This window comes from Salmo salar, chromosome ssa13 (genome assembly GCF_905237065.1).
Source record: "Salmo salar chromosome ssa13, Ssal_v3.1, whole genome shotgun sequence".
Classification (NCBI taxonomy): Eukaryota; Metazoa; Chordata; class Actinopteri; order Salmoniformes; family Salmonidae; genus Salmo; species Salmo salar.
Window position 1 is genome coordinate 51737943 of NC_059454.1, and position 262583 is coordinate 52000525.

Genomic DNA, 262583 nt, shown 5'->3' on the forward strand with positions numbered 1-262583 from the left:
CCAGAAATTATAAAAAACTGTCGGCCTATATCGAATCTTCCATTCCTCTCAAAAATGTTTGAAAAAGCTGTTGCGCAGCAACTCACTGCCTTCCTGAAGACAATGTACACGAAACGCTTCAGTCTGGTTTTAGACCCCATCATAGCACTGAGACTGCACTTGTGAAGGTGGTAAATTACCTTTTAATGACGTCAGACCGAGGTACTGCGTCTGTCCTCGTGCTCCTAGATCTTAGTGCTGCTTTTGATACCATCGATCACCACATTCTTTTGGAGAGATTGGAAACCCAAATTGGTCTACATGGACAAGTTCTGGCCTGGTTTAGGTCTTATCTGTCGGAAAGATATCAGTTTGTCTCTGTGAATGGTTTGTCCTCTGACAAATCAACTGTAAATTTTGGTGTTCCTCAAGGTTCCGTTTTAGGACCACTATTGTTTTCACTATATATTTTACCTCTTGGGGATGTCATTCGAAAACATAATGTTAAATTTCACTGCTATGCGGATGACACACAGCTGTACATTTCAATTAAACATGGTGAAGCCCCAAAATTGCCCTCGCTAGAAGCCTGTGTCTCAGACATAACGAAGTGCATGGTTGCAAACTTTCTACTCTTAAACTTGGACAAAACAGAGATGCTTGTTCTAGGTCCCAAGAAACAAAGAGATCTTCTGTTGAATCTGACAATTAATCTGGATGGTTGTACAGTCGTCTCAAATAAAACTGTGAAGGACCTCGGCGTTACTCTGGACCCTGATCTCTCTTTTGAAGAACATATCAAGACTGTTTCAAGGACAGCTTTTTTCCATCTACGTAACATTGCAAAAATCAGAAACTTTCTGTCCAAAAATGACGCAGAAAAATTAATCCATGCCTTTGTTACTTCTAGGTTGAACTACTGCAATGCTCTACTTTCCGGCTACCCGGATAAAGCACTAAATAAACTTCAGTTAGTGCTAAATACGGCTGCTAGAATCCTGACTAGAACCAAAAAATGTGATCATATTACTCCAGTGCTAGCCTCCCTACACTGGCTTCCTGTTAAGGCAAGGGCTGATTTCAAGGTTTTACTGCTAACCTACAAAGCATTACATGGGCTTGCTCCTACCTATCTTTCCGATTTGGTCCTGCCGTACATACCTACACGTACGCTACGGTCACAAGACGCGGGCCTCCTAATTGTTCCTAGAATTTCTAAGCAAACAGCTGGAGGCAGGGCTTTCTCCTATAGAGCTAAATTTTTATGGAATAGTCTGCCTACCCATGTGAGAGACGCAGACTCAGTCTCAACCTTTAAGTCTTTACTGAAGACATATCTCTTCAGTAGGTCCTATGATTAAGTGTAGTCTGGCCCAGGGGTGTGAAGGTGAACGGAAAGGCTGGAGCAACGAACCGCCCTTGCTGTCTCTGCCTTGCCGGTTCCCCTCTTTCCACTGGGATTCTCTGCCTCTAACCCTATTACGGGGGCTGAGTCACTGGCTTACTGGTGTTCTTCCATGCCGTCCCTGGGAGGGGTGCATCACTTGAGTGGGTTGAGTCACCGACGTGGTCTTCCTGTCTGGGTTGGCGCCCCCCCTTGGGCTGTGCCGTGGCGGAGATCTTTGTGGGCTATACTCGGCCTTGTCCCGGGATGGTATGTTGGTGGTTGGAGATATCCCTCCAGTGGTGTGGAGGCTGTGCTTTGGCAAAGTCGGTGGGGTTATATCCTATCTGTTTGGCCCTGTCCGGGGGTTTCATCGGATAGGGCCACAGTGTCTCCTGACCCCTCCTGTCTCAGCATTCAGTATTTATGCTGCAGTAGTTTATGTGTCGGGGGGCTAGGGTCAGTCTGTCACATCTGGAGTATTTCTCTTGTCTTTTCCGGTGTCCTGTGTGAATTTAAATATGCTCTCTCTAATTCTCTCTTTCTCTTTCTTTCTTTCCCTCTCTCGGAGGACCTGAGCCCTAGGACCATGCCTCAGGACTTCCTGGCTTGATGACTCCTTGCTGTCCCCAGTTCACCTGGCCGTGCTGCTGCTCCAGTTCCAACTGTTCTGCCTGCAGCTATGGAACCCTGACCTGTTCACCGGACGTGCTACCTGTCCCAGACATGCTGTTTTCAACTCTCTAGAGACAGCAGGAGTGGTAGAGATACTCTCAAAGATCGGCTATGAAAAAGCCAACTGACACTTACTCTTGTGTTACTGACTTGTTGCACCCTCGACAACTACTATGATTATTATTATTTGACAATGCTGGTCATTTATGAACATTTGAACATCTAGGCCAGGGGTGTCAAACTCATTTTAGCTCAGGGGCCACATGGAGGAAAATCTATTCCCAAGTGGGCCGGACCGGTAAAATCATGGTGTATATATATAACTTAAAAACAACAACTTCAGATTGTTTTCTTTGTTTTAATACGATCAACATAAAACATAAAGCTGGAGCCTGAGGACAGTGTGTCCACAATAGTACAAGCACAACATCACTATTAATCATAAAACACCCAAGTTTATTTGAAAATTCTAAAGAAAAAGAACACACAAACACACAATGCCTCAGTGATTCACAGAAGTATATCACAGAACTATATCAGGGTGTCTCATGCAGCACTTTAAGTGGGGTTGCATAGTTTATTAGACTCCTGATACCTGGCATCTTTTAGCTTTCACCAGCGCATCAATATCAGGCGTCACATCCTGAGTGGCAGCCAACTTCAGGATGTGATTCAAGTGCTTGTGCGTGAGCCTTGAGCGCAGCTTTGTTTTATTTATGCTCATTACAGAGAAAACTTGCTCACAAAGATATGTGGTTCCAAACATGCACAACAGTTTTGCAGCGAGGGCTGTCAAGTTGGGGTAACCTGGCAAGAGATTCTCATAAAATGTGTCCAAGCCAGCTGCGGCAAATTTGCCCTTCATATCCGAGTCACACTGCAAGTCTATTATTTCAAGTTGGATGCTGACGGGCAGATCAGAGGGATTCACGGTGAATGGCGAGCAAAAAACGTTGAAGTCTTTCTCCAGTTCACCAAAAATCTGAAAGCGTTGCTCAAACTCCCGTAACAGTCCCGTTATTTTATCTTTGAACCGCTTCATGTCTGCCACATGTTGGGTCGCGCACACATTTTTCAGACAGGGGAAGTGAGCTGCATCACCACCGGCGAGTTGCGTCTCCCACAATGACAGCTTCAACTTGAAAGAACGTATGCTGTCATAATACTGCGTGACGACTTTGTTGCGCCCTTGCAGCTGTTTGTTCAAGTTATTCAGGTGCTCTGTAACATCCACCATAAATGCAAGGTCCTGCATCCATTCTGCGGAATGAAATTCTAACACTGGTTTGCCCTTTTCTTCCATGAACTGTTCAATTTCTTCTCGTAAATCAAAGAAACGCCTAAGCACAGCACCTCGGCTTAACCATCTTACCACAGTGTGGTATGGCAGGCCATAGATGTGGTCTTTCTCTCTGAGAAGGCTGTCAAACTGACGGTGATTCAGGCTTCTGGATCGGATGAAATTAACAGTTTGGATGACCACCTTCATGACGTTATCCATCTTTAATGACTTGCAACACAAAGCCTCCTGGTGCAAAATACAGTGAAAAGTCCAAAAATCACATCCTCCATTTGCAGATTGCACTTTCTCTCTGAACTTTGTCACAACGTCTGCTTTTTTCCCGATCATTGAGGGCGCACCATCATGTAGCCAGGCTGACAGCGCGGGACCCGTCCACTCCGACCCTGTCCAGCGCGCCGACGAGTGCGGTGAAAATATCAGCTGCTGTCGTTGTATCTGTCATCGGCACCAACTCCACGAACTCCTCGGTGACGGTCAATGTGTCATCAACTCCGTGGATGAAAATGGCCAGTTGTGCAACATCTGTAATGTCCGTGCTTTCATCAATTGCAACTGAAAACCCAATAAATGACTTTACTTTTTGCTTCAACTGGCTGTCCAAATCCACTGAAAGATCGGAAATACTGTCTGCAACTGTGTTTCTTGTCCGGCTGATATTTGCAAAAGCCTGCCGCTTTTCAGGGCACACAATCTCCGCTGCCTTCATCATGCATGTTTTTACAAATTCACCCTCACTAAATGGTTTTGAAGCCACTGCGATTTCATTAGCAATGAGGTAGCTAGCTTTCACTGCAGCGTCACTGATGTCTCGGCTGTGAGTAAACACAGACTGCTGTTTCTTCAGACCCGCCAACAGTTCATTCACCTTCTCTCTTCTCCGCTGTCCTTGAAAGTTGTCATATTTGTGGGCATGAAGACTCACATAGTGGCGACGACGGTTATACTCTTTCAGCACTGCAACATGCTGTGAACACACCAAACATACAGCTTTCCCATTCAATTCCGTGAATAAATAGGAGGATGACCATTTTTCTTGGAACACTGCACTCTGCGTCCACTTTTCTCTTTTTGACAGAGACATATTGGGGCAATGAGGGTGCCAAAGCACATAATGTTAAAAGTAGAAGCCATAATAAATATCGCGGGCAAAACAAAGTAGCTCATCCGGACTGGCTGCACTTGCTTGACCTACTTGCTCTGCTCCGGTATAAACAGTTTGCTTGCTTAACACAATTGCTATTGCGCCATCCAGTGGACGCAATTGGAACAGTTTCTTTTATTGAAAAATTGCAGCTCATTTTTATACTTTACAAAATCATCTCGCGGGCCGGATTAAACCCCTTTGCGGGCCTGATCCGGCCCGCGGGCCGGACGTTTGACACCCCTGATCTAGGCCATGTGCTGTTATAATCTCCACCTGGCACAGCCAGAAGAGGACTGGCCACCCCTCATAGCCTGGTTCCTCTCTAGGTTTCTTCCTAGGTTTTGGCCTTTCTAGGGAGTTTTTCCTAGCCACCGTGCTTCTACACCTGCATTGCTTGCTGTTTGGGGTTTTAGGCTGGGTTTCTGTACAGCACTTTGTGATATCAGCTGATGTAAGAAGGGCTATATAAATAAATTTGATTTGAATTTGATTTGATTTAGTGTCATTATTTCATTATCAAGATCTAAAGAAATATGGCTTTGATGCCATTCTAGAGCCCTTGGTTAATGATGTTAAAAAACTGGAAAGTGATGGTGTAAATTTGCCTTTTTTAACTGATAGTTTATGGCACTATCTGCCAAATAACTGGAGACAATTTGGGGATGCATGCAGTCCTTGGTTTCACAGAGCCCTTCAGTGGTCATTACTTTTGCCGGTTCTATTTGATAGAAAAGTCTAATGCTCAGACGGTTTACAGTGAGAATGACCCTAAGATTGTCTTGCGTGGTAAAGATCAATTTGAAATGCATTTGAATCAGTTGCAATCAGACCCACAGCTCCCAAACCCACAGCAATTAGACCCACTGTTGTTCCACAAGGAAATGAGAACTGGAATTTGCTGCTCATTATACTGCAAATAGCCAGGGCATGACTGTATCTGAAGCATTTGATAATTGAACATCACACACTTTTCTCAAACCGTTGTACCCATGTAAAAACTTGATACCCAAACATCACTTTATGATACATTACCCAGCATGCATAACACAAATAGGTCCTTTATTTCATGAAGCAAAGTACAAACTCTTTAACCTGTCTGGGCTAGGGGGCAGTATTTTCACGGCCGGATGAAAAACATACCCAATTTAAACAGGTTACTACTCTGGCCCAGAAAATATAATATGCATATTATTAGTAGATTTGGATAGAAAACACTCTGAAGTTTCAAAAACTGTTTGAATGGTGTCTGTGAGTATAACAGAACTCATATGGCAGGCAAAAACCTGAGAGAAGTGGGAGAAATTAGAAATGTCGTTTTTCTTTTGAATCCCTTGAAAAACTACAGTGACAAAAGGATTTACGTTGCACCTGCTAACTCTTCCATTGGCTGTCAACAATCTTTAGGAACTGGTTTCATCCGTCACCTGTTACCGGGCAGAAAATTATGGCTCAGTCAATCACTGGCCAGTCTGAGGACAGGTGTCTCGTGACGCGCATGCACGTGACTTCGCTGTTCGTTATTTTTCTTCTGGGATGAATACCTATTGCCCGGTTGTAAAATTATCGCAATTTTACGTAAAAAAATACCCTAAAGGATTGATTGTAAACATCGTTTGACATGTTTCAACAAGCGGTAATGGAACTTTTGAACATTTCGTCTATGGATTTGCGTCCACGCCACATGGCATTGTAAAGTGTTTTGGATGGGTCAACAAAACGGACGTATTTGGACATAAATGATGAACTTTGCAGAACAAATGAAAATGTCTTGTGGAAGTGGGTGCCCTTCCGAGTGCATTCCGCCGAAGATCAGCAAAGGTAAGAAAATATTTCAAACATATTTTTTGAGATTTGTCGACGCCGTGGTTGTAGGCTAACTGTATAGCTTAGCATTGAAGGCTAAGTTCTGTACTCAGAATATTGAACAATGTGCTTTTTCCGTAAAGTTATTTTGAAATCTGACAAAGTGGTTGCATAAAGGAGTAGATTATCTCTAATTCTTTAAATAATTGTTATAAATGTTGTCAACGTTTATGAGTTCTTCTGTAAATGAATGTGCCTATTCACCGGGAGTTATGGGGAGAAAACATTTTCTGAACATCACGCGCCAATGTAAAAATTGGGTTTTTGGATATAAATATGAACTTAATCGAACAAAAAATGCATGTATTGTCTAACATGATGTCCTAGGAGTGTCATCTGATGAAGATTGTCAAAGGTTAGTGCTTATTTTTAGCTGTATATCTGGTTTTGTGACGGCTATCCGTGCTTGGAAAATGGCAAAAAAAATTTTTTGCTAATGTGCTATCCTAAAATAATCTAATGTTTTGCTTTCACCGTAAAGCCTTTTTGAAATCGGACAATGTGATTGGATTAACGAGTAGAGTATCTTTAAAATGCCGTATAATACTTGAATTTTAATTTTGAGATTTTATTTTTTTTGAATTTCGCGCCATGCTATCTCACTGGTTGTTGGCCAACCAATCCCGTTAACAGGATTTTATCTCGAAGGGGTCCTCGAGGTTTTAAGAACACACATGAAAAAACTTCAAGAACATTACTACTAAGTCCTTTGCCAAAAACATTAATTTGCAATAGGCCATTACTAGGAGACATCACCATTGTGACATACTGAGTATGGACCGATGAAAGCATTTTCCTGAGTGATTGTACTGGTGGTGAGGTGTTGGCAGCATCACTTCAGGTCACTATGCAGAAAGCCATTTACTTTACTTTACCAGCTGGGTTAAGATGGATGGCACGGAGTACAGAGAGGGACTGTTAGTTTGCAGTAAGATGGAACATGAAATGCCAGTCTTTTGTAAAGGAACTACACTGTAAAAAATATTGTGCCCCTTTTACTTAAACAATTTGTTTAACTATGTGCATCAGCTTTTTAAGTAAATCCAACAAGGAGGATATTTTGAGTATAATATTCTTCGCTTAAAGTGTATTACAAACTCAAATATATGAAGTGCAAACAACTAACTGGATCTCAAAAATTCCTTTCATTCAACTTAATTTTATCAGGTTCAGAACAGTTTATTTTTTGTTTGACCTGCTTAAATCCTTCAAGTCCCAGAACTAATGTTATACGTTTGATATACTTAATGTAATCAGTTACAGAACTAATATTGTACTTTTTATTTGCTGAATTTACTCAGTATCGTAATTGATATTCAATGTTTTATCTACAAATGTTTTTTGCTCAGATACTTATGGTACTCAGGTCACTAAATTGTATTTCAATTGGGTTCCTACTACTCAAACATATACAGTAGGGGGAAAAAAGTATTTGATCCCCTGCTGATTTTGTATGTTTGCCCACTGATAAAGGATCAGTCTATAATTTTAATGGTAGGTTAATTTGAACAGTGAGAGACAGAATAACAACAAAAATATAGAGAAAAACGCATGTCAAAAATGTTATAAATTGATTTGCATTTTAATGAGGGAAATAAGTATTTCCCCTCACTGTACAAAGTATTGACTTTGGGGGGGAATAGTTATGCACGCTCAAGTTTTCTGTTTTTTTGTCTTATTTCTTGTTTTTTCCACACAAAAAATATTTTGCATATTATTAGTAGATTTGGATAGAAAACACTCAAACATTTCTAAAACTGTTTGAATGGTGTCTGTGAGTATAACAGAACTCATATGGCAGGCAAAAACCTGAGAAAATTACAAGCAGGAAGTGGCCTGTCTGACAATTTGTAGTCCTTCTGTTGCATCTCTATTGAAATTACAGTATCTGTGCTGTTACGTGACACTTTCTAAGGCTTCCATTGGCTCTCTAAAGCCTTCAGAAACTGGATTGACGCGTCTCCTGTCTCTGGGCAGATAACAGCAGCAGAGTTTGTCAGTGGACTGCCTGGTGACAGAGAGACTGGAGATCTCGCCATTTTTTTCTTTCCCTCTTTGAATGAATACAACGTTGTCCGGTTGGAATATTATCGATATTTTACGAGAAAAATGGCATAAAAATGTATTTTAAACAGCGTTTGTCATGCTTCTAAGTACGGTAAAGGAACATTTTGAAATGTTTTGTCACGAAATGCGCTTGCGCGTTACCCTTTGGATAGTGACCTGAACGCATGAACAAAATGGAGGTATTTGGATATAACTATGGATTATTTGGAACCAAAACAACATTTGTTGTTGAAGTAGAAGTCCTGGGAGTGCATTCTGATGAAGAACAGCAAAGGTAATCCAATTTTTCTAATAGTAATTCTGAGTTTAGGTTGCCCCAAACTTGGTGGGTGTCAAATTAGCTAGCCTGTGATGGCCGAGCTATGTACTTAGAATATTGCAAAATGTGCTTTCGCCGAAAAGCTATTTTAAAATCTGACATAGCGATTGCATAAAGGAGTTCTGTATCTATAATTCTTAAAATAATTGTTATGTATTTTGTCAACGTTTATGAGTCATTTAGTAAATTCACCGGAAGTTTTCGGTGGGTATGCTAGTTCTGAACATCACATGCTAATGTAAAAAGCTGTTTCTTGATATAAATATGAACTTGATTGAACAAAACATGCATGTATTGTATAACATAATGTCCTAGGAGTGTCATCTGATGAAGATCATCAAAGGTTAGTGCTGCATTTAGCTGTGGTTTTGGTTTTTGTGACATATATGCTTGCTTTGAAAATGGCTGTGTGATTATTTTTGGCAGGGTACTCTCCTGACATAATCTAATGTTTTGCTTTCGCTGTAAAGCCTTTTTGAAATCGGACAATGTGGTTGGATTAACGAGAGTCTTCAAATGGTGTAAAATAGTCATATGTTTGAGAAATTGAAGTTATAGCATTTTTGAGGTATTTGTATTTCGCGCCACGCGATTCCACTGGCTGTTGAATAGAGTGGGACGCTAACGTCCCACCTAGCCCAGAGAGCTTAATGCGTTTGAGCCAATCCGATGTGTTGTGACAAGGTAGGGGTGGTATACAGAAAACAGCCCTATTTAGTAAAAGACCATATTCATATTCATATTATGGTAAGATCAGCTCTAATAAGCAAAGAGAAACAACAGACCATCATTACTTTAAGACATGGTCAGTCAATCAGGAAATTTCAAGAACTTTGAAAGTTTCTTCACGTGCAGTCACAAAAACCAACAAGCACTATGAGGATATTGGCTCTCATGAGGACCACCACAGGAAAGGAAGTCCATGAGTTAACTGTGCTGTAGTTATCAGCCTCAGAAATTGCAGCCCAAGTAAATGCTTCACAGAGTTCAAGTAACAGACACATCAACTGTTCGGATGAGACTGCATGAATCAGGCCATCGTGGTCGAATTGCTGCAAAGGAACCACTACTAAAGGACACCAATAAGAAGACTTGCTTGGGCCAAGAAACACCAGCAATGGACAATTTGACCGGTGAAAATCTGTCCTTTGGTCTGATGAGTCCAAATTTGAGATTTTTGGATCCAACCGCCATGTCTTTGTGAGACACAGAGTACATGAACGGATGATATCAGCATGTGTGGTTCCCACCGTGAAGCATGGAGGAGGAGGTGTGATAGTGTGGGGGTGCTTTGCTGGTGACTTACTGTGATTTATTTGGGCTGTGATTTTTTTAGAATTTAAAGGCACACTTAACCAGGATTCTGCAGCGTTCTGCAGCGATACGCCATCCCATCTGATTTGCGCTTAGTGGGACTATAATTTGTTTTTCAACAGGACAATGACCCAAAACACCTCCAGGCTGTATAAGGGCTATTTGAATTTGACCAAGAAGAGGAGTGATGGAGTGCTGCATCAGATGACCGGCCTCCACAATCATCTGACCTCATCCCAATTGAGATGGTTTGGGATGAGTTGGACCGCAGAGTGAAGGAAAGCAAATAACATGTGCTCAGCATATTTGGAACCTCTTCAAGACTTTTGGAAAAGCTTTCCAGGTGAAGCAGGTTGAGAGAATGCCAAGAATGTCACTCCCTGATCTGTTTCACCTATCTTTGTGATTGTCTCCACCCCTCTCCAGGTGTTGCCCATCTTCCCCATTATCCCCTGTGTATTTATACTTGTGTTCTCTGTTTGTCTGTTGCCAGTTTGTCTTCTTTGTCAAGCTTACCAGCGTTTATCCTGTCAGCTCCTGGTTTTTCCCAGCATCACTTTTTCTCACCCTCCTGGTTTTTGACCCTTGCCTGTCCTGATCCTGAACCCGCCCGCCTGACCACTCTGCCTGATGCTGAGCCTGCCTGCCGTTTTGATTTGTTTAACACTTTTTTTGGTTACTACATGATTCCATATCTGTTATTTCATAGTTTTGATGTCTTCACTATTATTCTTCAATGTAGAAAAGAGTAAAAATAAAGAATAGCATTGAATGAGTAGTGTGTACAAAATGGCTGGGACTGTATGTTACCCCTTGGCAGCATTATCAGAAAGCACAGAATTGATGTTCACTGCTATGCAGACGATACACAGTTTACATTTCCGTGTCACCAGAGGATTTTGGCTCCATGGATAAATTATTAGACTGTATTAGTGATTTAAATACTTGGAAGGCTCACAACTTCCTCCAGCTAAATCAAGACAAGACCAAGGTACATATTGTTGGAGCCAAAGAGCAGTGGGAGAATCTAGCCGGACATTTTAATTCAAGGGCAATAAATATATAACAGCAGGTAAAAAACCTAGGTGTTATTTTAGATTCTGAACTCAATTTTAATCACACAAGGAATGTGACTAAAATAGCTTTTTACCAGCTGAGGAACATTGCCAAGGTGCGGCCGCTTCTCTCTCAGGCTGAAACAGAAAGACTCATCCATGCTTTTGTTACAAGCAGTCTTGACTACTGTAATGCTCTCCTGTCTGGTCTACCCAAGAAAGCCATTGGTCAACTGCAAACATACAGAATGCTGCAGCACGTGTTCTGACCAATACCAGACGGAGAGCACACATTACATCGGTTTTAAGGTCTCTGCACTGGCTGCCTGTGAGTTTTAGAATACATTTGAAGGTTCTTCTATTGGTTTTTAAATCAATCAACGATTGTGCACCCCAATACATGTCAGATGTGCTTTTAAGTTGTGTACCCAGTAGGTCCCTCAGGTCCTCTGGCACTGGCCTTTTAACTATCCCAAAGCCTAGAACCAAGAGGCATGGAGAGGCATCCTTTAGTTATTATGCCCCCAGCCTCTGGAATAGCCTGCCAGAGAACCTGAGTGGGGCCGAAACTGTGGACATGTTTAAAAGATATCTTAAAACATCTTTTTAGCTTTGCTTTTCCTTAGGGTGCTTTTTAGTTGTACAGTTAGTTTGTTATCTTATGTTTGTGTAGTAAATATTTCAGCTTTTAGTTTCATTGTTTTTTATTTGTTTGTTTCTTCCTGTAAAGTACATTGCGATGCATTCCATTTCTGATATTTGCTGTATAAATAAAGCTTAATTTGATTTGATCTTCACTTGCTATGACAAACAGCTGTTTAGGGGGCAGGCAAATGTCCGAGCTCACTGCAAATTCAACATTGGTCTGGTCCTGATTTTCACTCTGATCAATAGCATCTAAGTACGTGTTACCATCAGGACCTACATGTATATCATCTCTCTATTGACTGCCTGCTAACAAGTTTCTTATATCATCCAAGTCAGTAGGTCAGACCATGCGCTTATCCTCTTGGGCAGTTAAAACCTTTCTCATTAATTGAACTGAGATGCTGTGATGGTTGGTCTTCTGTTTACCTATAAAAACTATTTGCACTAGAAACCATATACTGGACCATAGTCCAAAATGCGTTTCTTCAAGTGTCTATGGAGGTGCATATTTGGTGTGCAATACTGTTTTCCATACAGCCTTGCAAAGCTCTCACAGAACTGTTGCAAGTGGAGATTAACCTCTCCAACTCGCTCCATTGTGATACATAAGAAGGTACAGGCTTTGACAAAATGGGTCCAGCAATCATAATGGGCATTCTCCACAAGTCCCTTATGAGCTAATAAGGAGCAAACACATGTCAACCTTTTCCATTCTTCTTCATTGAAATGAAAAAACCCTGATGAGATTTTCACTGTTAGTTGGCCTATGTCTGCAGGTGCTTTCAGTGCATCAACTTTAAGCTGAATATTTCTTAGTATTCCATCATCCACCACACCAATATTCTTCCAGATGGTAAAAATGTGTTTTGGTGTCCCCAGTAAAAGATTGTGCATAGGGTCCACTATAGCCATGTCTATTAGGATGAAATATGCCAATTTAAATTGCTCAGAGAATCTGGCCCCAGTTTCAGTCTCTGTGTCCACATAATCTCTTGCATTTTGTGAACTTCATTCTGTTGCTGTACATGGTTGTCCGTCCTGTGCATGAAGGAGTAATCGACTTTTTCACCCCATTTATATGGAAATGTCTATGTATTTGTTGCAAGCTGTGTGATCTTGACCTGGATCTGTGTTGTTGAACAGATAAAAAGATGGTGGTAAAATCCCAAGTAGCCTACATGAAAGTTAGAAACATCACACTAACAAAATACTTTTCTAATAGAAGTTTCTAATATAGTAGCCAACTTTATGCTTTGTTAGTTACAGGATACTGGGAGACAAGATTATGAATGCTTTTTACAAAGGAGACACAAACAACTCCATAATAATAAACACATGTACCATATTCATCCTGCCAAAATAACTTCTGGGTCTGTTCTTGCTGCAATGGCAATTCCTTGGGAAAGGTGCCTGTGTCTTGCCATTCAACTGTCCATTGATGAGTGAATATATCATAGAACGTAGCTTTATGAAATTATATTCATAGTATGCTGTATTTCTCAAAAGTCTGTGGCAGTGGCCAAACTCTTTCATGGGCCAAGTCCTGGGCTTATCAATTATTTTTTGATATACTAAAAGCTCCATTGTTAGATTTGTTTTAACTACTCCTATAGAAATGGTAGTCTGTCAGGTACTTAGCAGGAAGGTCTGATTTCTCTATTATTAAAACAAGACCCAGATGGCAAATATACAGACCCAGTCTATCTAAAAAACTGGAGGCCCCTTACACTTCAATGTTGTGATGCAAAAATACTAGCGAAATGCATAGCACTCAGAATTAAAATGGTTTTTACCAGGTATTGTTCATCCTGATCAGACAGGTTTTTTTTTACATGGACGATACATTGGAGATAATATACGACAACTACTAGAAATAATAGAACATCATGAAACATATAAGAAGCCAGGAATGGTATTTATAGCGGATTTTGAAAAGGTAGACTGGATTTTATTTATAAATGCCTGGATTTTTTCAATTTTGGTAATTCTCTTTATAAAATGGGTAAAAATAATGTATAGCAACCCCAGGTGTAAAATAGTAAATAACGGCTACTTCTCAGAGAGTTTTGAATTGTCAAGAGGAGTTAAACAAGGGTGTCCGCTGTCACCATATCTATTCGTTATGGCCATCAAAATGCTAGCTATTAAAATCAGATCCAATAACAACATTTAGAGGATTAGAAACACAAGGCTTAAAAATAAAGGTGTCCATGTATGCCGATGACTCAAGTTTTATATTAAGTCTGCAAGCTAGATCCCTGCAATGTCTCATTGAAGATCGAGATAACTTTTCTGTACTCTCTGGACTAAAACCTTATTATCTTAAGTGTACAATATTACGTATTGGATCTGTAAAAAATACAACTTTTATATTACCCTGCAGTTTACCTATAAAATGGGCTGATGGTGAAGTAGACATACTCGGTATTCATATCACAAAATTTATAAATAAGCTGTCTACAATGAATTTCAATAGAAAACTTGTAAAAATAGACAAGATCCTGCAACTATGGAGAGGTAAATACCTGTCTATTTATGGAAAAATTGCCCTGATTAACTCCTTAGTCATATCTCAGTTTACTCACTTACTTATGGCGCTGCCTACTCCTGATGATTCGTTTTAAAATCACATGAGCAAAAAATATTTAGCTTTATCTCGGACGCTAATCCAGACAAAATTAAACGTGCCTATCTATATAATGAATATGAATTGGGTGGGTTGAGATTATTAAATATAAAAAGCACTAAACCTCTCTCTAAAAGCTTCACTCATTCAAATTTTTTATTTGAACCCTAAATGGTTCTCAAGTAGATTACTAAGAAAAGCTCATCCATTGTTTAAAAATTGCCTTTTTGCCTTTGTGCAGATTGCCATGTCTAATTTCGATTAATTGAAAATTATACTTTTTTCAAAGTATCTGTCTTTTTCAAACAAGCATTGCAGAGCTGGCTACAATTTCAATTTTATCCTCCTGAAAAGATAGAACAAATATTATGGCTGAACTCAAATGTGCTGGTTGATAAAATACCTGTATTTATGGGAAAGATGTTTTGAAAGGGTATTTTGTTCTTAAATTATATTATAAATTGGAATGGTAGAGTTATGTCCTTCATGGAGTTGTATGGAAAGGTCTGCTCAATTGATTACAGCATTGCCCCAAAAATGAAGGAGGCGGGTGGCAGCGGGAGGAGGTAGGGAACTGGTCTGTCTGCCCAATATAAAGGATCAAAACTGGCAGAGGAATAAAAATAGCATAAATAGGAAAGAATACCAGTTTCATTTGAGGACCAGGATGTTGACAACCGTGCCATACAGATTGCAAAATAGTTGGGAAGAGATTTTTGATGTACCGATTCCATGGTATGAGTTGATATAGAAAACAACGCAAGATTCAAGACTTTGTGCTTTTCAGCTAAAATGATTATATAGAATTCTTGCCACCAACAAAATGTTGAATATTTGGGGCATACAATCATCGAAGCTCTGCAGATTTTGTTGTGAGGATATAGAATCAATAGACCATTTATTTTGGTATTGTCGTCAGGTAGCCTGTTTCTGGTCTCAGGTTCAGGAATAGCTGAAAATGCATAACATTGATCTAAAATTTACCATAGAAATAGTACTGTTAGATCTGTAGAGACCGGGTGAGTCAATTACTAATACTCTTAGTAAAAGTATTTATCTTCAACTCGCAATCTGTGGATTCGATTAGATAGATTGAAATTGTACGTTAAACATCACAGCATAGTTGAAATATATGTGTTGCGTAGAAACCCGAAGTGGGTGGCCAGCAGAGATAGATGGGATGTGCTGAGAGAAGCTGAGGGTTGGTATGTGGAATTCGAGACAAGTGGGAGTGGAGTTGCTGTGTGAGAGAGAGAGAATGATGGTCAAAGATAAAAGTCAAAATCAAAACATAATAAAAAGTACATTTGCATGACACTAAGTGGCAGAGTTTTTACAACTAATGCCGGTTTGCCTGAGGCTGATGCCGTGCAGGTGTTTGTACACATGCATATACACACACTCCCATTCAAATAAACACATACAAGAACACACACATACATGTAATAGTGCCAGACATGCACACAAACATATACAGTTGGTATTGCTGTTATGATTTTAGTTGTCCTTGATGTCCTTTTGTTTTAAATTTATTATAAAAAAAGTGCATTGTTTGCAGTTTGCAGTCTTTTTCTTTTTTCTCTTTAGTTCATTCTCTAGGTTGTTGGTGCATGGGGGGGGGGGGGGTTCTTTGGGGTGGGGAATGGAATTCATTTTATTTTTTATTTTCTTCCTGGGGGGCTGCGGGAGGGGTCTCGAATGGTTGAGGGACAGCTATTGGGGAACTGTGGGGGGATCTTGGAGGATTTGGGTTCACGTTTTTTGGCCTGGTGTTAGATCGGTCAACATGCCCTTGAGCAGGGCATTGACCCTGGATGCTTCTGTGTGTCGCTCTGAATGGGAATCTGTTGGATGACTGGTATGATGTAGTTGTTGAGCGGCTTCACTGAAAGTATATTGTATGTTTCGAATATTCAATAAAAAAAAAAAAATTTAAGTCCTGGATTTGAGATCATCTGCCTTGCACTTTGACATGATAGGGACATTAAATACATTTTTACAGCGAATCGTCAATAAATAATAGCTAACAATGAACAACTCCCGTAATTTCTAGTCATCGCACCAAGCCATGGAAATGGTTATGGATAACGCTTATAATGGTACTTCGAGTCTGCAATACTCTACACCCCATGGCCACAACCTTCCAAATACGACTCAGCAACAAGTTAAGAAGCAGTCGTATTTTTTGTCAACAATCAATCTAGCTAGCGAGCATAACTATCTCTGTTAGTTAGCACTGTAGCAGCTGCAACATTTTCAGAGGTAGCTAGCTAGCTAGATAGCTAAGTTAAATTACTGCAGCCAATATAGTATATAACTATTGTTACTACCTAGCTAGTTAACGAACGTTGTAGCTAACATGATCATGTACATGGATTTTAATTGTTGGAGTAAGAATTTGCACGTTGCGGTTTTGACTAAAACAACCTAATGTTAGCTACCCACCAAAGCATAGTTGGCTAACATTAGCTACCCAACATTGGTGGAAGAATGGATAGCTTGGTAGCTAACCAAGCCTAGAAAAATACAGCAAAGGAGACAAGTGGCTATTGACAGTTTATTTTTTTATTGATGCAGTAAGTTTGTGGGACCCGCGGACCCGCCAGGAGTCTCTTCGTGCAAGGGAATGATGCATCACCGAACGAGGGCATGGATTTCCAACAACTCATGGCCAAGCTGAATCAGATGCCGGACTACAACAAGGTGGCTGATATGAACGAAAGGCTGACACAAGTAGCTCAACTACAGTGGCTTGCGAAAGCATTCACCCCCTTGGCATTTTTCCTATTTTGAGCCTTACAACCTGGAATTAAAATGTATTTTTTGTGGGTTTGTATCATTAGATTTACACAACATGCCTACCACTTTGAAGATGCAAAATATATTTTTGGGTGAAACAAACAAGAAATAAGATAACTTGAGCGTGCATAACTATTCAACCCCCCAAAGTCAATACTTTGTAGAGCCACCTTTTGCAGCAATTACAGCTGCAAGTCTCTTGGGGTATGTCTCTATAAGCTTGGCACATCTAGCCACTGGGATTTTTGCCCATTCTTCAAGGCAAAACTGCTCCAGCTCCTTCAAGTTGGATGGGTTCCACTGGTGTACAGCAATCTTTAAGTCATACCACAGATTCTCAATTGGATTGAGGTCTGGGCTTTGACTAGGCCATTCCAAGACATTTACTTTTCCCCTTAAACCCCTCGAGTGTTGCTTTAGTAGTATGCTTAGGGTTATTGTCCTGCTGGAAGGTGAACCTCCGTCCCAATCTCAAATCTCTGGAAGACTGAAACAGGTTTCCCTCAAGAATTTACCTGTATTTATCATCCATCATTCCTTCAATTCTGACCAGTTTCCCAGTCTCTTCTGATGAAAAACTGGTGGTGTTCTTGGGGTGATGAGAGGTGTTGGGTTTGCTCCAGACACAGCGTTTTCCTTGATGGCCAAAAAGCTACATTTTAGTCTCATCTGACCAGAGTACCTTCTTCCATATGTTTGGGGAGTCTCCCACATGCCTTTTGGCGAACACCAAACGTGTTTGCTTATTTCTTTAAGCAATGGCTTTTTTTCTGGCCACTCTTCCGTAAAGCCCAGCTCTGTGGCGTGTACAGCTTAAAGTGGTCCTGTTGACAGATACTCCAATCTCCGCTATGGAGCTTTGCAGCTCCTTCAGGGTTATCTTTGGTCTCTTTGTTGCCTCTGATTAATGCCCTCCTTGCCTGGTCTGTGAGTTTTGGTGGGCAGCCCTCACTTGGCAGGTTTGTTGTGGTGCCATATTCTTTCCATTTTTTGGTAATGGATTTAATGCTGCTCTGTGGGATGATCAAAGATTCTGATATTTTTTTATAACCCAAACCTGATCTGTACTTTTCCACAACTTTGTCCCTGACCTGTTTGGAGAGCTCCTTGGTCTTCATGGTTCCGCTTGCTTGGTGGTGACCCTTCCTTAGTGGTGTTGCAGACTCTGGGGCATTTCAGATCAAGTGTATATATACTGAGATCGTGTGACAGATCCTGTGACACTTAGATTGCACACAGGTGGACTTTATTTAACTCATTACGTGACTTCTGAAGTTAATAAGTTGCACCAGATCTTATTTAGGGGCTTCATAGCAAAGGGGTTGAATACATATGCACGCACCACTTTTCCGTTGCCTTTTTTTTTTTTTAAACAAGTCATTTTTTTCATTTCCCTTCACCAATTTGGACTATTTTGTGTATGTCCATTACATGAAATCCAAATAAAAATCCATTTAAATTACAGGTTGTAATTTAACAAAATAGGAAAAATGCCAAGGGGGATGAATACTGTCTTCCAACAAGGCACTGTATTCCAACAACAGCAGCAGCTACTGCAGTGCACTCCTCCAGCAATTGAAACGGAATGGGTGTTCCTCGAGCAAGATGTAATGAGCTATCCATAAACTTGCACATTAGGGGTAGCTAACGTTCAATATTTTAATCCTGTTAATTTGATTATGGTATTTCATATTTTAATAGCGGGCAGTAGTGGACAAATATAAGCCACAAGAAAAGTGAGGACATATTTGTTTGACTTTTGAATTGTACAAGAAAAAAAAAACATTTTTATGGGAAAAGTCCAACCAAGCAATCACGGTAATTTATTGTATAATGGTTATCTTAATATTCTCAAATATGTTACATGAAGACATCAAAACTATGAAATAACACACATGGAATCATGTTGTTACCAAAAAAGTGTTAAACAAATCATAATATATTTTATATTCTCTCAACCAGCTTCACATGGAATCCTTTTCCAACAGTCTTGAAGGATTTCTTGCTTTTCCTTCTCTCTGCGGTCCAACTCATCCCAATCCATCTCAAGCTTAGCACACCTGTATTTGGGAAATGATCCTTGATGAAAACCTGCTCCAGAGTGCTCAGGACCTCAGACTGGGGCTAAGGGTCACCTTCCAACAGGACATCGACTCTAAGCACACAGCCAAGACAACGCAGGAGTGGCTTTGGGACAAGTCTCTGAATGTCCTTGAGTGGCCCAGCCAGAGCCCGGATTTGAACCCAATCAAACATCTCTGGAGAGACCTGAAAATAGCTGTGCAGAGACGCTCACCATCCAACCTGACAGAGCTTAAGTGAATCTGCAGAGAAGAATGGGAGAAACTCCCCAAAATACAGGTGTGCTAAGCTTGTAGCATCATACCCAAGAAAACTTGAGGCTGTAACTGCTGAGTAAAGGTTCTGAATACTAATAATTCTATAGCTGCACCATCAAGAGCATCCTGACAGGCAGGTTGCATCATCGCCCGGTATGGCAACTGCTTGGCCAAGCTTCCTGCCATCCAGGAACTCTATACCAGGCGGTGTAATTAGGAAGGCCCTAAAAGTTGTCAGACTCCTTCCACCATAGACTGTTTTCTCTGCTACCGGACGGCAAGTGGTAACGGAGCGCCAAGTCTAGGTCCAAGAGGCTTCCAAACAGCTTCTACCACCAAGCCATAAGAACATCTAATGAAATGGCTACCCAGACTATTTGCATTGTCCCCCCCCCCCTTTTACGCTGCTGCTACTCTCTTTTATTATCTATGCATAGTCACTTTAATAACTCTACTGTACCTACATGTACATACCACCTCAATTACCTTGACTAACCGGTGCCCCCGCACATTGACTCTGTACCGGTACCCCCTGTACAGTGGGGGGGGAAAGTATTTGATCCCCTGCTGATTTTGTACGTTTGCGCACTTGCAAAGAAATGATCAGTCTATAATTTTAATAGTAGGTTTATTTGAACAGTGAGAGACAGAATAACAACAAAAAAATCCAGAAAAATGCATGTCAAAAATGTTATAAAATGATTTGCATTATAAGGGAAATAAGTATTTGACCCCTCGGCAAAACATGACTTAGTACTTGGTGGCAAAACCCGTGTTGGCAATCAGAGATCAGACGTTTCTAGTAGTTGGCCACCAGGTTTGCACACATCTCAGGAGGGATTTTGTCCCACTCCTCTTTGCAGATATTCTCCAAGTCATTAACATTAAGGTTTCGAGGCTGACGTTTGGCAACTCGAACCTTCAGCTCCCTCCACAGATTTTCTATGGGATTAAGGTCTGGAGACTGGCTAGGCCACTCCAGGACCTTAATGTGCTTCTTCTTGAGCCACTCCTTTGTTGCCTTGGCCGTGTGTTTTGGGTCATTGTCATGCTGGAATACCCATCCACGACCCATTTTCAATGCCCTGGCTGAGGGAAGGAGGTTCTCACTCAAGATTTGACGGTACATGGACCCGTCCATCGTCCCTTTGATGCGGTGAAGTTGTCCTGTCCCCTTAGCAGAAAAACACCCCCAAAGCATAATGTTTCCACCTCCATGTTTGACGGTGGAGATGGTGTTCTTGGGGTCATAGGCAGCATTCCTCCTCCTCCAAACACGGTGAGTTGAGTTGATGTCAAAGAGCTCCATTTTTGGTCTCATCTGACCACAACACTCTCACTAGTTGTCCTCTGAGTCATTCAGATGTTCATTGGCAAACTTCAGACGGCATGTATATCTATTCTTGAGCAGGGGGACCTTGCGGGCGCTGCAGGATTTCAGTCCTTCACGGCGTAGTGTGTTCCCCTGTTGGGTCTAGGGTGCAGTATTTTCACGGCCGGATAAAAAACGTACCCGATTTAAACTGGTTACTACTCTTGCCCAGAAACGAGAATATGCATATAATTAGTTGATTTGGATAGAAAACACCCTAAAGTTTCTAAAGCTGTTTGAATGGTGTCTGTGAGTATAACAGAACTCATATGGCAGGCCAAAACCTGAGAACATTCCATGCAGGAAGTGCCCTGTCTGACAATTTGTTGTCCTTCTGTTGCATCTCTATCGACATTACAGCATCTGTGCTGTTACGTGACACTTTCTAAGCCTTCCATTGGCTCTCTAAAGCGTTCAGAAAGCGGAATGACGTCTCTGTTTCTGGGCAAAGTACAGCAGCAGAGTTTGTAAGTGGCCTGCCTGGGGACAGTGAGACTGAGATGCGTGTTCACGAGACTTCTCCATTTTTTTTCTTTCAGTCTTTGAATGAATATAACGTTGTCCGGTTGGAATATTATCGCTATTTTACGAGAAAAATAGCATAAAAATAGATTTTAAACAGCGTTTGACATGCTTCTAAGTACGGTAATGGAATATTTTGACATTTTTTTGTCACAAAATGCGCTTGCGCATTACCCTTCGGCTAGTGACCTGAACGCACGAACAAAACGGAGGTATTTGGATATAACTATGGATTATTTGGAACCAAAACAACATTTGTTGTTGAAGTAGAAGTCCTGGGAGTGCATTCTGACGAAGAACAGCAAAGGTAATCCAATTTTTCTAATAGTAATTCTGAGTTTAGGTTGCCCCAAACTTGGTGGGTGTCAAATTAGCTAGCCTGTGATGGCCGAGCTATGTACTCAGAATATTGCAAAATGTACTTTCGCCGAAGCTATTTTAAAATCGGACATAGCGTTTGCATAAAGGAGTTCTGTATCTATAATTATTTAAATAATTTATGTATTTTGTCAACGTTTATCATGAGTAATTTAGTAAATTCACCGGAAGTTTGCGGTGGGTATGCTAGTTCTGAACATCACATGCTAATGTAAAAAGCTGGTTTTTGATATAAATATGAACCTGATTGAACAAAACATGCATGTATTGTATAACATAATGTCCTAGGAGTGTCATCTGATGAAGATCATCAAAGGTTAGTGCTGCATTTAGCTGTGGTTTTGGTTTATGTGACATATATGCTTGCTTTGAAAATGGCTGTGTGATTATTTTTGAAAGGGTACTCTCCTGACATAATCTAATGTTTTGCTTTCGCTGTAAAGCCTTTTTGAAATCGGACAATGCGGTTAGATTAACGAGAGTCTTATCTTTAAAATGGTGTAAAATAGTCATATGTTTGAGAAATTGAAGTTATGAAGTTATGCGAATAATCACACCAAATGTTGTCACTTCTCACTAAGCTGCTTGGCGATGGTCTTGTAGCCCATTCTTGCCTTGTGTAGGTCTACAATCTTGTCCTTGACATCCTTGGAGAGCTCTTTGGTCTTGGCCATGGTAGAGAGTTTGGAATCTGATTCATTGATTGCTTCTGTGGACAGGTGTCTTTTATAGAGGTACGTTTTTCTGGATTTTTGTTGTTGTTATTCTGTCTCTCACCGTTCAAATAAACCTACCATTAAAATTATAGACAGATCCTTTCTTTGTCAGTGGTCAAACGTACAAAATCAGCAGGGGATCAAATACTTTCCCTCCTCCCCACTGTATATAGCCTCGCTATTGTTATTTTACTGCTGCTGAATTATTTGTTACTTTCATTTTTTTATATATATATTTTTCTTAACCTCATTATTGGTTATGTGCTTGTAAGGAAGCATTTCACTGTAATACCTGTTGTATTTGGCTCATGTGACAAATAAAATTTGATTTGATGTGATATTTAATTTTTTTAAATAAATTTGACAACATTTCTATAAACCTGTATTTGCTTTGTCATTATGGGGTATTGATTGATGAGGGGGGAAAACAATTTTATCCATTTTAGAATAAGGCTGTAAATGTAACAAAATGTGGAAAAAGTCAAGGGGTCTAAATACTTTCAGAATGAAAGGAACATTATCCTCTTCTTTTTACTACTCTTTATTACTTAATGTTTTTTTTGTAAATGTCTTGATATTGTGTATTTTTTAAATAAATGTGTATTGCACTGGTGAGAAGTTGCAATTGTTTGTGTTTTGGGATATATATATATATATACACATACAATATAAATTACATATAAATACAAATATAATATATCTTTAATATATATATATATATATATACTGCTAAAAAAAATAAAGGGAACACTTAAACAACACATCCTAGATCTGAATGAAAGAAATAATCTTATTAAATACTTTTTTCTTTACATAGTTGAATCTGCTGACAACAAAATCACACAAAAATAATCAATGGAAATCCAATTTATCAACCCATGGAGGTCTGGATTTGGAGTCACACTCAAAATTAAATTGGAAAACCACACTACAGGCTGATCCAACTTTGATGTAATGTCCTTAAAACAAGTCAAAATGAGGCTCAGTAGTGTGTGTGGCCTCCACGTGCCTGTATGACCTCCCTACAACGCCTGGGCATGCTCCTGATGAGGTGGTGGATGGTCTCCTGAGGGATCTCCTCCCAGACCTGGACTAAAGCATCCGCCAACTCCTGGACAGTCTGTGGTGCAACGTGGCGTTGGTGGATGGAGCGAGACATGATGTCCCAGATGTGCTCAATTGGATTCAGGTCTGGGGAACGGGCGGGCCAGTCCATAGCATCAATGCCTTCCTCTTGCAGGAACTGCTGACACACTCCAGCCACATGAGGTCTAGCATTGTCTTGCATTAGGAGGAACCCAGGGCCAACCGCACCAGCATATGGTCTCACAAGGGGTCTGAGGATCTCATCTCGGTACCTAATGGCAGTCAGGCTACCTCTGGCGAGCACATGGAGGGCTGTGCGGCCCCCCAAAGAAATGCCACCCCACACCATGCTGGAGGATGTTGCAGGCAGCAGAACGTTCTCCACGGCGTCTCCAGACTCTGTCACGTGCTCAGTGTGAACCTGCTTTCATCTGTGAAGAGCACAGGGCGCCAGTGGCGAATTTGCCAATCTTGGTGTTCTCTGGCAAATGCCAAACGTCCTGCACGGTGTTGGGCTGTAAGCACAACCCCCACCTGTGGACGTCGGGCCCTCATACCACCCTCATGGAGTCTGTTTCTGACCGTTTGAGCAGACACGTGCACATTTGTGGCCTGCTGGAGGTCATTTTGCAGGGCTCTGGCAGTGCTTCTCCTGCTCCTCCTTGCACAACGGCGGAGGTAGCGGTCCTGCTGCTGGGTTGTTGCCCTCCTACGGCCTCCTCCACGTCTCCTGATGTACTGGCCTGTCTCCTGGTAGCTCCTCCATGCTCTGGACACTACGCTGACAGACACAGCAAACCTTCTTGCCACAGCTCGCATTGATGTGCCATCCTGGATGAGCTGCACTACCTGAGCCACTTGTGTGGGTTGTAGACTCCGTCTCATGCTACCACTAGAGTGAAAGCACCGCCAGCATTCAAAAGTGACCAAAACATCAGCCAGGAAGCATAGGAACTGAGAAGTGGTCTGTGGTCCCCACCTGCAGAACCACTCCTTTATTGGGGGTGTCTTGCTAATTGCCTGTAATTTCCACCTGTTGTCTATTCCATTTGCACAACAGCAAGTGAAATTTATTGTCAATCAGTGTTGCTTCCTAAGTGGACAGTTTGATTTCACAGAAGTGTGATTGACTTGGAGTTACATTGTGTTGTTTAAGTGTTCCCTTTATTTTTTTGAGCAGTATATATATATATATATATATATATATATATAAAGGCGGTGACCCGATCCTGTAGGTTCATGCTCTACAACATTCGCAGAGTACGACCCTGCCTCACACAGGAAGCGGCGCAGGTCCTAATCCAGGCACTTGTCATCTCCCGTCTGGATTACTGCAACTCGCTGTTGGCTGGGCTCCCTGCCTGTGCCATTAAACCCCTACAACTCATCCAGAACGCCGCAGCCCGTCTGGTGTTCAACCTTCCCAAGTTCTCTCACGTCACCCCGCTCCTCCGCTCTCTCCACTGGCTTCCAGTTGAAGCTCGCATCCGCTACAAGACCATGGTGATTGCCTACGGAGCTGTGAAGGGAACGGCACCTCCATACCTTCAGGCTCTGATCAGGCCCTACACCCAAACAAGGGCACTGCGTTCATCCACCTCTGGCCTGCTGGCCCCCCTACCTCTGAGGAAGCACAGTTCCAGCTCAGCCCAGTCAAAACTGTTCGCTGCTCTGGCACCCCAATGGTGGAACATGCTCCCTCACGACGCCAGGACAGCGGAGTCAATCACCACCTTCCGGAGACACCTGAAACCCCACCTCTTTAAGGAATACCTAGGATAGGACAAAGTAATCCTTCAACCCCCCCCCCTTAAAAGATTTAGATGCACTATTGTAAAGTGGTTGTTCCACTGGATATCATAAGGTGAATGCACCAATTTGTAAGTCGCTCTGGTTAAGAGCGTCTGCTAAATGACTTAAATGTAAAATGTAAATGTAAATATATTCTTTTATATTCTTTTATATTGTACACTTTTTATTAGAGATGTATTTTATAATTTTGTTACACTTCTTGTCACGTCCTGACCCTAGTAAGATGTCATTTTCTATAGTAGATTTGGGCAGGGTGTGACAGGGGGTGTTTTTGGGTTGTTCTAGGTCCAAGAGGCTTCCAAACAGCTTCTGTCCCCCGTGTGGCTCAGTTGGTAGAGCATGGTGTTTACAACGCCAGGGTTGTGGGTTCGATTCCCACGGGGGACCAGTACAGAGAAAAAATGTATGAAATGTATGCATTCACTACTGTAAGTCGCTCTGGATAAGAGCGTCTGCTAAATTACTAAAATGTAAATGTTCCATGTTTTCTATTTCTATGTTTAAGTTCTAGTTTTTCTATTTCTATGTTGGGATTGTTTGGGTTGATCTCTAATTGGAGGCAGGTGATCTTCATTGCCTCTGATTAGAGATCATATTTAAGTAGGGGTTTTTCTCTTCCTGTTTTGTGGGTTATTATTTTTTGAGTAGTGTGTTTTCCTCTCTGCGTCACGGTTTGTTGTTTTTTGTGTTTTCAAGTATTTAAGTATATTGCATTTAGTTTCACGTTTAATAAATACGTGGAACTACGAACACGCTGCATTTTGGTCCGCTCCTTCAAACAGCCGTGATAGAATAACCCACCACCAAAGGACCAAGCAGCGTGGAATGGAGCAGCAGGAGAAATGGACTTGGGAGGAAATCTTGGACGGGGAAGGACTCTGGAGTCATGCTAGGGAGTATCGCCGACCGAAGGAGGAACTTGGGGCAGCGAAGGCAGAGCGGCGTTACTATGAGGCGCTGTACAAGCCACAAGGCAAGTGCGAGAGGCAGCCCCAAAATATTTTTTTGGGGGGGGCACACGGGGAGATTGGCGGAGTCAGGTTGGAGACATGGGCCAACTCCCAGTGCTTACCGTGGGGAGCGGGTGACGAGGCAAGCACCGAGCTATGCGGTGATGCGCACTGTATCGCCAGTGAGCATTCACAGGCCGGTGCGATCTGTGCCCGCGCCCTGCATTGGTCGAGCTAGGTTGAGCATCCAGCCAGAATGGGTGGTGCCAGCTCTACGCTCGAGATCTCCAGTGCGCCTCCATTGCCCAGTATGTCCTGTGGCTGCTCCTCGCACTTGCCCTGAGGTGCGAATTACCAGTCTGGCACCTCCTATGCCAACCCCACGCATCAGGCCTCCAGTGCGCCTGCCCAGTCAGGGGTGTCCTGTTCCTGCTCCCTGCACTTGCTCTAAGGTGCGTGTTACTTGTCTGGCGCCTCCTATGCCAGTCCCACGCATCAGGCCTCCAGCGACGCTCCCCAGCCCGGAGTCTCCAGCGACGCTCCCCAGCGACGCTCCCCAGCCCGGAGCCTCCAGCAACGCTCCCCAGCCCGGAGCCTCCAGCGGCGCACCCCAGCCCGGAGCCTCCAGCGGCGGTCGGCAGCCCAGAGTCTTCAGCGGTGGTTGGCGGTCCGAAGCCTTCGGCGATGATCCATGGTCTGGTTCCTCCGGACATACAGAAGCGGAGAGATCAGCGGGCGGTGGGGATACTACGCCCGGAACCAGAGCCGCCGCCATAGACATTAGTCACCCACCCTACCCTCCCTTTGTGTTTTGTGGTTGTTTTGTTGGGTATTTGTTTGCATTCGGAGTCTGCACTTTTGGAGGGGGGGGGGGTACTGTCACGTCCTGACCCTAGTAAGATGTAATTTTCTATAGTAGGGGAGGGGGTGTTTTGGGTTGTTCTATGTTTTCTAATTCTATGTTTAAGTTCTAGTTTTTCTATTTCTATGTTGGGATTGTTTGGGTTGATCTCTAATTGGAGGCAGCTGATCCTCATTGCCTCTGATTAGAGATCATATTTAAGTAGGGGTTTTTCTCTTCCTGTTTTGTGGGTTATTATTTTTTGAGTACTGTGTTTTCCTCTCTGCGTCACGGTTTGTTGTTTTTTGTGTTTTCAAGTATTTAAGTGTATTGCATTTAGTTTCACGTAGCCTTCCCTGTAGCTCAGTTGGTAGATCATGGTGTTTGCAACATCAGGGTTGTGGGTTTGTTTCCCACGGGGGGCCAGCACAGAAAAAAAAAATGTATGAAATCTATGCATTCACTACTGTAAGTCGCTCTGGATAAGAGCGTCTGCTAAATGACTAAAATGTAAATGTAAAAAATGTTTAATAAATACGTGGAACTACGAACACACTGCATTTTGGTCCGCTCCTTCAAACAGCCGTGACACTTTTGAACACTTGTTTTTGGGTGGGGTGCAATTTTTTCATTTTAAATGTAACTTATTTCATTGCCTCTTTTTGGAAGGGGGTTCGGGAATATTTGTTTTATTTATGTCTTGGCTTCTCTTTTACACTTTTTATTTATTTTAGAGATGTTGTATTTTATAATTTGACTTTTGAACACTTGTTCTTTTTTGACAAATAAAAGCATGTTTGTTTAGTAAAAACATGGCCTTTCCTTGATTTTGTTACAGAATTGGTATCCATTAGTCTGGGGGTGGGTTGTGACAATACAGGAGCTGGGTGCAGGGGGCTGTAACAATGGTGAGTTGTGAATGTCAGGATAACTACATGGTATGTGTCAGGCTGGACACATTGGCAGTCAGGCTCTCTAGTCTCCACTGAGTGTTTACACCCCATGGTGTAAATATTTTATGTGGACAGGCAAGGAGTCCAAATAAAATACAGCCCCTTCAGGCCAGTCCATAACGTCAGCCCTAGGGACATTCTTTAGTTTGTCCCTTGATACTTACTGAATAATTAAACAAAATGTAACACAGTAACTTGAATTGGCCCTTCATAATGGAGCATGGTCTTACACATGAAAACCTCTTGAATCAGATTATGTTCAGTGGAAGTGCTAAAAAAATAAGCCCAAAACAGTGGATATGCTCAAAAACAGTGGTGGACAGCATATAGCCTAAAAATGAGCCATCAAGTACCAAGATATCAAAGTTACCAACAACTTAACATTTGCCATATAGCTGAGTGAGTCCTCATTATTGAGAGTGAAAAACAGAACAATAGTAAACAAACAGCATAGTCTGATTAACAGTAATACAGGTTGTCTCAAAATAGGCCTGTATGTAATTAATCATTCTCTGCCCCATATGGTTAGAGAGAATGATGTTACCAGGTTGCATCCCAAATGGCACCATATTCCCTATATAGTGCATGACTTTTGACCTGGGTCCTTTAACTGTGCATGAAACCCATTGGTCAGAACATTTGATTGACAATAACTATGAATAATGAGTTTCAGAACATATTGAGTGAATATATTCCATAGAATAATGAACAAAAACATTCACAATAAATACAACACAGATTGGAAATGACTTAAGAACAGACGAATGTGAGCAGATCGGAATAAAGGTAGAAGCAAAAATACTTAAAATAAATAAACATTGAAGTCAAGTTGATTTTTATGTAGGCCTATATCCTGTCTTGAAATTAACCCAATATATCTGTCTTCACAGTTGTACAACATTTCACTGGGCTGTTTTTACCTGGGTTGTACAGTAGGTGGGTTGATGTGTTAATGGCCAGGTCTCCTTTGAAAAAGGCATTTTGAACTCAATGGGACAACCTGGTAAAATAAAGATGAAATAGAAAATGAAATAACCCTAGCCTAGCTAACATTAGGCACCTTGCTAATGATAGCCACAATAAAGTGGAATTCGTAACATATTGTATGGATTGCAATTCGTAACATATCACACACATTGTAATTCGTAACATATCATATGAAATGGATGATGGACATCGACAAATTAATACATAGCATAGCAAATGTAACATACACTTTGGATCACCACTTTATTTTAAGAATGTGAAATGTCAGAATAATAGAAGAGAGAATGATTTATTTCAGCTTTTATTTCTTTCATCACATTCCCAGTGGGTCAGAAGTTTACATACACTCAATTAGTATTTGGTAGCATTGCCTTTAAATTGTTTAACTTGGGTCAAACGTGTCGGTTAGCCTTCCACAAGCTTTCCACAATAAGTTGGGTGAATTTTGGCCCATTCCTCCTGACAGAGCTGGTTTAACTGAGTCAGTTTTGTAGGCCTCCTTGCTCGGACACGCTTTTTCAGTTCTGCCCACAAATGTTCTATTGGATTGAGGTCAGGGCTTTGTGATGGCCACTCCAATACCTTGACTTTGTTGTCCTTAAGCCATTTTGCCACAACTTTGGAAATATGTTTGGGGTAATTGTCCATTTGGAAGACCCACCAAGCTTTAACTTCCTGACTGGTGTCTTGAGATGTTGCTTCAATATATCCACATAATTTTCCTGCCTCATGATGCCATCTATTTTGTGAAGTGCACCAGTCCCTCCTGCAGCAAAGCACCCCCACAACATGATGCTGTGACCCCCGTGCTTCACGGTTGGGATGGTGATCTTCAGCTTGCCAGCCTCCCCCTTTTCCTCCAAACATAACGATGGTCATTATGGCCAAACAGTTCTATTTTTGTTTGATCAGACCAGAGGACATTTCTCCAAAAAGTACAATCTTTGTCCCCATGTGCAGTTGCAAACCGTAGTCTGGCTTTTTTATGGCGGTTTTGGAGCAGTGGCTTCTTCCTTGCTGAGCAGCCTTTCAGGTTATGTCGATATAGGACTCGTTTTACTGTGGATATAGATACTTTTGTACCTGTTTCCTCCAGCATCTTCACAATGTCCTTTGCTGTTGTTCTGGGATTGATTTGCACTTTTCGCACCAAAGTACATTCATTTCTAGGAGACAGAACGCGTCTCCTTCCTGAGCGGTATGACGGCTGCGTGGTCCCATGGTGTTTATACTTGCATACTATTGTTTATACAGATGAACGTGATACCTTCAGGTGTTTGGAAATTGCTCCCAAGGCTGAACCAGACTTGTGGAGGTCTACAATTCTTTTTCTGAGGTCTTGGCTGATTTCTTTTGATTTTCCCATGATGTCAAGCAAAGAGGCACTGTTTGAAGGTAGGCCTTGAAATACAGCCACAGGTACACCTCCAATGGACTCAAATGATGTCAATTAGCCTATCAGAAGCTTCTAAAGCCATGACATAATTTTCTGGATTTTATCAAGCTATTTAAAGCCACAGTCAACTTAGTGTATGTAAACTTCTGACCCACTGGAATTGTGATAAAGTGAATTATAAGTTAAATAATCTGTCTGTAAACAATTGTTGGAAAAATTATTTGTGTCATGCACAAAGTAGATGTCATAACCGACTTGCCAAAACTATAGTTTGTTAACAATACATTTGTGGAGTTGTTGAAAAACGAGTTTTAATGACTGTAAACTTCTGACTTCAACTGTGCCATACAAAATGGAGGGACACAGATTCACGTTTACTATGTTATGAGTCCAGGTTGGACATACATGTATGATACACATGAACAATGCTATGATACTGTGCACGTGAATTAGGGCCAGGATTTTTTTCCTGACAATGTAACCTGACCAAGCCCTAGTTAGATGATAGGCTATAACCCAGGCCCAGAGTTTTTCCTGATCAGGTCATGTGGTCAGGAAAAAACACCTGATCCAAACATTGTGAACCCATGCCATAGTGATCAACTTCATGTTTATTTAACACTTGGTAGATTGATCAGCATTTTATTTTCAATGGCTTTTATTATTATTGCTTATTTATCAATTAATTACATTCAGGCCTTAGTACATTGAGTCCTATCTGAGATGGATTGTCAATGACACAGTGGAGACTGAGATTCAGAGTGGTGACATGGCTAGACAGGCTTGGAGGCCTATTCAATCACATCAAGCATTAACCCGTGCCAGTCGACACCCGCACAGCTGGTAACTGTGTTGGAGCTGATAAATTGGTGAGACTCCCTAGAAAGGCAGGAACGTATGAAGAAACCTAGAGAGGAACCAGGCTCTGAGGGGTGGCCAGTCCTCTTTTGTCTGTGCCGGGTGGATATTATAAAAGTACATGGCCAAGATGTTAAAACGTTCATAGATGAACAGCAGGGTCAAATAATAATAATCACAGTGGTTGTAGCGGGTGCAACAGGTCGGCACCTCAGGAGTAAATGTCAGTTGGCTTTTCATAGCTGATCATTCAGAGTTAGAGACAGCAGGTGCGGTAGAGAGAGTCGAAAATAGCAGGTCCGGGACAAGGTTGTACGTCCGGTGAACAGGTCAGGGTTTCATAGCCGCAGGCAGAACAGTTGAAACTGGAGCAGCAGCATGACCAGGTGGACTGGCGACAGCAAGGAGTCATCCGTTAGTAAGATGTTCAATGGGGCGGCAGGTAGCCTAGTGGTTAGATTGTTGGACTAGCAACCGCAAGGTTGCAAGATCAAATCCCCAAGCTGACAAGGTAAAATATCTCTCATTGTGCCCCTGAACAAGGCAGTTAACCCACTGTTCCTAGGCTGTCATTGAAAATAAGAATTTGTTCTTAACTGACTTGCCTTTTTAAAGAAAGGTTACAAAAAATCAGGCCAGGTTGTCCTGAGGCATGGTCCTAGGGCTCAAGTCTTCCGATAGAAGAGAAAGAAAATTAGAGGGAGCATACTTAAATTCACACTGGACACTGGATGAAACAGGAGAAATACTCAGACACATAAACTATTGCAGCATAATTACTGGAGGTTGATACAGGAGGGATCCGGAGACACTGTGGCCCCATCTGACTATACCCCCAGACAGGGCCAACCAGGCAGGATACAAAGCACAGCCACCACACCACTAGAGGGATATCTTCAACCACCAACTTACTACCCTGAGACAAGGCCGAGTATAGCCCACAAAGATCTCCCCCACGGCACGAACTTGAGGGGGGCACCAACCCGGACAGGAAGATCACGACGCATCCCTCCTAGGGACGGCATGGAAGAGCACCAGTAAGCCAGTGACTCAGCCCCCGTAATAGGGTTAGAGGCAGAGAATTCCACTGGAGAGAGGGGAACCGGCAGGCAGAGACAGCAAGGGTGGTTCGTCGCTCCAGTGCCTTTACATTCACCTTCACAACCCTGGGCCAGACTACACTCAGTCATAGGACCTACTGAAGAAATGAGTCTTCAATAAAGACTTAAAGGTCGAGACCAAGAATGCGTCTCTCACATGGAGGCAGACCATTCTATAGAAATTGAGCTCTATAGGAGAAAGCCCTGCCTCCAGCTGTTTGCTTAGAAATTCTAGGGACAATAAGGAGACCTGCGTCTTGTGACCATAGTGTACCAGACTGAAGCATTTTGTATACATTGTTAGTCTTCAGGAAGGAAGTGAGGCGCAGTGCAGTGCAACAGTTTTTTTTTTTTAAATTGAGAGGAATGGAAGATTTGATATAAGCCGATTAGTTTTTAAAATATTTTCTGGTTCAAGGTTTGGCTTTTTCAAGAGAGACTTTATTACTGCCACTTTTGGTGAGTTTGGTACACATCCAGTGGACAGGGAGCCGTTTATTATGTTCAACATAGGAGGGCCAAGCGTAGGAAGCAGCTCTCTCAGTAGTTTAGTTGGAATAGGGTCCAGTATGCAGCTTGAAGGTTTAGAGGCCAAGTCTATTTTCATCAATGTGTCAAGAGATATAATATTAAAAAACTTGAGTGTCTCCCTTGATCCCAGGTCCTGGCAGTGTTGTGCAAACTCAGGACAACTGAGCTTTGGAGAAATACGCAGATTTAAAGAGGAGTCCGTAATTTGCTTTCTAATGATCATGATCTTTTCGTCAGAGAAGTTCACGAATTTATCACTGCTGAAGTCAAAGCCATCCTCTTTTGGGGAATGCTGCTTTTTAGTTAGCTTTGTGATAGTATCAAAAATACATTTTGGATTGTTCTTATTCTCCTAAATTAAGTTGGAAAAATATGATGATCGAGCAGCAGTGAGGGCTCTTTGTGACAGGAAATTATGTCAGCACTCAAGATGATATATATATATGTTGATGTTGTTTTCCCTTTGTAGGCCTCTATGAAGATTTAGATTATTTTGGATTTAGTTAATGTGTTGTTATTCTTTCTTATTTGGTGTGGAACGTATTGTTGTAGCTGAAGGTACCTGAAGGTGTCTTTGTTCTTTAGATAGTATGTTTGTTGTAGTACAGTGAATTCTTCAGTTTTTCCTTGATCCAGAATTATGCAGAAGGCGGTTATCCCTTTGTCTGTCCATCTTTTAAAGCCAGGATCTAGTTTGGCGGGACTGAAATTGTGTCTAATGCTGGCCATGGTAGGGTAGCTGTTTGACTGTCTAGGTTGTTCTGCTTTTTGATCTTGTTCCATATGTTGATTGTATTTGTTATCCTGGGGTTTCCTACTTATATGAGTAATTTGGAGTACTCTTTGTGAGTTATTGCTGTTTGGATCGGAGTATTTTGATTTGTAGATTCAATTTCCTTCCAGTTTGAGTTATACTCCGCGTTACACAAACAGGTCAGTGTATGAAGGTTTGCTGAGGGGTAGTAGTGTCTGACGTGCCTCTGTCTTCTTTATGTAGTTGTAATGTTTTTAGTGTAATCCTTTATTTTCGTATTGTTCGAGATTAATTGTGTTCATCATTTATCACAGTTTTTGAATTATTTATCGGGGATATCTATGTGGAAAGATTGGAATATGAGCCTTGGTAGCATATTCACTTTTGTGTTTATTCTGGATGTCACATTTCTACTAATGCGACAAGGTAAATCCAATGGCAATGTCCTCGATAGGTATAGCGGCGGGTGATACTTTGATATTTGACAGCTGGGCGGGGGGGGGTAAAGATAAAAGGACACCAGGCAGGGGCCATTTCAGACTACATGGGTAAATTATCGGTAGCCAACCATAGTCACAAAACAGGATATCTGAGCCACGGCCAAAGCAGCAACACTAATGGCAACTACAAGATGCCCAAGTTTTGACAAGACAGAAGTGCGTCAGGCTGTGGTGCTTTCAGGTGATAGATGTGTCAGAAATCACTCTCATAAATAAGACCTAGATGACCTCTAAATTCGTTTTAGAAGAGTATGACTTCGTTGTAGTCCTCAAGGAATAACTAAAAGTGTGTTTAGCTGACCCAAATAATGGAGATATTGCTGTGGATGGCATGTTGGCAACAGTTTGAAAATATATCTCCCCCTCCCTTCCCCTCCCCTCTCCCTTACTCTCCCCCTCCTCTCGCTCTCCCTCCCTCCCAGCTCCACCTCTCTCCAACCACCACAGACAGGATATTGATGCATAGAATAATAGTGAAAACATCAAAACTATGAAATAACAATAAAGGAATCATGCAGCCACTAAATATACACTGCTCAAAAAAATAAAGGGAACACTTAAACAACACAAAGTAACTCCAAGTCAATCACACTTCTGTGAAATCAAACTGTCCATTTAGGGAGTAACACTGATTGACAATACATTTCACATGCTGTTGTGCAAATGGAATAGACAACAGGTGGAAATTACAGGCAATTAGCAAGACACCCCCAATAAAGGAGTGGTTCTGCAGGTGGGGACCACAGACCACTTCTCAGTTCCTATGCTTCCTGGCTGATGTTTTGGTCACTTTTGAATGCTGGCGGTGCTTTCACTCTAGTTGTAGCCTGAGACGGAGTCTACAACCCACACAAGTGGCTCAGGTAGTGCAGCTCATCCAGGATGGCACATCAATGCGAGCTGTGGCAAGAAGGTTTGCTGTGTCTGTCAGCGTAGTGTCCAGAGCATGGAGGCGCTACCAGGAGACAGGCCAGTACATCAGGAGATGTGGAGGAGGCCGTAGGAGGGCAACAACCCAGCAGCAGGACCGCTACCTCCGCCTTTGTGCAAGGAGGAGCAGGAGAAGCACTGCCAGAGCCTTGCAAAATGACCTCCAGCAGGCCACAAATGTGCATGTGTCTGCTCAAACGGTCAGAAACAGACTCCATGAGGGTGGTATGAGGGCCCGACGTCCACAGGTGGGGGTTGTGCTTACAGCCCAACACCGTGCAGGACGTTTGGCATTTGCCAGAGAACACCAAGATTGGCAAATTCGCCACTGGCGCCCTGTGCTCTTCACAGATGAAAGCAGGTTCACACTGAGCACGTGACAGACGTGACAGAGTCTGGAGACGCCGTGGAGAACGTTCTGCTGCCTGCAACATCCTCCAGCATGACCGGTTTGGCGGTGGGTCAGTCATGGTGTATGGTGGCATTTCTTTGGGGGGCCGCACAGCCCTCCATGTGCTCGCCAGAGGTAGCCTGACTGCCATTAGGTACCGAGATGAGATCCTCAGACCCCTTGTGAGACCATATGCTGGTGCGGTTGGCCCTGGGTTCCTCCTAATGCAAGACAATGCTAGACCTCATGTGGCTGGAGTGTGTCAGCAGTTCCTGCAAGAGGAAGGCATTGATGCTATGGACTGGCCCGCCCGTTCCCCAGACCTGAATCCAATTGAGCACATCTGGGACATCATGTCTCGCTCCATCCACCAACGCCACGTTGCACCACAGACTGTCCAGGAGTTGGCGGATGCTTTAGTCCAGGTCTGGGAGGAGATCCCTCAGGAGACCATCCGCCACCTCATCAGGAGCATGCCCAGGCGTTGTAAGGAGGTCATACAGGCACGTGGAGGCCACACACACTACTGAGCCTCATTTTGACTTGTTTTAAGGACATTACATCAAAGTTGGATCAGCCTGTAGTGTGATTTTCCACTTTCATTTTGAGTGTGACTCCAAATCCAGACCTCCATGGGTTGATAAATTGGATTTCCATTGATTATTTTTGTTTGATTTTGTTGTCAGCACATTCAACTATGTAAAGAAAAAAGTATTAATAAGATTATTTCTTTCATTCAGATCTAGGATGTGTTGTTTAAGTGTTCCCTTTATTTTTTTGAGCAGTATATTTTATATTCTTCAAAGTAGCCACCCTTTGTCTTGATGACAGCTTCACACACTCTTGGCATTCTCTCAACCAGCTTCACCTGGAATGCTTTTCCAACAGTCTTGAAGGAGTTCCCACATATGCTGAGCACTTGTTGGCTGCCTTTCCTTCACTCTGCTGTCCAACTCATCCCAAACCATCTCAATTGGGTTGAGGTCGGGTGAATGTGGAGGTCAGGTCATCTGATACAGCACTCCATCAATCTCCTACTTGGTCAAATAGGCCTTACTCAGCCTGGAGGTATGTTTGGTCACTGTCCTGTTGAAAAACAAATGATAGTCCCAATAAGCGCAAACCAGATGGGATGGCGTATCGCTGCAGAATGCTGTGGTAGCCATGCTGGTTAACCTCTTATGGCTAGGGGGCAGTATTTTCACGGCTGGATAAAAAACGTACCCGATTTAATCTGGTTACTAATCCTACCCAGTAACTAGAATATGCATATACATATTATATATGGATAGAAAACACCCTAAAGTTTCTAAAACTGTTTGAATGGTGTCTGAGTATAACAGAACTCAAATGGCAGGTCAAAACCTGAGAGATTCCTTTACAGGAAGTGGCCTGTCTGACCATTTCTGGAACTTCTTTGCCATCTCTATCTTTTACTAAGGATCTCTGCTCTAACGTGACACTTCCTACGTCGTCCATAGGCGCTCAGAGCCCGGGGAAAACCTGAATGTCGTCATCCCAGCCCCAGGCTGAAACACATTATCGCCTTTCTCAAGTGGCCGATCAAGGTACTCTGGGCTTAGGCGCGTGACCTGACCGCCCCCGTCTTTGTGATTTTTTCCTCTGTTTGCCGAAAAGGAGATTCCCGGTCGGAATATTATCGCTTTTCTACGAGAAAAATGGCATAAAAATTGATTTTAAACAGCGGTTGACATGCTTCGAAGTACGGTAATGGAATATTTAGAATTTTTTTGTCACGAATTGTGCCATGCGCACGACCCTTCTTTACCATTTCGGATAGTGTCTGGAACGCACGAACAAAACGCCGCTATTCGGATATAACGATGGATTATTTTGGACCAAACCAACATTTGTTATTGAAGTAGCAGTCCTGGGAGTGCATTCTGACGAAGACAACAAAGGTAATGAAACTTTTGTAATAGTAAATCGGAGTTTGATCAGGGCTAAACTTGGTCGGTGTCTAAATGGCTAGCCGTGATGGCTGGGCTATCTACTGAGAATATTGCAAAATGTGCTTTCACCGAAAAGCTATTTTAAAATCGGACATATCGAGTGCATAGAGGAGTTCTGTATCTATAATTCTTAAAACAATTGTTATGTTTTTTGTGAACGTTTATCGTGAGTAATTTAGTAAATTCACCGGATGTTTGCGGGGGGTATGCTAGTTCTGAACGTCACATGCTAATGTAAAAAGCTGGTTTTTGATATAAATATGAACTTGATTGAACAAAACATGCATGCATTGTATAACATAATGTCCTAGGGTTGTCATCTGATGAAGATCATCAAAGGTTAGTGCTGCATTTAGCTGTGGTTTTGTTTTTTGTGACATTATATGCTAGCTTGAAAAATGGGTGTCTGATTATTTCTGGCTGGGTACTCTGCTGACATAATCTAATGTTTTGCTTTTGCTGTAAAGCCTTTTTGAAATCGGACAGTGTGGTTAGATAAAGGAGAGTCTTGTCTTTAAAATGCTGTGAAATAGTCATATGTTTGAAAAATTGAAGTTTTTGTATTTTTGAGAAATTTGTAATTCGCGCCACGCCTATCATTGGATATTGGAGCAGGTCTTCCGCTAGCGGAACGTCTAGATGTAAGAGGTTTTAAGTGTGCCATGAATTCAAATCAAATCACAGACACTGTCACCAGCAAAGCACCCCCAAACCATCACACCTCCTCCTCCATGATTCACGGTGGGAACTACACACGCAGAGATCATCCATTAACCTACTCTGCGTCTCACAAAGACACGACGGTTGGAACCAAAAATATCAAATTTGGACTCATCAGACCAAAGGACATATTTCCACCGGTCTAACCTTTCTGGCGAAGGCGTTCCACTAGCGACCCACCTCGACAACATCTGGTGAAATTGCAGAGCGCGAAATTCAAATTACAGAAATAGAAATATTTAACATTCATGAAAATACAAGTGTCATACATCACAATAAAGCTTAACTTCTTGTTAATCCAGCCGCTGTGTCAGATTTCAAAAAGGCTTTACGGCGAAAGCACACCATGCGATTATCTGAGGACAGCGCCCTGCATACAAAAGCATGAAAAACATTTTCTACCAGGCAGGTGCGCCACGAAAGTCAGAAATAGCGATATAATAAATGCCTTACCTTTGAATATCTTCTTCTGTTGGCACTCCAAAAGGTCCCAGCTACATCACAAATAGTCCTTTTGTTCGATAAACTCCTTCTTTATATCCCCAAAAACTCAGTTTAGCTGGCGCGCTTCATTCAATAATCCACCGGTTTCCCTCCTTCAAAATGCATACAATTGTTATTGTCTTTACCGGAGATATACAACAAAGAACACGCTCTCATCCACGCGAATGAAAACACTACAGCCAAAATGGGAGCCACTTAGAAAAACTACAAATTCTAGCTAATTTTTCCAAAAACAAGCCTGAAACTCTTTCTAAAGACTGTTGACATCTAGTGGAATCCCTAGGAACTAAAATCTGGGAGGATTTCGCCTCATAATAAACATGACAACCATTGAAAACAGTGGTAGGCTGAAAATGTTTTTTTTTGGGATGGTTTGTCCTCGAGGTTTCGCCTGCCATATCAGTTCTGTATACTCACAGACATTATTTTAACAGTTTTAGAAACTTTAGAGTGTTTTCTATCCAATACTACCAAGTATATGCATATCCTAGCTTCTGGGCTAGGAAGCTAACAGGCAGTTTACTTTAGGTACGCTTTTCATCCAGACGTCAAAATACATTAAAAAAACACAAGCAAAATTGCTTGTGTTTCTTGGCCCAAGCAAGTCTCTTCTTCTTATTGGTGTCCTTTAGTAGGGTATTCTTTGCAGCAAATCGACCATGGCCTGATTCACGGAGTCTCCTCTGAACAGTTGATGTTGAGATGTGTCTGTTACTTGAACTCTGTGAAGCAGTTATTTCGGCTGCATTTTCTGTAACTCTAATGAACTTATCCTCTGCAACAGAGCTAACTCTGGGTCTTCCTTTCCTGTGGTGATCCTCATGAAAGCCAGTTTCATCATAGCCCTTGACGGTTTTTGAGACTGCACTTGAAGAAACTTTCAAAGTTCTTGAAATTTTCCGGATTGACTGAAATTCATTTCTGAAAGTAATGATGGACTGTTGTTTCTCTTTGCTTATTTGAGCTGTTCTTGCCCTAATATGGACTTGGTATTTTACCAAATAGGGCAATTTTCTGTATACCACCCATACCTTGTCACAACACAACTGATTGGCTCAAATGCATTAAGAAATTCCACAAATTAACTTTTAACAAGGCAAACCTGTTAATTGAAATGAATTCCAGGTAACTACCTCATGAAGCTGCTTGAGAGAATCAAGGCAAAGGTGGCTACTTTGAAGAATCTCAAATACAAAATATATTTTGATTTGTTTTACACTTTTTTGGTTACTATATTATTCCATATGTTTTATTTAACAGTTTTGATGTCTTCACTATTATTCTACAATGTAGAAAATAGTCAAAATAAAGAAAAGACGTGGAATGAGTAGGTGTGTCCAAACTCTTGACTGTTACTACTATATATATAAACTATGCAAAGAAAAAGAAACATCCTTTTTTCAGGGCCCTGTCTTTCAAAGATAATTCGTAAAAATAAAAATAACTTTATAGATCTTCATTGTAAAGGGTTTAAACACTGCTTCCCCATGCTTGTTCAATGAACCATAAACAATTAATGAACATGCACCTGTGGAACGGTGGTTAAGACACTAACAGCTTACAGACGGTAGGCAATTAAGGTCACAACTATGAAAACTTAGGACACTAAAGAGGCCTTTCTACTGACTCTGAAAAACACCAAAAGAAAGATTCCCAGGGTCCCTGCTCATCTGTGTGAATGTGCCTTAGGCATGCTGCAAGGAGGCATGAGGACTGCAGATGTGGCCAGGGCAATAAATTGCAATGTCTGTACTGTGAAACGCCTAAGGCGGTGCTACAGGGAGACAGGACGAACAGCTGATCGTCCTCGCAGTGGCAGACCACGTGTAACAACACCTGCACAGGATCGGTACATCCGAACATTATACCTGCGGGACAGGTACAGGATGGCAACAACAACTGCCCGAGTTACACCAGGCATGCACAATCCCTCCATCAGTGCTCAGACTGTCCGCAATAGGCTGAGAGAGGCTGGACTGAGGGCTTGTAGGCCTGTTGTAAGGCAGGTCCTCACCAGACATCACCGGCAACAACGTCGCCTATGGGCACAAACCCACCAGTCGCTGGACCAGACAGGACTGGCAAAAAGTGCTCTTCACTGACGAGTCGCGGTTTTGTCTCACCAGGGGTGATGGTCGGATTCGCATTTATCGTTGAAGGAATAAGCGTTACACCAAGGCCTGTACTCTGGAGCAGGATCGATTTAGAGATGGAGGGTCCGCCATGGTCTGGGGCGATGTGTCACAGCATCATCGGACTGAGCCTGTTTTCATTGCAGGCAAATTCAACGCTGTGCGTTACAGGGAAGACATCCTCCTCCCTCGTGTAGTACCCTTCCTGCAGGCTCATCCTGACATGACCCTCAAGCATGACAATGCCACCAGCCAAACTGCTCATTCTGTGCATGGTTTCCTGCAAGACAGGAATGTCAGTGTTCTGCCATGGCCAGCGAAGAGTCTGGATCTCAATCCCATTGAGCACGTCTGGGACCTGTTAGATTGGAGGGTGGGGGCTAGGGCCATTCCCCCCAGAAATGTCCAGGGACTTGCAGGTGCCTTGGTGGAAGAGTGGGGTAACATCTCACAGCAAGAATTGGCAAATCTGGTGCAGTCCATGAGGAGGAGATGCACTGCAGTACTTAAGGCAGCTGGTGGCCACACCAGATACTGACTGTTACTTTTTATATTGACCCTCCCCCTTTGTTCAGGGACACAATATTCCATTTCTGTTAGTCACATGTCTGTGGAACTTGTTCAGTTTATGTCTCAGTTGTTGAATCTTGTTATGTTCATTCAAATATTTACACATGTTAAGTTTGCTGAAAATAAACACAGTTGACAGTGAGAGGACGTTTCTTTTTTTGCTGAATTTATATATAAGCCCCCCAACGGCTTAGAGGTTAAAAGGAGGTTCTGTGTTGAGGTTCAGCTTCCTGGCAATAGGAAGTGGCTAAATTCATCCTCAACATGGTCCTTCATTCTCTCCCTGCAGTTACACAAAAACACTGTCTTCCACCCTCTTTCAAATGGTCAATTCCTCTGTAGAAAGAAGCTTGGGGCATTGTTGAAGAGAGAGGCCGTACAATGAATTTCAGCTTTCTGTAATTCCAGGAAGTAACTTAATTGGGGGTCATAGGGGTGGTTTCAAAAGCATTAAAAATGTTGAATCTTCCCAAATGTTTCATATTTATGACCGGGGGACCTTCATGACCCGACCCCCAAAGCATTTTTGACCTCCATTGGACTCCATTCTAGAAACCAAAAGCCTTGTTAGAATGCATTCTGAAGAGGATATTGGTAAAATTTCTTTAGATTGACTTAAAACTTAAAACTGTCTGTGTCTGCCTGTCTATCTGTCTGTCTGTCTGTCTGCCTGCCTGCCTTTCTGCCAGCCTGTCTGTCAGCCTGTGTCTGTCTGTATGTCTGCCGGTCTGTCTGAGTCTTTCAGCAATTTCCCATTGCAGCTTTACCAACATCTTTTCTCATTGAATGCAATTTATTGACATAAGCTTCAACCCTGTGAGACATCTTTTCCCATTAAATGCAATATATTGACAAAACCTTTAAATGGTTGATGCTCATCTTTTCCCATTGAATGCAATGTATTGGCATAAGCATCAATTGGTTGACTGCTATGTTTCGACAAAAGAAAGAGAAAGCAGGATACCTAGCATACATTAAATATCCCTTTGAGCATGGTGAAGTTATTAATTACACTTTGGATCATGTATCAATACACCCAGTCACTACAAAGATACCAGCGTCCTTCCTAACTCAGCTGCCGAAGAGGAAGGGAACCGCTCAGGGATTTCACCATGAGACCAATGGTGACTTTAAAACAGTTACAGAGTTTAATGACTGTGATAGGAGAATAGTGAGGATGGATCAACAACATTCTAATTACTCCCTAACTTAAATGACAGAGTGAAAAGAAGGAACCCTGTACAGAACAAGGGTTGGAACCGGTTCTGGGAACTGAAAAATTGAAAATAATATAATTATTTGAGGAACAGAACCCGAACCGAAAACGAAAGTGATCTATTCTGTTCCGTAACATAACTTTTATTTTAAAAGCATGGGAACTGGTTAATAATGTTATTTTACGCTCCGGGCATATTTTTCCAGTCCCACAAAAATTGCAACACAGTGCCTATGTAAAGCCCCCACTCTGTCACTCAGAAACGTATTCCAGTGCCTGCCTGCCAGCTGGAAATCTTTGCCAGTTGTAACGATGATGCTGGGAGTCAGGAAGCAAGTGCAGGTGGTGAGTTTAGTAATAATAATGATCATAAAGCGAAAAGCGTCTGGACATGAAAGCTTCAAGTTCCTCGGCGTACACATCACTGACAAACTTAAATGGTCCACCCACACAGACAGTGTGGTGAAGAAGGCGCAACAGCGTCTCTTCAACCTCAGGAGGCTGAAGAAATTTGGCTTGGCACCTAAAACCCTCACAAACTTTTACATATGCACAATTGAGAGCATCCTGTTGGGCTGTATCACCGCCTGGTATGGCATCTGCACCACCCACAACTGCAGGGCTCTCCAGAGGGTGGTGAGGTCTGCCCAATGCATCCCCGGGGGCAAATTACCTGACACCTACAGCACCCGAAGTCACAGGAAGGCCAAAACAATCATCAAGGACAAAAACCACACGAGCCACTGCCTGTTCACCTGCTATCATCCAGAAGGCAAGGTCAGTACAGGTGCATCAAAGCTGGGACCGAGAAAGGGAAAAACAGCTTCTATCTCAAGGCCATCAGACTTTTAACCTCACTAGGGTAGGGGGCACTATTTTCACCTCCGGATGAGAAGCGTGCCCAAAGTAAACTGCCTGTTCCTTAAGCCTAGAATCTAGAATATGCATATAATTGATGGATTTGGATAGAAAACACTCTAAAGTTTCCAAAACTGATATTTCTGACTTTTGTAACTCCAATACTTGGCTGGTAACTGTTTGTAATGTTTTGTGTGCTGGGCGCTGTCCTCAGATAATTGCATATAATGCTTTCGCCGTAAATACTTTTTAAAATCTGACACCGTGGTTGGGTTAACAAGAAGTTAATCTTTAAGCCGATTTATAACACTTGTATGTTTTATGAATTTTTATTATGAGTATTTCTGTTTTTGAATTTGGCGCTCTGCAATTTCACCGGATGTTGGCCAGGTGGGACGGTAGCGTCCCACATACCCATAAGAAGTTAAATAGCCACTAGCACATTAGAGGCTGCTGCCCTATATACATAGACTTGAAATCACTGGCCACTTTAATAATGGAACGCTAGTCACTTTAATAATGTTAAAAAATGTTGCATTACTCATCTCATATGTATATACTGTATTCTATCCTATTCTATTGTAGTCTATGCCGCTCTGACACTGCTCGCCCAAATATTTATATATTCTTAATTCCATTCCTTTACTTTAGATTTGTGTGTATTGTGTGTATTGTTGTGAAAATGTTAGATATTACTTGTTAGATATTACTGCGCTGTTGAAGCTAGAAACACAAGCATTTTTCTACACCCGCAATAACATCTGCTAAACACGTGTATGTTACAAATACAATTTGATTTGACTTGATTTGAATACCGCCTGAAGAGAGATGCTAGGGAGTGCAAGATAAAGGGGGAGTAATCAGGGTAGTGATGGATTGCCAGGACCGGTGGTTAGTAAACCAGCGACGTCGAGTGCCGGAGCAGGGGAGCGAGAGCAGACGTGACATCAGTGAATGTGCGTGTTCCTGCCCCTCCCATCTGAAGCATAGGTTACTGTAGCTTGATGACATTACAAACATAATTCAGAAATTAGGGAGAGATGTTTAATAAGAGAAGAATGGATTGACTTTTTCAATGCTAGCTAAGGATACTATCGTTTCACATTGAATTTATTAACTACAAAAAGGTAAAGATGTGTTTTTAATTCTAGTGCTGCTCTGTACACACAAGCTTGTTAGCTAGCTAGCTAACATTTGCTCTGGTCCAATGCTAAACCAACTCGGAAGTTAAGAGACATTCAAAGTTCCTCCATAGAAGCCACTCCTCCGTAGGTACAATTCTGTGGGCCTAATTCAGATCATGCATGTCATAACAAGATGCCCAGCACTTCAAGGAAAGCTTCTTCTATCCTCACCCTCAAAATTTCAGTTACATCCCGCACCCTACATTGTGACTGGCAGCACAGTGTGTGTGTTTGTCTTTCATTATGATCAAATCATGCTGTTACGATAGAACACAATTTGTTCTAAATGATTTTCCACACTGACTGGTAAAGTAATTAAATGTTGAGCTATTGAATGAAAAAATTGATGGTTCTGTTCAGAACCAAACAATTGGAAAATAATGTATGGTCCAACCACTGGTACAGAACTGCAATGTATTGACATACAGTGCCTTCAGAAAGTTTTCACATCCCTTAACTTTTTCCATATTTTGTTGTGTTACAGCCTGAATTTAAAATGGATTAAATTGAGAATCTTTGTCACAATCCATATTGGAAAATAATTTATGTTCCAACCACTGGTACAGAACTAAAAAAATAAAAAAAATAAAATGCTACCTATTTGCAACCAGGCACTGAAGTAATACTGCAAAAAAATGTGGCAAAGTAATTCACTTTTTGTCCTGAATGCAAAGTGTTATGTTTGGGGCAAATCCAATACAACACATTACTGAGTACCACTTTCCATATTTTCAAGCATAGTGGTGGCTGCATCATGTTATGGATATGCTTGTAATCATTAAGGACTGGGGAGTTTTTTCATAAAAATAAATTGATAGAGCTAAGCACAGGCAAAATCCTAGAGGAAAACCTTGTTCAGTCTGCTTTCCACCAGACACTGGGAGTTTAATTCACTTTTCAGCAGGACAATAACCTAGAACACAAGGCCAAATCTACATGGGAGTTGCTTACCAAGAAGACAGTGAATGTTACACTGGAGTTGCTTACCAAGAAGACAGTGAATGTTCATGAGTTACAGTTTTAACTTAAATCTGCTTGAAAATATATGACAAGACTAGAAAATGGTTGTGTAGCAATGATCAACAACTAATTTGACAGAGCTTGAAGATTTTTGAAAATAATAATGTTGCACAATCCAGGTTAGGAAAGCTCTTAGAGACTTATCCAGAAAGACTTCTAACATGTATTGACTCAGGGGGTTGAATACTTATCTCTTCAAGATATATTAGTGTTTTATTTTTTCACAAATTGTATAATTTTTCTTAAACTTTGACATTACAGAGTATTTTGTGTAGATTGTTGACAAATAATTACAAGGAAATACGTTTTCATTCCACTTTGTAACACAACAAAATGTGGATAGAGTTAAAACCTGTTTGGGTGCATGAACCGCTAGTGGGACACCTACGACAACATCGGGTGAAATTGCAGAGTGCGAAATTCAAGATACAAAAATAGTAATATTAAACATTCATGACAATTTAAAAGCTTAACTTCTTGTTAATCTAACCGCGTTGTCAGATTTCAAGAAGGCTTTACGGCAAAAGCATACCATGCGATTATCTGAGGACTGCGCCCCACATCAAAATACTTTTTCAACCAGCACAGGCATCACAAAATCACAAATAGTGATTAAATAAATCACTTACCTTTGAAGATCTTCCTCTGTTTGCAATCCCAAGGGTCCCAGATACACAATGAATGGTTGTTTTGTTCAATAAAGTCCTTCTTTATATCCAGAAAAGTCAGTTTAGTTGGCACCAATGATGTCAGTAATCCACTCATTCAACAAGCATACAAACGAATCCAAAACGTTACCGGTAAAGTTAGTCCAAACAAGTCAAACGATGTTTCTAATTAATCCTCAGGTACTCTAATATCTAAATAAATGATCATATTTAAGACGGAGAATAGTATGTTCAGTAGGGAAGATGAATAACGAAGAGCACGTACCTCATTCACGCGCCAACAAGACTATTTTTCTAATGAGAGACACCTTGTACTTTTTTCAAATACTTGCTCATTTTTCAAAAAATAAGCCTGAAACTCTTTCTAAAGACTGTTGACATCTAGTGGAAGCCATAGGAACTGCAATCTGGGTCCTATCTATTTGTAGTTCCCATAGGCTAGCACTGAAATGGCCTGTGACCTCAAAAACAAATAATTCCGGATGGATTTTCCTCGGGTTTTCGCCTGCCATAACAGTTCTGTTATACTCACAGCCTTTATATTAACAGTTTTAGAAACTTCAGAGTCTTTTCTATCCAATGTATATGCATATCCTAGCTTCTGGGCCTGAGTAACAGGCAGGTTACTTTGGGCACGTCAGTCATCTGAAATTCCGAACAATAACCAGTCTCCAAAACAGGTTAAGGGGTGTGAATACTTTCTGAAGGCACTGTAAGTATCAAATGGTTGAAACTCATCTTTTCCCATTGACTGCTTTGTATTAACATAAGCGTCAACTCTGTCACACTCATCTTTTCCCATTGACTGCAATGTATTGACATAAGCTTCATGTGCTGTGAAGATATTTTTGCAAAAACGTCACAGAATGAGTTTGAGGCTTATAATTGGCTGCTTTCTTTTTGGTTAGAGAGGACCACCTTTCACCCTTGCTGTCATGGCTGTCGTTATGTAGAGATGACCAAGGCGCAGCAGGTTGCGTGCTCATCATTATAATTTATTAAATAAATGTGAACACGGAAAATAAGAAAACAAAAAACGACAAACCGACAGTTTTACAGGCTGAATACTAGCAGTGTAAAATCAACTATCCACAAATCCCCAGGTGAAAACACGCAACTAATATATGACTCCCAATCAGGAACAACGACGTACAGCTGTTCCTGATCGGGAGCCACACAGACCACACAGAAATAAACAAACTAGAAAACCAACATAGAATACAAAACCCAGAACATACACCAAAACCCCGTAATACATAAATAAAACACCTCTCTACAATACACATAACCCCCGAACCACATAAAACAAATATCCTCTGCCACGTCCTGACCAACCTACAAATACAAATAACCCTTATACTGGTCAGGACGTGACACTTGCCTTGGCATGCTTCCTGTTGATCTAGCGACCTTGTCTGTCTTCTCCCTCAGTGTTTATTCAGGTCGCCATGACACCTCAGACCTTTTTATTGCCCAAGTGCCATTATGCTTGTTGTGTTGTGTCTCTGCCCAGAGTTAACTTTGTCTCTTTTTTTATTTTATTTATACTCTTCTCTGTGGAAGACCTTCCCTCTATGCGCAAAATAAGCTAGGCTCGTTTGAATGTCATCATAGTGGAGAATCTACAACCTACAAACATCTTGTGATGTTACAGATATAGAAGATCTTGTAGGCCTACATCACACACCACTTTTTCTTGAGGATACCCTAGGATAGGGGGCGCCACAGCGCATTTTGAAAAAAAATCGTTCCCATTTTCAACGGCCTACTAATCAAACTCAGAAGCTAGGACATGCATATACTTATTATATATGGATAGACAACACCCTAAAGTTTCTAAAACTGTTTGAATGGTGTCTGTGAGTATAACAGAACTCATATGGCAGTCAAAACCCCGAGACCGATTGAAACAGGAAGTGGAATTCTGAATTGTGGACTCGACTTCATCACTTTGCCTATTAATCACACCGTGAGCAATGGTTCACTGAGCACTTCCTATTGCTTCCACCAGATGTCCCCAGTCTTTTCACAGTGGTTTGAGCCTTATACAGTTGAAACTCAGTGAATGAGACGCATTGGAAATTGGTCACAGGGGATGGGCCATCACCATTATGACGTCGGCGGCCCAGTCTACCCCCACCTTTGGAAACGTTTTAAAACACTCTGCAACCGTCCCCGTCGAATCTTATTGGCTCTCTTGGTGTTACAGGCCCTGAAGATTAATGTTTTACAACGTTTGACATGTTTGAACGAACCTAGAGGAGGGAAAAAGTACATTTTCCGAAACTACTGTCCCGCGCACGTCGGAGCATTTGGAGACAGCCCTAGGACACGCTACCAACAGCAGGCTAATGGAACATGAAGGATGGACTTTTTCGACCGAAAATACATCTGTTGTGGACCTGGGATTCCTGGAAGTGCTTTCTGATGAAGACAACTAAAGGTAGGCGATTATTGACAATATTATACAAGATCAGATGTGACTTGCGATTGTTCCAAGATTGCGCGGCGCTAGTTTTCCAGGCTCATTTTCTGACTATCGCATCTCCTTTTATCGCAAAGTGTGATTACCCAGTAAAGTTAATTTAAAATCTGGTATGACAGGTGTTCTCAAGAGATATTCATCTATAAATGTTAGATTGACAATATAAATTTAAAAAATTGTTTTCGAATAGTAATAAAGGGAATTATGCACTGTTTCCCGGGACGCATTTGAGGGGAAAATAGTTAGTCAACGTCAGACGCCGATGTAAAATGCTGTTTTTATATATAAATATGACCTTTATTGAACAAAAGAATGTATGCTGTGTGTAACATGATGTCCTAGGTGTGTCATCTGATGATGTTTGTAAAAGGTTAGTGCTGCATTTAGCTGTCTTCTGGGTTTATGTGACATTATATGCTAGCTTGAAAAATGGGTGTCTGATTATTTCTGGCTTGGTACTCTGCTGACATTATCTAATGTTTTGCTTTCGCTGTAAAGCCTTTTTGAAATCGGACAACGTGGTTAGATTAAGGAGATGTTTATCTTTCAAAGAGTGTATGTTTGAAAAATTTGAATTTTGACATTTATTTGGTTTCAAATTTGCCGCTCTTGAAATGCACCTGCTGTTGATAGGGTGCACCACGGGTGGCACGCTAGCGTCCCACATAGCCCCAAGAGGTTAATAGAATAATTGAGTTCTGATCTCCTTACCTATTTTATTGTTAATTGACAGGACCAATACTATTATACTTATGTAAAGTGTGAGAGGTCAATGTAGAGAGGATTTAAGGGCACAGTCACCTGAGCTGGGGCTCAAACCTCCTGCCGCCAAAGGGGAACATGAGGACTAGAGTCAGGAGCTTAGACCACTACACCAGAATCTGGCACAACAGGCCACTTAATAATTAGATTTTCAGATCTTGATCTCCTTACCTATTTTATTGTTAATTGACAGGACCAATACATAGCAAGTAAAGTGTGAGATGTCAATATAGAGAGGATTTAAGGGCACAGTCAGCTGAGCTAGGGCTTGAACCGCCTGCCACCAAAGGGGCATGTGAGGTCTAGAGTCAGGAGCTTAGACCACTACACCAGAATCTTGCACAACAGGCCACTTATTAATTTGATTTTCAGGTCTTGCTAAGCTGCAACCTATACTCCTCTGTAAACTGGACAGCTCTGTATACCCGTCGCAAGACTGTTGATGCTGGTTTATATTTTTTTAACAATATGTTTATTGATCTTTAACAAGACATATATAAGCAAAAATATTACATGAAAAAAATTACAGTGAAAACCACATCAAAAGTTAACAGCAACAAAAAATATCAATAAATAAATGACAAAACAAAAGTGTTACAGAAGCATAAAACCACCAAATACATTTTACAGTGGTCTAATTCAATAGAATATTACATATTTGGGACAAATTTCAGATGAAACACAACGCCACAAGCCAATCGGATATCTCTCACCACTACCCCACATGCACACAAAGCATAGTACACTACCCAGAGTTCCCTTCATTTAGCCAATATTTCACCCACATCACAATGCTCAATAAAATCCAAAAATGGTCCCCAAACATTTTCAAAAGTGTCTTGTTTACCCTTTACCGTATATGTTATTTTTTCCATTGTTAGGCAGGACGACATTTCCCTAAGCCATTGAGCAATACTAGGCTTGTTCACACTTTTCCAGGCAAGGATCTATCAAGCATTTTGCTATAAGTGTTTGTACTTGGTCCTTTCGATGAGGGTTGATTGGGTACAACCCAGGATAAACACTTTGGGATGGAGAGGCAATTTTACTGATACTATATGGGATATCATATGTGATACCTCCTTCCAAAAATCTTGAATTTTCTCACAATCCCACAGACAATGAAACAGAGTCCCTTCAGAGTGATTGCACTTGTAGCATATATCTGGAACTGTACTATTATACTTATTTAACTTAACAAGGGTTACATATGTTCGCATCAACCAAGTGTATTGCATTAGTTTTAGCCGAGTATTCACAGTCTGTGTCTGAGCCTTAGTACATATACTACTCCATTTGTCCAATACTATGTCCTCCCAAATATCTTCCTTCCAAGAGTTCAGTTTGTGTGCAGAGGATTCGGTTGAGACAGACTCTAGCATATTGCATAGAGCTGAAATTCTACCCTCATCATTACAATGAGTTGAGATTGTATTTTCTAAAGTGGACAGAAGGGGTTTTAAGTTAGGTTTTGGTTCTGGGCAGCCATGAGGAAGCTCCTAAACTGTAAATATATATAAAAAAAAAAAAAGTTTTCTAGGAATGTCATATTTTACTATGAGTTCTTCAAATTACATAAAAATACCTTCTTTATACAGGTCTCAAACTTTCCTTAAACCCTTGCTGGCCCATAGTTGGAAACCCGGATCAGCTCTCCCAGGAGTGAAACTGATTTCCCCAGATAGGACTAAAACATGACAAAGAATGCGCTTCATCAAGGAACTTCCGCACCTCATACCAAACATTGATTGTATTAAAAACAAAGGGATTATTATTATTATTTAGTGTCTTGATATCAGCTGAGTAAATGTAGAGGTCAAGGGGTAATTTGGGTACAACTGAAGACATTTCAATCTCCATCCACGAAGGGAGAGACTCGGAGGTAATATAGTACATAGCAGTGCGAAGCTGAGCTGCTGTCACGATTCCCACCGACGGTGGCGCCCCCTCCTGCTCGGGTGGCGCTCGGCGGTCGTCGTCACCAGCCTATTAGCTGCCACTGATTCCCTTTTTGTTTTTCCCCTGTTTGTAATTGTGTGCACCTGTTTTGAGTGGGGGTGATTAGCGTGGCTATTTATATTAGCTGGTCTGCCTTTTCTTTGTGCAGGATTGCGTTTATTTCATTGTATGCTGTGCGTGGTGACACGCTTTTTGTTGTACATTTTCAGTGGTGCGTGTGTTTTGCGCAAGCTGTGTTTTGTCCCTTGTGTTTGGGGGGACTTTGTTTGGTAGTCGCTTGTCGTTTAGCCACTGTGCCTATTAAAGCCAATACCCTGAATCGCTGCTTCCTGCACTTAATTCCTCGTCAGCAAACACCCACGCCTTACAGCTGCCCAGTAATACCACTGGATATTAGGCAAATGGAGCCTCCCTCTGTCATACGCTAGGTACAATAAGGACAAGCAAACTCTGGGACTTCTGTTATTCCAGATAAATATAGTGAACATCTTTTTAAGCCTTGTAAAAAGAGATGGTGGCAGAAATAGAACATTCATTTTCAGAATGTTAATCCGGCCAATTAAAGATATAGGTAAAGATGACCAATCTATCGATTGAGTTATTGAATCTACGACAGGGGCATAGTTAGTTGAGACTATACAGTCAATCTCTGGCACAATTCAATGCCGAGATATGTAAAGCATTCCGAAGTCAGAAGTGTAGGTCTACGTCTTTCCTCCTCCTTTAGCATAATAATTGAGGATTTTGCATTATTTATTTTGTATCCCGAAAACACCCCAAACTCTTTGATTAGGTCCAGAAATGTGGGTATGGAATTACACAAGTCAAAATTACGTTGTCTGCATAAAGGGCAATTCGATGTTCCATCTGATCTATTCTGATACCTGAAATATTGGGGTGGGACCTAACAGCTATGGCTAGAGGCTCAATGGCTAGGATAAACAGGAGAGGAGAAAGAGAGGCAGCCCTGCCTAGAACCCCTGCAGATGTCAAAAGGTTTAGATAGCGTATTAGTAGTAAGGCCCTCTGCAGTGGGATTTGTATATAGTATCTTTATCCATTTACAAAAGCTCTCACCACAACCAAAATGAGTTAACATTTAAAGAGGTAGGGCCACTCAACCCTGTTGAAGGCCTTCTCTGTGTCTGACGACCCAATTCTAACATGTAGAACATTTAGCACTCTTCTAACATTATGAAATCCTTGACGACCTTGAATAAAGCCATTTTGGTCTCTACCCACCACATCCGGGAGATAACCCTCCAACCTCCTCGCAAGTGCTTTACAAAGAACCTTAGTGTCAGAATTCAAAAGTGAAATAGCGCGATAGGAATCACATTTGGTATGCAGCTTTGCAGGTTTTAGGAGCAGAGTGATCAGAGCTCCTCTCAAAGGGGGCAGGAGACCATTTTCGTAAGATTCCAAAAACATCTCCAGGAGGGGAGTGCACAGTTTGTTCTTAAATCTCTTGTAGATGTCAATGGGCAGCCCATCTGGGCCAGATGCCCTCCCCGCCCTCATTCTATCAATTGCCTTGGAAATTTCCTCCACAGTCAGCTCAGCATTAAGAATATCCTTAGATTCATCTGAAATATTGGGAAACTTCAATCTATCTAAAAAGCTAGCCTAGGTATCAGTTTCAGGAGGATACTCTGATGCATATATTTTTCATAAAAGGACTTAAAGGTATTGTTAATCTCACGTGGGTCTACCATCACAGCTCCCCCCTGCATCCTGAAATGAATTGATTGCTCTCTCTGCTTGCTGCTGTTTGATTTGCCAGGCCAAAAGATTCCCAGCTTTTTCACCCGGGTCATAATATGATTGGTTTAGTCTCAATAAGCTTGCAGCAGCTCTACCCGCAGAAATTCTGTTATATTGTGCCCTGAGCAAGAGCAACTCCTTGTGTGCACCTGTGGAATTAGTGAGGAATATTTCTCTCTCCAGAGTTTTAATTTTGGTTTGAAGTCATTTTAATTTTTGACAAGTATTTTTTGACTTGGAGCTGGTGAAATTTATAATTTGACCGCTTATGAAGATTTAAAGGCTTCCCATCTAGTACAAGCTGAAGTCTGTGTTGTATTAATTGAAAGTATAGGTCAATTTGCTGTCCAATGTATTCTGTAAAACTTGTATCTTGCAGCCATTTAAGTTGGAAGCGCCATTTAGGTGGGTCACCTACTAAATTAGAATCGGAATATATAAGAGATGCTGGAGCATGGTCAGAGATGACAATGTTATCATAAAAGCGATCTTCAATTTTAGAGCGTAATGCTGCTGAGATCAAAAAATTGTTGATTCGGGAATAGGTCTGGTAAGTGCTAGAGTAACAGGAGTATTCCACATAATCTGGTTTCATTTCTCTCCAGATAAGTTTAAATCCTTCATAAAAAGCTCTGTGGTTTTCCTAGACTGGGTGTGGGAGTAGTTTGAACCCGAAGTGCGATCTTTAACAGGATCTAAAGTGCAGTTAAAGTCTCCTGCAACAATAACATTTCCTGGAATTGTGGAAAGGTTTAAAAACAAATCGTAAAAGAATTTAGAGTCATCTTCGTTGGGACCATACACAGTAATTAAATTCAACTGCTCGGACAGCAAGGTAATAATATATAATAATATATCTGCCGACAGGATCACAAATAGTTAGCAATATCTGATATGGAATGGATTTATGGATAAGAATAATAACTCCCCTTGCATGGGAACTAAACGAGGCTGCAATGACCTGCCCAGGCCACCTCTTGCGTATCTTAGGAATGTCGCCAGATAATAGATCTGTTTCTTGCAAAAATATGATCTTCGCCTGAAGTTGTTTTAATCTACTTATTACCTGTTTTATTTTGCCGATTTTATTTAATCCCCTACAGTTCCAGGATGTAAATTTAACCTTAACACTATGAGTCATCACATTTACCAGGGACACTTGAACTAAAACATTGCCCTATAAGAGCACATTGGATCTGCCTAATATACCAATAGACCTCTGTTACCACCATAAACAAAAAGGACGCTTTAAAGCACGTCATTGTACAAAAACACATGCCTAACAATCGACCACAAATGTGTGATTAACCCTCTTACCCCAAATTCTCTAACAGACCTCCCTCTTCCCCTCTGTGACACTCCGTATAAGGTGCTCAACAGATCCACACACACATGAGGAGCCGCCTCTGACTATGCGTTTTTTCCCCCTCTGTTCGCCTTCTGCCCTCCACTTGTCATTACACTGTATTGTGTTCATCATTTAACAAAGCGCCAAATAAAATACCAGGAGTGAGCCAGAATATAAGACCACCGTGATCTAGCCTCATATAGGCCTAAATTAAACAAACCTGCACCAGGATGTTCCGATGCATAAAAGCAAAGTTTCATGGTACATAAAATTATAATAAGGCCTACTTGTAAACAGGCCATGTTATAATAGTTCAATAGACAGTGCTACTATGTTACTAGATAAATTATAACACGGTGAACTGGCTCAAACTTTAAATACCTGTTTATACAAAACCGAAAGCAACATTTAAAAAAAAAAGTTGCTATTGCCTCCTCTTCAGCGTTGCTCCACTTCCACACCTCTGCCTAGCTTCTCAAGAAACTGCTCCACCTCGGCTGGTGTTTAAAAAATGTAGGAACGATCGCCGTGGGAGACCCTCAGGCCTGCTGTAAAGATGATTCCATACCGGATAGCCTTATAGCCGCTGCTTTACACTGTCGAGCGTTTCTGCTGTTTGTGGACTTCCATGGAGAGATCTGGGAAGAACATAAATCGCCAATTCTTGTAGAGTACGCTCCCTTTCACCCTGGCTGCATTCACCACGCGCATTTTATCTTTATAGTTTAAGAACTTCATTATCAGAGCCCTCGGGGTGCGTTGGGGTCGGATCGTGGGCCAGAAATCCAATGAGCTCTCTCAATGATCAAAGGAGAGTGGAGTGGCTCCATCTCCAGAGCCTCGGGAAGCCACCACTCTAGGAATGCGCAAGCATCGGGGAGATGTACTAGTCTCAAGTTCAATCTCCTGCTGCGGCCCTCCAAATCAATTCGTTTAGAGGTAAGCGATTCAACCTTTTCCTCAAGAGTGGTGGTCATTGCCTGCAGGGCTATAATGTTGTATTCGGTTCCAGAGATGCGTTCCTGAGCCTGAGAGATTTGCCCAGCACATTCTTTGACTTCCTTTTTAACGTTGTCCACTGTAGAGTACATTTTCGAATTCTCTATCAAGAGAAGGCAATACAGTTGTAGAAGCATGGTGGCTAGGAAAAAAACCCTAGAAAGGCGGGAACCTAGGAAGAAACCTAGAGAGGAACCAGGTTTTGAGGGGTGGCCAGTCCTCTTCTGGCTGTGCCAGGGGAAGATTATAAGAGTACATGGCCATTAAGGCCAGCAGGGTGAAATAGTAATCACAGTGGTTGTAGAGGGTACAACAGGTCAGCGCCTCAGCAGTAAATGTCAATTGGCTTTTCATAGCCGAGAATTCAGAGGTCGAAACAGCAGGTGCAGTAGAGAGAGGGGGAGAGGGAGAGAGAGGGTCTAAAACAGCAGGTCCAGGACAATGGTATCATGTTCGTTGGACAGGTCAGGGTTCCATAGGCAGAACAGAAGAAACTGGATCAGCAGCACGACTAGGTAGACTGGGGATGGGGACAGCCAAGAGTATTCAGGCCAGGTAGGCCTGAGGCATGGTCCCTAGGGCTTATGTCCTCCACGAGGGAGGGAGGGAGATGAGCTCACGCATTTTTCAGCATTTTACAAAAAGATAGATTTAGAATTAAATAAACTTGAATTTTCCCACAAGGACATATATAGGATACTACCCTACACAACATAACCTTCACTCCAAATCAAAACTCAAAACCTACAACCTGATTTTGGACAAAATTACTTGGAAGGATTCCTACTACCAAAGGACTATAAAGCAAATGCTCAGGCAAACCAATAACCAGCAAAAGAAACACAACAGAAACCTGAACAATTAATAAGGACTGAATGCTAAGTTAATGCTACGAAGCTTGCTAAGACAGAACAGATCCAGCTGCAACTTCAATTAGCACTGAGGTGTGAAGTGAGAGGTGTCAAAGCCCTTGAGCCCAACAATAGCAGGAGAGTTTCACAGCCTTCCACACCCAAATGCAGAGGCCTTTCAAGTCCCCTCCCTCTGTGCAGAGGTCATTACAATCCAGTACCCTCTGGATGTAAAACATGAGAAGGCACGGAAAGAATACAAAAATAAACTCCTTATGGAAAATCAAGAGACACTTTTTGCTGACTGCTATAAAAATGGGAACGTAAGAAACTTAATCTTTCACACAGACCATCCCCTGGCATGATGCAGTGATATATTAACACACTGCCCCTCTCTTAAGGGGGGTGTTAGTGATGGGTGGAAACTCAGGATACTAGACAACGAGGACTCTGAGTTAGCCAATGTCAACCTGTACAAGTCTGGAACAGTATTGGTACAGGGCAACCCCAAAGAGTTTCAGCTGGACTTTCACACAGTCAAATAGGGAGCGCAGCAGGAGAAGCTCTCTCTTGAGAAAGATACCTCCACCCCAAGCATGTCAGACCAGACCTCTTCATTAAACAACCCCACAGACGAGCAACCCCAAGCGGAAAGTCAACCTCTCAACACAGAGCACTACTCCCTCATTGAAATGAAGGATGAATTCACCCAGCTGGAGGAAAGGCAGGTGGAGCTGGAACAGCAGGTGAACACACTCCAGTCAGCACAAAATATAGTCCAGCACAACAACACCTCCTCAACTAGACCCGGTAAGCTGGAGGTGGAGAGAGACATGTCTGCACTCTGACTGTGGTGAGACAACATCAACAGGAGAAAGAGCAGGAGCAGGAGAATGACAGAGCACTAGAGGAGAAGGTGAAAGTGCTGCAGGAGAAGGTGAGAATGATGACGTGTGACAGAGAACAACCCATTAGAGAGCTGGCCATCCCTGCAGAGAAGCCAGCAGAACAGCCCACCTGAGATCCTGACCATAGCCTCGACACCACAGCAGAACAGTCCACCACAAACCCTGACCATAGCCTCGACACCACAGCAGGACAAACAAATGAAGAACCCCAAGCCCAGAGGATCCCACTCCCTCTGAGCACCCCCTCCTGTCAGCCACCCTAATTGCCCTCCTGACAACCCCCCCCACACACACACAACCACTGAGGACATACACAAGCCACATATTGTACTTCTATACAAGAAAATACACTTTTTCCCAAACACAGTGTCTAAACTCTGGTGTCCAAACACCCAGCGCGCCCTAGACCTTCTGTCTGAGGATCAACTACAGTCGTGGCCAAAAGTTTTGAGAATGACACAAATATTAATTTTCAGTTTGTTGCTTCAGTGTCTTTAGATATTTTTGTCAGATGTTACTATGGAATACTGAAGTATAATTACAAGCATTTCATAAGTGTCAAAGGCTTTTATTGACAATTACATGAACTTGATGTGAAGAGTCAATATTTGCAGTGTTGACCCTTCTTTTTCAAGACCTCTGCAATCCACCCTGGCATGCTGTCAATTAACTTCTGGGCCACATCCTGACTGATGGCAGCCCATTCTTGCATAATCAATGCTTGGAGTTTGTCAGAATTTGTGGGTTTTTGTTTGTCCACCCGCCTCTTGAGGATTGACCACAAGTTCTCAATGGGATTAAGGTCTGGGGAGTTTCCTGGCCATGGACCCAAAATATCGATGTTTTGTTCCCCGAGCCACTTAGTTATCACTTTTTCCTTATGGCAAGGTGCTCCATCATGCTGGAAAAGGTATTGTGCGTCACCAAACTGTTCCTGGATGGTTGGGAAAAGTTGCTCTCGGAGGATGTGTTGGTACCATTCTTTATTGATGGCTGTGTTCTTAGGCAAAATTGTGAGTGAGCCCACTCCCTGGCTGAGAAGCAACCCCACACATGAATGGTCTCAGGATGCTTTACTGTTGGCATGACACAAGACTGATGGTAGCGCTCACCTTGTCTTCTCCGGACAAGCTTATTTCCAGATGCCCCAAACAATCGGAAAGGGGATTCATCAGAGAAAATGACTTTACCCCAGTCCTCAGCAGTCCAATCCCTGTACCTTTTGCAAAATATCAGTCTGTCCCTGATGTTTTTCCTGGAGAGAAGGGGCTTCTTTGCTGCCCTTCTTGACACCAGGCCATCCTCCAAAAGTCTTCGCCTCACTGTGCGTGCAGATGCACTCACACCTGCCTGCTGCCATTCCTGAGCAAGCTCTGTACTGGTGGTGCCCCGATCCCGCAGCTGAATCAACTTTAGGAGACGGTCCTGGCACTTGCTGGACTTTCTTGGGCGCCCTGAAGCCTTCTTCACAACAATTGAACCGCTCTCCTTGAAGTTCTTGTTGATCCGATAAATGGTTGATTTAGGTGCAATCTTACTGGCAGCAATATCCTTGCCTGTGAAGCACTTTTTGTGCAAAGCAATGATGACGACACAAGTTTCCTTGCAGGTAACCATGTTTGACAGAGGAAGAACAATGATTCCAAACACCACCCTCCATTTGAAGCTTCCAGTCTGTTATTCAAACTCAATCAGCATGACAGAGTGATCTCCAGCCTTGTCCTCGTCAACCCTCACACCTGTGTTAACAAGAGAATCACTGACATGATGTCAGCTTGTCCTTTTGTGGCAGGGCTGAAATGCAGTGGAAATGTTTTTTGGGGATTCAGTTCATTTGCATGGCAAAGAGGGACTTTGTAATTAATTGCAATTCATCTGATCACTCTTCATAACATTCTGGAGTATATGCAAATTGTCATCATACAAACTGAGGCAGCAGACTTTGTGAAAATTAATATTTGTGTCATTCTCAAAACTTTTGGCCACGACTGTAGGGTCATCCAGCCATGTAATAATACACGTACAAATGACCTGAGAGCACAGCAGGAAAAGAAGTGATTGAAAAAGCATTTTCTACTTTCCCCAATGCACAAGTGGTTATCTCCACCCTGCTACCACAAAAATACTTCCACCCTGCTACTATACAGCGGGTAAACGCAAGTATTTCCCGTGACTGTTCCTCAAAACTAAATGTTTAGCTGGCCCACCACTCCACCCTGGACTTGAACAGCATTTACCACCAGGTCCACCTATACAAGGCAGCAGTGCTCACATCGCCCTCAACCGCAACTGCAACCCCAGCACCTGACACGGGAATAACAGACAACCCCCCCCCCTCCCGGACTTCCCCGGACCTATGCATAGAGGACCCACACAAAGCCTTCACTATCTCATCCTGGAATATCCAAGGCCTGAGGTCATCTGTCTTTGGCCTAAAGAGCAGGAACCTCGACTTCACCAAAGAAATCAGAAATACAGACATTGTCATCCTACAAGAAACATGGTATAGATGAGATGGAGCCACTGGTTGCACTCTAGATTACAGAGAGCTGGTAGTCCCATCCACCAAACTACCAGGTGTGAAACAGGGAAGGTACTCAGGGGTTATGCTAATTTGGTATAGAGCAGACCTACAGTACCAGTCAAAGGTTTGGACACACCTACTCATTCAAGTTTTTTAGTTTTTTTTAAACTATTTTCTACATTGTAGAATAATAGTGAAGACATCAGAACTATGAAATAACACATATGGAATCATGTAGTAACCCAAAAAGTGTTTGCCAAGAGTGTGCAAAGCTGTCATCAAGGCAAAGGGTGGCTACTTTGAAGAATCTGAAATATAAAATATACTTTTTTGGTTACTACATGATTCCATATGTGTTATTTTGATGTCTTCGCTATTATTCTACAATGTACAAAATAGTAAAAATAAGAAAAATCCTGGAATAAGTAGGTGTGTCCAAACTTTTGGCTGGTACTGTAACTCACTCTATTAAATTAATCTAAACAGGAAAATGTAACATTTGGCCAGAAATTCAAAAGGAAATTATCTTAACAGAGACAAATCTCCTCCTGTGTGCTACCTATAACCCCCAACTAGAATCCCCATACTTTAATGAAGACAGCTTCATTAAAGGGGGGGTGGGAATCAATCATTTCCAGGCCCAGGGAAATATACTAGTCTGTGGCGACCTAAATTCCAGAACTGGACAAGAGCCTCAAACCCTCAGCACACAGGGGGACAAACACCTACCTGGAGGTGATAGCATTTCTTCCCCCATATGCCCCCCTAGTAACAACTACGACAACATAACCAACAAAAACGGGTCACTTCTCCTGCAGCTCTGTCGCACCCTGGGTATGTACATAGTCAATGGTAGGCTTCGAAGGGAATCATACGGTAGGTACACCTATAGCTCATCTCTTGGCACTAGTACTGTAGACTACTTTATTAATGACCTCATCCCAGTCTCTCAGAGTGTTCACAGTCAGCCCACTGATCAGATCACAGCAAAATCACAGTCTACTTGAACAGAGCAATACTCCGTCATGAGCAGTGCTGGAAAAAGTACCCTATTATCATACTTGAGTAAAAGTAAAGATACCTTAATAGGAAATGACCCAAGTAAAAGTGAAAATCACTCAGTAAAATACTACTTGAGTAAAAGTCCACAAGGTATTTGGTTTCAAATATACTTAAGTACCAAAAGTATGTCTGTCACGGGTGTCGTAGGGTAGAGACCAAGACGCAGCGGGAAAATGTACACTCATCTTCTTTTTATTAGGTGAAGAAGGAAAACACATAAAACGTATACAAAACAAAACGAACTTGACAGTCTTGTCAGGCAAACAGCTAAACAAGAACAATCTCCCACAAAATCCCATGAAAAACAAACTCCTAATTATAGGACCCTCAATCAGAGGCAACAATAACCAGCTGCCTCCAATTGAAGGTCCAACCCCAATTAACTAAACATAGAACTACAAAAGACTAGATAGAACATAGAAATATACTAACATAGAACAATGACTAACAAACCCCGGACTAATAAATCAAATAACCCCTCTACCTAAACACATACACAAAACACACCCTGAACCACATAAAACACCCCCTGCCACTTTCTGACCAAACTACCAAACTACAATAACAAATAACCCCTATACTGGTTAGGACATGACAGTACCCCCCCCCCCCAAAGGTGCAGACCCCGGATGCACCTCACACAAAAAAATAAATAATAATGACCCCCAAAACAAAAATAAATCCCAAAACTAAAGGGAGGGAAGGGAGGGTGGCTGCCGTCACCGACGGCTCCTGTGCTACACCCCCCCTCCCCAAACCTCCTACAGTGGAGGTGGCTTAGGCTCAGGCCTTTGCCAGAGGCTAGTCACTGAAGACCCTGGAATGTCCTCTGGGAGCTCTGGACTGGAGGCCGACTCTGGGAGCTCCAGACTGTCGGCAGACTCACTCAGTTCCGGACTGTAGGCAGACTCACTCGGATCCGGACTGTAGGCAGACTCACTCGGTTCCAGACTGTAGGCCGTCTCACTCGGTTCCAGACTGTAGGCCGTCTCACTCGGTTCCGGACAGTAGGCCGTCTCACTCGGTTCCGGACTGTAGGCCGTCTCACTCGGTTCCGGACTGTAGGCCGTCTCACTCGATTCCGGACTGTAGGCCGTCTCACTCGATTCCGGACTGTAGGCCGTCTCACTCGGTTCCGGACTGTAAGCCGTCTCACTCGGTTCCGGACTGTAGCCGTCTCACTCGGTTCCGGACTGTAGGCCGTCTCACTCGGTTCCGGACTGAGCCGTCTCACTCGATTGACTGTAGGCCGCTATCGATTCCGGACTGTAGGCCGTCTCACTCGGTTCCGGACTGTAGGCCGTCTCACTCGATTCCGGACTGTAGGCCGTCTCACTCGATTCCGGACTGTAGGCCGTCTCACTCGGTTCCGGACTGTAGGCCGTCTCACTCGGTTCCGGACTGTACACTGTTGCCGGATACTCTGGACGGGGTACTGTCGCCGGATACTCTGGACGGGGCACTGTCGTCGGACACTCTGGACGGGGTACTGTCGTCGGACACTCTGGACGGGGCACTGTCGTCGGACACTTTGGACGGGGCACTGTCGTCGGACACTCTGGACGGGGCACTGTCGTCGGACACTCTGGACGGGGCACTGTCGTCGGACACTCTGGACGGGGCACTGTCGTCGGACACTCTGGACGGGGCACTGTCGTCGGACACTCTGGACGGGGCACTGTCGTCGGACACTCTGGACGGGGCACTGTCGTCGGAAGCTCGGGACTGGGCTGACGCACTGGAAGCCTGGTGCGTGGTGCTGGTAGCGGATGTGCCAGACTGAAGACACGCACCTCAGGGCTAGTGCGAGGAGCAGGAAAAGGACGAGTTGGACTGGGCTGAACCACTGGAAGCCTGGTGCGTGGTGCTGGTTTAGGAGACGCCAGACTATGGATACGCACCTCAGGGTCAGCACGAGAAGCAGGAACTGGATATACCGAGCCATGGGTAAGTACTGGAGGTCTGGAGCGCACCTCTTGCACAACCCGTCCTGGCTGGATGGAAATAGCAGCCCTGCACAAGCGGACTGCTGGTACAGGGCGAACTAGGCTGTGCAGAGGCCTGATGGTTGCCGTGCGTAGAGCAGGCGTAGGGTAGCCTGGGCCTAGGAGGCGCACTGGTGGCAAGATGCGCTGTGCAGGCATCCTCCTTCCAGGCTGGATGCCTACTCTACCACGGCACTTGCGAGGGGCTGGGATCGCTCGCACCGGACTGTGCGTGCGCACGGGCGGGATCGTGTGCACTTCCGCATACTCCGGCGCTCTCCCCTCCAGTTGCTTCCCATAATAAGCACGGGGAGTTGGCTTGCGGCTCAATCCTGGCCCCGCCTAACTACCAGTGTGCCCCCCCAAATTTTTTTTATTGGGGGTGCCTCTCGTGCTTCCCCATCGGCGCGTATAAAGCCTCATACCAGCGCCGCTCCGCCTTGGCTGCCTCTATCTCCTCCGGTGGGCGACGATATTCCCCAGCCTGGTGCCATGGTCCAGCCCCGTCCAGAATTTCCTCCCCTGTCCATGATTCCTGACAGTCCTTCTGTTGCTGCTTCCTCCGCTGCTTGGTCCGTGGTTGGTGGGAGATTCTGTCACGGGTGTTGTAGGGTAGAGACAAAGACGCAGCGGGAAAATGTACACTCATCTTCTTCTTATTAGGTGAAGAAGGAATACACATAAAACGTATACAAAACAAAATGAACTTGACAGTCTTGTCAGGCAAACAGCTAAACAAGAACAATCTCCCACAAAATCCCATGAAAAACAAACTCCTAATTATAGGACCCTCAATCAGAGGCATCAATAACCAGCTGCCTCCAATTGAAGGTCCAACCCCAATTAACTAAACATAGAACTACAAAAGACTAGATAGAACATAGAAATATACTAACATAGAACAATGACTAACAAACCCCGGACTAATAAATCAAATACCCCCTCTACCTAAACACATACACAAAACACACCCTGAACCACATAAAACAAACACCCCTGCCACGTCCTGACCAAACTACAATAACAAATAACCCCTATACTGGTCAGGATGTGACAATGTCATTGCAAAAATGTGCTTTAGTATCAAAACTAAAATTATAAACTGGGTGGTTCGAGCCCTGAATGCTGATTGGCTGACAGCCGTGGTATATCAGACCGTATACCATGGGTATAACAAAATATTTATTTTTACTGCTCTAATTATGTTGGTAACAAGTTTAGAATAGCAATAAGGCACCTCAGGGGTTTGTGGTATATGGCTAGTATCCAGGCACTCTGCGTTGCGTCATGCATAAGAACTGGCCTTAGCCACGGTATATTGGCCATATACCACACCCCCCGTGCTGTATTGCTTAAGTATAAATAATTTCACATTTCTTATATTAAGCAAACCAGTTGGCACAATTGTTTGTGTATATTAATTTGCAGATAGCCAGGGGCACACTCCAACCCTCAGACATCATTCAAAAAACAAAGCATTTGTGTTTAGTGAGTCCACCAGATCAGAGGGAGTAGAGATGTCCAGGGATATTCCCTTGATAAGTGGGTGTATTGGACCATTTTTGTCCTGCTAAGCATTCAAAATGTAACGAGTACTTTTGGGTGTCAGGGGAAAATATATGGAGTAAAAAGTACATCATTTTCTTTAGGACTGTACTGACGTAAAAGTAGAAGTTATCAAAAATATAAATAGTGAAGTAAAGTACAGATACCTGATCATGAGGCATCAAAGCCAAAGGAACTGAACAAAAATTAAGAAATCATATAGATGGACAGAAAGTAGTGTGGAAACCTACCAAAAAAGACAATTAGGCAACAACCAATTCAATCCCTATTAGACAACTTCACGGACAAAACATTTCACTGTAATAGTGAACGTGTAAACTTGGTAGTAGAAAACCTGAACAGTATATTTGACCTCTCAGGTTCCCTATCAAATCTAAAAATTTCAAGCAGAAAAACGAATAAAATGAACAACAATGACAAATGGTTTGATGAAGAATGCAACAACCTAAGAAGGAAATTCAGAATCCTATCCAACCAAAAACATAGAGACCCAGAATATCTGAGCCTACGCCTTCACTATAGTAAATCACTAAAACAATACAGAAATACACTACAGAAAAATAAGGAACAGCACATCAGAAATCAGCTCAATGTAAATGAAGAATCCATAGACACTAACCACTTCTGGGAAAATTGGAAAAAGCTAAACAAACAACAACACGTAGAGTTATCTATCCAAAACGGAGATGTATGGATAAACCAAATTTTAGAATCAACTATTTAAAGACTACCAGAACCCACTGGAATCTCCAATTACATTGAATGAATACAAACCCTCCAACCCAAAAAGGGCTGTAGTGTTGATGGTATCCTGAATGAAATGATCAAATATACAAACCACAAATTCCAATTGGCTATACTTAAACTCTTTAACATCATCCTTAGCATCTTCCCCAATATTTGGAACCAAGGACTGATCACCCCAATCCACAAAAGTGGAGACAAATTTGACCCCAATAATTACCATGGGAGAATCCTCTGCATTACAATTAACATCAGACTCATACATTTCCTCAGTGAAAACAATGTACTGAGCAAATGTCAAATTGGCTTTTTACCAAATTACCGTACGACAGGCCACATATTCACTCTGCACACCCTCATTGACAAAGTAACAAACCGAAACAAAGGCAAAGTCTTCTCGTGCTTTGTTGATTTCAAAAAAGCTTTTGACTCAATTTGGCATGAGGGTCTGCTATACAAATTGATGGAAAGTGGTGTTTGGAGAAAAACATACAACATTATAAAATCCATTTACACAAACAACAACAAGTGTGCGGTTAAAATTGGCAAAAACACACACATTTCTTCCCACAGAGCCGTGGGGTGAGACAGGGATACAGCTTAAGCCCCACCCACTTCAACATGTATATCAACGAATTGGTGAGGGCACTAGAACAGTCTGCAGCACCCGGGCCTCACCCTACTAGAGTCTGAAGTCAAATGTCTACTGTTTCCTGATGATCTTGTGCTTCTGTCCCAACCAAGAAGGGCCCACAGCAGCTCCTAGATCTTCTGCACAGATTCTGTCAGACCTGGGCCTTGACAGTAAACCTCAGTAAGAAAAAAATAATGGTGTTCCAAAAAAGGTTGGGTCGCAAGGACCACAAATACAAATTCCATCTTGACACCATTTCCCTAGACCACACAAAAACTATACATACCTTGGCCTAAACATTAGCGCCACAGGTAACTCCCACAAAGCTGTGAATGATCTGAGAGACAGGGCAAGAGAGGCCTTCTAAGACATCAAAAGGCAAATAAAATTCAACATACCAATTAAGATCTGGTTATAAATACTTGAATCAGTTATAGAACCCATGGTTGTGAGGTCTGGGGTCCACTCACCAACCAAGATTTCACAAAATAGGACAAACACCAAATTGAGACTCTGCATGCAGAATTCTGCAAATATATCCTCTGTATACAACGTAAAACACAAAATAATGCATGCAGAGCAGAATTAGGCCAATACCCACTAATTATCAAAATCCAGAAAAGAGACGTTAAATTCTACAACCACCAAAAGGAAGCGATTCCCAAATCTTCCATAGCAAAGCCATCAACCACAGAGAGATTAACCTGGAGAAGAGTCCCCTAAGCAAGCTGGTCCTGGGGCTCTGTTCACAAACACAAACAGACCCCACAGAGCCCCAGGACAGCAACACAATTAGACCCAACCAAATCATGAGAAAACAAAAAGACAATTACTTGACACATTGGAAAGAATTAACAAAAAAACGATTTGGTCCTAAACAGAGAGTACACAGTGGCAGAATATCTGACCACTGTGACTGACCGAAACTTAAGGAAAGCTTTGACTATGTACAGACACAGTGAGCATAGCCTTGCTATTGAGAACAACCTCCGTAGGCTGACCTGGCTCTGAAGAGAAGACAGGCTATGTGCACACTGCACACATAATGAGGTGGAAACTGAGCTGCTCTTCCTAACCTCCTTCACTAAAAACCCTGCCACTTGCAGGCCAACAAATTTTCTCGTGGAGTTTTCATTAAATCATTTTCAGTACATTTATCTAAAGCAGGGTTTCCCAAAACTCTGTCCTCAGGACACCAAGGGGTGGCCATTTTGGATTTTGCTCTACCAATACACAGCTGATTCAAATAATCAACTAATCATCAGGCTTTGATAATTTGAATTAGCTGTGTAGTGTTAAGGCAAAACCTCAAAATGTGCACCACTTGGGGTCCCGAGGACTGAGTTTTGGAAACGCTGTTCTAAAGCCATCCCTTTAAATTTGTGAACCTTTCATTTTGATTTTCTCGACAAACACACAAGCATATAAGGAGAGAGCCGTTCAGATTATTAGGGATCAATGAAAGAAAGTCATGTAAATACATGCATATTTGTCTCCTTTTCAGCACCAATTGGTAGATATTTTGATCTTGTATATTATTTAGGTTTAGGAAAGTATTTATGAATAATAAAAAACAGGTTTGGAGAGTCTAGCAATATATATTGGTGAATCAAAAACACAGTGGTTTGATTCATCTTGAAAGTTGCCATATTCAATTGTTCAAACCATAACATTTTGGAAGGTGAGAAAAGTGTACAATAGGAGCTGAACAGTAGTCATATAATCCTCACTAATCATGGAAATGTGACGACAATGGTCCAGTCGTCGTGAACAGTGCGCCAGGCTCCAGATTTAAACTGCTACATATGGTCTGCATTGCATAATGATTCAAAGAGGCTACATGTCCCAAATGATTGCACAACTTGTGATACGTTAGCCTAATATGATCCACTATCGCTAGCAATCTTTAGGAACAACCACACAAATGTGACAGAGGAAAGAAAGGTAAACTAACAATGTAATGGAATGATGCAAAATGTAAGGAAACTAACACTGAAGTGACAGTTATAAATGTATGTGGGTGCAACTGATGGTGACTACCAATAGTGGCCAATATTTAACCTGTCTGGGCTAGGGGGCAGTATTTTCACGGCCGGATAAAAAAACATACCCGATTTAAACTGGTTACTACTCTTTCCCAGAAACGAGAATATGCATATTATTAGTAGATTTGGATAGAAAACACTCTGAAGTTTCTAAAACTGTTTGAATGGTGTCTGTGAGTATAACAGAACTCATATGGCAGGCAAAAACCTGAGAAAATTCCAAGCAGGAAGTGGCCTGTCTGCGAATTTGTAGTTCTCCATTTGCTTCTCTATCAAAACTGCAGTGCCCGTGGGGTTATGTAGCACTTTCTAAGGCTTCCATTGGCTCTCTAAAGCGTTCAGAAAGCGGATTGATGCGTCTCCTGTCTCTGGGCAGATAATAGGAGCACAGTTTGTCAGTGGACTGCCTGGTGACTAAGAGATTGGAAATGTGCATTCACGAGACCTCGCCATTTTTTCTCCTCCTTTTTGAATGAATACAGCATTGTCCGGTTGGAATATTATCGCTATTTTACGAGAAAAATACCATAAAAATAGATTTTAAACAGCGTTTGACATGCTTCTAAGTACAGTAATGGAACATTTTTAACTGTTTTGTCTCGAAATGCGCTCGCGCGTTACCCTTTGGATAGTGACCTGAACGCACGAACAAAAAAGAGGTATTTGCACATAACTATGGATTATTTGGAACCAAAACAACATTTGTTGTGGAAGTAGCAGTCCTGGGAGTGCATTCTGACGAAGAACAGCAAAGGTAATCAAATTTTTCTAATACTAATTCTGAGTTTAGTGAGCCCCGAAGTTGGCGGGTGTCAAATTAGCTAGCCGTGATGGCTGAGCTATGTACTCAGAATATTGAAAAATGTGCTTTCGCCGAAAAGCTATTTAAAATCTGACATAGCGATTGCATAAAGGAGTTCTGTATCTAGAATTCTTAAAATAATTGTTATGTATTTGTCAACGTTTATCATGAGTAATTTAATAAATTCACCGGAAGGTTTTGGTGGGAATACAATTTCTGAACATCACACGCCAATGTAAAAAGCGTTTTTTTGATATAAATATGAACTTGATTGAACAAAACATGCATGTATTGTATAACATAATGTCCTAGGAGTGTCATCTGATGAAGATCATCAAAGGTTAGTGCTGCATTTAGCTGTGTTTTGGGTTTTTGTGAGATATATGCTTGCTTGAAAAATGGCTGTGTGGTTATTTGTGTCTATGTACTCTTCTAACATAATCTAATGTTTTGCTTTCGCTGTAAAGCCTTTTTTAAATCGGACAACGTGATTAGATTAACGAGAGTCTTATCTTTCAAATGGTGTAAAATAGTCGTATGTTTGAAATATTGAAATTATAGCATTTTTGAGGTTTTTGGATTTCGCGCCACGCTCTTCTACTGGCTGTTGAATAGAGTGGGATGCTAACGTCCCACCTAGCCCAGACAGGTTAACACGATACAAATTGTAAAAAGTACATAGGTTATAACACAGTAACAAGGGGAGGTTATAACACAGTAACAAGGGGAGGTTATAACAGTAACAAGGGGAGGTTATAACACAGTAACAAGGTGAGGTTATAGCACAGTAACAAGGGGAGGTTATAACACAGTAACAAGGTGAGGTTATAGAACAGTAACAAGGTGAGGTTATAACACAGTAACAAGGTGAAGTTATAGAACAGTAACAAGGTGAGGTTATAGAACAGTAACAAGGTGAGGTTATAACACAGTAACAAGGTGAGGTTATAACACAGTAACAAGGGGAGGTTATAGAACAGTAACAAGGTGAGGTTATAGAACAGTAACAAGGTGAGGTTATAACACAGTAACAAGGTGAGGTTATAGAACAGTAACAAGGTGAGGTTATAACACAGTAACAAGGGGAGGTTATAACACAGTAACAAGGTGAGGTTATAGAACAGTAACAAGGTGAGGTTATAACACAGTAACAAGGTGAGGTTATAGAACAGTAACAAGGTGAGGTTATAGAACAGTAACAAGGTGAGGTTATAGAACAGTAACAAGGTGAGGTTATAACACAGTAACAAGGTGAGGTTATAACACAGTAACAAGGGGAGGTTATAGCACAGTAACAAGGTGAGGTTATAGCACAGTAACAAGGGGAGGTTATAGAACAGTAACAAGGTGAGGTTATAGAACAGTAACAAGGTGAGGTTATAGAACAGTAACAAGGTGAGGTTAATTCTTAAAATAATTGTTATGCTTTTTGTGAACGTTTATCGTGAGTAATTTAGTAAATTCACCGGCAGTGTTCGGTGGGAATGCTAGTCACATGCTAGTCACATGCTAATGTAAAAAGCTGGTTTTTGATAGGTTCTAGGTTAGGTTTTCTATGTGTAGGTTGGGTGCTGGACTCTCAATTGAAGGCAGGTGTGTTGAGTTGCCTTTGATTGGGAGTCCTATATTAGTAGGGTGTGTTTGTCTGTGTGTTTGTGGGTAATTGTATTTTGCACTGTGTTTCGTTTCACCTGTGAAACTGTCACCTTTCTCCTTTGCGTGTTTATTTTGTTTTGTCGTTTCCATCTATAATAAATATGATGTGGAACAGTCAACCCGCTGCGTATTGGTCATTGAGTGATTTCGACATATCTTCCGATGAGGGAGAATACGTGGAACGTGACATAGCTGAGCTGACTACACTGACTGTGCTAGTGGCAGACTCCACTAAGCTGGCAGGCTGGCTAACAGCCTGCTGCCTGGCCTGCACCCTATTTCATTGTGGAGCTAAAGGAGTTAGTCAGGCCTTTTAATGGTAGAGTGGCCAGACGGAAGCCACTCATCAGTAAAAGTCACATGACAGCCCGCTTGGAGTTTGCCAAAAGCCATCTAAAGAATCCCAGACCATGAGAAACAAGATTCTCTGGTCTGATGAAACCAAGATTGAACTCTTTGGCCTGAATGCCAAGCGTCACGTCTGGAGGAAACCTGGCACCATCCCTACGGTGAAGCATGGTGGTGGCAGCTGTGGGGGTGCTGTGGGGGTGTTTTTCAGCGGCAGGGACTGGGAGACAGTCAGGATCAAGGCAAAGATAAATGGAGCAAGGTACAGAGAGATCCTTGATGAAAGCCTGCTCAAGAGCGCTCAGGACCTCAGACCTGGGTGAAGGTTCACCTTCCAACAGGACAACTACCCCAAGCACACAGCCAAGACAACGCAGGAGTGGCTTCGGGACAAGTCTCTGAATATCCTTGAGTGGCCCAGCCAGAGCCCGGACTTGAACCCAATCACACATCTCTGAAGAGACCTGAAAATAGCTGTGCAGCAACGCTCCACATCCAACCTGACAGAGTTTGAGAGGATCTGCAGAGAAGAATGGAAGAAACTCCCCAAATACAGGTGTGCCATGCTTGTAGCGTCATACCCAGGAACACTCAAGGCTGTAATCACTGCCAAAGGTGCTTCAACAAAGTACGAGTAAAGGGTCTGAATACCTAAGTGAATATGATATTTCAGTTTGTTTTTGTATATAAATTAGCAAAAATGTCTAAAAACCTGTTTTTTCTTTGACATTGTGGAATATTGTGTGTTGATTGTTGAGGGAAATGAGGGAAAAATACAGTTTAATCATTTTTAGAATAAGGTTGTAATGTAACAAAATGTTGAAAAAGTCAAGGGGTCTGAATACTTTCCGAAGGCACTGTATACATTTACAAAGCTTATTTCTCTTAAATTTTGTGCTCAAATTTGTTTACATTTCTCCTTTGCCATGATAATCCAGCCACCTGACAGGTGTGGCATATCAGGACAAGTATTGAACAGCATTATTATCACACAGGTGCACCTTGTGATGGGGATAATAAAAGGCCTAAAATGTGCAGTTTTGTCATACAACACAATGCCACAGATGTTTCCATTTTTGAGGGAGAGTGCAATTGGCATGCTGACTGCAGGAATGTCCACCAGAGCTGTTGCCAGAAAGTTGAATGTTATTTTCTCTACGATAAGCGTCCTCCAACGTTGTTTTAGAGAATTTGGCAGTATTCCCAGGACCTCCACATCCAGGTTCTTAATCTGCGGGATCGTCTGAGACCAGCCACCCGGCCAGCTGAAGAAATTAACGAGTATTTCTGGGTGTAATAAAGCCCTTTTGTGAAGAAAAAAATCATTTTGACTGGCTGACTGGCTCCCCAGTATGTGGGCCTATGCCCTCCCAGACCCCCCCCCCCCCATGGCTGTGCCCCGGCCCATTCATGTGAAATCCATAGATTAGGGTCTAATACATTAATTTCAATTGACTGATTACCTTATATGAGCTGTAACTCAGTAAAATCTTTTACATTTTTGCATGTTGCGTTCATATTTTTGTTCTATATATACCCATATTTAGAACAATTTTTTATTGTACTGGATTCCAAGTGCATTGGCCAATCAACCAATCAACCAATCACTCTAATCTTAATTCCAACCAGTTGCTCTTTGTCAATCAATTAGCCTACAAACAGAGCCTGCTGCTGTTAATTGGCAATTCCTGTCTAACTAATAGGCAATCTGCTGATAGGCAGACCCTGACGCTGCTTTAATCTGTATTAGACCAGTGCAGGACAAAATAACATGAACAATAGGGTCTCAATGGTTTTGAGCTGAGCTCACTCCCAGGAGAGCAAGGTTTTCAGCTGCCAAGAAATTGGAAACTCTCAGATAAATAAAAGCAATGAAATAAAAACAAAAGGCAATGAAATTAAAATAAATGTATATCTGTCTGCACCTCGACCAGTATGAAAACTTAATCAGGATATGAACCTTTCTGGCGCAGGCGTTCCGCTAGCGACCCACCTCGACAACATCCGGTGAAATTGCAGAGCGTGAAATTCAAATTACGAAATTCAAACATTCATGAAAATACAAGTGTCATACATCAAAATAAACCCTAACTTCTTGTTAATCCAGCCACTGTGCCAGATTTCAAAAAGGCTTTACGGCGAAAGCCACACCATGTGATTATCTGAGGACAGCGCCACGCATACAAAAGCATGAAAAAAATTTTTAAACCAGGCAGGTGCGCCACGAAAGTCAGAAATAGCGATATAATAAAAGCCTTACCTTTGAAGATCTTCTTCTGTTGGCACTCCAAAAGGTCCCAGCTACATCACAAATGGTCCTTTTGTTCGATAAAGTCCTTCTTTATAACCCCAAAAACTCAGTTTAGCTGGCGCGCTTCATTCAATAATCCACCGGTTTCCCTCCTTCAAAATGCATACAAAATGAATCCCAAACGTTACCAATAAACTTCTCCAAACAAGTCAAACAACATTTATAATCAAATCTCAGGTACCCTAATACGTAAATAAATGATAAAATTTAAGACTGAGAATTGTTATTGTCTTTACCGGAGATAAACAACAAAGAACGCGCTCTCATCCACGCGCATGAAAACACTACAGCCAGAATGGGAGCCACTTAGAAAAAATACAAATTCTAGCTAATTTTTCCTAAAACAAGCCTGAAACTCTTTCTAAAGACTGTTGACATCTAGTGGAAGCCCTAGGAACTGCAATCTGGGAGGATTTCGCCTCATAATAAACATGACACCCATTGGAAACAGTGGTAGGCAAAACAAATAGTGTGTCCTCAGGGTTTTGCCTGCCATATCAGTTTTGCTATACTCACAGACATTATTTTAACAGTTTTAGAAACTTTAGAGTGTTTTCTATCCAAATCTACCAATTACCAATTACTTTGGGCACGCTTTTCATCCGGACATCAAAATACTGCCCCCTAGCCCAAAGAGGTTTTAAGGTATGTTAAAAAAAAGACAGTGAAAGAGATCTCAGGAGACGTATGTCATTGTGTTCTCTATGAGTAGGCTTACACAACAACACTCTACATTTTACATGTATGTAGGTCTACCTGGTTAAATAAAGGTGAAATAAAATAAAAAAAAAAATACATTGGTTATAGGTATCTTGCTCTAAACTAGAGCATAGTGCTAATTCAAAGGGGCTATTAAAGAACCATAATAATCAACAATGCAAATGAAAATGTCATGGCCAAGTGATTGTGCACTGAGGTCATGTGTGTCTTTTGGAATGCAAAGGGAATGACCAACTGGAAGAGCAGGGAATTCAGTGCTCAGGTATTTAAACCTCTACAGGATCGGTGTCCCTACCTCGGGATGGTTGAGCTAACATAGGCTAATGCAATTAGCATGAGGTTGTAAGTGACAAGAACATTTCCCAGGATATAGACATATCTGATATAAGCTTAAATTCTGGTTAATCTATAACTGCACAGTCCAATTTACAGTAGCTATTACAGTGAAAGAATACCATGCTATTGTTTGAGGAGAGTGCACAGTTATGAACTTGAAAATGAATTAATAAACCATTTAGGCACATTTGGGCAGCCTTGCAACACATTTTTTAACAGAAATGCAATGGTTCATTGGATCAGTCTGAAACTTTGCACATACACTGCTTCCATCTAGTGGACAACATCTAAACTGCGCCTGGGTTGGAATAATACATTATGGCCTTTCTCTTGCATTTCAAAGATGATGGTACAAAAAAATATATAAAGAAATGCATGGTTTTTCTTTGTATTATATTTTACCAGCTCTAATGTGTTAAAGCTCTAAGTGTCTTGTTATCAGATGCAAAACAAATGTAGCATGATCAGTTACGTTTGTGTCTTTATCTTTATCCAAATGGTATGGTATCCAGTTTGAGCATGCAGTGTAGCCTGTGCATTACCCATTTCAACATTGGGGGAAACAGACAGATCGTGGATTGTGTCGTAATTTTATCAATGGAACTAGGCCTGTAGGATATCTGCGTTGCCGGGTTAAAGATTTTACGTTTTTACGCAGCGCTTATTCCTGGAGCTCATGACGCATCTCGTTGAGTGCTGCGGCAAACACGCACGTCCCTCTCATTGGCTCGCGTTGAACTCCGCATATGATGCAGGTGCACGTGGAAGAATGAATGGGATTGCTTGATATAACGTAGCGTTTTCAAAATACAATTCTAAAAACGATATGATGGGCTTCTCCGTTCGTTTTCTTTTAATAGTAGCCCAGAATAATCTACCGGGCATCATTTTGATACCTCAAGTGCCGGCACCTTTGGCATATTGATTTGCTGACAGGCAGAGACTCTCACTTTATGTCCTTGAACTCACTGTGCTTTCCTCGTCAGGGGGAATGAGAGCCTGCCAGCAATGCAGACGCTCGTGAGAAATGCGTGGGAAATCTCTTATCGACAAGGCAGTTAGTTATTGGAGAGAATTTTATGCGCGCGTTTGGGGTGATGATAGTGCGGTGCGTGGAATATGAGCATGTCTTTGACGTTCAAAGCTAGTAGTGGTCATAGGGTACGCTAGTAGCCTACATATAGACTACAAACTTATTTTATATTTATATTAAATTACCCAGCGAAGTATGATCAATTTCATAAATGCTCAAATAGGACACCGGATGATATCTGAAAGGCCGCTCGTGGATCATTGACTTATCATTTTTTAAATGCCAAAACAGGACCTTCCCAAATGAAAGGTCATTTTTGAAGAGTATAACAAAAATATAACAGCTAAAACTGACTTCAACCAATTGCTTTTACTGTTTTATTTGTCGACATGTACATATTCTAATAACCAATGTTTGATAGCTTTTGATATATCATAGGAAATAAGAAGTAGATGTGTTGCCGTTTAATTAAACGAATCTAAACCCTTAATACAACATCAACAATGTAAATGCAAATGTAAATGTACAACACATGTAAATGTGCAACAATGTAAATGCTTTCAGAGGGTAACAATGAGCAGGTGGATCATGCATAAACTTTATCCGCTAGAATGATCAAAGGATGTAAAGTGATCCCCTCACCAAGTTAATGTTATCTGTAATATGCAGGACACTGCTAGTTTCAACTCAATGGTAGGAAATGAGAACATTGTCGCATGTTTTTACATTTGTTTTGAATTTACGATGAGCTCATTTTACTTATCAAGCTTTTTTCGTTTCTCCCAAATGTATTAAACACCTACATCTTTGTGTCATTTGACAATTGAAAAATATGCACGAATCTGATTTATTTAATATATAGCCTATACAGAGATTATACCTTTCCTTCTAAATTCCGAACACAATTCATTGAAATCGACTCACCTGCCCCGGTGCAGATCTTCAAAAAGGATGCCATAAAAATCGGTACGATTAGATGCCACTGCATTTTGGAGCGCGTCTCTATCAAGCTCGAGCGGCGCAGGGGAACACAATGAGTTCATTATTAAATGTGATCCATTCTTCTTCTAAGAGAGTCTTATACTTTATTAACAGCCCTGCCCCCGACATCTCCTCTAATAGCCTATCAATTGCTCACATATTTACAGAGGTCTTCATTATGAGATTATTTTCAATAATGAATATGCTGGCATTTATTGACAGTTCAACTGTCAGGGGGTATGAGAAGACTGCCAATGAACTAACACCATGCAGGTAGAGATATCCCATTATACAAAGTGACAACTGACCACCTCTGATTACTTAAACATATATCTTGTGTGTGTGTGTGTGTGTGTGTGTGTGTGTGTGTGTGTGTGTGTGTGTGTGTGTGTGTGTGTGTGTGTGTGTGTGTGTGTGTGTGTGTGTGTGTGTGTGTGTGTGTGTGTGTGTGTGTGTGTGTGTCCCATTGTTCAGAATCTGAGCTATTCCCCCTCTGGAATGAGGAGGGTGTGGGTAATATGTTTCTCCGTGACCCCTTTATTTAACTGACCTGGATCTGGGTGATAAAACGTAATCTCAGCCATGGAGCATCGACCTGTTTTATGTTAAAGTCCAATTAGAAATTCCTCCATCTATATAGAGGATAAGGAGGTTGTCACCTCATCTGATAGTTAATAACTAACTCACATGCACACACACACAGATAAAATTATACTGTAAAAGCCTGATTGTCCAGTCTCTGAGACCTGGAAACAAATTAACAGGCTGTTTCACTGCTACAGTACCTGTATTCTGAACACAGTTGCCCCTCAGAGGCCATTAACAGACACACATGCCTGATTCACAATATAGGGCCAACCCGAACTGTACTGTGCCGACTGATGTTTTCTTTTCACATTGTCCTTCTCAATATGGTAGCAACTATGGTGAATGCGAAACAAAGCCAGCGCATTACAGCTCGGCTAGGTTCGGCTTAGTAGTGTAACATTATTGTAACATTTGAACCACTTACTCCTCAGCCAGGTTATTAGCCTATTGTTTATATTTTCCATGTGTAACCCTCTTGAAATAACCTAAAATATGTTACTGCTTGCCATTACAATTAGTGTGAGTATGTTGAATAGTAGTGGAAGGCTTATAAGTGGACATGGGATTTTCGAGATGAGAGAAGTCATATTAGAGTTGTGAGTTGAATGCCATTTGTGAATGTAAACATCCCCTACCTCCGACACACCGTCAGAAAATGACATTAAGACATTTCTTACAAAGCATTCTCTGACGAAACACAGCCTGTGTGGGGGCCTTATTACTGTACAGTGTCAATGCCATACTGTAGTAGACATACAGAAGGAAAGGTATTACAGTGAGGGAAAAAAGTATTTGATCCCCTGCTGATTTTGTACGTTTGCCCACTGACAAAGAAATGATCAGTCTATAATTTTAATGGTAGGTTTATTTGAACAGTGAGAGACAGAATAACAACAACAAAAATCCAGAAAAACGCATGTCAAAAATGTTATAAAATGATTTGCTTTTTAATGAGGGTAATAAGTATTTGGACCTCTGCAAAACATGACTTAGAACTTGGTGGCAAAACCCTTGTTGGCAATCACAGAGGTCAGACGTTTCTTGTAGTTGGCCACCAGGTTTGCACACATCTCAGTAGGGATTTTGTCCCACTCCTCTTTGCAGATCTTCTCCAAGTCATTAAGGTTTCGAGGCTGACGTTTGGCAACTCAAACCTTCAGCTCCCTCCACAGATTTTCTATGGGATTAAGGTCTGGAGACTGGCTAGGTCACTCCAGGACCTTAATGTGCTTCTTCTTGAGCCACTCCTTTGTTGCCTTGGTCGTGTGTTTTGGGTCATTGTCATGCTGGAATACCCATCCACAACCTATTTTCAATGCCCTGGCTGAGGGATGGAGGTTCTCACCCAAGATTTGACGGTACATGGCCCCGTCCATCGTCCCTTTGATGCGGTGAAGTTGTCCTGTCACCTTAGCAGAAAAACACCCCCAAAGCATAATGTTTCCACCTCCATGTTTGACGGTGGGGATGGTGTTATTGGGGTCATAGGCAGTATACCTCCTCCTCCAAACACGGCGAGTTGAGTTGATGCCAAAGAGCTCCATTTTTGTCTCATCTGACCACAACACTTTCACCCAGTTGTCCTCTGAATCATTCAGATGTTCATAGGCAAACTTCAGACAGGCATGTATATGTGCTTTCTTGAGCAGGGGGACCTTGCGGGCGCTGCAGGATTTCAGTCCTTCACGGCGTAGTGTGTTACCAATTGTTTTCTTGGTGACTATGGTCCCAGCTGCCTTGAGATCATTGACAAGATCCTCCCGTGTAGTTCTGGGCTGATTCCTCACCGTTCTCATGATCATTGCAACTCCACGAGGTGAGATCTTGCATGGAGCCCCAGGCCGAGGGAGATTGACAGTTCCTTTGTGTTTCTTCCATTTGCGAATAATCGCACAAACTGTTGTCACCTTCTCACCAAGCTGCTTGGCAACAGTCTTGTAGCCCATTCCAGCCTTGTGTAGGTCTACAATCTTGTCCCTGACATCCTTGGAGAGCTCTTTGGTCTTGGCCATGGTGGAGAGTTTGGATTCTGATTGATTGATTGCTTCTGTGGACAGATGTCTTTTATACAGGTAAGAAGCTGAGATTAGGAGCACTCCCTTTAAGAGTGTGCTCCTAATCTCAGCTCGTTACCTGTATAGAAGACACCTGGGAGCCAGAAATCTTTCTGATTGAGAGGGGGTCAAATACTTATTTCCCTCATTAAAATGCAAATCAATTCATAACATTTTTGGCATGCATTTTTCTGTATTTTTGTTGTTGTTATTCTGTCTCTCACTGTTCAAATAAACCTACCATTAAAATGATAGACTGATCATTTCTTTGTCAGTGGGCAAACGTACAAAATCAGCAGGGGATCAAATACTTTTTTCCCTCACCGTCTTGTGGTCAATTTGGAAAATACAGGAAATTATTTCTCACTATGATGTGCCATGGCCGGGGGACCTCTGTCAGTAGCACAGTATCCTTGTGAAATTAAAAAAAAGCTGGATCCAAGGGACATTTATAATCAACTGCAGACTGCCAATATCTCTCAACTGATATCAACCAAAAATGACATATCCCATCCAATTCATTCTCAGGCCATCTTGCCTGCTCAGTCAGACTACTGGCATTTCAGCACCTTGTCCAGCGTCTGAGGCTACAACAAGTACAAGGCCTCGCCACCTAGAATGTGCAATATGAAGTTAACTAATTAACTGTCCTTAAACCAATATAAATGTCAATTGAATGACAATGTTCTTGTCCTTGATATAGTTACCTTTTGAGGGATGGCAAGAGATCTCCACTTCACATGCCAGCCTCCTGTCTGGGACCTGGATGGGTAGAGAGGGCCAGGTGGTGGTAGTCTGAACTCAAATCCTGTTTTGTTCAAAACCCCAAATCACAGCCTGCCCAAAGATGAACTAATATACAATCCTCAATCATACTTCTGAAGCAGGTGGGCACCGAAAAGCTTTGTCTGAAGATATTACGCCATAAACACATCAAACAGAGAATGGAGATGGGAAGCACATCCATGATATAGATCATCTTTTTTATTTTAACCCTTGACCTTTTACAGTGCGTTTCATTTGTTTACACAATTATTTGCTAAGTGACAGGTTTTAGCCACTAGTACAGAATCAGATAACAATGTATTATATTACATATCTGGGTTCCCAACCTCCTCGTTAAGGTTTTGCCTTAATCAACATCGTGTTAAAAGACCCCAAAAGTTATTATGCAATGGATAACCATGACAACCATACAAACTCAATATTTAATTTAAATCTTTAAATCTTCAGTTCATTCATTTACAAACAAATCAATCTCATTATCTTTATCTAATGGACATGTCCCTGTTCTGATATTTAAATAATTTCCATGTTGTTAAAGCAGCTATCTGTACCATTAAAACAAACCAAGCAGTGGCCAGTTAGTTAACCTGCTGTCGTCTCCATCATTAATGCTTTAAAAAATAAAAATACCAAAATAAAGAAAATATGGCACTATTTTGTCAAGGAACGCTCATTAGACGAAACAAACAGAGGTTTTTGCAATAGAACAATTTGTTGGAACCACAGCCAAACTCCGGCTACGTTCCAAAACAGTTTCAGTTCATTTTGGAAAGATGACAAACCCAGTTTAGATACAAGGCTAGCCAAACTCGCCTACTGTAAGTACAGGAAATAAAGAAATAGCACTTTAGTACTTACTCTGGAGTCTTTTTAATGCCAGGTACAAAATTCTGAGACAAGAACCTGACAAGGAGGATGATCGAACGATCAATCAAAAGACGAGGGTTGAGCAGTCAATCAAAACCGGACAATGTTACTGTACATCAACATCAAGCCCCTCTCAAACATCACTGTAGAAATACAGTATCAGTCAAACGTTTGGACACACCTACTAATTTCAGGGTTTTTCTTTATTTGTACTATTTTCTATATTGTAGAATAATAGTGAAGATCAAAACTATGAAAAAACACATATGGAATCATGTAGTAACCCAAAAAGTGTTAAACAAATCATAATATGGTGTTTGCAACGCCAGCATGGTGTGTGCAACACCAGGGTTGTGGGTTCGATTCCCACGGGGGGCCAGTACAAAAAAAAATGCATGAAATTAAATGTATGCATTCACTACTGTAAGTCGCTCTGGATAAGAGCGTCTGCTAAATGACTAAAATGTAAATAATATATTTTATATTTGAGATTCTTCAAAGTAGCCACCCTTTGCCTCGATGACAGCTTTACACACTCTTGGCATTCTCTCAACCAGCTTCATGAGGTAGTCAGGAATGCATTTCAATTAACAAGTGTGCCTTGTTAAAAGTTAATTTGTGTAATTTCTTCCTTCTTAATTCGTTTGAGCCAATCAGTTGTGTTGTGACAAGGTAGGGGTGGTACACAGAACACCTCAAATAAACAGAGATATGACAGTGGAACATTTCTTCAAGTGTAGTTGCAAAAACCATCAAGCACTATGATGAAACTGGCTCTCATGAGGACCACCATAGGAAAGGAAGACCCAGAGTTACCTCTGCTGCAGAGGAGAAGTTCATTAGAGTTACCAGCCTCAGAAATTGCAGCCCAAATAAATGCTTCACATAGTTCAAGTAACAAACACATCTCAACATCAACTGTTGAATCAGGCCTTCATGGTCAAATTGCTGCAAAGAAACCACTACTAAATGACACCAATAAGAAGAAGAGACTTGCTTGGGCCAAGAATTACGAGCAATGGACATTAGACCGGTGGAAATCTGTCCTTTGGTCTGATGAGTCCAAATTTGAGATATTTGGTTCCAACCGCCGTGTCTTTGTGAGACGCAGAGAAGGTGAACAGATGATCTCCGCATGTGTGGTTCCCACCGTGAAGCATGGAGGAGGAGGTGTGATGGTGTCGGGGTGCTTTGTTGGTGACACTGTCTTTGATTTATTTAGAATTCAAGGCACGCTTAACCAGCATGGCTACCACAGCATTCTGCAGCGATACGCCATCCCATCTGGTTTGCGCTTACTGGGAATATCATTTGTTTTTCAACAGGACAATGACCCAACACACCTCCAGGCTGTGTAAGGGCTATTTGACCAAGAAGGGGAGTGATGGAGTGCTGTGTCAGATGACCTGGCCTCCACAATCACCCAACCTCAAACCAATTGAGTTGGTTTTACTATGAGTTGGACCGCAGAGTGAAGGAAAAGCAGCCAACAAGTGCTCAGCATATGTGGGAACTCCTTCAAGATTGTTGGAAAAGCATTACAGGTGAAGCTGGTTGAGAGAATGCCAAGAGTGTGCAAAGCTGTCATCAAGGCAAAAGGTGGCTACTTTGAAGAATCAAATATAAATATATTTGGATTTGTTTAACACTTTTTTGGATACTACATGATTCCATGTGTTATTTCATAGTTTCAATGTCTTTACTATTATTCTACAATATAGAAAATAGTAAAAATAAAGAAAAACCATTGAATGAGTAGGTGTGTCCAAACTTTTGACCGGTACTGTATACTCCATTATTCAAAACCCCTCCATCCATCCCTCCCTCCCTCTCCCATCAGCTAACAGCCATCAAGTACTTTCTAGTGATCTTTCAAGTCATACTCTATGACAACATTGCAGAAAGCTCTCTATTTGGAAACGCGGCAACAACTTTCCTTGTCTGGATGGTTAGGCATTCTATTATCATTTTTTAAGACTCCTCTGATCAGGTGCATATATATCCGAATGACAATTATTTATCTGTTATAAACCTTTCTCGATACAAATAGTGGGGTACCTCTAATGTTAAAACCGTTGCGACAGGACTTGAGAATAGCATTGATAAAGGCAGAACCACATTAACTGTGTATTTTTTTTTTTTTTAAATAACACATTGCAGGAATGAAAAAGTACACAACCCACCAAATGTGCATTAAGATAAACGGTAACACTTGTCATAACATGGTCATAACACTGTCATGACCCATATATTTACACCTGTTGTGACATCTATTTCGTTATTTTATGACTGGTTATGACACCTACATAAGTGTCACAACTAAAAAAAAATAATGTAATACCTTTTTCCCAGTCGTTTGAATGTTTGTTTCTTGAAACCTTTGTTGTTGTAATGAATTCTTTACAGTCATGTTATTTTTCATCATATTTTAAATAACTTGTAAAAAATAACCTTTCACACTGTCATGAAGCATTATGACCACCCTGTGTCACTTTGCTTGGACTGAGAAAATACACTTTATGACACTGTCAAGAAGCATTATGACCCTCCTAATCATATAAGCCTTTATAGCAGTCAAAAAGAGTGTGTCTTGTCCTGCTCCTGAAATCTTCTCCTGCATTCATCCAGTCATCAGCATTGGGGTAGGTGCATGTCTGACATCAATATGTGTGAAATTACAATGTTAATTTAATATGGTCGACTTAAAAAATATATACATAACATCACAATCAGCCATAAAATAACTACTGTGGTAGGTTTTGTGGGTTTTTACTCTTATGTAGGTGTCATAACCAACCATAAAATAACACAATATATGTCACAACAAGTCTAAATATGTGTCATGACTGTTATGACCATATTATAACAGGTTATGACAAGTTATGTCAGCTGTTATGACATATGAAATGGTTATGACCATGTCATAACGTGTTATGATGCTGGGTGTCAAGTGTTACCACATAATCAAATATTATCGTCAAATATTATTATTCCAGTTACTCCGACACACTTGTCCATTTCATTTCTAACATTTACATTCAAGCTCCACAAAAAGGTACGGCAGCAAGTAAACAGCAGATTTCTCCCTTTTGCTCGAGTTTGGCCTCAAATTCCCTTAAATACACAAACAGCTTGTAGTGCACAAAATAATAAGAATACAAAATTAGACTTAAATACTGTAGCAGCATTTGTTCTTTTTCTTGTTAAAGTTGTCATCAGCCTCCATTTAACAGGTAAAGGCTTTGGAGTCCCAAACACTAGGGAGGGCGAGAGATTGTCCTTGGAGGCGAGTAGGTGGGTGTGTGTGTTTCAGGCGGGGAGGCACATTATGGGGTGGTTGGTTGGTGGGTGTGAGAGCGATGCGCTAGAATGGGAGTGGACATTCAGGTAGGTTTGAGATGGAGCTACAGGAGCAGGGTGGTGGCATGGGGCATCAGGGGGTATCTGAGGCACCAGTGGAGAACAATAGCCCCAGGGCAGGGCAGCAGGACGCTGCAGCCTTCCTTCCAGGCTGGAAATGTGTTAGACCAAAAGGGGTTCAACTCAGTGGGATAGCCTCCATAACAGCTCTTCCTCATCCATCTCCCTCACTCCGTTAATTCACTGTCATCCCCTATCCTCTTCCACTCCTCAGTCAGTCTCTCAACCCCAGTGGTCAGTGGCCTCTCTCCATTCTCAAGCTTTGCCTCCCTGCCACAGAGCAACCACAAGTCCTCCTCATCTTCCCACACAACCAAGACCAGACCATGTTAGGGTAGTAGGAGCAGGGCACATGGCTCAAGATGATCCAAGAAGGTGCTGATCCAGGTCCTAACCGGGCCAAACTGAACTAGGCCAGGCCAGACTGAGCCAGGACTGGGACACTTAGTATGGGGCTCTCTCCTGTCTCTCAGCTGGAGGCTGTGGCGATGGGCTTCTTGAGCTGCTGGCTGCAGATCTCTCTGTTCCTAGCCTCCAGCAGCAGGTCATTGCAGATGTTACACACTAAGACAGGGTCGTACAGCTGCTGGTCTGGGATGGGCAGCTTCAGGTGGCAGCAGTCTTTACAGAACACATTGCCACAGTTCCTAAAGGAGGGAAAAGGGCAAACAGAGTCAACAACTAGATTCACATTTTAGTCATTTAGCAGATGCTCTTATCCTGAGTGCATTCAACTAAGGTAGGAAAAACAACCAACTTTCTTCAAAACAGCTGATATCTGCAACTAGATTTACTAAAAACTCAAGGGATGTCGTACGTGCTGCTAAGTCTTTTTTTAATCTCAAATCACGGTTGGTGTGGTATAAAATCTGCTGTGCGTTGAAGGTTTATGCTATATTTATTATCCTACACTTTACATTTTGACTTCTTGATTAATGCATACATTAGCGATCAATGGTAAAGCTAAACAAACCTGCAGTGATGACGTCGCTTGGCCATCCAGAACTCACAGTCGCAGTTGAAACAATGGGAGGCCATGTGATCGGGCACCCACCTGGTGACCTGCATATACACGCATTTCTATTAGAACAGTGTGTGACACATACAGATCCTTCAGAAAGTATTCACACCCCTTGACTTTCTCCACATTTTGTTGTGTTACTGCCTGAATTTAAAATGGATTAAACAGAGTTTGTTTTGTCACTGGCCTACACACAATACTCCATAATGTCAAAGTGGAATTCTGTTTTTCAAAATGTTTATAAATTAATAAAAAATGAAAAGCTGAAATGTGACCCGTTTCAGGAAACTAGGCGTATGTCGCAAGTCACGACTTCACAGAGAGCCATTTGAATTAACCTGTTGGGGCTAGGGGGCAGTATTTTCACGGCTGGATAAAAAAACGTACCCGATTTAATCTGGTTACTAATCCTACCCAGTAACTAGAATATGCATATACTTATTATATATGGATAGAAAACACCCTAAAGTTTCTAAAACTGTTTGAATGGTGTCTGTGAGTATAACAGAACTCATTTGGCAGGCAAAACCCTGAGACATTTTCTGACAGGAAGTGGATACCTGATGTGTTGAATTACCTTTAAGCCTATGCCATTGAAACACACAGGGGTTGATTAATGTTTTGGCACTTCCTATTGCTTCCACTAGATGTCACCAGCCTTTACAAAGTGTTTTGAGTCTTTTACTGTGAGATCTGACCGAACAAGAGCCATGGAACGGTGATGGCCGATTAGACTCTGGCGCGCGAGTTCATGTTGGGTACCCTCGTTCCAATACGTTATAAAAGAGAATGCATTCGTCCACCTTGAATATTATTCATGTTCTGGTTAAAAAAGGCACTAATGATTTATGCTATACAACGTTTGACATGTTTGAACGAACGTAAATATATTTTTTCCCCTCGTTCATGACAAGAAGTCCGGCTGGCTTAGATCATGTGCTAACAACACGGAGCTTTTTGGATATAAATGATGAGCTTTTTTGAACAAAACTACATTCGTTATGGACCTGGGATTCCTGGAAGTGACATCTGATGAAGAGAATCAAAGGTAATGGATTATTTACATAGTATTTTCGATTTTAGATCTCTCCAACATGGCCGTTTGTCTGTATAGCAAAGCATATTTTTCTGGGCGCAGTGCTCAGATTATTGCAAAGTGTGATTTCCCAGTAAGGTTATTTTTAAATCTGGCAAGTTGATTGCGTTCAAGAGATGTAAATCTATAATTCTTTAAATGACAATATAATATTTTACCAATGTTTTCTAATTTTAATTATTTAATTTGTGGCGCTGACTTGACTGCCGGTTATTGGAGGGAAACGATTTCCTCAACATCAATGCCATAGTAAAACGCTGTTTTTGGATATAAATATGAACTTGATAGAACTAAAAATGCATGCATTGTCTAACATAATGTCCTAGGAGTGTCATCTGATGGAGATTGTAAAAGGTTAGTACATCATTTTAGCTGGTTTTATGGTTTTGGTGACACCTGTCTTTGAATTGACAAAACATTACACACAGCTATTGTCAATGTACTCTCCTAACATAATCTAACTTTATGCTTTCGCCGTAAAACCTTTTTGAAATCGGACAACGTGGTTAGATTAAGGAGATGTTTATCTTTCAAAGGGTGTAAGATAGTTGTATGTTTGAAAAATTTGAATTTTGACATTTATTTGCTTTCAAATTTGCCGCTCTTGAAATGCACCTGCTGTTCATAGGGTGCACCACGAGTGGCACGCTAGCGTCCCACATAGCCCCAAGAAGTTAAACATGTTTTATCAAAATGCGTCTTTTTGGGCAGAAACGCCTTCTGGAACATGTGAACTTTCATTTGCCTTAAAAACTTCTTACATCTAGACGTTCCGCTAGCGGAACACCGCTCCAATATCCAATGATAGGGCGTGGCGCGAAATACAAACTCCTCAAAAATCCGAAAACTTCCATTTTTCAAACATATGACTATTTTACACCATTTTAAAGACAAGACTCTCCTTTAGCTAACCACACTGTCCGATTTCAAAAAGGCTTTACAACGAAAGCAAAACATTAGATTATGTCAGGAGAGTACCCAGCCAGAAATAATCAGACACCCATTTTTCAAGCTAGCATATAATGTCACAAAAACCAAAACCACAGCTAAATGCAGCACTAACCTTTGGTGATCTTCATCAGATGACACTCCTAGGACATTATGTTATACAATACATGCATGTTTTGTTCAATCAAGTTCATATTTATATCAAAAACCAGCTTTTTACATTAGCATGTGACGTTCAGAACTAGCATTCCCACCGAACACTTCCGGTGAATTTACTAAATAACTCACGATAAACGTATTTTAAGAATTATAGATACAGAACTCCTTTATGCAATCGCGGTGTCCGATTTTGAAATAGCTTTTCGGTGAAAGCACATTTTGCAATATTCTGAGTAGATAGCCCAGCCATCACAGGCTAGCTAGTTTGACACCCACCAAGTTTGGTACTCACCAAACTCAGATTTACTATAAGAAAAATTGGATTACCTTTGCTGTTCTTCATCAGAATGCACTCCCAGGACTTCTACTTCAATAACAAATGTTGGTTTGGTTCAAAATAATCCATAGTTATATCCAAATAGCGGCGTTTTGTTCGTGCGTTCAAGACACTATCCGAAGGGTAACGCGCCCGCGCGTATCGTGACAAAAAAATTCAAAATATTCCATTACCGTAATTCGAAGCATGTCAAACGCTGTTTAAAATCAATTTTTATGCGATTTTTCTCGTAAAATAGCGATAATATTCCGACCGGGAGTCGTTGTTTTCGTTCAAAGACTGAAAATGTCAAATGGACTCTTCACGTGCATGCGCGAACCCGTCTTATTGTTCTCAGATCGACCACTCAAACTACAGTGTCTGCGGGGTCATGTTGCACTTCCTAAGGCTTCCACTAGATGTCAACAGTCTTTAGAACCCATTTTGAGGCTTCTACTGTAAAGTGATGAGGAATAAGAGCTACTGGAGTCAGAACACTGCCAGCAGGGCATGAGCCTCAGGCATGCACACTCACGTGAGAGGTACCTCAGTTCCATAGCATTTTTTTAAGACAAAGGATTTCTCCGGTTGAAACTTTATTGCGGATTTACGATAAAAACATCCTAAAGATTGATTCTATACATCGTTTGACATGTTTCTACGAACTGTAATGGACATTTTTGAGTTTTCTTCTGACCTGCGCGTCCTGAATTTGGATTTGTGAACTGAAGGCACGAACAAAAAGGAGGTATTTGGACATAAAGGAGGGACTTTATCGAACAAAACAAACATTTATTGTGGACCTGGGATTCCTGGGAGTGCATTCTGATGAAGATCATCAAAGGTAAGTGAATATTTATAATGCTATTTCTGACTATTGTTGACTCCAACATGGCGGATATATTGCTTGGCATGTTTTAGTGTCTGAGCGCCGTACTCAGATTATTGCTTTTTCGGTAAAGCTTTTTTGAAATCTGACACAGCGGTTGCATTAAGGAGAAGTTTATCTAAAGTTCCATGTATAACACTTGTATTTTCATGAACATTTATGATGAGTATTTCTGTAAATTGGTGTGGCTCTCTGCAAAATCATCGGATATTTTGGAGGCAAAAGATTACTGAACATAACGTGCCAATGTAAACTGAGATTTTTGGATATAAATATGAACTTTATCGAACAAAACATACATGTATTGTGTAACATGAAGTCATATGAGTGTCATCTGATGAAGATCATCAAAGGTTAGTGATACATTTTCTCTCTATTTCTGCTTTTTGTGACTCCTCTCTTTGGTTGGAAAATGGCTGTGTTATTGTGTGTGTAGGCGCTGACCTAACATAATCATATGTTTTGCTTTCGCCATAAAGCCTTTTTGAAATCAGACACTGTGGCTGGATTAACAAGATGTAAAGCTTTAAAATGGTGTATAATACTTGTATGTTTGAGGAATTTTAATTATGAGATTTTTGTTGTTTTGAATTTGCCGCCCTGCACTTTCACTGGCTGTCTTCATATCGATCCCGCTAACGGGATTCAAGCCGTAAGAAGTTTTTAACAACTTTCAAAGCAGAATTACTTTCCCATTGTTCTTCAAAAATGCAGTGTATGTTAATTAATAAACCATTTTGTAGTCTCCACTTTTATCCAATATAAAAAACACAATTTTACATTTTGCTACATAAGACCAAATCCAGGTGGTGAGTCACAAATATCTTGAGTCAATAAGTATTCAACCCCTTTGTTATGGCAAGCGTAAATAAGTTCAGAAGTAAAAATGTGCTTAACAAGTCACATAATAAAGTTGTATGGACTCTCTGTGCAATAATAGTGTTTAAACTGATGGATTTTTACAGGGATTTTTTTATTATGCTAATTCAATTTTCACGGCTGCACGGACATCAACATTACAGGGTTAACATGATTTTTGAACGACTATCTCATCTCTGTACCCCACACATACAATTATCTGTAAGGTCACTCAGTCGAGCAGTGAATTTTCAAACACAGTTTCAACCACAAAGACCAGGCAGGTTTTCCAAAGCCTTGCAACGAAGGTCACCTATTGGTAGATGGCTAAAAATAAAAAATGCAGATACTGAATATCCCTTTGAGCATGGTGAAGTTATTAATTACATTTTGGATGGCATATCAATACACCCAGTCACTACAAAGATACAGGTGTCCTTCCTAACTCAGTTACCGTAGAGGAAGGAAAGGGCTCATGGATTTCACCAGTTACAGAGTTTAATGGCTGTGATAGGAGAAAACTGAGGCTGGATCAACAACATTGTAGTTACTCCACAATACTAGCCTAACTGAGAGTGAAAAAAGGAAGCCTGTACAGAATAAATATATTCCAAAACATGCATCCTGTTTGCAACAAGGCACTAAAATAATACTGCAAATAAATTGGCCAAGCAATTCACTTTTTGTCCTTAATACAAAGTGTTATGTTTTGGGCAAATCCAATTAAACACTACTGAGTACCACTGTCGATATTTTCAATTATAGTGGCGGCTGCATCATGTCATGGGTATGCTTGTAATCGTTAAGGACTGGGGAGTTTTTTAGCATAAAAAAAATGGTAGGGAGCTAAGTACAGGCCAAATCTACACTGAAGTTACTTACCAAGAAGTGTCACAGAGTTACAGTTTTGACTTCAATCTACTTGAAAATCTATGGCAAGATCTAAAAGATCTGAAAATGGTTGTCCAGCAATGATCAACAACTAATTTGACAGAGCTTGAACATTTTTGAAAAGAATAATGGGCAAATGTTGCATAATCCAGGTGTGGAAAGCGCTTAGACTCACAGTAGTAATTGCTGTCAAAAGTGCTTCTACAAAGTATTGACTCAGGCGTGTGAAAACTGTTGTACCTTAAATGAGATATTTCTGTATTTAATTTATAATAAATTAGCAAAAAAGTCTAAAAATATGTTTTCACTTTGACATTATAAGGTATTGTGTGTAGATAGGTGAATTATTTGTATTTATTTTTATCCATTTTGAATTCAGGCTGTAATAACAAAATTTGGAATAAGTCAAGGGATATGAACACTTTCTGAAGGCACTGTACGTATCAGGGGCAGAAAGGTAGAACGATGAGTGGGGGAGGAGAGGCTGTAGTATACAGTGTACTATAGGGTTAGGGTTATATATAAGAAGCAGTAGAGAGAGAGAGAAACCTGAAGCAGACTATGAGGGACGCTGACCTCTGTGTCCTTCTGCTCCACTCTGTCCCAGCTGCCCTCGGAGAAACAGTCCTCGCTGTGATCCGACAGACTTTCCTCCTCGTCACTGTCGTCTGATTCACGCAGGCACGTCTGGGAACAGACAGGTCAATATGAGAGGGAGGGAGACAGGTTGAGATCGAGAGACATATGTTGCGAGAGAGACACTGTTCCATACTTTTTTTCACTTTCATAATTTCACAGTACAGTAATAATACATTGGGGGTTTATCAACACTGGGTTACTGTTTAAAGTCTACATGAAGAGTTACTCACAATGTCGTCCTCGTAGTCGACGTCAGGCTCAGAGGGCGGCATGCCGTACTGTCTCTCCAGCCTCATCTGCAGCTGGCGCACCTGTCTCCTCAGCACTTCCACTTCCTGTTTATATCCCGCCTCGATCTGCCTGAGACGCTGCTGCACCGCGTCCATGGGCACCGGCAGCCCGTCATCATCCAGGTAGGTCGGGGGGGGCTGGGAGGGCAGGGAGAAGGGAGAGGCTGGTAAAAACTGGTGGGTAGAAGAGGTGGGTGGAGTGCTGGTGCTGGTTTGGCTGCAGATGGCAGCATAGCCTGAGCTGCTTCTGACTGCAGAGAGCCAGCCTGACCCTGACTGGACTGGGCTGGAGCTGGCTGGGGCTGGAGCCGGGCCACGGACCCTTTCCTCCTTCTCCCTTCGGAAGCACTGCGAACCTCCGTTAGGCAACCCGTTGGACACGGCCATGCCCTGGGCACGGAGCAGCTTGCCAGCCAGGCGTCGACTCTGGTAGGCGGTGGGCTGGAGGGCCCGACAGAGACCTGAGGAGAGATTGGCTGGGAGGCCAGACTGGCTGGCTGCGGTGTTGCAGGTAGACTGGACCAGGCCCTGGACACTCTCCCAGTGGGAGCCCAGGAGAGACAGCTCCTCACTGACACTCAGGTGGCTCTGGGAGACCGGGTATCGCACCGCCACTACCTGGCTGTTGTCAACAGGGGGCACTGTAGATGCGGAGGCCATTGCTACTGTTGGTACTGCTACTACACATTCTCTCAGAGGCACCAGCTCTCTACCACTCACAACCTCTGTCCTCTTCCCTTCTCTCTCCGCTCCCTGGGCCTGGGCCTGGGGTAAGTCCCGGGTCTGGCCCAGACTTTCTCTCCTGCTGTGGGGCAGTGTTGGTGGGGCCTCTGCTTTGTCCGTGAGGGTCTCTGTGGAGTCTTCCATGGCCATAGGGGATAGAGGAACTAGCTGCTCGAGGGCTGGCAGCTCTGCAGACGCTGAGTGGCTGTTCTGGAGGCCATTCAGAACAGCTGCCGGTAGTGGGCCCTTCCAGGCAGGTGGGGAAGGTAGGCATGCTTCTGCTGCCCGGGCAGGGTGGGTAGTGACCTCAGCAATCCTGTAGCGGCTGTCAGCCGCCTGTTGTGGCAAGGGAGGGGGAGGGCAATGGGGGCTGGTGGTCTGGGGGAGGGAATGGAGGAGAATGGGTGTGGGCAGGGGGAGAGGGGGGGGATGGGGGAAGCCCTTCTCCAGAGTGACAGGGGGGAGGGGCAGGGAGGGCAGAGGTTGTGTCATCAGACAAATCTCCTCTCTCAACTCCTCAAAGCCCTCTTCCCTTGGCTCCATCTCCAGGGGTGTGGTAGGAGGAGTCTGAGTGACTGGCTCCACCTCCGAGTCATTGTTGTCCAATCCCGTGTCAGGGCTGACATCCTCGGGGCTATCGGGTGCGGCCCCTCCTCCTATAGCAGCCATAGGCTCCAAGCCATGGGCAGTACGGCCCTCCTGGCAGTGCTTGTTGAGGTTGGGGTCGCTGGAGGTGCGGGTGAAGGCCATCCCGTTCTCACACGCCGACACCAGGTTGTCCATGGAGCGAGACTTTGGAAACCTGCACAAAGGGGAAAAAATACCAATCTCAAGTTGACGGAGCTTCCCTCATCTGTGAGCTTCCTTCTGTACGACTAGAGAGCAGGCTGGATCTGAGCAACACTAGAGATGTAAGATAGTGAACCAAGCCCACCTTCAGTTTTCACCACAAGCCTGTTCCCTCCTTATTTAATAAGCCTTGAAAAGAGAGAGCTCAGAGCAATACAAGGAATACAAGTAGCACGTCGATGGCTTGAGATAAAATTAAGTAAATGGTCTTACGAAAACACTAATGGGCTGTATTGATGACTAGAGACTGAGATGGAAGAATGGAGTGAGTGGGTAAGGGATAGCCCCACCTGTCGAGAGATCGTGAGGTGAGCTCATCTCCCTGTGCGCAGGGGCACAGGTAGAGCTCCATGGCGTCCTCGGCAGCGGTGCAGGGGGAGGAGGTGGGCAGGTAGACGGCCGTCCACAGCTGCAGGGCCCGGGTGTGGCACACCGGCTGCAGCACCTGGACACAAGGGACAGGGAGGAGAGGACCAGGGGGCAGAGGTCAATAAAAGACAAACACATAAATTACGTTTTGTCTCAGTAAATCCATATAAAAGTTGCCGATATCATTTTTTATGCATTTAATCGTGTATATTTGGATGAGAGCATCTTTAATTTCTTTTAAAGGTCAACAAAAGTATCAAAAAGCTCCACTCATTACCGACACACTATGATCCTGGGCGTCATCAGAAGTGTATTGGACATTGGAAAGATTGACACCTTGTGTCTCAGTATGAAAATGGAGGAAAGGGGAGGAGATAATGAGGATAGGATAGAACAGAAGAGAATAGAAAAGAAAAACGTGACCATAGAGGTAGGTTACCATATCATGACAGGGAATATAAAGGAAGTTCTGGAAGTTCTTGTTGCCGGTGCGGAGCAGAGACCAGATGGAGCAGGTGCGTTTGTAGATGTTGCGGGCCTCTCTCTCCCACCTGTTGTTACACAGAAACGTCCCGTACAGACACGAGTATGTGTGTTGAACCAGCTTGACCTGGGGGAAAGGAACAGAACATAACACAGTTAGCCCTACACACATTCCTTACAATACATACAACAGTACACTATTAACAAAGAGTACAAAGGTATGTATAGTTAGACCTTTACAATGGCTTTTTCTCAGTCCTTACACAGCATACAATACTGTATGTACACTTTAAGACACAATACACATAATACTGTGTTCAAAGGTAACTGTCTGATACCTCTTATGTACAAACGTTAAATACATCTTTAAGACATGTCCTATGCAAACAGAAGAGTAGTAAAAAGTGGCAGGTAGAAAGAGCTTCTAAAGGTAGAAAGAGAGAGAAGGTGAAGGCAAAGAGAAAGAGAAAGAGGAGAGAAAAAGAGAGATGAGGGCAAAGAGAGAGAAGAGAATGATTGGGTAAAGGAAAGTGAGAAAGAAAGAAATTGAAAAGGAGAGGTGGTAAGTGTAGCCTACTGTACATACCAAGAATGCCTCGTTGAACTCGAAGAAGCAGGGGAACTGTTTGAGTAGCTGGTGAACACAGTCTAGCCACTGTAGGAAGACAGGACACTGCTCACTCACATCATCAGCACTCTCCTGGTGACCGCAGCGATCGCCAAACTTATGACCGTAGTCCAACCACTCTGTCTCCACCAGTACCTGGAAACCCTGTGGATTGGGGGGTGTTCAGTTGTGTTTCTCACACCATGGCATAAAAAGGTGTGTGTGTGTGTTTTTGGTAAATTCAATAGGGTGTGCAAAACAATTGGTAATACCATGAACTTACTATCAAAATATAACAAAACCTGATATTTGCTGCATCAGTGTTAGTCTTAGTGACCATAGTATCCTAAGGGCTAGGGGTCAGAACGTGTCAGAGAGTGAGTGTGAGTGTGTATGTGTGTACCTCTAGTGTCCTATAGAAGGGGTCCAGCAAGATCTTGGCAAGAGCCACAATCTGTGGGGTACGGTCCCACCCGTCTGAACAATGCACCAGGGCAGGACGTCCCTCCCTTTCCACCGCAGAGCACACTAGAGTGGCAGCCTTCATCATGATGGATAGGTGCTGCAGCCAACGGGTGCTCTCCAGAGCAGAAAGCCAGCTGGGAATACACAAGCCAAGGAGGGACCAATCAGAACAGGTCTAGAGGTTTTAGAATGTATTCTGAGGGAGGTAAATAAATAATGATGGGTTGAGTAAGCAGAGGTAACCCTGAGGACACAGGGGAGGGGGGTGTGGCAGGGGGAAGTGAAGCCCCTGACCTAGATCTGTAATGGACATTTTAAAAGGGGTCACTACAGCACCTCTTTTAGAATACCAGGAAATCTACCATTAGAATAGCCACTGATTCCAGTTTGGGAGTTGGGGCATGCACTCTCTACATGCAAGGAGACAGTCACACACAAAAGACTTCGGACAAATATTATTTGAAATCTTTCAAGTACTTAGAGCATTTTCTTTAGCCTAACCTAGAATGTCAGGTGGGTAGTGTTAGCCCTTTTGGGACTCTTCTACTGTGTCCATTGTGACAGACAAGCTTGCAAATAATTAAGCATACAAATCATTAAAATCCAGATGGAAAATATTTACACAAGAAGCAACCTAATATTACACAGTCAAACTCTCAGTCATTTAGTAAGTTCACAGTTCAAGTATTTTAACCTGTTGGGGCGAGAGGGCAGTATTTTCACGGCCGGATAAAAAACGTACCCGATTTAAACTGGTTACTACTTTTACCCAGAAACGAGAACATGCATATAATTAGTAGATTTGGATAGAAAACACTCTAAAGTTTCTAAAACTGTTTGAATGGTGTCTGTGAGTATAACAGAACTCATATGGCAGGCCAAAACCTGAGAAGATTCCATGCAGGAAGTGCCCTGTCTGACAATTTGTTGTCCTTCTAGGGCATCTCTATCAAAAATAAAGCATTTCTGCTGTAATGTGGCATTTTCTAAGGCTTCCATTGGCTCTAAGAAGGCGCCAGAAAGTGGAATGAGAGCTCTGCAGTCTCTGGGCGAAAAACAGCAGGAGTGTTTGTGAGTGGTCAGGCAGGGAACACTGACACTGGAGCGCGCATGCACGAGAGGACTCCATTTTTTTCTTTCTCTCTTTGATCGGATACAACGTCGCCCGGTTGGAATATTATCGCTATTTTACAAGAAAAATAGCATTAACAATTTATTTTAAACAGCGTTTGACATGCTTTGAAGTACGGTAATGGAATATTTTGAATTTTTTTGTCACGAAATGCGCCCGCGCGTCACCCTTCGGATACTGACCTCAACACATGAACAAAACGGAGCTATTTCAATATAACTATGGCTTATTTCGAACCAAAACAACATTTTTTGTTGAAGTAGAAGTCCTGGGAGTGCATTCTGACGAAGAACAGCAAAGGTAATCAAATTTTTCTAATAGTAAATCTGAGTTTGGTGAGGGCCAAACTTGGTGGATGTCAAATTAGCTAGCCTGTGATGGCCGGGCTATCTACTCAGAATATTACAAAATGTGCTTTCGCCGAAAAGCTATTTTAAAATCTGACACCGCGATTGCATAAAGGAGTTCTGTATCTATAATTCTTAAAATAATTGTTATATATTTTGTGAACGTTAATCGTGAGTAATTTAGTAAATTCACTGGAAGTTTGCGGTGGGTATGCTAGTTCTGAACATCACATGCTAATGTAAAAAGCTGGTTTTTGATATAAATATGAACTTGATTGAACAAAACATGCATGTATTGTATAACATAATGTCCTAGGAGTGTCATCTGATGAAGATCATCAAAGGTTAGTGCTACATTTAGCTGTGGTTTTGGTTTTTGTGACATATATGCATGCTTTGAAAATGGCTGTGTGATTATTTTTGGCAGGGAACTCTCCTGACATAATCTAATGTTTTGCTTTCGTTGTAAAGCCTTTTTGAAATCAGACAGTGTGGTTAGATTAATGAGAGTCTTGTCTTTAAAATGGTGTAAAATTATCATATGTTTGAGAAATTGAAGTTATAGCATTTATGAGGTATTTGTATTTTGCGCCACACGATTCCACTGGCTGTTGACACACACACACACACACACACACACACACACACACACACACACACACACACACACACACACACACACACACACACACACACACACACACACACACACACACACACACACACACACACACACACACACACACACACACACACACTTCAGACAGACTTCAGACAGACTTCAGACAGACAGCTGGCCTGCCCAGCGGGAATGGGGCTGGATTGTGGCTGGCTGCATTCCCCTTCTCCCTGTGGTGTAACCTTACTTAGGCCTGGAGAAGGGGATGGAGGGATGAAAGGAGAGAGCGATGGATGGCGGGAGGGAGAGAAAGGTCAGAGGGATCCACTTACTTCCCAGGGTCGGGGATCTGGCTACAGACTGTTCGGAGGGACTGGAAGCTGTTCCTAATGGAGTGGATGTTGGCCATGCCCATGAACATCACCTCACAGTTAGGGTAGTACTCTGAAAACAAAAACATTCAGAAAAACAAAAACATAATCACTCAGACTACAGTTAGGGTAATACTAGGAAACACACAGGAACACACACATACAATAAATTCAGTCACCTGGGGTATTAGTACCCTGCAGATACACAAAGACAAAAATATCCTCGGTCAGAATAAAACACCAAGTACAATCTTTACTGCTTAGGGAGGTGAGCTGTAAAGATGATTGATTACAGTTGTGTTCAAGCTCAGAACACATCCACTTGAAAGAAAACATGCTAGGCTACTGTCAGGTGATTTGACAGATTGGTCTTGTTGACATTCAGACCTGTCAATGTGAGCGGCTCATGACAATGCGAAAACAAGTTTTTTGAAATGTTTGCAAATGTATTAAATAAAAAAAATGTAAATACCTTATTTACTTAAATATTCAGAACCTTTGCTATAAGACTCGAAATTGAACTCCGGCGCATCCTGTTTCAATTGATCATCTTTGAGATGTTTCTCCAACTTCATTGGAGTCCACCTGTGGTAAATTCAATTGATTGGACATGATTTGGAAAGGCACACACCTGTCAATATAAGGTCCCACAGTTGACAGTGCATGTCAGAGCAAAAACCAAACCATGAGGTCGAAGGGATTGTCTGTAGAGCTCTGAGACAGGATTGTGTCGAGGCACAGATCTGGGTAACGGTACCAAAACATTTCTACAGCATTGAAGGTCTCCAAGAACACAGTGGCCTCCATTCTTAAATGGAAGAAGTTTGGAAGTACCAAGACTCTTCCTAGAGCTGGCCGCCCAGCCAAACTGAACAATCGAGGGAGAAAGGCCTTGGTCTTTGCTCACTCTGACTCTAGACTTCCTCTGTGGAGATGGGAGAACCTTCCAGAAGGACAACCATCTCTGCAGCACTCCACCAAACACGCCTTTATGGTAGTGGCCAGGCGGAAGCCACTCCTCAGTAAAAGGCACATGACAGCCCGCTTGGAGCTTGCCAAAAGGCACCTAAAGACTCTCAGAACATGAGAAACAAGATTATCTGGTCTGATGAAACCAGGATTGAACTCTTTGGCCTGAATGCCAAGCGTAACATCTGGAAGAAACCTGTCACCATCCCTACGGTGAAGCATGGTGGTGGCAGCATCATGCTGTCGGGATGTTTTTCAGTGGCAGGGACTGGGAGACAAGTCAGGATGAGGGAAAGATGAACGGCGCAAAGTACAGAGATCCTTGATGAAAACCTGCTCCAGAGCGCTCAGGACCTCAGACAGGGGTGAAGGTTCACCTTCCAACAGGACAACGACCCTAAGCACACAGCCAAGACAACGCAGGAGTGGCTTTGGGACAAGTCTCTGAATGTCCTTGAGTGGCCCAGCCAGAGCCCGGACTTGAGCCCGACTGAACATCTCTGGAGAGACCTGAAAATAGCTGTGCGGCGACGCTCCCCATCCAACCTGACAGAGCTTGAGCGGCTCTGCAGAGAAGAAAGGGAGAAACTCCCCAAATACAGGCGTGCCAAGCTTGTAGCGTCATACCCAAGACGACCCAAGGTTGTAATCGATGCCAAAGGTGCTTCAACAAAGTACGAGTAAAGGGTCTGAATACCTAAGTGAATGTGATATTTCAGTTTATTTTTGTATATAAATTTGCTTTGTCATTATGGGGTAATGTGTGTAGATTGATGAGTATTTTTTCTTTCTTTAATCTATCAATTTTAGAATAAGGTTGTAACTAGAGGTCGACCGAATAATCGGCATGGCCGATTAATTAGGGCCGATTTCAAGTTTTCATAACAATCAGTAATCGGCATTTTTGGACGCTGATTATGGGTAATTACATTGCATTCCACGAGGAAACTGCGTGACAGGCTGACCATCTGTTACGCGAGTGCAGCAAGGAGCCAAGGTAAGTTGCTAGCTAGCATTAAACTTATCTTATAAAAAAACAATCAATCTTCAAATAATCACTAGTTAACTACACATGGTTGATGATATTACTAGTTTAACTAGCTTGTCCTGCGTTGCATATAGTCAGTGCGGTGCCTATTAATTTATCATCGAATCACAGCCTACTTCGCCAAAAGGGGGATGATTTAATAAAAACGCATTCGTGAAAAAAGCCCAATCGTTGCACGAATGTACCTAACCATAAACATCAATGCCTTTCTTAAAATCAATACACAGAAGAATATTTTTTTAAACCTGCATATTTAGTTAAAAGAAATTCATGTCAGCAGGTAATATTAACTAGGGAATTAGTGTCACCTCTCTTACGTTCATTGCACGCAGAGCCAGAGTATATGCAACAGTTTGGGCCGCCTGGCTTGTTGCAAATTAATTTGCCTGAATTTTTCATAATTATGGCATAACACTGAAGGTTGTGCAATGTAACACCAATATTTAGACTTAGGGTTGCCACCCGTTTGATAAAATACGGGAACTGTTCCGTATTTCAATGAAAGAATAAACGTTTTGTTTTTAAATGATAGTTTCCGGATTTGTCCATATTAATGACCAAAGGCTCGTATTTCTGTGTTTATTATATTACAATTAAGTCTATGATTTGAAATTTGATAGAGCAGTCTGACTGAGCGGTGGTAGGCAGCAGCACGCTCGTAAGCATTCATTCAAACTTTACTGCGTTTGCCAGCAGCTCTTAGCAATGCTTGATTCACAGCGCTGTTTATGACTTCAAGCCTATCAACACCTGAGATTAGGCTGGCAATACTAGTGCCTATTAGAACATCCAATAGTCAAAGGTATATGAAATACAAATGGTATAGAGAGAAATCGTCGAGGCGTCATAATTCCTTAAATAACTACAACCTAAAACTTCTTAACTGGGAATATTGAAGAACTGGCAATATTGAACCACCAGCTTTCATATGTTCTGAGCAAGGAACTTAAACGTTAGCTTTTTTTACATGGCACATATTGCACTTTTACTTTCTTCTCCAACACAGTTTTTTTTGCATTATTTAAACCAAATTGAGCATGTTTCATTATTTATTTGAGACTAAATAGATGTTATTTATGTATTATATTAAGTTAAAATAAAAGTGTTCATTGCTCATTCAGTATTGTTGTAATTGTCATTATTACAATATTTATATATATCTATATATATATATATATATATATATATACACACCAACGATTAATCGGTATCGGCTTTTTTGGTCCTCCAATAATCGGTATCGGCTCGGTCGATGTAGTTGTAACCATCTCTAGTTGTAACCTTACATAATGTGTAAAAACTCAAGGGGTCTGAATACTTTCCGAAGGCACTGTAAGTAATTAAGTCTCAAAGTTTGGCTACATTTTCTGGTGCCTATCTCATGTCAGTATCTTTGTGGACATAAGAGGCTGTAGCCAATACGCATAGTCTATCACCTATACTTTGATATGTAGGCTAATTATTTATGTACATTTACTTAAACTTATTTTTTTGGTTTTCCAATTCATTTAATTGGCTCTTTTGGTTAATGGTCTTGGTGCCCTAGCAGAATAGGGCACCTCTTAAAATCATGAAATTCCAGGCCTGGTGTACTGACCTTCACACTCGCAGCCACCTCCCTTGGCGCGGTTGGCCACTGCAGCGGTATAGGAGCGGGCGTCGAGAATGAGAAGCTTCTGTGGCGCAGCGCTGGCATCAGGGCCTGAACATCCTGTCAGAGAGGAGTCTGAGGCAGAGAGAGAGAGAGAGAGAGAGAGAGAGGAGTTAGATTTCAGTTTTAGTGGTGTGGGGGAAAGGTAGAGGCAGAATGAGGGATGGAGAGAAAAATATAGATGGAATGGTCCAGATAGGGTACAGGTAGAGAAAATGAGAGATGTGAGGTGGAGGGAGGTAAAGAGAATGACAGATGGAGAGTTCGGAGGGAGAGAGAGAGAGATGGCGTGGTGTGTTTAGGGGACAGGCAGATAACAAGAGATGAAGCATAGGAGAGAGGGAACGAGAGATGTTGACAGGGAACAAATTAATTAAAAAAAAATGAATTCCATGCTGTCACAGTTACCAGCCCTTTCAAGCTTAACATCCTTATCATTTATCGCCCTCCAGGTTCCCTTGGAGAGTTCATCAATGAGCTTGACGCCTTGATAAGTTCCTTTCCTGAGGATGGCTCACCTCTCACAGTTCTGGGTGACTTTAACCTCCCCACGTCTACCTTTGACTCATTCCTCTCTGCCTCCTTCTTTCCACTCCTCTCCTCTTTTGACCTCACCCTTCACCCCTACTCACAAGGCAGGCAATACGCTTGACCTCATCTTTACTAGATGCTGTTCTTCCACTAATCTCATTGCAACTCCCCTCCAAATCTCCGACCACTACCTTGTATCCTTTTCCCTCTTGCTCTCATCCAACACTTCTCACTCTGCCCCTACTCGGATGGTATTGCGCCGTCCCAACCTTCGCTCTCTCTCTCCCGCTACTCTCTCCTCTTCCATCCTATCATCTCTTCCCTCTGCTCAAACCTTCTCCAACCTATCTCCTGATTCTGCCTCCTCAACCCTCCTCTCCTCCCTTTCTGCATCCTTTGATTTTCTCTGTCCCCTATCCTCCAGGCCGGCTCGGTCCTCCCCTCCTGCTCCGTGGCTCGACGACTCACTACGAGCTCACAGAACAAGGCTCCGGGCAGCCGAGCGGAAATGGAGGAAAACTCGCCTCCCTGCGGACCTGGCATCCTTTCACTCACTCCTCTCTACATTCTCCTCTTCTGTCTCTGCTGCTAAAGCCACTTTCTACCACTCTAAATTCCAAGCATCTGCCTCTAACCCTAGGAAGCTCTTTGCTACCTTCTCCTCCCTCCTGAATCCTCCTCCCCCTCCCCCCCCTCCTCCCTCTCTGCGGATGACTTCGTCAACCATTTTGAAAAGAAGGTTGACGATATCCGATCCTCGTTTGCTAAGTCAAACGACACCGCTGGTCCTGCTCACACTGCCCTACCCTGTGCTTTGACCTCTTTCTCCCCTCTCTCTCCAGATGAAATCTCGCGTCTTGTGACGGCCGGCCGCCCAACAACCTGCCCACTTGACCCTATCCCCTCCTCTCTTCTCCAGACCATTTCCGGAGACCTTCTCCCATTCCTCACCTCGCTCATCAACTCATCCTTGACCGCTGGCTATGTCCCTTCCGTCTTCAAGAGAGCGAGAGTTGCACCCCTTCTGAAAAAACCTACACTCGATCCCTCCGATGTCAACAACTACAGACCAGTATCCCTTCTTTCTTTTCTCTCCAAAACTCTTGAACGTGCCGTCCTTGGCCAGCTCTCCTGCTATCTCTCTCAGAATGACCTTCTTGATCCTAATCAGTCAGGTTTCAAGACTGGGCATTCAACTGAGACTGCTCTTCTCTGTGTCACGGAGGCTCTCCGCACTGCTAAAGCTAACTCTCTCTCCTCTGCTCTCATCCTTCTAGACCTATCTGCTGCCTTTGATACTGTGAACCATCAGATCCTCCTCTCCACCCTCTCCGAGTTGGGCATCTCCGGCGCGACCCACGCTTGGATTGCGTCCTACCTGACAGGTCGCTCCTACCAGGTGGCGTGGCGAGAATCTGTCTTCGCACCATGCGCTCTCACCACTGGTGTCCCCCAGGGCTCTGTTCTAGGCCCTCTCCTATTCTCGCTATACACCAAGTCACTTGGCTCTGTCATATCCTCACATGGTCTCTCCTATCATTGCTATGCAGACGACACACAATTCATCTTCTCCTTTCCCCCTTCTGATAACCAGGCGGCGAATCGCATCTCTGCATGTCTGTCAGACATATCAGTGTGGATGACGGATCACCAGCTCAAGCTGAACCTCGGCAAGACGGAGCTGCTCTTCCTCCCGGGGAAGGACTGCCCGTTCCATGATCTCGCCATCACGGTTGACAACTCCCTTGTGTCCTCCTCCCAGAGTGCTAAGAACCTTGGCGTGATCCTGGACAACACCCTGTCGTTCTCCACTAACATCAAGGCGGTGACCCGATCCTGTAGGTTCATGCTCTACAACATTCGCAGAGTACGACCCTGCCTCACACAGGAAGCGGCGCAGGTCCTAATCCAGGCACTTGTCATCTCCCGTCTGGATTACTGCAACTCGCTGTTGGCTGGGCTCCCTGCATGTGCCATTAAACCCCTACAACTCATCCAGAACGCCGCAGCCCGTCTGGTGTTCAACCTTCCCAAGTTCTCTCACGTCACCCCGCTCCTCCGCTCTCTCCACTGGCTTCCAGTTGAAGCTCGCATCCGCTACAAGACCATGGTGATTGCCTACGAAGCTGTGAAGGGAACGGCACCTCCACACCCAAACAAGGGCACTGCGTTCATCCACCACTGGCCTGCTGGCCCCCCTACCTCTGAGGAAGCACAGTTCCCGCTCAGCCCAGTCAAAACTGTTCGCTGCTCTGGCACCCCAATGGTGGAACAAGCTCCCTCACGACGCCAGGACAGCGGAGTCAATCACCACCTTCCGGAGACACCTGAAACCCCACCTCTTTAAGGAATACCTAGGATAGGATAAAGTAATCCTTCTAACCCCCCCCTTAAAAGATTTAGATGCACTATTGTAAAGTGGTTGTTCCACTGGATATCATAAGGTGAATGCACCATTTTGTAAGTCGCTCTGGATAAGAGCGTCTGCTAAATGACTTAAATGTAAATGTGATGTAATGGAACAGATAGAGATTAAGAGATGGAGGGAGAGAGAAAGGGAAGAGGTGGACAGGTAGAGAGCATGAAAGATTTTGGGATGGAATAGGGTGAGAGAGCGTGACAGAGTGAGCGAGCAAGAGCGACAGGGGATGGACTGGGGATAAACAGAGAGAGGAGTGTTAGGAACAGGGCCATGATGAACAATAGTGCTGGCTCAGCTCTCAGCTCGTCCCCCTGAGACGATCAATATCTCCTCCTGATGATGACCACTGCAGCATCGCTCAGTAACTGCTACCACGACGAAGGGGGACAACAGCATTGCTAGGGAACTGTGATTGCTAGGCAGGGCCTCATCATGCCAGCAGACACCTCAGATGGAGTCATTACTCACAGTGGACCAGAGCCACTAGCCTCAATCTCTCCCCCACCCAAGTCAATACATGGCCTGCCATTTAGAGTCAGTCAACATTCTCTGTACTGCATGTCTGTCTAGCCTGGTCACAGGTCTGTTGGTGCAGTATAGCCAACTCCTATGGTCAACTCACTCCTATAGTTGGCAATTGAGGACAAACTGATCTGGGACCAGGCTATCCCTCTCCCGCTCAACTGAATCAATGTCCTGGCATTCAGGAAGTCAATTCTATCACTCCATGTTACCCCCTTCAACACAGAAAAGTCATGGGAATAGATTCGGGGTGCGTTTAGCCTTTAGTTCCCGCTCTGAAAAGGGGTAGTCCTTTCACAGGCTCCAACTCCTGTCCTGCTGTCCATTTTTTTGTGAAGAGAAGCCAACATTGTGTGTTCAGTTAGAACAGTGGTGTTGTATAGAAACTCAACAAGCTCAAAGCTGAGGGGCTGTCTAACTGGAAGAGTCGAGACAGAAACTTGGAGAGTAGTAGACAGTGTGAAGCCCACCGTTGTTCTCCCATCTGCATTCATGTCACAGTCATTTACACACAAAGTGAATGGAAGAGAGTGAGGGAACAGTCACTCCCAAAATGGGCCCCACATTCTTGGCCTCCAACATGAAAACAAGGTAACAAACAAGAGAGCCACAGCGATTTTGCCCATTCACATCCGGTCTTGACTGGCGACAATTTATCATCTGTCCAGCCACTGTGTGTGTGTGTGTGTGTGTGTGTGTGTGTGTGTGTGTGTGTGTGTGTGTGTGTGTGTGTGTGTGTGTGTGTGTGTGTGACCCAGACATAATTGCATGCCAATGTGAATGTATTAATTGAGAATGGCATATTCCCAGGCACTTATGTCTTCATAGCTAGTTCTCATCAATCTAATTGGGGTTGTTTTTGGGACAGTGCAAACTTAATGAGCTGAAACGGCTACAGTTATCCATAAACAAGTTTCAAAAGACTGGAAAGAACTGCTAAAGCAAGCGCTGTGTGATTTTTTCATATGAGAATGTAGGATAATGTGTTCTCTCTCTCAGGCAATTTATCAGGTATAGTAAAGGTCAAATAATAAAGCTCTGTCGGCCTTACCAAAGTCGCTGTCGGAGCTGTCTGGGCCCTCCCCTTGGGGACGGCTGCAGGCTGCGGCCCCACAGGTGACCCTGGCCCCTGGGTCCATCAGACAGGCCTTAGCGATGGAGGTGACCAAGTATTCATCCTCTGTGTTTCTCCAGCCCCACCAGCTGATCTCTGGCTGGCTGCAACGGGCGATCACTGCCCCGTTCCTCTGGTGCCTGGTGGGACAGCAGGAGAGAGAGTGGGACCAACAATAAGTAGACATACAATAAAAAACCAGAGTTGATCAACAGTGAAATTATCATTGTTTGGAATGTGTTGCTACTTAGGTGTGGTATGGTGAGGATATTTGAAATGTGTCAGTGTGTGTGTGTTTTCTTCAGTTTTTTCTTCCTCCTTCCTGCCTTCCCCCCTTCTGACATCCAGGTGGCAACACGTATCTCTGCGTGCCTGGCAGACATCTCAGCTTGGATGTTGGCCCCTCACCTCAAACTCTACAAGACGGACAAGACTGAGCAGCCCTTCCGCCCAAGGAAGGACTTCCCGCTCCAAAAGCTTTCTATCACGGTTGACAACTCTATGGTCTCCCAACCCTACGGAGTGCAAAGAACCTGGGCATAATCCTGGACAACACCCAGTCGTTCTTTGAGTAATAATTCGCTCCTGCAGGTTCATGCTCTACAACATCAGTAGAATACAACCCCTTCCTCACACCGGAAATGGTACAGGTCCGTGGCACTTGATCTCTCCCGTCTGGGCTACTGCAAGCTTACCCGCTTCAGCCATCAAAGCCCTGCAACTCCTCCACAATACCGCAGCCCGCCTGGTTCTCAACCATCCCAAGTTCTCGCATGTCACCCTGCTCTTTCGCACTCTCCTCTAGCTCACAATCCAAGCTCGCATCCATTTCAAGACCCTGCTGCGTGCCTACGTAGCAGCAAGGGAAACTGCCCCTCCATATTTTTTGTCTATGTTCAAACCCTACAACCCAACCTGAGCACTCCGTTTTGCCACCTCTCATCTCTTGGCCCTCCCACCACTATGAGGGGCTGGCTCCCGCTCATCCCAGTCTAAGCTCATCTCTGTCCTGGCACCCAAATGGTGGAACAAGCTTCCCTCTAACATCAGGACAGCTGAGTGCCTACCAATCTTACAAAGATGCCTGAAAAACGCTTTACAAAGTAGCCCTCCCCAGAAAACAAATATAAAATAAACAATTTTATTTATTTAACCAGGCAAGTCAGTTAATATCAAATTCTTATTTACAATGACGGCCTACACCGTCCAAACCCGGACGACGCTGGGCCAATTATGTGCCGCCCTACGGGACTCCTAATCACGGCCGATTGTGATACAGCCTGGATACAGCCTTAGCCTGGATACAGCCTTAGACCCCTGCGCAACTCGAGAGCCCCTTGCCTTTCTTGCAAGAACACTCGCTTGTCTTTTCTTACTAGCACTGACTTGCTGATAGCTGCTCTTTTGAGATTTTTTTTTACTTACCATGTCTGTGATATGTGGTTGCCTCACTTAGTTACCTAAACATATGATGCAAAACTCATACCAGCTGTATTTCTGTCTTCTTGAATGGCGAATAGTTCTGATACACATCAATAGAACAAAAACGATCTTTTAAGATGAACGCTTTACCGTTTTTTCCAACTGCTTACACACAAAATCTTTTCATGTCATATGATTTTTGAAACCTCTCACTCAAAGTGCAAAACTACACACCAAATATCCAAAACCATAAGCTATTTCTCAGCCTTTGACTCAGTTGTCAATTGCATCAAACACTTTACTCAAAACTCTACACACAATTCTCTACCTAAAACACAAAAATCTAACAGGAAGTGACTTGCTTTCCTTTTCCAAACACAACCAATCAAAATGCTACACTTATTCACCAGGTCACACACACACTCCTCACATGTGCAAACACTAACTGCTTAACTGATCACTAACAAATCACTGCTTTACTGTAGTATAGGCCTATAAATAGGTCAAAGGTCAAATGACCTGTTTTGAACAATGGATGCCAACAATGGACAGAGAGCAAGAGGAGTAGGAGGGAGAGGCAGGGGACAACAACGAGGAGAAATTCAAAGACGATGAGTTGGAGGTGTAGGAGGAAGAAGACGAGGGCAAAGAAGAGAAGGAAGGAGAGCCATCTCTGATGAGATTAGGGCAACACTTGTTGATCATGTGATCAACCACGGTTTGACCATGAGAGAGGCTGGACTGAGAGTCCAGCCCAACTTGAGTCGATTTACAGTGGCGTCCATAATTCAAACCGTCAGAAATGAGAACAGGTATGCAACTATCTAATGACTATTTTAGCATTACAGTAATGTACTGTAAAATACGTATGACTGCATAGTATTGCATAAACATTTGTAACTCTAAGCCATCCATTTACTGCACTGCATTGAATGAATGAGGTTGGTTATCATGCTGTACTACATTTTTTTGTACATTGTTTACAGTTCCTATGCTGAACACATACTGTGTTTGAATTCTGTACAGAGTGGAAAGGCAAAGACATCATGGAGGACGAGGATGCTTGTTTACAGATGTACAAGAGACTGCAATTATAAATATGGTTTTGGCCAACAATGCAATTAGGATTCGAAAGATAAGAGAGCATATCTTGAATAATGACACCATATTTAACAACATCAATGCTGTAAGCCTGTCGACCATACAACGCATCCTCCAACGACACCGAGTGACGATGAAACAACTTTACAAGGTGCCATTTGAGAGAAACTCTGACAGAGTCAAGAATATGCGACATGACTTTGTATGTATGCAACACTACTTCCAGTACTTCAGACATACCATATTTACTCATCTGAATATCCTTTTGTCTGTTACAGAGAGTATTGGAGCTGGATGCCCATGTAATTCGCCATGAATTTATTTATGTGGATGAGGTTTGCTTCAACCTCACCAAAACCAGGCGGCACCTGTCCCTGGACAGCGTGGGGGTAATATCACTATGTGTGCTGCCATCACTCAAAACGGGGTCCTCCATCACAATGCCACACTGGGTCCGTACAACACCGGCCATATGCTCACTTTTTTGGATGCAATTTACACAATACTTGTCCCTGATCCAGATCAGGAGCCTGCTAGATTCACCGGGCTGTTCTGGTCCAAAACTGGTTTGCCACCCATCCACAATTTGTAGTTTTGTACCTACCCCCATATTCACCTTTTCTAAATCCCATAGAAGAATTATTCTCAGCCTGGCGCTGGAAAGTGTATGATCGCCAACACTATGCCCGCATGCCGCTTCTCCAGGCAATGGAGGACGCATGTGGGGACATAGAGGTTGCCTCTGTCCAAGGTTGGATACGCCATGCTAGGAGATACTTCCCTCGATGTTTGGCAAGAGAAAACATATCTTGTGATGTGGACTTAATATTGTGACCAGACCCAGCCCGGAGAAGAGATGAAACGAAGCTTAGCACCGGGACCCCACACACAATTGTGTTCTTTACTGTATTCTAAAGAATATGCTTTTGGTTTACATATGTTTATGGTTTTGTTGTATGCTACTGTATACAACAGTAATGTTTGGCCTATAAATATTTTCTGTTTCTACATTGCATTGGTGTTTACAGTGTACTTGTTACCCCTCTCAGCAGATTACTTTCACTGTAGAACATTGTATTTAACTGTAGATATAAGCCTATGAAAGACCAAAGAGCTTTAGATTTAGAACAACAGTGTTTACATGGTATATCCAAAAATGTACTATTATGAAAGCAGTGTTTGCCATTTGATGCAAATGCTTCATTCTGACATGTGTTTATGGCATTTTGAATGCAGTGTTAAATTTTGAAGGAGATGTGAGGCATTTTGCATTTTGTGTGTGCAGTTTTGGGAATTGTGTGTAGTTTTGAAAAAAGGAGACAGTTTTGAGTCGCTCTGGATAAGAGCGTCTGCTAATTGAATAAAATGTACAACGTTTTTGTGTAGTATGGCGGATGTGTGTATGTACATGATGGTGTGTGTGTGTGTACGTTATGGTGTGTGTATGATGTGTGGGTGTACATTATAGTGTGTGTATGATGTGTGTGTGTGTGTGTGTGTGTACGTTATGGTGTGTATGGTATGATTGTGTGTGTACGTTATGGTGTGTGAGTATGGTATGATGTGTGTGTGTACGTTATGGTGTGTGTATGATGTGTACGTTATGGTGTGTGTGTCCTGTGTGTACCTGTAGACCACCACAGGGATCCTCTTGGAGGACCTGAAGGAGCCGACACTCTCCAGCTCCTTGTCTGTGATCCACACTGGCACCAGCAGCTTCTGGGGGTAGCTGGAGCACAACCTGGCAGGAGAGAAGATGAGGGGACAGCATGATAATGGTGTTGAAGTGATTTTCCATTCTATGTGTTTGTGTTTTGTTATCTACTCAGATGCCATTTTTCGACATTCAAGCAGTGCCAGGAGTGGCTGAAGCGTCTGAATCGGGTTAGGGTTATACAGATTATTACGTTTATTATACAGTGCATTCGGAAAGTAGTCAGACCCCTTGATTTAAATTCTAGGCATCTAACAAGTCTTCAGCTCTCAGGCAAGGTTACTCATCAAGCAAGTATAGTTAATCAAATCACCTCCATTACATTTGCACTAAGCAATAAAGTAGACTGTAGATTTATACGTATAGGAAAGGGAGAAGGTACATAATTTACCACTGACTAAAATGCACAGCAAAGCAGGGTAATTATCAACGTTCCAAGACTGTTGGCTACTATTTAGGTGAGTATTAGTGAGAGAGGGCTTTTATTTGTCAGATAAAATATTCAGTGAGATCGACAACTCCAAGCCATGCCGTAACAGAGATATTCACTGGCCCGCCGTCTCTAGCTCTTTATCCCCTATTAAATCTTTCTATCATCTATTCCGACCCTCCAGCACTTACACCATCTCCTCTAGTTTGCACATCACTGTTGCTCGCCCCCCCCCCCCAATCTCTATCCTAGCCTGCAGTTGCTGTCTACTGTCTGCTCCAGGTAGATATGAGTGTGTATGTGTTCCAGTGTGTGTGTGTTGTGCTGAGTTATCTATCCCCAGCAGGTTCTGGCCTGCTTAAATTACCCGTTTCTCCAGTGTGTCTGTCCCCCTCAGCAGGACACTCAGAGCAGACAGCAAGAGAGAGAGAGAGACAGAGAGAGAGCGCGACAGAGAGAGCTATACACTGTGGCTCTCAGAGCATACTGCAGATTAATTTACTTATGTACCTACTCAGCAGAGGACACACACAGGCCTCAGACACCTTTTAATGTCTTTTCAAGTCTGTGTGAGTGCAATTGTGAAAGTTATGTTAAATATGTCTGCGTGTAAGTGTGTTAGAGATGGGTGGTACAGAAAGGTGTGTATGATTTGCATGTATGTCTGAGTGCAAGACAGACATACACAGAAATGTGCGTGTGATGTGTGTGCGACGTGACTGGTGAGTGTCAGACAGAGGAGAGGAACAAACAGATGGAAGCCCGCCCCCCCAGACTGAGAGAGCTCAGTCTGTCACAGGGATGACAACGACTCTTACTCTACCCCTCCGTCTAATCCCTCTCTCTCTCTCACCCCGTCTCTACCCACTCCCTCCCTCCCTCGCTCCCTCCCTCCTCCCTCTCTCCCCCTGTATCCCCCTCTCCCTCCCTCCCCTCGTATCCCCCTCTCCCTCCCTCCCCTCTCCCTTCCCCATAGACCTGTCACACAGATTATCAAGAGCCGAGCAGCAACAGAGAGAGAGAGTTTAAACACTGACTGGCGAAGAAAACGCTATTTGAAATGCTGAGTCACTCTCCTCACCCAGTCTGCTCCGCAAACGAGTCTGGGACTATTTAACAGCACAGATGTTAGACGTACCTGCTTAGGAGAGAGTGGGCTAGCTAGCTAAGCTGTGTGTGTGTGTGTGTGTGTGTGTGTGTGTGTGTGTGTGTGTGTGTGTGTGTGTGTGTGTGTGTGTGTGTGTGTGTGTGTTGGCTTGATGAGGCAGTTGTTTGATCATCAATCTTCCCGCTCTGTGTTGAGACTGGGGGGCTGTGTGTATGTGTGTTTGTGTGTATCATACTTGTAGTTGAGGTTGATGTCGGACACTCTCCAGGCGTTTTGCATGTCGAAGCCCATCCTCCTCACCTCCATCTCCAGCCTCTGACGGACATGATCACCTACATAGAGAGAAAGAGGGAAGAGAGGTAAAACAACAATAATGAGGCCTCAGGGTTTTAATCTGCGTGTGTGTGTGCATGTGTGTGTGTGTACATGTCTGACACTAACCTGGTCTACAGAGGTGTAGGTGCTGGTCCTCATCGTCTGCGCTGCCCCCCAGACACCAGGCGTGGTAGGCCAAGGCAAACAGATCCTCCAGCCTGCCAGGGTGGGCTATGGCCCGATTCAGACGCTTCAGCCACTCCTGGCACTGCTTGAATGTCGAGAAATGGCATCTGAGTAGATAACAAAACACAAACACATAGAATGGAAAATCAGAGGATGGCCACCAACTTCAACACCATTATCATGCTTTCACCATATTATTATGGTTTGTGTACAATATCTACTATTATTCTTAGGCAAAACATGTTCAAGGACCAAAAGATAACACATAACCATGGGTTATGCCTACATTATCATATATTGTCCAACAAGTTTGTTTTGAAAGTCATCTTAATTGGGCAGAATGTGAGGGTGGTATACAGTTACTGTATGTAGGCCTATATTCTCTCTTACAGTAGCTCACAAACAGGTAATAATGAGTGCTCTCCAACATGGAGATTTTTCTATGATTCTATATTCTCATGAGTGCTCTGAGTGTTTCCCTGGGCCGTGCCACATCACATCGGCTCCTCAGGCAGGATATAAAGCCATCCCAATCAAAGAGGTGGGAACACTTCTGATGTCTGCATCTCTGTGAGGAAGACGCCAGACAGGCTGTCACAGTGAGCCAACAACACTACAGTTTTATAGGAGAGAAGTGGGCTGCAGTGCATAGATTGGCTTTGGTTCCTTGAAGTTCCAGTCTTTTCAGAAGAGGGTGAGTAAAGAGTGAAACGTGAAGGGAGGGGGATTGTGAGCAGCAGCTATGTGTGTGTAAAATAACACATGCGCAGAACCGGATCCGGATTCTTAGCTTTGAGAAAGAAGTTTCTAGAGGGGTGGGCAGGGCGTGGGCGAAAACTCTTTATTCGTAGTCACGGCCTTAAAAAAAAGGATCTTAAGTGGTTTTGAGACAAAAATGTTCTTAAGCCAACTTCATGACATCTCTTTTTCAACTTTTGCAATAACAAAGGATCTAGTTTTCCCATTAGCAGAAATATTGTGGCATAGGCCTATCAAAAAAGACCACGACGAACTAAGCCTATACATTGTGTCAAAAAATATCATGTTGTGCTTAATGTCAATCAAATTTAATTAAAAAAAATACTTTTTTTGATCATGTAAAAAAACAATGATTCATGGAGCACAAGATATCCATTTATCAAGAAGTCCTAATAATAGTTGTTTGTCACAAGCCAGTGTAGGTACCGTAGATATAAAGTAGGAATTTTCACTTTACCTGACGACTTTGGAGTCCTTGCAGATGATGTGCAGTTGGAACATGTCTCTGCTCTCCACACTCTCTATGAGCCTCAGAGGCAGCTGTACGGGGAGACAGAGAGAGGACACCACATTACACAAGACACCATGACAGACACAACACCTCTAATAATGGGGGCACCACGTTACACAGGATACCTCACTGAACACAACACATTTAATGAAGTACCTAGTAATCTAGGCTCGTCATGGCTAGTTAAGGTACCTACTGTAAGGTAGACAGCAAGGCACGGTGAGGTAACAATACATTTTTCACACAGCAGAGGGGATTGGAAGATGATATTTGTGGTGGACTTACCTTTCTCATGGGTTATGTAAATTCACGCAAGCCTCTATTAGGTATAGGCCTAAAACAGACACCATACCAATGCCTCTATTGCCAGACCAATATCTAATTCACGACAGCATCATTTGCATTTCCTTATAAAATCATCACGTTGCATGTTATTACATTGTCAATGCACCTTCCATGAACTATAACGTTTATATCTTAAGTGTATTTACACTTTTCATAGTTGCCACAGTAAATTGTCACACAGTAAATCTCATTCATACAAACAACAACCAGAATGCAACCATAATAACAATTTTAAATCAATGAGTCATCACCACAGGCCAAGCTCTGGAGTCTGCAGCAGTGCAATCTATTCTAGAATCTTCACTCAGTTATTCTATTATGCTGAGCCTGTAGTGTTCCGTACCACAGCTCTAGCTCTATTATTGGTCCACAGGTCAGGGGTGTTAATGAGGTCACTCCGAACGCAACAGTTATAAAATTACCCAATGAGGCTTGACCTTTGATTGGGGCAGGCCAATCAGCATCTACGCTGACCGGTGGGGGCCTGGGTCATTTAACTCGGTAATGAACAACCAATTCATGCTGCCACACTTCAGACAGACTTCGGCACAAAGTGGTGCTACAAAATCTTAAGATGCACTATAAATGAAATCTCTGCAAAACAAAACTGCTTGGCTCTTGCCTTGCTAAGTGCATTCAGTTATATTCAATGTTGAGAAGATTCTGAATCAGAAAATTAATAAAACCGTTTTTAGATTGCTTCCAATTTCAAATTAAATTACATTTTGTCCTTCCGGAGTGCACAATAATCCAGGAGTAGTCAGTCTGAACCAGAGGTTAAATGATAGAGCGGTCTAGTCTAGACTGTGGGAGGAAGGAGGGGGGAAGCTGAGGGTTGCTGTTGACACAAGGTACTCGCAGAAATATGATTGTCCACACCTTGATAGGTCTACAACAAAGTGACAGACATACACCAGGACCGGGGGGGAGCAGAGATCAGGAAGGAGGAGGGGGGTGACAACAAGACAGGGAACAGAGGAAATGGAAAAACGATTAAACTGAAGAAAAACAACAGAACAAAGTTAATGATAGGCAAAACATAAAAAGAAAGAGCTAAAGTCAAGCAGAGAACACAAATTAGCACGGCAGAAAGAGTGACTTTTGCTGACCACAACCAAGCTTGAAAAGGAAAGTATGGGAGAAGAAAATGGAAGGGGAAAGGATATCAAAATATAACATTTTAATACCCAGGCAGCACAAACTGACAGTGCAGATGTCTGTATGTTTAAAAAAAAAAGTTAGAAGGTAACAGATAATTTTATTACAATGGTTAAGATGGATTTTCATTGTGTTCCATGGTGTTATTTGCCCCCTAGTGGAGCTTTCTGGTACTTAGACTGTACGCAAACAGGAAGTAAAGAATTCGTTCTGCACACATAGAAGCAGCTAAAAACAACGCTACGGTGCAGGTCTTTCAGTGTAGCTATTTCTTGTCACGCTTCGAATATTAGTTTTTTCACAACATAAACGTTTTCAATATATTCATTCAAGAAAAGTCACGCCTTGGGAGTTTTATTGAAGACTTAGTTGTTAGCTATCTGTCTAGTTTTGCATGGGAACGCAATTCAAGGGCAGAATAGTGAAAAAACATCATCACAGCGGGCTCAAGCACAAGAATAACCGCACACGGTGGTTATGTTTTACGTTCATCAGCCAACAAAGCCTCTTATCCTAGGGAACACCAGCAGTCTTCGATGCAACAAGCAGAGCCAGGTGTTCAACAGAGAGAGATGGAGGAGCCTCTTCAGCACATTGGGACCAAGTCTCAGTCTACAAGATCAAGGTCATCAAAACAGTCAAGCAGATCCTCAACGGTGAGTTCTGCAGCCATCAAAGCACGTGCCAAGGCGGACGCAGCGCGTGCTCAAGTCTCCTATGCTGAGAAGGAAGCTTCTGTGATGAAGCAAAAAGCTGACCTCGATGCAAGTTTATATGTTCTCCAATTTGAGAGAACAGCTGCTGCTGCGTTGGCTGAAGCTGCAGCCCTTGAAGAAGCTGTAGAATCAGAACGCAGAGAGCTTCGCAAATAACTAGACAGGGACACAGCCCTTAAGTCCAGTCCAACGTACTTGTGAGTATGTGCAACAACATGCTAGGCCCTACTTTGCTGAACTTCCATTTGAAGTAGAGAAACAAGAGCTTATTGTTGACCCAGCTACATGCCATAATCCAGAAAGTAGAAAACAACAGAGCATGAGCAGAGACTCTACGTTCAAAAGAAATGAACAGCAGCATGGTGGAAATGGAAAACAAGCCCACTTCCAGTCACACACACACAAAGCATCCCTGAGTCACAAGTGGCACCAGACCTCATCAAGCACCTCCTACGGCGTGAGATGGTGAGTTCCGGACTCCTGAAGTTTGATGATCGCCCTGAAAATTATTGGGCATGGAAAGCATCCTTTCTCAATGCGACCAGAGACTTGAACTTAACAGCCAGGGAAGAGTTAGATCTAATTACTTAGTGGCTAGGGGCAGAGTCGTCTGAGCAAGCAAAGAGAATTAGATCTGTCCATATTTTCAATGCAACAGCAGGGCTTAACATGGTCTGGCAATGACTAGAAGAGTGCTATGGTACACCTGAAGTGATCGAGAATGCACTTTTGAAGAAAATGTATGATTTTCCAAAACTGACTAATAAAGACAATCACAAACTAAGAGAACTAGGTGACATTCTTCTCGAACTGGAGTGTGCTAAAGTAGAAGGGTACCTTCCAGGCCTCGCTTATCTGGACACATCTCGGGGGGTAAACCCTATAGTAGAGAAACTTCCATTCAGTTTACAAGAAAGATGGATAGCACAGGGATCCAAATACAAGGAGGACTATCGGGTAGCATTCCCACCATTCTCGTTCTTCTCGAGATTCATCAGGAACCAGGCAAAAACTAGAAACGACCCCAGTTTCACCCTCTACACCTCAACTAACCAGGTGTCTATAAAAGGTGAGAAACCTGACAGGTACAGCAGCAAGACACCTGTGACTGTATACAAAACAGATGTGTCATCTGAGCCCTCAGACCACCAAACCAAACCCAGTAAGACAAAGGTTGAAAGCCCTGACCTTCACTGCCCAATACATAACAAGCCTCATCCTCTTAAAAAGTGTTGTGGGTTTAGATACAAAACTCTAGATGAGCGCAAATCATATCTCAAAGAGAATGGCATTTGTTTCCGATGTTGTGGGTCAACTCAGCACAGAGCTAAAGACTGTAAGGTGTCAATCAAGTACTCTGAGTGCAACAGTGACAGACATCTTGCTGCTCTGCATCCAGGCCCAGCCCCTTCCAATACAAACACCGCTACAGCAGAGAAAGAGCATGGCGGGGAGCAAGGTGACGATGCTCTTCTATCTGTCACCTCAAAGTGTACGGAGATCTGTGGTGAGGCAGTCAATCCAAGATCATGTTCAAAAATATGCCTAGTCAAAGCTTATCCAGTTGGGAAAAGAGAGAAAGCTGTTAAAACGCATGTAGTGCTTGATGAACAGAGCAACAAATCTCTGGCCAAGACAGAGTTTTTCAATCTCTTCAACATCAATGACAACTCTGCTCCATACACCATGAAGACATGTTCTGGGGTAACAGAGACTTCAGGCAGGAGAGCCGTCAACTTCATGGTGGAGTCTATAGATGGACACATGCAGCTCACTCTCCCTACTCTGATAGAGTGTGACATGATGCCAGATGATAGGATGGAGATTCCCTCCCCCGACATTGCATGTCATCATCCCCATCTGCAACCAGTGCCGGTCAAAATTCCAGCTGTGGACCCAGATGCTCCCATCCTCCTGCTCTTAGGACGAGACATCTTAAGGGTACACAAGGTACGAGAGCAAATAAATGGGCCCCACGACACTCCTTATGCACAGCGACTCGACCTCGGGTGGGTCTTCGTGGGTGAGGTCTGTCTGGGAACGGCTCACCGACCAGCCAATGTTAACGTGTTCAGGACAAACATACTTCAAAATGGTCGCACATCCTATCTGAGCCCTTGCCCTGACATCATCCAGGTAAAAGAGAACTACAACAGCGTAGCTCAGAAACACATCTCTCCCTCTACAGTGCACTCGAGAGATCCAAGCACAACTGTGAACACAGACAGCCTGGGATGTTCCGTGTTCGACAAAGCACAAGACGATAATAAACCAGCACCATCAGTGGAGGACAAAGCCTTCTTGGACATTATGGACAAACAGGTTTTCCAGGATGATGGAAACAACTGGGTAGCTCCACTACCCTTTCGCCCCACTAGACGTCGGCCTTCCTAATAACAGGGAGCAGGCCATGAACCGTCTCACATCACTTCGCAGGACTTTAGACAAAAAGCCTGATATGAAGCATCATTTTATTGACTTCATGCAAAAGATGCTGGGTAACGACCAAGCAGAACCTTCTCCGCCACTAGAGGGAGACAAAGAATGCTGGTATCTGCCCATATTTGGTGTTTACCATCCACAAAAGCCTGAACAAATAAGAGTAGTATTTGACTCCAGTGCTAAGTGTCAAGGCGTGTCACTTAACAATGTTCTGCTCAGTGGTCCAGACTTAAACAACACACTCTTGGGTGTCCTAATGCGCTTCCGCAAGGATTGCGTTGCACTAACAGCAGATGTGCAACAAATGTTTTACTGTTTTGGTGTACGTGAGGATCACAGAGATTACTTAAGGTTTCTCTGGTATGAAGACAACAACCCAGATAGAAACATAACTGAGTACAGGATGAAAGTCCATGTATTTGGGAACAGCCCCTCACCAGCCGTAGCCATCTACTGCATGAGACGAGCAGCTCTACAGGGTGAGAAGGAACACGGGTCAGAACCCAAGCAATATGTAGTGAGGAACTTCTACATCGATGATGAGCTGACATCAGTAGCTACTACAGAAGAAGCTATCAACATTCTAAGAAAAACACAAGCAATGTTAGCGGAGTCCAACATGAAACTACACAAGATTGCATCCAATAGCAAAACATTTATGGAAGCCTTCCCTATGGAGGACCGTGCAAAAGACTTAAAAGATCTGGACCTAGGAGTGGATCCTCTCCCTTTTCAACAGAGTCTGGGACTTTCCTGGAACCTGGAAACAGACAGCTTCTCATTCCAGGTGTCCCACAATGAGAAGCCTTTTACGAGAAGAGGCATCCTGTCCACAGTGAATAGTCTTTATGACCCCCTTGGGTTCGAGGCTCCAATAACAATGCAAGGCAAAGCCTTAATCAGAGAACTCTCTTCTGATCAGAGTGAGTGGAATGCCCCTCTTCCCACAGAAAAAGAAGAGGAATGGAAAATGTGGAAGGAATCTTTGATGGAGTTGGAACATGTGTATATTCAGCGGACCTACATCCCAGTCTCTTTGTCTACCACTCAAAAAAGAGAGCTACACATCTTCTCGGATGCCTCTACAGTAGCCATAGGAGCGGAAGCCTACCTGAGAGTTATTGACTCTGAAGGTCAATGCCATATTGGATTTGTCATGGGGAAATCAAAATTAGCCCCTCGTCCGGCCCACACTATCCCACGCCTAGAACTGTGTGCGGCTGTGCTAGCTGTTGAGATGTATGAACTGATCAGAGACAAAATGGACATTGATGTAAATGCGGCCAAGTTCTATACAGACAGTAAGATAGTTCTCGGTTACATCCACAATGTCACCAAAAGATTCTATGTGTATGTTGCCAATAGAGTAACTCGCATCAGGAAGTCTACCCATCCAGATCAGTGGTGTTATGTAAACACTGAAAGCAATCCAGCAGACCATGCAACCAGGCCCATACTAGCTGCACACCAGTTGGTTCTCAGGTCCACCTTTCCTGACCCAAGCAAACTCAAGTGAGCCTGAGACCATCAATTTTGACCTTGTAGAGCCTCACGCAGACGCGGAGATTTAACCAGACGTCACTGTCTTCGCCACTAAGGTTTCTGGAGCTCAACTCGGCTCTCATCGCTTTGAGAGGTTCTCAAGCTGGAAAGCTCTCAATCGAGGCACAGCACAACTCATTCATGTTGCCAGATCCTTTCATGACGGTGCGGACAACACCAGCTGCAGAGACGCAGAAAATGGACAGCAGAGAAGCCAAATGTAAAAGTGGGAGATGTTGTCTTATTGAAAGACAGTCAGGCGCACAGAAATGACTGGCCAGTCGGGCTTGTGGTCAAAACCTTTACCAGTAATGACAAAAAGGTTAGGAAAGTAGAACTAAAAATTGTCAAGCAAGGAGCTACTAAGGTGTTTCTGAGACCAATCTCAGAGATTGTTGTTCTTCTTTCTGAAGCATCCTAGAGACAAAAGATAAGAATAAAAGGACATTATTTGTTTCTTAATACATGTTTTATTTCATAGCGGCACAATTTCATTATACCAGGCGGGGAGTGTGCTGCCATCCTGTTAGAAGGTAACAGATAATTTTATTACAATGGTTAAGATGGATTTTCATTGTGTTCCATGGTGTTATTTGCCCCCTAGTGGAGCTTTCTGGTACTTAGACTGTACGCAAACAGGAAGTAAAGAATTCGTTCTGCCCGCATAGAAGCAGCTAAAAACAACGCTATGGTGCAGGTCTTTCAGTGTAGCTATTTCTTGTCACACTTCAGCCTCGGAAAATATTTGTTTTTTCACAACATAAACGTTTTCAATATATTCATTCAAGAAAAGTCACGCCTTGGGAGTTTTATTGAAGACTTAGTTGTTAGCTACCTGTCTAGTTTTGCATGGGCATGCAATTCAAGGGCAGAATAGTCTTACTACAGGTACTCTGTTAGATGACTGGAGTTCTGGGATGGGGGAGAAGGAGGAGAGGAGTTAGTCTCTAAAACCCGACCCTAGGCAACACATTGACCATGTTTACATGCACACCAATATTCGGGATACTGTTGCATTCTGTTTTTGAGTTGACTCATATAAACATCAGATCCCGTTTACAACAACACGAAAAAGCTTGTATCCCGGTTATGAGAAACTCGGATAAGATGCCTATGTTATGCTGATCTTCGACGGGATACTGTGGCGTGTAAACATCTTATCCCGTTGACTTTTGTTTTTCGCGATCTCCGCAGGCTCAGTTTCGCATATCATAGGTGTTGTGTGATGATGTTTTCACCTGATTGTCAAACAAATCACTTAAAAAAAATTAAGAATCTGCGCAATTTGATCCACTATAATTACATAGTAATTTATTTTGCTGATACTCCGTACTGGTCCATATAGCCTACTGGCTAATTTCACCAATAATTTAGACATGCTTTTTCCGACATTTGGTAGGCCATTTGTTTGTCAACTATAGTTAGATACATGTTGTTTCTCTTCTTAGAATGAATGCTCTAGTAATCTAGTTAACACCGTTAAAGTTGTCTGTTTCGTATAAGGATCAGGGAGAAAACGGAATAACTAAAAACAGTGGAAAGATTGGTCCTGTGCAAAATGTCCAAATGTCATCAGTTTGAAAGCTGAGAAAACGATGAAACACGAATTCAGTTCATATTGGGTGCATATTTAATGTGGTTGAAATACTGTCTACTTGTTTAACATTGCCAGAGATAACACATTACACACACATTCACATTTTCTCAAGAGATGCTGAAAGAAATAAATCATATTTCTCCACTCCTGTTCCCGAGACAAAATAAACATTTGTTGTATACTTTTACTGCAAGAAATGCATAATTCGCCTGGAGTTTATATTATTTTACTCTACCTGTAGAAGGTTATAGGCCTACAGTCAGTGTCCTTATTTCAGTTACTATTCCATTTAACCCATATGAACTTAAATTAGGATTTTCAGTTTATTCATTACATAGATACTCGTAAGCAGGATATCAAAGGTGAATGTAAACGGGTTATCCTGAATAAGACCTTAAGTAGGATATGAGCTATTATCAGGAATACTGTGTGCATATAAACGTGGTCAGTGACTAGGGTCTAGTTTCAATGACGGACTCTTTTGGCATAGAGGAACTACGTCACTGCCTACTTCACTACTTTATCTGCTTGAATAAAAAAGGTTTTGAATCGCGACATTCTGACATGTCGGCCGCGTGATTTTTTTATTTTTCTCCCTTATCGACATAGGCAGTGACATCGATCCTCTATGTCAAAAGAGTCCATAATTGAATCCAAACCCTAGTCACTGTTGCCTAGGGTCGAGTTTCGAGACTAAAGAGGAATAGGGGAGGAGGTGGAATCTCACTCTAAGGCCAGTGAATGCAAACAATCAGGTTGTTTGTATTACAGCAGGGTCTGGCGTCAGTAGGAGGGGCCACTGGATGCCAAGAAAAGTGTGTGTGTGTGTGCCTGTGTGCCTGTGTGTCTGTGGTGTGCACATGCGACTTTAAGTAAGCACTGGGCCGGCTCCCTGAAACTCCAGAGGTCACGTAAAACAGTCCTAGCTGGTGGTGAGATCATAGACACCGCTCACTGCACCACTCCTGTGGTGCCCGAAACACTGCCAACTCAGTGGGTGTGAGGAGGGGACCTGGCATCAGGTTCTGGGAATGGCTCTGCATCTCAATCACATAATTTGAAGTGCTACCAGCCTTGGCTTGTAAGCAGCAGGACATTCTGTCTAAAATGTATTATATGGCCTGTAATGAATCTAGCCTCTCCTTTCAGGCAGAGTTTTGTTCCTCACATTACTACCTCTCAGTTCTGTGCACAGATCTACAGATCTATCAGTGTAGCAATTAGCCTGGCAACCAAACAGATTTATGTACATTACACTGCAGTATTCAATCTGGTTTAACCAGGCTATGTCAGAGCAGCTATTTTTTTATTTAACTAAGCAAGTCAGTTAAGAACAAATTATTATTTCCAATGACAGCCTAGGAACAGTGGGTTAACTACCTCATTCAGGGGTAGAACAACAGATTTTTACCTTGTCAGCTCAGGGATTCAATCTTACAACCTTTCAGTTAATAGTCCAACACTCTAACCACTAGGCTACCAAGCTACTTGAACATGCTAGTGTTGTTTTTTCCAGGATCTCTGTATCATGTGTATTGCATGTGTTAGGGTTGGGCGATATGGCAAAAAGGTAATATCACGGAATAATAAAAGTTCTACATTTTCTTTATGAGTAGTGCATGACCCTAGGGTGGCAACACATACATTCTAAGTGATTTCAATGGGTCTTTCTCCATTCTGATTGTTTTATACTGTTCAATTCACCCAACAAAAAAAAATCAGCATTTTCTACAATTTCTGCATTTCCTGCACTCATTTTAGACCATTTCCACACTGCCACGTAGGACTGCACAATATAGGCAAATAATCTAGACCTTATTTTTAACCATATGTTGCAATTGTGATTTGGCTTGCGATTTAGAGCAAAACACTTGGGTGAACTGTTGGAATCATGAAAATAGAATGATTATTCTAATTCCATAGTTAGAACATAATAGTGGGAACTTTGAATACAGTGTTTATTAAGATGACAACAAATGAAAACGCCAGGAAGGAATTATTGTGACAGGGTAGGAACCAAAGTGTTGATAAGTGTTTACTTGGGGACCCTATAACGTTTGGCTACATTGAATGTTTTCTCTTAGCTACTTCATGCAACTAACATATTCATGCTTTGCGTATTCCTCTTTGATTTAGAAGATACTGTTGCACAAAAAAACATGATGATTTAGGTCTACATCATCACTGGTATTATCGGGCTGTATAGCTAATTACAGTCAAAAGTTTGGACACACCTACTCATTCCAGGGTTTGTATTTATGTTTTACTATTTTCTACATTATAGAATAATAGTGAAGACATCAAAACTGTGAAATAGCACATATGGAATAATGTGTTAAACAAATGAAAATATATTTTATATTTGAGATTCATCAAAGAAGCCACCCTTTGCCTTGATGACAGCTTTGCACTCCCTTGGCATTCTTTCAACCAGATTCATGAGGTAGTCACCTGGAATGCATTTCAATTAACAGGTGTTGCTTGTTAAAAGTTAATTTGTGGAATTTCTTTCCTTCTTAATGCGTTTGAGGCAATTAGTTCTGTTGTGACTAGGTAGGGGTGGTACACAGAAGATAGCCCTATTTGATAAAAGACCAAGTCCATTTTATGGCAAGATCATGAGAACGGTGAGGAATCAGCCCAGAACTACACGGGAGGATCTTGTCAATGATCTCAAGGCAGCTGGGACCATAGTCACCAAGAAAACAATTGGTAACACACTACGCCGTGAAGGACTGAAATCCTGCAGCGCCCGCAAGGTCCCCCTGCTCAAGAATACATATACATGCCCGTCTGAAGTTTGCCAATGAACATCTGAATGATTCAGAGGACAACTGGTGAAAGTGTTGTGGTCAAATGAGACCAAAATAGAGCTCTTTGGCATCAACTCAACTCAACATGTTTGGAGGAGGAGGGATGCTGCCTATGACCCCAAGTACACCATCTCCACCGTCAAACATGGAGGTGGAAACATTATGCTTTGGGGGTGTTTTTCTGCTAAGGGGACAGGACAACTTCACCGCATCAAATGGACGATGGACGGGGCCATGTACCGTCAAATCTTGGGTGAGAACATCCTTCCCTCAGCCAGGGCATTGAAAATGGGTCGTGGATGGGTATTCCAGCATGACAATGGACCAAAACACACGGCCAAGGCAACAAAGGAGTGGCTCAAGAAGAAGCACATTAAGGTCCTGGAGTGGCCTAGCCAGTCTTGAGACCTTAATCCCATAGAAAATCTGCGGAGGGAGCTGAAGGTTCGAGTTGCCAAACGTCAGCCTCGAAACCTTAATGACTTGGAGAAGATCTGCAAAGAGGAGTGGGACAAAATCCCTCCTGAGATGTATGCAAACCTGGTGGCCAACTACAAGAAACGTCTGACCTCTGTGATTGCCAACAAGGGTTTTGCCACCAAGTACTAAGTCATGTTTTGCAGAGGGGTCAAATAGTTATTTCCCTCATTAAAATGCAAATCAATTTATAACATTTTTGACATGCGTTTTTCTGGATATTTTTGTTGTTATTCTGTCTCTCACTGTTCAAATAAACCTACCATTAAAATTATAGACTGATCCTTTCTTTATCAGTGGGCAAACATACAAAATCAGCAGGGGATCAAATACTTTTTTCCCCCACTGTAGGTGTGTTCAAACTTTTGACTGGTACTGTATGTTTGCTCTGACTCAGTACATTAGCTAGCTAGCTAGCCAGCTAACTAGTGATTAGCATTAGCAGCTAACACAATTTAGGCCCAAATTGCTAAGAAAATACAAACTAGTTGTTTGCAGATGTAAGAAACACAAACTAATATTGTAATTATAAAACACTACTGGATTTATATTAAGAAGCAAAGTGAAAACAGCATCATTGTCATCAACATTGATCCATGTGTTGCATTGACCATACAGACTGAAGGCAAGTGTCTCGTGGTCGAGGAACAACAAATGCCCACCTTGAATGACAGGGGGCGGGGCTATGTCTGTGTGGAAATCGGCATGTTAAGAGAGAGCAGAGAGCGATGACTCAAGTAGCGAAGTAAACTATAAAAATGGACGTTACACACAACGTATCACATTTAACAAACCAAATATTCAAATACCGATATAGAATGTAAAGTAAAAACCCAAACCGGTCCGTGGATCAATACCAGCGTATCGTAAAATACGCATGTGTTCATTATGTCTTACATTGATAATGGAGTCCTTAAACTTGATGTGGAGCCTGTAGTTGGAGATGGCGATGATGGTGTCATCGGCTCGGCCTAGATACTCCACCCCTTCCCCCTGCAGAGCTGGGAACGGCACCTGGAGGGGACACAAACATCAACGCAACATTAAGACAACATGAACTACAACGCTTAATCAACATTGCGATAAGGACAACGTTGGATATCAGGACACAAACATCACAAAGTTAAAACCTTGCAGTTTTTACAGTATATTCACTTCATTATCTTCCTATTAATCCCATTGTTCTCTGTAAAACTTGCAATACAGCCATCACACATCAAACCAGTACAAAATTACAAAATTAGATGAGTGTGTGACTTTCTTTTACATTTGATCACAGAAAATATAACAAATGGACAATCTTATTTAAAAAACAGGGTGCATGCAGGCTTCCAAATGGAAGCATCACGAATCGATAGAGACCGTGAGGCTTACTGATGGCTCTGGATGGAACCTGGCACTGTTGCCTGGCCCAGATCACGTTCCCTCTAGCCTGGTTAACACCAGACTGAATAAATGGTGAGGGCAGCGTTCAGTCTGGTTTAACCAGGCTACTCTCCCTCCATGGTGGAGATTATAACCTTTACTTGTTTTTTATCATTGTCCCTCCCGGGCCAGCTCTTTGAACCAGCCCAGACCAGTGCCCCATAGTCTGCCCTGTGCCCCATATATCTTACTAACGTTTGTGTTGCTGTTCATCTGTCACAAAAAGAAAGTGCCTGGGTAGCTTTGGCTTGGCAGAGGTGCAGGAGAGAGGGTGGGGTGCAGTGTCGATGGGGTCGATGGGATAACATTAGTAGTAGGCCTAAATATGAGTGGAGGAGCTGTACAGATAAAACTATGGGTATGGTTCTCTCTGCATGGGAGATGTAATATTCCTAACATGGTCTCTGAGTCTGACTGTTTATTATGAGAAACTGAAATGACAAGGAGAGATAATATCATCAGAATACTAACGAAGCCTAAGGGGCTAAATCATGTGCACCGTTCTTTAACTGTCCAGGCAAGAGTGGATGAAGGCAATCCACTGCAACTCCACTGTTGAAGGCAGGGAACTAACACATCCCGCTGAAAGTGTCATACATAGTTAACACGCTGTGCCGTCTTTCTCAGGTCTGCATCAAACTGGCTCTAGCTCTGCTGATAGTGTCATAGTTAACATCCACTACAGTCTCTCTCTGAGCTGCATCAAACTGGCTCTAGCTCTGCTGATAGTGTCATAGTTAACATCCTGTATAGTCTCTCTCTGAGCTGCATCAAACTGGCTCTAGCTCTGCTGATAGTGTCATAGTTAACATCCTGTATAGTCTCTCTCTGAGCTGCATCAAACTGTCTCTAGCTCTGCTGATAGTGTCATAGTTAACATCCGCTACAGTCTCTCTCTGAGCTGCATCAAACTGGCTCTAGCTCTGCTGATATTGTCATAGTTAACATCCTGTACAGTCCCACTCTGAGCTGCACCAAACTGGCTCTGTGGTTCTGCTCTGCTCCAAATAGAGTTGTATGACTCATAGATGGCCGGCTAGTACAGCAGAAGATACTGTGTCATGTTTTTCCCTCTATCCTGCCTCAGGCAGTACAGACAAAAAGAGAGGGAAGAGAGACCTAGAGAAAGAGAGAGAGATGGATAGAGGGAGGAAAAAGACCATGCAGTGACAAATATTTTATGACTTGGTGGTTTGTGAGTCGTGACTTCCGGTTTTAGGCAACTGGAGAGGGAGGGGCACTCCAGAGAGGGGAGTGGAAGAGGGGAGGGGAGGAGGAGAAAAGGGTGAAATGCAGAGCAATACAGTATGTGAAATGGACGATTGTAAAGCACCACTGTGATACTACTGTGGCAGAGGCTAGCTATACTGGGGGTTGTCTGTAATTCACCTACAGTGAGACCCAGTTAAAGTCAGTGTAGGTAGCACCTATTTCGCAATGCCAGAAAAGCATATACAGTGCATTCGGAAAGTATTCAGACCCCTTGTTACAGCCTTATTCTAAAATGGATTAAATAAAACATGTCCTTATCATTCTACATAATGACAAAGCAAAAACAGATTTTTTAAGTATTTAAACCCTTTGCTATGAGACTCAAAAATTGAGCTCAGGTGCATCCTGTTTCGATTGATCATCCTTGAGATGTTTTTACAACTTGATTGGAGTCCACCTGTGGTAAATTCAATTAATAGGACATTATTTAGAAAGGCACACACCTGTCTATATAAGGTCCCACAGTTGACAGTGCATGTCAATGCAAAAACCAAGCCATGAGGTCGAAGAAATTGTCTGTAGAGCTCCAAGACAGGATTGTGTTGAGGCACAGATCTGGGGAAGGGTACCATAGAACTGCTGCAACACTGAAGGTTCCCAAGTGCTCAGGACTTCAGACTGGGGGCGAAGGTTCACCTTTCAACAGGACAACGACCCTAAGCACACAGCCAAGGCAACGCAGGAGTAGCTTCGGGACAAGTCTCTGAATGTCCTTGAGTGGCCCAGCCAGAGCCCGGACTTGAACCCGATCGAATGTCTCTGGAGAGACCTGAAAATGGCTACAGTATGCAGCGACGGTCCCCATCCAACCTGATAGAGCTTGAGAGGATCTACAGAGAATAATGGGAGAAACTCCCCAAATAAAGGTGTGCCAAGCTCAAAGCTGTAATCGCTGCCAAAGGTGCTTCAACAAGTAGTGAGTAAAGGGTCTGAATACTTATGTAAATGTGATATTTCAGTTATTTATTTTTAATAAATTTGCAACAATTTCAAAAAGTTTTTGCTTTGTCATTATGGGGTATTGTGTGTAGCTTGATTAGGAAAAAAAACGATTTAATCAACTTTAGAATAAGGCTGTAACGTAACAAAATGTGGAAAAAGTCAAGGGGTCTGAATACTTTCCGAATGCACTGTAATTGCAACTTAGAGCACCTCAAGAAATTCCCAAATTACAAAGTGTTAAATACATTTTTATATTGTAATGTTGTTTTGAAAATTGGGCTTAAGGTTTTCTCAAAATCAGCTCTAACTTCGGAAACGATCCCATAACGCCCCGTGGTCAGTGTCACACAGTGAGGAAATATAAAGCCATGCTCACCTTTCTATATATTTTTTGGTCCATAGGTATAATGACAGTAACAGCATGGAGCTAGCAATTGCATTTTTATTCATCTCCTTTTTGATCGTCTTTTTAGAGTTTAGTGAAGTTTAATACATTTTAATCAATTTCAATTTAATCCACCAGAAAAGACAGAAGAAATAATACAACATATAGTGTGGTTAAACTCAAATATACCAATTGATAAAAAAACATACATTTTTTATAAAAATAAAAAGTTATAAATCTTTGTAAATGATATCATAAATATGACTGGTGGAGTTATGTCATACATGATGCTAACTAAAACATAATGGAAGAGGAAAGTGGAAGGGGGAAAAAGTAAGGAACTTGTCTGTCGGCCCTAAAAAAGTATACCAGTTTCATTTAAGGACCACAAAATTGACAGCCGTGCCATATAGATTGCAAAATAGTTTGGAAGAGATTTTTGATTCCATGGCACATGGTTTATGAACTGATACGCAAAACGACGCCGGATTCAAAACTTAGAATATTTCAATTTGAATTATTATACAGAATTCTTGCAACCAACATAATGTTATTTATATGGGGGATACAACATTCCCAGCTCTGCAGATTTTGCTGCAAAGAGGCAGAATCATTAGATCATTTGTTTTGGTACTGTTTGTTTTTGGTCACATCCAGGAATGGCTGAAGAATTGGAATATTTACCTGGAGCTAACCCTGCAGATAGCAGAGCTTTTGTGAAACATCACAGCACAGTTGAAAGATATATGGCAAATAGAAATCCAATATGGATTGTGTTAAGCGATAGATGGGAGGGGTTGAATGAAGCTGAAGGTTTGGACTAATAACAACAAGATAACTAATGTAAAACATTCTATGCCCGTAAAACGTACATAGGTTAGGAACTGTTTTTGAAAGAGTACAGTTTGAAAGATATGGCAAATCGAAATCAAATCGGATGGGCATCATAAATATATGGGAGAGATTGCGTGTGGAGGAAGGACAAGAGTTAAAAACAAACAAAATAAAATGATTGTAAAATAGACCATAAAATGTCCATATGTATATAGTATGTATAAGCTGGAAATACAGGCCTAAGCGTTGTTGTTCACTAGTTTTCTCCAATTGGGGGAGGGGTGGTAGGGTTGGAGGGTAATAAAGCAATGGTAACAAAAGAAATAAAAAAGGTGTATATATGTATTTAATTTGTGTGTGTGTGTGTGTGCGTGATTGATATACACTGCTCAAAAAAATAAAGGGAACACTAAAATAACACATCCTAGATCTGAATGAATTAAATAATCTTATTAAATACTTTTTTCTTTACATAGTTGAATGTGCTGACAACAAAATCACACAAAAATAATCAATGGAAATCCAATTTATCAACCCATGGAGGCCTGGATTTGGAGTCACACTCAAAATTAAAGTGGAAAACCACACTACAGGCTGATCCAACTTTGATGTAATGTCCTTAAAACAAGTCAAAATGAGGCTCAGTAGTGTGTGTGGCCTCCACGTGCCTGTATGACCTCCCTACAACGCCTGGGCAAGCTCCTGACGAGGTGGCAGATGGTCTCCTGAGGGATCTCCTCCCAGACCTGGACTAAAGCATCCGCCAACTCCTGGACAGTCTGTGGTGCAACGTGGTGTTGGTGGATGGAGCGAGACATGATGTCCCAGATGTGCTCAATTGGATTCAGGTCTGGGGAACGGGCGGGCCAGTCCATAGCATCAATGCCTTCCTCTTGCAGGAACTGCTGACACACTCCAGCCACATGAGGTCTAGCATTGTCTTGCATTAGGAGGAACCCAGGGCCAACCGCACCAGCATATGGTCTCACAAGGGTTCTGAGGATCTCATCTCGGTACCTAATGGCAGTCAGGCTACCTCTGGCGAGCACATGGAGGGCTGTGCGGCCCCCCAAAGAAATGCCACCCCACACCATGACTGACCCACCGCCAAACTGGTAATTCTGGAGGATATTGCAGGCAGCAGAACGTTCTCCACGGCGTCTCCAGACTCTGTCACGTCTGTCACATGCTCAGTGTGAACCTGCTTTCATCTGTGAAGAGCACAGGGCGCCAGTGGCGAATTTGCCAATCTTGGTGTTCTATGGCAAATGCCAAACGTCCTGCACGGTGTTGGGCTGTAAGCACAACCCCCACCTGTGGACGTCGGGCCCTCATACCACCCTCATGGAGTCTGTTTCTGACCGTTTGAGCAGACACATGCACATTTGTGGCCTGCTGGAGGTCATTTTGCAGGGCTCTGGCAGTGCTCCTCCTGCTCCTCCTTGCACAAAGGCGGAGGTAGCGGTCCTGCTGCTGGGTTGTTGCCCTCCTACGGCCTCCTCCACGTCCCCTGATGTACTGGCCTGTCTCCTGGTAGCGCCTCCATGCTCTGGACACTACGCTGACAGACACAGCAAACCTTTCTGCCACAGCTCGCATTGATGTGCCATCCTGGCTGAGCTGCACTACCTGAGCCACTTGTGTGGGTTGTAGACTCCGTCTCATGCTACCACAAGAGTGAGAGCACCACCAGCATTCAGAAGTGACCAAAACATCAGCCAGGAAGCATAGGAAGAGAAGTGGTCTGTGGTTACCACCTGCAGAACCACTCCTTTATTGGGGGTGTCTTGCTAATTGCCTATAATTTCCACCTGTTGTCTATTCCATTTGCACAACAGCATGTGAAATTTATTGTCAATCAGTGTTGCTTCCTAAGTGGACAGTTTGATTTCACAGAAGTGTGATTGACTTGGAGTTACATTGTGTTGTTTAAGTGTTCCCTTTATATATATATATATATATATATATGCAAAAAAGTATATGGGGGATTGGAAGTGACGCAGACAATTACATTGATGGAAGCTACAATCTATCTGCAATTTTAAAGCTGATCTACCCCCTAACATTTAAAAAAAAGATATACAATTTATAATGAGTTAATAGTTCTTGTTTTTTGAGATATCAATACCAAATTCAGCGTGGTACACCTTAGGGACGTCCATGATAGCGATGACAAGTTTTAAGCTGATCTGCCACTGTTGAGTGGATTTACAGTGTTTTAAATGGACACGTAAAATCTGATTTTTGATTTAACTCAGCCATCCTTTGACCAATCCGTTAGCTGTTCTCAAACCAAGTCCTATGGTTCATGAAAATACGATTGAAAAATTATTTTTAGCATATTTTTGGGTAACCCAGGTCAAGTAATGGTTAAATATCCTTGTATTTATGAGAAATGACTTAACCAATCGGAAGTGCGCAAATCCGTTAGGTTCCACCTTTGACAACTCAATCAATGCAATGTTGAGTAAGCCTTGTAGAGGGACTGAGGGAGCCCCATTTTATGACAGATTTTCTATTGTCTGTGAAGGTAAAAAACTGACATAAAGCTAGAAATAATGAGCTCAACATAGATATATCTTAAGAGAAAAGCTGATCATTGATGGTCCTCATCGTTCTCGTCCTGAGACCGATTGAATGTGTTTGTGGATGACAAATGAAGCTGCTGTATTAGCGCATGTTTAGCGGGCCAATGCTAACTTTTACCAATTTAAGTAAATTGTGCTATTTATGCTAATTGATACGTGCACTTCTTTCGAGGTAATTATACACGGAGTGTACAAAGCATTAGGAACACCTTCCTAATATTGAGTTGCACCCCCTTTTGCCCTCAGAACAGCCTCACTTTGTCATGGCATGGCCTCTACAAGGTGTCGAAAGCGTTCCACAGGTATGCTGGCCCATGTCGACTCCAATGCTTCCCACAGTAGTGTCAAGTTGGCTGGGTGTCCTTTGTGGGTGGACCATTTTTGAAACAGACAGGAAACTGTTGACCGTGAAAAACCCTGCAGTGTTGCAGTTATTGACACTCAACACGGTGCGCCTGGCACCTACTACCATAATATGTTCCAAGGCACTTCAATCTTTGTCTTGCCCATTCACCCCTCTGAACGGCACACATACACAATCCATGTCACACGGTTTAAAAATCATTCTTTAACCTGTCTCCTCCCCTTCATCTACACTGATTTAAATACACGTGACATCAATAAGGGATCATAGCTTTCACCTGGATTCACCTGGTCAGTCTATGTCATAGAAAGAGCAGGTGTTCCTTATGTTTTGTACACTCAGTGTACTTTTTTTTTATAGTGAACAATATTGTATCTGAACGTTGCTTTTGGTACAACCTGGTTTTCAGAGTAATCTTTCAAATTATTAGAACATGTAAACAGCTTAAAATGCAGTTCCAACTGTGTATTTGTTCTGCGCATGTGCAAGCACCGGAGCGCCAGCCTCCCTCATTGTGTGAGTTTTGAAAAACTTAAATAGTTTTCAAATACAAACTTTTATGTCTGAACTAAAATAACATAGTCACTGTGGTAGGACATTTATTATGACTGGCAATTGCATTTATTTACAGTAAGTCCCATCAAGTAGCATGATTTCAGATGTATCCATGCAAACAGGATTATTAGGGAAAATGTTCTTCTTGCAAAGCATTTTAATAAACTATTATATTAATCTGACTATCCACAATACTCATATTATTGTGTGCATGTAACTGTGCTCAATGTTGGTCTGCTTATTCAATATATTGGTCCGATTTTTTGTTGGAGTTTGAGTCTTGGATGGCGAGCCAACCCAGAGAGATCGACATCTTCTATTGCATTCAAAAGAAAGATATCTGAAGACATCACTTCAAAAGGACCTCTCTTGAAGGACACTTAAATACATTATTCTGCACAGCTCTGCCGTGTTTAATGGCCATATATGTGGTAAGACTGTGAAATTGTGAATGTGTATTTGAATGTCATTTTGATTTCTATATTGAACTAATCTGGTGATATTTGATATTACTATAGATATTTAATTAGGCAGGTGCACCCACATATCATTTAATCCAGGGTATTTTATTACTGTGAATATTTATATATTGAGAACATTGTGAATTAAAAATCTTATTTTTGGACAACTACAAACTACTTTCTTAAAATAAACAAGCCGGCATTAGCATTTAAACTTTATATCCTGGTCTCTGGTCTGGTCTTTCATATGATAATCTTATTAATGCTCTTCCCGAACATAGTCCATTGATCAGTTGTGTGTGTTCCACGCTAAGAACATGCTACATTAGCGTATGTGCTAATATACATCTACTGGTACAGTTGAAGTTTACTAGGATTTAATCCCATTAAAAATTCCCTGTTTTAGGTCAGTTAGGATCACCACTTTATTTTAAGAATGTGAAATGTCAGAATAATAGTAGAGAGAATGATTTATTTCAGTTTGTATTCCTTTCATCACATTCCCAGTGGGTCAGAAGTTTACATACACACAATTAGTATTTGGTTGCATTGTCTTTAAATTGATCAACTTGGGTCAAACGTTTTGGGTAGCCTTAAGCTAACCAAAATAAGTTGGGTGAATTTTGTCCCATTCCTCCTGACAGAGCTGGTGTACTTGAATCAGGTTTGCAGGCCTCCTTGCTCGCACATGCTTTTTCAGTTATCCTTTCTAGGGTAGGAGGCAGTATTTGCACGGCCGGATAAAAAATGTACCCGATTTAATCTGGTTATTACTACTGCCCAGAAACTAGAATATGCATATAATTATTGGCTTTGGATATAAAACACCCTAAAGTTTCTAAAACTGTTTGAATGGTGTCTGTGAGTATAACAGAACTCATATGGCAGGCAAAAACCTGAGAAGATTCCTTACAGGAAGTGGCCTGTCTGACCATTTCTTGGGCTTCTACACTCTCTTTATTGAAAACTGAGGATCTCTGCTGTAACGTGACACTTCCTACGGCTCCCATAGGCTCTCAGAAGGCGGCAAACCGGTGAATGATGTCTTTGCAGGCCCTGGCTGAAAAACAGTAGCGCATTTGGATAATGGTCGATCAGAGAACAATGAGACTGAGGCGCGTGCACGAGGCGACACCGTGTTTTTATTTTTTCGTCTTTGAACTAAAACAGGGTTTCCCGGTCGGAATATTATCGTTTTTTTACGAGAAAAATCGCATAAAGATTGATTTTAAACAGCGGTTGACATGCTTCGAAGTACGGTAATGGAATATTTAGAAATGTTTTGTCACGAAACGCATCGGGCGCGTCACCCTTCGTCACCCTTCGGATAGTGTCTTGAACGCACGAACAAAACAGAGGATATTTGAACATAACTATTATTTTGAACCAAACCAACATTTGTTATTGAAGTAGAAGTCCTGGGAGTGCATTCTGACGAAGAACAGCAAAGGTAATAACATTTTTCTAATAGTAAATCGGAGTTTGGTGAGGGCCAAACTTGGTGGGTGTCTAAATAGCTAGCCCGTGATGGCTGGCCTATCTACTCAGAATATTGCAAAATGTGCTTTTGCCGAAAAGCTATTTTAAAATCGGACATAGCGATTGCATAAAGGAGTTCTGTATCTATAATTCTTAAAATAATTGTTATGTTTTTTGTGAACGTTTATCGTGAGTAATTTAGTAAACTCACCGGAGGTTTGCGGTGGGTATGCTAGTTCTGAACGTCACATGCTAATGTAAAAAGCAGTTTTTTGATATAAATATGAACTTGATTGAACAAAACATGCATGTATTGTATAACATAATGTCCTAGGATTGTCATCTAATGAAGATCATCAAAGGTTAGTGCTGCATTTAGCTGTGGTTTGGGTTTATGTGACATTATATGCTAGCTTGAAAAATGGGTGTCTGATTATTTCTGGCTGGGTACTCTGCTGACATAATCTAATGTTTTGCTTTCGTTGTAAAGCCTTTTTGAAATCGGACAGTATGGTTAGATTAACGAGAGTCTTGTCTTTAGAATAGTCATATGTTTGAGAAATTGAAGTAATAGCATTTCTAAGGTATTTGAATATCGCGCCACGGGATTCCACTGGCTGTTGAGTAGGTGGGACGATTTCGTCCCACATACCCTAGAGAGGTTATGCCAACAAATGTTCTATAGGATTGAGATCAGGGCTTTGTGATGGCCACTACAATACCTTCACTTTGTTGTCCTCAAGCCATTTTGCCACAACTTTGGAAGTATGCTTGGGGTCATTGTCCATTTGGAAGACCCATTTGCGACCAAGCTTTAACTTCCTGATTGATGTCTTGAGATGTTGCTTCAATATATCCACATAATTTTCCTCCGTCATGATGCCATCTATTTTGTGAAGTGCACCAGTCCCTCCTGCAGCAAAGCACCCCCACAACATGATGCTGCCACCCCGTGCTTCACAGTTGGGATGGTGTTCTTCAGCTTGCAAGCGTCCCCCTTTTTCCTCCAAACATAACGATGGTCATTATGATCAAACAGTTCTATTTTTGTTTCATCAGACCAGAGGACATTTCTCCAAAAAGTACGATCTTTGTCCCCATGTGCAGTTGCAAACCGAGGTCTGGCTTTTTTTATGGCAGTTTTGCAGCAGTGGCTTCTTCCTTGCTGAGCGGCCTTTCAGGTTATGTCGATATAGGACTCGTTTTACTGTGGATATAAATACTTTTGTACCCGTTTCCTCCAGCATCTTCGCAAGGTCCTTTGCTGTTGTTCTCTAGGAGACAGAACGCGTCTCCTTCCTAAGCGACATGACGGCTGCGTTGTCCCATGGTATTTATACTTGCGTACTATTGCTTGTATAGATGAACGTGGTACCTTCAGGCGTTTGGAAATTGCTCCCAAGGATGAACCAGACTTGTGGAGGTCTACAATTATTTTTCTGAGGTCTTGGCTGATTTCTTTTGATATTCCCATGATGTCAGGCAAAGAGGCACTGAGTTTGAAGGTCGGCCTTGAAATACATCCACAAGTACACCTCCAATTGACTCAAATTATGTCAATTAGCCTATCAGAAGCTTCCAAAGCCATGAGATCATTTTCTTGAATTTTCCAAGCTGTTTAAAGGCACAGTGAACTTAGTGTATGTGAACTTCTGACCCACTGGAATTGTGATACATTGAATTATACGTGAAATAATCTGTCTGTAAAGAGTTGTTGGAAAAATTGCATAAAGTAGATGTCCTAACTGACTTGACAAAACTATAGTTTGTTAACAAGAAATTTGTGGAGTGGTTAAAAAATGAGTTTTAATGACTCCAACCTAAGTGTATGTAAACTTCCGACTTCAACTGTATAGTGTGGACACCTTTGAATGCATTATTTTCTCAAACTCTTTAGGGACTATTGTGATGAGTCCAAAGACCAAATGTGGAATGAGTCTGACTTTTAGTCCATAAGAATAATATTTTGTATGATTATTTTCAAAAGGGTTCCCTCAGTTATCCTATTTCCCAAGTAAAAATAGCCTTTCAATGACCAAAACATCACCCAGAATATGTTGACGCTATCAAAAAAACTCAGATTTGAAGAAATTGTACCTTCTCTCATCTCAAACTATCAAGAAGCCTGCAAGAAGATGTAGAGTGGGGGGAAGCTTATACTCATGAGCTCACCTTGACTGACAGCTCTTTGAAATGCCATTGTGGTCATTGGCAGGTAAGAGGGTAAACAATGGGCCAAATGTCATTCCGAGCCTAAATAGCATGCCTCAACCCATTTTCTCTGCAAAATGCTCTCATGGTCAACAATTGGACTGTTGGATATCAGACAAACAGCAGCAATACACAATACACAATAAACGCAACATGTAAATTGTTGGTTCAGTGTTTCATGAGCTTAAACAAAAGATCCCAGAAATGTTCCATACGCACAAAATTTCTCCTTTGCCAAGATAATCCATCCACCTGACAGATGTGGCATATCAAGAAGCTGATTAAACAGCATGATCATTACACAGGTGCACCTTGTGCTGGGGACAATAAAAAGCCCCTCTAAAATGTGCAGTTTTGTCACACAACACAATGCTACAGATGTCTCAAGTTTTGAGGGAGCGTGCAATTGGCATGCTGACTGCAGGAATGTCCACCAGAGATGTTGCCAGAAAATGTAATGTTAATTTCTCTACCATAAGCTGCCTCCAATGTCGTTTTAGAGAATTTGGCAGTACGTCCAACTGGCCTCACAACTGCAGACCACGTGTAATCACACCAGCCCAGGACCTCCACATCCAGCTTGAATCTGAGGAGCATTTCCTTCTGTAGGAAATAGTAGTATTTCCTTTTATGGGGAAAAACTAATTCTGATTGGCTCGGCCTGGCTCCCCAGTGGGTGGGCCTATGCCCTCCCAGGCCCACCCATGGCTGCACCCCTGCCCAGTCATGTGAAATCCATAGATTAGGGTCTAATTTATTTATTTAAATGAACTGATTTCCTTAAATGAACTGTAATTCAGTAAAATCGTTGAAATTGTAGCATGCTGCGTTAATATTTTTGTACAGTATAATTACAGAATACAGTTCACTGATACACTTCACATGAAGTCTGAGTCATCTTAGAAGCTTAGACATAAAGGGAATGTACATGAAAACAGCATACAATAACTGTACTGGACAATTTATTGGTTCCCGCTGCATTAGCATTATACATGACAATATGTTCAGAATTGTATGCATTGAGCAGACATTTATTTGATAATTTACTAAAGGCCAGCTCAGCCAAAATATTGATCAACATGAACAAACCGTAGTCTGGCTTTTTATAGGTGAGAAATTATGGTGAGACACCATTTGACATAAAAAAAATAATAATTAGAGCCATAAGCCTAACATAGGCACCCTGCCACCCTACAGTATGCAGGACCCATTGATTTGTACAATTTGTAACACTCATCTCCTGTCCAAACGATTGAAAAAAATAATACAATGTAACAAAATGTGATATACTGTATCACGTAACAGTGAATTACTTAGGCTTTAGGAAATACAACCAACTACAGAAATTCATGGGGAGGACAGCGAGAGAGGAGGAGGACCCATGTACCCCGCTTCAATCAAGCAGGCTTCAGTCACCCCAAGATATAAGTGGGAGAAAAATCTAGCTATGGCCTGCTCTTTGTCAGGCCTCTCACACTAGGCAGACAAGGGTCCTGGGATGGACAGCTTGCACAGCTTCCCCACATATGGCACTGGATCAAGGGTGACCATGTTGAAGAGGAGATCCAGGAGCCTGTCTACGGAGCCTGTAATGTGTCTGAAAAGGGAAATGTTTGTTAAATGGGTAGTGAATTTCCTTTTATTTGTCATGATGCTATCCATTTGTTGATGAGGTGATCTACTCATTCTACAATGTGTTTTCTGGTATTTTGGAAGAACTCAATTTGAAATTTGCTAAATTTGGTCGTGCACTTTTGTGAAACTTTTCAATGTTTGTATTTGGAAATGTTTCTGTGCCTGAAATGCTCAATTGATGCAGTTGCCTGGGAAGCTGTGCAGATAAAGGTTGAATTTTCTAAAATGTGTATTATTACTGCTTGATAATAGTGGAAAGACAAAAGGAGATGGAAAAGGAAATAATTACACCCCCCCAATCATCACGATAAGCCCCAATGACACAAGCTACATTAACTGTAAGACAACAACCCACACAATGGAATGGTAAAATATGATTTTCAGGGGTAAATTACAAATACTATACATACCGCAACACCTTTTGGGGACAACATTCCATAAATAGCAGCCACTGCTGTCGGATATCTTCATTCTTCGGAAAATAGTGTAATGTTACATTTGCACTATGGTACCCAGTCACAACACAGAGTGCTTTTGCCGGCATGCTGGTAAGTAGCTTGCTAGCTATCAGTCACACCGCAGATTAATGGTTACCAATATCTTTGGTCGAACGTTCTCCTAGTAGCTATCTTACGGTTTGTAAATAACGCTAAAGTAAGGTGTAGGAGCATGGGATGACAGTTTTAAGATGGTACATATTTAAATAAGTAAAGATGATAAGACCCTACCATTAGTGTATTACATTTACAGCTTTATGTGACGTTGCATAAAGCTGGAAGTAAATCCTTGGTAATGCCTACCCCCTGAATCCAAGTGTTTGACACAGAGGGAGGGGAAGTAACTTTATTATCAAACTTTATTAATGTACCAGCTACAGAAATTCTTTATACTTGAGTTACCCTACTCTGAACTGGTTTCATCCAAATATCATCCGATTTCATGAAAAACATGATTTTCACTGTTCAGGACCTTTAAGCATTAGTGTTACAGTCAAAAAAGTGAATTGTTAATAGTATCCTTATTTTTTAAGATATCAATGCCAAACTTAACATGGTTCATTATGGTAATGTCTGATGACCCTAACACGTTTCAGGTTGATAGGCCATTGAGAAATGGATTTAAAAAGGATTTAAATGGACACATAAAAACAGATTTCCTTATTTATCAATAATCTATTCTGTCAACCTTATGGGTCCTTCAGGTAAATTTGTTCAGCAGGAAGAAAGACACCTACATACAAATGTTCAAGTCTTTAGGTCAAATAGGGCGGCGGACATGATGATTTAAGTGAAACTTCTTATAACACCACCACCTATAAGCCAATCGGTGCCATTCTTTTTGAACAAGTTACTCATGACCTCTAATTTCTGTGTGCCGAATTTGAAAAAGTCTGGGAAACCCTGCAGTAGGCTACAGGCTACGTTCTTCACCGTGTGAGTTATAAAAATGACGATCTTGCGTTCAAGCCTTTCCGGTAGTCTTTCGTGGTTTTTATATACGGGGAGATTAAATTGTACAATTGAAAACTAACAAAGAATTGTTCAAGTTATAACTCAGCTGGCAGTGTGGTATGATCATGCGAATGACTGTCTGAAACAGAGAGACAGGGAGAGGGATGGAGAGTGCATGAAAGAAAGAGCAAGCGAGAGAGAGCAAGAGAGTGGCAACGGTAACAGATGGGAGGGATAAGGGAGAGAGAGAGCGACTAAATGGATGCCTAAAGGAGGGAGGGTGACTTGAATTAAACAAAATGTCTATGATGATCCTGTTGTGTAACAGCTGTGGGGAAACAAATAAGACAGACACAGCACTTTATTTAGCCAGCCCAAATGTCTGTATGACATGGGCACACACCCATTTTCTCAACCAACCACAAAGCAGTTAGACAGACCCACAGAACCACCGAGCAGTAGGAGTATCACTATCCATTGTGTAGCCCGGCACTCTTTGTTTATTAGAAGCTACACACAGGGCTCGTATTCAATTCCAGTCCTGGAGGGCTGAAACACTTCTGATGTTCATCCTCTCCTTCTAATAAGGGACTAATTCAGTGAAATTAACTTTGAGGTAGAAAGAAAAAACGGAAATGTTTCGGCCCTCCAGGACCAGAATTGAATAGCCCTGTCACTCCTTGTAGCATTGTAGCTCCTAGTAGATTTCAGCAGGTCTGGAGGTAATGCCATACCGAAGACATGGGGTGCTGCTCCAAAAAGGGTGGCCTGTGCTGACATACAGGATCAGAGTCAGCAGGACAGAAGAGAGCCTGGAGACTTCCTTTAACCACACTGCAAGCCTGCATCCCAAATTGTACCCTATTCCCTAGGTATGTAACATTAGTGCGCTACTTTTCATCCGGGGCCTGTAGGGCTCTGGTCAAAGGTATTGCACTGCATAGGGAATAGGGTACAATTTGGGATGCAGGTTTGCAGTGTGCAGAGGTCTTTACAATGCACCATTCACAGGGTTGGGGAGTAACTGATGACATGCAATCAGTTACAGTGCCTTCAGAAAGTATTCATACCCCTTGACTTATTCCAGATTTTGTTGTGTTACAAAGTGGGATTAGAATTGATTAGATAAGTATATTTCTGGGTAAATCTAAGACCTTTCCACGCCTGGAATGTGCAACATTTGCCCAATATTCTTTTCAAAATTCTTCAAGCTCTGTCAAATTGGTTGTTGATCATTGCTAGACAAACATTTTCAGGTCTTGCCATAGATTTTCAAGCAGATTTAAGTCAAAACCTTAACTCAGCCACTCAGGAACATTCACCGTCTTCTTGGTAAGCAACTCGAGTGTACATTTGGCTGTGCATTCTACATTATTGTCCTGCTGAAAAGTGAATTCATATCCCAGTGTCTGGTGGAAAACAGATTGAACCAGGTTTTCCCTTAAGATTCTGCTTGCGGTTAGCTCCATTGCGTTTCTTTTTTATCCTGAAAAACTCCCCAGTCCTTAAATGATTACAAGCATACCCATAACATGATGTAGCCACCACTATGCTTGGAAATATGGAGAGTGGTACTCAGAGAGTGGTACTTATATTCAGGACAAAAGTGAATTGCTTTGCCAAATTTTTTGCAGTATTACTTTAGTGCCTTGTTGCAAACAGGATGCATGTTTTTGAATATTTTCTGTACAGGCTTACTTCTTTTCACTCTGTAAATTAGGTTAGTATTGTGAAGTAACTACAATGTTGTTGATTCAGCCTCAGTTTTCTCCTATCACAGCCATTAAACTATGTAACTCTTTTAAAGTCACCATGACTCATGCTGAAATCCCTGAGCAGTTTCCTTCCCCTCTGGCAACTGAGTTAGAAGGACACCTTTATCTTTGGTGGTGACTGGGTGTATTGATACACCATCCAAAGTGTAATTAATAACTTCACCATCTCAAAGTATTCAATTGCTTTTTTTTTATCAATAGGTGCCTTCTTAGGTTTGAATTTTATGGTACAGGTGGTAGATAAACTTTTTTGGTCCATGCAACTTTTATTCTTGTTACCTTTTCTGAACTTAATTAGACTTGCCATAAAAAGGGGTTGAATACTTATTGACATGAGACATTTCAGTTTTTTATTAATATGAAAAAATGTGAAAAACAGAATTCCACTTTGACATTAAGGGGTATTGTGTGTAGGTCAGTGACAGTGAAAAAGTCAAGGGGTGTGAATACTTTCTGAAAACACTGTAAAAAAAAAACAGTAATCAGTTACGTTACCAGCAAAAATATTGTAATCAGATTACAGATAGGATGTTTGCTGAAAAAAATAAATGATGACACCTTTCTGTTTTCTCAATGACATTCAATTCACCACTTAAAAAAGGCGCAAGTTTTAAGTTTGTTCCACCTGAGCGAGTCTGACCATAAGATAGAGTCCACTATGAGGACACACCAAATATGTTTGATGGATTCTATTTGTCTTCTTCTAATGCCTCTTAAGGGGAAAATAATTACAAAAAATATCTAAGTAATGAGATTACGTTACTGAGTCTGGGTAATCCAATAGTTACGTTACTGATGACAATTTTGGACAGTTAACTAGCAACTGATTACATTTAAAAAGTAACATACACAACCTTGACCAGTTAATATACTGAGTACTCTCCAGGTATCTACTACATATTGCTCACACCTTTCCAATCCTCTCAGATCTCCACAAGTGCCTAGGAGGTATGGGTTGCTTCTGGTCAGGGCTGAGGCCTCTACAATTCACAACACAGCCTGGGTCCACCATTCTGAATCGTCAGGTCCTTATGGAGATATGATAGAATAAATAATTTTATTTTCTCAATAAAAGAGCAGCCGAAAACACTTCAATCATACAGTATCATGCTTTTTATGATGTATTACAACATGATACATGAGTGATCGTTTCATTCTACACCACTACATGAAGCTATAAAGCAGTAATGGCCAAAGAAAGAGGGCATATAATTACAAGGTGAACAGGAGACAATCACAAAATACTGATGGGCAAAATACTTTTTTTTACATAGTGCTTTTTCATCAAGTGAGGTAGCCAAGCCAATATGAACACAAAAAGACCAGGTGTAAGCCCATCACTGTTTACACTTCTCTTTTTAGGGATATTTGTTGTCCCTCATGTCAGGAAGTTTTTCTTTGACTGCCCACAAGGTCACTGAGACCATACTGTACCAAGAAGAGGAAGTTCTTCATCTGGGGAAATGAAAGTCAAACAGTGAAAAAACTATCCAATCCTTATCAGGCTGTCACGACTCCCACCGAAGGTGGCGCCCCCTCCTGCTCGGGTGGCGCTCGGCGGTCGTCGTCACCGGCCTACTAGCTGCCACTGATTCCTTTTTGTTTTCCCCTTTCTGTTATTGTTTGCACCTGTCCTTAGTTGGGTTGATTAGCGGGGCTATATTAGCTAGTTGGCCCGCCTGCTCTTTGTGCGGGATTGTTTCTCTGTTGGTTGCTTTGTTACGCGCTGTATTGTATTTAGCGCTAGTGCGTGGGTTTACGCTCACTGTGTTTTGTCCCCTGTGTTTGGGGCACTTTGATTTTTGTGTGCGCTGAGTTCGCTATTTGGGGTGGCAGGTGTTTTGCTGTGTCGCTCATTAAAAGCCATCACCCGTATCACTGCTTCCTGCGTCTGATTCCTCCTCCACTACGCCTAAGCATTACAGAATCCCGCACCACCTATGGAGTGCTCCATCATACATCAGTCCTCCACCGAATCGGATCCGCGATGGATCAAATGATGGAGAGGATGGACCGATGGGAGAGGAGTGGTCTCCTCTCTCCACCTCCGGCTCCTCCGACACAGCCACCTCCGCCTCCCACTGCGTCTGGCTCTGGCACGCTTCGTCTGGCGCTCCCGAGGGAGTATGATGGAGCGGCGGCTGGGTGCCAGGGATTTCTGCTCCAGCTCGAGCTGTACCTGGCCACCGTCAGACCTGCTCCCTCGGGAGAGGAGCGCGTGAGTGCCCTCGTTTCCTGCCTGACGGGCCGAGCTCTGGAGTGGGCCAGTGTGGTCTGGAATGGTCAGTCTGGGAGTCAAGAGGGCAGGCAGAACACTTCTCGGTCACCCCAGATGAGTCAGCACCAAACTCACCCAGAACCCCCTGTTGGTCACATGTTCTTATTAATTTTGTTTTCTGATTTTTCTCCCTCTTCCCAGCATAGGGCGCTAGTCGATTCAGGTGCAGCTGGGAACTTTATGGATCGCGGACTCGCCATTAAGCTGGGCATTCCGCGAGTGCCGATAGATTCCCCCTTCCCCGTGCACTCCCTAGATAGCCGGCCATTAGGGTCAGGGCTAGTCAGGGAGTCTACGGTTCCACTGGAAATGGTAACGCAGGGGAATCATAAGGAACGGATTAGTTTCTTTCTTATTGATTCGCCTGCGTTTCCGGTGGTGCTGGGGGTCCCCTGGCTGGCTGATCACAATCCACGGATTTCGTGGAAACAGGGGGTTCTTCAGGGGTGGTCCGAGGAGTGTTCAGGGAGGTGTCTAGGAGTTTCCATAGGTGCCACGTCGGTGGAGAGTCCAGACCAGGTGTCCACCGTGCGCATTCCCCCTGAATACGCCGATTTGGCGATTGCTTTTTGTAAAAAGAGGGTGACCATATTACCACCTCATCGACAGGGGGATTGTGTGATAGATCTCCAGGTTAACGCTGCGCTTCCCAAGAGTCACGTGTACCACTTGTCACAGGAGGAGACAGTGGCTATGGAGACATATGTCACGGAATCTCTGGGACAGGGGTACATTCGGCCCTTCATCTCACCCGTCTCCTTGAGTTTCTTATTTGTGAAGATAAAGGAGGGAGGTCTGCGTCCGTGCATTGATTACAAGAGGTCTAAATGCTATCACGGTGGGGTTTAGTTACCCGCTCCCTCTCATCGCTACGGCGGTGGAATCATTTCATGGAGCAAAATTCTTCACAAAACTGGATCTCAGGAGCGCGTATAACCTGGTGCGTATTAAGGATGGAGACAAGTGGAAAACTGCATTTAGTACCACATCGGGCCATTTGAGTACCTCGTCATGCCATATGGGTTAAAGAATGCTCCAGCCGTCTTTCAATCCTTTGTAGACGAGATTCTCAGGGACCTGCACGGGCAGGGCGTGATTGCTTATATCGATGATATTCTGATATATTCCGCCACCCGCGCCGCGCATGTGTCCCTGGTACGCAAGGTGCTTGGGAGACTGCTGGAGCATGACCTATACAGTGGGGGGGAAAAGTATTTCATCCCCTGCTGATTTTGTACGTTTGCCCAGTTACAAAGAAATGATCAGTCTATAATTTTAATAGTAGGTTTATTTGAACAGTGAGAGACAGAATAACAACAAAAAAATCTAGAAAAACGCATGTCAAAAATGTTATAAAATGATTTGCATTTTATTGAGGGAAATAAATATTTGACCCCTCTGCAAAACATGACTTAGTACTTGGTGGCAAAACCCTTGTTGGCAATCACAGAGGTCAGACGTTTCTTGTAGTTGGCCACCAGGTTTACACACATCTCAGGAGGGATTTTGTCCCACTCCTCTTTGCAGATCTTCTCCAAGTCATTAAGGTTTCGAGGCTGACGTTTGGCAACTCGAACCTTCAGCTTCCTCCACAGATTTTCTATGGGATTAAGGTCTGGAGACTGGCTAGGCCACTCCAGAACCTTAATGTGCTTCTTCTTGAGCCACTCCTTTGTTGCCTTGGCCGTGTGTTTTGGGTCATTGTCATGCTGGAATACCCATCCACGACCCATTTTCAATGCCCTGGCTGAGGGAAGGATGTTCTTACCTAAGATTTGACACTACATGGCCCCGTCCATCGTCCCTTTGATGCGGTGAAGTTGTCCTGTCCCCTTAGCAGAAAAACACCCCCAAACCATAATGTTTCCACCTCCATGTTTGACGGTGGAGATGGTGTTCTTGGGGTCATAGGCAGCATTCCTCCTCCTCCAAACACGGCGAGTTGAGTTAATGTCAAAGAGCTCCATTTTGGTCTCATCTGACCACAACACTTTCACCAGTTGTCCTCTGAGTCATTCAGATGTTCATTGGCAAACTTCAGACAGGCATGTATATGTATTCTTGAGCAGGGGGACCTTGTGGGCGCTGCAGGATTTCAGTCCTTCACGGCGTAGTGTGTTACCAATTGTTTTCTTGGTGACTATGGTCCCAGCTGCCTTGAGATCATTGACAAGATCCTCCCGTGTAGTTCTGGGCTGATTCCTCACCGTTCTCATGATCATTGCAACTCCACGAGGTGAGATCTTGCATGGAGCCCCAGGCCGAGGGATATTGACAGTTCTTTTGTGTTTCTTCCATTTGCGAATAATTGCACTAAATGTTGTCACCTTCTCACCAAGCTGCTTGGCGATGGTCTTGTAGCCCATTCCAGCCTTGTGTAGGTCTACAATCTTGTCCCTGACATCTTTGGAGAGCTCTTTGGTCTTCTCCATGGTGGAGAGTTTGGAATCTGATTGATTGATTGCTTCTGTGGACAGGTGTCTTTTTTACAGGTAACAAGTTGCGGTTAGGAGCACTCCCTTTAAGAGTGTGCTCCTAATCTCAGCTCGTTACCTGTATAAAAGACACCTGGGAGCCAGAAATCTTTCTGATTGAGAGGGGGTCAAATACTTATTTCCCTCATTAAAATGCAAATCAATTTATAACATTTCTGACATGCGTTTTTCTGGATATTTTTGTTGTTATTCTGTCTCTCACTGTTCAAATGAACCTACCATTAAAATTATAGACTGATCCTTTCTTTGTCAGTGGGCAAACGTACAAAATCAGCAGGGGATCAAATACTTTTTTCCCCCATTGTACGTCAAGGCTGAGAAGTGTGTGTTCTCTAAACGAGCCGTCTCCTTCCTGGGTTATCACATTTCCACCACGGGGGTGGTGATGGAGTGTGACCGCGTTAAGGCCGTGCGTAATTGGCCGACTCCAACCGCGGTGATGGAGGTGCAGTGGTTCTTAGGGTTTGCCAATTACTACCGGAGGTTTATCCGGGGTTTTGGCCAGGAAGCGGCTCCCATTACCTCACTGCTGAAAGGGGGGCCGGTGCGTTTGCGGTGGTCGACTGAGGCGGACGGAGCCTTCAAGAGGTTGAAGGTGCTGTTCACCGAAGCACCCGTGTTGGCGCACCTGGACCCGTCTCTGGCATTCATAGTGGAGGTGGACGCATCCGAGGCTGGGGTGGGTGCTGTGCTATCACAGCGCTCGTGTACGCCACTGAAACTCCGCCCCTGCGCTTTCTTTTCGAAGAAGCTCAGTTCGGCGGAGCGTAACTATGATGTGGGGGACAGGGAGTTGCTAGCAGTGGTAAAAGCCTTGAGGGTGTGGCGAGACTGGCTTGAGGGGGCTAAGCACCCCTTTCTCTTCTGGACCGACCATCGGAATCTGGAGTATATCCGGGCAGCTAGGAGACTGAATCCGCGTCAGGCAAGGTGGGCCATGTTCTTCGCCCGGTTTAGGTTCACGATTTCCTATAGACCAGGCTCCCTGAACACAAGGGCCGACGCGCTGTCCCGTCTTTTGACACTGAGGACCGGCCCATCGATCCGACTCCCATCATTCCAGCGTGTAGGCTGGTGGCACTGGTAGTATGGGAGGTGGACTCAGACATCGAGCGGGCGTTAGTATTGGAACCTGCGCCTTCACAGTGTCCCGTGGGTCGCATGTACGTGCCGCTCGGTGTCCGTGATCAATTGATTCGGTGTGTACACACTCTACCCTCTTCGGGTCATCCTGGTGTGGCGAGGACAGTGCGGAGTCTCAGGGGGAAGTACTGGTGGCCCACCTTGGCTAAGGACATGAGATTCTATGTCTCTTCCTGTTCGGTGTGCGCCCAGAGTAAGGCTCCTAGGCATCTCCCTAGAGGGAAGTTACAGCCCCTCCCCGTTCCACAATGGCCATGGTCGCACCTGTCAGTAGTATCTACCCCCGTCTCAAGGGAGCACTACGATCCTGGTGGTTGTGGATCGGTTTTCAAAGTCCTGCCGTCTCCTCCCGTTGCCCAGTCTCCCTACGGCCCTGCAGACTGCGGAAGCCCTATTTACCCACGTCTTCCGGCACTAGGGGGTGCCGGAGGACATTGTCTCTGATCAAGGTTCCCAGTTCACATCCAGGATCTGGAAGGCGTTTATGGAGCGGTTGGGGGTCTCGGTCAGTTTGACCTCCGGTTATCCCCTCGAGAGTAATGGGCAGGCGGAGAGGGTGAACCAGGAGTTGGGCAGGTTTCTGAGGTAGTATTGCCAGGACCGGCCAGGGGAGTGGGCGAGGTACATTCCTTGGGCGGAGTTAGCCCAGAACTCACTTCGTCACTCCTCTACTAACCTGTCACGCTTTCAGTGTGTTTTGGGTTACCAGCCGGTCCTGGCACCATGGCACCAGAGCCAGACCGAGGCTCCTGCGGTGGAGGAATGGGTACAGCACTCCAAGGAGACCTGGAGAGCCGTCCAGGAATTCCTGAAGGAAGCCAGTGGAAGGCAGAAGAGGAGTGCTGACCGCCACCGCAGTGAGGCACCTGTGTTCGTACCGGGGGACAGGGTCTGGCTCTCGACCCGGAACTTGGCCCTCCGCTTGCCCTGCCGGAAGCTGGGGCCGCAGTGTGTGGGGCCCTTCAAAGTCCTGAGGAGGATAAACGAGGTGTGTTATCGGTTACAACTACCTTCCTATTACCGTATTAACCCCTCGTTTCATGTGTCTCTCCTCAGGCCGGTGGTAGCTGGTCCCCTACAGGAAGGTGAGGTGCCAGAGGTCCCTCCGCCCCCTCTGGACATCGGGGGGTCCCCGGCGTACAGCATACGGGCCATTCTGGACTCGAGACGCCGGGTGAGGGGCCTGCAGTACCTCGTGGACTGGGAGAGGTACGGTCCGGAGGAGAGGTGCTGGGTGCCAGCAGAGGACGTCTTGGACCCATCCATGTTGAAGGATTTCCATCGCCTCCGCCCGATCGCCCTGCGCCTCGTCCTCCGGGTCGCCCTCGAGGCCGGTGTCGGCGCGCTGCAGGTGCCGCGAGTCGGGGGGGGGGGGTACTGTCACAACTCCCACCGAAGGTGGTGCCCCCTCCTGCTCGGGTGGCGCTCGGTGGTCGTCGTCACCGGCCTACTAGCTGCCACTGATTCCTTTTTGTTTTCCCCTTTCTGTTATTGTTTGCACCTGTCCTTAGTTGGGTTGATTAGCGGGGCTATATTAGCTATTTGGCCCGCCTGCTCTTTGTGCGGGATTGTTTCTCTGTTGGTTGCTTTGTTACGCGCTGTATTGTATTCAGCGCTTGTGCGTGGGTTTACGTTCACTGTGTTTTGTCCCCTGTGTTTGGGGCACTTTGATTTTTGTGTGCGCTGAGTTCACTATTTGGGGTGGCAGGTGTTTTGCTGTGTCGCTCATTAAAAGCCATCACCCGTATCGCTGCTTCCTGCGTCTGATTCCTACTCCACTACGCCTAAGCATTACACAAGCCTTCCGACTAACCAATACGACAGAGAAAATGTGGAACACAACAATAACACAATTGCTCAAATGTGTCTACAATGGACAAAGTTCTACAATGGACTGAGTGTAACTTGCCTATCTTGAAAATGTGACAATTTAAAACGTTGTAGAGTCTCTTGATTGCATTGATTACATTGGTGACTTTATGAACACTGCCCCTGTTTGTCTGTAAAAGAATGAACATCTAGGGAGAAAAATACATGGTTGACTGGAAATGTCCCAGCAAAATGAAGTATCTAAGTAAAATGTCTATTCGGGAAGGAGTTCTGGTGGTAAATGACTCCCAAGGTGCTCGCTAGGAAATCCCCAGCCCACCAGGATCCATTAAACCTGATTCAAAATGTCCATATGGATCTCACGTTTTGGTTAATCACAGACTGTACAAAATAAGTTAATTGTCGTCAAATCTATTCAACCTCTTGCTCAGAGACCTCGAACAACAGGGCCCATCTATCGATGACTGCTAAGATATTAATCAGTATGGAGCAAACTGGTCGAGATAACGTGAACGCTGCACTAAAGAAGTCAGTTTTTTCTCAAATTAATTTGACTGTTTCATCATACATCTTCAGACGAGAACTTGAACAAAACCTTTCAACTCAATTTAACTGGAATAAAAACCTTTTCAACTTTTACTGTTCCAAACTGGTCATTTGTGTTTTGTGTTTCATGGCATAGTGGAAGTTTAGGCCACTCAAAAGAGTTCCTTATCTGATTGTGAATACATACAATTCCACATTTTAAAATGATTAATTAATAAACTTGACATTCTAGAAAAAGAAAGGGAGGCTGGATCTAATTATCCAATTAACTCGTATCTATTCAAAGGTTGGCAGGACCAGGATGGATGACAACAATATATTTTCATGCCCAGTCTCCTTAGCCCAGCTATCCCCTACCCTGTCCTCTATTCCCTGTGTTAGATTATATGTTGAGTCCATACAGCTTCTCCTGCAGTATAACCTTAACAATGGCAGACTCTTCCACTATTAGCCTTCTCTCTCCACCCCCCAGCCAGACCCAGCCATGGCCATCTAAGCCTAGCCTAATCCACATCCAGTCTAATTGACTGAGGTCTAAAGCCTTTCTCTGGATTGAGGCGAGGCCTGCAGGTAACTGTGCATCACTGCTCTTAGGGTGAGGTTAGATCCATTTACAGTGTCTTCAGAACATATTACCCCTTGACTTATTCCACATTTGGATGTGTTACAGCTTGAATTCAACTACACACAATACCCCATAATGACAAGGTGAAAACATGTTTTTGCAAATATATTGAAAATAAAATACAGAATTCTCATTTACATACGTATTCACACCCCTGAGTCAATACTTTATAGAAGCAACTTTGGCAGCGATTACAGTTTTCAGTCATCTTGTGTGTCTGTATTAGCATTGCCCATCTAGATTTGGGAATTTTCTCCCATTCTCCCTTGCAGATTTTCTCAAGCTCTGTTGAGTTAGATGGGGAGCGGAGGTGAACAGCATTCTTCAAGTCTTTCCACAGATTTTCAAAGGGATTCAGGTCTTAGCTTTAGCTGGGCCACTCAAGGACTTTCACATTCTTGTTCTGAAGCCATTCCAGCGTTGCTTTGGCTGTTGGAACGTAAATCTTTGCCACCAGTCTAAGGTCAATTGCACTCTGAAAAAGGTTCTCATCAAGGATTTGACTCGAACCATTGTTCCCTCTATCCTTACCAGTGTCTCAGTCCCTACCGCTGAAAAGCATCCCCATAGCATGATGCTGCCACATGGTAGGGATGGTGTTAGACGGGTGATGAGCTGTTTCTGGTTCTCTAGATATGCTCCAAATACAACAGGTATTTCACCTTATAGTGAAATGCTTACTTACAAGTTCTTAACCAACAATGCAGTTCAAGAAAGAGTTAAGAAAATATTTACTAAATAAACTAAAGTAAATATAGTAAAATAACACAATAAAAATAACGAGGCTATATACAGGGGGTACCGGTACCGAGTCAATGCGCGGGGGTACAGGTTCGTCTGGTTATTTTGTACATGTAGGTAGGGATAAAGTGACTATGCATAAATAATAAACAGCGAGTAGCTGCAGTGTAAAAACAAACGGAGGACGGCGGTGTGTCAATGTAAACAGTCTGGGTGGCCATTTGGTTAATTGTTCAGCAGTCTTATGGCTTGGGGGTAGAAGCTGTTAAGCAGCCTTTTGGCCCTAGCCCGCTTGCCGTGCAGTAGCAGAGAGAACATATGAATTGGGTGACTGAAGTCTTTGACAATTTTTTGGGCCTTGGTCTGACACCGCCTAGTATATAGGTCCTGGATAGTAGGAAGCTTGGCACCAGTGATGACCTGGGACGTATGCGCTACCCTCTGTAGCGCCTTACGGTCAGATAGCAAGCAGTTGCCATACCAGTCGGTGATGCAACCGGTCAGTATGCTCTTGATGGTGTAGCTGTAGAACTTTTTGAGGATCTGGGGACCCATGCCAAATCTTTTCAGTCTCCTGAGGGGAAGGTGTTGCAGAGGGAGGTGTTTAGTCCCAGGGTCCTTAGCTTAGTGTTGAGCTTTGTGGGCACAATGGTGTTGAATGCTGAGCTGTAGTCAATGACCAACATTCTCACATAGGTGTTCCTTTTGTCCAGGTGGGAAAGGTCAGTGTGGAGTGCGATTGAGATTGCGTCATCTGTGGATCTGTTGGGGTGGTATGCGAATTGGAGTGGGTCTAGGGTTCCCGGGATGATGATGTTGATGTGAGCCATGGCCAGCCTTTCAAAGCCCTTCATGGCTATAGACGTGAGTGTAACGGGGCAATAGTCATTTAGGCAGGTTACCTTCGCTTTCTTGGGCACAGGGACTATGATGGTCTGCTTGAAACATGTAGTTATTAAAGACTCGGTAGGGAGAGGTTGAAAATGTCAGTGAAGAGACTTGCCAGTTGTTCCACGCATTTTTGAGTACATGTCCTGGTAATCCGTCTGACCTCGAGGCTTTGTGAATGTTGATATTTTTAAATGGTCTTGCACACATTGGCTACCGAGAGCGTGATCACACAGTCGTCCAGAATGGCTGGTGCTCTCATGCATGCTACAGTGGTGCTTGCCTCTACGCAAGCATAAAAGGCATTTAGCTCGTCTGGTAGGCTTGCGTCACTGGGCAGCTCGTGGCTAGGTTTCCCTTTGTAGTCCGTAATAGTTTTCAAGCCCTGCCACATCTGACAATCGTCAGAGCCGGTGTAGTAGGATTTAATCTTAATCCTGTATTGACGCTTTACCTGTTTGATTGTTTGTCTGAGGGCGTAGCGGGATTTCTTATAAGTGTACGGATTAGTGTCCCGCTCCTTGAAAGCGGCAGCTCTAGCCTTTAGCTCGGTGCGGATGTTCCCTGTAATCCATGGCTCTGGTTAGGATATGCATGTACAGTCACTGTGGGGACAATGTCGTCGATGCACTTATTGATGATGCCGGTGACTGAGATGGTATACTCCTCAATGCCATTGGATGAATTATGGAACATATTCCAGTCTGTGCTAGCAAAACAGTCCTGTAGCATAGCATCCGCGTTATATGAACACTTTCGTATTGAGCAAGTCACTGGTACTTCCTGCTTGAGTTTTGGCTTGTAAGCCGAAATCAGGTGGATAGATTAATGGTCAGATTTGCCAAATGGAGGGCGAGGAAGAGCTTTGTATCTCTGTGTGTGGAGTAAAGGTGGTCTAGAGTTTTATTCCCTCTGGTTGCACATGTGACATGCTGGTAGAAATTTGGTAAAATGTATTTAAGTTTGCTTGCATTAAAGTCCTCGGCCACAAGGAGCGCCGCTTCTGGGTGAGCATTTTCTTGTTTGCTTATGGCCTTATACAGCTCATTGAGTGTGGTCTTAGTGCCAGCATCGGTTTGTGGTGGTAAATAGACGGCTACGAATAATATAGATGAGAACTCTCTTCGTAGATAGTGTGGTCTACAGCTTATCATGAGGTACTCTACCTTAGATGAGCAATACCTCGAGACCTTTAAAATTAGAAATCGCACCCCAGATATTATTTACAAATGGACACACACCCCTGCCCCTCGTCTTACCAGACGTAGCTTCTCTGTCCTGCCGACGCACGGAATATCCAGCCAGCTCTTTAGTATCCGTGTCGTCGTTCAGCCACGTCTCTGTGAAACATAAGATATTACAGTTTTAAATGTCCCGTTGGTAGGATAGTCTTAATCGTAGGTCATTCATTTTATTTTCCAATGATTACACGTTGGCCAATAGTACGGATGGTAGTGGAGGTTTACTCACTCGCCTACGAATTCTCGGATGGCAGCCCGACCTCCACCCCCTTTTTCTCCATCTTTTCTTCACGCAAATGATGGGGATTTGGGCCTGGTCTCGAGAAAGCAGTGTATCCGGTTCGAGGTGAGTAATCGCTGTTCAGATGTCCAGAAGCTCTTTTCTGTCATATGAGACGGTAGCAGCAACATTGTGTACAAAATAAGTAAAAAAATAAGTTAAACAACGCGAAAAAACAAACAAAATAGCACAGTTGGTTAGAATCCCGAAAAACGGCAGCCATCCCCTCCGGCACCATTATACAAGAACCCAAAGAGTAAAATGTTTGTCTAATCAGGCCACAGAATCTTTTGCCTTATGATCTGAGTCTTTCATGTGACCTTTTGCAAACTCCAGGCGTGCTGTCATGTGCCTTTTTCTCAGCAGTGGCTTCCGTCTCGCCACTCTCCCAAAAAGCCCAGATTGGTGAAGTGCTGTAGAGACTTGTCCTTCTGGCAGGTTCTCCCATTTCAGCCAAGGAATTCTGTAGTTCTGTCAGAGTGGTCATTGGTCACCTCCCTGACCAAGGTCCTTTTTTTATTTTATTTTTTATTTCACCTTTATTTAACCAGGTAGGCTAGTTGAGAACAAGTTCTCATTTGCAACTGTGACCTGGCCAAGATAAAGCAAAGCAGTTCGACACATACAACAACAAATAGTTACACATGGATAAACAAACATACAATCAATAATACAGTAGAAAAATCTATATACAGCATGTGCAAATGAGGTAGGATAAGAGAGGTAAGGCAATAAATAGGCCATGGTGGCGAAGGAATTACAATATAGCAATTAAACACTGGAATGGTAGGATGTGCAGAAGATGAATGTGCAAGTAGAGCTACTGGGGTGCAAAGGAGCAAGATAAATAAATAAATACAGTAAGGGGATGAGGTAGATTGGATGGGCTATTTACAGATGAGCTATGTACAGGTGCAGTGATCTGTGAGCTGCTTGGGCAGCTGGTGCATAAAGCTAGTGAGGGAGGTAAGAGTCTCCAGCTTCAGAGATTTTTGCAGTTCGTTCCAGTCATTGGCAGCAGAGAACTGGAAGGAGAGGCGGCCAAAGGAAGAATTGGCTTTGGGGGTGACCAGTGAGATATACCTGCTGGAGCGCGTGTTACAGTTGGGTGCTGCTATGGTGACCAGTGAGCTGAGATAAGGGGGGGGGTTTACCTAGCAGAGACTTGTAGATGACCTGGAGCCAGAGGGTTTGGTGACGAGTATGAAGTGAGGGCCAGCCAACGAAAGCATACAGGTCGCAGTGGTGGGTAGTATATGGGGCTTTGGTGACAAAACGGATGGCACTGTGATAGACTGCATCCAATTTGCTGAGTAGAGTGTTGGAGGATTTTTTGTAAATGACATCGCCGAAGTCGAGGATCGGTAGGATGGTCAGTTTTACGAGGGTATGTTTGGCAGCATGAGTGAAGGATGCTTTGTTGCGAAATAGGAAGCCGATTCTAGATTTAATTTTGGATTGGACATGTTTAATGTGAGTCTGGAAGGAGAGTTTACAGCAACCAAACTGGTAAAAAGTTAATTTGTGGAATTTCTTTCCTTCTTAATGTGTTTGAGCCAGTACCGTGTTATGACAAGGTAGGGGTGGTATACAGAAGATTGGTATACTATTTGGTAAAAGACCAAGTCCATATTATGGCAAGAAAAGCTCAAATAGACTGCGTGAATCAGGCCTTCATGGTTGAAATCCTGCAAAGAAACCACTAATAAAGGACACCAATAATAAGAAGAGACTTGCTTGGACCAAGAAACATGAGCAATGGACATTAGACCGGTGGAAATCTGACCTTTGGTCTGAAAAGTCCAAATCTTATATTTTTTGTTCCAAACACCATGTCTTTATGACACAGAGTAGGTGAACGGATGATCTCCGCATGTGTGGTTCCCACCGCGAAGCATGGAGGAGGAGGTGTGATGGTGCTTTGCTGGTGACACTGTCAGTTATTTATTTAGTTGTCATAATGTTTCAGAAAATGTACATTATCCCAGGGGCATTGGAAGACACAATGTAAGTAACCTAATTTATGTCCCTCTTACTGCCCTGAATGCCTCTGCGGATCCTACAGCTATTGTATGCAGTAATCATATGACCAGAGTAATACTGTTAGCACTAAGGTGGTGTGCCTTAGTAGGAAGTCCACTGTGTGCAGCACACCCTGCACTAATAAAAATAACCTAAGCATGTCTACCTATGCTAAACTTCCCAATAAAGCAAGAAAGTGTTAGAAATATTCCACGTTAACATATTTAGCTTAAGTAACAATGTTCATGAAATCAATCATTTGCTAGTAAAAGATGACATTCATATTCTGACAATCTCTGAAACTCACTTAGATAATACCTTTGATGACACAGTGGTAGCAATACATGGTTATAAGATCTACAGAAAAGACAAATCAAATGTTATTGGTCACATGCAGATGTTATTGCGTGTGTAGCAAAATGCTTGTGATAAGTTCAATTGCCCTGGGTGGTACGAACAAAGAATCCAGTTCGGGAAAGTCATATTCTTGGTCGTAATGCTGGTGAGTTACTGACGCTCTGATATTCAAAAGTTATTTCCGGCTGTACGTAATAACACAAAAAACTTGCTGGATAATAATGTAAGAAATAACACACACAAAAAAAAAAAATACTGCAAAGTTGCTTAGGAGCTAGAAGCAGAGCTACCGTGTCTGTTGGTGCCATCTTACATGCCAAAAGTGGAAATGCCAAAGGTGGAGAAGTGGCTGTTTATATTCAGAACCACATTCCTGCGAAGCTTAGAGAGGATCTCATGTTAAATAAGTAATATGGCTACAGGTTCATCTACCTTACCTAAAGCCATTCTGGTGGGAAGCTGCTATAGACCACCATGTACTAACAGTCAGTATCTGGATAACATGTGTGAAATCCTTGATAATGTATGTGATATCCATAGAGAGGTATATTTTCTGGGTGATTTAAATATTGACTAGCTTTCATCAGGCTGCCCACTCAAGAGAAAGCTTCAAACTGTAACTAGTGCCTGCAACCTGGTTCAGGTCATCAATCAACCTACCAGGTGTAGTTATACACAGCACAGGAATGAAATGATGAACAAATCTATTGGATTTAGTGATCACAATATAGTAGCCATATCTAGGAAAACCAAAGTTCAAAAGGCTGGGCCTAATATAGTGTATAAGAGGTCATACAATACGTTTTGGAGTGATTTCTATGTTGTTGATGGTCTGTGGTGTGTAATGGCAAGCAATCAGACGCTGCACTTGACACATTAATGAAATTGCTTATCCCAGTTACTAATAAGCATGCACCCATTAAGAAATTAACTGTAAAAACGGTTAAATCCCTGTGGATTTATGAAGAATTAAAAAATTCTAAAGGAATGGCAAATAAGTCTGGCTGCACATTCGATTGGCAAACGTACTGCAAATTGAGAAATCATCTGAATAAATTGAATCAAAAGAAGAAACTACACTATGAAACAAAGATAAATGACATAAAGAATGATTGTAAAAAGCTTTGGAGCTGTCACGACTTCTGCCAAAGTTGGTCCCTCTCCTTGTTCGGGCGGCGTTTGGCGGTCGACATCACCGGCCTTCTAGCCATCGCCAATCCACTTTTTATTTTCCATTTGTTTTGTCTTTGTCTTACACACCTGGTTTCAATTCCCCAATTACTTGTTCAACCTCTGTTCCCCCATGTTTGTTTGTGTAATTGTTTGTATGTAATACGGTCCGTTATTGTGGGCTCGCATTATTGCTTTGTATTTGTTTGTATTTTGAGTAAATATGTTTTTTACTCATATCTGCTGTCCTGCGCCTGACTCCTCCACACCAGCTCACAAAGACTTTATTACAGGAGCACCTAAAATGAAATCTTGGGTAAAAAGGCAAACTCTGCTACATCATTCACTGAATCAGACGGCTCATTCGTCACAAAACCCACTGGTATTGCCAACTACTTTCATTATTTTTTAATTGGCAAGATTACCAAACAGGCATGACATGCCAGCAACAAACGCAGACACTACACATCCAAGTGTATCTGACCAAATTATGAAAGACAGGAATTGTAATTTTGAATTCCGTAAAGTAAGTGTGGAAGAGGTGAAGAAATAATTGTTGTCTACCAACAATGACAAGCCACAAGGGTCTGACAATCTAGATGGAAAATTACTGATGATAATAGCAGACGATATTGGCACACTATTTGCCATATCTTCAATTTAAGCCTACTAGAAAGTGTGTGCCCTCAGGCCTGGAGGGAAGCAAAAGTTATTTGCCTACCTAAGAATAGTAAAGCCCCCTTTACTGGCTCAAATAGCCGACCAATCGGCCTGTTACCAACCCTTAGTAAACATTTGGAAAAATGAGTGTTTGACCAGATACAATGCTATTTTACAGTAAACAAATTTACAACAGACTTTCAGCACCCGTATAGGGAAAGAAATTCAACTTGCTCAGCACTTACACAAATGACTGATGATTGGCTGAGAGAAATTGATGATACAAATATTTTTGGGGCTGTTTTGTCAGACTTCAGTGCAGCTTTTCACATTATCGATCATAGTCTGCTGCTGGAAAAACGTATGTGTTATGTCTTAACACCCCATGCTATATCGTGGATAAGGAGCGACCTGTCTAACAGAACACAGAGGGTGTTCTTTAATGGAAGGCTCTCCAACAAAATCCAGGGAGAATCAGGAATTCCCCAGGGCAGCTGTCTTACTTTTTTCAATCTTTACTAACGACATGCCACTGGCTTTGCGTAAAACCAGTGAGTCTATGTATACGGATGACTCAACACTATACACGTCAGCTACCACAGCGACTGAAATGACAGCAACACCTAACAACAAGCAGTTAGTTTCAGAATTGGTGGCAAGGAATAAGTTTGTCCTAAATATTTATAAAAATAAAAGCACTGTATTTGGTACAAATCATTAACTAAACCCTAAACCTTAACTAAATCTTGTAATAAATCATGTGGAAATTGAGCAAGTTGAGGACACTAAACTGCTTGGAGTAACCCTGGATTGTAAACTGTCATGGTCAAAAAATATTGATACAACAGTAGCTAGGATGGGAAGAAGTCTGTCTATATCGTTGCATTCTTAACAGCACCAGCAACAAGGCAGGTCCTACAGGCCCTAGTTTTGTCGCACCTGGACTACTTTTCAGTCGTGTGGTCAGGTGCCACAAAGAGGGACTTAGGAAAATTGCAATTGGCTCAGAACAGGGCAGCATAGCTGGCCCTTGGATGTACACAGAGAGCAAACATCAATAATATGCATGTCAATTTCTCCTGGCTCAAAGTGGAGGAGAGATTGACTTCATCAATACTTGTATTTGTGAAAGGTATTGACATGTTGAATGTACCAAGCTACTGGCACATAGCTCGGACACCCATGCATACCCCCCAAGACACCAGAGGTCTCTTCACAGTCCCCCAAGTCCAGAACAGACTATTGGAGGCGCACAGTACTACATAGAGCCATGACTACATTGAACTCTATTCCACATCAAGTAACTCATGCAAGTAGGAAAATTAGATTTAAAAAATAGATAAAAATACACCTTATGGAACAATGGGGGACTGTGAAGCAACACAAACATAGACACATGAATACAAACACTATAACATACGCACTATTCACGCACGTACACATGTATTTTATAGTTATGTCGTAGTAGAGTAGGGGCCTGCGGGCACACAGTTAATATGTTGTGAAATCTGTTATGAATGTATTGTAATGTTTTAAAATGTATAACTGCTTTAATTTTGCTGGACCCCATGAAGAGTAGCTGCTGCCTTGGCAGTAAATACAAATACAAATGTATGTGTCTGTAATGCACAGTAACCCATCCCTTTAGCAAACTTCAACAATTCAGAAAAACAACACATTACTACACTACAACACACCCAGCTAAACCTGAGGAACATTGAGATTGTGAAATGAATTATAGGTGTTACTTCCATTGCTATTATTATTGAGTTTGACTTCAACCCACATCATGATGACTCGTCTGTCTGCGGTGTGTGTGTATATGCATGTGTGTATGCAAGCCCGAGCGTTTCTGTATGTGTGAGTGTCAGTGTGCGCACACGCGCCTGTGTGTGTTCTCAGTCACCCACCTGGAGGCTGTCGTCCTCCTTGACCAGCTCTTTCGGAGGGAACAAGTCCTTGGCCTGGATATACTCCAGACTGGGGGGTCCTTCTTCACCCTGGAGGACAGAGATGAACACAGGCTGGTCAGACATCTCAGTTCTTAACACACAACATACAAATAGTAACAGTAACACTACTTTATCAGATCAAAAAGAAAGCACAAGAACATGGGCTTCAATCAATCATCAGCCACCCTGGAAAAGGTCAATAAAAGCAACTCCCTTTACAGGAGCCTACAGGGGCACTGTCCTGTTTTTCTGAAATGGTAGACTAGAGCTGTCATTAACATTGCCTGCAAAGAGCCGGCGTCAAACGCCATACAACACACTCACTTCTTCTCTGAAAAAGGGAGTTCTCACAGGTCAGTTTGAAGTTGGAACTTTCAGTCAGGCAATTATTTATTATTATGAGTGACCTGTGTTTTTTTGGGGAGGACATGACAGAGAGTGTCCCCTAGACAGCTGCTGTTTATGTCTGTGCCTCCTCCCCAGCCAGCGAGACGGCCTGCGCCCGTGGCAGACTGTGGCAGACAGCACTGCAGACACAGCAGTCAACCCAGCTGTAGCCCTACACAGCAAGAACAACATACAGTTGAAGTCGGAAGTTTACATACACCTTAGCCAAATACATTTAAACTCAGTTTTTCACAATTCCTGACATTGAATCCTAGTAAAAACTCCCTGTTTAGGTCAGTTAGGATCAACACTTTATTTTAAGAATGTGAATTGTCAGAATAATAGTTGAGAGAATGATTTATTTCAGCTTGTATTTTCAGCCTGTATGGACTTCACGTTGTGCCCGGTTTGGCATTGTCATGCCAAACTTTTGCCATGAAGTTGGAAGCACAGAATCGTCTAGGATGTTATTGTATGCTGTAGCATTAAGATTTCCCTTCACTGGAACTAAGGGGCTAGACAGAACCATAAAAAACAGTCCCAGACCATTCCTCGTCCACCAAACTTTACAGCACTATGCATTTGGGCAGGAAGCGTTCTCCTGGCATCCGCCAAACCCAGATTCGTCCATTGGCCTGTTAGATGGTGAAGTGTGATTCATCACTCCAGAGAATGTGTTTCCACTGCTCCAGAGTCCAATGGCGGTGAGCTTTACACCACTCCAGCCGACACTTGGCATTGCGCATGGTGATCTTAGGCTTGTGTACGGCTGCTTGGCCATGGAAACCCATTTCATGAAGCTCCGACGAACAGTTCTTGTGCTGACATTGCTTCCAGAGGCAGTTTGGAACTCGGTAGTGAGTGTTGCAACCGAGGACAGACTATTTTTACGCGCTACGCGCTTCAGTGTTCCCGTTCTGTGAGCTTGTGTGGCTTACCACTTTTTGGCTGGGTCGTTATTTCCCCTAGATGTTTCCACTTCACAATAACAGAACATACAGTTGACCGGTGCAGCTGTAGCAGGGCAGAAATTTGACTAAGTGACTTGTTGGAAAGGTGGCATCCTATGACGGTGCCAGTTTAAAGTCACTGAGCTCTTCATTAAGGCCATTCTACTGCCAATGTCTGTTTGTGGAGATTGCATGGCTGTGTGCTAGATTTCATACACCTGTCAGCAACGGGTGTGGCTGAAATAGGGGTGTCCACATACCTTTGTATATATAGTGTACTTATTCCCTACAGACTGTAGATAAGTTGCTTAGACGGCTTATTGGAGGTGGGACTGAGGCCCACAGATGGGACAGCATGGCAGATGGCTGGGATTGTGAGGGGACAGTGAGGAGACTGGGGGAGTCAAAGGGAAGAGACCGTGACCTTGAAAGAAGGGAAGCAGCTGACAAGTCGTGACAATCTCAAAGCTTCGTAAAAGATGCAACCAGTTAGACAAGGGTTTTGGGGTTTCAACAATTAGCATGTGATTTGCATATTTCAGCTAATACCTTCAAATGAGCAGGAGTCGAAACAACAATGTCTATGAGTACAGCTCTTATTGCACAAATGCACATTTCTAGGGAAATCTTTCCCTTTGAAAAAGTTACTCTTAAAAAGACGAGAAAAAAAACATAAGCGTACTCTACCGTGTGCAACCCTCTCGAGGGCAAGTCTTTTTCAATATTTGCTTACACAGCAATCTACATATATGCCCTAATTCAGCAATATCTCATCTTATTCTACAACTATAGGCTATATGCTACATAACACTACCACTTGAGTCTTGTACTGGGCCATTTATGAGGAAATTATGAATTACATTTTTCAAGACCCTGATTGATACCTCAGAGGGAAGAAACAAACTATAACAAGCTTTTACACTTGTTAAACAACAATTCTTTGAGGACCAACTAACAATTTCAATATAGATTATTAGATGCGTGTCAACTGTTGAACTCCTTTGGGAAAACATAAGGCACATCCTAGATAAAAAACTAGCTTGGAAACTGAAGCATCAAGCAATAATGCTCACTATACTATTGCCCAGTCTCCTTCCACTGAGGAGAAACAGGGGAAGCAGCAGGAGGATACAGATATAACCCCCTCTCCCCTCCCTCCTCCCTCCATCCCGGCTGTCTCCCCAGCAGCAGGTACCCAGCTCCCTCCCTCCCTCCATCCATCCACTGCCTTGGCTCAGACACATGGGTCAAGATGAGAGGGCCCTCTGCGGAGTCTACAGCACCACAGACAGACCAGACACAGCAACATGAGGTCTTTACTCAATGTACTGCATGCTGGCATGTGCCTCATATCAGACGGGAATCAAATGTCAGTACTGTCATGGGGCTACATCCCCTGGTACATGCCCACTAAGCCTACATCATTATCAGCCATGTGAAAGTGGGAAGCCGGTTAAAACCACCCAAAAGTACAGGTTTTTAAACCTCTGAAATATTTTTTTTCATTTTTTACATTTAGCTCGACATTAAATTCACTTCACCAATCAGTGCTGATAGAGCAGCTTGCCATGGAGCGGTTTAAGCGACTTAATTTGTATAAGAAAGTTGTTAAAAGCTGATTTTATTTTGCCGTAAACAGCATGGTTTAATCATAATGAAAGACAAACACACGCGTCATTATCCTGCCAGTCACAGTGTAGGGCGTGAGATGCAACTGAAATTTTGCAGGCGAGGTGAGAGCGAGAGAGAATGGAGGAAGCTTGCCTTGAAGCCCTGGTCATTTTGTTATGACATGCATTATCTGAATTAAGCCCACAGAATTATACTTACGCAGGAGCGGCTTCTGTGGAGGAACTTTGAATGTCTTTGAAATTCTGAGTTCTAGCTAGCTAGCTAACAAGCGTGTGCGTACAGAGCAGCACTAGAATTAAAAAACATATTTTTGTAGTTAATAAATCCAATGCAAAACTTCATAACTATAGTATCCTTAACTAACATTGAAAAAGTGTATCTATTCTTTTAAACTCTCTCACTAACTTCTGAATCATGCTTGTAATGTCAGGCTACAGCTATGCTTCAGACGGGAAGGGCAGGTAGCCTACACACACACCCGCTGGCAGGCAGACACTGGAATAAATTTGAGTGACAAAGTGAGGGCTTTGCATAGATACTTTATTGCGATTTTTGTGGGCCTGAAAAAAAATGCCTGGAACATAAAGAAATGCTATTAACCGATTCCCATGCTTTTAAAAATAACGGTTCGGTTCCTGAACAGTATATATCACTTTCGTTTCCAGTTTGGGTTCTGTTCCTCAAATCATTTTGTTTTTCACCTACCCTGTGCCATCAAACTGAACCTGTCCACTTCAAACAACTACAAGAAACGGAGAGGATGACAGGCACTAGGTGTCGACACCTGCCACATTGATTTGACATGTGGACATGTGAATGACTTTGTAAACAGAGGAGGAAAAAATAGGTTCTCCCTTGACTTTGGTTTGAGGATGGTACGGGAATGTGAGGTGCAGCATAGGAAGCGTGAGCATTAACATTTAAACTGGAGTGCTGACATACAGTGCCTTGCGAAAGTATTCGGCCCCCTTGAACTTTTCAACCTTTTGCCACATTTCAGGCTTCAAACATAAAGATATAAACTGTAATTTTTTGTGAAGAATCAACAACAAGTGGGACACAATTGTCATGACGTTGGCCTCTTTTGGTACAGGGAGGACAGTTGACCCCTCCCTTTTGCACACAATCCACCCTGTGTGTAAAGGGTCGTAAAAACTCTAAAATTCCAGGAGAGTCTCTGGCCACATGGCCCATAGAGAGACACAGGAAATTCTTCCAACTCATAGAATTGGAAAGCCAAGCGACATTTTGTGTTCTGGAGAAGGTATGGAAGATTGGTGAAGAATCCAGCTACGAACTGATCCGCTTGGTACCATTTTGTGATACTCAGAAGAGACAATATAGCCATATTACCATAAAACTGTTTATATAATAGACTCAGTTTAAGACTTACATCATATGGGTGTATGGAATGTATTAATAAGGATAAAGCTTTTGTAAGACATTGAGATGCTATGTACTGATGTAATGTGATAGAATTGTATTTCTGTAACCAAATCTAACTCAGTCATAGGCACGCCCCCAGGGACCCATACAGGACCAGGCGTCATTTGACAAGCTGTCCTATGGGCACTATAAAACACCCCCGGATTTACATTTCCTCAGACCAGGCCTACACTCCGTTGGCTAATAGGTTTTACCTTCCAATTCCTCTACTGAAAGTGAACCATACTACGTGGTTAACTTTTAGACTATCGATACTGACAGAATAAGAACAAGTCTTTGATATTAATTAGCTAAGTAAATTATATCATTGAACGCGAAGACCAACGAACCAACCATTCGATGACGACATTAATGAATGTCGCTCTGAAAGATCCATTCTAACCGAGAGAGAGAGAGAGAACGCGGACAAAACTCCCCAACAGAACTACTCTCCAACAAGAATCAGAACGACACACTGAACGTAAATATATATTGATTGCAATTGTTCCCGAATGAGTGAGCCTTCAATTGTCAATTGTTAATATTAAATCACCCTGTGTAACTTCTCAGCCGACCTTTTATGATCCATTGTTCAACAGGCCGACCTGCCTGTTTAGCCAGTAGGGCACATTCCGATACCAATCCTTTGTGACGATAATGACTGTTTGTATGTTTTTCTGTTAATTACTTAGTGTAGTAAATAAATGATTTTAAGACAATTGATGTATGGATGATTTTAGTAAAGCACGGGTTTCATGCAGATCCAACAATTTACGACGTTTTGGAATGAGACTGGACTAGAGTTAAATACACCAATTAAACTAGAAGATAATCTGCCTATACTATAATAGAATATAATATTATAGTACAGGAAAGTTATATTAGGAAAATTATAGCTTTGTAATCTGAATATTCTCCTTGGTGCCCCGATCTCCTAGTTAATTACAATTAAACGATTAATCATTTTAATCGCGTGATAATAATTACAGGGAGTTAATTGATAAACATATCTTCCGTTTAATGGTACCCCCAAAGACACGACATTTGGAGCCCCCGTGCGAGGAATCTAAGATAGAATTGGACTTTGCTGTGAAATTCTATATATCAATTGTGCAAACAGAATTGTACAAACAGCCTGCTATGTAAACAAAGTGATTGTGCATTTTCCATTGAGAGAAGCTATTTAGAGTAGCTCCGGTCTTATGTCGATAGCAGTGAGGAATAAATTCCAGATTTAGTCCGTTAGGCCAAACGGTACTATTTCTGTCGGTCAATATTAACTTCTAGAGTAAGGTTAGAAATTAGAAGTTAACTGTCCGGTAAACCGAGCCGAATAATTTGCCTACCGCACTAAAACAGTGTGGGCAGACCGTATGCGTATCGATATTTAAGTACCGTGTCGCTCCGGTCAGCATAAACGCTAGCACAATATGCTGAATGGGGTTAAGGTGAGACGTCACTAGAAAACCCACCCTTTCCTATTTTGGTGCTTGGAAGGATACTCCTGAACCAAGTAGCAATAGCTTAGCATTACGGGTAAGCTAACAGAGAGGGAACATTTTACCCTCCACCGTAACACGTTTAAAATTTCTCCGCTAGCGCGACGGAAGTCCGACCTTTGTACTTCCATTTAATTTCAGCATTCTGCACCCTGGTGGGGAAGAATTGCCAGTACATCTCTAGGGGAAATTCAAACGTGGAGCACGGTAACATATCCAGACAATCACAATTGACTGGATATGGCGTCTCATTCAATTTAACTAACAAGTGAAATTGCCAGATTTACCTTTTCAAGTGGATCTTTCAAATAATATCCAAAATTGATTGGGCGTCTACAATGAGACATGATTAACTTTTTCCAAACTTAACTTAGATGAAGCAATGCTCTCAGGTTAATTGAAAGTTAATTCCCAGATAGCCTATACAGGTTTGATATATCATAAATAGATTAATCAGTAAAATCTGCTTTAGCAAGGCACAGTCAGTAAAACCCCTTTACTGACGTTCAGCCCCAGGGAGGAGCGTACCCTAGTGGTGAAGGGTCCCAACATTTGAACTACGGTTTACACTTATGATATCCAATCAATGGAGATTGTATGGATTATCGTCTCATTCAATTTATTTAGTTAAATTGTCGAACATACCTTTCTAGGTTCTTCCAATTAAATGAGACAACTTAAACTTTGCATATTAACCGGGATGAAGCAACCTCTCAGGTAATTCAAGTTTAATACCCAGATATCCTACCCAGGTAGGACTAATCATTGGCATTGATTAATTCAATTTGCTTTGGCAAATTCATTCACGTCCAACTTCCACAGTACTGTACAGTACTGATGGTTCATTAACGTCTATAAATAGATTAAAATCGTCTTTGCAGTTTTCCACATTCCAAAATTTTGGAAAATTAGGAAAAACATTTTTCCTTTCAAATGTTCTAATAATGTGCAAGCTATCAGAGGGGGTGGTCCCCACTCGCCCGCTAATTAGTGAACCTCCACCCGTAAATGGATTGATCTCTGACCTCAGCAGCGATAACAACCCTAATTATGCCATTAGTGGAAAAGCAGACAACAATGTTTTCCAAAATCAACCATCGGGCGCAGGCCTCGTAAAGGTTCTCTCCAGTCTAGCTCTGATGTCTTGCCATCCGAGATTGCCATCTGTCCAATACCGCAGTGCACAGCTGAAGCACGAGCAGGTAACGGTAGACATAAAGGGACAGGTGGAGAGAACTGGGAAACCAATGACAAATGCAGAAAAGGGAAAAATTCTGCTAGCTATGGAACTGCGTTCGAAAACTGAACAATTAAATGTAATTGCAAAAACGTATGACGATGAACAAGCACAAGCTCTTCAACAAAATCGTTTTCTACAGGAACAAAATCATATGCTACAGGAACAACTCGATTTAGCCAAAACTAAATATGATGATGTCCACGCCAAACTAGATAAATCCGAAGAGTTATCTACAAACAGGAGCGCTCAACTTGACAACATGCATGCTGTTTTGTTGAATGTTACTCAAAATAACACGGTGCTCCTCAAAGCGCTGCAGACCAAAGACGATCAGTTAATGAACACAATGACAAAGTTGGATGATAAATCAGCAGAACTTATTGAAGTCGCTGACCAAATGAATGATGAGAGAACTCAGGTGATGAGGTTGGAAATATTGATTTATATGCAAGCAGAGGAAATCTCATCACTGAATCTCTCGCTCCGTACTCAAGACCTCTATCTGCAAACCATGGCAGATAAGTTTGAGACCGAAAGGAGCAGGTGTGACACTCACGTGTCCAAAATCAGTACTCTAAGCGCTCAAGTGGACTCTGCAATGCAGCAGAATTCCACCCTTAGGTACCATCTGGAGGAAATCCAGAATGGTCACGCTCTACAGCGCGACTTCCCATCCAAGCAACCGGAGCCCTGTACTCACAGGAGTGAAGACAATAGGTTTCAGACCTTGCCTCCCTCATGTGTCCCTCAGTCTTCCCCTCTTGGCCCTTCGGCACTGAGTAATATGGCGCCTCTTGGCCAACAACAACAAGGCTTGGCTTCTTCTCTTGGCCTTTCGGCCCCAATCTCTCCACAGGATGAAGCCAACCCTCTCCGCCCGCTTGGCGCGGAATACCTTGACAAACTCGTCAAGAATTTCCCCACCTTTGACCCCGTTCCAGGTCAGCCTAACGATACTGAGACGTTCCTAGCTGACATAGAGGACGCGTTGGGTGGCTACCCGAACGCTACGGGTTCTGACAGGGTTTACCTGTTGAAGCGAACGTCGAATAGACACGTGACGAGGTTCATTCGTCTACAACAGCAACACGTGCTAAATGACTATGCTAAACTTGCCACAGCTTTGAAATTAGAATTCAGTGGTTCTGCGACTCACAAACACGATAGCTCACTGGCTAACACCGTCAAACAAGCTCGGAATGAACACCCACAAGCTTACTATCATAGGCTTTGTTCAGCTTACTTTGGCCTACTCACTGAAACAGGAATGGAAGAGCTGTTAATATTCAAACAAATGTTTCTGTCAAACATGTATCCCACCTTCATTACCTACTTGGGCCCTGCAGCCCACGTTGGCTTGCCTATCTTACAACTCAGAGAGCTTGCAAGCACAGCTTTTGAGGCATCAAAAGTTCACAATGCTAAGAGCCCTGACCACTCAGTTTTGAAGTTTAACCAGGAGCACTCACTCCAGTTAGAGGGTGCATTATCAGGTATTGGAGCGTCGAGAGATGACGCACAACAACAGTTTCTACCACGAAACCATGATTCCAATAACCTCCGCGGTCGAAATAACTGTAAAGTACGTAGCCATCAACATGACTACCGCTACAATCGACCCGTTCGCTACGTTCCTGCACCCAACCCACAAAAAGTGTCAGAGCACAAGGGTAACAAAGGGTTGAAGGACGATCAAAACGTAGACCAATGTTCTCCAGAAGTCCCACTACGGGAAGAACTTAAGCGAGAACAATTTGAGAAAAGGGTAAAAGATAAGTCACAAGGACTAGACGGGGAATTACCGGACACCAGGTCCGCAGGAATTAACACCCATAGCATGGACGTTAAAGTTCAAATTTCTCCCGCTCTCATTCAAGACCCTATCCAGGGCCCGCTTGATCAAGAAACTAGCCCCCGGGCTCTGTCCATAGACTCTGATACAAAAGTTGCGAAGAAAAAGGTCAAACGCTTCGTTAAAGCCAAGCCCACTCAAAATCGGGAAAGTCAATCTGCTTCCATCTTGAACAGACATGGCACATCACGTCGTTGCGAACGACCACTCCACTTTGTGGGGAATATGTCCACTAACCACGAATCTAAACGGCCATACCTGGAAACAGTCCTGGAGGACTGCTTAGCTTGTCATGCGCTAATTGATTCGGGTGCGACAATATCACTCATCTCTCAAACATTGTTTGATGATCTCAAAAGGGCGTTGAAACCAACTAAACGTTGGTTAAAAGTGGAACGATGCGACACTAAACTTCGAGGGGTCACTCAGACTACCTCGCCTCTCACATTGAGAGTCATGCTGAAACTACACTTCCTGGACGTATCGCTCGTTCACCCTGTGTATGTTACCAGCCTCGAAACTGTAACCCTGCTACTTGGAGCAGACTTGATGGATCGGTTACTCCCATTGATGGATTGGAAAACCAACCAGGTATGGTCACAGGCCACAGTGCCTTCTCCACTGACCACACCGTCTCCCCTAACGCTAGCTGCAACGCAGTCCTTCACGAGGGGTATCTGTCGAAAGCACCCCTTGAGAAAAAGACGTTTAGAAACCTCTTGGTACAAAATCCGATCCACGGAGATAGTACGATATCTCGACACATTCCATCAGCCAACCTGATTGACCATTCTTTTCATGATTTCGAGCCAGCTGTCTCTGTGAATAAGCAACTTCCCTCCTCCTTGCAGTCATGTAATACGGTAGTTGAGCTGAACTTTTCTTTCCCTTTGGACACTTCCGCAAGCACTGCGGCCGTCCCAGCAAGAAAAACATTGATGCGCAGAGTATACTCTGCTTCCGATGATACACCTTCCGCTTTGTTGGGGACTGTCACCCCTTACAATGACACTAATGGCGTCAGTCCAGCAACTGACCCGATGACTCCCACTTGTGAAACACTTTGCGATATCACAGACCGATATCCTCGTCTCAGTTTGCAGGTAATGAAGAGGTTGCCACACGCGGACGCGGTGGTGACTGACATGCCTCGACAGCCACTGAGCGTTTTGAAGCACAAACACCAGGAGATTTGGTTGAAAGGTTACAGCCACTCTCATAAAAACGCGGCCACTGACAACTCGTACATAGGGTCCGACCTTTTCATTTGCGCATCGGACACCAACACCACCCGCTGGTGGGGGGGTCCCGAGGCACAAAAGGGGGGAATAGTAGCCCAGACCCATGATGAGCGTCATCGAGGCCGGTGGGGGGGTCAAGACTACGGACAACACCGTACGAGGCCGCCAGAGCATAAATCAAATCTAGTTGTAAACTCTCCTATGAGAACAGTGAGGAGCAGACAGGCCCCTAGACGGGGATTATCTTAGAAGACATCTAAGATAGTACTGAGGTGTACCACACTGGTCGTAAAGGAAGTCCAGTGGACTTGTCCACCTCCAAAACTAATGGCATCAATAATCATTCCTTGCCATGTGTAGGTTCAACTACAATACAACTAGTAATATGCTCCAATCATGTGTTCCGGTAGATAATATTTCAGAATAAATCGGTAGGACAACTGGACCCCTTGAATACCAGTACCAATACCGCAGTCAGTCCAGCAACACTCAGTAAGAGGATTAGTAACCTCACAAGTTAAATTGCTATTGATAATAGTGACATAGGAGTCACTCAGAGTGCAACACGTGGAGGGGAATCTCCAGTGCACTCTTCCAATGGTTAACACACATGTCACTAATAAATAGGACCCTCCATTCAGGAGTAAAATTATTAGAAGTCATGAACCATGATCACACCACGTATGACTGGTCCAATACTTAAAGAGTACTTCCGTCGTGAGGTTAGCTCCTCCGTGGATAACATAGCTATGAAATAGACTTCATACCTATCGCCACTACAATAGTGGAAGACAGTGACTTGTAGAAAACTACTACAGACTCCCTTGACACCAATTCCGACTGACCTCCAGGCATTGACCTGAAAATTACCTGACTACGTCAGACTCATTCTGAACAAGTTGTAATCTGCCCGGATACTTGGTTTTCTTCCCTTGACATGCGCGCTTGTGTAAGCATAAACGCACATGCGCAACGGAACATCCAATTAGGATTTATGCTAGGACCAATTAAGGGCCCAAGCAATATACCAGCCTTAGTAAAGTTGAACATTTACTTCTAGGCCTTTGACTCTACAGCACTCACCAGTTTTCTTCCCAGAAGTCCGTAGGTCATACCTGTAGACTGCCCAAAACTAGTGCATTACAGCTGTAGACTTATCATATAGTTATCAACTTAGGATAGCGCCTAAGCAACACACCAAGTAGGAAAACCCTAGATATGGCATTAGAGACAATGCCATGATAATCATTTTGCCAGAACATTGGACGTATATAGAATACATTCCAATTAGATGATTTTTTTGTGTGAACTATATTTTGTATATTTTTGTTTTGTTTATGCTTTCATTCCTTTTCGGTTCAGTTCCTTTGACACTTAGGAAGTGATAGAGCCATAAACAAAGTCCCCATACAACCATCACTTAGTGCCACAACGCCGCTCATTGGGGAATGAATGTAATTATATATATTTCATGAGTGTGTGTGCGTTGTTAACATCTGCCTAAGTTACTCCCCAGATCTTCCAGTCGGTACGACGGGTCCGGAAAGGCGACCCCAAATCCGGACACCCACAGCCTATCCTTGTAGCGGCATGCCCGCTGTCAGAGAGACTACCAAGGTAAACCACCAGAGTGGGGGACCGCAACGGCGATCACCAACCAGGACATCCCCTGGCCCTTCCTGGGATACTATACAGCTTCCAGGGAACCTACCAAGGTACACCAATTGAGGAGACCGCAACGGCGATCACCAACCGGACATCAACTGCCCATCCTTGTGGTGGACGGCTCCGCTTTCAGAGAGCCTACCAAGTTCAACCACCAGAGAGGACTGCAACGATGATCTACCAATGGGACATCACGTGGTCATGATTTTATGTTGATTTGTAACTTGCAGGATAAACAAGATCCAAACCACCCGGTAGGGGTATGTCATGACGTTGGCCTCTTTTAAACTCAGTTTTTCACAATTCCTGACATTGAATCCTAGTAAAAACTCCCTGTTTAGGTCAGTTAGGATCAACACTTTATTTTAAGAATGTGAAATGTCAGAATAATAGTTGAGAGAATGATTTATTTCAGCTTGTATTTTCAGCCTGTATGGACTTCACGTTGTGCCCGGTTTGGCATTGTCATGCCAAACTGTTGCCATGAAGTTGGAAGCACAGAATCGTCTAGGATGTTATTGTATGCTGTAGCATTAAGATTTCCCTTCACTGGAACTAAGGGGCTAGACCGAACCATAAAAAACAGTCCCAGACCATTCCTCGTCCACCAAACATTACAGCACTATGCATTTGGGCAGGAAGCGTTCTCCTGGCATCCGCCAAACCCAGATTCGTCCATTGGCCTGTTAGATGGTGAAGTGTGATTCATCACTCCAGAGAATGTGTTTCCACTGCTCCAGAGTCCAATGGCGGTGAGCTTTACACCACTCCAGCCGACACTTGGCATTGCGCATGGTGATCTTAGGCTTGTGTACGGCTGCTTGGCCATGGAAACCCATTTCATGAAGCTCCGACGAACAGTTCTTGTGCTGACATTGCTTCCAGAGGCAGTTTGGAACTCGGTAGTGAGTGTTGCAACCGAGGACTATTTTTACGCGCTACGCGCTTCAGTGTTCCCGTTCTGTGAGCTTGTGTGGCTTACCACTTTTTGGCTGGGTCGTTATTGCCCCTAGATGTTTCCACTTCACAATAACAGCACATACAGTTGACCGGTGCAGCTGTAGCAGGGCAGAAATTTGACTAAGTGACTTGTTGGAAAGGTGGCATCCTATGACGGTGCCAGTTTAAAGTCACTGAGCTCTTCATTAAGGCCATTCTACTGCCAATGTCTGTTTGTGGAGATTGCATGGCTGTGTGCTAGATTTCATACACCTGTCAGCAACGGGTGTGGCTGAAATAGGGGTGTCCACATACCTTTGTATATATAGTGTACTTATTCCCTACAGACTGTAGATAAGTTGCTTAGACGGCTTATTGGAGGTGGGACTGAGGCCCACAGATGGGACAGTATGGCAGATGGCTGGGATTGTGAGGGGACAGTGAGGAGACTGGGGGAGTCAAAGGGAAGAGACCGTGACCTTGAAAGCAGGGAAGCAGCTGACAAGTCGTGACAATCTCAAAGCTTCGTAAAAGATGCAACCAGTTAGACAAGGGTTTTGGGGTTTCAACAATTATCATGTGATTTGCATATTTCAGCTAATACCTTCAAATGAGCAGGAGTCGAAACAACAATGTCTATGAGTACAGCTCTTATTGCACAAATGCACATTTCTAGGGAAATCTTTCCCTTTGAAAAAGTTACTCTTAAAAAGACGAGAAAAAAAACATAAGCGTACTCTACCGTGTGCAACCCTCTCGAGGGCAAGTCTTTTTCAATATTTGCTTACACAGCAATCTACATATATGCCCTAATTCAGCAATATCTCATCTTATTCTACAACTATAGGCTATATGCTACACCACACTACCACTTGAGTCTTGTACTGGGCCATTTATGAGGAAATTATGAATTACATTTTTCAAGACCCTGATTGATACCTCAGAGGGAAGAAACAAACTATAACAAGCTTTTACACTTGTTAAACAACAATTCTTTGAGGACCAACTAACAATTTCAATATAGATTATTAGATGCGTGTCAACTGTTGAACTCCTTTGGGAAAACATAAGGCACATCCTAGATAAAAAACTAGCTTGGAAACTGAAGCATCAAGCAATAATGCTCACTATACTATTGCCCAGTCTCCTTCCACTGAGGAGAAACAGGGGAAGCAGCAGGAGGATACAGATATAACCCCCTCTCCCCTCCCTCCTCCCTCCATCCCGGCTGTCTCCCCAGCAGCAGGTACCCAGCTCCCTCCCTCCCTCCATCCATCCACTGCCTTGGCTCAGACACATGGGTCAAGATGAGAGGGCCCTCTGCGGAGTCTACAGCACCACAGACAGACCAGACACAGCAACATGAGGTCTTTACTCAATGTACTGCATGCTGGCATGTGCCTCATATCAGACGGGAATCAAATGTCAGTACTGTCATGGGGCTACATCCCCTGGTACATGCCCACTAAGCCTACATCATTATCAGCCATGTGAAATTGGGAAGCCGGTTAAAACCACCCAAAATTACAGGTTTTTAAACCTCTGAAATATTTTTTTAATTTTTTACATTTAGCTCGACATTAAATTCACTTCACCAATCAGTGCTGATAGAGCAGCTTGCCATGGAGCGGTTTAAGCGACTTAATTTGTATAAGAAAGTTGTTAAAAGCTGATTTTATTTTGCCGTAAACAGCATGGTTTAATCATAATGAAAGACAAACACACGCGTCATTATCCTGCCAGTCACAGTGTAGGGCGTGAGATGCAACTGAAATTTTGCAGGCGAGGTGAGAGCGAGAGAGAATGGAGGAAGCTTGCCTTGAAGCCCTGGTCATTTTGTTATGACATGCATTATCTGAATTAAGCCCACAGAATTATACTTACGCAGGAGCGGCTTCTGTGGAGGAACTTTGAATGTCTTTGAAATTCTGAGTTCTAGCTAGCTAGCTAACAGAGCAGCACTAGAATTAAAAAACATATTTTTGTAGTTAATAAATCCAATGCAAAACTTCATAACTATAGTATCCTTAACTAACATTGAAAAAGTGTATCTATTCTTTTAAACTCTCTCACTAACTTCTGAATCATGCTTGTAATGTCAGGCTACAGCTATGCTTCAGACGGGAAGGGCAGGTAGCCTACACACACACCCGCTGGCAGGCAGACACTGGAATAAATTTGAGTGACAAAGTGAGGGCTTTGCATAGATGCCTTATTGCGATTTTTGTGGGCCTGAAAAAAAATGCCTGGAACATAAAGAAAGGCTATTAACCGATTCCCATGCTTTTAAAACAGTATATATCACTTTCGTTTCCAGTTCGGGTTCTGTTCCTCAAATCATTTTGTTTTTCACCTACCCTGTGCCATCAAACTGAACCTGTCCACTTCAAACAACTACAAGAAACGGAGAGGATGACAGGCACTAGGTGTCGACACCTGCCACATTGATTTGACATGTGGACATGTGAATGACTTTGTAAACAGAGGAGGAAAAAATAGGTTCTCCCTTGACTTTGGTTTGAGGATGGTACGGGAATGTGAGGTGCAGCATAGGAAGCGTGAGCATTAACATTTAAACTGGAGTGCTGACATACAGTGCCTTGCGAAAGTATTCGGCCCCCTTGAACTTTTCAACCTTTTGCCACATTTCAGGCTTCAAACATAAAGATATAAACTGTAATTTTTTGTGAAGAATCAACAACAAGTGGGACACAATTGTCATGACGTTGGCCTCTTTTGGTACAGGGAGGACAGTTGACCCCTCCCTTTTGCACACAATCCACCCTGTGTGTAAAGGGTCGTAAAAACTCTAAAATTCCAGGAGAGTCTCTGGCCACATGGCCCATAGAGAGACACAGGAAATTCTTCCAACTCATAGAATTGGAAAGCCAAGCGACATTTTGTGTTCTGGAGAAGGTATGGAAGATTGGTGAAGAATCCAGCTACGAACTGATCCGCTTGGTACCATTTTGTGATACTCAGAAGAGACAATATAGCCATATTACCATAAAACTGTTTATATAATAGACTCAGTTTAAGACTTACATCATATGGGTGTATGGAATGTATTAATAAGGATAAAGCTTTTGTAAGACATTGAGATGCTATGTACTGATGTAATGTGATAGAATTGTATTTCTGTAACCAAATCTAACTCAGTCATAGGCACGCCCCCAGGGACCCATACAGGACCAGGCGTCATTTGACAAGCTGTCCTATGGGCACTATAAAACACCCCCGGATTTACATTTCCTCAGACCAGGTAATAGGTTTTACCTTCCAATTCCTCTACTGAAAGTGAACCATACCACGTGGTTAACTTTTAGACTATCGATACTGACAGAATAAGAACAAGTCTTTATATTAATTAGCTAAGTAAATTATATCATTGAACGCGAAGACCAACGAACCAACCATTCGATGACGACATTAATGAATGTCGCTCTGAAAGATCCATTCTAACCGAGAGAGAGAGAGAGAACGCGGACAAAACTCCCCAACAGAACTACTCTCCAACAAGAATCAGAACGACACACTGAGCGTAAATATATATTGATTGCAATTGTTCCCGAATGAGTGAGCCTTCAATTGTCAATTGTTAATATTAAATCACCCTGTGTAACTTCTCAGCCGACCTTTTATGATCCATTGTTCAACAGGCCGACCTGCCTGTTTAGCCAGTAGGGCACATTCCGATACCAATCCTTTGTGACGATAATGACTGTTTGTATGTTTTTCTGTTAATTACTTAGTGTAGTAAATAAATGATTTTAAGACAATTGATGTATGGATGATTTTAGTAAAGACTGGGTTCGTGCAGATACAACAATTTACGACGTTTTGGAATGAGACTGGACTAGAGGTAAATACACCAATTAAACTAGAAGATAATCTGCCTATACTATAATAGAATATAATATTATAGTACAGGAAAGTTATATTAGGAAAATTATAGCTTTGTAATCTGAATATTCTCCTTGGTGCCCCGATCTCCTAGTTAATTACAATTAAACGATTAATCAGTTTAATCGCGTGATAATAATTACAGGGAGCTAATTGATAAACATATCTTCCGTTTAATGGTACCCCCAAAGACACGACACAATTATGAAGTGGAATGAAATTTATTGGATATTTCAAACTTTTTTAACAAATAAAAAACTGAAAAATTGGCCATGCAAAATTATTCAGCCCCTTTACTTTCAGTGCAGCAAACTCTCTCCAGAAGTTCACTGAGGATCTCTGAATGATCCAATGTTGACCTAAATGACTAATGATGATAAATAGAATCCACCTGTGTGTAATCAAGTCTCCGTATAAATGCACCTGCTCTGTGATAGTCTCAGAGGTCCGTTTAAAGCGCAGAGAGCATCATGAAGGACAAGGAACACACCAGGCAGGTCCGAGATACTGTTGTGGAGAAGTTTAAAGCCCGATTTGGATACAAAAAGATTTCCCAAGCTTTAAACATCCCAAGGAGCACTGTGCAAGCGATAATATTGACATGGAAGGAGTATCAGACCACCGCAAATCTACGAAAACCCGGCCATCCCTCTAAACTTTCAGCTCATACAAGGAGAAGACTGATCAGAGATGCAGCCAAGAGGCCCATGATCACTCTGGATGAACTGCAGAGATCTACAGCTGAGGTGGGAGACTCTGTCCATAGGACAACAATCAGTCGTATACTGCACAAATCTGGCCTTTATGGAAGAGTCGCAAGAAGAAAGCCATTTCTTAAAGATATCCATAAAAAGTGTTGTTTAAAGTTTGCCACTAGCCACCTGGGAGACACACCAAACATGTGGAAGAAGGTGCTCTGGTCAGATGAAACCAAAATCGAACTTTTTGGCAACAATGCAAAAACGTTATGTTTGGCGTAAAAGCAACACAGCTCATCACCCTGAACACACCATCCCCACTGTCAAACATGGTGGTGGCAGCATCATGGTTTGGGCCTGCTTTTCTTCAGCAGGGGCAGGGAAGATGGTTAAAATTGATGGGGAGATGGATGGAGCCAAATACAGGACCATTCTGGAAGAAAACCTGATGGAGTCTGCAAAAGACCTGAGACTGGGACGGAGATTTGTCTTCCAACAAGACAATGATCCAAAACATAAAGCAAAATCTACAATGGAATGGTTCACAAATAAACATATCCAGGTGTTAGAATGGCCAAGTCAAAGTCCAGACCTGAATCCAATCGAGAATCTGTGGAAAGAACTGAAAACTGCCGTTCACAAACGCTCTCCATCCAACCTCACTGAGCTCGAGCTGTTTTGCAAGTAGGAATGGGCAAAAATGTCAGTCTCTCGATGTGCAAAACTGATAGAGACATACCCCAAGTGACTTACAGCTGTAATCGCAGCAAAAGGTGGCGCTACAAAGTATTAACTTAAGTAAAGGGGCTGAATAATTTTGCACGCCCAATTTTCCAGTTTTTTATTTGTTAAAAAAGTTTGAAATATCCAATAAATTTCGTTCCACTTCATGATTGTGTCCCACTTGTTGTTTATTCTTCACAAAAAAATTACAGTTTTATATCTTTATGTTTGAAATGTGGCAAAAGGTCGAAAAGTTCAAGGGGGCCGCATACTTTCGCAAGGCACTGTATGTGTTCCCCACCCAATCCGAGTAACTCCAACAGACGTATCCGCCTTGGCAGTAGCCATAGGCCTAGGGTCAGCCCAGTTCCTCAAAAGAGTCTCAAAGAGTTACTGCAATGCTGACAACCTTGGCTCAGACATTCTCTAACAATAGCCAGAAAATTATAGCATGACTCAATTATCATTTCAATTGTAAATTGACTGCATCTCATTCTCTGAAATGTTTCATTTTCCTAAGGCATAAAGAGAGAGAAAGAGCACTCGGGCCTAGATGTTGGCATTTCCCTGGTGGTTTTTCTTTCTGCCATCTGTGCCTTGCAATAGCGAGACAACACAACAAAGCCAGTCTGGCCACTACCTGAGCCAAGACGTGTGGGGTGGATAGACTGAGGATGGAAGCGAAATGTGTGATTGGGAGTTGGCTAGAAGGCAAAATGGTGGAGAGTGTGTTTGGAGCAGGTTGAGTGCAGCTGCAGCCATCAAGACTATCCCATCAACGGGACCTGAAGAACTGTAATATCCTATGTTTCTCTGAGTCGTGGCTAAACAGGGACATGGATAATATACATCTAGCTGGTTTTTCTATGCATCGTCAAGGCCAAACGGGAGCTTTGGGTAAGGTTAAGGGGGAAGGTGTGTCGCTTTGTTAAAAACAGCTGGTGCACCATCTCTAATGATAAGGAAGTCTAGAGGTTTTGCTTGCCCGAGTTAGAGTACCTCATGATAACCTGCAGATCATACTATTTACCAAGAAAGTATATCTATATTTTTCGTACCGGTCTATTTACCACCACAAACCCATGCTGGCCCTAAGACCGCACTCAACTTGCTGTATAGGGCCATAACCAAACAAGAAAATGCACATCCAGAGGCGGCGCTCCCCTGAGGTAAGACTGAAATCGGTCTTACCTATTTTTTACCAGCATGTCAACTCTGCATATAGAAGCGAAAAAAACTCTACATCACCTTTACTCCACACACAGAAACGCATACAAAGCACTCACTCACCTTCCATTTGGCAAATCTGACCATAACTCTACCCTCATGAATCCTGCTTACAAGCAAAAACTCAAAAAAAGAGTATCAGGGATGCGCTCAATACGGAAGTGGTCCAATGAAGCGGATGCTAAGCTATAGTAATTTCGCTAGCATAGAATGGAATATGTTCCGGGATTCATCCGATAACATTGAGGAATTTACTACATCAGTCACCGGCTTCATTAATAAGTGCATCGACAACGTCATCCCCACAGTGACCGTACCTACATATTCCAACCAGAAGCTTTGGATTACAGACAACATCCACACTGAGTTTAAGGCTAGAGCTGCCGCTATCAAGGAGCAAGAAAATAATCCGGACGATTATAAGAAATAGCGCTACGGCTTCCGACAAGCCATCAAAAAGCCGAAATGTTAATACAGGACTAAGATAGAATCCTACTACGGCTGCTCTGACGCTCATCGGCTGTGGAAGGGCTTGCAAACTATCACGGATTACAAAGGAAAACCCAGCCACGAGCTGCCCAGTGAAGCGAGCCTACCAGATGAGCTAAATTCCTCCTATGCTCGCTTCAAGGCAAGCAACACTGAACCATGCATGAGAACACCAGCTGTTCAGGATGGCTGTGTGATCTCGCTCTCCGTAGCCGATGTGAGTAAGACATTTAAACAGGTTAACATTCACAAGCCGACAGGGCCAGATGGATTACCAGGACGTGTACTCAGAGCATGCGCTGACCAGCTGGCAAGTGACATTTTCAACCTCTCCCTGGCTCAGTCTGTAATACCTACATGTTTCAAGCAGTCCCTGTGCCCAAGAACAACAATGGTAACCTGGCTAAATGACTATCGCCCCATAGCACTCACATCTGTCGCTATGAAATTGTTTGAAAGGCTGTGAGCCATCACCCCAGACACCCTGGACCCACTCCAATTCGCATACCACACAACAGAGCCACAAATGATGCAATATCTATTGCACTCTACACTCCCACTTGGATAAGAGTAACACGTGAGAATGCTGCTCATTCACTATAGTTCAGCTGTCAACACCATAGTGCCCTCCAAGTTCATCACTAAGCTCAGGACCCTGGGACTGAACACCTCCCCCTACAACTGGATCCTGGATTTCCTGACAGGCCGCCCCCAGGTGATGAGGGCAGGCAACAACACATCCGCCATGCTTACCTCCAACACGGGGTCCCCTCAGGGGTGCGTGCTTAGTCTCCTCCTGTACTCCCTGTTCACCCACGACTGCGTTGCCGCACATGACTTCAACATTAGCATTAAGTTTGCTGACGATACGACGGTGGTTGGCCTGATCACCGATGATGATAACTATAGGGAGGAGGTTAGTGACCTGGCAGTGTGGTGCCAGGACAACAACAACCTCTCCCTCAACGTCAGCAAGACAAAGGAGCTGATTGAGGACTACAGGAAATAGAGGGCCGAGCATGCCCCCATCCACATCGATAGGGCTGTAGTCGAGCAGGTCGAAAGCTTCAAGTTCCTCAGTTTCCACATCACTATGGAATTCTCATTATCCACACATACCAACACAGTCATGAAGAAGGCACGACAACACCTATTCCCTCTCAGGCGGCTGAAAAGATTTGGCATAGGCCCTCAGATCCTCAAAAAGTTCTACAACTGCACCATTGAGAGCATCTTGACTGGTTGCATCACCGCTTGGTATGGCAACTACTTGGCATCTGACCATAAGGCACTACAGAGGGTAGTGTGTACCATGCCATCCAGGACCTAGATACCCCGACTATCTGCATAGATGCTTTTTGCACTAACTCTTGACTCATCACTTACACTGCGGCTAGGGCTGTGGCGGTCCCGAAATTTCATCAGCTGGTGATTGTCAAGTAAATAACTGTCAGTATCAGGGCCTCCCGAGTGGTGCAGCAGTCTAATGCACTGCATCGCAGTGCTAGCTGTGTTACTACAGATCCTGGTTCGATCTCAGGCTGTGTCGCAGCCGGCCGCAATCGGGAGATCCATGAGGCGGCGCACAATTGGCCCAACGTTGTCAGGGTTAGGGGAGGGTTTGGCCGGCCAGGATGTCCTTGTCCCATTGTGCTCTAGCGACTCCTGTGGCGGGCCAGGTGCATGCACACTGACAGGGTCACCAGGTGTACAGTGTTTCCTCCGACACATTGGTGCGGCTGGCTTCCGGGTTAAGCGAGCATTGTGTCAAGAACCAGTGCGGATTGGCGGCTTGTGTTTCGGAGGATGCACAGCTCTTGACCTTCGCCTCTCCAATGTCCGTACAGGAGTTGCAGCGATGGGACAAGACTGTAACTATCAATTGGAGACCACGAAATTGGGGGAGAAAAAGGGGTAAAAAAAAGAAATAATAAAACTCTCAGCGTTACGGTTATTGACTGTTAATTAACATAAACACATTTAGCATCTCCTGGCTTCCACACATAGCCTACAAGCCACTGATGCAGACCTTTGGAACATCTACATTTTAAAAAGTCGAATAAATCCATGTAATAGAGCCTACACCTTCACAATAAATCCATAATTTATTTTAGACAGGTCTAAAGAAACATACTGTGAAGAAAATGTTGTCTATTTCAGAAGAAAAGAATAGTATACTCTGAGTTGTCCTTATGTTAGGTCCTGATCTGGCTATACCATATGGCCGTGGGCTACACTAGTTCATTTAGCAGACAAGATTTGCTTAGAATTCCGTGGAATTATTTTATATTATTTTATAGAATGAAGAATACAATTGAACAAAGCTGAATAAAATAGAAAGGATATTTTCTCCAAATAATTTGAGGGAGTGCGCACGTGCGGCTATTCTGTGTTGTGTTAATCGTGTTGTGTTGTGGTAATAGGTAATCCTATATGCTTAATTTAGAGTTATTAATATACCTTTAGTTGTTCTACAAATGTTGGGCTATATGTTTAGATGTTTAATACATTGTAAGGCTGCATGATGCGCCTAACAATGATTTGAAAAAAGTTGGTTGAAAGGCATGAGCTCTGCTTAGTTTTTTTGTGCAGGCTGTAAACATGTCAGTCTCTCATTCACAATTAGAGAAGCACTTGATAATGCCTCAAATTTCCCAACGGCATCCCCTTTGTGTGGCAAAAATGCACCCTAAAAAAATCCATGCCTTCTCCCTGAGCGCTGCCTGCTCCGAAGCACCTCTCATCTCATTCACACCTCTCTCCATCATGTGATCGGGTCTTTCTCACAGGCTACAAGTGAAGACAGACACATCGGGGATGCACCTGCAATTCCTTATCCAATTCCGAGGTGCATATTGAAGATATTGGACGAACTGTCCACATTTACTTTTCGTCAGCCAACAAGATGAGTAGGCCTAACGAACAGCAAAAGCACTAGCCTATGTAAATCTACCATAGTAAAAAAGTTGACCTGTTCTGTGCCGAGAAATAAATATTCCAAACATAGTCTGGGATGCGATAGATCCCAAATTAATACAACCACTAGCATCAAAAAAAACTTTTTAAGCAATGAGGCTGATGCAACAGATCAGAACATTTAGCTTAAATGTTGATAAACTTTTAGGCTATTTCTTCACATTATAAGCGCAGCAATGCGCACATGGCAGTAGGCTATAAGCACAAATGTTTCATTAGCGGGAAAACACCATTATCAAAAGTGACCGCAAATGCGATTATGCATGTAATGCATTTATATGGTGAAAATGATCTTCCCCAAACTTGAAACTCACGCACTGTATACAGTATGTATGCCAGTTAGGCTCTTCACCCATTGTACAGCGGATTAATGTGCTTCATTTTAAGAAGTTATTTGGCCACTTTAGTTGTGATACAAACCTTATCAAAACATATAGGCCTACAGTAGGCTATGAAGTAGCCTATTTTGCATTAATAACCAAATATAAACTCAGCAACTGTTCAAACAATAAACCAAGCTGTAGCCTTTTTAGAATCCCTCCAAAAGGTATTGTTTTGAAGTGATAACTTTGAGTCTATGCTTTTTTGAATAGGTAAAAACAACTGTAGCCTAGTGCTATTTTTTTCTGTGATCATTCTATTTCTGTGATTCCAATAGTTGACCTGTTGAAGTGAAGTTGAAGTGTTTTGATCTATAAATCATAATTAATTTCGTAATCGCACTATTTTATACAAAAATCTAAATTAGAATTGTTGCCCATATCTGGAAAGTATAAGAATATTCGCAGGGGCATATTATTTTATTATAAATCCGATTATTTAATATGGAGATGTGGGAAGCTAAAAGGCTAGCTAGTTGCAGGCTATGTTCAGCCAACTAGCTAGCAAGGGAAGACACGAGAGCGTGACTGTTCTTTTGCTTTCACCACACATGAGAACAAGAACACCTCTGTCGCCCCTTTGTGAATGTTGCCATTTATTTTACAACCAGTCATTTTTTATGTATAAACCCACCTCAACCACTCCAGTACCCCTGCAGATTGAATATGGTACTGGCACTGACCTGTAAATACAGTGGCAAGAAAAAGTATGTGAAGCCTTTGGAAATACCTGGATTTCTGCATAGATTGGTCATAAAAATGTATCTGATCTTCATCTAGGTCACAACAATAGACAAACACAGTGTGCTTAAACAAACAACACAAACAATTTTACGTTTTCATGTCTTAATTGAACACACCGTGTAAACATTCACAGTGCAGGGTGGAAAAAGTATGTGAACCCTTGGATTTAATAACTGGTTGACCCTCCTTTGGCAGCAATAAGTTCAACCAAATGTTTTCTGTAGTTGCGGATCAGACCTGCACAACGGTCAGGACAAATTTTGGACCATTCCTCTTTACAAAACTGCTTCAGTTCAGCAAATTCCTGGGATGTCTGGTGTGAACTGCTCTCTTGAGGTCCTGCCACAGCATCTCAATCGGGTTGAGGTCAGGACTCTGACTGGGCCACTCCAGAAGGTGTATTTTCTTATTTTGAAGCCATTCTGTTGTTAATTTACTTCTGTGTTTTGGGTCGTTGTCCTGTTGCATCATCCAACTGCTGTTGAGCTTCAATTGGCGGACAGATAGCCTAACATTCTCCTGCAAAATGTCTTGATAAACTTGGGAATTCCTTTTTCCATCGATGATAGCAAGCTGTCCAGGCCCTGAGGCAGCAAAGCAGCCCCAAACCATGATGCTCCCTCCACCATACTTTACAGTTGGGATGAGGTTTGATGTTGGTCTGCTTCCTTCCAAACAACTCAACTGTCCACAGAATATTTTTGGAATATTCAGGTGCACTTTTGCAAACTTGCATTGGCTTCTTCCGTGGTGTCCTCTCATGAACACCATTCTTGTTTTGTGTTTTTTACGTATCGTAGACTTGTCAACAGAGATTTTAGCATGTTCCAGAGATTTCTGTAAGTCTTTAGCTGACACTCTAGGATTCTTCTTAACCTCATTGAGCATTCTGCAATGTGCTCTTGCAGTCATCTTTGCAGAAGGGCCACTCCTAGGGAGAGTAGCAACAGTGCTAAACTTTCTCCATTTATAGACAATTTATATTACAGTGGACTGATGAACATCAAGGCTTTTAGAGATACTTTTCTAACCCTTTCCAGCTTTATGCAAGTCAACAATTCTTAATCTTAGGTCTTCTGAGATCTCTTTTGTTTGAGGCATGGTTCACATCAGGCAATGCTTCTTGTGAATAGCAAACTCAAATTTTGTGAGTGTTTTTTTATAGGGCAAGGCAGCTCTAACCAACATCTCCAATCTCATCTCATTGATTGGACTCCAGGTTAGCTGACTCATGACTCCAGTTAGCTTCTGGAGAAGTCATTAGCCTAGGAGTTCACATACTTTTTCCAACCTAAACTGTGAATGTTTAAATGATGCATTCAATACAAACAATAAAAATACAATAATTTGTGTGTTATTAGTTTAAGCACACTGTTTGTCTATTGTTGTGACTTAGATGAAGATCAGATCAAATTTGATGACTAATTTATGCAGAAATCCAGGTAATTCCAAAGGGTTCACATACTTTTTCTTGCCACTGTGCTTGCATGTGTGGTTTTTATTCATACTTATTTTTTTTTGTCTATTTTCTATTATCATCTATATTATTATTCACTGCATTGTTGGGAACGAGCTCTCAATGTAAGAATTTCACTGTACTGTTTTACACCGGTTGTATCCTATGCACGTGGCGAATAACCTTTAAACTTGAAACTATTTGGGAGTCTGGCCTGGCGAGGTATCATGTTACAAAAGGTGTGGGTTGCAACAACAAAAAAATCTGACTCCACCCAAGCACATGTAGATCTACGCACGTGAAGCTTATAGACACCTTTAGAATAGAATAGTACTTCATTGGTGTTCTCACACTTTCAGGTGTCTTTCTTACACTTTCAGTTGTCTGTCTTACGCTTCTAACAGTTTACCACATCAAGGATGATGTGGCCTGTGAGGTTAATGTGATTAGCTGATGCATTAGAGTGTTAAACAAATCAAAATATATTTTATATTTGAGATTCTTCAAAGTAGCCACCCTTTGCCTTGATGACAGCTTTGCACACTCTTGGCATTCTCTCAACCAGCTTCATCTGGAATGTTTTTCCAACAGTCTCGTAGGAGTTCCCGCATACACTACAGTTCAAAAGTTTGGTGTCACTTAGAAATGTCCTTGTTTCTGAAAGAAAAGCACTTTTTTTGTCCATTAAAATAACATAAAATTGATCAGAAATAAAGTGTAAACATTGTTAATGTTGTAAAGTCTCCTCTGAACAGTTGATGTTGAGATGTGTCTGTTACTTAAAATTTGTGAAGCATTTATTTGGGCTGCAATCTGAGGTGCAGTTAACTCTAATGAACTTCTCCTCAGCAGCAGAGGTAACTCTGGGTCTTCCTTTCCTGTGGCAGTCCTCATGAGAGCCAGTTTCATCAAAGCACTTGATGGTTTTTGTGACTACTTTCAAAGTTCTTGATATTTTCCATATTGACTGACCTTCATGTCTTAAAGTAATGATGGACTGTCATTTCTCTTTGCTTATTTGAGCTGTTCTAGCCATAATATGGACTTGGTCGTTTACCATATAGGGCTGTCTTTTGTGTACCATCCCTACCTTGTCACCACACACATTAAAAAGGAAAGAAATTCCACAAATGAACTTTAAACAAGGCACATCTGTTAATTAAAATGCATGTGACTACCTCATGAAGCTGGTTGATAGAATGCCAAGAGTGTGCAAAGCTGTCATCAAGGCAAAGGGTAGTTACTTCAAGGATCTGAAATATAAAATATATTTTGATTTGCTAAAACACTTTTTTGGTTATTACATGATTCCATATGTGTCATTTCATAGTTTTGATGTCTTCACTATTATTATACAATGTAAAAAATAGTACATTTTTTTACTGGTACTGCACATACATACACTGCATTCGGAAAGTATTCAGACCCCTTGACATTTTCCACATTTTGTTACGTTACAGCCTTATCCTAAAATTGATTAAATCATTTTTCCCCCCTCAATCTACACACAATATCCCACAATGAATACGCAAAAAAACTGTTTTTTTTAATTTTTTGAACATTTATTAAAAAAAATAAACTGAAACATAGTATTCGAACCCTTTAATCAGTACTTTGTTGAAGCACCTTTGACAGTGCTACAAGCTTGGCACACCTGTATTTGTGGAGTTTCTCCCATTTATCTCTGAAGATCCTCTCAAGGTCTATCAACTTAGATGGGGAGCGTGGCTGCACAACTATTTCCAGGTCTCTCCAGGTCCCGTGTAGCTCAGTTGGTAGAGCATGGTGTTTGCAACACCAGGGTTGTGGGTTCAATTCCCATGGGGGACCAGTATGAAGAAAAAAAATGTATGAAATGTATGCATTCACTACTGTAAGTCGCTCTGGATAAGAGCGTCTGCTAAATGACTAAAAATGTAGATATTTGATTGGGTTCAAGTCCGGGCTCTGGCTGGGCCACTCATGGACATTCAGAGACATGCCCGAAGCAACTTCTACATTGTCTTGGCTGTGTGCTTAGGGTTGATGTCCTGTTGGAAGAGTGAACCTTCACCCCAGTCTGAAGTCCTTAGTGCTCTGGAGCAGGTTTTAATCAAGGATCTCTCAGTACATACAGTTGAAGTCGGAAGTTTACATACACTTAGGTTGGAGTCATTAAAACTTATTTTTCAACCACTCCACAAATTTCTTGTTAAGCTTCCTGGAGCAACCGGAAGTTGTTAAAAAGACCCAAATGCTGTTACAATATAACCAACCTGCAGATTGTGAAAATCACTCAATTCAACCTGTGTCAGTCAGTCAATTCTTAATGTAAAGACTTAAAACTCAGAATTCTGTGTAAGCCTACCCCAATGACAACGTGTGTCGATTTTAAGCTTCCTGGAGCAACCGGAAGTTGTTAAAAAAAATAAAAAATCTGTTACAATATAACCAACCTGCAGATTGTGAAAATCACTCAATTCAACCCTATGTCAGTCAGTCAATTATTAAGGTAAACACTTAAATCTCAGGATTCTGTGTAAGTCTACCCCAATGACAACGTGTGTCAATTTTAAGCTATCTGGAGCAACCGGAAGTTGTTAAAAACAACTTCCGGTTGCTAAAGACTCTCGTTAATCTAACCACACTGTCCGATTTCAAAAAGGCTTTACAACGAAAGCAAAACATTAGATTATGTCAGCAGAGTACCCAGCCAGAAATAATCAGACACCCATTTTTCAAGCTAGCATATAATGTCACATAAACCCAAACCACAGCTAAATGCAGCACTAACCTTTGATGATCTTCATCAGATGACAACCCTAGGACATTATGTTATACAATACATGCATGTTTTGTTCAATCAAGTTCATATTTATATCAAAAACCAGCTTGGGCACGCGATCAACAATGGACAATTAAGGAGTGGAAAAACATTGCCTGGAACATGACAGCAAGTTCAGTTTACTCCAGTGGCATGCGCAGTCCCAGACCTCAACCCAATAGAGCATCTTTGGGACGATATGGAATGGGCTGTTTGCAGCATGAATGTACCGGCGTCCAATCTGCAGCAACTGCGTGATGCCATCATGTGAGCATGGACCAACATTACTGTGGAACGTTTTTGACACATTGTAGAATTCCCCAAAGCATTCAGGCTGTTCTGGAGGCAAAGAGGGCTCCGACCCGGTACCTAATAAACTGGCCAGTGTGTGTATATGTACATTTAGCAGACGCTTTTATCCAAAGCGGCTTGCAGTCATGCGTGCATACATTTTATATGCGGGTGGCCCCGGGAATCAAACATACTTTCCTGGCGTTGCAAGCACCATGCTCTCCAAACTGAGCTACAATGGAAAAGTTCAAAAAAAGTTGAAAAACAAACAAAGAACAGACAAAGTAATAAGCAATTAGAGCAGGCAGGGATGATTTTCCCCTTCCGTTTTGAGCCCGAGGCAATTAAACACCAAGAGCCTGCCGGTGCTGAAGTGCAGGATGCTCCATCTGTTCCTTGTTTTCATCACACAGGCGGCTATTTGAGACTGTGTTAAATTTAAGTTTTAAAGTACCTGCTAACATAGCTAGTGGCTAACGTTAGCTAGGTCAAGCTAGCTAGCACAGAGTAGGTTCTCTGAATGACGTTGACTTTAGTGCATCGTTGGTAGTTCCAAAGATATCTGAATATAAGTTAATAAATATTTCAAAAACCCAAAACATAACAACTTTTGGAGTTATAGGTAACCAGAAATGACTACAACTAAGATAGTAAGGCTTTGACCACACTGTGTTCTTACTTTGGTGAGTAAAAACTCCTGCTTCCTACCCTTTAATTAATACGACACTATAAACCCATCACAGTGCATAACAGAATTTGAGTCCAGTCCAGACACTGCCACTGACAAACCTGGGGGTGAGTCCGAGATGGTACCCTTTCCCCTGTTATGCACTAATTTTGACCAGGGCTATCAGGGAATAAGGTGCCATTTTAGATGCAGACATGGGTTTTAATTTGTCGCTTGGTGTTTTGATATTCAACGGCTTAAGAGAAGAGCCACACTTTCCAAATTAAGAATCCAGAGAGCCAGGAGAGGCAGAGCTTCATAATACTGTTCCTGGCAGGCCCAGACCCAGACAGAAACCCTGGTTTAAAGGCGTTAAATAGGACTGTGAGGACTAGGAGCAGAGACAAATGAAAGAAAGAGAGCAGAAGCAATAGGAGGGAGAGTGCTGAGAGGCTGGCAGACAGTGGGTGGATAGCCTGGGCACAGGAAAGTCAGAGGCTCAGATTATTCAGAGCAGATTGTGGTACAAACAACTGCGTTCTTTTTCAATCACCTTGTCCTCTCCGCATCTCCTCTCCTTCATTTCCGTGCACTGATCTGAAAGAACAGACCAGGTCAAAGCCAGCCTAATGATGAGCTTCCATCATATTTTCACACTGTCAAGTCTTCCATTAATACAGTGCAGATGAAGCGCCCTGCAGACACCCAGCTGAACTCCTGATGACCTCAAACAGGTCATAGCAGAGCTTCAGAATAGCAAAAAGAGAAGAAAAAAACACTTGGCTGCTTGACGCAGGAGGTAAACAAAAGTCTGCTAATGTATTTCTTATTAGTCTCTCATCCATTTGATGGTAGTCCACTTCCAGATAAAATAAGACAGACAGAGAAGACAGAAAGAAAGGATAGAAAGGACAGAGAGCAAGAGAGCGCGAGGCAGGCAGAGAGAGAGAGTGAGGCAGGGAGAGAGAAACGTTCTACTCTGTCCCTGCGGGCAAGACCAGGAAGATAGAGAACAGCGCGTGCTGTGCTGCTGCAACAGACAAGCCAACAACGCGTTTTTGCTTCGTCACTGCTGTTCTGAAAGCCTGCCTGCCTGCGCCCCCTTCCCCCCTCTAACAAGCACAGAGTCAGAAAACCGGACCTGGAGAACACGCTGCAGCTTAACGTCTCAGCGCTCTTTTTCCATCCACCTCTCCTTCCGTCTTTCCCTTTTCCATCTTCCCTAGTCCCAACACATCATATCTGGGCTTATTATAACAATTACTTATTTTTTCACCTTATCTGCCACAGCTGTGATACTGTACATCTGTTCTTCTGAGGGGATCCTCAGTGCTCAGTGCTTCATCCACCACTGGCCTGCTGGCCCCCCTACCTCTGAGGAAGCACAGTTCCCGCTCAGCCCAGTCAAAACTGTTCGCTGCTCTGGCACCCCAATGGTGGAACAAGCTCCCTCACGACGCCAGGACAGCGGAGTCAATCACCACCTTCCGGAGACACCTGAAACCCCACCTCTTTAAGGAATACCTAGGATAGGATAAAGTAATCCTTCTAACCCCCCCCCTTAAAAGATTTAGATGCACTATTGTAAAGTGGTTGTTCCACTGGATATCATAAGGTGAATGCACCATTTTGTAAGTCGCTCTGGATAAGAGCGTCTCCTAAATGACTTAAATGTAATGTAATGTAATGCTCAGCCTCTGACACAGTTCAGCTTAAGGCCACAAGTAGTGAATGGGGTTGTCACAGCTGGTCTTTTTAATTAACTAAAAACAATGGCGTTCTAATCCTTTTGTAAAAAGCTCTGCAAGTCGAGTGACAGACTCCCTTTCCAGGGAATACTGTACTGTAAGTATAGGTAGAAAAAGAATGTGATAGACTGCTGAAGGAGAAGAGAGGGAACATGAAGAATAGAAAAAAGATGGGTGACTGTAGGTATTCAGACACAGAAAGACAAAGGAAAGGCGGCATATGAACATTTACCGCAATCATGAATGAATAAGTCTGACTGAGTCTGGTTGCTATGGAAATGAAAATCACCCTTTTTCTGAGATAAATCCCATTCCTAGTTTCTCACCCAATTCTTCCTTGTTACTCATCATGAGACCGATGCTATTCACCCAATCTGACTAGGGCTTTGTGCCTGGACTATAATTCTCTGGATAATTTACAGAACCCCTGTATTAGTACTGTGAGACACTGTATCTATCTCTATGAGATGGACTGTCACATCCTGACCAGTAATAGGGGTTATTTGTTATTGTAGTTTGGTCAGGACGTGGCAGGGGGTATTTGTTTTATGTGGTTCGGGGTGGTTGTGTGTTTAGTGGTGTGTTTGATTTATTATTCCGGGGTTTTGGGCACTGTTCTATGTTAATGTATTTCTATGTTTAGTCTAGTTCTTTGTATTTCTATGTTTAGTTTATTGGGGGTTGAACCCTCAATTGGAGGCAGGTGTTTTCTCGTTGCCTCTGATTGAGGGTTCTATAAATAGGCAGGGGCGAAAATCTGATATCAACTTTGGAGGGGACAATTACATTAAATTTTCTCAAGAGCAATTCCTGAGGGGGACACCAAAAGTTGTGCTGTAACACATAGCCTACATTGTAATAGGGTAAATGTATATTGAGGAACCAAAGAAATAAGGTGTTTGCCGTACTCCTAACTACCGGTACCCAAAACTACACAACTAATCACAACAGCAATACCATTGCCTTTAACAAATCTTAGTTCAGTCACCAGTTTAAGTTGAGAGTGGGGGTATCCATGGCATTTTCCAATTATGTTCCTATTTTACAAGTAAAAAAAATTGAGAACCTTTCATAATGTTGCCAAACAAAGACTCAACAAACTTACCTGAGACTCCCTGTCTCTGCCAGTCTGTCCCTGCATATCTGTCCCCAACTCTGCTGTCTGTGTGCCATCTGTTGCCCGCTCTGCCTAATGACATCATTGTGAAACATTTCCATTAGAATTTCATTTCTTTCTTATGAACATTTTATCAACTAGTCTTTGAGATATTAGGCTACTAGGGTTCTTACTTTGCGTTTTGGTGTACTGAAAAATACTCTGATGTCCGTCTTTTATTTTTCTGCCATTTTTCTACCTGGCTGGCTGGCTACACACACAGTGTGTAGGTTATTTACAGTAGGAGATGGGCTTCTATCATCTTATCTTTTATCATTCTATTTGGGCTTCGATCTAAAAGGTAGCTAGCAAATGTGAAACGGATTAAAATGACAAGAGTTGACAGCTGTATGAGTTCACCATTTACACAAGAAGAAGAGGTTGACCGATTATTATTTTTCACCGCCGATACCGATTATTGGAGGACCAAAAAAAGCCGATACCGATAATTCGGACGATTTAAATATATATATTTGTAATAATGACAATTACCACAATACTGAATGAACAAGGAACAGTTTTATTTTAACTTAATATAATACATAAATAAAATCTATTTAGTCTCGTATAAATAATGAAACATGCTAAGTTTGGATAAATAATGCAAAAACACAGTGTTGGAGAAGAATGTAAAAGTGCAATACAGTAGAAATCGGAAGTTTACATACATTTAGGTTGGAGTCATTAAAACTTGTTTTTCAACCACTCCACAAATTTCTTGTTAACAAACTATAGTTTTGGCAAGTTGGTAAGGACATCTACTTTGTGCATGACACAAGTAATTTTTCCAACAATTGTTTACAGACAGATTATTTCACTTGTAATTCACTGTATCACAATTCAAGTGAGTCAGAAGTTTACATACACTAAGTTGACTGTGCCTTTAAACAGCTTGGAAAATACCAGAAAATGATGTCATGGCTTTAGAAGCTTCTGATAGGCTAATTGAAATCATTTGAGTCAATTGGGGGTGTACCTGTGGATGTATTTCAAGGCCTACCTTCAAATTCAGTGCCTCTTTGCTTGACATCATGGGGAAATCAAAAGAAATCAGCCAAGACCTCAGAAAAAAAATTGTAGACCACATGTCCACATGTCTGGTTCATCTTTGGGAGCAATTTCCAAACGCCTGAAGGTACCATGTTCATCTGTACAAACAATAGTTCGCAAGTACTAACACCATAGGACGACGCAGGCATCATACCGCTCAGGAAGGAGACGCGTTCTGTCTCCTAGAGATGAACATACTTGTTGCGAAAAGTGCAAATCAATCCCAGAACAACAGCAAATGACCTTGTGAAGATGCTGGAGGAAACAGGTACAAAAGTATCTATATCCACAGTAAAACAAGTCCTATATCGACATAACCTGAAAGGCCGCTCAGCAAGGAAGAAGTCACTGCTCCAAAACCGTCATAAAAAAAGCCAGACTATGATTTTCAACTGCACATGGGGACAAAGATCGTACTTTTTGGAGAAATGTCCTCTGGTCTGAAATAGAACTGTTTGGCCATAATGACCATCATTATGTTTGGAGGAAAAAGGGGGAGGCTTGCAAGCCGAAGAACACCATCCCAACCGTGAAGCACGGAGGTGGCAGCATCATGTTGTGGGGGTGCTTTGCTGCAGGAGGGACTGGTGCACTTCACAAAATAGATGGCATCATGACAGAGGAAAAAAAATGGAATATATTGAAGCAACATCTCAAGACATCAGTCAGGAAGTTAAAGCTTGGTCGCAAATGGGTCTTCCAAATGAACAATGACCCCAAGCATACTTCCAAAGTTGTGGCAAAATGGCTTAAGGACAACAAAGTCAAGGTATTGTAGTGGCCATCACAAAGCCCTGACCACAATCCTATAGAAAATTTGTGGGCAGAACTGAAAAAGCGTGTGCGAGCAAGGAGTCCCACAAACCTGACTCAGTTACACCTGCTCTGTCAGGAGGAATGGGCCAAAATTCACCCAACTTATTGTGGTTAGCAATGCTACCAAATACTAATTGAGTGTATGTAAACTTCTGACCCACTGGGAATGTGATGAAAGAAATACAAGCTGAAATAAATCATTCTCTCAACTATTATTCTGACATTTCACATTCTTAAAATAAAGTGGAGATCCTAACTGACCTAAGACAGGGAATTGTTACGAGGATTAAATGTCAGGAATTGTGAAAAACTGAGTTTAAATGTATTTGGCTAAGGTGTATGTAAACTTCTGACTTCAACTGTATGTGCCATGTAAAAAAGCTAACGTTGAAGTTCCTTGCTTAGATCATATGAAAGCTGATGGTTCAATATTCCCAGTTCTTCAATATTGCCAGTTAAGAAGTTTTAGGTTGTAGTTATTATAGGAATTATGACGAGTCAACTATTTCTCTTTATACCATTTGTATTTCATATACCTTTGACTATTGGATGTTCTAATAGGCACTTTAGTATTGCCAGCCTAATCTCAGGAGTTGATAGGCTTGAAGTCATAAACACAGCTGTGATTCAAGCATTGCTAAGAGCTGCTGGCAAACACAGTAAAGTTTGAATGAATGCTTACGAGCCTGCTGCTGCCTACCACTGCTCAGTCAGACTGCTCTATCAAATATCAGATCATAGACTTAATAATAATATAATAAACACAGAAATACGAGCCTTAGGTCATTAATATGGTCAAATTCGGAAACTATCATTTCGAAAACAAAACGTTTATTCTTTCAGTGAAACACGGAACCGTTCCGTATTTTATCGAACGGGTGGCAACCCTAAGTCTAAATATTGCGTTTACACTGTACAACCTTCAATGTTATGTCATAATTATGTAAAATTCTGGCAAATTAGTTCGCAACGAGCCAGGCAGCCCCAACTGTTGCATATACCCTGACTCTGCGTGCAATGAACGCAAGAGAAGTGACACAATTTCCCTAGTTAATATTGCCTGCTAACATGAATTTCTTTTAACTAAATATGCAGGTTTAAAAAAATATTCTTCTGTGTATTGATTTTAAGAAAAGCATTGATGTTTATGGCTAGGTACATTCGCGCAACGATTGTGCTTTTTTCGCGAATGCGTTTTTGTTAAATTATCCCCCGTTTGGCGAAGTAGGCTGTGATTCGATGATAAAGTAACAGACACCGCATTGATTATATGCAATGCAGGACAAGCTAGATAAATCAGTAATATCATCAACCATGTGTAGTTAACTTCTTCGGGCTAGGGGGCAGTATTCGGAAGTTTGGACGAATTAGGTGCCCAAAGTAAACTGCCTGCTACTCAGGCCCAGAAGCTAGGATATGCATATAATTGGTAGTATTGGATAGAAAACACTATAACCTTTCCAAAACTGTTAAAATAATGTCTGTGAGTATAACAGAACTGATATGGCAGGCGAAAACCCGAGGACAATCCATCCAGATCTTTTTTTTTCAGCTCACCCTTGATTACTATGGCTGTCAATGGGAATATAAAAGGAATACCTCCCAGATTGCAGTTCCTAGGGCTTCCAATAGATGTCAACAGTCTTTAGAAAGAGTTTCAGGCTGTTTTTTTAAATGAGCTAGAAATTGTAGTTTTAGTAAGTGGCCCCCATTTTGGCTGTAGTGTTTGTTGCGTGTTCTGGTGAGTGAGTGTACTTCGTTATTTATCTCCGGTAATGGTCTCCGTTATTCTCCATCTTACATTTTATCGTTTATTTACATATTAGGGTACCTGAGGATTGATTAGGAACGTTGTTTGATATGTTTGGAAGAAGTTTATTGGTAACTCACAGATCACTGCACCTGTACATAGCCCATCTGTAAACAACCCATCTATCTACCTACCTCATCCCCATACTGTATTTATTTATTTATCTTGCTCCTTTGCACCCCAGTATCTCTACTTGCACATTCATCTTCTGCACATCTACCATTCCAGTGTTTAATTGCTATATTGTTATTACTTCGCCACCATGGCCTATTTATTGCCTTAACTTACCTCATTTGCACTCACTGTATATAGACTTTTTGTTTTCTTTTGTTCTACTGTATTTATTATTGACTGAATGTTTTGTTTATTCCATGTGTAACTCTGTGTTGTTGTATGTGTCGAATTGCTATGCTTTATCTTGGCCAGGTCGCAGTTGCAAATGAGAACTTGTTCTCAACTAGCCTACCTGGTTAAATAAAGGTGAAATAAAATACATTTTTAAAAACTTACGGGATTCATTTGTATGCATTTGAACGAGGGAAACCGGTGGATTACTGAGTCTAGTGCGCCAATGAAACTGACTTTTTTGGGATATAAAGAAGGACTTTATCGAACAAAAGGATTGTTATGTAGCTGGGACCCGTGTTATTGCAACCAGATGATGATCTTCAAAGGTAAGTAATTTACTTTATCGCTATTTCTGACTTTTGTGACGCCTCCGCTTGGTTGGAAAATGTATGTAATGCTTTTGTGTGCGGGGCGCTGTCCTCAGGTAATCACTTGGTGTGCTTTCGCCGTAAAGCCTTTTTGAAATCTGACAACGCAGCTGGATTAACAAGAAGTTAAGCTTTTAAATGATGTATGACACTTGTATTTTCATGAATGTTTAATATTACGATTTCTGTCATTTGAATTTCGCGCTCTGCAATTTCACCGGATGCTGTCAAGGTGAGACGCTAGCGTCCCAATGATACGTAATAAGTTTTTAACTAGTGATTATGTGAAGATTGATTGTTTTTTATAAGATAAGTTTAATACTAGCTAGGAACTTACCTTGTCTCATTGCTGCACTCATGTAACAGGTGGTCAGCCTGCCACGCAGTTTCCTCGTGGAATGCAATGTAATCGGCGTGCAAAAATGTCGATTACCGATTGTTATGAAAACTTGAAATCGGCCATGCCGATTAATCGGTCGACCTCTAGTTAGAATACCTCATGATAAGTTGTAGACCATACTATTTACCAAGAGAGTTTTCATTTATATTTTTCGTAGCATTCTATTTACCACCACACATCAATACTGGCACCAAGACTGCACTAAATAAGCAAACAAGAAAATACACATCCAGAGGCGGTGCTCCTAGTGGCTGGTGATTTTAATGCAGGGAAACTGAAATCAGTCTTACCTCATTTCTACCAGCATGTCACCTGTGCCCCAAAAAATCTAGTTCACCTTTAGTCCACACACAGAAACACATACAAAGCTCTCCCTTTCCCTCCATTTGGTAAATCTGACCATAACGACAGTACCAGTCAAAAGTTTGGACACACCTACGCATTCCACAGTTTTCCTTTATTTTCAACATTTTATTTTATTTATTTCACCTTTGACAATGTAGAATGATAGCGAAGACATCAAAACTATGAAATAACACATATGAAATAATGTAATAACCAAAAAAGTGTTAAACAAAAAAGTGTCACCCATTGCCTTAATGACAGCTTTGCACACTCATGGACATTTTTTTTACTGAATACATTTTAGAATATAGCTGTAATGTAACAAGATGAGGAAAAAGTCAAGGGGTCTGAAAACCTTCCAAATGTATTGTACAGTCATGGCCAAAAGTTTTGAGAATGACACAAATATTCATTTTCACAAAATCTGCTGCCTCAGTTTGTATGATGGCAATTTGTATATACTCCAGAATGTTATGAAGAGTGATCAGATGAATTGCAATTAATTGCAAAGTCCCTCTTTGCCATGCAAATGAACTGAATCCCCCAAAAACATTTCCACTGCATTTCAGCCCTGCCACAAAAGGACCAGCTGACATCATGACAGTGATTCTCTCGTTAACACAGGTGTGAGAGTTGACGAGGAAAAGGCTGGAGATCACTCTGTCAGGCTGATTGAGTTCGAATAACAGACTGGAAGCTTCAAAAGGTGGGTGGTGCTTGGAATCATTGTTCTTCCTCTGTCAACCATGGTTACCTGCAAGGAAACACGTGCCGTCATCATTGCTTTGCACAAAAAGGGCTTCACGGGCAAGGATATGGCTGCCAGTAAGATTGCACCTAAATCAACCATTTATCGGATCATCAAGAACTTCAAGGAGAGCGGTTCAAATGTTGTGAAGAAGGCTTCAGGGCACCCAAGAAAGTCCTTTTGGGTCCATGGCCAGGAAACTCCCCAGACCTTAATCCCATTGAGAACTTGTGGTAAATCCTCAAGAGGCGGGTGGACAAACAAAACCCCACAAATTCTGACAAACTGCAAGCATTGATTATGCAAGAATGGGCTGCCATCAGTCAGGATGTGGCCCAGAAGTTAATTGACAGCATGCCAGGGCAGATTGCAGAGGTCTTGAAAAAGAAGGGTCAAGACTGCAAATATTGACTCTTTGCATCAACTTCATGTAAAGCCTTTGACACTTATGAAATGCTTGTAATTATACTTCAGTATTCCATAGTAACATCTGACAAAAATATCTAAAGACACTGAAGCAGCAAACCTTGTGAAAATATTTGTGTCATTCTCAAAACTTTTGGCCATGACTGTACATGTACACACAAGCCCTGACACACACAGGAAGAAATGTGCATTGATTACCAAATTTCACACCAAATTGTTTTGGTTCATTTTCCCCCTTAGTTCAGTTCGTTTGGATTGTTGTGAACAATATCCAATATCCACACTCAGGAGCGCACTAAACAATGCACCTTGGTTCACTCAAAAAGGGTGGTCTCGGTCCGATTCCATTTGTACGGTGGTCTAGTTCGCTGCAGGTGAGAATGCAGTCTGGACCAAACAAAAGAAAATAACCACTGGCGTGCAGTAGAACTATTATTTGGTTGTTTGGCAGCGAGCATTTGCTTAAACGCATGCAGTAACATACCATAGCTTGATATATCTGACACATTATGAGTAGCCTATTCACGTTGCGGTTAGAGTGGAATTTGTGCTGTTTCTTACCGCACGTTGTTTGAAGATCAAAGTTAAAGTAATTACGTTTGGGAAACACAAGTTATGCTGATTGATAATCAAAGAGCATTTTCCTCCAATAAACAAATTACTTGCATGAACACGTGATTTTGTTTAGGCATTTTAGTTTGTTGGACAATGTGAAACCAACTGGACCAAATAACTAAAATACTGTACAATGTAACAAATAATCGAACTCTGATTCGAAACTATAGCTCAGAACTATATGTGAAAACACCCTTATTCTGTTAAAACATGTTAAAGTCATGGGGCACTGTCAGCAGATAATCCATCCATCAGATCAGCTACAGGGAGAATGCAGTGACCTCAGAGAGAATGCAGACATTCTGCTACCTGTGACCTCACGGATCAACAGGGAGAAAGCACATGGAATGAAAATTCAATTTTAAATTCCTTGACCTCAGGTCACGTGGCTAGCACTACTTTTTATAGCTGGAACTGAATGTGCAGAAACTGTGGTAGCCTAAACTTAGAAATAATACAGGGAATGCTGAAGTGCCTTTGAGCCTCTAATAGGACGGTGTGATGGAGCGAGAGATGGAGAGCGATAGTGAGACTCAGGGCACCACTCATCACACAGCCCATCTGCTGCCAGGCTCTGATTGGGGCCTAACCCACCAGGTACTATGCAGTCAGAGTGGCACTTGATCTGCGAGTCCTTCCAGGTGCCAGTGCTGATGGAGCAACAGGCCAGGGGCAGAGAGACAGTACCTCCCCATTTCAAACCATTTTCTCCCTCCTGAGCACTACTGAACACTACCCAGGACTCATCTGTTGCCAGGCTCTCATAGGGCTCACCCACTATTATAGTAGCCTAGGTGCCATGCCAGTCAGGTTGCCACTTGATATATGAGCCCTCCCAGGTGCCAGAGTGGCTGATGCAGGCCAGGGGCAAAGACAAAGAGATGCACCGCCTCCCCCAGAAGCCCTTGGCTCCAATTGCACTCCACCTGATTCACTTAGCCAACACAGAGAGGAGAGAGGGCTATAATGGTGTCTGAGTTACGGAAACAAAAAACAAAACAATTACAATTGCTTTTTATGGCTCAATTTACCGACGGAAATATATTTGGAGAAGAAACAAACATGATAGAGGGAGAGGAGTAGAGATGAAAGATAGAAGGGGGGAATGGAGCATTTGACTTCAGTTAAGAGCTTTTGAATTAATTTTCTGGAGTTTGCCAAAAGAAATGTAAGACAAGCTAGCATATGAGTGCTAGAAATTCAACTATGGAACTTATTTTATTTAGCTGTGTCAAAAGCAAAGACTAGTGCAAGCTTGGGACATTATAAAAAACGTTCAGTTTCGAGCCTCTTTCAAAAGTGAAAGGTAACAAGGGAGTCTTGATACTAAATTATACAGACAGTGACTGGTGCAGCCATGAGAACAGCCAATTCAGCTGAATCACTGACAGTAAAAACACAACACAGCCAAGTGAGGTGTCCATACAGAGTTAATATATCCAGCCGTGCTCAACCTGCCAGGCCACATGACTGCACATGAAGGTGTGTGTGACAAAGTTGACATTTTGTCTCCACCCTGTAGAATTCAATGATTTATATAAACACTAGATGACAGACAGTGGCTGTTGTTTTGAAGCCACAGACTCCATTTTAGTACTCCCCACCATTGTAAAAAAAGATTTTGGAAGCTAAAGAAATGCATTTATTAATTACTACATGAGTTCTTGCCTTGTTTATTATATTACAGAATATTAATGCAGGGATGGGCAATAAAAAAAAAATCAGCGGTGGGCCCTAAAAGCAATTTGCGGGCCAAAAAAGTTATTTGAAAATATACAGTGCCATTTGAAAGTATTCAGACCCCTTGACTTTTCCCACATTTTGTTACATTACACCCTTATTCTAAAATGGATTAAATCGTTTTTTCCCCTCTTCAATCTACACACTATACCCCATAATGACAAAGCAAAAAACAGGTTTTTAGAAATGTTTGCTAATTTATCAAATAAAATAAATAATAAAATATCACATTTACATAGGTATTTAGACCCTTTACACAGTACTTTGTTGAAGCACCATTGGCAGCGATTACAGTTTCGAGTCTTCTCGGGTATGACGCTACAAGCTTGGCACACCTGTATTTGGGGAGTTTCTCCCATTCTTCTTTGCAGATCCTCTCAAGCTGTCAGGTTGGATGGGGAGCGTTGCTGCACAGCTATTTTCAGGGCTCTCCAGAGATGTTCGATAGGGTTCAAATCTGGGCACAGGCTGGGCCACTCAAGGACATTCAGAGACTTGTCCCATAGTTACTCCTGAGTTGCCTTGGCTGTGTGCTTAGGGTCATTGTCCTGTTAAAAGGTGAAACTTCAACCCAGTCTGAAGTCCTGAGCGCTCTGGAGCAGGTTTTAATCAAGGATCTCTCAGTACTTTGCTCCGTTCATCTTTCCCTCGATCCTGACTAGTCTCGCAGTCCCTGCCACTGAAAAACATCTCCACAGAACGATGCTGCCACCACCATGCTTCACCATAAGGATGGTGCCAGGTTTCCTACAGACGTGACGCTTGGCATTCAGGCCAAAGAGTTCAATCCTGGTTTCATCAGAGGAGAGAATCTTGCTTCTCATGGTCTGAGTCTTTAGGTGCCTTTTGGCAAACTCCAAGCGGGCTGTCATGTGCCTTTTACTGAGGAGTGGCTTCCGTCTGGCCACTCTACAATAAAGGCCTGATTGGTGGAGTGCTGCAGAGATGGTTGTCCTTCTGGAAGGTTCTCCCATCTCCACAGAAGAACTCTGGAGCTCTGTCAGTGAGACCATCGGGTTCTTGGTCACCTCCCTGACCAAGGCCCTTCTCCCCTGATTGCTCAGTTTGGTTGGGCGGCCAGCTCTAGGAAGAGTCTTGGTGGTTCCGAACTTCTTCCATTTGAGAAAGATGGAGGCCACTGTGCTCTTGGGGACCTTCAACGCTGCAGAAATGTTTTCGTACCCTTCCCCAGATCTGTGCCTCGACACAATCCTGTCTCGGAGCTCTACGGCAATTCCTTCGACCTCATGGCTTGGTTTTTGCTCTGACATGCACTGTCAACTGTGGGACCTTACATAGACAGGTGTGTGCCTTCCAAATCATGTCCAATCAATTGAGTTTACCACAGGTGGGTTCCAATCAAGTTGTAGAAATATCTCAAGGATGATCAACGAAACAGGATGCACCTGAGCTCAATTGCGAGTCTCATAGCAAAGTTTCAGAATATTTATATTAATAACGTATTTCTGTATTTTATTTTTTATAAATTAGCAAAAATGTCTAAAAACCTGTTTTCACTTTGACATTATGGCGTATTGTGTGTAGATTGATGAGGGTAAAATATATTTCATCCATTTTCATATTAGGCTGTAACGTAACAAAATGTGGAAAAGGGGAAAGGGGTCTGAATACTTTCCGAATACACTGTATATATATACACACACACACACACACACACACACACACACACACACACACACACACACACACACACACACACACTAGATTACCTAAAGTATGTGGACACCTGCTTGCCGAACATCTCATTCTAAAATCATGGGCATTAATATGGAGTTGGTCCCCCCTTTGCTGATATAACAGCCTTCACTCTTCTGGGGAAGACTTTCCACTAGATATTGGAATATTGCTGTGGGGACTTTCTTCCATTCAGCCATAAGAGCATTAGTGAGGTCGGGCACTGATGTTGGGTGATTAGGCCTGGCTCACAGTCGGCGTTCCAATTCATCCCAAAGGTGTTCGAAGGGGTTGAGGTCAGGGCTCTGTGCAGGCCAATTAAGTTCTTCCACACCAATCTCGACAAACCATTTCTGTATGGACCTCGCTTTGTGCATGGGGACATTGCCATGCTGAAATGGAAAGGGCCTTCCCCGAACTGTTGCCACAAAGTTGGAATCACAGACTTGTCTAGAATGTCATTGTATACTGTAGCGTTAAGTTTTCCCTTCACTGGAAGTAAGGGGCCTAGCCCTAACCATGAAAAACAGCCCCGTTGTTGCTCCTAGACGTTTCTATTTCACAATAACAGCATTTACAGTTGACCAGGGCAGCTCCAGCAGGGCAGAAATGTAACGAACTGACTTGTTGGAAAGGTGGCATCCTATGACACTTCCACATTGAAAGTCACTGAGCTCTTCAGTAAGGCCATTCTACTACCACTGTTTGTCTATGGAGATTGCATAGCTGTGTGCTCGATTTTATACACCTGTCAGCAAAAACAAATAGACAAATCCACCAATTTGAAGGGGTGTCCACATACTTCAGCCACGGTACACCCTGGCCCTGCTGATAAGCTTCCCTGATGTTTTCCTGAACTTTCCAATACTTTTTTGATACATTTCAGTCACTTAGCCTACTGATGCAAATACACTTTTATTTTTTTGTAACTTTTCCCATAGGCTATTCAAGTCATTTAGAGGCGAAAGAAACGCTGGCTAGCGGAACACTTAAAAAAAAATAAAGGAGAGCACTCTAGGAGCTCAGATGCAAAAATATTTATGTCCAACGTTTCGACAGACAAGCGGTCTTCATCAGGGTATAATGACAAACACTGCGGGATGACTCATTTATATAGTGTCAAAAGACACACAGGTGTCTGTAATCATGGCCAGGTGTGGCCTGATATCATTGGTTAACTCTCATATATTAAAATAGCATACAAAAAACACATATTCAAGTAATTTAACATGTTTTCTTAGTCTTATGAAAATAGAAACTGCTACAATGGTTAAAAAGGTCATAAGGCCTACCTTGTTTCTATAACAATATAGCTAAAACCACTATTGGCTAAACATAAAAAATAAGTGATTAGATACAAACTGAAATAATTATCTTGTAATTGTAGGCTACTTGCTGATAGATGATTTTAAATACGATCGTAACAGTAACTATGCAATAACCTAATATGGGGTTACCACAATCCATTTAATTAATACTAAGTAGTGTTAATTATTTGGCCTTGGGAAGAGCACAGAAAATGGAAGAAAACATAGGGGTGCTGGAAGTGCTGCAGAATAATTGAAAGAAAATGTGCCTAAATATATAATTACCACTATCTAGGGTTGCAAAGCTACCGGTAGTTTACCAAAGTTAACAGAATCTTCAGTAATATTTGTAAATATAAGAAAATCCATGGCAATCTATCGAAACTTTGGTTATAAAAAATTGAATAACTTATATAGTATTCGTTTTTTATATATATATATACACTGCTCAAAAAAATAAAGGGAACACTTAAACAACACAATGTAACTCCAAGTCAATCACACTTCTGTGAAATCAAACTGTCCACTTAGAAAGCAACACTGATTGACAATAAATTTCACATGCTGTTGTGCAAATGGAATAGACAACAGGTGGAAATTATAGGCAATTAGCAAGACACCCCCAATAAAGGAGTGGTTCTGCAGGTGGTGACCACAGACCACTTCTTAGTTCCTATGCTTCCTGGCTGGTGTTTTGGTCACTTTTGAATGCTGGCGGTGCTTTCACTCTAGTGGTAGCATGAGACGGAGTCTACAACCCACACAAGTGGCTCAGGTAGTGCAGCTCATCCAGGATGGCACATCAATGTGAGCTGTGGCAAGAAGGTTTGCTGTGTCTGTCAGCGTAGTGTCCAGAGCATGGAGGCGCTACCAGGAGACAGGCCAGTACATGAGGAGACGTGGAGGAGGCCGTAGGAGGGCAACAACCCAGCAGCAGGACCGCTACCTCCGCCTTTGTGCAAGGAGGAGCAGGAGGAGCACTGCCAGAGCCCTGCAAAATGACCTCCAGCATGCCACAAATGCGCATGTGTGAGCTCAAACGGTCAGAAACAGACTCCATGAGGGTGGTATGAGGGCCCGACATCCACAGGTGGGGGTTGTGCTTACAGCCCAACACCGTGCAGGACGTTTGGCATTTGCCAGAGAACACCAACATTGGCAAATTCGCCACTGGTGCCCTGTGCTCTTCACAGATGAAAGCAGGTTCACACTGAGCACATGTGACAGACGTGACAGAGTCTGGAGACGCCGTGGAGAACGTTCTGCTGCCTGCAACATCCTCCAGCATGACCGGTTTGGCGATGGGTCAGTCATGATGTGGGGTGGCATTTCTTTGGGGTGCCGCACAGCCCTCCATGTGCTCGCCAGAGGTAGCTTGACTGCCATTAGGTACCGAGATGAGATCCTCAGACCCCTTGTGAGACCATATGCTGGTGCGGTTGGCCCTGGGTTCCTCCTAATGCAAGACAATGCTAGACCTCATGTGGCTGGAGTGTGTCAGCAGTTCCTGCAAGAGGAAGGCATTGATGCTATGGACTGGCCCGCCCGTTCCCCAGACCTGAATCCAATTGAGCACATCTGGGACATCATGTCTCGTTCCATCCACCAACGCCACGTTGCACCACAGACTGTCCAGGAGTTGGCGGATGCTTAATCCAGGTCTGGGAGGAGATCCCTCAGGAGACCATCCGCCACCTCATCAGGAGCATGCCCAGGCGTTGTAGGGAGGTCATACAGGCACGTGGAGGCCACACACACTACTGAGCCTCATTTTGACTTGTTTTAAGGACATTACATCAAAGTTGGATCAGCCTGTAGTGTGGTTTTCCACTTTAATTTTGAGTGTGACTCCAAATCTAGACCTCCATGGGTTGATAAATTGGATTTCCATTGATTATTTTTGTGTGATTTTGTTGTCAGCACATTCAACAATGTAAAGAAAAAAGTATTTAAAAAGATTATTTTATTCATTCAGATCTAGGATGTGTTATTTTCGTGTTCCCTTCATTTTTTTAGGGAGTATATATATCTGTGTACACATTGTCCATGTGTTTCTAGTAGATAGACCATATGGTTAGCCTCTCTAGGGTAGGGGGCAGTATTTGCACGGCCGGATAAAAAAACGTACCCGATTTAATCTGGTTATTACTACTGCCCAGAAACTAGAATATGCATATAATTATTGGCTTTGGATAGAAAACACCCTAAAGTTTCTAAAACTGTTTGAATGGTGTATGTGAGTCTAACAGAACTCATATGGCAGGCAAAAACCTGAGAAGATTCCTTACAGGAAGTGGCCTGTCTGACCATTTCTTGGGCTTCTACACTCTCTTTATTGAAAACTGAGGATCTCTGCTGTAACGTGACACTTCCTACGGCTCCCATAGGCTCTCAGAAGGCGGCAAACCGGTGAATGATGTCTTTGCAGGCCCTGGCTGAAAAACAGTAGCGCATTTGGATAATGGTCGATCAGAGAACAATGAGACTGAGGCGCGTGCACGAGGCGACACCATGTTTTTTTTTTTTGTCTTTGAACTTAAACAGGGTTTCCCGGTCGGAATATTATCGCTTTTTTACGAGAAAAATCGCATAAAAAGTGATTTTAAACAGCGGTTGACATGCTTCGAAGTACGGTAATGGAATATTTAGAATTTTTTTGTCACGAAACGCGTCGGGCGTGTCACCCTTCGGATAGTGTCTTGAACGCACGAACAAAACAGAGGATATTTGAACATAACTATGGATTATTTTGAACCAAACCAACATTTGTTATTGAAGTAGAAGTCCTGGGAGTGCATTCTGACGAAGAACAGCAAAGGTAATCAAATTTTTCTAATAGTAAATCGGAGTTTGGTGAGGGCCAAACTTGGTGGGTGTCAAATTAGCTAGCCGTGATGGCTGGGCTATCTACTCAGAATATTGCAAAATGTGCTTTTGCCGAAAAGCTATTTTAAAATTGGACATAGTGATTGCATAAAGGAGTTCTGTATCTATAATTCTTAAAATAATTGTTATGTTTTTTGTGAACGTTTATCGTGAGTAATTTAGTAAATTCACCGGAAGTTTGCGGTGGGTATGCTAGTTCTGAACGTCACATGCTAATGTAAAAAGCTGTTTTTGATATAAATATGAACTTGATTGAACAAAACATGCATGTATTGTATAACATAATGTCCTAGGATTGTCATCTGATGAAGATCATCAAAGGTTAGTGCTGCATTTAGCTGTGGTTTGGGTTTATGTGACATTATATGCTAGCTTGAAAAATGGGTGTCTGATTATTTCTGGCTGGGTACTCTGCTGACATAATCTAATGTTTTGCTTTCGTTGTAAAGCCTTTTTGAAATCGGACAGTGTGGTTAGATTAACGAGAGTCTTGTCTTTAAAATGGTGTAAAATAGTCATATGTTTGAGAAATTGAAGTAATAGCATTTCTAAGGTATTTGAATAACGCGCCACGGGATTCCACTGGCTGTTGAGTAGGTGGGACGATTTCGTCCCACATACCCTAGAGAGGTTAAAGAGAAAATTGCATAATTCATTTTAAAAGTATCTAATTAACAATGGGATTATTTTCAATTAACTCTGCAACTCGTTACTTTTCACAACTGCCACCAGTTTGATGCCGAAACATTGACAAATACATACTGACATAGTAAAATAAATAAGTGTGTAAAAATATATTTTTCATGCTGAAACCCTCATATCAAACACCAATAGAATTCACTAAATTGATGGTTTATATTTAGGATGTTTTACAGCTTTTTTTTTTTTTTATCATATAGAAATATGTCATATACTTTACATGTGATAAGCCCACACAGAAGGCCACTATTATTAGTGAACATGTCACTATTTCTTGTAAGCATTTCACCTGTTGTTTACGAAACATGTGACAAATAACATTTGATTTGATTTCAAATATAATTACAGACACCAATATAACTAGATTACATAAAATCCTTAAAAGATACCACAATTCTGGTAGTTTACTGGTAAACGTTGGTTTCCAATAATATACCCTCCCTTTACAACTCCTGTCTGTACAGAAATACATGTAATGATTGAAAATACTACACCAGAGAGCATAATTTACAGAGGATCTATAGCTTCTTCTTTTTTTAAATGCTGTGTACTGTGATTTAGCAATTTAGCAGCCTGTGCAGCTAATATTAAACAGCTGATTGTTCATTGACAGCCACAACTCAACAATAAGCAGCAGCTATAAGGCATTTCGCAATATTTCAAAATACAATTGCGGGGAAAAACTGTTTCCATGAGTGAGTGCCACTGGAAAGTTAGTAGACTATCATTTATTTTTCATACTGTATAATCTGTCTCCACTCTTTTCATTGGCCTATGCCATTGGTTGCATTTAAAACTGATTTTATTGATCTCAGTATGTCAGTATGTCAGTGACAGTGTAGTCTGTCATTTTGGTAATTTGTGTGGTATAAAAAAAAGTGTGTTCTTCACAATGCATGTTCCTTCTCTGTCCATAGTCTGGTCTATTTCGGGCAACACGCCTGTTTCTCCCTCGCTCACTGCCGCTACCCATCTTAAGTGGATCTGTCCTCGATTAGAACAGAAAAGAGAGAACCGGAACACCGACAGACTAACAGCCACAAATTGACCTTCTCACATACTGTACATCAAAAGAGGACGTAATTAATTGAGCATTTTCTTTACGGTCGCCATTGGTTACTTAGCAGCTGGGCAGCGCTCACGTGCGCTCACGTGCGCCGACCACTACCCCACCTCCATCCCCCGCTGACTGAAAGCCGCACACACACACAACGCAGGAAAGGGAGAAGCACGGCATATTCAAAACACACACAATACAGATAGAAACTTGCGTGCACGCGCACACACACACACACACACACACACACACACAGAAGAGAATTTGAAAAAGGGGCTTAGAGCCACTTACAAAGCAGTTGAGCACAGAGCAGGAGACCCTTGCTGCCAGGCTCATGACGAGAAGAGGAAGCAGGGCTGTGCCCCTGAGACACACAGCCTACAGAGAAGCAGTAGGTGCAGGAAGAAGGGAGAGCCACGGGCCGGCATTACCATCCTCACCACTCCTACTCCCTCCACACCTATCCGCCTCCGTCTTACCCCCACACGTGCCCCAGGAGGTGCTATACACCCCCACCCTTAGTCCTCCCCCCTCCCCCCAGTGAGGGGGATGAAAACCAAGAGAGGGAGTGCTGGTGCCTGGAAAGCCCCCCTGTTGCTCAGACCAAGTTGGGAGGAAGCGGATGATAGTCCATAAGAACACACAGAGTCCATTGAAATAGCCCACAAAGAGGAGGATGAAGGACAAGAAAGGGAGAGCAGGTGAACTTACTAGAAGTGAGCGGAAAAATGGGGATGCCGTGAGTGTGAGGAGAGACAGAGGAGAGAGAAAAAAACAGAGAGCAGGAATTGCCTGATGCTAAGCTCCACCCTCGGCATGCCATACGCATCTCCACCCTCTCACCCAATCACGTGCTCTCGCTTCACTCTCTCTCTCCATCACATCCTCCCTACCTACCCCTTCCCTGTTCACCCTTCACCGAGATACATCTCCTCGTACGCAGTCAGGCAGCCTCCTCAGCAACGCGTCAGAGCAGCATAGACCGTACCACACCACTGCTGAATACTACAGCCAGCACATCACGCATATATCTCATGCACCACACCGCAACGCAGCATATGCACTACGCATGGGTAGAGATACACACACGCACAAATAAACGATCAGAACATGTCTTCACAAGGCTATATTTAACACCTCACACTAGTGGTTGTTTTTCACAAGGGTTTGTTTCTTACATTGACACCTCTGCATCAGAAGGCACACACACACTGGGGAGGATGGGGTCTCTCACTGAAACAGTATCAAGCCGACTGACAGTGTGGTACGGTAGGTTGGAGCAGAACATTGAGGGAGGAGTGGAAGAGGAGTGAGCCTATGCAGAGAGCTCCAGTGACAGAATTCTACAGCAGCGCTGCCCCCTCCTTGCCCCCTCGCCTACCCTCCCTCTATTCTGAGTTTCTCCTTGGTGCTGCCTGTACTGTTCCCAGATACAGCAACACGCTTGCCTGCTCCCAAGGGAACAGGAGGGTGTGTGTGTGTGTGTGTGTGTGTGTGTGTGTGTGTGTGTGTGTGTGTGTGTGTGCGCATATACCGTGTCCCCTAAGCCAGAGGGGCACACACACTACCACGGTTGAGTCGTGACTTTGGGAGGAGCCATCCTTTTTTTACATTCTAGAGTCATCCGAGCAACACTGCACACAACAACCTGCAGTGTAAGCTACTGTACCTGCATTTTTTTTTTACTGTGTATCAATAGAATACACTTCCCTACTAGTGTATTGCAGCATGCCCCATTGACCTTAGACAGTAGTGCAGCCAATACTCATCCAGCCCCAGCCTTCCCATCAGTCCCATTATCACAATGGCCTGTAATGTATTTATAAGATAGGAATGTACTGTATAATGTCATGTATAGAGCTGAAATTACCCTCCACTGTTGAGGATAGACAATCATATCGATTCGACACAAATCATTTGTGACTGTTCTGTAATGTCCTAAACCGGCCCTGCCTGGGCTCTGGTCTATATGGATGCTGTGTCCTCTCTCTGTGATGTAACAATAGACTGGAGGGGACCCTGACTGCTAATTGGCTGTGAGTGACGGCCCATGGCAGGCAGGCAATAGTGTGGATCATGACTCGCTAACAGAGAGAACCTCAGAACACCCAGTTAGGGGGAATGGGCTACGTGGATATATGGATGGCTTCTGGTGCATGACAGAGTTTTATTATCATAGGGTGTGTTCGTGACTTCAATCTGGAGTGCCAGAACGTGCTCTGGGTGTTTGTAAATTCAGGGCGTTGTCAGATTATACCTCTCTTCAACTTGTCAGATTGTCCGTTCGTATGTTCAGAGCGTTTCGCTCTCGGAGCGTTCCGAGCGCAAACTAGACACTCTGGCCGAGGAGTAGGGTTGATCCAAGCGTAAATTAATCAGTTATTCTGCACTTTGCCTCTGGCACAGTGAGACGAGAGTGCTCTGAAATCGGAGTAGACAGCCAGAGTGAATTTACGAACGCACCCATAATGTACTGTATGGAACCGACTACAGCCACAATGTACAGTCGTGGCCAAAAGTTTAGAGAATTGATTATTAGAAGCATTGATTATGCAAGAATGGGCTGCCATCAGTCAGGATGTGGCCAAGAAATTAATTGACAACATGCCAGGGCAGATTGCAGAGGTCTTGAAAAAGAAGGGTCAACACTGCAAATATTGACTCTGCATCAACTTCCTGTAATTGTCAATAAAAGCCTTTGACACTTATGAAATGCTTGTAATTATACTTTAGTATTCCATAGTAACATCTGACAAAAATATATTAAAGACACTGAAGCAGCAAACTTCGTGAAAATTAATATTTGTGTCATTCTCAAAACTTTTGGCCACGACTGTACGTCAAACAGAGGTGTGTCAACTGGCAATGGGGACCAGATTAAACTAAAGTACCTTCTCACTGTATCACTGAATACATTATGGGGTTAGACGGTTGGGTTGTGCCTTCTTGAACATACCAGTCAAAAGTTTGGACACACCTACTCATTCTAGGGTTTTTCTTTATTTTTACTATTTTCTACATTTACATTTACATTTAAGTCATTTAGCAGACGCTCTTATCCAGAGCGACTTACAAATTGGTGCATTCACCTTATGATATCCAGTGGAACAACCACTTTACAATAGTGCATCTAAATCTTTTAAGGGGGGGGGGTTAGAAGGATTACTTTATCCTATCCTAGGTATTCCTTAAAGAGGTGGGGTTTCAGGTGTCTCCGGAAGGTGGTGATTGACTCCGCTGTCCTGGCGTCGTGAGGGAGCTTGTTCCACCATTGGGGTGCCAGAGCAGCGAACAGTTTTGACTGGGCTGAGCGGGAACTGTGCTTCCTCAGAGGTAGGGGGGACAGCAGGCCAGTGGTGGATGAACGCAGTGCCCTTGTTTGGGTGTAGGGCCTGATCAGAGCCTGAAGGTATGGAGGTGCCGTTCCCTTCACAGCTCCGTAGGCAATCACCATGGTCTTGTAGCGGATGCGAGCTTCAACTGGAAGCCAGTGGAGAGAGCGGAGGAGCGGGGTGACGTGAGAGAACTTGGGAAGGTTGAACACCAGACGGGCTGCGGCGTTCTGGATGAGTTGTAGGGGTTTAATGGCACAGGCAGGGAGCCCAGCCAACAGCGAGTTGCAGTAATCCAGACGGGAGATGACAAGTGCCTGGATTAGGACCTACGCCGCTTCCTGTGTGAGGCAGGGTCGTACTCTGCGAATGTTGTAGAGCATGAACCTACAGGATCGGGTCACCGCCTTGATGTTAGTGGAGAACGACAGGGTGTTGTCCAGGATCACGCCAAGGTTCTTAGCACTCTGGGAGGAGGACACAAGGGAGTTGTCAACCGTGATGGCGAGATCATGGAACGGGCAGTCCTTCCCCGGGAGGAAGAGCAGCTCCGTCTTGCCGAGGTTCAGCTTGAGCTGGTGATCCGTCATCCACACTGATATGTCTGACAGACATGCAGAGATGCGATTCACCGCCTGGTTATCAGAAGGGGGAAAGGAGAAGATTAATTGTGTGTCGTCTGCATAGCAATGATAGGAGAGACCATGTGAGGATATGACAGAGCCAAGTGACTTGGTGTATAGCGAGAATAGGAGAGGGCCTAGAACAGAGCCCTGGGGGACACCAGTGATGAGAGCGCATGGTGCGGAGACAGATTCTCGATACATTGTAGAATAATAGTGAAGACATCAAAACTATGAAATAACACATATGGATTCATGTAGTAACCAAAAAAAGCATTAAACAAATCAAAATATATTTTATACAGCTGTGCGCACTTTTGGTATTCTCTCAACCAGCTTCATGAGGTAGTCACCTGGAATGCATTTCAATTAACAGGTGTGCCTTGTTAAAAGTTAATTTAAGGAATTTCTTTCCTTCTTCATGCATTTGAGCCACTTGTGTTGTGACAAGGTAGGGGTGGTACACAGAAGATAGCCCTATTTTGTAAAAGACCAAGTCCATATTATGGCAAGAACAGCTCAAAGAAGCAAAGAGAAATGACAGTCCATCATTACTTTAAGACATGAAGGTCAGTCAGTGCGGAACATTTCAAGAACTTTGAAAGTTTCATCAACTACAGTCACAAAAAACATTAAGCGCTATGAGGAAACTGGCTCTCATGAGGACCGCCAAAGGAGAGGAAGACCCAGAGTTACCTCTGCTGCAAAGGATGCAAAGTTCATTAGAGTTAACTGCACCTCAGAAATTGCAGCCCAAATAAATACTTCACTGAGTTCAAGTAACAGACACATCTCATCATCAACTGTTCAGAGGAGACTGCATGAATCAGGCCTTCATGGTTGAATTTCTGCAAAGAAACCACTACTAAAGGACACCAATAAGAAGAAGAGAATTTCTTGGGCCAAGAAATACAAGCAATGGACATTAGACCAGTGGAAATCTGTCCTTTGGTCTGATGAGTCCAAATTTGTGATTTTTGGTTCCAACCGCTGTGCTTTTGTGAGACACAGAGTAGGTGAACGGATGATCTCCGCATGTGTGGTTCCCACTGTGAAGCATGGAGGAGGTGATGTGATGGTGTGCGGGTGCTTTGCTGGTGACACTGTCTGTGATTTATTTAGAATTCATGCACACTTAACCAGCATGGCTACCACAGCATTCTGCAGCGATACGCCATCCCATCTGGTTTACGCATAGTGGGACTATCATTTGTTTTTCAACATGACAATGATATTTGACCAAGAAGGAGAGTGATGGAGTGCTGTATCAGATGACCTGGCCTCCACAATCACCCGAACTCAACCCTATTGGGATGGTTTGTGATGAGTTGGACCGCAGAGTGAAGGAAAAGTAGCCAACAAGTGCTCAGCATACAGTGGGGCAAAAAAGTATTTAGTCAGCCACCAATTGTGCAAGTTCTCCCACTTAAAAAGATGAGAGAGGCCTGTAATTTTCATCATAGGTACACGTCAACTGTGACAGACAAAATGAGAAAAGAAATCCAGAAAATCACATTGTAGGATTTTTTATGAATTTATTTGCAAATTATTGTGGAAAATAAGTATTTGGTCACCTACAAACAAGCAAGATTTCTGACTCTCACAGACCTGTAACTTCTTCTTTAAGAGGCTCCTCTGTCCTCCACTCGTTACCTGTATTAATGGCACCTGTTTGAACTTGTCATCAGTATAAAAGACACCTGTCCACAACCTCAAACAGTCACACTCCAAACTCCACTATGGCCAAGACCAAAGAGCTGTGAAAGGACACCAGAAACAAAATTGTAGACCTGCACCAGGCTGGGAAGACTGAATCTGCAATAGGTAAGCAGCTTGGTTTGAAGAAATCAACTGTGGGAGCAATTATTAGGAAATGGAAGACATACAAGACCACTGATAATCTCCCTCGATCTGGGGCTCCACGCAAGATCTCACCCCGTGGGGTCAAAATGATCACAAGAACGGTGAGCAAAAATTCCAGAACCACACGGGGGGACCTAGTGAATGACCTACAGAGAGCTGGGACCAAAGTAACAAAGCCTACCATCAGCAAGGGCATTGAAGATGAAACGAGGCTGGGTCTTTCAGCATGACAATGATCCCAAACACACCGCCCGGGCAACGAAGGAGTGGCTTCATAAGAAGCATTTCAAGGTCCTGGAATGGCCTAGCCAGTCTCCAGATCTCAACCCCATAGAAAATCTTTGGAGGGAGTTAAAAGTCCATGTTGCCCAGCGACAGCCCCAAAACATCACTGCTCTAGAGGAGATCTGCATGGAGGAATGGGCAACAATACCAGCAACAGTGTGTCAAAACCTTGTGAAGACTTACAGAAAACGTTTGACCTGTGTCATTGCCAACAAAGGGTATATAACAAAGTATTGAGATAAACTTTTGTTATTGACCAAATACTTATTTTCCACCATAATTTGCAAATAAATTCATTAAAAATCCTACAATGTGATTTTCTGGATTTTTTTTCTCATTTTGTCTGTCATAGTTGAAGTGTACCTATGATGAAAATTACAGGCCTCTCTCATCTTTTTAAGTGGGAGAACTTGCACAATTGGTGGCTGACTAAATACTTTTTTGTCCCACTGTATGTGTGAACTCCTTCAAGACGGTTGGAAAAGCATTCCAGGTGAAGCTGGTTGAGAGAATGCCAAGAGTGTGCAATATATTTTGATTTGTTTAACACTTTTTTGGTTGCTACATGATTCCATATGTGTTATTTCATAGTTTTGATGTCTTCACTAATATTCTACAATGTAGAAAAATGCAAAAATAAAGAAGAACCCTTGAATGAGTAGGTGTATCCAAACTTTTGACTGGTACTGTATGTGTGCAGCTGTGCACTTTATGTCACTGTAGCTGTGCAAATAGGGAATCATTATATGCCCTCCTGTGTCTCTATAGCTTGTTTGCTGTCACATGCGGTAAACACATGCAGGCCTGTGTACGATATCTGGTAGGGTTATGCTTCGATCCCACCGACAGAGTTTTTTTGCGCAAATTGGAAGCAGCATCATCAGGATATGTATGCAACAAATGTTCACCTTCTACTACCATTTCTGTCAAATTGTATTTTCCTGACTAAATATCATATGTTTCTATGTTTTTATGCATGATATACTGTAGTTATCTTTTGTGAAAAATATTTTACAAATAAAATCTAACCCGCATTACCCATATCACCCATATAGGGCGCAAATTAGCTAAACCAGCTACCCTGTTATTATTTGGGGATGAAGGACTGTGGGCCAGCGCAGCCTTGCCTCCCGGATGACCCCAAGACTGTCTTTGTTAAGGAGTAACGTGCCTTCACCCCTGACTACTAACGTTACAAGGCCTTTCAGTATCTCGACTACCCAACAGCGGAGTGAGACTGGAGAAATGCCAGCCAAAAAGGTCTAAAAAAAGCACACCACATTGCACAACATATATGGCAGGGGTAGGCGGGCTGATTTTTGTCCGAGCGGATGGTCGGGAGGAGGGTTAAACAGGAAATTTACCACAACTAAGCCCAAAAAGAGATTGCATTTTAAAATAAAAAATGTATACCTTGATTACATTGAGGCATGATCACATATTGTGGGAATGCTTGGGGACAAAATACAAATCTTGTCTAAAGATGTGGGCTCGGTGGTGGCACAGATGAGCTCAGCCTACATAAACACAGTACATGACAACCGAGAATATGCATCCATTATAGCAGACATCATTATGTTATTGGCAAAACAGGGGATTGCATTTATTTAACTAGGCAAGTCAGTGAAGAACAAACTCTTATTTACAATGACGGCCTACTGAGGAACAGTCAACCCTGTCTTGTTCAGGGGTAGAACAAGGTTTTTACCTGGTCAGCTCGGGGATTCGATGCAGCAATCTTTCGGTTACTGGCCCAACGCTCTAACCACTATTCATCATCATGCCCTGCCACATGATGAGAGGGCATGGGGCATGATGAGCCCAAGACCTCAAGCAACCAGGGCAACTTCTAAGAAATGTCCCACTTCCACACAAAAAGAGAAGTGGCATTTATTGCCAAGCTACACACGTCACTGAATCTCACTAGCCACGAAACACAAAATGAATTCATAGCAATTACCGCGGATGTGGCTAGAAAATAAATAATTTGGGAGGTAGAGGCCAATGGCTTTTTAACTCTAATGGTTGACTAGGCACGCAGCTACAAAACAGAGGAGATGACTGTGTGCACCCGTTACAGAAAACAAATGGAAGTTCAAGAACGGTTCATGGGCTTTGTCGACTGTTCAGAGCGGGCAAACGCAGAGGCCATATACACCCACATCAAGCAGTTCCTGCAAGAGCACAGTATTTCCAACCTACCTGTGGCTGCCCAGTGCTAAATGGAGCCGCTGTCATGGCTGGCAAAGTGAACGGAAAATGCGCCAGGAACATACAGCGGCAGTCTACATTCACTGCATGGCCCACATGCTCAATCTGTTGTTGAAGGCCTGCACAGTTAACCGGACAGCCTCGCGGTTTTCTTCCATCTTGGAAAGTCTTCTTTTTACTGCCAGGTACTCACCATGCCGTCCTGGAGATGGGTCAGGAACGGTCATCTTCCCTGTCACTTCTCCACATCAAGTGACATTGCCAAAACTATAGACCCAGAACAGCTTATCTACGCATATGATGCAAAGACCTTACGTTGGATGCTGCTCCACCACTAACCTGTTTGGGATAGGGGGCAGTATTTTCACGGCCGGATAAAAAACGTACCCGATTTAATCTGGTTATTACTCCTGCCCAGAAACTACAATATGCATATAATTAGTAGATTTGGATAGAAAACACCCTAAAGTTTGAATGGTGTCTGTGAGTATAACAGAACTCATATGGTAGGCCAAAACCTGAGAAGATTCTATATGGGAAGTGCCCTGTCTGACCATTTCTTGTCCTTCTATAGCCTCTTTATCGAAAATACAGGATCTCTGCTGTAACGTGACATTTTCTAAGGCTTTCATTGGCTCTAGGAAGGCGCCAGAACGTGGAATGATAGCTCTGCAGTCTCTGGGCGAAAAATAGCAGGGGTTTTGGTGAATGGTCCTTCTGAGGACAATGGCACTGGCGCACGCGTGCATGTGACGACTCCATGTTTTTCTTTCAGTGTTTGAACGGATACAACGTCTCCCGGTTGGAATATTATCGCTATTTTACGAGAAAAATCGCATAAAAATTGATTTTAAACAGCGTTTGACATGCTTCGAAGTACGGTAATGGAATATTTTGAAATGTTTTGTCACGAACAAAACGGAGCTATTTGGATATAACTATGGATTATTTGGAACCAAAACAACATTGTTTGTTGAAGTAGAAGTCCTGGGAGTGCATTCTGACGAAGAACAGCAAAGGTAATCCAATTTTTCTTATAGTAAATCTGAGTTTGGTGAGTGCCAAAATAGCTAGCCGTGATGGCCGGGCTATGTACTCAGAATATTGCAAAATGTGCTTTCACCGAAAAGCTATTTTAAAATCGGACACCGCGATTGCATAAAGTTTTTTGTCAACGTTTATCGTGAGTAATTTAGTAAATTCACCGGAAGTTTTCGGTGGGTATGCTAGTTCTGAACAAAACATGCTAATGTAAAAAGCTGTTTTTTGATATAAATATGAACTTGATTGAACAAAACATGCATTTATTGTATAACATAATGTCCTAGGAGTATCATCTGATGAAGATCATCAAAGGTTAGTGCTGCATTTAGCTGTGGTTTTGGTTTTTGTGACATATATGCTAGCTTGAAAAATGGGTGTGTGATTATATCTGGCTGGGTACTCTCCTGACATAATCTAATGTTTCGCTTTCGCTGTAAATCCTTTTTGAAATCGGACAATGTGGTTAGATAAAGGAGAGTCTTATCTTTCAAATGATGTAAAATAGTCATATGTTTGAGAAATTGAAATTTATAGCATTTTTAAGGTTTTTCGTATTTCGCGCCAGGCGCTACCATTGGTTATTGGCGAGGAGTTCCGCTAGCGGAACGCCTGTCCATAAGAGTAAAAGTGTTATTTTTTAATCACTGTTGCTTTGGCAGCTACTATGCCATTTATAGCCTACACTGAATGCTTTTGTTTGTAACCATAATTGCTTAATTTCCAGAACGAAGTGTTTCAATATTTGTTTGTTGAATTTCATGAAAGCTGCTTGACGTTGATATTCATATTATATAACTTCGATTACTTCTCAGGGTTTATTGTGTCAAAATAAAACAATTGTCGTCGTTCACACTTTAGTGATGCTGCATTATAGGCTCATGGCGTTTGTCCTTTGCATTGGTCTTGGTCTGGGTTGAACGTTTATTTTCATGAGAGAGCGGGATCAGTGACGCCGACAGGAATCCCAAGGCCATGATAATACAGTTATGAACATAATGAACAGATTATGCCAGTCATGTATAATTAACAAAAAGCCTTTCTCTGCTAAAATTGAATTCTTTGTGAAATGTGTATAGGCCTAGTTGTTTTCCCTCTTACAGTTAAGGCTCGCACACATTGCACCGAATGTAGATCTAGCATTCGCCTGCCGATCATTCAGCAAGCATCATTTTAGAGACCACCCGCTGTAGACGTTTGACTGCCGACATTTTTCATGCAATTCTACATGTAAAATTGGTGCGGAAATTACATTGAGGTGCTAAGTACTCTCGGCCAGCCAACGCTATTGGCTTCTCTGAGACCTTACATGTGACAAGAGTTCAGAAGTGTTTGTTTTGTTCTTTTGTTAGAGACCAATAAATGAATTGACGCATTTGCCTATTTCCTTAAACTGTACACTAATCCGAGCCGATATGCCTGTGCTATTTTGTAGCATAGCCCACTCACTTTGTACATTCCTGTTTGGTCTGGTCCTGCAATTTGATTGATGCACATGATTTTATTATATTATGTACTGCACCTGATTTTATGTTGGCCTACTTTTAATATACGGTGTCATTGAGTGTCCTGAAAAGTGTACGGAAAATGTATTATTTTTAAAGAAATGTAATTTGCAAACAGTTGAAATAAATTGTTATTTGTATGTAAAGCAGTAGCCTGTGCATGTTACCAATAAAACAGCAGTAATTTATCATTTGTTTACTCTATAGCATATTCATCTCAGACATGGGGCGCTCTGTTCATGCCGGGTATTGATTTCTAGCAGCATTTATTGCCTGTAATTCACAATCCGTTTAAACATGAAAAAGATGGGAAGGCCTGTTATGAAATACTCCTGCTTCGGCATCCCAAAAGGAATTTGGACTGGCGTTCACGCTCTGAAGTACACTCCGGGCTCCGCACACCTGGTTAGAGACTGCTGCCACTGTCCATCAGTGTTGGTTCTTAACCTGTCAGCTCTGAATAGAGTGATACATCCCGTAGCGGCTAGCTCATATAGCCACAGCCAAGAAGCCAGTAATTCGAACAGCGCAGCAAATAACCGATTGTTGAGTTGCTGCTGTCAGTGTAATACAATCGTGGGAAATACGATTGTAAAGCAATTGGCCATATGCCTACTGAAAATAGTAGAATTCTGTCTCTCCGTAGCTACCATAATTATTTCTCAACAGCCAGAGAAGCCTACAGTTGAAGTCGGAAGTTTACATACACTTAGGTTGGAGTCATTAAAAGTCGTTTTTTCAACCACTCCACAAATTTCTTGTTAGCAAACTATAGTTTTGGCAAGTCGGTTAGGACATCTACTTTGTGCATGACACAAGTCATTTTTCCAACAATTGTTTACAGACAGATTATTTCACTTATAATTCACTGTATCACAATTCCAGTGGGTCAGAAGTTTACATACACTAAGTTGACTGTGCCTTTAAACAGCTTGGAAGACCTCCACAAGACCTTGTAGACCTCCACAAGTCTGGTTCATCCTTGGGAGCAATTTCCAGACGCCTGAAGGTACCACGTTCATCTGTACAAACAATAGTACGCAAGTCATACCGCTCAGGAAGGAGACGCGTTCTGTATCCCAGAGATGAACGTACTTTGGTGCGAAAAGTGCAAATCAATCACAGAACAACAGCAAATGACCTTGAAGATGCTGGAGGAAACAGGTACAAAAGTATCTATATCCAGAGTAAAACGAGTCCTATATATCGACATAACCTGAAAGGCCACTCAGCAAGGAAGAAGCCACTGCTCCAAAACCGCCATAAAGCGGTTTGCAACTGCACATGGGGACAAAGATTGTACTTTTTGGAGAAATGTCCTCTGGTCTGATGAAACAAAAATAGAACTGTTTGGCCATAATGACCATCATTATGTTTGGAGGAAAAAGGGGAGCCTTGCAAGCCAAAGAACACCATCCCAATCGTTAAGCAGGGGGGGTCAGCATCATGTTGTGGGGGTTCTTTGCTGCAGGAGGGACTGGTGCACTTCACAAAATAGATGGCATCATGAGGAGGAAAATTATGTGGATATATTGAAGCAACATCTCAAGATATCAGTAAGGAAGTTAAGGCTTGGTCGCAAATGGGTCTTCCAAATGAACAATGACCCCAAGCATACTTCCAAAGTTCTGGCAAAATGGCTTAAGGACAACAAAGTCAAGGTTTTGGAGTGGCCATCACAAAGCCCTGACTTCAATCCTATAGAAAAGTTGTGGGCAGAACTGAAAAAGTGTGTGCGAGCAAGGAGGCATACAAACCGGACTCAGTTACACAAGCTCTGTCAGGAGGAATGGGCCAAAATTCACCCAACTTATTGTGAGAAGGTTGTGGAAGGCTACCAAAATGTTTGACCCAAGTTAAACAATTTAAAGACAATGCTACCAAATACTAATTGAGTGTATGTAAACTTGTGACCCACTGAGAATGTGATTAAATAAATAAAAGCTGAAATAAGTCATTCTCTCTACTATTATTCTGACATTTCACATTCTTAAAATAAAGTGGTGATCCTAACTGACCTAAGACAGGGAATTCTTACTCGGATTAAATGTCAGGAATTGTGAAAAACTGAGTTTAAATGTATTTGGCTAAGGTGTATGTAAACTTCCGACTTCAACTGTATATAGGCTATTGTAACTAGCGGAGCGCACCCGCCATATCGTCGGTGAGTTGAGTGCGTAGTGCCCGGCTTTATCAATGCGAAGTAAGTGCTGGGAATTTTTTTGAGGACAACAATTTCCTCATTTGGGCTAGATGGATGTCATATTGTAGGTATACCATCGGTGTGCCTCCCCTCTTTTCATAGCCTCGTCTATTTGTTGCATTCAATACTAAGTTGTTTTTTAATTCTCAGTTTGTGCCAGTCAATTCGATAATTTTTGGGGTATTAAATAGGTTCTGCTAACATCTCCAGTCATGTCAAATGACATAGGATTTCTAAAAGGCCACATTTTCCCGGACCATAGAAACTCCGTTGCGCTGCACTGCATAGGCTACGCTCTCTGCCGAGCTCTGTTCAGTTCTGTTTTGCAAACAATGACTGAGTTAGACATATTACAATGAATAGACCTACTGTTACCGAATATACTCATCACATTAGGATTTAAATGTGATGATTCATGGAATGCTTTATTATAGGCCTAAAGAGGATGTTTGTGTGGAAAAACATATACAGCTTCCCCAAACTTGAAACCCACGCGCCACCTGCGGAATATATATATATATATATATATATATATATATATATATATATATATATATATATATATGTGTGTGTGTGTGTGTGTGTGTGTGTATATATATATACATATATATGTATATATGTTTTTTTTATTTAACCAAGAAAGTCAACTAAGAACAAATTATTATTTACAATGACGACCTAGCAAGAGGCAAAAGGCTTCCTGTTTAGAGCGCACATTGGGGCTCTCGTCTTGTTGTGTGACTGAGTGGCTTAGTGTGACCCTCTCCCCTCTACCCATTCTCCCTCCGGCCAGCCAGACTAGTCAGTCAGTGAGTTCCAAATATGGCCTCCTGTATCCTGTGTCTCCACAGTGTTAAAGTTATTTTAGGAAAGAAGGCTACCCATCCATCCACTCAACCAACCACAGGGCCTGTAGGTGCAGCTGTTGATAGTTACTGGGCAGATATATGATCATGGTCTCATATGTCAAATCAATTTGTATTTGTCACATGCGCTGAATACAGGTGTAGACCTTACCGTGAAATAGTTAAGAAAATATTTACTAAATAAACTTTTTTTTAAAGTAACAAAAATGAGGCTACAATGCTGTCACGTTCGCTGGAATAAATGTCGGACCAAGGCGCAGCATGAGTAGCGTTCCACATCTTTATTATAAAGTGAAACTTAGCAAAATACAAAACAAACAATAAATGACTAAACGAACCGTGACTACAGAGATGCTACATGCACTAACTCAAAACAATATCCCATAAACACAAGTGAGAAAAACAGCTACCTAAATATGATCCCCAATTAGAGACAACAATTACCAGCTGCCTCTAATTGGGAATCATACAAAACACCAACATAGAAAAAAGAAACTAGACCCCCACATAGAAAATATAAACTAGACTAACCCCCCAGTCACGCCCTGACCTACTCCACCATAGAAAATAAGAACTCTCTATGGTCAGGACGTGACAAATGCCTTTGGAAAGTATTCAGACCCCTTGACTTTTTCCACATCTTGTTAAGTTATAGCCTTATTCTAAAATTGATTAAATAAATACAAATCATCAGCAATAATGTATTAACTATTATTCTACAACGTAGAAAACAGTAAAAATGTATTAAAACCCTGGAATGAGTAGTGTGTCCACACTTTTGACTGGTGGGGCGGCAGGTAGCCTAGTGGTTAGAGCATTGGGCCAGTAACCAAAAGGTTGCTAGATCAAATCCCCGAGCTGACAAGGTAACAATCTGTTGTTCTCCCCCTGAACAACAACGCAGTTGTTCCTAGGCTGTCATTGTAAATAAGAATTTGTTCTTAACTGACTTGCCTAGTTAAAAAAATTATATTTCAGTTTTTTATTTTTTACAAATTTGCAAAAATATCTCAACTTTTTTTGCTTTGTCATTTAGGGGATTGTGTGTAGATTGATGACAAAAAAAACCGATGTAATCAATTTTAGAATAAGGCTTTACGTAACAAAAAGTCAAGGGGTCTGAATACTTTCCGAAGGGGTACCGGTACCGAGTCGATGCGAGGGGATACAGGTTAGTCAAGGTAATTTGTACATGTAGGTAGCGGTAAAGTGACTATACATAAATAATAAACAGTGAGTAGCAGCAGTGTAAAAAACAAAGGGGGAGTGTCAATGCAAATAGTCCGGGTTGTCATTTGATTCATTGTTCAGCTTGGGGGTAGAAGCTTCGGTACTGCTTGCCGTGCTGTAGCAGAGAGAACAGTCTATGACTTGGGTGACTGGAGTCTTTAACAATTTCCTTCCTCTGACACCACCAAGTATATAGGTTCTGGATGGCAGGAAGCTTGGCCCCAGTGATGTACTCGTGCCAGGTCTCTGATCTCCTCCCTATAGGCTGTCTCATCGTTGTCGGTGATCATGCTTACCACCGTTGTGTCGTCAGCAAACTTAATGATGGTGTTGGAGTCGTGCTTGGCCACGCAGTCGTGTGTGAACAGGGAGTACAGGAGGGGACTAAGCACGTAGCCCTGAGGGGCCTGTGTGTTGAGGATCAGCATGGCAGATGTGTTGTTGCCTACCCTTACCACCTGGGGGTGGCCCATCAGGAAGTCTGACAGTGTGTGTGTAGGGAGGGTTCCCTTGTCAAACAGGTGGAGGAGGGTTCTTGTTAAAAAAAAAATATCATGCACAGTGCTGCAGTAGTCAGGCAACAGAGCTTGGCCCAAAATGTGTTGCATGGTTGTCCCAAATCACGTTTTGACAACTGAATGGGAACTTGCCTGCCTGCCCATTTGATCGATGCCAAATACATTTGCTAACTGTGAATAACAGTCATTCAGAATAGCTAGCAGCAAAGTGGTTCACATTTCTTGCTAGCTAACCAAATGACACCTGCACCTCTAGCTGTAGCCATCGAAAAATGATATTAGGGGAAAAAGTCACTCACCCACTCCTCCAATAATATGACATGCTCCCAGCAGATATCTAGCTAACATCAGGCTCCGTGCCTTTAGCTTGCTAAATAAATAGCTAGCTACATGAATATATATCCTAGCCTAGGTATTTAATAACTCCAAAAGACAAAAACGTAGCTATATGTTGTTGTAACATTTAAACTTAAAACATTATTCATTTTTTGCACTGCATGGATCACCACTGCGGTTGAATGCAGCACTGCTGCATGGTACACTCAAAATGTATTGTAGTGGAGTAGCGCTGTAAAAGGGACATACGAAAGGAGCGCAATTGAAGTTCACTGAAATTCACCGATGCGAGTGCATTAGGCTGAAATTTCAAAAAGTAGATGACTCAACTGTTGACTAATTTATACTCGCTTGTGTGTCCTATTCGGCCTGCGGGCCTTGTGTTTGACACATGTGCGCTTGCCTATTAGCCACATTGTGACTGACTTGTGATCATTGCCCTTGCTAGTTTGAGTGTATATACATTCACAGCCTTAGTTACAGTCATACATTTTTGTTAAAAATATTGAGTAATTGAAACTGAAACCAAATAGGTGGCGGCAGCAAACAATGCATCAGGCCAGCTGTGATTTACAACCAGATAGCAATCTTTTTAGACTACCAAGAAATGTATTGGTGAATTATATGAATCATATATTGAACCGCATCCATCTATTCTGCCAACAATGCATTACTGTAAGGCATGTAATTTCTTGTCAAATAGAACGTATTTGTGAAAGTTGGTTTTGAATCAAACTGGGAATTGGATATTTTTTACTGATATAATTGTCTGGTTGGTTCATATCTGCAAAGTAGTTCAAATGCTGTCAGTTCCACTTTAACTAATCACTAGCTCCTACCTGGAATATCCCGACTGACTGGCTGGGTCTGTAACTGGAGCCCTGCACAGTCTCTAGTGTCCTGTCAGTGGGTGGCATCATATGGGGCATTGTGTGAGTGACACAAAAGCTCCCATGTTTACTGTGCCCACACACACACACACACACACACACACACACACACACACACACACACACACACACACAATCAGTGGGTAACAATTAAGTACATCACTGTGATTGTTGTCAATTAAAATAATAGCTTATTAAATAGCAATTTCTCAACAAGAAAGGGGGGGAAAACTGAAAACTAGCTGTTATTGGCAGAGAGGTTTGGAACTCTTTCTTATTGACTTGACTAGTTAAATAAAGATTAAATAAATACAAATAAAATAGTAGCCTACAATTGGGAAAAACTTAACGCATAAAGGTAAAAACAATATCTAGACCTAGGCCTGTATCATAAGATCATTTGAGTAATTTTGGTTCAGGTCATGCTATGATATGAACAAATGAATCTAGCCTGAGAGCATATTTCTGTCCTGCCCTTTGGAGCAGCATATAATGTACATGGCCTTTTCATTGCAAAAGTCCTGATCTTCTTAAAAATATGTTTACTGGGATGTATCCAGTCCGGGTGATGATTGCACATCTCTGGGAGGAAGGACGTCAACATTGCACAGCAGCTGAAACCTGGTTCCATCTGAGTGAAAGCTCCTTGGCCACAACACCAGGCTCCAGATAATTAAAGCTATAAAGGAGGAAAGCAGACGAAATAGACAAGACATTGAAACCTTTCATACCAGCAATAACATTAGTTGACCCCCAAGTCCAAGCAATAAACTCAAAGCACAAAGACAAAATACCTGAAGTGTTGCTTGTTCACTCTCAATCATCTCCTTGTAATAGTGGCGGTACTTGGGTTTATGCTGAAAGATAAATTCCAGAAAAATAGGTTAAAACATAAATGAATTCATGTTCTATAGCTTGTTATTGCCTGCCGACTGCTACAGCTGTACTAAAATGCCCTGTACACACTTAACCTGCTTCCATCCCAACAATGAAGGCAATGTAGACACAAGTAATAACTCTACCTACATATTACCACGACTGACCGGTACCCCTATATATAGCCTCGCTATTGTTATTTTTCTGCTGCTCTTTAATTATGTTACTTTCATTTCTTCGTTTTTTAGGTATTTTCTTAAAACTGCATTGTTGGTTAAGGGCTTGTAAGTAAGCATTTCACTGTAAGGTCTACAACTGTTTTATTGGGCGCATGTGACAAATAACATTTGATTTGGTAGCTAGGTAGTTAAACATGACAAACTGGCAAACATGAAAAAGATTATCATCATGTAATGCATGCCTTGGCACATCAGCAATCCACATTAACAGCAGAATGCAACAGGCCACATCTGTAAACAATGGTTTATTGCAGTTCGAAGCAAGCTATAACGGTACCTGTATGCAACTGTCTACCTAGTTAGCTAGTTAGCTAACAATAGCTAGCGATGAAAATGACTTTTTATACAGTTGAGATAGTTACATGTACATACGCTATTATCTTAGCATTTTAACTGTAGACTCTTACCGGTGTATGGATTATGATGATTCATTGCAGATTGAAACACTTTCAAAATAATCCTTCCCTTTTGGCTTCAGCCAGTCTAGACTGCTTTAACCACTATGTCGATACCAGCAGCTGTATTCAGGACAACACTGGTATTGAAATCTGTAGCTACACTTTATATGTAGTCCATGATGAAAATATCTGGGGTAGCAGAGAGCATGATGTGCCATTTGACAGAGCATTTTGACAAAAATGATTTATTTATTTTAAATTCAAATGCCTCTCCTTTGAAGTAGTGGCATGCGTCATATGCCCAGATTTCTGTAATGGGTCACATATTATTTGCATTAAAGGCCCAGTGCAGTCAAAAACACGATTTTTTTCCTGTGTTTTATATATTTCCACACTTAGGTTGGAATAATACTGTGAAATTGTGAAAATGATGATAATCAGTGAAAGAGCTGTTTGAAAAGACCGCCTGAAATGTCAGCCTCTTAATAGACCATTTTTTGTATTTAACCTTTATTTAACTAGGCTACTGTAATATTCATATGTGAATACATACTGAATTATAATTGGATGCATTTTACCGCCGTATCATACTGTGCGGTGATTGGTTAAGACCACCCAGACGGTTAGGTCATGGGCAGTTGATCGTGGTTGGAGATAGGTCAACATGTATTTGTAGCTAGTTAATAAAGAGTTATGTTAAGAAACATCCTGTAGTTCTGCGTTTTATTATCTTGCACAAAGTGTACAAAACAAGACATGGTGTCAGAGTAAATGGTCTTAAAAAATTGATTTTTCTGGAGTTCCTTCACCTCGAATGGACTGGGAGTCTACAAACTTACCCGATGCATGGCGTAAGTACAAACAGCATGTGGAGCTAATGTTCACGGGTCCTCTGAAGGAAAGAGGAGAAGAGGAAAAATGTAGCTACCTGCTCCTCTGGATCGGTGAAAATAGGAGAGATATTTACAACACATGGACACTTACCGATGCTGAATCAAAGGTACTGAAAACATACTACGATCGTTTTGAAGCATATGTTGTGCCGAAGACTAATACAATTTTCGCTAGGTACAAATTCCATGAGAAAGTACAGGGAGCTAGCGAGTCTTTTGAACAGTTTGTGACTGAGCTGCGTCTGCTTGTGAAAGATTGTGATTATGCAAACAAGGGATTCTCAGCAACTCAGCTTTCACTGTAGAAATGACATCTTAACATTTCAAACAAATACAATACCAAAGCATGTCAAGTGAACTTTCAATAACAAGTTTACAGTCTGGAACGCTTTTAGGGCAGCGATCCGCCTACACCCTTTGACATTTCACAGGTCGAGGACAGCTCTGGGCTTGACCTCTCTTCCTGACCTTGTGCGATATGATGTTGAGCATGCTTCTGTGTCAGTCAACAGCTCTTGTGGTGTTGCAGGTAAGTGTGGTGTATGTTGTGCTGTGTGTGTGTGTGTTTAGTCCATCACGTTCTCTTTCAGGGGAACAGTTCATCTCATCAGTGTGTTGTTCTTTTGTGTTCAGTAAGTGACGACGATTGCGGCCGTACAGTGCTCCTTCTGCTGTGCGGACATGATATGAACGTTCAGTGTCAGCTGGCTGGATGACGACTGCTGGTTTCCAGAGGCCATGCTCCTGGATTCTAACTGACTCTCCGTCGATCAGTGGTGGCAGTGGTTTAGCTGACCTGTCGTAGTATCGCTTTTGTTGTTGTTGTCTCTGTGCACGTTTTTCATGCATTTCCTTGTAGCTGACAACCTCAGGTTGCAGCTGCTGGTTGGTGCTGGGAAGGGTTGAGCGAAGTCTGCGGCTCATCAACAGCTGGGCTGGTGATTTGAAGTTGTCAACTGGAGTGTTGCGGTATTCAAGGAGACTGAGGTAGGGGTCTCTCTTGTCTGCTTTTGCTTTGTCCATGAGTGATTTAGCAATCTGCACAGATTTTTCAGCAAGGCCATTACTTTGAGGGTAATGTGGGCTTGTGGTGACGTGTGAACTCCCATGCTTTTGTGAAGGATTCAAACTCATTTGATTTGTAACAGGGCCCATTGTGAGATATTAAAGTCTCTACAATGCCATACCTGGCAAAGGCTGCTTTCAGCTTGTGTATCACAGCTGCAGATGTGGTGCTGTGAAGCTTGTCGAGTTCGAAGTATCTGCTGTAGTAGTCCACTGTTACGATGTAGTCCTCGTTGTTCCAGGTGAACAGATCGGTTGCCACAACCTGCCAGGGTCGGTCTGGGATACAGTGAGGTAACATTGGCTCTTTGGTGTTTGAGGGGCGTCTTTCAAGACAGATGGTGCATCTACCAACAATGTCCTCTATTTGTTTGCACATTCCAGGCCAAAACAAAATGTCCCGTGCTCTCTGTTTGCACTTTTCCATGCCCATGTGTCCAGCATGGATCTTTGTCAAAATCTCTTCTCTGAGACTGGTAGGAATAATGATTTTCTCTCCTTTGAAAATGATTCCGTTGATCTGTGATAGTTCATCACGATGGTTCCAGAATTCTGAGACGCTCTGAGGGCATTTTCTCCTCTCCTCAGGCCATCCATCCTGTATGACTTTCCTCAGCTGTGTGAGTTGTGAGTCCTTGTCTGTTTCTGCTTGGATCTCCTTCAGTTTCGTGTCACTAACTGGTAAGTTGCTGTACACAGTGTGCACTTGCATGTCCATGCCCTCACTGAGGCTGCTGTCCTTGTAGGTAAGAAACTTCCTGGAGAGTGTGTCTGCGACAGGGATGTCTTTGCCTGGACGGTGAGTGATTGTGAAGTCGTATTTTTGTAGTTGAAGGATCATTCTCTGTAGCATTGGCGGGGCTGCAGCTAGTGGTTTCCTCATGATTGACTCAAGGGGCTTGTGGTCGAATTTACCAGTTGAAGTTAATAAAGCATTTTGTTGAAATCTTTTGTTTTTTATGCACTACCTCACTGCTTTAGCACATAGCCACATTCACGTGTTCCAATGTGAATTATTTAAGAGATGGGTGGGTTTAAGGCTTTAGAGGGTGTGAACGATGCTAAATGGGCATAAACAAAGTACAGCACATTAGATATACAATAATGGGTAATTTAATACTGTAAAAGGTTTGCCTAATGGCGTAACTTAGTGAGATAATGTTCAGAGAAAAAAAGCATTTTTCTCCTAAATGGGATTATAAATGTATTAACTATTAAAGCAGCATTACTTCATGTTTCCTCAAACTATATATGTGTATGATATGCCATTTGGAGGGATATCTCCAACCACCAACACACCATCCCGGGACAAGGCCGAGTATAGCCCACAAAGATCTCCGCCACAGCACAGCCCAAGGGGGGGGCGCCAACCCAGACAGGAAGACCACGTCAGTGACTCAACCCACTCAAGTGACGCACCCCTCCCAGGGACGGCATGGAAGAACACCAGTAAGGCAGTGATTCAGCCCCCGTAATAGGGGTAGAGGCAGAGAATCCCAGTGGAAAGAGGGGAAACCGGCCAGGCAGAGACAGCAAGGGTGGTTCTTTGCTCTAGCCTTTCCGTTCACCTTCACACCCCTGGGCCAGACTACACTTAATCATAGGACCTACTGAAGAGATGTGTCTTCAGTAAAGACTTAAAGGTTGAGACTGAGTCTGCGTCTCTCACATGGGTAGGCAGACTATTCCATAAAAATGGAGCTCTATAGGAGAAAGCCCTGCCTCCAGCTGTTTGCTTAGAAATTCTAGGAACAATTAGGAGGCCCGCGTCTTGTGACCGTAGCGTACGTGTAGGTATGTACGGCAGGACCAAATCGGAAAGATGGGTAGGAGCAAGCCCATGTAATGCATTGTAGGTTAGCAGTAAAACCTTGAAATCAGCCCTTGCCTTAACAGGAAGCCAGTGTAGGGAGGCTAGCACTGGAGTAATATGATCACATTTTTTGGTTCTAGTCAGGATTCTAGCAGCCGTATTTAGCACTAACTGAAGTTGATTTAGTGCTTTATCCGGGTAGCCGGAAAGTAGAGCATTGCAGTCAATCTATGGATTTCACATGACTGGGCAGGGGCGCAGCCATGGGTGGGCCTGGGAGGGTATAGGCTCACCCACTTGGGAGCCAGGCCCACCCACTGGCCACTCTCCCATAAATCCCATACTGGTGAAGTGCTGTAGAAACTGTTGTCCTTCTGGCAGGTTCTCCCATTGCAGGCAAGGAACTCTGCAGTTCTGTCAGAGTGGTCATTGAGTTCTTGGTCACCTCCCTGACCAAGGTCCTTGCCTGGTTGCTCAGTTTGGTCGGACGGCCAGCTCTGGGCAGTCTGGGTAGTTCCATATTTTTTCAATTTCCCAGTGATGGAGACAGCTGTGCTTTTTAAACTTTAAAACACTCTAGAAATTATTTTACACCCATCCCCAGATATATTCCTCATCATAATTCTGTCTCTGAAATCTACGGACAGTTCCTCGGACCTCATTGTATAGTTTATGCACTGTTAACTGTGGGACCCTATATAGACAGGTGTGTTTCTTTCTAAATCATGTCCAAACAATTGGCCACAGGTGGACTTCAATCAAATTGTAGTGACATCAAGGATGACCAAAGGAAATTGGATGCACCTGAGCTCAATTTGCAAGGTTATAGCAAAGGTGTAAAATAATTTAGCAAACATTTCTAAAAACATGATTTTATTGTGTGTAGAAAAAAATCTTAATTGTAGAAAAAAATATTTAATCCATTTTGAATTCAGGCTGTAACAAAATGTTGAATAAGTTAAGGGGTATGAATACTTTCTGAAGGCACTGTATATTAGTCCTGGTCTATGGTCTTTTCTCCATATTTGGTGTATCCAAAAACCAGGAGAACATGAGATTTTCCCACAGAGATTTTCCTTGTCCAGGAAACATCTGACAGAAAGAATGGGTCAACCAAACTTCCCAATCATTCAGAGCACCCCAGTGGGCAGAATGTCCACCTACCGGCCCCCATAGACAATTAGAGCTTTGGCTCTTGCCTGTCACACAGAGGGCCCAGGCCTGTGCAGAGGGGCAGGGTGGCATTCTCCAGACCCACCCAACCAGAACGACTGGGTCACGAGCTGAACTGGCACATTATTGATTTACAACAACTTTTGATTATAGTTACACAAATGGGGAAGGATGGTCCCTGCCTGATGCTTTGATAAACCCTTTTCACTCGTCTTGACTAAGGGACTGACTGACTCTACTCCTGAACATGCTGGAGATAATATTTAGTTATTGCTGTAGAAGATTTAATGCCCTGCCATCCACCCAATAACAGAGGCTGTGTCGTTATTTGTCTTCTCTCTACTCAGGAAATGTAATACAGGCACCAGGCAGAGCACTCTAATAAAATGCAAGGGATTAAATCCCATTATCACAGTTTACAGCATGTATAAAAGGTGCAGTGACTTGCTTACGTAGGTGTGTTATGGAAAAGAACACTGGATCCCTAAGGTCACACAATCCTGTTCCAACAACACTGATTGGATCTTTGGCATTTAATTAAATATTAGATGAAAAACAAATGTCCACATTTCTATTCTTACTTATTGGCTGCATGTTGTTCAAAATAATATCAGGGGAAATAAATTCAATCAATGAAATAAAAACAAAAAAAGGTAGCCTGGCACTAGTCTTGTGATTTCTCTTTAGTTTTTCATGCTTTAATAATTAGTGCCCTAAAGCTCATGATGATCACACAAAGAAGCATCATGAATAGTGCAGTCTGTATAACCCACAACCATGCTGAGAACTCTGCTTTTGGAAGACTCAGCATTCTGAGTAGAACTTAGTTAGAATCAGCTCCTCCAAAAGAAACCAGATTTGATCCCTCATTAGTTGAACTGCATTCTGCTCCTCCCAGATAAACCAGATCAAATCCCTCATTGGTTAAAATACAGGAAGCAGAAGCACTGATTCTCATGAAACCAACTAATGTCTGTGATGAATTCATCTATATAACCTCTAAATAACTTAAGGATAGACGGAGAGAAATTATGTTACCATGAGCAGCACCGGGGATATTGAGATGAGTGAGAATGGGGCATCATACACGCACCCAAAAATCTGAGGAGGCACAAGTATGTAACTATGGCTGGGTGGTGGTCCGAAAAGGGGCTAGGCCCCCGGGCCATAAGTTGGATAATTTTGCCTTTTTCAAACATTTGAAAGTGATTTTTCCTGCAATCTAGAGCCATAATCATTATCCTTAAATCTATGTAAAAAATATCTGTTTATTTTTCTGCATAGCTAAGCATCCCTCCTGAGCTGTCTGTAGCCTCCTGATGCTTCTCTGAATCTCTGCTAAAATATGGGTAAAAGATTGAAAGGAATGCGAGTCTTATTCAGTACATTTAGTAATTGCTTGCTTTTCTAAAGTCTACCAACCTTGCCAGCAGGCATGAATATGTACCACTTTACATTTTTATGCCTGAAAAAATGAAAACCTTAAAAAACAGGGAAAAAACAAGAACCACCACCACCACCACTCCCCCTCATTCTGGAAGGTTCTCCCATCTCCTTTCGTGTCCCACCACTTCTAAAAAAAATCTAGGAGAAACACAGTTAACATTTATAATTTAGAGGCTTTTTAAAAAGGCACATTACACTTAAAAATCTAGTTTGTCTTCAGTCAACACACCATCCGTTTTGTAGATCCAACTGTATGGAAACAGCCAAAAACATGGCAACCAAATAATTTCCAGATTTGTGGTGCTTAAATGGAAGTTTATTAACCCTTAGTCAGCACCTCTACTATCATGCTTTTCACAAGATGAATACTCACCCCATGTCATTGATTGTGTGGAGCCAGCCGTATGCCTAAACACGAACAGGAAAAGAACACCATATAGTTTCCAGATCTTATTTGGTGTTTATCTTTACCCACAGTTGACAGTGTATGTCAGAGCAAAAACAAAGCCACGAGGTCAAAGGAATTGTCCGTAGAGCTCCGAGACAGGATTGGGTCAAGACACTCAATACTTTGTTGAAGCACTTTTTAGTACCGATTACAGCCTCGAGTCTCTTGGGCATGACGCTACAAGCTTGACACACCTGTATTTGATAAACCCTTTTCACTCGTCCTGACTAAGTGACTGACTGACTCTACTCCTGAACATGCTGGAGATAATATTTAGTTATTGCTGTAGAAGATTTAATGACCTGCCATCCACCCAATAACAGAGGCTGTGTCGTTATTTGTCACCCAGGGCATTTGAACTGATTCCAGAGGCCGAACCAAAACAACGCCGCCGGAGAAGAGGGAGACGGAGCGGTCTTCTGGTCAGACTTCAGAGGCGTGTACGCCACCTACCGCTTCCGAGTATATTACTCGCTAATGTCCAGCCCCTACATAACAAGGTCGACGAAATCAGGGCAAGGGATGCTTTCCAGAGAGACATCAGGGATCGTAACATACTCTGTTTCACAGAAACATGGCCCTCTCGGGATATGCTGTCGGAGTCGGTACAGCCACCTGGATTCTCAGCACATCGCGCCAACAGGAATAAACATCTCTCTGGGAAGAAGAAGGACGGGGGTGTATGTTTCAGGATTAACGACTCATGGTGTAATTGTAGCAACATACAGGAACTCAAGTCCTTCTGTTCTCCGGACCTAGAATTCCTTACAATCAAATGCCGACCATATTATCTCCCAAGAGAATTCTCGGTTATTGTCACAGCCGTGTATATTCCCTCTCAAGCAGATACTACGACGGCCCTCAAGGAACATCACTGGACTTTATGCAAACTGGAAACCATATTTCCTGAGGCTGCATTTATTATAGCTGGGGATTTTAACAAAGCAAATTTGAGAACAAGGCTATCAGCATATCGACTCTAGCACTTGTGCTGGAAAAACACTGGACCATTGTTACTAACTTCCGCAATGCATACAAGGCCCTCCCCGCCCTCCTTTCGGCAAATCTGACCACGATTCCATTTTGCTCCTCCCTTCCTATAGGCAGAAACGCAAACAGGATGTAGCCGTGCTAAGGACTAGTTAACGCTGGTCTGACCAATTGAAATCAAGGCTTAAAAGATTGTTTTGATCATGCGGACTGGGATAATTTCCAGGTAGCCTCAGAGAATAATATCGACGTATACGCTGATTCAGTGAGTGAGTTTATAAGGAAGTGTATAGGAGATGTTGTACCCACTGTGACTATTAAAACTTACCCTAACAAGAAACCGTGGATAGATGGTGGCATTCGCGCAAAACTGAAAGCGCGAACCACCGCATTTAACAATGGAAAGGTGACTGAGAATATGGCCGAATACAAACCGTGTAGTTTTTCCCTCTGCAAGGCAATCAAACAAGCAAAATGTCAGTATAGAGACAAAGTGGAGTCGCAATTCAACGGCTCAGACACGAGACGTATGTGGTAGGGTCTACAGAATCACAGACTACAAAAGGAAAACCAACCACGTCACAGACACCGACGTCTTACTTCCGGACAAACTAAACACCTTCCTTGCCTGCTTTGAGGATAATACAGTGCCACCGACGCGGCCCGCTACCAAGGAATGTGGGTTCTCCTTCTCCATGGCCGATGTGAGTAAGACATTTAAACGTTTTAACCCTCGCAAGGCTGCCGGCCCAGACGGCATCCTTAGCCGTGTCCTCAGAGCATGCCGCAGACCAGCTGGCTGGTGTGTTTACGTGCTTCACTGTACCCACATGCTTCAAGATGGCACCATTGTTCCTGTACCCAAGAATGCAAAGATAACTGAAATAAATAACTATTGGCCCATAGCACTCACTTCTGTCATCATGAAGTGCTTTGAGCTACTAGTCAAGGATAATATCACCTCCACCCTAGACCCACTTTAATTTGCTTACTGCCCCAATAGGTCCAAAGACGATGCAATCGCCATCACACTGCACACTGCCCTATCCCATCTGGACAAGAGGAGTACCTATGTAAGAATGCTGTTCATTAACTATAGCTCAGCATTCAACACCATGCACCCTCCAAGCTCATCATTAAGCTTGAGGCCCTGGGTGTCAACCCCGCCCTGTGCAATTGGGTCCTGAACTTCCAGGTGGTGAAGGTAGGAAACAACATCTTCACTTCGCTGATCCTCAACACTGGGGCCCCACAAGGAAGTGTGCTCAGCCCCCTCCTGTACTCCCTGTTCACTCATGACTGCATGGCCATGCATGCCTCCAACTCAATCATCAAGTTTGCAGACGACACAACAGTAGTAGGCTTGACTACCAACAACGACGAGACAGCCTACAGGGAGGAGGTGAGTGCTCTCGGAGTGTGGTGTCAGGAAAATAACCTCTCACTCAACATCAACAAAACAAAGAAGGATCCTGGACTTTAGGAAACAGCAGAGGGAGCAGCTCCCTATCCACATCAACGGGACAGCAGTGGAGAAGGTGGAAAGTTTTAAGTTCATCGGCGTACACATCACTGACGAACACTAGTCACTTTAATAATGCCACTTTAATGTTTCCATATCTTGCATTACTCATGTCATATGTATTCTATACTATCTATTTCTTCTTAGTTTATGCCGATCTGTCATTGCTCATCCATATATTTATAGTTAAATATTTTTATCCCATTACTTTACTTAGATGTGTGTATTATTTATAGGTATTTGTTGTGGAATTGTTAGATATTGCTGCACTGTCGGAACTAGAAGTACAAGCATTTCGCTACACTTGCAATAACATCTGCTAACCATGTGTATGTGACCAATACAATTTGATTTGATTTTAGGAGTGGCTTCCGTCTGGCCACTCTACCATAAAGGCCTGATTGTTGGAATGCTGCAGAGATGGTTGTCATTCTGGAAGGTTCTCCCATCTCCACAGAGGAGCTCTGTCAGAGTGACCATCGGGTTCTTGGTCACCTCCTTGACCAAGGCCCCTCTTCCCCCATTACTCAGTTTGGCCAGGCGGCCAGCTCTAGGAAGAGTCTTGGTGGTTCTAAACTTCTTCCATTTAAGAATGATGGAGGCCACTGTGTTCTTGGGGACATTTTTTGGTACCCCACCCCAGATCTGTGCCTCGACACAATCCTGTCTCGGAGCTCTACGGACAACCTGTTTGGCCCTGTCCGGGGGTTTCATCGGATGGGGCCACAGTGTCTCCTGACCCCTCCTGTCTCAGCCTCCAGTATTTATGCTGCAGTAGTTTATGTGTCGGGGGGCTAGGGTCAGTCTGTCACATCTGGAGTATTTCTCTTGTCTTTTCTGGTGTCCTGTGTGAATTTAAATATGCTCTCTCTAATTCTCTCTTTCTCTTTCTTTCTTTCTTTCTCTCTCTCGGAGGACCTGAGCCCTAGGACCATGCCTCAGGACTACCTGGCTTGATGACTCCTTGCTGTCCCCAGTTCACCTGGCCGTGCTGCTGCTCCAGTTCCAACTGTTCTGCCTGCAGCTATGGAACCCTGACCTGTTCACCGGACGTGCTACCTGTCCCAGACCTGTTGTCCCAGACCTGCTGGAACCCTGACCTATTCACCGGACGTGCTACCTGTCCCAGACCTGCTGTTTTCAACTCTCTAGAGACAGCAGGAGCGGTAGAGATACTCTCAAAGATCGGCTATGAAAAAGCCAACTGACACTTACTCTTGTGTTACTGACTTGTTGCACCCTCGACAACTACTATGATTATTATTATTTGACAATGCTGGTCATTTATGAACATTTGAACATCTAGGCCATGTGCTGTTATAATCTCCACCCGGCACAGCCAGAAGAGGACTGGCCACCCCTCATAGCCTGGTTCCTCTCTAGGTTTCTTCCTAGGTTTTGGCCTTTCTAGGGAGTTTTTCCTAGCCACCGTGCTTCTACACCTGCATTGCTTGCTGTTTGGGGTTTTAGGCTGGGTTTCTGTACAGCACTTTGTGATATCAGCTGATGTAAGAAGGGCTATATAAATACATTTGATTTGATTTGAATTCCTTCGACCTCATTGCTTGGTTTTAGCTCTGACATGCACTGCCCATTTTGGGACCTTATATAGACAGGTGTGTGCCTTTCCAAATCATGTCCAATCAATTTTATGTTGAGTGCATGAATTGACAGCATGCTGAGGGAATAAACAGCGTGGAGGAACTGTTTGTTGCCTGCTTAAGTGATGATTCAGCACTGTCCTTGACTGTTTTTGAAATTATCACCATATTACCCACAAGACGGTATGCTGATACAAAAATGGATACTTTCTGATAGATGTGGATACAGGGTAGTAAAGAAGCCTCTCACACAGCCCAGAAATGTGTGGAGTGTGGACAGACCTGGATTAATCTAGACTACCCGTTTCACCACCTGGGCCCTATAGCTTGTGTTTTGACTAGTCTCAATTAGGTGCTAACAGGCTCTGGTTTTAAGACTGCCACAATCTTTCGCGAGGCATTCAGACAGTGACTGGGCCTTGCACACAAAGAAGATGATTTGCATATAACCTTTGACGTGTACAGAGGCGTAGGCAGAAATTGCCATGTGGCTGGGCCTGAGTAAAAGTGACTGGAACAACATTTTCCCAGGCAAGTCAGTTCAGAAGAAATTCTTATTTTACAATGACGGCCTACCCTGGCCAAACCCTCCCCTAACCCGGGCGACGCTGGGCCAATTGTGCGCCGCCCTATGGGACTCCCGATCACGGCCGGTTGTGATACAGCCCGGGATCAAACCAGGGTCTGTAGTCACACCTCTAGCACTGAGATACAGTTTCTTAGACCACTATGCCACTCGGGAGCCCATACATCAGTGGTGTAGTCTTGGTGAATGAAGTGGGTGAATGAAAGGCGCCCTGTGTGAGAAATTCAATGAAAAACTGATGTAGGCTACTCTGAATGACCTAAAATCATTGCAGATGCTAAATACATCCACCATGATATCCATAATTAAATAATATGCCTAGCCCTTATGGCTGATATGTTAGGCTAAGGTACCAGATAAGCGCAGAGGTAAGAAAAATAACAGATTCCTGTGGTGTTGTGTTACATGAGAATGGGATACTTGAGGGGTTCCTACACTTCCCAGCAGCTGAAGGCTGAGATGCTAGTCACTGCTGACTCACCTCTGTATTGTACAGTCACAAAATACAGATAATGGATGAAGTGTTCAGTCCGACAGTCCGACAGTCCAACCTCATGAAATAATCAACATCAGATCGACCACTCCCACTTAAAGGAGCGATCTACAGTACAGGCACAACAGGTGGATTCAGGACCATCGGTCAGGGCATCGGCCGGACACCAGCTCGGCACTGGATTGGAATATGCGCAAAAAGTTTATTGCACTATTGTACAAAGAATCAAGGAAGTATAGAAAGCCGTGAAAGGGTTTTCATTAAGCCCGAAAGTGCACACTTTTTACCATGTAAAAACAGTGACAAACAATACAAACACTTTAGGCCTATATCGTGAACTTTATGGAGGGTATGAAATGAATAGCCCACTTTGAATAAGCAAATGCTGCTGTAGGCATTCAGGTATGAAAACATGAAGTCATTATACATAATACCACGGCAGGTATGAATACACTAGCTCACTTGAATCAGCAAACACATACCTGGCCTACCAAGGCAGGCATGAAAACATGAAATCATTATACATAGCCAAATATCACGGTGGGTAGCCCACTTAGAACTAAAACACATAGGCCTGGCCTATCAAGGCTGGCATGAAAATATGAGGCTAAATCATAAATAAACAGTATTCAGGCTTTCTTGTGTTCTTCAAGTTTTACAGCACAAGGCATAGATGCCTAGGCTTGGTGTTGCATATAGGAGATTATTTCATCACAGTCCAACGAGTCACTGAGTTCCTTTTAAAAGGACAACAGGGATAAATTGTTGAGACGTGCAGTCAGCATGCAAGATCTGATCTATGTTTTGATACAGAAGAGTCTCTCAACAGTACATGAAGGCATAGGAAAGGTGATGGCCTAGTAGTCTTTTGATGTTAGGGAAAATATCAGGGCTGCAGCTGTCCAAAACTTCAATAAGGGATGGGAATTCCTGACCTTGCCCTGGAACCTCTTACTGCATTATTCAACATTTCTAAAAAGTCAAGAGACAATACAAACAACAGATCAAATTCATTTATTTCACTTTAAAAATGTATTTTAAGCTATTCTGATATGGGGGGCCAGTGTTCAATCTGACAGGGCCTCTGTCAGGCCTGGCTTCCCTCTGCATGCGTATATGATTTGCATATAACTTTGACATGTGTCATGCGCAGAGAGAACTAAAAACAGGCATGTTAGAAAGTTGCAGCGATGCTTCTGCTCAGTTCTTATGACCCATGAGGCCTAGACTATATAGTGATAAAGCCTACTACAGTATAGTATTTGGCCAGTTTACTATATAGGCCTGATTGGTTGAGTGCTTTTTGAAGGTTCTCTCATCTCCACAGAGGAACTCTGGAGCTCTGTCAGTCAAACCATCAGATTCTTGGTCACCTCCCTGACCAAGACCCTTCTCCCCTAATTGCTCAGTTTGGCCATCTCTAGGAAGAGTCTTGGTTGTTCCAAACTTCTTCTATTTAAGAATGATGAATGCCACTGTATTCTTGGGGACCTTCAAAGCTGCAGACATTTTTTGGTGTCCTTCCCCAGATCTGTGCCTTGATTACAATCCTGTCTCAGAGCTCTAAGGACAATTCCTTTGACCTCATGGCTTGGTTTTTCCTGTGACATGCACTGTCAACTGTGGGACCTAATATAGACAGGTGTGTGCCTTTAAAAATCATGTCCAATCAATTGAATTTACCACAGGGGGACTCCAATCATGTTGTAGAAAAATCTCAAGGATGATCAATGGAAACAGAATGCACCTCAATTTCGAGTCTCATAGCAAAGTTTCTGAATTTTAGTATTTTTAATACATTTGCAAAAATGTAAAAAAAAAAACTGTTCTCATTTTGTCATTATGGGGTATTGTGTGTAGATTGATGAGGAAAAACATTTATTTAATCCATTTTAAAATAAGTCTGTAACCTAACAAAATGTGGAAAAAAGGGAAGGGGTCTGAATACTTTCCAAATGCACTGTATATAGAAAGAACATTGCCAGGTACATTTCCAAATGTTTTGCTTGAAGTTAATCTTGCATTTTAATTTACACAAGAAAAATAACCATCGCGTCTTCCTCTCTGCCATCAGTCAGAGTGCTGATCAAATGCTTGTTCAAGAATGCGGGAATTTGATTGGTCTGAAGACAGAGCAAAGATTTTTCCTCAGAGTGGAGAAGTGCAACTGTGACAGATCAAAGTAAATACTCATAGCCTGTTATACATTAAAAAGTATTAGTAAGTTCATAGTATGTGAGGATCTTAAAACATCTAAGGTTAAAAAGATCATGCATTCTGTATTAGTTGATAGAGATTGATAACATTCATATAATTGTGTTAAAAAGTTAAAATCCGTCAAGCGTACAAAGGGTAAGAATTGTAAAATGAATGTGTAAACGTTATATTGATTACTTTATTTTGTGGTGCCTAATTGAAGGGGAAAAGTGTTAATCTGTGATCTACTAAATGCTCTTAATCTATGAGCCTGAGATCGATTGCTCTGATCTCCACCCAAGTTCGCGGGGGAAATCGCGGGTTTTTCCTCATTGCACTAAAGGTTATTGAGGAAACAATACCGTATCACTCTCGTGATTATTTCTCCCCTTTTTCAGGTACGTTAGTGATGATAAAACAGAGTAATTTAAATGTAATAACTCGCTAACATGTCAAGAGTGTTTAAGGTGTGTCTTAGTAACATCTTGAGGAAGTTAGAGTTAAGTTTGCAGAGAGTAATATGAGCCCTGCTCGGTTGCAGCGAAGGCTAGCTTCGTACTGAGAGTAGCTGCCATTTTATGTCGATTGTCAATGAACATGTGCGTTGTTAATAAGATATTTTGCGGTGTTGTTTGTATAATGGTTTTTCAAACACTTTATTGACGGTTGATAAATTGAGTTAGGGTTTACTGAGTTAAAGCTTTGTGCTTGACAGTTACATTGAAATTAGTATATGTTTCAGTGAATTACAGTGTATACTGTTGTGACTTGAATAAGCCGTGTACCCTACAACACTAGCTCTTTCCTGTAGATCTGTTGTTCTGTAAAATGTGTTACTTTTGTAAAATGATTGCACTAAAGGTTATTGAGGAAACATATGGACCCTAAAACGTTTGGTATAAATATTCATTCAGAACCTATCTAAGAACACCAGCTATGATATCCAGTTGTATCAACTTCAAAACAGTCTGAATGACATTAATGAAGACTATGAATTGAGTAGAATATAATATAACTGAGACAAAGATGCAAGTCGTATATACGTGTAGTTATTACCAAGCATGAGATCCCCACATTGTAGCCAGTTCATTGAATATATTCAATTTTCTTTGCAAATAAAGGTGGAGTTCCTGTATGGATGTCTGTGAGACATTTTTCAGTCATAGTCAATACCAGGAGTATCAAACTCCAGTCTTTGAATGATGTTTTGACTGCAAGCACAGTACCAGTCAAAAGTTTGGACACATCTACTCATTCAAGGGTTTTTCCTTATTTTTTCCTTTTTCTAAATTGTAGAATAATAGTGAAGACATCAAAACTATGAAATAACACATATGGAATCATGTAAACTCAGCAAAAAAAGAAACGTCCCTTTTTCAGGACCCTGTCTTTCAAAGATAATTCATAAAAATCCAAATAACTTCACAGATCTTCATTGTAAAGGGTTTAAACACTGTTTCCCATGCATGTTCAATGAACCATAAACAATTAATGAACATGCACCTGTGGAATGGTCGTTAAGACACTAACAGCTTACAGACGGTAGGCAATTAAGGTCACAGTTATGAAAACTTAGGACACTAAAGAGGCCTTTCTACAGACTCTGAAAAACAAATGAAATCAAATGTATTTATATAGCCCTTCGTACATCAGCTGATATCTCAAAGTCCTGTACAGAAACCCAGCCTAAAACCCCAAACAGCAAGCAATGCATGTGAAAGAAGCACGGTGGCTAGGAAACACTCCCTAGAAAGGCCAAAAACCTAGGAAGAAACCTAGAGAGGAACCAGGCTATGAGGGGTGGCCAGTCCTCTTCTGGCTGTGCCGGGTGGATATTATAACAGAACATGGTCAAAATGTTCATAAATGACCAGCATGGTCAAATAATAATAATCATAGTAGTTGTCGAGGGTGCAACAAGCACGTCCGGTGAACAGGTCAGGGTTCCATAGCCGCAGGCAGAACAGTTGAAACTGGAGCAGCAGCACGGCCAGGTGGACTGGGGACAGCAAGGAGTCATCATGCCAGGTAGTCCTGAGGCATGGTCCTAGGGCTCAGGTCCTCCGAGAGAAAGAAAGAAAGAGAGAAGAGAGAATTAGAGAGAGCATATTTAAATTCACACAGGACACCAGATAAGACAAGAGAAATACTCCAGATGTAACAGACTGACCCTAGCCCCCCGACACATAAACTACTGCAGCATAAATACTGGAGGCTGAGACAGGAGGGATCAGGAGACACTGTGGCCCCATCCGATGAAACCCCCGGACAGGGCCAAACAGGCAGGATATAACCCCACCCACTTTGCCAAAGCACAGCCCCCACACCACTAGAGGGATGTCTCCAACCACCAACTTACCGTCCTAAGACAAGGCCGAGTATAGCCCACCAAGATCTCCGCCACGGCACAACCCAAGGGGGGGGGGGGCGCCAACCCAGACAGGAAGACCACGTCAGTGACTCAGCCCACTCAAGTGACGCACCCCTCCCATGGACGGCATGGAAGAACACCAGTACGCCAGTGACTCAGCCCCTGTAATAGGGTTAGAGGCAGAGAATCCCAGTGGAGAGAGGGGAACCGGCAAGGCAGAGACAGCAAGGGCGGTTCGTTGCTCCAGCCTTTCCGTTCACCTTCACACTCCTGGGCCAGACTATACTTAATCATATGACCTACTGAAGAGATAAGTCTTCAGTAAAGACTTAAAGGTTGAGACTGAGTCTGTGTCTCTCACATGGGTAGGCAGACCATTCCATAAAATGGAGCTCTATAGGAGAAAGCCCTACCTCCAGCCGTTTGCTTAGAAATTCTAGGGACAATTAGGAGGCCTGCGTCTTGTGACCGTAGCGTACGTGTAGGTATGTACGGCAGGACCAAATCGGAAAGATAGGTAGGAGCAAGCCCATGTAATGCTTTGTAGGTTAGCAGTAAAACCTTGAAATCAGCCCTTGCCTTAACAGGAAGCCAGTGTAGGGAGGCTAGCACTGGAGTAATATGATCACATTTTTTGGTTCTAGTCAGGATTCTAGCAGCCGTATTTAGCACTAACTGAAGTTTATTTAGTGCTTTATCCGGGTAGCCGGAAAGTAGAGCATTGCAGTAGTCCAGCCTAGAAGTAACAAAAGCATGGATTAATTTTTCTGCGTCATTTTTGGACAGAAAGTTTCAGATTTTTGCAATGTTACGTAGATGGAAAAAAGCTGTCCTTGAAACAGTCTTGATATGTTCTTCAAAAGAGAGATCAGGGTCCAGAGTAACGCCGAGGTCCTTCAGAGTTTTATTTGAGACGACTGTACAACCATCCAAATTAATTGTCAGATTCAACAGAAGATCTCTTTGTTTCTTGGGACCTAGAACAAGCATCTCTGTTTTGTCCGAGTTTAAAAGTAGAAAGTTTGCAGCCATCCACTTCTTTAAGTCTGAAACACAGGCTTCTAGCGAGGGCAATTTTGGGGCTTCACCATGTTTCATTGAAATGTACAGCTGTGTGTCGTCCGCATAGCAGTGAAATGTAACATTATGTTTTCGAATGACATCCCCAAGAGGTAAAATATATAGTGAAAACAATAGTGGTCCTAAAACGGAACCTTGAGGAACACCGAAATTTACAATTGATTTGTCAGAGGACAAACCATTCACAGAGACAAACTGATATCTTTCCGACAGATAAGATCTAAACCAGGCCAGAACTTGTCCATGTAGACCAATTTGGGTTTCCAATCTCTCCAAAAGAATGTGGTGATCGATGGTATCAAAAGCGGCACTAATATCTAGGAGCACGAGGACAGATGCAGAGCCTCGGTCTGACGTCATTAAAAGGTCATTTACCACCTTCACAAGTGCAGTCTCAGTGCTATGATGGGGTCTAAAACCAGACTGAAGCGTTTCAAATACATTGTTTGTCTTCAGGAAGGCAGTGAGTTGCTGTGCAACAGCTTTTTCTAAAATTTTGGAGAGGAATGGAAGATTCGATATAGGCCGATAGTTTTTTATAATTTCTGGGTCAAGATTCGGCTTTTTCAAGAGAGGCTTTATTTCTGCCACTTTTAGTGAGCTTAGTACACATCCGGTGGATAGAGAGCCGTTTATTATGTTCAACATAGGAGGGACAAGCACAGGAAGCAGCTCTTTCAGTAGTTTAGTTGGAATTGGGTCCAGTATGCAGCTTGAGGGTTTGGAGGCCATGATTATTTTCATCATTGTGTCAAGAGATATAGTACTAAAACACTTTAGTATCTCCCTTGATCCTAGGTCCTGGCAGAGTTGTGCAGACTCAGGACAATGGAGCTTTGGAGGAATACCCAGATTTAAAGAGGAGTCCGTAATTTGCTTTCTAATGATCATGATCTTTTCCTCAAAGAAGTTCATAAATGTATTACTGCTGAAGTGAAAGCCATCCTCCATTTGCGAATGCTGCTTTTTAGTTAGCTTTGCGACAGTATCAAAAATAAATTTAGGATTGTTCTTATTTTCCTCAATTAAGTTGGAAAAATAGGATGATCGAGCAGCAGTGAGGGCTCTTCGATACTGCACGGTACTGTCTTTCCAAGCTAGTCGGAAGACTTCCAGTTTGGTGTGGCGCCATTTCCGTTCCAATTTTCTGGAAGCTTGCTTCAGAGCTCGTGTATTTTCTGTATACCAGGGAGCTAGTTTCTTATGACAGATATTTTACATTTTTAGGGGTGCAACTGCATCTAGGGTATTGCGCAAGGTTAAATTGAGTTCCTCGGTTAGGTGGTTAACTGATTTTTGTCCTCTGACGTCCTTGGGTAGGCAGAGGGAGTCTGGAAGGGCATCAAGGAATCTTTGGGTTGTCTGAGAATTTATAGCACGACTTTTAATGCTCCTTGGTTGGGGTCTGAGCAGATTATTTGTTGCAATTGCAAACGCAATAAAATGGTGGTCCGATAATCCAGGATTATGAGGAAAAACATTAACCTCTATGGGCTAGGTGGGACGCAATTTTTCAAACATATGACTATTTTACACCATTTTAAAGACAAGACTCTCGTTAATCTAACCACACTGTCCGATTTCAAAAAGGCTTTACAATGAAAGCAAAACATTAGATTATGTCAGCAGAGTACCCAGCCAGAAATAATCAGACACCCATTTTTCAAGCTAGCATATAATGTCACATAAACCCAAACCACAGCTAAATGTAGCACTAACCTTTGATGATCTTCATCAGATGACAACCCAAGGACATTATGTTATACAATACATGCATGTTTTGTTCAATCAAGTTCATATTTATATCAGAAACCAGCTTTTTACATTAGCATGTGACTAGCATGTGACTAGCATTCCCACCGAACACTGCCGGTGAATTTACTAAATTACTCACGATAAACGTTCAAAAAAAGCATAACAATTATTGTAAGAATTATAGATACAGAACTCCTCTATGCACTCGATATGTCCGATTTTAAAATAGCTTTTCGGTGAAAGCACATTTTGCAATATTCTCAGTAGATAGCCCGGCATCACAGGGCTAGCTATTTAGACACCCAGCAAGTTTAGCACTCACCAAAGTCACATTTACTATAAGAAAAATGTTATTACCTTTGCTGTCTTCGTCAGAATGCACTCCCAGGACTTCTACTTCAATAACAAATGTTGGTTTGGTCCCAAATAATCAATTGTTATATCCAAATAGCGGCGTTTTGTTCGTGCATTCAAGACACTATCCGAAAGGGTAAATAAGGGTGACGAGCATGGCGCAATTCGTGACAAAAAAATTCTAAATATTCCATTACCGTACTTCGAAGCATGTCAACCGCTGTTTAAAATCAATTATTATGCCATTTTTCTCATAAAAAAGCGATAATATTCCGACCGGGAATCTGCATTTAGGTAAACAGACGAAAGAAAAAAAAGCATGGGGTCGACTCGGGCACGCGCCTAAGCCCATAGTACTCTGATCGGCCACTTGCCAAACGCGATAGTGTGTTTCAGCCAGAGGCTGCCTCGATATCATTCAGCTTTTTCCCGGGCTCTGAGAGCCTATGGGAGCCGTAGGAAGTGTCACGTTATAGCAAAGATCCTCAGACTTCAATAAAAAGAGCCAAGATAAACAACAACTTGTCAGACAGGCCACTTCCTGCATGGAATCTTCTCAGGTTTTGGCCTGCCATATGAGTTCTGTTATACTCACAGACACCATTCAAACAGTTTTAGAAACGTTAGGGTATTTTCTATCCAAAGCCAATAATTATATGCATATTCTAGTTACTGGGCAGGAGTAGCAACCAGATTAAATCGGGTACGTTTTTTATCCGGCCGTGTCAATACTGCCCCCTAGCCCTAACAGGTTAAGATCCACAACATTTATTCCATGGGACAAAACTAGGTCCAGAGAGAGGTCCAAACACCAAAAGAAAGATGCCCAGGGTCCCTTCTCATCTGCGTGAACATGCCTTAGGCATGCTGCAAGGAGGCATGAGGACTGCAGATGTGGCCAGGGCTATAAATTGCAATGTCTGTACTGTGAGACGCCTAAGACAGCGCTACAGGGAGACGGGATGGACAGCTGATCGTCCTCGCAGTGGCAGACTACATTTAACAACATCTGCACAGGATCGGTGCATCCGAACATCACACCTGCGGGACAGATACAGGATGGCAACAACAACTGCCCGAGTTACACCAGGAACGCACAATCCCTCCATCAGTGCTGACTGTCCCCAATAGGCTGTGAGAGGCTGGACTCAGGGCTTGTAGGCCTGTTGTAAGGCAGGTCCTCACCAAACATCACCGGCAACAATGTCGCCTACGGGCACAAACCCACCGTCGCTGGACCGGACAGGACTGGCAAAAAGTGCTCTTCACTGACGAGTCACGGTTTTGTCTCACCAGGGGTGATGGTCAGATTCGTGTTTATCGTCGAAGGAATGAGCGTTACACCGAGGCCTGTACTCTGGAGCGGGATTGATTTGGAGGGTCCGTCATGGTCTGGGGCGGTGTGTCACAGCATCATCGGACTGAGCTTGTTGTCATTGCAGGCAATCTCAACGCTGTGTGTTACAGGGAAGACATCCTCCTCCCTCATGTGGTACCCTTCTTGCAGGCTCATCCTGACATGACCCTCCAGCATGACAATGCCACCAGCCAAACTGCTCGTTCTATGTGTGATTTCCTGCAAGACGGGAATGTCAGTGTTCTGCCATGGCCAGCAAAGAGCCCGGATCTCAATCCCATTGAACACGTCTGGGACCTGTTGGATCGGAGGGTGAGGGCTAGGGCCAGTCCCCCCAGAAATATCCGGGAACTTGCAGGTGCCTTGGTGGAAGTGTGGGGTAACATCACACAGCAAGAACTGGCAAATCTGGTACAGTCCTTGAGGAGGAGATGCACTGTAGTACTTAATGCAGCTGGTGGCCACACCAGATACTGACTGTTACTTTGATTTTGACCCCCCCTTTGTTCAGGGACACATTATTCAATTTCTATGTCTCAGTTGTTGAATCTTGTTACGCTCATTCAAATATTTACACATGTTAAGTTTGCTGAAAATAAACACAGTTGACAGAGAGCGGACTAGTAACCAAAAAAGTGTTAAACAAATCAAAATATATTTTATATTTGAGATTCTTCAAAGTAGCCATCCTTTGCCTTGATGACAGCTTTGCACACTCTTGGCATTCTTTCAACCAGCTTCATGAGGTAGTCACCTGGAATGCATTTCAATGAACAAGTGTGCCTTGTTAAAAGTAAATTGGTGGAATTGCATTCTCTCAACCAGCTTCACCTGGAATGCTTTAACAACAGTCTTGAAGGAGTTCACACATATGCTGACCACTTGTTGGCTGCTTTTCCTTCACTCTGCAGTCCAACTCATCACAAACCATCTCAATTGGGTTGAGGTCGAGTGATTGTGGAGGCCAGGTCATCTGATGCAGCACTCCATCACTCTCCTTCTTGGTCAAATAGTCCTTACACATTCTGGAGGTGTGTTAGGTCATTGTCCTGTTGAAAAACAAATCATAGTCCCACGGCCTTGTCTCAGGGTAGTAGGTTGGTGGTTGAAGATATCCCTCTAGTGGTGTGGGGGCTGTGCTTTGGCAAAGTAGGTGGGGTTATATCCTGCCTGTTTGGCCTCATCGGACAGGGCCACAGTGTCTCCCGACCCCTCCTGTCTCAGCCTCCAGTACTTATGCTGCAATAGTTCATGTGTCGGGGGGTTAGGGTCAGTCTGTTATATCTGGAGTATTTCTCCTGTGTCATCCGGTGTCCTGTGTGAATTTAAGTATATTCTCTCTCTCTCCCTCTCTCTCTGAGGACCTGAGCCCTAGGACCATGCCTCAGGACTACCTGGCCTGATGACTCCTTTCTGTCCCCAGTCCACCTGGTCATGCTGCTGCTCCAGTTTCAACTATTCTGCCTGCGGCTATGGAACCCTGACCTGTTCACTGGACGTGCTACCTTGTCCCGGACCTGCTGTTTTGGACTCTACCACACCTGCTGTCTCTAACTGAATGATAGGCTATGAAAAGCCAACTGACATTTACTCCTGAGGTGCTGACCTGTTGCACCCTCTAAAACCACTGTGATTATTATTATCTGACCCTGCTGGTCATCTATGAACGTTTGAAAATCTTGGCCATGTACTGTTATAATCTCCACCCGGCAACCCCTCAGAGCCTGGTTCCGCTCTAGGTTTCTTCCTAGGTTCTGGCCTTTCTAGAGTTTTTCCTAACCACCGTGCTTCTACATCTGCATTGCTTGCTGTTTGGGGTTTTAGGCTGAGTTTCTGTAGAGCACTTTTCTTCAGCTGATGTAAAAAGGGCTTTATAAATACATTTGATTGATTGACTAAGCCTAAACCAGATGGGATGGCATATCGCTGCAGAATGCTGTAGTAGCCATACTGGTTAAGTGTGCCTTGAATTCTAAATGTCACCAGCAAAGCACCCCCACACCACCACCTCCATGCTTCATGGTAGGAACCACATGCGGAGTCCATCCGTTCACATATTCTGCGTCTCACAAAGACACAGCGGTTGGAACCACAAATCTCCAATTTGGACTCATCAGACCAAAGGACAGATTTCCAACAGTCTAATGTCCATTGCTAGTGTTCTTGGCCCAAGCAAGTCTTAGTAGTGCTTTCTTTGCAGAAATTCGACCATGAAGACCTGATTCACACAGTCTCCTCTGAACAGTTGATGTTGAGATGTGTCTGTTACCTGAACTCTGAAGCATTTATTTGGGCTGCAATCTGAGGTGCAGTGAACTCTAATTATCTTATCCTCTGCAGCAGAGGTAACTCTGGGTCTTCCTTTCCTGTGGTGGTCCTCATGAGCCAGTTTCATCATAGCGCTTGATGGTTTTGCGACTGCACTTGAAGAAAATGTCAACGTTTTTGACATTTTGATTGACTGACTTTCATGTCTAAAAGTAATGGACTGTCGTTTCCCTTTGCTTATTTGAGCTGTGCTTGCCATAATATGGACTTGGTCTTTTACCAAATAGGGCTATCTTCTGTATACCACCCCTACCTTGTCACAACACAACTGTTTGGCTCAAACGCATTGAGGAAAGCAATTCCACAAATTAACTTTTAACAAGGCACACCTGTTAATTGAAATGCATTCCAGGTGACTACCTCATGAAGCTGGTTGAAAGAATGCCAAGAGTGTGCAAGGCAAATAGTGGCTACTTTGGAGAACCTCAAATATATTTTCATTTGTTTAACACCTTTTTGGCTACTACATGATTCCATGTGTCTTATTTCATAGTTTTGATGTCTTCACTATTATTCTACAATGTAGAAAATAGTACAAATAAAGACAAATCCTGGAATGAGTAGGTGTGTCCAAACTTTTGACTGGTACTGTATGTATTACAATTATTAACTTCAACAGTGTTCACCAATCCTGGTCCTGGGACATCAATGGTTATACATTGTAATTATGCAATAGAATAGACACATGATTTAACTAGCTAAAGGCAGATTTGTAATTCATAAACAGTACACTACACTTCCTATGCATCATGTAAATACTCTAAAACCAGTTCATCTCAATATATAATTTCTTTCATCTGCACTGATCTGAGGACAAGATAGGTGTAGTATTTCATCAAATGAGAAACTTAATTTCAACCTGTAGAGAATGTGAAACGCTTTATTGAAAATGTTCATTATCCAAGTGTTATAAATACATGCATTATAAATAGTATAATTGTAATATTATCAATACAAGTTCAATCTCTACTTCAATCTGGTGTGCATTATAAAAACAGAGGAAGAAAGGAGGTGGGGAGAGAGGTATGAGGGAGTGTAAAAGACAAAGGGAAAGAGGTAAGAACAGAGGAGCAGGGAAGACAGCATATGATTAATGAATTACAGTGCTACTAAACTTAATATTGTCGCCGTTCATCACAATTACATAATAGTGTCTCTAGCTGTGTCTCCTAACCAGGCTTGTGCACCCAGTTGGTCCGAAGGTTATCTTAAGAGCGGGTGAGGTGGTGATGACGAGACTGGGGGTTGGCATCCTCTCTCACATCAAAATATACCTGCATACGAGAGACAGATGGGGAGAGAATTCATTTTAAAAATCGCAAGGCTTAATCATGCTTACACTGTCAGTTATCTTAATCATCAGGACGTGAAATGCAAAACTGACCTTGGATCATTAACTCTGGAACTTCGACATCGCTATCTGTATTTCAATGTAAAGCATCTGTTTAATAATACTTCCTATTGACCCGACCAAGAGACCTCTCACCTCTGATCATGATGTGCCCTCTATGTAGCCAGTTCAGATGAGAGAGGGGTTCACAGACACAGTTGATATAACCTACAGGATTTAGGGAGAAGGGTAGAGGGATAAAGTGAAGGAGACAGACTTACTGTTAAAATCAGGTAGTTAAAGACCGTGTTCAACAGGAATCAGGCCTTACCTGGTGTCCACACTAAGTGGCTGAAGAGTACTTTATACTGAAAAGCATGCACAGACACATTAGGACAAACAATAGAGCGTAGTTATAGTAATATTGAAGTGTCTTACTATTCTCCATGGTTGGTCTTCTTGCCTATTCCTTGAAGGTGGAAGGAGCCACAGTAATACAACTGAGCCTGCTTAGTGCACAACACAATCCATCAATCAGACTGATACACAAATGTGTAGGTGTGGGTTATTGGGTGTCTAATTGTTAAAAAAAAATCAATATGGGTGACTCTTAAAAGAGCTTGTTTTGCTTTTGTACAGACAGCACCCTCACCTGAGAAGTAGAAATCAAAGGGAGAGAAACTGAATTTAATAGCTAAGTAAAGGGAAGAATACTCTTATTGCAATGTGGATGGCTCTTAAAATATCCCTTGGTTGTGCATAGTGTAGTCTATGGTGTTGCCAGGGAACAGCACCCTCTTCGAAGTAGGAGGTGAAGGTCTCCCAAACACGGATTGCTGAGTTGTTGGTCCCCATCCTTGAAACATTCTGCTGAGCAGCACACCTCTCCTCTGGCATACGGCGGCGAGCTGAAAATCCCCTCCTGATCCTCGTGTCCAACCTCATGAAGTTATGCAGGACACAGGTAGCCTTCACATGCCTGAATTCCCCTAGGAGGCAGTCCAAGATGGCCCTGGTCTCCAAACCTTGGAGTGCCCTACACGGTAACTGTAGGCAATCGTTTTGAAGGAATCTCCAGTTGCAAAGTATCTGTAGGAATATGAAATGTCATTATTAGACCTTTACGTCACCAGGTCATTGTAGATTACTGAAGTATCTCTTCAAACAAATCATAACATTGGAAAGATAGATGCATGTGCATACACATGTGCATGTGTAGCATGTGACAACAGCAGGGTGCTATCAAGGATAGCATCACAAATTAATACATAAATACCACTTGAAGCTTGAGGAGCGGATCATTTGAATCGGCTGTGTAGTGCTGAGGCCAAAAACATCCATCCCTTTGAGTCCCCAGGACCAGGACTGAGAACCACTGCTCTTCTTTGGGACCTCGTCATCTGCAGACAGGCTTTCACAGCTCTGTATCTGAGGACAGAAAACATCACAAGAAACAGACTTCATTATACTCAAATTAGACAGCACTGAATATTATGTTACTATTTTCTGTCCTCACGTCTAGGGACTGGAATTACACAAAAGTACCTGCCCTATCCAGAATAGCCTTCTCTCTCACTTTGATAGTGGGGCTGCTATCCTTTCACCCTCCTCCATGGCTGTTAGTTAGCTAATATGAAGTTAGATACCTGGTGATATTTAATTCACTTAGCTAGCTATACAGTATGTAAAGTTGGCTAGATAGCTAGCTAGCAGCTCATTTGAGTAAAGCCCGCACTGTAGCTAGTTCGCTAATAATACATCGTTTCTTTTTACATTTTCGAAATGTATTTACTTACTTGAATATGTTCTCCCAGCCATGTGGACAATTGGAAACAGGGCAGCAAAGTTTGTCACAGAGCAGTTATGAGCATATTACTATTTACTTGTGAATAAATTCATGAAATGGAGAATGGATTAAACTATTTACACATTTAATAACCAGACATTCATACAAAACTTGCTATGCTGAATTCTTGACAGACAATCGAACATGCTATATGCTGCCAACAAGTGAGCCACTCTGGGCAGCCGGCGCAGCACATGGCAATTTACTGCATACTAATGTATGAGGGTATTAGAAGTTGTGAGTGTAAGGGGGGGGCACAGCCATGTTACAAAGTTACGAATTGCGCTGAGACTCAGATCTTTCACTTTAAATTGTATGGTCAAACAAAAACCATTGATTTCAAAGTTTAACAAACCATACAACTCAATGCACAAGGACTACTTTTAACAATTCATACTGAACTTTGTTGGTAAAATCTCCCTCAATCTTAACCAATCATAGACATCGGTTTCACAAGTTTGGACATCAAAGTACAGCACAGTACAGTACATAGTGTATTCAACTCATATAGTCTATTGTACCGAACTCTACTGTACAGTACTGTATAAGGCTTTGACGGTCATGGATTTATTTATATTTTATGCTGTCCTGAATGCATGTGCTGCCATAGAAATAGAACAGGCGTTCCCATTCAAGTTAATAATGGGTGGACTGGCGGCCATTGCGAGTGTACACAAGAACAAAGAATTCAAATATATTCTGTGATATAGACAAAAAATACATACCGTTGCATGAGCCACATCAGATAAAATCAGTTGAATGAACATTCTATATTAAAATATGACATTTTTTCTTAGGAGTCCATGTTACAGCAGAAACGGAGTCAACCACACGAATGTCAGGTGAGCAGTTCGTTCCACACTTTTTTTTTTACAGTTATGACAAACTTAATCCATAACCATTGGTTATACGGTAATTGTGCCAGCCCTAGTACTTTCTTTACTGTACTCTACTGTAATGTAGTGTACTTTTCTGTCCAAACTTGTGGAAACAGACGTCTGATTGGTTCAGATTTGTTTGGGCCAAATGAAGGCCGATCCAAAAGTATATGGAAGTTGAAATCATGGGTGGTCTGGACCGGACCAAAAAACGATGTCTGTGGATGTTGAAATCAAGGCCAGGGCAGACAGACCCAATCTCAACTACTTCCCAACGCCCACGGACGTCCGGTGTCAGTCTGTGCTCAGTGGGTGAGGATGCTGGTTACAGTAAAGGGAAAGAGGGGGCTCATGGGTTGGTGGCATTAATTGTAGGTGGCATTAATTGTAGAGAGACTTTTCACTCTTGCTTTGACCACCAGATGACAGAAAGTAAACAGTTATGAGCTGAACATAACAGTATGTCAGTGGAAGAGAGGACAGTAAGTAACAAGTGACCCAACTTTGGTTTGTGACTACGTTTTCCCACTGTAGCCAATTAAATTGCAAAAATTCACATGGAAATGACCAAAGTCAGTAACAGTTCTGTATGTGAGAGTGAAAACTAACATGGTGTGGCAAAACATGCAAAGGTGCTAAAGAATTTTGAGAAAGCCCTGGCTGGGCCTACTTTTACAGGAAGTATACTAGAGAATGTCTATCTAAGTGCTCACAATTCACACAAAAAAGTATGTGGCTTTTGGCATTTCATGCATTTATACTTCGCTGGCCTTGAGAAATGGCCTTAAGTGCTCAAGACAACAGAGCCGACTAAAATGGTAGAGCAGGACCCTAGAGCTGAGTGATTAGTGCTTTTTGAGGTTGGTTCAGTTTCAGTAAAAAAAATAAAAAAGCCTAATTCGATTCGTTTTTTTAAACACTAAATGCATTACGAAATTCCAAAACCAAAAATAGTGAACATTCAATTGCCAAAACATTGAAAATATTCCATTGTCTCCATCAGGTCCACATTTGGTAGACATCAATAGAAAAACCACGATGAAATAATAAAATATTAAAGTTGTTTGTATATTCTTAGTTATTTTATTATTTTTCATTCCTTAAAGTCATCATCTCAGGCAGCAGCAGCCAGCCAGTCAGACCATGTGCTCTCCCATACTGTTATCTCTGTGCTCTCCCATACTGTACTGTCTTTCGCCATCCTATTTTGTTAGGCTAGCCTACCTATGTACCCTGCAAAGCTGGTCTTACAAAATAATTTGAATAGTTCTTCAAAGTAGATAAGGCAGATTTTCACGAATGGTCTCCATCGGTCTCGTTGTTGTGTTGTGTATATTCCTCTCATGTAGTCTATGAGGTCTGTGTGCACCTAACCTAATGTAGCAAGCGTAAAAGTGTATCAGTCTCTGCCAAGCAGGAAAAAAAAAACATGCGATGTGGTATAGTCATTGTACTTAATTACCGCGTTCCTGCGCTGAACTAAACTCAGCAACAACAAAAAAACGTCCTCTCACTGTCAACTGCGTTTATTTTCAGCAAAATTAACATGTGTAAATATTTGTATGAACATAAGATTCAACAACTGAGACAAACTGAGACACTGTTAGACATGTGACTAACAGAAATGGAATAATGTGTCCCTGAACAAAGGGGGGGGGGTCAAAATCAAAAGTAACAGTCAGGATCTGGTGTGGCCACCAGCTGCATTAAGTACTGCAGTGCATCTCCACCTCATGGACTGCACCAGATTTGCAGCATTGAGATCTGCAATGACAACAACCTCAGTCCGATGATGCTGTGACACACCACCCCAGACCATGACGGACCCTCCACCTCCAAATCGATCCCACTCCAGAGTACAGGCCTCAGTGTAACACTCAATCCTTCAACAATTAATGTGAATCTGACCATCACCCCTGGTGAGACAAAATCGCAACTTGTCAGTGACGAGCACTTTTTGCTAGTCCTGTCTGGTCCAGCGACGGTGGGTTTGTGCCCATAGGCAACATTGTTGCCGGTGATGTCTGGTGAGGACCTGCCTTACAACAGGCCTACAAGCCCTGAGTCCAGCCTCTCTCAGCCTATTGCGGACAGTCTGAGCATGGATGGAGGGATTGTGCGTTCCTGGTGTAACTCGGGCAGTTGTTGATCAAATCCTGTACCTGTCCCGCAGGTGTGATGTTCAGATGTACCGATCCTGTGCAGGTGTTGTTACACGTGGTCTGCCACTGCGAGGACGATCAGCTGTCCATCCTGTCTCCCTGTGTCTCTTAGGTGTCTCACAGTACGGACATTGCAATTTATTGCCCTGGCCACATCTGCAGTCCTCATGCCTCCTTGCAGCATACCTAAGGCACGTTAACGCAGATGAGCAGGGACCCTGGGCATCTTTCTTTCGGTGTTTTTCAGAGTCCGTAGAAAGGCCTCTTTAGTGTCCTAAGTTTTCATAACTGTGACCTTAATTGTCTACCGTCTGTAAGCTGTTAGTGTCTTAACGACCATTCCACAGGTGCATGTTCATTAACTGTTTATGGTTCATTGAACAAGAATGGAAAACAGTGTTTAAACCCTTTGCAATGAAGATCTGTGAAGTTATTTTGGGATTTTTACGAATTATCTTTAAAAGACAGGGTCCGGAAAAAGGGACGTTTCTATTTTTGCTGAGTTTAGGTTCAATAATTGCTTAAATGAAAACTACAACTCCCTTCAGCCCAGCGTCCCATATAGAAATCAAGGCAAGGACTATAGTGAATGATTTCATCTCCCTCTACAGAAACTAACTAAATGTAATTGAAGTAATTGAACCGTCAGTCAATTAGTTGTTTATTAACCCGAAACCCCCCCAAAATTGTCAGTTAAAAATCGCTCTGCACTACAGGACCCACACATAGGTCCTACTTGCAAGAACCCACAAACAGTTCTGAAAGTATTCAGACCCCTTATGTTAGAGCCTTATTCTAAAATTATTTCAATTGTTTTTTCCCCCAGCAATCTACACCCAATACCACAAAATGACAAAACAAAAACCAGGTTTAGATAAAAACTGAAAAATGACATTTACATAAGTATTCAGACCCTTTACTCAGTACTTTGTTGAAGCACCTTTGGCAGCGATTACAGCCTCGAGTCTTCTTGGGTATGACACGACAAGCTTGGCACACCTATATTTGGGGGGTTTCTCCCATTTTTCTCTGCAGATCCTCTCTTGTATTAGGGTACCTAAGGTTTGATTATAAACGTGTTTGACTTGTTTGAAAAAGTTTATTAGTAACGTTTCAGAATCATTTTGTATGCATTTTGATGGAGGGAAACTGGGTGGATTATTGACTGAAGCGCGCAAGCTAAACTGAGTTTTTATGGATGTAAAGAAGGACTTTATCGAACAAAAGGACCATTGTGATGCATCTGGGGCCTTTTGGAGTGCCAACAGAAGAAGATCATCAAAGGTAAGGCATTTATTATATCGCTATTTCTAACTTTTGTGGCGCACCTGCTTGGTTGAAATATGTTTTTCATGCTTTTGTATGCGGGGGCGCTGTCCTCAGATAATCGCATGGTGGGCTTTCGCGGTAAAGCCTTTTGAAATCTGACACAGCAGCTGGATTAACAAGAAATTAAGCTTTATTTTGATGTATTACACTTGTGACTTTATGAAAGTTAAATATTTATAATTCTGTAGTTTGAATTTTGCGCTCTGCAATTTCACGGGATGTTGACCAGGCGGAACACACCTCAATTCAAATTGCTGTTAGAAAATAAAAACTTGTCAAAAAATAATTTGAAATTCACAAGTTGAAACATAACCTGCGCTGCCTGCTAGTTATCTATAGGCTAACTGTCCTGTTGCATAACAATAACATTTTGGAACAGTGAGTGCATTCTGATATCACGTGCATAAAACAACTCACGCTGGGGCAACAGTTAGAGATATTGCGTGAAAAGGTAAATAAAGCCTTCCTAATATTGAGTTGCACCTCTTTTGCCCTCAGAACATCCTCAATTCGTTGGGGCATGGACTCTACAAGGTGTCGAAAGCGTTCCACAGGGATGCTGGCCCATATTGACTCCAACGCTTCCCACAGTTGTGTCAAGTCGGCTGGATGTCCTTTAAGTGGTGCACCATTCTTGATACACATGGGAAACTGTTGAGCGAGAAAAACCTAGCAGCGTTGCAGATAATTACACAAACCGGTTCGCCTGAAACCTACTACCGTACCACATTCAAAAACGCAATTACAGTTGAAGTCGTAAGTTTACATCTACTTTAGCCAAATACATTTAAACTCAGTTTCACAATTCCTGACATTTAATCCTAATAAAAAAAATGTCAGAATAAATAGCAGAGAAAATGATTTCAGCTTTTATTTCTTTCACATTCGCAGTGGGTCAGAAGTTTACATGCACTCAATTAGTATTTTATAGCATTGCCTTTAAATTGTTTAACTTGAGTCAAATGTTTCGGGTAGCCTTCCACAAGCTTCCCACAATAAGTTCGGTGAATTTTGGCCCATTCCTCCTGACAGAACTGGTGTAACTGAGTCAGGTTTGGATTGAGGTCAGGGCTTTGTGATGGCCACTCCAATACCTTGACTTTGTTTTCCTTAAGCCATTTTGCCACAACTTTGGAAGTATGCTTGGGGTCATTGTCCATTTGGAAGACCCATTTGTGACCAAGCTTTAACTTCCTGACTGATGTCTTGAGATGTTGCTTCAATATATCCACATAATTCTCCTTCCTCATGAAGCCATCTATTTTGTGAAGTGCATCAGTCCCTCCTGCAGCAAAGCACCCCCACAACATGATGCTGCCACCCCCGTGCTTCACGGTTGGGATGGTGTTCTTCGGCTTGCAAGCATCCCCATTTTTCCTCCAAACATAACGATGGTCATTATGGCCAAACAGTTGTTTCATCAGACCAGAGGACATTTCTCCAAAAAGTACGATCCTTGTCCCCATGTGCAGTTGCAAACCGTAGTCTGGCTTTTTTATGCGGTTTTGGAGCAGTGGCTTCTTCCTTGCTGAGCGGCCTTTCAGGTTATGTCGATATAGGACTTGTTTTACTGTGGATATAGATAATTTTGTACCTGTTTCCTCCAGCATCTTCACAAGGTCCTTTGCTGTTGTTCTGGGATTGATTTGCACTTTTCGCATCAAAGTACGTTAATTTCTAGGAGACAGAACGCGTCTCCTTCCTGAGCGGTATGATGCCTGCGTGGTCCTATGGTGTTTATACTTGCGTACTATTGTTTGTACAGATGAACGTGGTACCTTCAGGCATTTGGAAATTGCTCCCAAGGATGAACCAGACTTGTGGAGGTCTACAATTTTTTTTCTGAGGTCTTGGCTGATTTCTTTTGATTTTCCAATGATGCCAAGCAAAGAGGCACTGAGTTTGAAGGTAGGCCTTGAAATACATCAACAGGTACACCTCCAATTGACTCAAATGATTTAAATTAGCCTAACAGAAGCTTGTAAAGCCATGACATAATTTTCAGGAATTTTCCAAGCTGTTTAAAAGGCACAGTCAACTTAGTGTATGTAAACTTCTGATCCACTGGAATTGTGATGCAGTGAATAATAAGTGAAATAATCTGTCTGTAAACAATTGCTGGTAAAATGACTTGTGTGATGCACAAAGTAGATGTCTTAACTGACTTGCCAAATCTATAGTTTGTTAACAAGAAATTTGTGGAGTGGTTGAAAAACAAGTTTTAATGACTCCAACCTAAGTCTATGTAAACTTCCAACTTCAACTGTAAATCTTTTGTCTCCCCAATTCACCCTCTGAATGGCAGACATGCGCAATCCATGTCTCAAATTGTCTCAAGGCTTCAAAATCCATCTTTTTTTTAAAAAACGGTCTCCTCCCCTTCATCTACACTGGTTGAAGTGGATTTAACAAGTGAAATCAATAAGGGATCATAGCTTTCACCTGGATACATGTACGTGGTCAGTCTCAAGAAAAGAGCAGGTGTTCTAATGATTTGTAAACTCAGTGTACATTACAATTGGTTGTTCGGGTGTCACTCTGGCAATTAAAAATATTGATTGTGGACCTTCTTGAGGAATGCGTCTTTTTCATTATGGGGTAGTGTGCTCCATTTTATTTGTTTTATATTGTATTAGATTCTGTCTTATGAAATGGTATATTTGTGATTGAGACCCTGGTCTCAATGGTGCTTATATAAAGGTACAATTAAATAAATAAAATCAACTATATACACTGAACTTGTCTGCGCATTGTTTGATTAAATAATTAAGACAAATTACTTGAGCAAGCCAAAGATCAAGATAACCAGAATTTTTTTTTTTTTCAGCAACCCTCTCCTCCCGCTGCTGCTGACCTTCACAGATTCTGCTGTTATGCTCCTGAAGTTGCTAGTAATAGGCAACACCAGGGGGTGGCAACCTTTTTCATGTGGGGTGCCAATTTACAATTTATGTTAACATTTCTGCCAATCTGCGTGCCAGTTATGTTTTTCAAATGCACATTTTTGTTGAACAGTTTAATTTCAAATATATTAACTAATTTGTATTTCAAAATCATTGTCATGTGGTTATCCTAAATAACTAAATCGAAATGAAAAAAAATTATGTAAAAACATGTTTTTGCTTTCACTATGGGGTATTGTGTGTAGATTGATGTGAATTATTTATTATTATTTTTTAATTCATTTTAGAATAAGGCTATAACCTAACAAAATGCAGAAAAAGTCCAGGGTTCTGAATACTTTCTGAAGGCACTGTATGTATCTATGGGGCAAGGATGGCCAACCACACAGGAGAGGGATTTTTACTAAGGAGAAGGAGGCCGTGCTGACCGAGATGCATGCTGGCCATTTTGGGGTGAAGCGGACGATTGCCGAAATCAACCTACGCTTCTGACGCGGAATTGTCAAGGATGTGGACAGCTGAAATAACCTTTTGTTTATCAATCACATTCTATTACATCTAAAATTATTATAATTTCAAACAAATGTCATATCAGAGAGCATACATTGTTTCAATTTGTTTCTTTTTGCTTCAAGGTCAGTACCCTGTCTAGCCTGCCAGAAGTTTGAGAGGATCGAAGACCGTGGTGCCGGAGTTGAAGCCCATCAAAGTTGTTTCACCATGGCACATGGTCAGTAAGTGTCCCAATTACATTTATGCCCTGATAAGTTGTTTTGTAATAGTTGCTTCATTTGACCACAGCAGAGTTCAATATTAGAGTGTTTCAGTATCCTTACAAATATGAAAATCTGCATACTGTATGACATACGGGTAAGAATAAAGTAATCTTCTCTAACACTTTATGTGTTAGGGGTGGACCTCATCGGACCCTTCACGAAATCCAGGAATGGCAACAGCTGCTGTCTGACGGCGACCAATCATTTCACCAAATGAGTGGAGGCAATACACATTAACCTCTCTTGGGTAGGGGGCAGTATGTTGACGTCCGGATGAAAAGCGTGCCCGTAGTAAACTGCCTGCTACTCAGGCCCAGAAGGTAGGATATGCATATTATTAGTAGATTTGGGTAGAAAACACTCTGACGTTTCTGAAACTGTTTGAATGATGTCTGTGAGTATAACATAACTCATATTGCAGGCAAAAACCTGAGAAAAAATCCAACCAGGAAGTGTGGAAATCTGAGGTTTGTAGTTTTTAAGTGATTGCCTATCTAATACACAATGTCTGTGGGGTCATTTTCCACTTCCTAAGGCTTCCACTAGATGTCAACAGTCTTTAGAACATTGTTTCATGCTTCTACTGTGAATGGGGAGAGAATAAGAGCATATGGAGTCAGATGACTGAGAAAATGACGAGCTCAATCTCGCGCACTCTTGTGAGAGTTAGGTGTATTCCTTTTCATTTCTGAAGACAAAGGAATCGTCCGGTTGGAATATTATGGAAGACTTATGATAAAAACATCCTAAAGATTGATTCTATACATCGTTTGACATGTTCCTACGAACGTAAAAAACTTTTTTGACTTTTCGTCTGAACTTACTGCGCGAGCACAGTGCATTTGGATTACTCTACTGAACGCGCAAACAGAATTGAGGTATTTGGACATAAAGATTAACTTTATCGAACAAAACGAACATTTATTCTGGAACTGGGATACCTGGGAGTGCATTCCGATGAAGATCATCAAAGATAAGTGACTTCTATTGACTCCAAAATGGCGGGCATTCTGTATGGCTTGTTTTGATGTCTGAGCGCTGTACTCAGATTATTGCAAAGTTTGCTTTCACCGTAAAGCTTTTTTGAAATCTGACACAGCGGTTGCATTAAGGAGAAGTGTATCTATAATTCTAGTTGTATATTTTATCAATGTTTATGATGAGTATTTCTGTAAATTGATGTGCTCATTCACAGGAAGTTTTGGGAGGCAACATTTCTGAACATTACACGCTAATGTAAAATGGGGTTTTTGGATATAAATATGAACTTTATCGAGCAAAACATACATGTATTGTGTAACATGAAGTCCTATGAGTGCAATCTGATGAAGATCATCAAAGGTTAGTGATTCATTTTAGCTGTATTTCTGTTTTTTGTGACGCCTCTCCTTGCTTGGAAAATGGCTGTGTGGTTTTTCTTGTCTAGGCGCTGTCCTAACATAATCTAATGTTATGCTTTCGCCGTAAAACCTTTTGAAATCGGACAGTGTGGTTGGATTAACGAGAAGGGTATCTTTAAAATGGGA

The 262583-nt window shown here is 42.5% G+C and overlaps 1 protein-coding gene, 1 long non-coding RNA gene and 1 other non-coding gene across 5 annotated transcripts; 1 reads left to right on the forward strand and 2 right to left on the reverse strand.

Annotated features, from left to right (window-relative positions):
- The first annotated feature begins 25712 nt into the window (after positions 1-25712).
- trnav-uac (transfer RNA valine (anticodon UAC)) lies at positions 25713-25788 on the forward strand. The gene has a single exon. It is a non-coding gene; the product is annotated as a tRNA-Val (tRNA).
- Positions 25789-82810: 57022 nt separating this feature from the next.
- LOC106567397 (myotubularin-related protein 4) lies at positions 82811-208978 on the reverse strand. 3 transcript variants are annotated; one of them, XM_045693379.1, is made up of 20 exons: positions 208238-208977; positions 159504-159593; positions 153334-153487; positions 153123-153203; positions 124838-124954; positions 112797-112879; positions 111521-111687; positions 111315-111411; positions 109455-109568; positions 105242-105444; positions 100662-100790; positions 97009-97120; positions 94517-94712; positions 94093-94278; positions 93463-93633; positions 92945-93099; positions 91023-92607; positions 90703-90840; positions 84949-85037; positions 82811-84622 (listed from the first exon to the last, which is right to left on the reverse strand). In XM_045693379.1, exons 6-20 carry the CDS (start codon positions 112838-112840, stop codon positions 84445-84447), a joined length of 3564 nt encoding a protein of 1187 aa, XP_045549335.1. In that variant the 5' UTR covers positions 112841-112879; positions 124838-124954; positions 153123-153203; positions 153334-153487; positions 159504-159593; positions 208238-208977; the 3' UTR covers positions 82811-84444. The 3 variants fall into 3 exon arrangements, with proteins under 3 accessions (XP_045549335.1, XP_013992054.2, XP_013992055.2); XM_014136579.2 differs by lacking the exons at positions 153123-153203; positions 153334-153487 and having other exon boundaries at positions 208238-208978; XM_014136580.2 differs by lacking the exons at positions 153123-153203; positions 153334-153487 and having other exon boundaries at positions 90730-90840; positions 208238-208976.
- Positions 208979-225311: 16333 nt separating this feature from the next.
- On the reverse strand, positions 225312-226640 carry LOC106567398 (uncharacterized). The gene is made up of 3 exons (XR_001320059.2): positions 226372-226640; positions 225644-225706; positions 225312-225528 (listed from the first exon to the last, which is right to left on the reverse strand). It is a non-coding gene; the product is annotated as an uncharacterized lncRNA (long non-coding RNA).
- Between the last annotated feature and the right edge of the window lie 35943 nt (positions 226641-262583).

Bases quoted from the DNA above. Each gene is read 5' to 3' on its own strand.
- LOC106567397 (XM_014136579.2), bottom strand. From the start codon at position 208,282: ATGAGCCTGGCAGCAAGGGTCTCCTGCTCTGTGCTCAACTGCTTT. The intron at 94,713-97,008 runs GTAAGTGGATCC...GTGTATTCCCAG, and splicing joins CAGATCCCCGACCCTGGGAA to CTGGCTTTCTGCTCTGGAGA. The intron at 94,279-94,516 runs GTACACACATAC...CCCAATCCACAG, and splicing joins CCTTCTATAGGACACTAGAG to GGTTTCCAGGTACTGGTGGA.